A 288358-nucleotide genomic window follows, 5' to 3' on the forward strand; every position below is an offset into this window, starting at 1 on the left:
TATATAGATATCTAATTGTTTCCAAACTTCAGTAAACTTATAATACAATTTTAATAAAAACTCTGAAGAGATCTTATCCTAATTAAAAAAAATAATTATAATGTTCATGAACAGACAAGCAGAAATCAAACAATTTTGGGGAGGAAATTTACACAAAGGAATTAGTTTACATAAAGGAATATATGATAAAGAAAACATGGAAAACAATGAGGAAAGAATAGATTAATCGACCAGTTATCTTGAACAAATGGTCAGCTAATTTAAAAATATCAGCTAAGATTCTATCTTTATAATACATGCAAAAATATAGTATAAATTAATTAAAAATTTAAATATAAAATATCAAGCCATAAAAACAGAAATTATTAAAACTTTCTACTTTTAAAGTCATTGGAAGTAATCATGAAGGATACAGTTAATATATTGGCAAAATAAAAATATAAAACTAAATGTTGAAAGTATTGTAAACATTAAAAGATAAACTGAAGAAATATTTGCAATAGAGAAAGGGTTAGTGAGTTTAATACATAGAGTTTAGTCAAGCAATTAAGGAAAAATTTGAGACAATACATAAATGAAAAAAGGATATGAGAATTCATGAAAAAGGAATTTTATGTAATAAATATATTTTAAAAAGGCTGAATGTCAAAAGTAATGAAAGATACTTTACTGAAAATAAAAATCAATTTTCCAACAAATAGACTTGCAAAGATTTTTTTTAAAGTTAGTTTTACAAGGTTAAGTTATGTACGTAGTACCATGTTTGAAAGTATAATGATATAGTCAGTAATTTCATCCTTGGTAATCCATAACAAGGATATATCCTGAAACACAAATATTTATGCACTAAATTCTTCTACACTGCATTAGAGTAAAAACAGGATTAATTTGCATATGGGATATGATATTAACTATGTTCTACCAGATAGGAAAATAGTAGGAAGTTTTGTAAATTGTATTTCATGTTGATTCTTTTTTTCCCTATTTTATTGAGATGTAATTGACATACAGCACCGTACAAGGTGTAAAGCATAATGATCTGACTTACATACATCATGAAATGATTACCACAGTAAGTTTAGTGAACATCAACCATCTTATATAGATATAAAATTAAAGAGAAAAAAATTTCCTTGTGATGAGAACTCCTAGGATTTCCTCTCTTAACAACTGTCGTATATAACATACAGCAGTGTCAATTATATTAATCATTTTGTACATTATATCCCTAGTACTTATTTATTTTTTAACCAAAAATTTGTACCTTTAGATCCCCGTCATCCAATTGCCCCTCCACCTAACCCCACTCTGGTGACCACAAATCTGGTATCTTTTTATATGAGGTTGTCTGTTTGGGTTTTTTTTTAAAGTATGATTGATCTACAACACCATGTAAGTTCCTGGTGCACAATATAGTGATTCAATATTTCTATACATCACAAAATGATCAATATGATGTCTAGTGTCCATATGTCACCATACAAAGCTATTACATTATTATTGACTATATTTCCCACTCTGTACATTTCACTCCTGAGACTCATTTGGTAATTTAAAGTTTCCACCTCTTGAGCTCCATCATCTATTTCACTCAATGACCTGTGCCCCTTCCCTCTGGCAACCACTTGTTTGTTCTCTGTATCTGTGACTCTGTTTCTGTTTTATGTTTGTTCATTTGTTTTGTTTTTTTAGATTCTACATAAAAGTGAAATCATAGGGTTTTTGTCTTTCTCTGTCTCACTTATTTTGCTTAGGATAATACCATCTAGGTTCATCCATGTTGTCTCAAAAAACAAGACTTCATTCTTTTTTACAGCTCAGTAATATTCCATCGTGTGTGTGTGTGTGTGTGTGTGTGTGTGTGTGACATCTTCTTTATCTTTTAACCTACTGAAGGACACTTGAGTTGCTCTCATACTAAGGAAATTGTAAATAATGCTGTAACGAATATAAGGGTGCATATGTCTTTTTGAATTAGTGTTTTTGTTGATTTCAGAAAAAAAAACCCAATAGTGGAATTTCTGCATCTTATTGTAGTTCTGTTTTTAATTTTTTGAGGAATCTCCATACTGTTTTCCATAGGGGCTGCACCAATTTACATTCCCACCAACAGTGCACAAGGGTTCCTTTTTCTTCATATTCTTGCCAACACTTGGTATTTGCTGTCTATTTGATAATAGCCATTCTAACAGGAGTGAGGTAATATCTCATTGTGGTTTCAATTTGCACTCCCCTGATTATCAGTGATGCTGAGCATCTTTTCATGTGTCTGTTGGTCATCTGTATGCCTTCTTTCAAAAAGTGTCTACTCAGGTCCTCGACCCATTTTTCCATTGGGTAGTTTAATTTTTTGATATCAAGTTATGAGTTCTTTGTAAATTTTGGATATTAACCTCTTATAGAACATGTCATTTGCAAATATCTTCTCCCATTTGGTAGGTTGCCTTTTTGTCTTGTTGATAGTTTCCTTTGCTGTGCAAAAGCTTTTAGTTTGTTGTAGTCCCTTTTATTCATTTTTGCTTTGTTTCCCTTGCCTGAGGAAACATTAGAAAAAAATATTGCTTAGGCCAATTTTAAAGAGTATATGGCCTATGCTTTCTTCTAGAAGTTTTATGGTTTCGGGTGTTACATTTAAGTCTTTAATCCAGTTTGAGTTTATTTTTATATATAATTAGAGAAAGTAGTCCATATTGATTCTTTTCTATATAGTTGTCCACTTTTCCCAACAGCATCAACTGAAGAGGCTTTTTCTCCATTAGTATATTCTTGCTTCCTTTGTCGTAGATTAACTGCCCATATAAATGTGGGTTTATTTCTGGGCTCTCTATTCTGTTCCAGTGATCTATGTGTCTGTTTTTATGTCACTACCACACTGTTTTGATTAAAGTAGCTTTGTAGTATAGTTTAAAATCAGGGCATATGATACCTTCAGCTTTTTCTTTCTCAAGACTGCTTCATTTATTTGGGGGTCTTTTGTGTTTCCATACTAACTTTAGATTTGTTATAGTTCTGTGAAAAATGCTATGTATACTTTGATAGGGATTTTACTGAATTTGTAGATTGCCTTGGGTAGTATGGTCTTTATAACAATACTAATTCTTTCAATCCATGAGCACAGTATATCTTTCCATTTGTTTGTGTCCTCTTCAATTTCTTTCATCAGTGTCTTATAGTTTCCCTAGTACAGGTCTTTTACATTCTTAGATTTATTGCTAGGTATTTTTTTTTTGATGCAATTATAAATTTCTCTGATAGCTTGTTGTTAATGTACAAAAATGCAACAGATTTCTGCATGTTACTTTTGTATCCTGCCAATTCACTGAATTAATTTATTAGTTCTAATAGTGTTTTGGTGGTGTCTTTAGGATTTTCTATATATAGTATCATGTCATCTGCAAGCAGTGGCAGTTTTACTTCTTTTCCAATTTGGATTCCTTTTCTTCCTTTTTCTTGTCTGTTTGCTGTGGCTAGGACTTCCATACTATGTTGAATACAAGTTGTAGGAATGGTCATTATTGTCTTATTCCTGGTCTTAGAGGAAATGTTTTAAGCTTTTAACTGTTGAGTATGATGTTGGCTATAGGTTTGTCACATATGGCCTTTATTATTTTGATGAATATTCCCTCTATACTCACTTTATGGACAATTTTTTATCATAAATGATGGGTGAATTTTGCTAAAAGATTTTTCTGCATCTATTGAGATGATCATTGGATTTTTATTCTTCAGTCTGTTAGCATGGTGCATCACACTGACTGATTGGCAGACATTGAACCATCCTTGCATACGTGGAATAAATCTCACTTGATCCTGGTATATGATCCTTTTAATGTATTGTTTAATTCAATTTGCTAATATTTTGTTGAGGATTTTTGTATCTGTGGTCAATAGTGATACTCTCCTGTAATTTTCTTTTCTGTGGTAACAAGAGATGAAGTGGAGTGACAGAGACACTCCAGGCTAGGACTCTGATATATGAATAAAAATATCTATAATAATTTGTATTTCCCTAATGTCTAATGATGCTGAGCATCATTTTGTGCACTTATTTGCCATCAGTATATCTTCTTTAGTGAAGTGTCTTTTCAAAACTTTTCCACATTCCTATTGAATTATTTGCATTTTTATTACTGAAGTTTGAGTGTTTTATATACACTCTGAATAACAGGCATATAGTGAGGTACCATTCCACATCTATTAAAAGCTATAATTAAAAAAACTGACTGTACCAAGTATTGGGAAGATGTGAAGCAACTGGAACTCTCATACACTTTTTTTTTTTTTTTTACTTTTGGCTGCGTTGGGTCTTCGTTGCTGTGTGTGGGCTTTCTCTAGTTGCGGTGAGCGGGGGATACTCTTCATTGCGGTGCGTGGGCTTCTCATTGCAGTGGCTTCTCTTGTTGCGGAGCATGGGCTCCAGGCGCGCAGGCTTCAGTAGTTGTGGCTCACAGGCTTCAGTAGTTGTGGCTCGCGGGTTCTAGAGCGCAGGCTCAGTAGTTGTGGTGCACGGGCTCAGCTGCTCCGCGGCATGTGGGATCTTCCCAGAGCAGGGCTCAAACCCGTGTCCCCTGCACTGGCAGGCGGACTCCTAACCACTGTGCCACCAGCAAGGTCCTCTCAAACACTTCTGCTGGTAAGATGGTACAACCACTTTGAAAAGCAGCTTGGCAGTTTCTTAAAATATCTACTATATAATCCATCCATACTACTCCAAGTATCTACCCAAAAGAAACAAAAGTATATGTCCATACAAAGACCTGAATATGACTGTTCATAGAAACTTTATTTGTAATATCCCCAAACTGGAAACAACCTAAATGTCCATCAACAGACCAATAGATAAATAAATTGTGGTAATTCCATACAATAAAATACTACTCAGCAAAAGATAGGAATGATACTACTTACTGATACATGCAACAATATGGATGAATCTCAAAATAATATGCTGAGGTGAAAGAAACCAGACAAAAACTATGTATATTCTATGAATCCATTTCTATAAAACTCTAGAAAATGCAAGATAATCTATAGAGAAAGCAGATGAGTGGCATGTGAAAACTGGGAGGGAGAGAGTGAAAGGAGTGTGAAAAGGGTGCAAAACTGAAATTACAAAAGGCTATGAGATTAGTTTAGGGAATGAAACTTACCAAAATGTACATTTTGTATATGTAAAATTTAGTGTATGTCATTGTTACCACAATAAAAGCTGTTAAAAATTTATGGTGATCACGTGTTACTTTTCGTATTTAAATTATTTTTATTATTGTGAGTGCATTATTACATATTCAGATTCTGATCATGTAGTAGTAACTTAGTGGGTGAAGAGTTTCCCTCAAGAGAAAGGTTTATGGAGGGAAGTCCTGTGTGGGCCAGTTAGGCAGGGAATGTTATACAGATATCTCTCTATGGTATAGGAGGGAAGACAGAGAAGCAGGAGGGAGGACAGGCCAGAGGATAAAGAAAGATGACCATGGGCTAGTAGGACGAAATGGGTTTGAAAAGGTCCAGGAGGGCATGAGGCCAAGGTCAGTAGCTGAAGATCCAAGAAATTTAGGTGACCAGGCTGGTCACCTAACAGGTACAGTCTAGACAGTCTACTTAGATTTGGGGGGAGAGCCTAGCATATTTCATTAGACTAGGGTAAGACAAGTGACATATCTATTCTAAGCTGGGTAATGAGTTCACTGGTTAAACAAAGAAGAGATCTCACAGTGATGCTCTTTCAAAAGAAGAGAAGTCTCCATATTTGACTAGGAAGAACACTTCACATTATGTAAAAATGACTGTTGATGAAGTTGGATTGTGGCTGGAAAGGAAGGTATGTGAACACTTTCATTGCCTACTGTGTATATAAAATAATTGCTTTTTGAAAAAGTAAAATCTCAATTTAGTGATAATGCTTAGGGATTAAGAGTCCTTGTTAATTGAATTTTTTATTTATACAATCATTGATGACAATCATAGAATTTCACAGCTGGAAAGGACCTTGGAGATCCTTTAGTCCAACCTCACTTTATAGATTAGGTAACAGAGGACCAAGAGGTTAAGTAAATGGCCCAAGGTGGCAGTCAATTAGTGACAACTGGGATTATAAGAGAAATTTAACTAGAACATGCCTTTGTTTCAATCCTTGTGATTGAAACTTTTTCTTCAAGAATGTGTTCATCTATTTAAATGTTTTAATATGGAAATACAGGAACTCTGAACCTACAAAGAGGTGTGCCTCCAATTTCTTCTTTTATCAATTGGTTTAACTAATATTTATTAAATTCCTACTATGTTCTGGGCACTGATTAAGTTCTGAGACTAAAGAAATAAAATATAAATAAAAAGAGCTCATAGTCTAAGGTGCTGACAGAAAGTAAATGTGATTAATGCTATGACAGATGTAAGCACAGGGGCTCTCAAACCACACCAGAGGGATGTCTGCTGGGATGGAAAAGAGTTGTGACAAGTATTGCATTAATACAAACAATATATTAATTAGACACAAAAACACGTAAGAAAAACAAGGAAATAATTATCACAAAATTTAGGATAGCAATTACCTCCAGGATGGAGTAAAGGGAGGCCATTACCAGAAGCCCATTCAATTATATTGGTCATGATCTATTTCTTAAACTGGATGGGCACATGTATGCTCATTCTAACTGATTTTTCTAAATAATAATATATAGTTGTTTGTACACAGGCTATGTTACATACAGAAAATATCTTTTAAGCAACTGAGAGCTACAGAGAAGGAGAATAAGTGAAAACTACAGTCCCTCTAATGGTGAAGGGAAGAAAGGAGTTTCTATAGGAGTTCAAGGGGTATGAGGGGGGAAAAAATAAAGTATTTCAGCTTTTCTTCAGGCCAACAAGAAACAGATTGAAAATTACAGAGGACTATATCAATACCTATAATTATGAAAATTGGAGAACGTAAAAGTTTTGCTTGAGAAAAGTGGCAAGCACTTTCTTCTGTTAGACGAAAGAAAAAGGAAAAATAGTTAACTGCAAGAAACATTAGGAGCAAATAAAGGCATTTCCTGAAGCTCCTCTTGAAGGCTCATGGTTTTCTTAGCAAAAGTAAGGATCTTATTCCTTATTTGCCCAGAGAGTAAGGGCAAGAGGTGGTAAGGGAGGGATAGGGGAGTGGAAGGGGTAGAGACGGGGAAGAATTGTTCTTAGAAGCTGGAGGGAAATGAAAAAGTATGAAATGGCCTCTAATGAATACAGACATTACCACTCAAGTCTATCTGAGGAGTAAGAGTAAACCTGCAGTTGATTATATTGGCAGTCTTGTGACTTTTTTTTTTTGCAATGATAAGCAAGCTGGCTGCAGAAGTAGAGAGCTCAGGTGGCTTAGAATAACACAAAGTGTTCTGTGGACTTGATTGAGGAAGCAAGGAAACACAGGGTGTTGGGACATGTCATACATTGGACTGGGTTATGAGATGTAGAGCTCCAATCAGGCAAACAAAAGAGTGGAAAGGATGAAGCCACTTGGACCTTAATCTAACCCCACCAGGGCAGAACAGGTATGGAGATTATGCTTAAGATTTAATAGTTAAGATTTATTGTGAGCCGAACTACAAAGTGCAGTTGAAAGGGGAAGGGGTGTAGGAGGTTGTGAGCCATGTACAAAGAATGTGATGAACTCAATTTGGATTCAGACAAAAGTCAAAAGGGGGTTTGCAAGAGCAGGTGTTAGATCCCAGCAGGAAGGCAGAGCACAGCTATATAATCTGGTTGATGGCCCAGGAAATTTAGGAAGAAAGAAAAGTCACTATTCAGAACCAGGTCTGTAGGTGGAAAATAAAGGCCCATTTAGTAGGTGGGTATTTAGAAGCAACACTTTTGTACTTTTAGAAGGGAGTAGAAAAGGAGACAGGCTAAAAGAACTAAGTTACTAATTAGCTATGTTCTGGGAACTGGACCCCTAGAGATAAGGGTAAGTGTGACTCTGAAGTCTATATATCAGAGTCTTTGGCTGGAAGAATGACGAAGGCTAAATGTCTGTTAGATTGGTGTCTTCAGCTGTTCAGTCGTTCTTTCATAAGTCAGTTGCTCTTTGAACTGGGGGAAAAGAAAGGTGTACTGAATGTATAGAAGTGGACGCAGTTCCATTAGTGGAGCTTGGAACAGTAGAGTCAAGAGAACTGAGGTGGAAGGATTAATTAGGAGTTTGGGGTTAAAATATACACACTACTGTATATAAAATAGATAATCAACAAAGATCTACTGTATAGCACAGGGAACTATACTCAATAACTTGTAATAACCTATAATGGAAAATAATCTAAAAAAGAATAGATTTTGGGGCTTCCCTGGTGGTACAGTGGTTAAGAATCTGCCTGCCAATGCAGGGGACACAGGTTCAAGCCCTGATCCAGGAAGATCCCACATACCACGGAACAACTAAGCCCGTGTGCCACACTACTGAGCCTGCGCTCTAGAGCCCACGAGCCACAACTGCTGAGCCCTCCGTGCTGCAACTACTGAAGCCCACATGCCTAGAACCCATGCTCCACAACAAGAGAAGCCACCACAATGAGAAGCCCGCGCACTGCAACGAAGAGTAGCCCCCGCTCGCTGCAACTAGAGAAAGCCCACACTCAGCAACGAAGACCCAACACAGCCAAAAATAAATAAATTTATAAAAAAATGAATAGATTTGTATATACATATAATTGAATCACTTTGCTGTATACCTGAAACTAACACAACATTGTAAATCAACTATATTTCAATAAATTTTTTTTAAAAAGAGAACTGAGGTGGATACTGTCAAAGAGAGCATGGTAAAAAAGGATTAACATCAGGTCTAGGAGACTGGCAGAATCTGGGCCCAGATGCCGATGAGATTTCTCTAGGTGTGATTAATACACTATGTTGGTGGACTTCAGGTTTCCTATTAGTTCGTATCTGTACCCAGACTGTACCAAATGATTTAGAGTCACCTATGTTTCTTCTTATAGATGGACTTCAAGATCACATTCATCAGACTGTCAGAGCATGGGTTAGTGTTTTCAAAGACTCGCATTCTTAGGAAGCTTGAAGTGTTGCCCAAAACACATGAGCACCAGTGCTGTCAAAACTTCCGCAGTATATGAAAGTGCCAAGTACATATATACAACTCACCTGACTTCACAAAAAATTTAATCAATTTCACCCATAAGCCATGCTTAACAGAAAAATGACAAGCCAGAGTTGCCACCTTTGAGATTGTGGAATGTGGTTAATCATTTGGGAAGGTTAAAAAGAGAAGGGTGGGCAGAGGGCAGTAATACTTGTGAAGACGATTTGATGTGAAAATCAAAAGGAATAATGCTAAAGAAATGTAGGAACAAATACTCAAACAAAATAGAAATGTGAAAGGTATATTTTCACTTTAAAAATGTTTCCTTGTTAAAATATGTTTTAAAGTTACTTTAAATATAAAGGATTGAATCTTAAAGAGCTATGTATGGAGACTTCACTGTGTGGCTCTTCACTTTGGAACTCTTCATTATAGAAGATTCAAGTCTATTTGGGTATCAGTTGGAGAATGAGTATCCAATAAAATACCCAGAGGATCGCAAAATTATTTCACTAAAGGCAGTCTCAAAACAGGAACCTTGAGTATAGTGTTTTAGCAAAGTTGCAGTATATATTTGTATTTTAATCCCTTGGAATAAAAACTAGAATAATTTTCTTAGGAATTAAAACATAGAACTCTAAGAAAAACAGAAACAGACTCACAGACATAGAGAATAAACTCATGATACCAAAGGAGAAAGTGTGGGAGGAAACTATATGTACTGTATGTATAGCACAGGGAACTATATTCAAGATATTATAACAACCTATAATGGGAAAAAATCTGAAAAAGTATACATATATATATATATGAATCACTTTGCAGTAGAATCACTGTAAATCAACTATACTTTAATTAAAAAAAAACCCCAAAGAACAAAATATAGTACTCTAAGAATCTATGATGAGAATGCTAAGAAGAAAAATCTCTATTTTATTTTCCTAAAAAATAAGGAATACTTTATAATTACATCACTATGAGTAATATTTTTAATCTTCAATTTTTAAAAACATACATAAAAATATTTGAAAATTATCCAAACTTTTAATATCTCCCTTACTGTTGATTTTAATTGTTACCCACAGAAAGTTTAAAATTAGGTTTTCTGTGCTTAAAGCCCAAAACTTTCATGAAAGCTTTTCTCAACCTTATTTACCGAGAAATATGTATCTTAATTTGATTTATGCTCTCGAATAAATAATCCACTTAATAGGGAATTTTTCTTAAAATGTAAATGCTATTCAACTTCAATACACAAACTTTTAAACTATTGTTCTGCAATAAAGATACATTTTGCAAAAACATGCCATGCTTATTTTTCAGTTCATTTTTAAGTTAATCTTGCGCGTGCGCGCGCGCGCGCGCGCACACACACACACTTGCTTAAGGGCGAACAAAACTTACGGTTGTACAATGTAGGGAAAATACAAAAGGGAAAAAGTCATTCTTATTCACTTTGAATTTCATCTATAGAATAAGCAATCACAGAAGTAGAAGAGAATTATATCTGTCATGTTCCCAACAAGAAACAGATGTCACACTCAAATTAGGATAATTCAACAGACTACCTGGCTATGGGGCTATTTACAGAGATGGGAGTGTAGGGGAACCACAAAGTAGATACAGCAGTGCGGGCTTAGTAGTAACTGTGGAGCTGAGGCCCCTGACCCAAGGGAGAAGGGAGGGAGCGGTTATTGGACCATTGAAGAGAGAGCCAAGAGAACACATACCTGACTTCATCCTCTTCCTTCCCCAGTGACCAGACCCAACCCGAAGCCTCTGGGCACAAGAGCTCCATGGCTGTAGGGCAAGTTGTTCCCTTTCCTCAGACAGAGAACAGGGTAGAGAAGGGAAGAGAACCGAAAATCCAAAGGAATGAACTAACAATGTCAAAGCTAAAACTATATAACCATAGCAAAAAACTCTTCTCCTAAACTAATAGATAAGATACGTAAATTATAATAATTATTGAATAATATTAGTAATTACAACCAAGCAGCACATGGTTGAATTGCTTATAATTTCCATTACCATTAATGACAGAGTTCACAATCCGGCCTAACACAAATCCCATCGCTAAATCATAGTTAGAGGAGACACGGAGACGCACGCGCACACACACACACACACACGCGCACACACACAATGTAATATATTCAACAGCTAGGTTCATCATTCATTCTTTCAGTCATTAACATGTACTCTGCTAGGCACTAGGGATTAAAAAAGGAGATCTTTGCTCTCCAGAAATTCACAGTGCAGTGAAAAAGACAAATTTAGCAAGTAATTAGGAGACAATAGAAGTGAAAAGTGGTAAAGACCTCAGAACAGGGAAGCCTTCATAGAGTGCTAACTTTTGACCTGAGACTTGAAGGAATAATTACTCTAGACAGGGGATAAAGCTTGTACAAAAGCATGGAGTGAGAGGGTTTGGTATGGTTGGGAAACCAGAAAAAAAAATTCAGCGTGATGGGGAACATTGTGAGTGAGGATGCAAGATGCATATGAGATAGAAAAGATGAGTTAGGACCAAATTATTAAGGCCCTGTTTGCAATGACAATAGCATAAATTTCATCCTAAGATAATGCTTTTCAAACTTTTCACCATAAAAATAACACAGAGAGAAGACAGTGAACTTATACACCCACAGGTCTGTTGGCAACATCTGCAGCAGTTTCTACTTCAAGCAAAAGCATTTTTAAAGTCTTAAACCTTACTGTGAAAACTAATGAGAATTTTGCATTCTACTCTTTTGTCTGTAATAACACAAAAGGGATATTTTGACACACTTAAAAATGAGTAAAGTGGATACTACAGTAAGCTCAGCCATGGTTAGTTTGGGGCTTCTAAAACTCCCAGGAATAAGCTAAGAAAACACCCTTTCCAGGAAGTCTGAAAAGCAGATTTGAAAAGTCTCATGAGGCAATAGAGATTTTATATACATATATATATAATATATAAAAATACAGACAGTGATACTACAGAAAAGAGAATGGATTCAAGAAATGCGGGCTCTAGCGTCTGGGAACACTGGGAGATGAAGAATGAGACAAGGATGGTCTCAAGTTTTCTATCTTGGGTAGCTGGTCTCAATGGTAATGATATTTTTGAAAATCACAAACAAAGAGAGGAAAGTTTGTCAGTGAATGTGGCGATTATAGCTTGGGAACATAGTGAATTTCAAGAGTACGCCATACAGATAAGTAGAGCTTTCCAGAGGAATGATATAAAATAAGGTCTAGAGTTCTAAAAATGGAGGTTGAGATTAAACATCAAATATTAGCCACCCTGAAACCAGATCTGGTCTATACAAGTGTTGTGTTTGACGTTCATAGTGTGAAAATATGTTTTCGAACTAACATTCAAACATTTGGAGACTAATTTCAACTATTCTCAAAATACTTCAAATTCAGGAAACCCTGGACCAAATTACCACATGACAAATCTCCCACTTACGAAGTAAAGGCTGCCCCTTTTGAAGAGATCTGCACCCTCCTCTAATCAAGGAGGCATATACACTTACCTCCATCTGCCTCACTCATGTATAGTGTTACTTGTGAGACCCTGATGATGTTTATACTTGCAGTGTCTGGTCTAAGTGAAAGCTAAGCTTTTATAGTTAATGAAATCACTTGCATGAGAGAAGAGGAGGGTAAGAGAAAGGAGAAAGGAAAAGAGATGGGAAGAGAGACAACTAAAGGAAAGGGGAGAGGAGAGAAGGAGAATGTTTTCCCTGAGAAACAGTTGAACACTTGCAAAAAGAAGTGCCAGAAAAGGATTGCAAGGATGGTCAAGCCAGTAAGAAAACTGAGACTGTGCTGTCGTGAGAGCCAAGGGAGTAGAGATCTCCAATAAAGAAATGAGAAGTCCCATGAGGTCGAAAGGTTCAATTGAAATGAATTTGGAATTGTGGAGATCCTTGTTGTTTCAACACGAGTCAGACTGCAGTACATTTAGGGGAGTGGAAAGTGAGAAGAGAGATACAAGTAGCCCAAAACATCCTTTTAGTAAATGATTTTTTGTGTGTTCTTTGAAAAGTTTAATCCACATGACAAAGTGCATTCTAAAATGATTTGTGAGTTATTTTTTATATTTAACGGTTTGCAAAACAGATGAGAAATTAGTGTCCTAAATTATAAAATCTTTCTTAAACTTTAATTTAAATCAATTTTATTTTCAGGATACACATATCACCAGAAAAAAAGGGATTATTGGTAAAGAGAACAATGACTTATACTGTGTCTAGAACATTGCTTGAATATGAGGATAGATGAGACTTGAAGTAACCCAACTTCATGGCAAGGCTGTGGTGATTTTTTTTTTACTTGACCTTGATACTGACTCTTCTCTATTTTAGAGGAATGAAAAAATATTGATAAAAGCATGTATAATGACCAAGATTTATGCAGATTATCCTCTCACTCAAATACTAAATACATTTGTGGAACAGAAATAAATCCATTTACATCTAATGACCTGTCCTGAAGGTTATGGCAGAAAACCAAAGATATATTCAAAAGGAGTCTGTGATTGCAGAGAATTTATGGAAGGGACTGTTTTACAAAGGCTTTCACACAGTTAAAGGACAACAATAAAGAATGGTATCAGATCCAAGGACTTGTGACAGTGGAAAGAAGGCCAGCCCCAGGCCTGAGTAAGTAAGAAGAGGGAATATTTACAAGAACCCAGGTAAACATGTAACTGTAGGGAAAAAAAAGGACAGGAGCTTCCAGAAAGCAACAGCTACAGCCAACCTGAATGATGCCTGACAGGAAGGGAGCTGGGGGAATAAATATCTCAAACCCATTGTCCTCCAGATCTCCAGTTTCCGGCCATTGTCTCCCATTTTCTAAACCCAGTCAGAACATAAGGGAGACCAGTTGATGTGACCATTAACGCCAGCCTTCCCACTAGCAGAGAGAAGAGTAGAGAAGGGGTAAAAGGATATCTCTAGCATATCCTCCAGAAAGTAAATAGTTCTCCCTCAGGGAGTTGCCTAGACCTTACATTACAGCATTTCCTTCAACCAATGGCGAGCTGGTCGCCTTTTGCAATAATAGTGATGTTTCATTTTCTCATTGTTTGGAAAATTGGCATATAAGGCAGCGTAATGGTTAGCGTAGTGGTTTTTTGTTGTCTGCTTGTCGATTTATAGCATCCAACCCCCTTTCTTATTTCCAGGGAATTTGTCATTGTTGATTGTCTCTGTGGGGAGGTGGGGAAAGGTGCTCCTGCCTTTGACTAGGAAAGCTTGAGGGACAGCCCCTTCCTCTTCCTGCCCTCTGCCCACAAAGACAAGTCCCTGGACCTAAGAGCACTGAGGGAGATGTGTTCTCCCAAGACCCTAAATTCAGAGGAGGTAAGCAATATTAACTAGAGTTAGGATTTCTTCCAGGCAGAGGAAGCTGTGCTCATTTCCTTAGCAACAGCAGTAGCAGCCTGGCCAGGTTATTCCTGTTAAGAACACTTGTAGTACTTTCTGTACTTTTACTACTGGGAAGCACTTAGCTCAATCCATTCTGCTAACCTAGGCTTCCAGCTTCTCTGCAATTACCTAAGTTCCAAAGATCCTCCCAATAAATGCTCTTGTTGGCTTCTGTTAGGTGTACTCAGAAACACCTTCACATGTATGATTACTGTTTGCAGCACTGGGTGGCCAGTTGGATGACACCAGGTTTGCCCCAGGAGCAGGTTTCCTTCACACCTCTGATGTGGACCTATCTGCATTTGTCCTCTCCTCCTTACCCAGCACTCAGTCCCCATCTCAGTACCTGACCTAGTCCTTCCTTTGCCCTGACCCTGTCCTCAACCGGGGCCTTTCTCTCCCTTTCCTACCTTTCTTTTAAAATTAGTACCATTTTTTAATCTCAATCCTCATCTTCAGAAATATTGTAATTCCAAGTCTTTTAATTCCGATATTTGAATTCATTTAGATGTGTATAACTGATAGAAGCTTGACAGGACAAGCAATAGATTTTCAGGTGTCAGAGGTCAGCTGTTAGTTGAGATATCTGAGGAACAGGTAGACTATCCCGGCAGTCTTAAAAAAATCTCAGCAGTTAGATGACTGACTACCCTGCTTACAAATCTAAATGCGAGAGAAAAAGGGAAAATAACATTTTATATTTGTCTACTGTAAGTCAACCGCAATGAGCTAGCCACTTTTGGACATTTTCTTTCATTCTCACAATAAGAGAGTTTAGGAAACTTCCCCAAATAAACTGCTATTTAGTGACAGAGCTGGGATTTGAACCTGTAACTCCTCCCTCAGCTCCTGCCACACCACCACTCTGCCTAAAAATGACAGCCACCTCTTCAAAGATTCTGACACTCCGAGTGTGAGAAAATAGTGGCAGCAGTCAGTTCAGTGACGAAGGTACAAGAGACTACATGGCATTGTACATTTCAAGATGAATTTTTGACAGCACAAGAGGCGCTTTAGAAGAAGTCATGAATTTGATTGGGTTAAGCTTAGAACATCTACTAGAAAACCATTTCTTAAATTACTATTTTTTGTGGTATTGATGGAAAGGAAACTGTATAATTTGCTCATGTGTCAGAGGTAGTCTGCTTGTTTACTGTTAATGATAATCAAAATATCTGACATGTAATAATGTTCAGGTAACACTTAAATCAACCTGATTATACTGGAAACCTAATAAACAATAACTACAGAGTATTTTTTGTTTAATATGCCTCTGGCAGCTGAAGTACTGCCAATCAGTAAAATATCTGAATTCCAAACCACAAATGGATGTGTATTCGATTGTATAATCAAAAGAGAGGAAATACAAAACACAGCTTTGATGGAGTAGCCTTTTAACATGAAATTAAAGAAAAAAACCTGAAAATCATAAAAGTACACTTCAATTTTGAATGTTAATTTTAGGGAATTAATAATATTTTGTGGCCAAGATGAGTTTCTTTAGCATAATTGAATTCTTTTTGGTAATCGGGTTTCATAGGTGTGACTGGAAGCAGCTGCAAAAGCAAATCAGGTTTTCTCAGAAAGAATATTAATGGCGTTCTGAAATTCCTCATTCCCAAGAGGAGAGTAAAACTTTAAGCTAAATACTTGAAAGAATACACATTTTACATGTTTCTTTTATTAGTGATGAGAGTTGCTTATTAATCAATGTTTAACAATGTAATTACAGCTGTTTTAGTCTCACCAGATAACACAGATTAATAAATGACCTGCAACTAGTGAAGTGTGCAGAAAGGGTAATGAATTCTTTCCATCAGCACACTAATATATTAGTAATAAACAAAGACCATGATGAATTAGGAGTATTGTAGAGTTTCTGAATATTGAAATCAAATTTCCAGATGAAAGCATTTAATCATTCAGTTTTCCTTCATTTACTTCTCTTCATGTCTGATAATGGGTTGGGATTTGCTTTTCTGGACTGCATTAAAATAGTGCATCTAAAGCTCATCTCATACTATTTTTGCAAGTTTACACTGATCCAACTCTTATTATTTTATATTAGTTTTACCTAACACTGAAAGTAGTGTAACTTTGATATCAACTAATCGAATTATTACGTTTAGAAAGCTCCTTGTTCCAGCTCAAAAAGGCACTACTGGATGAGCCCTGTTTTTCCAAAACTGGCTTTAACTATGCAGAATTCTATGTGAAAAATTCAGTTAACCCAAAGGAGAAAGACACAAACACATGTGTTTTATGATAAATATCACCAAAATCTGATGGGCAAGGAAAGTTATTAGTCATACACACACCCAAAAGTAACACTGTACAATGTTTAAGAGTCATTTCAAAATATTTCTTTGTTTTAACTCTAGCCTTTCTTTGTTTTAACTTCTAGCCCTTGAAGTTCTGTAGCAGAGAGTTGTTCGAGTATGAACTTTACCTGGTGGCATATATTATACTACACGTTCCTTCAATTACATCCAATTACTACCAAATGCACCTTCCATATCATTTCTGGGGGGAAAATATTCTAAATCTGAGTTACTAAATTAGAAATGCAGTACTGTATTAAAAATAATTAGCCACATAAGATGCCAAGCATTTTCTTAAACTATTTAAGACAAGAAATTATTATGCCTGAAATATATATACATATATATATTCTTTTCTGAACTGTATTTTAAGATGTAGATGCTGAAAGAAAGGTATAAATCCCTTTAAGACACAGGACAAAGAGTGAGCTACAAGTGGGAAAAGTCAAAGGATAAGAATTTGAAGCAAAGTAAATTTGTGCACTAACTTTCTGCCCATAATGGAAATGAGTTTAGCAAGAAAATTACTCTCTCCTGATGAGAAAGGCTAAATCATAGAATTTTTCAAAAACCCTGAGGGTTGACACTGCTTCCTGTATCCACATATTGTTGGAGATACCCTCTCTTTTTCTATCTTGACTCTAGCCTGGTGGAACAGAAAGCTTTTTCCTTCATGTAAAGGAGGCAAGTAAGCAGAGGGAGAACTACTTATACATGTGCAGGAGGTAACAGTGCTTTTTCGCCATGAAAACCTCTCAAGGAGGGTGTTAAAAGCTTCAACTTTAAGGCTGGAAAGTGTAGTGGACAATGGCTGGAGAAATTGGAAGCATCCTACATTGCTAGAGGGGATGTGAAATGGTTCAGGTACTGTCGAAAAGAGTTTGACAATTCCTCAAAAAAAGTAAATATAATGTATACAACTGAGCAAATCCACTAAGTATATACTGAAGAGAAATGAAAACCAGTACTCAAATGAATACATATTCACGAATATTCACAGCAGCATTGTTCACAATAGCTGAACAGTGAAAACAACCCATCAAAGGATGAATGGATAGACAAATTATTACAATGGAATGTTATTCAGTAAGAAAAATAAATGAAGTACTGATACATGCTTCAACTTGGATGAACCCTGAAAACATGCCGTTGAAAGAAGTTAGTAACAGAACACCAAACGCTGTATGACTGCATTTATGTGAAATATATGGGACAGGTAAAATCCATGGAGACAGAGCTGATTGGTGTTTGTCAGCAGGAGGATGGGAAGTAACTGATTGATGGGTTTCCTTTTGAGTGAGAAAAATGTTTTAGAACTAGATAAAGTTCATAGTTGCACACACTGTGAATGTACTAAATACCACTGAATTGACATTTAAAATCATCAATTTTATGTTATGGGAATTTCACTTCCATAAAATTAAAAACAAACCAAGAAATAGATAAAATCGTAATAAACGATGGCTAAATAGTGTTTATTCCAGAAAGAATGACCAAATCAGGATATCTACTTAAGTAAAAAATTCATATGATTATATGAAGACCAATAAAGTTTAATAGCCCATGCTAATAAAAAAAACTCTAAATAGAAATAGAAAGAAATGATATAATGTTGATAAACATTAATAACAGATATGTAACAAAAACTTACCATTATAGTGAATGGTGAAATGTTAAAATCATAACACAAAAACCAAGAACAAGACAAGAATGCCTATGCCAACTATTGTGATTATGAAAATTATTTTGGACAATTCAGTTAATGCAATTGGACTTTAAAAAGGGGAATTTTTTAAAAATATTGGAGGAATAAAAACATATTTATTTACAAAACAAATGATACATGCCCAGAAAATCCAAGAGATACCAAACTTCTAGAATTAAAAATAGAATTCAGTAAGTTGGGTGGTATCTGAAAAACATACAAAGTTCCATAAATAATTCCCAATAACAAGTTAGATAATAGGGTTGCAAAATAAATGTCCCTGTTACAACTTTAAAAAAACTACAAAATACAATGAGTATTTTTTTAAGTACAGCACCTACATAAAGGAACTGGAACACAGGGCATTCTCACCACTCTAGCCACCAACACCATTTAGATAAGTTTGTGGTACCAGGTTCCTAGGATGTTGGGGCAGAATGGCACAGATCAACCCACTGTCCATTCCACAGAAACATGCAGGGATTGGGCTTCTCAAACCTACCACAGATGCATGAGTGTTCCAGCATGGCAAAGATCTGTAACTGGTCCCAAGTGAGAAACCAGGGAGACTAGAGAGGATGAGGCTTTCATTGAGATGTTTGAGATGGAATCAGAACCTGGCAGAGGAGGCTGGGCCATGTAGCAAATTGTTCTCCGTGTCAATTAGGTTGGTAAGTAATCCACAATAATAAGGAATATATATATAATTTGTTAAGATTACTGACTTAAGTCTTTTCGCTATAAGACAACTTTTGTAAAATTTGACAAGGCGCTGTGGTGAGTTATATTCATAATTTCAAATTGTTACAATTATTCTGGGAGATGCATATTTTTAATCCCTGTTAGACAGATGAGGAAAGTGATACTAAACAGCTGGAAGACACCTGCTCTAAATCACAAAATGGATAAGAATGGGGACTGGGATTTGACCATAGTTGTGCATGCATATATCATCATGTATCATTCAACAACGTAGCTCAGAGTAAGACTGTAGTAATGTCTTTGATGGTGCTTCTTGAACAGTATTTATGTCCAAGATATATGCCTGGCACTAAGAGCTGGACTTACTACAAAGATCACATTCAATTAGTGAACAGGCACCATCAACTCTTCTCCTTCCACACAATTTTTTGAACAGTGCAGTCTTAGAACTTAGGCCTGAGTTATTGAACCTATACTTATGGAAAACTTTTGAGAAAAATGGATGAAAGCAAATGGTGAGATGTAACAGAAAATTCATTATCAACTTCTATATGATGGAAACACAGGGAACAGAGCAAGTGCTCAGAAAATTTAATAAGCACTATTTAAGGTTATGTGACAATACAACGTATCTGAAGAAGAGACAAAAAGAAAGAGTTATATGGAAGCATCCTTGGAATTGAAAGAACCATCAAACAAACATAGTACTAAGAAATTTACACCAAAAAACCATAAACAGGAAAGACCCTCTGCTGGGGAACATGACCTTAAAACATACTTGCTTCCCCAGATTGTCCAGATAGTACACATGGCAGATCATGAGTTGATTTAATCATTCCTTTTATCACAGGTGAAAGTCTCTTCATCTTTAATAGACAATGATATATTGACAGCATCTTGAAACTTGCCCAGCTGAGTTCAGACAAGGCTATCACAAATAACTCAGAAGCTGCAGGATCTGCAACGTGTGGAGAGAAGCTGTTTATGGGTGGCTTTTTGGGTGTAAAGAAGAGGATAACCTGTTACAGTCATGTGGAGTGTGTTTCTCTGGTCAACTGCAGATAAACTGGGGATGGGGATGGCTTCTGTCAAGGCATAAATCTCTGATAAGCTAAAAGAATCTTGCTCCATCAAGCTGTGACAGGAAACCCTACTGGGAACTTCAGCCTCACATTCGTCCTTCTGAGATATTTTCCTTGCAAGAAACTTCAGCCTTGTCATGGCAGATGCAAAAGGAGTTTGTTAGTGGGATTTGACCATCTTACAACTCAAGAAGGGCTTAGTTAGGACCTAGGACTTGAGCTTAATGCAATTTAGAATAACAATGTGTTTTTACTTCTGTATCTACTTTTTTTTTTAGTGGGCTGTCTTTCAGCTTCTTTTGTTTTTTGATTTATTCTACTACATGTTGAGAATAGTGATCAATGAATACATGCATAACATAGTCTATTATGAGAGTAATTGAGCATTAAAGACTAAAGCTAGATTTACATCACAAAGATATGCAGTCTCCTGAAACAGGTCCCAAATTTGGGCCTTGAATATGTTCCTGTGATTGCTTCATATTAAAAAAAACATTGCCCAGTCCTTTTCAGAGGGAATTCAGGCATGTACTAGAACAACCCTGCTATCTGCTTTTCAGAAACACTCAGCATTTCAAACAAAAAAAAATTTAAATGAAACTCCTATTATAAGACATCTAGAGAGACCTTCAAGATGACGGCGGAGTGAGACGTGGAGATCACCTTCCTCCCCACAAATACATCAGAAATTCATCTACATGTGGAACAACTCCTACAGAACACCTACTGAACGCTGGCAGAAGACCTCAGACCTCCCAAAAGGCCAAGAAACTCCCCACGTACCTGGGTAGGCCAAAAGAAAAAAGAAAAAACAGAGACAAAAGAATAGGGATGGGACCTGCACCTCGGGGAGGGAGCTGTGAAGGAGGAAAAGTTTCCACACACTAGGAAGCCCGTTCACTGGCGGAAACGATGGGAGGGGGGGCTGGCAGGGGGGAAGCTTTGGAGCCACAGAAGAGAGCGCAGCAACAGGGGTGCAGAGGGCAAAGTGGAGAGATTCCCGCACAGAGGATCGGTGCCGACCAGCACTCACCAGCCTGAGAGGCTTGTCTGCTCACCCGCCGGGGCGGGTGTGGGCTGGGAGCTGAGGCTCGGGCTTCAGACTTCAGATCCCAGGGAGAGGACTGGGTTGGCAGCATGAACACAGCCGGAAGGGGTTAGTGCACCACAGCTAGCCAGGAGGGAGTCCGGGAAAATGTCTGGACCTGCCTAAGAGGCAAAAGACCATTGTTTCGGTGTGCGCGAGGAAAGGGGATTCAGAGCACTGCCTAAACGATCTCCAGAGATGGGCACGAGCTGCGGCTACCAGTGCGGACCCCAGAGATGGGCATGAGATGCTAAGGCTGCCGCTGCAGCCACCAAGAAACCTGTGTGCAAGCACAGGTCACTATCCACATCTCCCCTCCCGGGAGCCTGTGCAGCCCGCCACTGCCAGGGTCCCGTGATGCAGGGACAACTTCCCCTGGAGAACACACGGCGCACCTCAGGCTGGTGCAACATCACGCTGGCCTCTGCCGCCGCAAGTTCACCCCGTATTCCGTACCCTTCCCTCCCTCCCCCAGGCCTGAGTGAGCCGGAGCCCCCGAATCAGCTGCTACTTTAACCCACTCCTGTCTCAGTGAAGAATACATGCCTTCAGGAGACCTACACACAGAGACGGTGCCAAATCCAAAGCTGAACCCCAGGAGCTGTGCGAACAAAGAAGAAAAAGGGAAATCTCTCCCAGCAGCCTCAGGGAGAGCAGATTAAATTTCCACAATCAACTTGAGGTACCCTGCATCTCTGGAATACCTGAATAGACAACGAATCATCCCAAAATTGAGGTGGTGGACTTTGGGAGCAACTGTAGACTTGGGGTTTGCTTTCTGCATCTAATTTGTTTCTGGTTTTATGTTTATCCTAGTTTAATACTTAGAGTTTATTATCACTGGTAGATTTGTTTATTAATTTAGTTGCTCTCTTCCCTTTTTTTTTATATATAGGTATATATATTTTTTTCCTTTTTCTGTTTTTGGGAGCGTGTATGTGTATGCTTCTTTGTGTGATTTTGACTGTATAGCTTCGCTTTTACCATTTGTCCTAGGGTCTGGCTTGTCCTTTTTTTTTTTTTTTGTATACTTTTTAGCGCTTGTTATCATTGGTGGATTTGTTTTTTGGTTTGGTTTCTATCTTCTTTCTTCTTTTTTCTTTTACTTTTTTTTTTACTACTTAATTTTTTTAATAATCTTTAAAATTTTTTATTTGATAACTTTATTTTATTTTTTTTATTTATTTATTTTTCTTTTTTTCTCCCTTTTCTTCTGAGCCATGTGGCTGACAGGGTCTTGCTGCTGCACCCAGATGTAAGGCCTGTGCCTCTGAGGTGGGAGAGCCAAGTTCAGGACACTGGTCCACCAGAGACCTCCCGGCTCCTTGTAATATAAAAAGGCGAAATCTCTCACAGAAATCTCCATCTCAATGTTAAGACCCAGCTCCACTCAGCGACCAGCAAGCTACAGTGCTGGACACCCTATGCCAAACAACTAGCAAGACAGGAACACAACCCCAACCATTAGCAGAGAGGCTGCATAAAATAATAATAAGGTCACAGACACCCCAAAACACACCACGGACGTGGTCCTGCCCACCAGAAAGACAAGATCCAGCCTCATCCACCAGAACACAGGCACCAGTCCCCTCCACCAGGTAGCCTACACAACCCACTGAACCAACCTTAGCCACTGGGAGCAGACACCAAAAACAACAGGAACTACACACCTGAAACCTGCAAAAAGAAGACCCCAAACACAGTAAGTTAAGCAAAATGAGAAGACAGAGAAACACAAAGCAGATGAAGGAACAAGGTAAAAACCCACCAGACCAAACAAATGAAGAGGAAATAGGCAGTCTACTTGAAAAAGAATTCAGAGTAATTTTCATAAAGATGATCCAAAATCTTGCAAATAGAATGAAGAAAATACAAGAAACGATTAACAAGGACCTAGAAGAACTAAAGAGCAAACAAACAATGATGAACAAAACAGTTAATGAAATTAAAAATTCTCTAGAAGGAATCAATTGCAGAATAACTGAGGCAGAAAAACGGATAAGTGACCTGGAAGATAAAATAGTGGAAATAACTACCACAGAGCAGAAAAAAGAAAAAAGAACAAAAAGAATTCACAACAGTCTCAGAGACCTCTGGGACAACATTAAACACACCAACATTCGAATTATAGGGGTCCCAGAAGAAGAAGAGAGAAAGAAAGGGACTGAGAAAATATTTGAAGAGATTATAGCCGAAAACTTCCCTAATAGGGGAAAGGAAAGAGTCAATCAAGTGCAGGAAGCACAGAGAGTCCCATACAGTATAAATCCAAGGAGAAACATGCCAAGACACATATTAATCAAACTATCAAAAATTAAATACAAAGAAAAAATATAAAAAGCAGCAAGGGAAAAACAACAAATAACATACAAGGGAATCCCTGTAAGGTTAACAGCTGGTCTTTCAGCAGAAACTCTGCAAGCCAAAAGGGAGTGGCAGGACATATTGAAAGTGATGAAAGGGAAAAACCTACAACCAAGAGTACTCTACCAGCAAGGATCTCATTCAGATTTGACACAGAAATTAAAACCTTTACAGACAAGCAAAAGCTAAGAGAATTCAGCACCACCAAACCAGCTCTACAACAAATGCTAAAGGATCTTCTCTAGGCAGGAAACACAAGAGAAAGAAAAGACTTACAATAACAAACCCAAAACAATAAAGAAAATGGTAATAGGAACATACATATCAGTACCTACCTTAAATGTAAATGGATTAAATGCTCCAACCAAAAGACATAGACTGGCTGAATGGATACAAAAAGAAGACCTGCATATATGCTGTCTACAAGAGACCCACTTCAGACCTAGGGACACATACAGACTGAAAGTGAGGGAATGGAAAAAGATATTCCATGCAAATGGAAATCAAAAGAAAGCTGGAGAAGCAATTCTCATATCAGACAAAAGAGACTTGAACATAAAGACTATTACAAGAGACAAAGAAGGACACTACATAATGATCAGGGTTCAATCCAAGAAGAAGATATAACAATTGTAAATATTTATGCACCCAACACAGGAGCACCTCAATACATAAGGCAAATGCTAACAGCCATAAAAGGGGAAATTGACAGTAACACAATCATAGTATGTGACTTTAACACCCCACGTTCACCAATGGACAGATTATCCAAAATGAAAATAAATAAAGAACACAAGCTTTAAATAATACATTAAACAAGATGGACTTAATTGATATTTATAGGACATTCCATCCAAAAACAACAGAATACACTTTCTTCTCAAGTGCAGATGGAACATTCTCCAGGATAGATCATATCTTGGGTCACAAATCAAGCCTTGGTAAACTTAAGAAAACTGAAATCATATCAAGTACCTTTTCCAGCCACAACGCTATGAGACTAGATATCAATTACAGGAAAAAAACTGTAAAAAATACAAACACATGGAGGCTAAACAATATGCTACTAAATAACCAAGAGATCACTGAACAAATCAAAGAGGAAATCAAAAAATACCTAGAAACAAATGACAATGAAAACACAGTGACCCAAAACCTATGGGATTCAGCAAAAGCAGTTCTAAGAGGAAAGTTTATAGCAATACAATCCTAAAATCCAAAAATCTCACAAAGAAAGAAAAACACAGGCCAGTATCACTGATGAACATAGATGCAAAAATCCTCAACAAAATACTAGCAAACAGAATCCAACAGCACATTAAAAGGATCATACACTATGATCAAGTGGGGTTTATCCCAGGAATGCAAGGATTCTTCAATATAGGCAAATCAATCAATGGGATAAACCATGTTTACAAATTGAAGGAGAAAAACCATATGATCCTCTCAATAGATGCCAAAAAAGCTTTCGACAAAATTCAACACCCATTTATGATAAAAACCCTCCAGAAAGTAGGCATAGAGGGAATTTACCTCAACATAATAAAGGCCATACATGACAAACCCACAGCCAACATTGTTCTCAATGGTGAAAAACTGAAACCATTTTCTCTAAGATCAGAAACAAGACACAGTTGCCCACTCTCACCACTATTATTCAACATAGTTTTGGAAGTGTTAGCCACAGCAGTCAGAGAAGAAAAAGAAATAAAAGGAATCCAAATCAGAAAAGAAGAAGTAAAACTGTCACTGTTTGCAGGTTACACGATACTATACATAGAGAATCCTAAAGATGCTACCAGAAAACTACTAGAGCTAATCAACGAATTTGGTAAAGTTGCAGGATACAAAATTAATGCACAGAAATATCTTGCATTGCTATACACTAATGATGAAAAATCTGAAAGAGAAATTAAGGAAACACTCCCATTTACCACTGCAACAAAAAGAATAAAATACCTAGGAATAAACCTACCTTAGGAGACAAAAAACCTATAGGCAGAAAACTATAAGACACTGATGAAAGAAATTAAAGATGATACAAACAGATGGAGAGATATACCATGTTCTTGGATTGGAAGAATCAACATTGTGAAAATGACTATACACCCAAAGCAATCTACAGATTCAATGCAATCCCTATCAAAATACCAATGTCATTTTTCACAGAACTAGAACAAAAAATTTCACAATTTGTATGGAAACGCAAAAGACCCCAATAGCCAAAGCAATCTTGAGAAATAAAAACGAAGCTGGAGGAATCAGGCTTCCAGACTTCAGACTATACTACAAAGCTACAGTAATCAAGACAGTATGGTACTGGCACAAAAACAGAAATACAGATCAATGGAAGAGGATAGAAAGCCTAGAGATAAAACCACGTACATACGGTCACCTTATTTTTTATAAAGGAAGTAAGAATATACAATGGAGAAAAGACAGCCTCTTCAATAAGTGGTGCTGGGAAAACTGGACAGCTACATGTAAAAGAATGAAATTAGAACACTCCCTAACACCATACACAAAAATAAACTCAAAATGGATTAAAGACCTAAATGTAAGGCCAGACACTATAAAACTCTTAGAGCAAAACATAGGCAGAACACTCTATGACATAAATCACAGCAAGATCCTTTTTGACCCAGGTCCTAGAGAAATGGAAATAAAAACAAAAATAAACAAATGGGACCTAATGAAACTTAAAAGCTTCTGCACAGCAAAGGAAACCATAAACAAGACAAAAAGACAACCCTCAGAATGGGAGAAAATATTTGCAAATGAAGCAACTGACAAAGGATTAATCTCCAAAATTTACAAGCAGCTCATGCAGCTCAATATCAAAAAACAAACAACCCTATCCCCAAATGGGCAGAAGACCTAAATAGACATCTCTCCAAAGAAGATATACAGATTGCCAACAGACACATGAAAGGATGCTCAACAACACTAATCATTAGAGAAATGCAAATCAAAACTACAATGAGGTATCACCTCACACCAATCAGAATGGCCATGATCAAAAAAATCTACAAACAGTAAATGCTGGAAAGGGTATGGAGAAAAGGGAACCCTCTTGCACTGTTGGTGGGGATGTAAATTGATACAGCCCACTATGGAGAACAGTATGGAGTTTCCTTTAAAAACTAAAAATAGAACTACCATACGACCCAACAATCCCACTACTGGGCATATACCCTGAGAAAACCATAATTCAAAGAGTCACGTACCACAATGTTCACTGCAGCTCTATTTACAATAGCCAGGACATGGAAGCAATCTAAGTGTCCATCGACAGATGAATGGATAAAGAAGATGTGGCACATATGTACAATGGAATATTACTCAGCCATAAAAAGAAACAAAATTGAGTTATTTGTAGTGACGTGGATGGACTTAGAGTCTGTCATACAGAGTGAAGTAAGTCAGAAAGAGAAAAACAAATACCATATGCTAACACATATATATGGAATCTAAAAAACAAAAAATGGTTCTGAAGAACCTAGGGGCCAGACAGGAATAAAGACGCAGACATAGGGGATGGACTTGAGGATACGGGGAGAGGGAAGGGTAAGCTGGAACGAAGTGAGAGAGTGGCATGGACATATATACACTACCAAATGTAAACTAGGTAGCTAGTGGGAAGCAGCCACATAGCACAGGGAGATCAGCTCGGTGCTTTGTGACCACCTAGAGGGGTGGGATAGGGAGGATGGGAGGGAGACGCAAGAGGGAGGAGATATGGGGATATATGTATATGTATAGATGATTGACTTTGTTATAAAGCAGAAACTAACTCACCGTTGTAAAGCAATTATACTCTAATAAAGGTGTTAAAAAAAAGACATCTATTGTGTGTGCATGCACAAACATATTCATATGCCATAAACAATGTTTGAGAGTACATATGAACATTTTTATGTACATGATGAGGATACAGTCAACTCCCCAGTAATCCTTTCTATGGATGGATGGGGGGAATGACAGTTGACCCTTGAACAACACAGGGATTAGGGGTGCTGACGTTTCCTATGGTCAAAAATCCGAGCATAACTTTACAGTCATCCCTCTTTATTTGTGGTTCTGCATCCCTGGTTTCAACCAATTGCAGATCGTGTAGTACTGTAGTACCTATTTATTGAAAAAAAAATCTGCCTATAAGTGGACCCATGCAGTTCAAACTTTTGTTCAAGAGTAAACTGTAGTTTATATATGTCAATCCCAATCTCCCAATTCATCCCACCCACCCCCTTCCCCGCTCAGTAACCATAAGTTTGTTCTCTACATCTGTGTCTCTATTTCTATACACACTACTATGTATAAAATAGATAACTAATGAGAACCTACTGAATAGCACAGGGAACTCTACTCAGTGCTCTTGGTGACCTAAATGGGAAGGAAATCCAAAAAACGGTGGATATATGTATACACATGACTGATTTACTTTGCTGTACAGCAAGAAGCTAACATAACATTGTAAAGCAACTATACTCCAATAAAAATTCATGTTAACAAAAGAGTGAACTGTAGTTGAAAATATACCTTTGTTGAATTAATTGTAACCCATATTATCCTGGTTATTATCTCCGTCTACTCCTACAGAGCCCCCATCTACTCCAAACTCACTGCAACCCCCTCTTCCCAGCTACATCCTAGAACCTCCAGAGAATGTGCCACTCTCAGAAATAAGTTCCATCCAACAAACAAGAGGGGTAAAGACAGGCAGAAAGAAAGCCTTAGGAGTGATAGATTCCCTGGTTCCAGTTAGTCCTAAAACCATCCCCACTCTTCCTTATATGAGCCATGTTTTTAGCTATTCAAGTTACGCTGCTGTCACTCCCAACCCTACAGATGCCACAGTATTGCAAAACTTATCCTGGAGTCAACTTCTCATCTTCTGCTTCTATTCTTCCTTCAGATGCTAGGCTAAGAGAAAGGAGAAATTTCTGGCCTCGTATTTCTATCGGCATAAAATGCCTGTGTGTAAAGCCCAGAGCACTTCTCTGTCTTATGCAAACTTTCATTCTGCTTGACCTCTTGTCAGCATTTGGCACAGCTGACCACTTCTTGAAACACATTGCCCTACTGTATTCTAGGACATCACACTCTCCTTTATGCCTCCTTTCTCACTGGTTCTTCTACTCCTTGACAACCCCTATATATTGGGATCCCTGTATGTCCTCTCCTACACCTATATTCTCTCCCGATGGGATTTCATCAAGTTCTAAGGCTTTAATTACTATATGACAAATGTGTGTGTTTATACCTGATCTTTCCCTTGATCTCCAGATTTGTATCTCCATTTGACTACTCAGCATTTCAACTTGGATGTACTGTAAGTATCTCGATATTAACAAGTATAAAACAAACACTGGATACTTAACACCTCCCAAATCTATTTTTCCCTAGTTTTACCCATCTCGTACAATTTCTCGTATCAAAAAAGTTATATTTGATTCCTCTCTGAGCTCACTCCATACATCTACTACATTTATAAGTCCTGTTAGCTCTACTCCAAACTGTAGTTGGAATTCGAGCTCTTCTCTTTATCTCCCCTGCTGTCACCCGCATCCCGATCACTATCATCTCTCACTGAGGGTTCTCCAAGAATCCTCTAGTTTGCTCCTTTCCCTTTGATTTCCCCACATGTGACTTTTTCCACATATTAGCCAATGTGGTCATTTTAAAATGTGAATCACATTACTTCCCTGTTTAGAACCCACCAATGTGACCCCATGGAATGAAAATAAAATGCAAACTTCTCATCTGCGCCTAGAAGAACCCATATGATCTGGCCTCTGCCGGCCAACCCCAAAATAGTACCAAACTATCCTGCCCAACATGAGCCACACTGACCTTCTATGTCTGATTCAGAAAGGATGGATCTCAATGACAATTCAAGGCCTTTGCATCACTGTTCCTTCAACATGGAACACTCTTGCCCCAGATTTTAGCTCAACTGCCTCCTTCCATCTCATTAATTCAGTATTCAAATTAACACTTTCTGAAAAAGAACTTTGCTTACATCTTGATTTAAATTTGTCTTCTCTTCTAATAAACTTGATCATAATACCAGCATTTACTAGTCTCAAAACACGTATTACTCTCTGAGCCTGTATTATTTTTAGTTGTTCACATTATTTGTCTCCCTCATGCAGAGTATAAGTTCCATGGAGGTAAGTATAATTTGCAATTGCTACATCCCCAGGTTCTACAACCAAGTCTTGCTAAGAAGGCGAAAGAACAGGAGAAATATAAGAAGAATGAAAGAACAATGAGGAGGAAGAAAGAGACGAGGGACAGAGGGGAGGTGGAGAAGAAAGTCAAGAAATGTATTGATAAATCTGAACCTCAACTCAGAATACTCAAATTAGCCAAACTCCAAATGTGTTAGTAAGTCTGGTACCTGAGACTCTTGAAACGAACTTCCTAATGACTTGTAGAATGCACCAGAAGAGGGAGGTAGATGCAAGGGTATTAATCTGCCAAAGTTTGCAATGGTTTTTAAACTTGACTGGGAAAGTGTCAGCAATTTTTAAACTTTGCTGCAGAAGTGTTTTCAACAAATGGTGCTGGAGCAAGTGGAGCATACCCCCCCCCCCCAAAATAAACCTTTACCTAAACCTCATACCTTATAAGAAAGCATTACTCAGAAGAATCACAGACTTAAATATAAAACTATTAAACTTTTAGTTAAAAACATATGGAAGTGGGAAGCAGCTGCACAGCACAGGGAGATCAGCTCGGTGCTTTGTGACCACCTAGAGGGGTGGGATAGGGAGGGTGGGAGGGAGATGCAAGCGGGAGGGGATATGGGGATATATGTATATGTATAGCTGATTCACTTCGTTATACAGCAGAAACTAACACACCATTGTAAAGCAATTATACTCCAATAAAGATGTTAAAAAGAAAATATATCATCAATGTAAAGGGGTCAAATGAGAATATTTTAGGGAAAATAACTAGGTATAGACCCTTCATGAGATCTTTTATTCTCTAATAAGAGCAGAGCATAATCACATAGTTAAAACAATGGTGGGAAAAAAAAAACATATAGAAAAGTTTTAAGTCTCCAGAACAAGCAAAGAGATTTTAGACTTGATAACAAAAGCACAATTCATAAAAGAAGAAAAATGAAAATTTGAACCTCACCAAAATTAAAAACTTTTTCCTTGTGGAAGACCTTGTGAAAAGATTGAAAAAACAAGCTACAGATTGAGAAATAATATTTGTAAACCACATATCTATAAAAGGTCTTGCATCTAGAATATATAACAAACATTCAAACTTCAACAGTACAAAAACAAAACAGTATAACTGGAAAATAGACAAAAGATATGAAGAGTCATTTCACCAGAGAAGATTTCACCAGATGGCAAATAAGCATATGGGAAAATATTCAATATCATTAGATATTAGTGAAACGTAAATTAAAACCACAATGAGATATCACTACATACCTAAATTAGTGGCTAATTTAAAAAAAATTGTGATAACACCAAATGCTGGCAAGGATGCAGAAAAATTAGATCACTCATGAATTACTGTTCAGAATGTAAAACGGTACAGCCACTCAGAAAAAGAGTATAGCAGTTTCAGTTTCCCACAAAACTAAACTTGTGCTTACCATATGATCCAATAGTTGTACTCTTGGGCATTTATCACAAAGAAATGGAAACTTATTGTCATATAAAAACCTGTACATGAATGTTCATAGCTTTATTTGTAATGGTCAAAATCTGGAAATAATCCAAATGTCCTTCAATGGATGAATGGGTAAATAAACTGTGGTATATTCATATAATAAAATGCTACATCAGCAAAAACCATGAACTATTGATATACTCAAAAAACTTGGATGAACTTCATGGATATCATGTTGACTAAAAACAGCCAATCTCAAAAGCTCACGTACTGTATGATTCCATTTGTGTAACATTCCTGAAATAACAAAATGATAGAGATGGAGAAGGTATCAGTGGTTGCCAAGGGTTAGGAATGCTGGGGAGAGGGGTTGAGTGTAACTACAAAAGAGGAGCATGTAATATCTTTGTGATAACGTTAACAATTCTGTATCTGGATTATGGTGGTAGCTACGTGACTCTACACACAGGATAAAATTGCATAGAACCACACACACACACACACACACACACACACACACACAGACACAAGTGAGTATAAAACTGGTGACATCTGAATATGCTGTGGATTGTACCATTGTCAATTTTATGGTTTTAATATTGTACAATAGTTTTGCAAAGATGTTAACACTGAAAGAAACTGGGTGAATGGTATTTAGTCCCTCTGTACACTTTGTATACTTTGATTCTGTGAATCAATAATTCTTTAAAAATGAAAAGTTAAAAAAATCAACTGAGAATCTTTTTAAAAACTCAAGCCCAGATTTCATCTCGAACCAGTTAAGTCAGAATCTCTAATTAAGCCAGGTAGTAGTATGTTAAAAGCCTCCCAGGTAATCCCAATGAACAGCCAACATTAAAAACCAGTGTGCCAAAGTGTGTTTTTCATGGTGTGATCCCAAAATGAGAAGCAAAAAAATCATCTGGAAATTTGTTAGTCATGCACATTATCAGGCCCCACCCTAGACCTACCAGCTCAGAAACTGAGCAAGCTGTGTTTTAACAAAACTTCTAGTTAATTTTGATGTATACTATCCAATACGGTAGCCACTAGTCACACGAGCTATTGAGCAAGTTGAAATGTGACTAATGCTACATGTTGAAATAATATTTTTGACGTATTAGCTTAAACAAAATGTATTATTAAAACGAATTTCACTATTTTTAAAAATTTCCAGCTCTATTGAGGTAAAATTGACAAATAACATTGTACAAGTTTAAGGTGTACATGGTGATTTGACACACACATATATATTGCAAAATGATTACCACAATCAGGTTAGTTAACACATCCATCACCTCATAAAACTATAATTTTTGTGTGTGTGGTGAGACCATTTAAAATATACTCTGTTAACAACTTTCAAGTATATGATAAAGTATTGTTAACTATGGTCACCATCCTGTACATTAGCTCCCCAGAACATATTGATCTTATAACTGGAAATTTGTACTCTTTGACCAACATCTTCCCTCACCTATTTCTTTTTAATATTTTTAGTGTGGCTACTATAAATTTTAAGTTACATATGGCTTACTTTATATGTCTATTGAACAGCAGTGCTCTACAGCAATTATTCTCAACTCTAAGTATACAGTAGAATCACTCAAAGAGCTCAAAAAAAAAAAAAAAAACCTAGTACCCCATCCCAGATTGATCTATATAAATCAAATTGCTAATAATGCAAACCTGGGGTCGACCATTTTAGAAAGCTTCTTGGATGATTTTAATGTGTTGCCAGGTATGAGAATCACTGATCTAAAGCTGGGTTCTGAATTTTTGCCACTTGGATTCCTTCAACAATTGGATTTGGGAAACTTCTCCCAGAAAATACACATTCACAGACAATTTACATATATTTTCAAGATACTTCGAGGCATCATATAAAGTCCCCGCTCTAGGACTTTCACGTGGTTTACTTTTAAGAAACGGGTTTTAGAGAGTAACATTTTTTCATGTCCTTAGATCTAGACATTTGTTAGCACATTTTGTTTCTAAGTAGATAAACTGGAGCGAGGGTGAGCTATCCATCTTAATCTCAGAGATGATTTTTTTTTAATTAACTAAGCATGTATAATGAGAACGTATCCTGCTTAATTCTGGTTTATTTCCCCAATAATTATCTGCTATATTTTATTATGTATAGCTCTCTTTAAAAATGAATAAACATCCTCTGACATATTGTTCCCTCTTTTGAATTTTATATATTAGCTACTCTAATGCTTTTCAAAGACTTGAATTATCATTAATGGCACTGCCAAAAATCTCACCTCCAGAAACTCTAGACTACAAGAAATATCCTTGTAGAACATTTTTCTAGAAATAACTTCACAGAGCTGATTATAAAACACATGGTGAAGCTAACTGAAAACTATTCATTCACGTATTCAACTATCAAGTACCTAGTATGTGTGTAAGCACTGTTCAAGGCACCATCGAAAGAAAATATTCCCCACCTTCAGGGGTCTTACATTCGAGTTTGGAAAGAAAGATAATAAATAACGTAAGTAAAGACATGATATATTGAGTGGTGACAAGATCTGTAGAAATAGAAAAATGGGGATAGAGAAGTCCAAGGAAAACCTTTGTGAGAAGAGACATGAGTAAACCTAAAGGAGGTGAAGGAATCATACATATAAATGTCTAGAGGAATTAACATTTCGGGCAAAGGGAATTTGAATGCCTTGATGCAGAAGCTTGCCTGGCCTGTTAGAAGAGCAAGAAATCAGTGTGATGGAAAAAAGTAAGAAAGGGGAAAAGAGGCAAGAGAGTGGCAGTCACAGGGGTCATAGTCTGCTGAGATTGCTTGGGTCGTTAATGAGCTTGACTCTCATCCCAAGTGAGATGGGAGCCACTAGAGAGTTTCCAGTGGAGGAGTGATGTGTTCGGACACACGTTGTAAAAGGATCACTCTAGCGGATGGTTGAGAATGAACTGAGGGTACGAGCAATTCCGGAAGTAGAGAGCCCAGGTTAACAGAATCATCCAAATGCTAGGGGGCAGGTGATATATTTTAAACTTAAATGCTGTACTTTATACCTGAAGTTCTAAGTTCCTATAATCACTTTATTTATAATCACTCTCAGCCTGTGTTATGTCCCAGGGGGGATAAAGCAGGAAGGGGAAGAACAGGAAGCAGCAGGAATGCATGGCTCCAGGTCCTTTTCTCTCTCTCAGAAAAAAACGGATGGACATGCCTTTAAAAGCTTCTTTATTCTTGCCATAATTAATAACATCACTTGCGGCACTGCATGCTACTTCCTGTCCAGTGAAACAGGAAGAATTAAGGCAGATGAAACATCTGTGGGCTTGTCTTAAGTAAGCAATCTATTTTCCAAAGATCAGGGTAAACTTCGAATGGGCAACAACTAGATACTGTCTCAAAGTATAGAGAAAGGTTTTTGAAGTCCTGTCAACAAAAATGAGATCTTTGTGAAGCCATGGGATGGCACAGAACTTTAAATAGCACATTTCCCCCCTACTCAGAAATAAATATGTAAATATTTATTCAGATTTCTGACTAACATGGTTTCTTTGACAATAGAATTTCACAAAAACTTAGTAGAATCTTTCACACATATAGTCATCCACCAGATTACGATCAAAGCTCTATTGTACTACAATGCAGAAAAGTAGGTCTTTCCAAGAAATGATGCTAGGCCTATTGTACACTCCATGGGAAAAAAATGCATCTTGACCTCTACCTGCCACCAAAAACAAAAACCAATTCTAGATGGATTACAGATCCCAATATGAAAGGGAAAACAATACAGACTGTAGAGGAAAACGTAAGGAGATATCTCTGTGGCCTTGAATTCGGCAAAGAATTCTTGAACAGAATAGTAATATTACTAACCTCAGAAGAAAATCATGATAAAATGCACCATACTAAAATCAAGAACTTTTTATCAAAAGATTTCATTAACAGAGTAAAAAGGCAAGCCACAAAGTGTGACAAGACATGTATACCTGACAAAGGATGCGTATCTAGATATATGAACTCCTATAATCTATAACAGAAAGACAACTCAGACAAAAAGGACGAGAATATTTAACAGACGCTTAACAAATGATGATATTCAAATGGCCAGTAAACATACAAAGATGTATTCAAGTTCATTAGTCATCAGATAAATACTAAAACCACAATATGATATCACAGAATGGCAAAAATAAAAAATAGGAAAAATATTAAGTATATGGAGCGATTGAACCCCTCATACCTCAGTGCTCTGATAGATGTATGAGGAAACATAAACTGGCCACTTTAAACTGAAGAAACTTAATTTGGAAATCAGATGCCCACAAAAATTTGTGAAAGTTCTTGTATTAGTTTTGTACAACTGCATAACAAATTAGCCCCGAAGTCAGCAGCTTAACATAACAACCAACATTTATTATCCCAGTTTCTCTGGGTCAGGAATCTCATGTAACCCAGGTGGATCCTTTGGGCCAGCGTCTTCCACAGGCAGCAATCAAGGTGCCCATCTAGACTACAATCATCTCAAGGCTCTACTCAGAGGCTTTGCTTCCTAACTCACACCTGAGGCTGTTGTTAGGCCTCATAAGATCTACTTTCAAGATCATTCAAATGAAATTTCTTCAGTTTAAAATGTCTAGGGAGTTTCTGTTTTTCCAGTAAAATATAACATATATGTACCCTGCTATGCCCTTTACATATTATCTCTGCTCTCTGAAATTTCCATCCCATCACCTTCATGTGGCCAGCTATTCCTTGCAACCCAAGACCAATCTGAAACACCAGTTACTGCTAGGATGTTCTCCCCATTCTGACTTATTGCTCTGAATACATCTATCAAAGCACCTATCTCATTTAAAAAGTTCCATCTGTTAATTACGTTAATTATGTGTATTTCTGTCACATACTAAAATTTTTTGTGTGATGATATTTTACAATATATAGAAATATTGAATCATGTTGTACATCTGAAACTAACATAATGTTTTATGTTAACTCTACCTCAAAATCATAAACTATGATATGCTAGGAAAAATATAATATCAAAACTAGTTGTAGCTTCTGAAAACAGTTAAAACTTCGCACCATATTTCAATTCTCTCCTCCCCCGTCCCAATTTTTTGTTTGTATCATACCTACATTCTCAGAACGTAAAGCCATTATGAGATAGGCTGGGACCTGGGGCCCTTTACCTGAGTGCTTGCACCTGGACAAAGGTCTCCTTGAACAACAGAATATAAAGGAACTAAAAGGGACTAAAAATAGCTGCACCCAAGGCCGGGCAATTACAAACACTAAGATACAAAAAGGCCACAGACCAACTGCCACTTCTGAGGTGCTAGGAGCAAAGGAGGGCACTGTGCATGACCCCTGCAGACAGCACCACCAAGGGGGTGGGCAGACCACCTAAGGCACCCCTCCAGCCCGACCCACCGACCCACTCACACCTTCAAGCCATTTAAGGAAACAGCCTGCTCTCCTTCAAGAGCGAGCAAGGGCACCTGTTTCTTGTTTTCACTCCCTCGTGCTACACCAGTCCCAATAAAGCCTTGCCTGAAATCCTCATCAGACTCCAAATGATTCGAGTCCAAGGACCCGAATTCGTATCAATTACCTACTATACTCTCCTCTTTTTAACCCTCATTTAATCTTCACACTAATCCTTACTGCAATGCCTCTTTAGTTATTTTGATTTCTGAAGCGGGTTCTTTAGTAGAGTCCTCAAGGAGGGCTCCTGGAACACTCTCCTGAAAACACTGTAATAAAGACAGGATCCGTATTACCGATTTTTCCTTTTGCCTCTAGGCTCCAGTGTGGCTCAGCATCAGACTGTTAATGAGTCTATCTTTAAAAGTTCGATATTTTTCTCATCAAGGATTTTTGGCATTAAATTTGCTTTTTAAAAAATTATTGCATTAAAATCTCATTTATCTTTATTTCTGAGTTGTTTGGTGCCCCTTAAATTTTGTGCCAGAGACCTGTGCTTGTTTTCTGTTTTTTTCTTTTTTTTGTTTTGCCTCTCCTGGTTCTAGCCCTCAGCTGGAGCTTCTCTGGCTTTTGTCTTTACTGTTCCCATCCTACTTAATTTTGACTCCACTCCTTAGAGTTGATGTCCATTGTGGGGTTTAGTCCCAATGGAGCCCTGGCAGCCCAGTGTGAGAATTCAAAGACTTTCAGGCCTTACTTTAGACTTCGCGTCTCAACTGCAGATGCTCGCCCAGCTCCCCCACCGCTCCGGCTCCTCCACCGCTGCGACTCTCAGCTCTGCGTCAGGTCCTCATTTGGCACCTCCACCAGCGCATGCGTGGGGCTCTCCTGCTAAGGGGGGCGGGGCGGGGCGGGGCGGGGCGGGGCGGGCTCACTCTGTTGCTGTACTGAGTGTGCGCAGGGCCCTCGGGCATCCAGTTACACTGTTGCTTCCTTCTACTTTCCCCACACTTGTGATATTGGGCAGCTCTCATGGCTGTTGTCCACTCTTTGTATTTTGGGGTAACATGGGGATAACTTGTCCTCTACTCTTGTTGTAAATATTGTACGTGGATTTTGGTTTTAATATCTTAATTGCTCTGTGTTATGTGGGAATTGTGCAAGACACAAATTCTACTTCCACGACCACTGCCATCTTCCCAGAATTCTTAATCTTAATTTATTTTTAAAAGGATACTTTAAAAGAAAACAATGGAGAACCAAAATTATTTGTTATGTACAGAAAGCATTTAAAAAAAAAAAAAAAGCTACATTAAAAAAAACCCCAAGATGATTTTTTGCTCAAGGCCTAGGTATGTTCTCATTGTTAACAAGGGAGACTACAACTGCTAGGCACGTGACAGCTCCTGGTCCAGGCAGGATGTCGAGTAGACAGTCCAAACACCCTTGTGCTACAAACACCCAGGCATGAGATGGCCTGGCCAAGCTCAGAAGAGAGGAAGGGAAAGGCCTGGGGAGTGAAGAGGGAAGGGAAACCCAGGTGCAGGTTGTGATCCAAGGTTTCAGCTGCCAGGGTCGGGGTCCTGCTATTGGCCCATGGAGCCAGGTGAGTGAATGAGTTTCACTGCCTTTTGATGGGAGAGAAGGCAGGGATCAGGGATGGAGACACACACACACATACACACACACACACACACACACACACACACACAGCCAGGTCTGCTGGTGGATTGTGCCCCTAATAGAAGGTTGACTAGAAAACATTCTACTCATTGAGGAGGCTTTGTTGGCTGGGCTCTGGTTGAGGAAGAGACTCCCCTGAGGGGAATAATTACTAGGTCTCTGCTAGGGAGAGAATATTTATGTCCCCCTAAATTCATATCTTGCAATCATAACATCTAAGGTGATGATATGAGGAGGTGGGGCCTTTGGGAGGTGATTAGGTCACGAAGGCAGAGCCCTTATGAATGAGATGAGTGCCCTTGTAAAAGAGGCCTGAGAGAGCCCCCTTGCCCCTTCTGACATGTGAGAACACAGAGAAAAGATGGCCATCTATGAACCAGAAAGTGGGCCTTCACCAGACACCGAATCTGCATGCTCCTTGATCTCGGACTTCCCAGCATCTAAAACTGTGAGAAATAAAGTTCTGTTGCTTATATGCCACTCAGTCTACGGTACTTGTTATAGCAGCCCAAACGGAATAAGACAGCCTGGGATTCAGGCAGCCAGTGTCTGATTATAAGTGCTATGGATATAAGTAAAATAGACGAAGGGGTGGAGGTGGGGAATGGGAGACATTTTGTTTTAACTGGGGTGATAAGTGAAGTTTTGAGTCAGGAGGAACATTAAGGAAATGATATCTAAGGAGAACACTATATGTCCATCTCCATAGGGCCTGAAAATGCATTTGAGAAATTCAATAGCCTTTCCTGATTAAAAATCAAAACAACACTTAAAATGACAATAGGTAGAAATGTCCTTAACATGACCAAAAAAGCGTATATATATATATATATATATATATATATATATATATGTCAAAACCCCAAAGCCAGCAAGTATCCACTATCATCAAAACATGCCCTGATCTCACAATGAACAAGAGTCTGCAGATACTACAAATAGGTGGATTAGAACCTCAAGACCTTCATGAAATAGAAGAATTTGATAAAACTAAAAAAGAAATTCCTGTAAATTGGTTAAAGACCTAAAAGATCATATTGTAACCCTAAGTGAATAAGATACTATGAAAAAATAACAGGAAAATTAGAAAAACAGAACAATGTAAAAACAATTTCTAAAACTAAAAAAAGATTTATGGAAATTAGAATTCTATTGAATGGATTAGATAGCAGATTAACCAAAGTTGAGGAGAGAATTAGTGAACCAGAATGTTGTAGAGAGGTAAAGAGATGGAAAATAAAAAGAGGGCAAATACAATGAGACATTAAAGGGGTAAATATAGAGCAATTTTTAAAAACATATTTATTGTATTTTGAGATATTTGAATACAGAGAACTCTAACATTGATCCTAAGCTTATCACTGCTTTTTATTTTTTTTTCCTTTTCATTCAGTATCCTTCACCATCCTGTTGTGTAGCCTTAGGAACAAGTATAACCGATTGAATCACAGCTGTTATTCTCTAAAATGTACATAACTACCATTTAAAATGTGATGATCTACTGGACAGTTTCCCTAAAGTATCTGAGGACATGCATGTTATTATAGTATACCTTTGTTCAAACTTGGAAGGTAGTTGTTCCCTCAAAAGTTTAACTCAAAGATATATGTAAATATATGATAAATTGTTAAAATGAAGACAGAGACGTGATTGTATAGAAACATTAAATCCAAGTTGAGATCTGAAAGAACTCTAATAAGGGGTCTTGTCCTTCTTTATTGGAATGCAGGATAAATTTCCTTTCCCTGTACTTGTGAGGTAGATAAAGTAGGTTTTGCCTTTTATGGTTATCATCTATCCTTAAATGAGGCAAATTTCTGTCATGTTTTTCACTTCTTTAGTTTCACACACTTTACCACCAGAGCTTGCTGGATAAAAGACTGCCGAGAGAGTGACTATCAGATATTAAAATACTTAATTAAACTGAGATAGACCTCAGTCATTTCATCAATCTAAAATCAACTAGAGAATGTGCCAGGTTAACTTTGTAGCTTTAGCTAAAGCAATGCATCTGTAAAACCAAACAATGATAATAATAACCTCACAGAATCTGAGATGGAGTATAAATTTTCATGAAATTTTTTTTTATCTGATCTAAGAGCAGAGAGGGGAAAAGAAAACACCCTTGGACAAGCCAGATGATAAAATCCATATTGTGCATTGAATCATCTTGCAATATATGGTCAAAAGTGTGACTATGAAGACATCATCATTGTTGAAGTGGCCGAAATCAACACTGAGTAAAACTGGCTAGTTACCTATTTCTCTGAACATATGATTTCTCTGTTTCTAAAAGGAAACATGAGTTACAAAGGAATCCTGATGATGCTAGGTCTTCTGAATATTGGGCTATGCCTTTATTCATCTGAATATGCCCCCAGTGCCTTTCTAAATATTTAATAATACTCGAAAATACTATTTTTAATCAAGGTTTCTATCAGTATTCTTTTTCTGAAATATTATGCTATTTAGATTGTGAACCTGTAATCTATTTGATCCACATCATTGAGGAGAAGCATAGTCACTTGTCTCTTTTAATTTGACTAGTTCAGCTTAAGGGGAAATCTAGCACCTCCTTCTTGAGGTTTTCTTTTCTCCATAATTGTCTAAGAACTCCTAGAAGTACAATCAGTCCAAATGGATCAGATTTCTTCCCAATGATTCATATGTTCAGTCCACTAGTGACTTCATTTTCCTTACTGCCATATTGTATAACATTTGAAACCTCGCTTTACACAGAATTGCTACAGTGAAACCTTGTTCTGTAGTGTCACTCAACATTTGAGCTATAACGGTGTAGCTCTTTTAGTTCACACTTAGATAATTAGTACAAACACCATACCTGCGTTGCTGGGTTCAGCGGGCTTCTGAGCCTCAGGCATATGTGTTCACCCAGCAAATTTTAAGCCCAGAATTTTCATTCCCTCACAATAAGTACTTCTCTGAGGTACTTAGGCTTATTTACTTCTCAGAGCCATTCTAATATTTTAGAGCTTCTAATATTGTTGAAATTCAAATGGGATTGTGTTAGGGACTTAAGATACCTTTCCTGCCAGGAAGGTCCTTGTCTCATACAAATGTGCCAACTTTCCCCACAGAGAACACACTGTGGGACAAGTTAAGGGGTAGTATAAGGCACTGCCTTTGGCAGTGTGCAGAATTCCACCCTTAGTCAGTGGAGAAAGTACCCACAGCTTTATATTTTACAGCTAGGGCACACTATTCATGAATTCTTTTCCCCATAACATAGAAACACTATTTCTAAATTACTTTGATGCATAAAATTACTATTGTTGAGACTTTCCTTAGAGCTCCTTGAGAATAGCCAGGCAAATTTTGACAGAATTTCATTTTTAGTATTAACCATGGCAGAAGACCAGGGAGAGAAGAGGTCTATAAAATGTTCCTCAAGCTAGAGAGTCCTAGGAACATCACAGGATCCTTAAAAACTCAGAACTGTCAAGTCCAAGGGAATACTCAATCCCAGCCTGGCCCTGTTTCCAGGGTAAAAGACTTTGGGAGTAAAGTGGGTGGAAAGGAAGGAAGAGAATATCTGAGGTTTACCTGGAGACTGAGAGTTGCTCAGATGTTTGGTTTAAAAGAATTGAAGAGAGCTTTTCTGCAATGTAATTCACCTTCTAAGGTGCCTTCAGAGCCTCTTCAGTTAAATATGGCCTGAATAGATTGAAATAGGTTATAGAACATCTCACAGATCTTTACAAAGGCCTTTAAGTAAGCTGGCATAGGTACAGAGTATAAGAAACTTAAAAGTGTCAAAGGAACAAATAGGTACCAATTATTATATATAAAGTTATATACAAATATATATATACATATAATTATATATGTAGATAATTTCATAATTACCTCATTTTTATTCAGTGTGGACTTGGTTGGCTAGGACACCCAGAGGTCCTGATGCCCCCTGGTGGTCACTGAATTATCACAGATCTCCTTGACACCTGAAAATCCACTGGGTTTGAAGAGCTAAAAAATTGCAAGATGAGAAACCGTGAAAGCATGTAGAAGTAATTTGCATAATTTAAACTAGTTCTTCCTATCAGTGCTGGTGATTTATAGAAAAATGAAGTATAAGTAGTGGAAAAGAAGAGCCTCCCCAGGCAAAATCAAATTTGAAAAAAAAAAAAAAATTCTTAAGCACAATTGGACATGTGTTAAGTGATTTTGAGTATAATGTGTCACACTTCTCTGCTATGTTTAGTAGTTCTCTTAATAATAGTCAAATAATAAAAGTTATTTGATTTAACACCTTTGAATATTTTAAGCGATCAGAAAATTTCAGAGTGACACCTTAGCAATATTCAATTGGACTCATAATTTTGATATAAATTGTATTTTTATTTGTTAAGCTCTCTTGAATTAACTCAGTAATTGCAGTTAAAGAATTATAATTTTAATTTTCTAAGCGTCACCAATTTATCTGACCATACAAAAGTGAATGAACTTTTACAAAGGCACAGAATATAGTCTTGACTTATGATTTGATTTCTGAACTCTGACTTCCTATACTGCTAAATAAATCTGAAATTTTGAAGAATAAGTAAAATTATTACTATGTTTTTTATGAGCTTAGTTTATGTACTTTTTTTACATTGGACTGCAAGTACATATTTTATATACACTACATAAATCATTCTAATGTAAATATGTAAGTGATTTTCCTGCACAGTGGAAAGACTATTTACATTTTGACTGAAATCACAAATAGAAAACCTAATTTTCTGTAATATCTATTAACTGAGACATAATGTTTCTTTTCTGTTTATAATCAGTTTCTTCTGTATGGTACCTTTTCTAATTCAGTTTAAATTACCCCCTTTTCTGTGATGAACTTGCATTTTCACATTTACCACCTGTGAATGTATTTAGATAGTAAGTGTAAAAGTAGTAGTTTCAGAGACAGCCCTTTGAGTTTGTTGTCGTTGTTAACTACTTAGTTTGGCAGCCTTGGATTTGTAACATACTGAAGTCTCAGGTTCTTCCTTTACCCTCTAAAGGCCTGTTTACCACACACATACAAAGGCTTTTACTTGAAAATTTATGGAGGTAATTCCCTGAAGTCATTAGAATTTACTCCTAAGTGACTATTTCTCTCTTAAAATCAGAAAATATCCCCCAGAGATAAACAGTGAGGTAAATATTAGTGTTGAAGCAAGTTAAATGAAGATAACAGCTATACCCTCATTTGGAATGTGTGTCTTGAATTTGTACATTTATTTTCATATATGTACAGTTATGTGTGATTATTAGTAATTAGATAGATAAAAATAACATGGTGTATAAATATTGGGCATGTCTTCTTTGCATCTGAAAATAGGCATTTTTCATCTTTCTGCTATACAATTATGATAGATGTTTCAAAAGAGGGTCTATAAATGGTAATATTAAAGTTTTGGTCTCTTTTTTTCCATTTATTTAAAATTACCTAAATATAAGTTGGGTATTATATCAACTGCATTTCACAATGAATACATAAAAATGAAAAAACAGTTTTTAAAATTTCTGCTTTGGCTCACACATGTTGGTTATATATACACCATTTGGTATTGTTCAGGAAAATGATTTCTAATTCATTTTATATACACACATACATTTACTTTTCTAAAATTTGCGTTAGAGATAATATGCACAAATCATAGATAAGAAGCTAAAATAAACCATTTTAAAAATGATATAAAGAAATTACCTATTAAAAGTTATTTTAAAATATGAAAGTTTTGTGAACTGATTATTTTTCATTTCAGTGGCTTCATGTGCAAAGAGGTTTACAGGCTTTGTTGTTAGTCAAATACGGTCTAATGCCAATTTATATATTCTATTTATATATTAAACTATATACTATATAATACAGTATAATAAACATTCTTTTCTTGACTAGGTCATTCACTTTTTATTTAAATTCCATGACTTCTTCATCACTATACCTAGATACAAAAGAAAGAAGAAAAGGTTGGTAAACCTAAAAATGAGTATCACTGTGTAACTCTGCAGGAAAAACTGTCAGCAGTCTGGCACATGTGCATTTAATGTGAAGCCTCTTGTCTCTAAAAATAAAAGCGAAGCTGAACATGCCCCTATGTCTGATAGAGAGAGGGGACACAGTAAGGGGACTCCTTATACCACCTACACTCATCAGAGTGAAGGATGTTACTTCTTTAGTTTCCTGGTTTAATGGAAAGGTATTTGTATTCACATCACTGAGTATTAGTCATTGAATAGATGAAAGGAATATTTTAAACTTTAAAGGCTACCTTGGTGTCATTCTAAGAAGTGGGGATGAGACCCTGGGGAAAGTGTTGAAATCCTGGAGAATTATTTTAACTACTAGAAGTGGTTTAATATCTGTGAGTATGTGAGATTAACAGTTTTATTGCCTATGAGTGGGGATCTATATTTTTAATTCTAATGTTTCACCTTACAATTTTTACTCCTTAAAGCATCTGTTTGTGTCAATACTGCTTGATCTCTGTAACAAGTGCACTCTACATCTTTTTGTCTATTTTCAAGGTTAATCTATTAAGCAGTTTACGTTTTCTATGAATCCTCTAAAGGGCACTTAAGATGCTTTTAGATATAATTTCTAAAATATTTAATAGAGGTAATGGCTAGGAACAAGTAACATTTAAGAAATAAACTACAGACCCAAAGAGAGGTTAGAGGGGAAGGAAATCTCATTTCTCTCTTCTTCGTAATTGCATTAGGCAAGTAAAAACTACAAGAGACAATTTTCCATAAGATAAAATTTTAAAATCTGGGGATCTGTCATCTCTTTGCTATAAATACCAGAAACAGCTCAATTTACATTTCCAGATAGAAAAGTTAGGAAAAGTTTGGAGTCTTAGGCAAAGTCAAACTTTTTGTCTCTCATAAATAGAGGCAAATCGTGAATGACAGATTTTTTTTTTTTTTAAGGTTAGAAATATAGGACAGGAAGAAAATAAAGCTCGTCTTTGACATGGGATCAAGTTACTCTGCTTGACCTCTGAATCTGATGATTTGGCAATTAAGGTTTTTAAGTTCTTCCTCGTATTGTACTACCCACATCTTGAATTGCAAAGTGTCAGAAACTGCCTAACGATAAAGGGATTCCTGTAGGCAGTCGTCCTCAATATTTTAGTTAGACGAAATCAACTGTCGATATTAGTAACACTTTTTATTCTTAGTTTGCCTTTGAAAGATAATTATTGAATAATTATTGAAAAGTACTCAATATTTGCGAAAGAGGTCTTGATTTTAATTTAATTTTAATTAACTTAATGCATGGTAGCATTCTTTAAAATTAAATGTAATTTATGCAGCGAAATGGAAAACGATCAAAGTGTGGCAATTCCAGGAAAATCTCAGAAAATGATAAACATGTAGGAAAAACGATACGGAACCTTCAGAAGTTTCTCTTAATGTGCTACTTCGTCCAACCAACTATCGTTAAATGATAGGGCGGGAGTGAGAGGGTACATAAAACAAAAGACTTCCTTTCTCCACTCCCTTTTCCTCTGGTTCTTTTGCCAGAGCTTGTTTCAAACTCTTGGAAACATTGTTTGAACATAATACATTTGGTTACTTTTATTCTTCCAGGGATTGTGCTGGGTGGTGCCTAGAGCTAACTGCCTTTGGAGTAACAGAAAAAGAGAAGTAGTAACCCTTCAAGAAAGAAAAAGAACAAAGTTACCCGACCCGCGGAGGTTGTGACAACAACAAAAAAAAGTAAAAGGCACTTTACTTAAAGGCACAGCTCATTTCACTGTCCCGGCTCCGTGCTTGGTAGCTGAGAGATGGCTTGCAATCCCTCTGGTTTCTAACGATCGCGAGGAGCACCGCTATAAACACGACTGTAAATTGGGAGCGTTATTTTAGGATTGATTCTGCTCCACGAAAGCTGCGGTTGCTAAAAGCAAAGCTCCCACAGCAGCACGCACCTCGCTTGCCCTCCACGTCCTCCTTCTCGGAGCATCCAGCGCCAGCCTGGAGCTCAAAACCTGGAGGGAATCCTGGACCCGCAACCTGACTCCGCTGGCCGCCGATTGGCCCACGCCCCGAACCCCGCCCCCAAGGCCGGGGCGGCCGTTTCGCCGGGACCCGCCCCCAAGCCCTGGGAATCGCCGCCTGGGAGGCCGGCTGCGCCTGCCACTCAGCCCGAGTGGCGGAGGCTCTCGGCTCGGAGCCCCGCCCCCCTCCCCCCTAATTGATATTATTGGAGTGTGGAGCAAGCGGCCGGTCTGCAGTCGGAGACTTGCAGGCAGCAAACACTGTGCGGACCAAAGGAGGAGAAAATTTTTTTTAAAAGCTAAACGTGGAGCAGCCGGCCGTAGATCGAGAAGGGGAATCGATGCGTGGAGCGCAATAATTTTTGTTTTTTAAAAAAGCCCCACATACTCCGGAGCAAACAGCATTTAAAAAGCTGCGACTCAACTGAAACCTAAGATAAAACCTGTTCATGCACCATGGTTTTTCAAACTCGGCACCCTTCATGGATTATTTTATGCTACATCTGGCTGCTCCGCTTTGCACACACCGGGGAAGCGCAGGCTGCAAAGGAAGGTAAGGTGATGGGAAAGCAAAGTTTGTTCTGACATTTATGTAGCTGTCTACCTGCAAGAGCCGGCTGGTCCGCGGGGTTGCCGGCCGCGCCTCCGGCGCCGGGCGACCCTCCCCCGCCGGCTCCCCGCCCCCTCAACGTTCGGGCCGCTCCTGGCGGGCGGGTGGCAAGCGGGCTGCTCCGAGACGCTTGCAGCCCCGCGCCCGGGGCCGTTCGCCCGACGGGAACGGGATTTCTGGCGCAGACTGTACAGAGGGCGTGAGCAGCAACGGAGGGCGGGGGGCGAAGGTGTGGGAACGGCCGGCAAGCTCATTCTCCGGGACCCCGGGCGGGTCAGATCTCTTCCTCTAGCCCTCTCCTCTTCCTCCTCTCGCCGTTCGTCTCCCTGGGAGTAAGCTGCGGCCGGAGTTGGTCGGAGACTGGGGAGTGCAGCCTCTAGTATCCTGACCAGCCTGCCGGCGAGCGGCTAGAGTCCGGAGCCTTTCTAGAGGCGCCGTGACTTGGGTGAACTCCGAACGCTCGGGTTACTAATGAAGTGCTCACTGCGTCCGAGGAGCCGGCGCGGGCCTGCGGCTGGCGCTCGGCCGCCTGCACGGAACAATAACGCGGCGGAGGTGAAGCAGCGGGCGGCGCGCGCTCCGCGCCCCGCGGGCCGGAGACATCTCCATTCAGCGCGCGCCGCGCGGGTCCCGGCGGCCGCAGGGACAGCGGCAGCCCAGCGGGCTCGGCCGGGCCAGGGAGGCAGGGGACGGGCTGGGGCAGTGCAACTGATTACGAGATGCCTCCCGGGCGACCAGAGGCCCCCAAACCTCTGCCCCACAGTCCGGCAGTTAAGGAGTACGAGTGGTCTAACCTTGAAAAAGACCTGGACCCCGAGGGCTAGCTCTGGTTGACAAGAGCCAGGATTCATTTGGGCAGCCAGATACGCCTGTATATGGCTATCCCCCCCCCCCCCCCCTTCTCCTCTGAACCATTGACAGAAAGTAAAATACCTTTCGGTGCCTGTAGTTGGAGCTGGGGAAAAATAAATCCTGTCAATGGAAACGTCTTGCTTCTGAGCAGTGTCACAATCTACCCACCCTCCTCCGTATCTTGCAGGCTGTAAGTCTAAGGTTGATTTCCCAATATTTAAAAGCAGACTACTAATAATTACTTGTTCCTAAAGTGTGGAGGATGGAGAAATCTGTTATCAGATTTAGGTCATGGTGGTCGGGAGTGGATACGTATCGGTACTCGCTTCATCTATCCCTGAAAACTTAGTGATTTAGTGCTGCTTTTTAAAATTCTCTTCGTGGACCCTTCTTCGGTCACTCAAAACATCCTCTCCCACAGCCAAACGCCATAGTCTACTTCTTGATCCAGCCTGACCTTCTGACCCCAGTTTCCACATCTGCAACCTGTGTTGATGCTGAACCCATTCAGAGAAAACCTTAACTTCCAGCTGTCGGTTTCGCGTTTGCAGGTGAACCCACATCTTCTAGAAACACACAGCCATACACACCAAAGCCCACACTTCTACTCGCATGACATTAGCTATTAGGGACATTGAATCCTGGAAACTTGTATTGATGCCCCTGGAATAGCGGGACCCGAGGAAAAGTTTGCACCGCCGGGGCGAAACCCCGCGCGCGAGCTCGCACAGACCCCGGCTGGAGTTTGAGCTATAAATAACTGCATCACTAGGGGGAGAGGTTCCTGCAGTCAGAATGGCTTGCTCGCCCGCGTTCCTCTTCTGGGTGCGAAATACGTGGAGAGGATTCTGATTCTAGGAGGCCGAATTCTTTACGTGCAGAAGTGAGCTGTTTAAAAGGTGGGCGGGGGTGAGGAATGCGCTCCGCTTCTCGGTGGCAACGCACCCGGCGCGCCGGGGTGGCCCAGGGCTGCCGTTCAGGGAGCGAGCAAGCCCCGAGGCGGCGCCGCGGCACCCAGGGGCAAGCGCCGGGAAGCGCCTAGAACAGGTGCCTGGCTCTCCGGAGCGGATGCGGGTAGTTACAGGAAGAAGGGGCGGCCCCCTTTCTCCCCTTTTCCCGCACACGTTCTATCGGGGAGGTCAGTTCCGGCTACTGGGAGCGCGCGTGTAAGTCAGTCTGACGTTTGGAGGCGAAGTGCAGCCGCTGTTTTTCCTTTCGTTAATGCCGTCGCCGCGCTCCCTCTGAGGAGACTTTTCCCGATAGCCTCTCTCCTCCTCCCGGTTCCTTCTGGAGCTAGGGCGCCACCGGCTCCCTGGAGTGCCCAAGTCTGGCGGAGGTGTAATGGATGCTTCGGCAGGCGGGCGCGCCAGTCTGGCAGCCCCCTCTCCGCCCCGCCCCGCCCCGCCGACGGCCCCGCCCCGGCTCCAGCCGCTGCCCGCGCGTCTCCGGGCTGCCTCGGCCCGGCGCGACCCGCATCTCGCTCCTTGCCCTCGCCCCCACCCCCTGCATCCCCCACCCCGGCCCGCAAGGCAGAGCGCAGAGTCCCCGAACCCCGGCCCGCGTGCCCTGGGTCCTGGTTGGCCGCCGGGCTACGCCTCTGCGGGCGCGAAGGGAGGCTGGCGTTCGGTGCTCTGAGCGGGAAGGCAAAAGCGCGCACTTGCGGGCTGGTCCAGAGAGCGGACGGCGGAAGGGAGACACGCTGAATCGTTCTAGCTGGTTAAACGCTCAGGGGCCGGTTTCCCTTTTGTTTTATTTTTTCATTTGTTTCTCTCTTAACTTGTTTGCCATCACCGCCCCTCCGGGGTCCCTGGTTCCCACCCCAGGCTGTGCTGAGGGGTAACGGAAAAGGAGTAAACAATCATCACAGTGTTTAATTCACCCTCAAAAACGACCCAAGAAAGTTTCCTGGGTTTAAAATTCACTTGTCTCTTGTCACTGCGGAAGACCGAAAAAATAATAATAGGTAATCTCAAAAGGAAAGTACCTGGAACCCATGTTGTTTGTCCACGTTGAGGACAAAAACAAAATAAACTTTAAAAGTTACTTAATGTAAATTCAGTAATCTAAACATTTATGGCTGTTCCTAGTTCGAAGTACAACTTGGTATTTTGAAAGTGTGGCTTTGAAATTATAATTATTATTTGAAAGGGAATCAAGTGTTTGTAACCGAGGTTGTGCTGTCATGGTCTCCCTGAGAGTCTTAAGTATAAAACATTTTGGGAAAAAAGTGTTTCTATATCCATTTTCAGTTATAGGGAATAACCTTGACTAGCTTGAAGGAGTTGAACACATAATCAACTGTTTCTTTTCTTAGCGTAACAAATTTCGTTACCTTTAAAAACACATTTTTTCCCTCTGTTGGTCATTGAAAAGTTTATTTAAGCATGTATTTAATTTAAGTTCAAATTTTAACATTTTGCTGAGGATGATGGTAAGCATATTTACATACTTGAAAATGTATTCACCATTATTTCTGGACAAATTGATACATTTGCTAAAATGCTATAGAATCATAGAAATATTTTTAAAGAATACAAACTCATGTAGCTCTGCAACCGGTTTGAACAAAGAGTGAATGCTTTAGAAGGGGAATCGTCCTAAAAAGCAATAAAATGTATTAAATTGGAAGTATGGTATATATTAATGTATGATATTTGTGTGCATTATCTTATATTAATACCATCAGGAGCATTAATTACATTTATATAAATATTAAGTGTATTATGCTTTATGGTAGCATAAAAGCGGAATACAACTGTTTTATAAAAGTCAAGTCAAAGTTTAAATATTCCATTTTGAGAATTACGTACTGCTTTGAAATACTGGGAAATTTAAAAAATAGAAATATTGAAAACAAATGTTTGACTAACCCAATAATATATCTTGTAAGTGATAGGCAATTTATTTTTCTCATGATAACATTGCTTAATATAGTTTTTAATTGTATTCATTTTGGCTTAAGAGAAGACACTGTGTGTGGAAAGTTTAAAAAAAAATAAGCTCCAATTCTCAAAAGGCACTAGGAAGTACTTTTGGAAGAATAGTACAAATTAATAACTGGCTGAGGAGTAATAGGGAAGTATGCTTTATTATGTTAATGTTATTATATTTGACAAAGTTCAGAGCACTCAGTGGTTTACAAAATTCTTTACAATATATTATTACTATAGAATCAGTATACTTCACATATCAATTTTTTACCCTTGCTTTCATGCTACTTTTGAGTTTTTTAGTTAATTTTAATATTTTAATTAAAAACTATAATGCTAGTGTTTTAATACCTTTTTTCCCCTAAGAAAGTGGAATGTATTTGTAAGAGGTAGGTATACATTTCGTCATTCATTAATGTAAATAACTCTTTATTTTAAATCATAAAATGGTAATTATTTTAAAAATTAGATCGACTTCAATAACTTTTACAAACATGTTTTCATTTTTCATCTGACATTTAGAAATGCAACTTTCTTTTTCAGTACTACTGCTGGATTCTAAAGCACAACAAACAGAGCTGGAATGGATTTCCTCTCCACCCAATGGGGTAAGGGCTTTTCCTGATAAAATATCAACCTTTATTTTTTTTAAGTAAGAAATAAAACCTTTTCCTCCTCCCCCAGTGGAATTATTCACATTCTTCATATTGAAACTGTTTTGATCTCAAATATCTTGTTCAATATTTTGTTGTGCTTATAATGAGGCACTGAGTTCTTTGAGTAGACGAGGTATATTTAGAACATTGGAAAATGGATAAAAAATGAGTTCTTATTGTGAGTGGGACCATACCTCAGGTTCCAGGCTATAACTGTTAACTGATTACAGAGAACATGCTTTTCACGAACTCACGTAAACCTCTTTAGTTGCTTTATACTTCCTTAGTATCATCACCAAGTAGGTTGTATGTAGTTCTTTAAAACAGTAGTTCTTTAAAACTGTTTTCCTCTTTTGAAAAACATTTTAGCATCATTCAAAATAAACTTGAAAAGGTAACTAAAAATGTAATATGCTCAATATTTTAACATAAAATTTGCTCTAAAATATGATTTGGATTTTCTGAAATTTATATGTTGTGCTATCTGTTGTTATTAATCAGAAGTGATAGCAGAGTATGCACATATCAGAGTAAAAATCTGTTACCATAAATGAGTGAAAGCCGTCCAATAAAATTCTATGAAAATATAAGTAGATTCTAAAAAAATTCTGACCGTATGTTTCATATATCTGAAAAGATATATTACTTACTTAAGTTTAGTTCAGTGTCTATGTCTTCACGTCTTATTTTAATTGTGAGACAGGACACATCCTTCATCCCTGACTAAGGAAGGGGGCTCCAAGAAAGGTAAATGTACCCCATTGTTACTTAAGTTAATCTTCGGTACAATAAAAAGTCTGGAGTCAAAGAGCATGAAGTATAAGTGAGGATAGAAAAAGTGTAAGAAACTTTGCAAAGACAAGAATGAAAGTCTGAAAGGGATTTTTGAGTATAAGAACATCATAAAATCAATATGTTATAAGCTAGAAGTTAAAGAATGCAAAATGTGAACAACGCAAATCTGTTTAAAGTATTTAGGTTTTTTATTAAATTAATATTTGAGAGACGCTTAAGATCATATTGCAGCTATCTGTATTGGTCAGACAAAGCTATAAAAAATGACAAATATTTACAGATTAAATATAAACAGTATGCTGAGTTTGAAGGATGAATGTCATACTTTTCTTGAAAGTGGAGTAGTTTCCATGAGTAAAATAATATACACTATAGGAAGACATTCGCAATAAAAAATGAAGCACCTTTCTTGCCAATGACAGATGTGACCCATTTTCCACCATCCATCAATTAAAACAAATAGAGATACAGCATGGTTTTTAATCTCTAAGGGGAAGTAAACTGATATATTATTGTAATATTTCATCCATGTAATCCATAAAATGATAAATTATGACTGTCTATGTTATCTTGGACTGAAATGGACATTTTATCAGTCCAAAGTATCTTGAGTTAACCGTTAACCCTACATATCTTTAGGAATCAACAGATAATATTAGAAAATGACGACTGACAATATATTCCATATATGAAATGGATTGGCTTACATGTGGTTAAATATCTAACTGGAAATAAAATGTTATTAAGATATAAGTATCTAGAAATAACTTTATAAGCATACTATAAAAGCATGCTAGCCGAATTAAGACTTCTTTCCCAATGGTGTTGTTTGTAGACATCACTGCGGTCTCTTAGAAAGTGAGATAATAAAACAAAAGTTACAGTAAATGCATTTATTTCGTCTCACTCTTTGTTATTTATGCAACAGTTATCTTGAAATTTTCCCCACAGGAGTAAATTTTTAATTAAACATTAAAATTAACTGAGTTTCATTGGTAGTAAAATTGATTTTTCATACATTGAACAAAATAATATAATTGTTCTTGGAACTAGAAAAAGGAATTCTTGAGATATATTCCTTTCTAAAAATTAGCCTTCGTTTCTCGTAACTAGGGAATTGCTCAAAAGAGCGCATTTATCCTTGGAGCTTTTCATTTTTTGGTAGATGCTACTACTAGTTTTACTTATTTTAATAATTTCAACCTAATTACGAGACTAAAATCTGCTTGTCCAAATGGATGAATTTGGTTATATTTGGCTAAGGGCCATTCAAGCAAATTATAAGCAACTAACTGAAACAGGAAACTATGCACTCCATCAACTAGTCACAAACTCCAGTTGTGTTGAGTAAAAGCTGAACATGATAATCAGTTGTTTGCTGCATTTGAGGACCTTTGATGATATGTATAATAAAATTGTAGCAGATATATAATATGCCATCATAAGAAATTTCTGAATTACAGTATATTACTAATTTGTCTGTCTTGTTAGTTTTCTAAGAACTACTTTTAAAGTTAGATATTAATATTTCACAGAGCATTTAAGTAAATTGATTTTTCTGATCGAGTTTTACAAATAAAACTCATTACCACATGCTTATTACTTTATTTTCCCATCTGCTTTTCTTGAAACGATAGTTTAAATATTTCATGCTATGTGACTGGATTAGAATACTAATATAATTTTATATTTGGCATTTCCTATTGGGGAAATGAATACAAGTAGGTGACAATTTCACTATTAAGGTATCATAAATACAAACTTGGAAATTTTGTAATAATGGTAAGAAAAGACATAACTGTTATCTTAGGCTTTTAGGTGAAATGAATTTATTAACTAATGAGCAATATAGATAGATTATACAAGACTTAATCTTTAAATTGTTGCAAATTTGGCTAAGCTTATTGTTTTCCTTTTTTGTGAAAATATATGAGTTTGCTGTAGTGTACATTATATCAGCATATGAATGGACATTTTTAACCATCTGATATTTTTCCTGTCAGAAAGCTTATTACTGAAATATGATCCAGCATGCTGATTTGCCATGTACATTTGTTTGTCTGTTGAAAGCGACTTATTTATAAAGATGTATCACACTTTTATAACTACTTATTTATAGTTATGTGGCATTATGGATAGTATTATATATAACACTGCAATAAATAAATAGCTCTGTAAAATGTTCCTCCCTTATATCTCATTTTGCAAAGATCGTAAAAGATTTCGCATTATGAATATCAACATGTTGTGGAATGCTTTTACATTTCAGAGTACGTTTGGCATTTTCTTCCCTGTGTTTTTAGGTACTAAGTTTAACATCAACACTTAAAATGTCAACGGAGTTATCAAGAATTCTGCCATGTATCTGTATGTATATGCATTAAATGGTAATTTAAGTAATTTTGTTATGTGCTTTAGTCTATAAAAATCCCAAGCTCAGTGGAGACATTGGCATAAGCAAACATGTAAAAAGCAACACGAATACACCAGCAAACAGATATCAAGCAAAATGAAAGATTTATTGTATGCATAAACAATACAAGCAACAAAAATGATGTTCTGGCACCAGGATGAAGCCGAACTGAGACTCTGTTCTAAAGGTTACAGTGTTCGTCAGGGTAGGAATTCACCTAGGTCTTTCAAAGATATGCATTTGTGCTACACTAAAGATTCCTCATGCACTTGCAAAAGCCAAATGTTATTTTTTGCTGAATGACTGATGACCTTTTCTAAATTTTACAGTGGGAAGAAATTAGTGGTTTGGATGAGAACTATACCCCGATCCGAACATACCAGGTGTGCCAGGTCATGGAGCCCAACCAAAACAACTGGCTGCGGACTAACTGGATTTCGAAAGGCAATGCGCAAAGGATTTTTGTAGAACTGAAATTCACCCTGAGGGATTGTAACAGTCTTCCTGGAGTCCTGGGAACTTGCAAGGAAACCTTTAATTTGTACTATTATGAAACAGACTACGACACTGGCAGGAATATAAGAGAAAACCTCTATGTAAAAATAGACACCATTGCTGCAGATGAAAGTTTTACCCAAGGTGACCTTGGTGAAAGAAAGATGAAGCTTAACACTGAGGTGAGAGAGATTGGACCTTTGTCCAAAAAGGGATTCTATCTTGCCTTTCAGGATGTAGGGGCTTGCATAGCTTTGGTTTCGGTCAAAGTGTACTACAAGAAGTGCTGGTCCATTATTGAGAACTTAGCTGTCTTTCCAGATACAGTGACTGGTTCAGAATTTTCCTCTTTAGTCGAGGTCCGAGGGACATGTGTCAGCAGTGCAGAGGAAGAGGCGGAAAACTCCCCCAGGATGCACTGCAGTGCAGAAGGAGAATGGTTAGTGCCCATTGGAAAATGTATCTGCAAAGCAGGCTACCAGCAAAAAGGGGACACTTGTGAACGTAAGTAATGTGTGCTATTAAAATTTCACTTTGCACTTTCTTCTATATCAGAGATTTTAAGTAATAATGACTATTAAGTAATAATGACTATTTGAACAAGTGAGTCTGCTGTGTACCAGCAGCCCAATTGAGTAGATCTTAAGCAAAGTCACTATTGAACTTATCAATGATTCCCCATAGTGATATCTGCACTAAGGATTCAGTAAATACTGCAGTAAATATCGGCGATAATAATATTTGTTACTAAAATTTAATTGGCCCTATGCTTGACATAGAAGACAACAGTTGCACATTGGGCTACGAGATTTAAGAGAGGAGATTGGGCAGAGTGAGGTGAGATTAATCAGGATTTAATGATGTGTGATTCCTCCTGTCTTGAAACCCATGTCGTCTGGCCTTGTGGATAACAGGAAAAGGAGGTTAAGGGGTCTGCTAACAAGAGTTCTACTAATAGGCAAGACACATGCAAATAGATTTACAAACTTTTAGAATTATTTTTTATAAGTACTAAAACTTTGATTCAAAAATCATCAAATTTCCCTTGCTAACTTTCTAAGGTTGCTTCTGCCAAAGTCGTATTTCTTTCCTGGACTAAATAATAAAAGGAGTATTTCTCTGATAAGTCACATTATTGGTAGACCACAATTTTGTGGAAGTGGGCCAAAGTAAGTTTTAGTTATCGGAATACATCAGCTGGAAGTTTTCTGTTTGTTTTGAAACAATAATAGCATATGAATTAGTGAACCTTTTCCTTTGTATAGTAAAACTGGATTTTCTCTTACATAGCTTTATGTGGTCATAATAATTGGCCAGTATTTTTCTATTTAAAACTATGTCACAGGGACCTTCAAAATTAATAGATATTTTTCTGTTTGTGGATATCCTGAAAATATAATAAGGTTATATTACTTATGTCTCTTATAACTTAGAAAACATAATACGTTCCCCAAAATAACTTTCATGTATTTTTTGTACCCCTAAGCCAGCTGCAAAATTTTAATATTTGTACATCCTAGTTAATTTAGAGGGAATTGTAGCTAACAGTGATTATTGTAACTAAATGTTTTTGCTAATTTACTATGTGCAGATACTCTTCTGTGTGCTTTACACATACGAGTTCATTTAATAGATAGGTAACATTATCATCTCTATTTTACAGAAAATAAAATGGGGCTGTCAAGGGTAAGTTGCTGATTGCAGTTACTTTAGTAAGTAATATTTGTCCTATCTTAGATTCAAGCTCAGGGTGTTTTGATTCCAGAGCCGGGACTTTAGCAACAGTATTGCCCTGGTTTCCATCAGAAAGCAAGGAGAATCCTGGCAAATATTATTCTGTTTCATTGCTGAACTTAAATGCCTTGGTCCTAGTAGTTTGTTATGTAAATCACATTACTTCCCCATAAAATTCTCATTCTAGTAGAACATTTCAAGAAATAATTTAACAAATATTTAGATCTGTGTTGTCTCATAAGGTAGCCGGTGGCCACATGTGGCTCTGAGGTTCTAAAAAGTGGCGATTCTAAATTGATATGTGCTGCAAGTATGAATTACGTACTGAATTTCAAAGGCTTAGTACAAAAAAAAAGAATGTGACAAACATCATTAGTAATTTTCTATGTTACTTAGATATTGAAAGAATCATACATTAGATATATTTGGTTAAATAAAATATAATATTACAATTATTTCAACTGTTTCTTTTTACTCTTTTTTGATGTGGCTACTAGAAATTTAAGAATTACATATGTGGCTCACATTATATTTCTACTGCACACATTATTTAGGTAGAGTAACTGAGCAAATATATTTTTTCTGTCCTGGTTGAAGAGTTAAATACTTCATGTGGATGGTTGCTAGCATATAAAATGCCTATGACCCAGCACTCAATTATCATTCCTGCCATAGCTGACATTGCAAAGAGAACTCTGAGCTAAACAAATAGAGATGCTATAGGTTCTGGTCCCGTTGACCAGTTTAGCAGCCTCCTTTGACACTCCCTGAAGGAATCAAACCTGTCTACCCACTGTCCTCTTCCCTTTTCCTTCACTAGTAGTATTTCTTAACAAGTAGAACATCCTGCCGGTTCCACATGTGTGGAAATCAAAAACTGATGGAGATTTATCACTACTAATAGGCAGAATGCTATTCCACTTGGTAAGTATAGAAATATTCTTAATGAAACTAATTAATTCAATGAAAAGGAATGTTTTTATTGACTGGAAATGTTTTTATTGACAAGTACTTGAAAATGATGGTGGATTCAACAAAAACTGTTATAAGAACATTTTAACAACACACTATTACACTTCAGCTGTGAAAGCAGCCGGTTTCAGTAGTATGGAGATTTTGATTGATGTGAAAGTGGAATTTTAAATGTTTGCACAATTAAAAATGGGACACATAAAAATACATAAAAATGCATATAAAAGGCCTTATCCACAAGGCCTTTAGACAATTAAATTTGTCTAAAAAGAAACTAGGAAATAACATTAAAAGTCCTGCTCTTTTAAGGTTTAAAAAATTTTAAAGCAAATTATAGTCTCTTGTTTCATTTTGTGGATTTAACTCAATTGATTTCTACATTTACTTGTTAAGAAAAACAAACAGGAACTGTTTGAGTTCTACACTTCTGAGTATAGAATTTAGTAAGAAAAGCAGTCTTTAACTGCAGTAAAGAGATATATTTACCATGAAGACTCCAATTTCTTCCAAATGAACAAAATCATCTCATTAAATGTGGTACTATTAAGATTATTCACATTCATTTATTTTGGTTTCGAGAATTGGAACCACATTTGAGTACCAAAATTATTGTCGCCTGCAAACTGCACCAAGGTACTTAAAAATGAAGTAAAATTAGTTCACTGTCATCTACTTTAATCTGCATTGGAATAGGTGGAATTAGGTATTAATAGTGAGAGTTCATTAAAAACATGTGATTAAAGGACTCAAGATGCCTCCTTATGGTTCAGCCGAAAAAGGATGTGCACACTAATTCAGGTAAATTGTCTATCGTGTAACGTTCTTAATTTTTAACCTTAGTGATGTTGACAAAGGAATTAAATACCTTATGCTTAACTGTGGCACTATGTTCATTTGCAAAAACACTTCCCTCCTGGGCATAATTCCAACGCATTGCTGTGAGAGTACTTGCCTCTGGAGTGAGTCCAGGCCTGCCTTTATAAGTTTTTCTCCTGTTTCCTTTCAGTGATCCTGTTAAGAGTTTGAAAATAAATTCCAGTCCCATATAGAGGAAAACTAAAGTGTTTGGGAGAGGATGCTAGTGAGCCCCTAGCCAAATGATGGTGGTTAGCCACTTAAAGGCAAGTTTATCTGGGCACTTTCTAGAATGGCAGCCCATTGTGATGTGTGTTAAAGTATAGTTTGAAATATGAACAACTGTGAAAACTGAACACAGTTTTGATCAGTTGATGGAAAAGCTTTTACTTCTTTGTGATTTTGGAAAAAAATAACTCAATTTTGAAAACCACATGTTTGTCAAATCTAATATATGGAGAACTTGTCTAATTTTTTGATATAGTGATTTAAAGAAAACATCTCTTTACAGTCATTTAAAAATATAATTCCAGATAGCATGCTTCGATTGTCAAACAGTCCTTTTGAAAATATTTAGCATATCAGTTACATCACAACTTCTATGCACAGTAACCAATATATTTAGATAAAAAGTGTAGTCATTTTAAAAAATTGCGAGCAGATTTTAGTTTACATATATAAATATTTTTAGAAGACTAATAAATCATATTCTGAAATATAATTTGAAATTTTTAGAACTTTTGTACAATTTTATTCCATTTTAAAAGTAGAATAGTATTTCTCAAAGTGTGGAACTCGGTATTATAACTTGGATTTGTATAAGTAGGTTGTAGTTTACACTGAAAAATTATGTTCATTTTTTCTCATTTAATCCTTACCACACCGCTACGAGGTAGAAAGTATTATTTTTTCTTTCTTTGAATTTAGGAAGAAACTGAAGCTCAGGGATATTAATAAGTAGCAAACTTGGATGAGAATCCAGGATCCTGTTTATCAGTTCAAGTCTTTTTTCCCCACTGCACCACACTACTCCCTAAAATTTGTCCTGAACTTCAACCAGTGGATTTTAGTTACTGAAGAACTGATGAAACTTTATTCTAAGTAGGGTGACCATAAGTCTAGTTTGCTGGGGATAATTGTTTTACTTATTACGCTGTGTCTTTTTGCTTTCAAAAGTGTTCTTATTTGGATGATAGAATATATGGTCAACCTAATTGTAAAAAATCCAAGGATGTAATGCAGTTTACATGCACATACATCAGAACATAGAGATGTGAGCTGCTTGCATTATTTATATTGCTTAATTTTAATTTTCTGAGTTAAAGATTTAGTAATTTTTTTGATGGTTTCATGTAAAGGGGAACTCAAATAATCATAGACTTCTAGCTTTTATTATAAGGAATTTCCCTAATAGTTTCTTCTTAATATTTTCTATTATCCAGTTAGCAGATATATCATTACTTTAATAATGTAAAACTTACAGACATATAACATATGTTATATGTTACTTCAATAATTAAAACATTCAACTTAATAGCATTAATAATATTGAAATCTGTGTTTGTTGATTAGATTTTTGAAAACCATGTGTTTTTTTCACAGAAAAGAAACATGTAATTTGTACCATTACTTTTCATGATAACAAATGAGTTTTTGTGATACATAGTATTTATAATCAAATATATACAGAAATGTAAGGTACACTATAGGGTTAATAGCTCAGATGCTGGAGTCACAGAGTTTTTAAATTCTGGCTCAACAACATACCAGGTGCATAAACTAGGACAATCTCTCTAAGCCTTAGTTTCCTTAAGTATAAAATGGGGCTAATAAAAATAGTACCTCCCTCATATAGAGTTCTTGTCAGAAGTGAATGAAATAATGCATGTAGAAACCCTAAGAATAGTATCTGGGACATAGCAAATAATCAGTGAATGCTTGCTATTATCTTAGTATTAATAATGCAACAAGGAGTTGGCTAAGTAAAGAAATTTCATGGGCGTCCCTGGTGGCGCAATGGTTGAGAATCTGCCTGCTAATGCAGGGGACACGGGTCGAGCCCTGGTCTGGGAAGATCCCACATGCCGCGGAGCGACTAGGCCCGTGAGCCACAACTACTGAGCCTGCGCGTCTGGAGCCTGTGCTCCGCAACAGGAGGCCGCGATAGTGAGAGGCCCGCGCACCGCGATGAAGAGTGGCCCCGCTTGCCGCAACTAGAGAAAGTCCTCACACAGAAACGAAGACCCAACACAGCCAAAAATAAATAAATAAATAAAAGAAAAAAAAAAAAAAAGAAATTTCATGGCAGTGAGTGAATGAACATAGATCTCAAAGGCCACAGATAGTTAAATATCCTTTAAGTCAGTAATCTCATCCCTGGTAAATTACCAGGGAAGATATTTCAGTGAAAGAGAAGAACTTTTTATATAACCTTTTTTTCCCTCCAGCAAAGCAATATATATAATTTGAAATATTGAAAATAACCTAAATGTCCAAAGTTAAGTGCCTCATCTTGATTGAACTTAGTCCTTAAAGTATCAACAATGTGAAATAGGAATTTTAAATCATCTTATTAATAATTTTGAATGAAAAATAAAGAATAAAATGTATACACTGATATTTAGAATTAAGCAAAATATGCATAGGGAAAAGAATAGATGGGAACATAAATATCGTCACAATGAATGCGTCAGAATGGTGAAATAGTGGGTGATCTTCTTTCTCTGTGTTTTTAAACTTTCTTGAGCATTAACCTTTTTTAGCAATATAATTATAAGTTTTATGTAACCTGGTAGCTCATACAAAGACAACTTGAATTGTATCTCCAAAATATGGGTTTTTAAATTAAGTTAGCATCTGTATAAAATACAGGGCTCAGGCAATAGAACAGTAGTAAATGGCAGGTATAGTTTAAATGATTTAAAAGCGGGGAGAGTCAAGGCATTCAACAAAAACAGGTCATAGATTTTGTTTGTTTTTAAATTATTAATACATGGCAAGAGCTGTTTTAAGTGTTTCACATGTGTCAATTCATTTAGTCTTACAGAGAGGTGTTCCTTACAGAGAGGTAAGCACTGTTATTACCCAGTTTAAAGGAGGAAAACATACTTAAAAGTATGTAAAACATAAAAGTGTTACATTTTATATATTAAATCATATTTACATAAATGATATGTATACACATTTTTATGTAAGAAAACTAAAGCACAGCAAGGGATGGCTTAAGTACCCACAATCACCAAGAGCATAGAGTGGCCGACTGCTGTTTAATCAAGGCAGTCTGGCTCCAGAATCCCTGCCCCTAACCAATACAGTGGACCACATCTTTATAGATGAGCATTTATCTATCACAAGGAATTTTTAAAAAATAAAGTTTCTTTCAGGATGTCTTCATGGTGATACAAATCTGAGCACTTTCTTTCATTTATAATAATTTCAAAATACTTATAGCTCTGTCTTTCCCAACATTCTAAATATTTCATCTGCTTTGCCATTTTCTTTTCTATTCCGGTTCTTCTTTCATGGGGCGGTCAGAATGCACTTTGTAAAACACAACATAGACCCCGTTACTGTATTATTCAGAAAGCTTCAGGTTCCTAATGACCAATAAAAATTCCCTGTTTCTTAGGGTGGCATTTAAATACCTCCTACTTGACCCTAGTATTCTTTTCTAACTTTCAGTCACATAATTTATGATCCTTGAGAGCCCTGTTCCCTCTGCTTGGTACTGACTGGTCTCTCGTTCTACCTGAAGCACATCCATAGATGTTTTTATGATGCCCTATCACTTAACCTTTGGTCCCAAACAAACAGAAAAACAAATAAACCATCATGACAAATAAACCATCATAAACCATCACAATTACCTATTGTATCTTAATCTCTCACATCCCCAACCTCTTCAGTGACCTCTCTTCCAAATTCTGATGGTAGATACTGGCTGTACCACTCTCCTGGTTTTTACCTTGCCTTGCCTTCTTCTACCAGCAATGCCACCTACCCTATCTCAGGCTGTTGAAATTTTGCCTTTCCTTACATTTCAAATTAAATGGCACTTATACCTTGTTAAAAGATCTCTGTGGATTCTTAAAAATACTTTGCCCTTTCTCTCTGCGGATCTTCATATGCGATCTGATTTTTATCAATGTTTGTAATTTCCTTTTACGGCTTCTAAAGCTTCTTAACAACCAAAACTTACTTATAGTATTCTACCTACCTACCATGGTACCTAGCACAGTTCCTTGCACCACCCAAGTCTTCCAAATAAATGTTTATCAAATTTCTTAAAGACTTTGAGAAATTTGGTTGTACACTACCCACTCCCAAGGCAAATATTTTCTTATTTCAAATTCATATCACTAGTTAATTTCTTGTTGTGTAAGTCCAGTCTCTGTGATTAGTCTTAAACTTTGTAAGAGAACCCTATATTGTATTTCATTTTGCTCATAGCATATAGCAAGTTGATATGCTAAGAATTAGCAAACATGAACAGGAGTCTGCTCCAGATATGAGGAATTTATTTCTATGAGAATAATATAACTATTTATATTTATTCATTATCATATTCCCATTTTCTATTTGTCCATTGTTTTTATGTGTCTTTCCTTTTAACTACTCCATCTGCCTCTTTTAATGAACAGAAAGCCATTTCCCCCTTTACTGATGTAATATTTATGTCTTGAGAAAGAGAGTTGCAAGAGCCTGATACATTTTCTAAAATAAAAAGGTCTTAAAGCTTATTTATCTTATATGGGAAAGTAGCTTTTGTTTTAAGAGTATATTGGTCTTCTTCCAAATTATATATTGTAAATATTATCTTGGTTTGCAAAACAAACAAAAAATAAGAGAAAGAAACAAAACTGAGAAATCAGTCCCTAAGCTAACATTACACTCTATTCTATAAATTGGAAATTATGTAAATTCAGTGTCACGTTCAAATATATTTCTGCTATTTCAGTTATAACTACATTACATTACAATTTTTATACTCTTCTTTAAATTATTCACTTTCAGAAGCTCGTAATACTTGTTTTTTTAAGACTTTGTGAATAGGTTATGTGCATAGATCTGGAACAAATGCCATCGCTGTGTGCTCCAGTCTCAAATACCTTTTTCCAGGAGCAACTACTGTTAATCAGTTTCTTCTGTCCTTTGCGAGATATTTGCTCATAATTCCTTAAAAAATATGGAGAAGGATAATTGTGATAATAAGAATCATAGCAAAATTTCCTTCTAGAACATTGTAGACTTCATTTAAAAATATACTGCTTTTTACTCATCTTCAATCAACATTGTATGTACCCACAGTACATCGAACATGATAACTATTCAAAAAATAAAGAAGGACAGAAAGAAGAAAGACCTGATGAAAGTTAGGAAAAATGAGGAAAGAAGGAAGGCAATATGAAATTCATATGTGCGATTTAACCTCCTATGATTTAGAAACTCAGTACATGACTTCAGAACATTTCTAATTATCCTAACTTTGGCAAGTATATGGTTACCCTTTTATATTTCTAGTGGAAGTTTAAATTGGCATCAGTTTCTAGAAGATAATGTTAAAATATAAATCAGTGATACCTTAAAATGTTGCAATTAATTTGATTTTTTTTTTATCGAGCTTCAAGCCATTTTCTCTAAGGTAATTATCACTAATCTACAAAAGCTTTTATTTATGACAATAGTATATATAATATAGTTATTTTGTGCAAATAATGTTATTATTTTAATGGGAGAAATTTAACCCAGCTGTGTATTTGATATTTTTCTCTATGGGCATAAAAATCTGACGCAGGAATCAGAGAGGAAAATTTCTGACAATCCTTTTATTCTAATTTTCCTCACATTTAAGTTAATTCAGGTTATCTCATCCTATGCAAATTATCACAAAAATTTACTTTTATGGAAGCATATCTTCATTAGGTTATCCACATAGTATTAATATGTGTTAATTCCTATAGTATTAATACATGGGCAGTAGAAGGGCACATGCACACATAAAACAAAAACAATTCAACTTTGAGTTTAGGTCAAATTAATGAGTTAAAGACATTCTTTTTTGTTTTCTACCTATAATATCAACTTCATTAAAAGTTATAATCTGTGTATACATATCAAATATTAATCCCTAATAATAGCATTTCACAGGAACCCAGAATAATACATACATCAGTTGAAATAAATGTGCATTATTTTTCTCAAATTTTGTGGTCTTATATAGAAGTATGTAAGGTTTATTATTTAGTGTATTTTGTTTAGTCTGGGGTCAATGAATGACATGAAAAGAGGGGAAAATACATTCTGGGGCATAGTAGTTTGAAAAAATTTTAACAGTTACATTTTAGGTATTGTGGATTTTGAATTTTTTAGTTTGGTTCTTTCATTTAAATTATTTACTGTTGATAATTATGTTATCTCTTGCTTCCAATATTAGAAAACTAGGAGGCTTTGAAAGGACACATACTGTGGTTTATTTTTTGTTTCATGTGTCACCCAGTTAACATATAGTTTAGCCCCTCACCTACGGTGGTATCAGCCTCAGACCTGCACTGAAGCTATTAACACTGAATATAGAAACCTAGATCCGGGGAAGGGGGCACCGTGTTGCTTTTATTAATAAAATATAATATTGATCACATACAATTATTAGCTAGATATCTTGTATTTGTCATTTATTAAAGTTGGTTAACAGTCTGTTATGTTAATATTACCTATTGTACTTTTTAAGAAGATCATTCTTTCTAAAAGAGAGAGATTAAGGGTGGGAGCGGAAAGATGTAGAATATATCTAAAGAATCACTAGATATAATAAAAGTTTATTCTGAGAAAAATAAATTGATTATTAGTAAGTTCACTATACTAATCTATGTTTTCCAATGATACATATGTTCTATGTTTATTTTAATAGTAGTTTATTATTTTAGCTAAACCAGTTCCCATATAGGCAATGACACAATGGCATTAACTTACCTATGACATTAATTAATGACATTAATTTAAACTAGTAGATAGGATAAATAAGTAAACTTGATTGATTTCAAAAAGTGTTTCTTTATATCTTCTATTTTTAAAAGTTGAAATAATTATACTACATAGTGTTCCTATTTTAGTTGACATTTTCCAGTAAAGTAGTTTTATCCTTGAAAAGAGATGTGAGATATGCATCTTACCCACTTAAATGTATAAATTCATTATAACATAAATGTTCTGTGTACATTCTTATACTCCTTGAGGGTATAATCTCTTCCTAGACAATTAGAATCACAAATTCTTGAAGGTTGAGTGTACCTTAAATTTTGTTGAAGATAAATTAGAAGGTCTTGGGGGGGCTTGTAATAAATGGGACAACTAAGGACCTCATTTATAGTTCTAACAGTTTATTTATGACAGATCCCAAAGTAAAATCAGAACTTAACTGTTTCCTGTTTTCTTTCCACTTTAACATCACACACACACAATACATATACATACACACACATGTATGTATATACACATATGCACACATACAGATATAGGTACACACACAGACACACTGCCCACCTCTACTCCCACCAAGAAGAAAACATGCAAGTGAACACAATGGAACAAAAAATTAAGTTTATTGTTCTCCTTGATCCATTTTTAGATTGCTAAATTGCTGTGCACTAATCTCTTAATTTATAAGTGCAGAATAGTTAAGATTTTTTTTCTCTTTGGAAATCTCAGGTGACAATTATAAAGAGGCTGAATACTCATACAGGATATTCTTGGATTATTGCATATTTTAAAAAGAAAAAACAAAACAAAATAAAGCTCAGTAATGTCTTTAAATTTTGCTTCACAAAACAAACTATTTATAAACAGATTTTTGCTTCCTTATTTTCAAGTAGATTGTTTATATTTACTATAAGTGAAAATAAATTCCACGTTTTTTTTTACTTACTTTCAATTCTTGTAGTATTTTACCAAATCCTAAGAAGGTAAATTTTTGCAATTAGCGTGTTTTGGATATTGTGACTATTGTAGGTAAATGTGTTTTAAAATGAGAACAGCGAACACCTCTTACATTATCAGAAACCTAGGATTTGGGAGGGAGCAGAAACTCTGCTGTTTAACTTTGCGGTTTCCGTCTAGGTCTCCCTCTGAGAAACCTACAGACTTCAGCTTTTCAGTCTTTTCAAGGACAGAGGGACAGTCAGACTTCAGTAAAATCTGTTTCTCAAACTGACCTCTAAAATTAACACATGCTAAGCTTAGACATTCAGCTTGTGATCTGAAACTGGGAGAACGTGTGGCTCAGTATTTTAGTTTGCAAGGAAAACCTGATCGGAACTTTTAAAAAATTTGCTCTTTGGGCCATGCTTCTTGCTGTGTCTAATGTTTATTCTACACAAACATTACGTACTTGAGCACTGTGTTTTTCAAGGTTGACATAATGGTTTGATCATTTTACCCCTTTGTAAATCTTTCCAATATGATGACATTGCTGCTCACTTCAAATTCAGACAGCCATCTCATTGATTTTCAAGATTATTCACCAGGCCATCACTATATGTGTAGTCATCCTTCTTTCTAATATACTTCATTCATCCTTCAACATGGTTAAGTGGATGTTCTTTCCCATCCCAGCTCCCTCTGGTTTCTTCTTTTTTTTTTTCCCCCTGCATCGTTTCCTATAGTGGTATAGACTTGGCAATAGCATTTCATTTACCTTTCAGAAAATTCTACAGTATTCCCAAGTTTAAAACTTTTTAGAACATACTTTCCCATCTATTAAGTGGAGTAAAATAGTGAAAGTACATCTTCCTTCCCTACTCTGTGTCTTTATTGATGAAATATAATATAGCTGGCAACGTTTTGCCCTTTTGCCTTTCTGACATGACAGTAATTCTATATAACTCAGTATTATACATATTAATAGGCAGTTAATAAAAAGTTTGAACCTTATTAATAACTCTTTACTTGTTTTCATTGCAAAGTTTTGGTCTAATGATGGTATATCTTTCCGTTTTGAACTATTATCCATCCTTTCACATTGCCGGTAGAATTCTTCTTTTTTTAATAAATTTATTTATTTTATTTTATTTTTTGGCTGTGTCGGGTCTTAGTTGCAGCACACGGGATCTTCGTTGTGGCATGCAGGATCTTTCGCTGTGGCGTGTGGGCTTCTCTGTAGTTGCGGCGCTTAGACTCTGTAGTTGTGGCGCGAGGGCTTAGTTGCCCCGCGGCATGTGAGATCTTCCCAGACCAGGGATCAAACCCATGTCCCGTGCATTGAAAGGTGGATTCTTAACCACTGGACCACCAGGGAAGTCCCGCTGGTAGAATTCTTAATTAGGTGTAACAGAAAATCTAGTTTTTACCTCTTCTGTCATTGATGATGTTAATTATCTGCAAAAAATATAAAATTAAGCTTTTACTATTGACCAGAGAAGGAGTTTCATAATGGAAAGGTAAAAAGTGGTAAATTAAAAATTAAAACCACAAATCATAATATATGGCAAAACTTTCACAATTTATATGCTAACTTGTTGAGCTAAGAGCATAAACCACACTTTGATCAATGTTGAAGTTTATAGTCCCTCTTGTAATATTTAGACTGTGAGTATCTAATTCTAGAGTTACCACTGACAGTACCAAAAAGGAACTCAGTCAAGATGTGTATATGAATGCCTAATCACTTAAAAGTTCTCAATCCTTATTTTTTTCAAAAAGCTGTAACAGTTTCTGTTATGGTATGTTTAAATCTGAGAGAGAGAGAGATGGAAACTTAACAACAAAGGAGTGTGTAGTAATAATTTAAATAGTTTTTCCTGCCAGGAAGGCAGATTAAGGGTGAATAACAAAAGAGGAGCAAGGTTAGGATACTGACACAACTTCTTCTGATCTTTGGTTTTTTAAGGATTTTCTGTCCTATAATACTCTATTGTGGAGACAACAAACTACGTGTTAGGTCTGTAAAAGACAGCATAAATATTCAGGAGCCTGTGAATACAGCTCATTTAAGCTCATATGATACAAGCTGAGACAGGGTTGATTTGTCGAAAAGCAAAACAGTAATGTATACCAGAGATCACATTAAGCACATCTTTTATTGCAGCCACTTTTTTTTTTTTAACCATTTCCTAATATATGAGATGCAAAAACCAAGTCTGCTTTTGCATATAGGCTAATCTACACTGAAAATAGTATACATTTTATTCAAATAAATCGAAAGGACATGGTTATTTATTATTCATTAATGTCAACAGATAACTGACTATCACTTGCTGTCAGAGTAGAGTCTGATAGAATGCTGACATTGATTGATGGACATGGTCCTGAGAATCTGCATAGACAGACTAAGTCCGTTCAACATAAAACCCAGACTAGGCATGAGGAATCCTGTTAGTATTTTTATTTATTTTTAAAAAAACATTGCCTAGTATCCAGAGCTCTTTTGATTTTTAAAATTAATTTTAGATTTTTAGCACCATCATTATAAAATAAGAGTAATAACTGATTTGATTTTAAAAATAATTCAGGTTCCTGGTGCTTCTGGCTCACATCTTGGAGGAATAATTTTGATTTTGTTCAGTCTGTCTTATAGAAAGAGAAATCAATAAATAAAAATTGATAGTTGCTTTGCATATGCATACCTGAAATTATTGGAATTTTGGGGGGGAGATACTATTTACTTAAGAGAATAAAAGTTTAGAGTCATTGATGTACCATGTATATGATATTAAAAATAAAAGGGAATTGTGTTCTTGAATTTCACCTTGAATACCTATCAGCTTATACATTTTAAAATCGATTCCTCACCCTAATAAGTATACTTCCTATAGTGATAGTTGTTAATAATATATTTAGAACAAAATGTTTGGCTGCAGAGATTTTAAGTGATGGTTATTTTTAAGTATAATTTATTTTCTCAACTTGAGTGAAAGCACTAACTAAAAAATAATATGCAGAATTAATAGTTTTTATTTCAAAGTATGGGAAAATGATCATATTATATTTTGTCTGCAATTTCACAGAAGGGTTCACTTGAGTTTGAATTGGTACATCCTTATCTTCATTTTTGTGAAATTTTCTTTTATTTTAAGTTTTCTCTTTTAGTACTGAGATTGGTATATTTTATATATACATATATTTATTCGCTAACTGTACAATTCCAGATATGCAAATATGTTAAATTATATTTTGCATGGAATAAATAATGTTGACAGTTATGTATAATAATATTTTAGAGACTCTGAGTTATAAATCCATACATACTCAAAATAGTTATTTTTCATAAAATGTGTTGCATGTAAACCTGTTTGTAAGAACTTTTCATCATTTATCATATATGTTTTGAACATTTGAATTTGAGGTAAGGTAATTTCTTTCAAATTATTCAAATATCAGTAACAAATCTCCAACATATTAAAATAGCTCACAGGCAGGATCTCAAAGAAACATGTAATTTATTACATTGTATAGCATCTTTGTTAGGTATCAAATATTTTTATGTATTTTTTAGTCAGGGAAGGACATATTTCACAGTGTCAACCACTGGTAGAAGGCAAAATAGAGTTCTGAAAATTATGTAGAATATTTTCAGGTACATTTGTTCTAAAATATGGTTGTCAATAACTGCTTATATAAAATGACTGGGAAGCCCTTTTTTCCTACCGACTGAATAGTTCTGCGTAACATATATTACATACTAGTTAGTCATCAAAATGACAGAAGATTTTGATTTTCCATTTAGAAGTATACTATGAGATTATCTAAGGGTTAATTTCTTCAGACAAACGCCATATCACTTACATTAAAATGACTTTGGGAAACAGAGATAAATAGTTCAGCACTTTCTGTGCTGACATGATGTTTGCCTGTCTGACTGCATCCTTTCCAATACACAGCAGAGATGCAATTACAAAAAAAGACATCTGTGCCAAGGTTTAGCTAGCCAAAAAGGGCAAGCTCTTGTGTTTAAAAGGTAGAGAATCCAATCGATGAAAATGTCTGGACCTGTTAGCACCAATAAAACTGAAGGCCACTGGGAAGCTCAGAGAGGGTCTTTTGTTGTAGAGCTGGAAAGAGACCCAAACTATGACACTTTAGGGGAGCAAGGTCAGCAAGGAAGATCATCCATCTTCTGCGGTGGCAGCTTTCTGTCAGATTCTAACCCTGTTCAGTGCAAGAACTAAGCCTCTACTGTTGACATCAACCGATTCTCAGCCAAGTGTAAATGAAGCTAATATTCACTGACCCTATGCATAGCAAATGAAGCCCTGTGTGTCACTTAAGAAATAATGTTATCTGACACTTCAAAAAGTGAATGATGGACAGAGTGTGTGTGTGTGTGTGTGTGTGTGTGTGCGCTTGTTGGTCAAGTAAACAAATGTATATCACTTAACCACTCCGTATTTTTAGTTGATTTTCACAGTAGCCACAGATTTGCCATTTTGACACTGATTTACCTTTGTATTATTTTCACTTACATGTCATGAAATTTTACATGCAGATATTCACTGTGCTGCAGAACAAACTCTTATTTGGCTTACTTTAGTTTCTGATACAGTACCTAGTCACAGAAAGAGAAGACTCAGTTTTCACTAATAAAAGATAAAATTTCAGAGAGAACTCTGAGTTACTAGTTCACATTCAAAACATGATGAAGTAGAATATATGTCTTCATGATTGTAAAAAATGGACTGGTCTCATTATAGTATAGCAAGACAAAATGGCTATATTTTGTTTATCATTTCTAAAGCATTGTCTAAAGCCTCTTTTCTTTCGAGGTAGTAATATTTGTTACAACCTAATAGTCTTTCTTAGTCTATAAATCAAGATGTTCATATATTATGCTTACTGAGGATTATATTTTAAATTGCATTTTGTGCACTTCTCATTCTGAAAGATTTTGCATGGTACTTAAAAAAAAATTCTCACAAAAGTGAGGGCTAAAATGTACCAGTGCTCATAAATATCCATTACATCAACAATATTATGTAGGCAGTGTGCTTTGTAAGTAAAACAATACCACTAAAAAACTGAAAAAATAGCTGTGATAAATATAAAACAATAATTTTAAAGAATGTGCGGAATTCAAGGATTTAAGGGAAAGATGAGTTAAAGCATGGTGTTGAATTTTCAGAGTTCCATGGAGGTGATTTATCTGACATGGATTTCATGAGAATCACCAGGACAGATCTGCATCTAATTGACTTCAGTCATGTTCGAACTGAAAATAAACAGTTGTAAAATATTTGGGATCTGTGTATTGATTTTTGTTCACCTCATCAATCTTGTTTATTTGTACTTATTAAAGGAGTGAACATGTTTTTTGTTCTACCAAACTTAAAAAGATAGCATCTGATCAGTAAGATATTTTTTTCTTCTTTTTTGACAAGTAACTAAAATCAGATGACATCATACACAAAGTTTTCTTCTGGCAGTGTTCCTGAATCTAATCACACAAAGACACTAAACATGTGTTTAGTCAATTCTTATTTCTTTTTCCCCACATTTATCTGAATCTAAGCACCCTTGTAAGTAAAATGAAAGACCAAAGAGAAAATACCTGTGTTGAAAGTAACTTCACTGAGTTAGGACAACTCTTTCTCTGCAATCAGTTGTTTATCTTCTGCAGGATTCAACAATGATGTACATATAAAACACAAGTATTAGAGTTGTAGCTTGTTTATGAATGATATGTGATAGCTGCACATATAGATGGTAAATTCGGTCAGTGACAATTATTTTCAAAGCAGTGCTCTGACAAAGAGTAGCTTCATAAGTTTTGTTGTTAGCTGTGTTGGGGGGTCGGGGGTGGGTTAGGGGTTAGAGTTAGGGTTAGGGTTAGGGGGTGGGCTAAACTGAGCTGATTTTCGTATATTTTGAATTGCATTTGTTTGTACAAAGGGTCTTTAAGATAAATCCAGTGGCTGTAAATACATACACACTTACTCCAGAAATGACAGGAGCCTCCTATTCTGGATATGTTTGTCGGAAGCAATCTATAAAAATTTGTGAAAAGCTCTCTGGAATACAAATATAATTTTGCTTAAACTTTCTACACTATTTTGTTATAGATTTTCTTGATTTCTTCAGAAATGTCCTTCAAAGAGTTTTCATAATAGAAGAAAGTAAGGGCGAACTTGTTAAAAGCCAGTACATTTTGCTTCATGGAATCACTGTTTAATGGATTTAGCCAGGTGTTTGAATCTACGTTGAAAAGGCCAATTGTACTTTATGATCTGTAGAAGTCAGATTGGATTAGTAACACTGAAGTTTAGAAACCAAAGTGTCATTTCGTGCTGCAAAGTAAGTCTCAGCCCCTTTGCCCTGAGAGTTTACAAAGTTCAATTCAGTTCCATCCTGCTAGCCCAGTAGAGGGTTTTTTATACGCGGATCAGTGTATTATGGTATCATAAAGACTTCTGGTAACTTTCCAAAATGATTCCTTGTTGAATCATTTGAACTCGGGGTGTCATCTCACAGGACTGCTTGGCTGCTTCTTAGAGGCATTGTTTGAATTGGAAACTGAGACAAAGAAGGTACTAAACATCTTTCCTGTACTAATTTAACAGTCATTGATGGAGCTACATCACTCAACATTATACTAGGTAGCATATTCACATACAATACTGATTTGTATTTCAGATTTTTAGGATCCAAACAATGCCTGAAATAATTGGGATCCCTGGTTTCCTGTCAGAAAGCTGTAATAGTTGAGCGCTGTGGTTTGAGAAAAGATGCCATAGAGGATTATTAAAGATGCCTAAAAAATCACACTACTTCAGTATGATTTATAATTTGCTAGAGCAAGTCTTAAAATGAGTTTCAAAGATCTTTACATTCACTCAAACTGTAGAATCAAGGCAACCTTTTCCAGAGTTGATTATAGTTATTGCCATATATTATTATTAAATGAAATGAGATATTTTATCCAACTAGTATTAATTTCATGATTTTCTCTAAAGTAAGGATTGCTATAATTTATTTAATAAGTATGTTTGCTTAAGTGTTAAACAATAATTCCCAATAAAATTTTTGTTTCTATTTATTTTCAAGGAAAAATGGAAATATATTTCAAGTAAATTAGTTCTTAATTTTACATTTTATGCTTTAGGACCTCACCTGGGAAATATATATATATATATGTGTATATATATATATAAATAAATAGGCATTATGTCTATTGTTTTAAAATAATAAATGGTGCTTTATTGTGTAAAGGACAGGCTTGACATGCTTATGTTTTTCAATAAGAAAGAAATTACTCTGGATTCAAAATCCCCCCTCCCCCAAAGTCAGTCTTTTCCATGGTATTAATTTTATATGCTGTGTTAATATATATTAAATGTTTCTTTTTTTATCTTCAAGGAACAATTTATGGAGAAATCAGGTAAATGGATAGTATTCAGTTTTAAATGCTGTTTGTTTATTTTTCCTGTTTAAAAAGTGAAGGAAAAAAATGGGACGGGTTATTTGTAGTATAATCAGTTGGAGACTCATCACGTGAATAGTGACATCTCTGAGAGCCATGGAAGTTGTTTTTTCCTTTGTGTCAATCTGGAGGGAAAAATAAACAGGCAGTTCCAATACCTGGTCTGATATTTCCCATCTTTTCTTATTGAGGCAGCCAGGCAAAAGCACATACAGCAGCTGAAAACGTAACTATCCCTTTGAGGGCATGGTTGATTTTTCTTCTGATTCTTACTGTGCTATAGGGGTCAAGGGTTTCTGGAGAAGCTTGACCTATGTTTGCTGTCAGGAAAAGTGGGTGATTTTCACTCTCTATACCTGCAGGTCTCTGAAGTTATGTGTAGATTGGAGTTTGCACTGCTTTGTCAGCATAGCTGTGGCTTTTTTTTTTTTTTTTTTTTTGACAGTTGTAAAAGAATCCTGAGATGGAAGGAATTGAGTGTAAAAATTGCTTTCTTCTGTAGAGCAGGAGACTCCTATATAATTTATAGAAATTTAGATTGTAACATGTACATTTAAAAAAAATTTTAGATTGTGCCGTTTTATATTTAAGAAAATTGTGTCTAATGCTGACTGATAATGCTCCGAAGTATAAACATTATAATGAGTGAAATCCAACTACAATTCGGTTCTTAGATTTTTTTGTCTTAGATTTTCTGTCTCCTAAACCATGAAGGGTTTAATTTTTATTCTGTTTTTAAGTAGCTGGAAGTTTAATGAGGAAGTAATAGGTTAGAAAAGTAGATTATTTTATTCCATTGTCCTTATCTTTTAGCTAGTTAACTAAATAACTAACCATCTTCTTCCTCCATTTCTTCCACCCATCCTTCTTCCTTTCCTTCTGTTATTTATTTATAATCATAAATATAATATGGGTAGTTTATAATGACATAAATATATTCATAAATATATATAGATAGGTTTCCCAGGTCAACAGGGTTTGCGGTAAATCCTTTCTCATCTACATCTTTTCCTTTGGGACTGAGAAATTATTCCTTGAGTTTTTCCCTATTCATGCTACTTCCCTTAGGCCCTCCTCTGACTTGTTCAACCAAGACATAAACGTTGACATGAGGAGGTCAAGTGCTATATTTTCTTCTTGGTAACACCATATAATTATTTTGCACCATTTGAATATTCTGAAATGTTTTCTAGTTGTTTTTTTTCTCTATTATCAGTTGTCTGTTTTTGTTTATTTCTTGGACAGTGGTATGTTTGTAGCTTATCAAGTGAAGATGATACTGAAGTTTCCATTCACATTTTTACACCTATAATGACCTTTCTTGCTCTCAAGGTAGAGGTGCATGTTTTGGCATCTGAACCTCTGGAGGGCTAGTATGTAGCATAAAATTCCAGAGGGATTGCTTTCATTAGAATATACTCATAGTAAGGCTACAAGTACTAGTAGACTAGATTTAAATATGTGTGGACAATTTAAATTATTGCCAAAATTTAATTTTATTGAGGAAAATGAAACTGACAGGAATATAAGGGGGATTAGAGATTCTTCAGTGCTGCCTGGAGAGTAGAAGATCAAACAAAAGAAAAATATTGGCATTGACAGGAATTCAGTACTAAAAGGACAGCTGGGGAAAGATGTTTGGAATATAAAACCAATTCAGTTTTGTTCAACAAGTATTTCTTTTTTTTTTCATTTTTTATTTATTTTTCTTCATTTTTTATTTTTTTTTTACATCTTTATTGGAGTATAATTGCTTTACAGTGTTGTGTTAGTTTCTGCTTTATAACAAAGTGAATCAGCTATATGTATATATATATCCCCATATCCCCTCCTTCTTGCTTCTCCCTCCCACCCTCTCTATCCCACCCCTCTAAGTGGTCTCAGAGCACAGAGCTGATCTCCCTGTGCTATGCAGCTCTTCCCACTAGCTATTTTACATTTGGTAGTGTATATATGTCCATGCCACTCTCTCACTTCGTCCCAGCTTACCATTCCTCTTCCCCGTGTCCTCAAGTCCATTCTCTACATCTGCGTCTGTATTCCTGTCCTGCCCCTAGGTTCTTCAGAACCATTTTTTTTTAGATTCCATATATATGTGTTAGCATATGGTTTGTTTTTCTCTTTCTGCCTTACTTCACTCTGTATGACAGGTTCTAGGTCTATCCACCTCACTACAAATAACTGTTTCTTGAGTGCTTTCTGTTTATAGATACCTGATAAATTTGTTAGGCAGAGATAAACTTACATGAGTTTATAGATTGCCAAAAACACTCAAAATTAATAATGTTAACAATCCAGCAGTGAATATTTATCTCCTTTAATTTCTGCCTTATAATATTTTTCTTTTGAAAATGCCTAACCAATGGTAAAAGAAAGAATAGTATGATGAACACCCTAATGGTTTTCAGTCTCTCCAATTTTTAAAATACTGCCACATTTGTATTTGTTTTCCCCTCCCCACCCCTATCTCTGTGTGTGTGTGTGTGTGTGTGTGTGTGTGTGTAAGTTTTTTGGGGGCTGAACCATTTGAAAATAAGTTGCTGTCATCATTATACTTAACTTCTAAGTATAAGAAGTTAACATACTTTAAAATATTTCTCCAAAAGAAAGGCATTCTGCTACATAATGCTACATTTCAAACCCCCCAAATTTAACATTTATTTAAAAGTTTATCTGGTAAATAGTACATGTGCCAATTTCCCAGTTGCCTCAAACTGTTCTTTATACCTTAATTTTTTTAAATCCGTGATTCAATTAAGGGTCCCATATATGTTTGGTTGTCATATTTCTTTTTTTTCTCTTTAATCTGGAACTTTCCCTCAACACTTTTTTTTTTTTTTTAATTTTACTGACAGTTTTTTTTAAGACTCCAGACCCATTACCTTTAGAATAATGCCACATTCTATATTTGCCTGGCTATCTCCTCATTATTAGATTCAAGTTAAATTTTTTGGTAAGGATACAATATAGTTGTTTTGGTTTATTTTCCATTGCATCACATCATGTCACATTGTCCCCTTATCTGTGATGCTGTTTGATGACTTGGTTCAGGTTATGTATACCAGATCCTTCTATTGTAGTAGCCTGTTTTCCCTTAGTAATTAATCAGCCATCTATGCAGTGATACTTGGAGGCACTATAATTTTCTAATTCCTTGACAATCTTTCACCCAGTGTTTTATCATCCATTGATAATGGCAAGTGGAACCATTTATTACATTGGTAGTTGCAAAATGTCAATTTTCTAATTTTCTTATTTCTTTTACATTTGGTAGTTTGTTTTATTCCATAAGAAAGAGTTGTTCCTTCTCGGGCCCCAATTTTATTTTTTGGATAGTGCTATGGACTCATAGAATCTAATAAAATAATACTTGTTTAAAGTGAGTTTTTACTTAAAGAAGAATGATTTCTATTTAATGAAGAAAGAAATTGAATATTAATAGTATTCACTTTAATGTCAGTTCATAATTTTTCAGATTGATATTCTAACCCACATCTTCCAACCTTTGTTCTATTATTTTTTTACATGTTTTCCCTCTGAAGAGGAGTTTAATGCATCTTTATTGTTGTGCATGCTTTGTAATTGAGTGAATAAGTATTTCATTTTCAGAGACTTTTTGAGACGTCTTTCAGAATGGCAGCATAACCCTATTAAAGTAATTAAATAATGGCTTAAAAATATCTCTTCTAGACGAAAGATACATAGAGGTGCCAGTCCAGAAACCAACACCAGCTAGCTCTATGAATGGGCAGGCTAGTTAATCTCTTAAGACCTTGGTCTCCTACATTCAGAGAGGGAAATACTAACACTGTCTTATTTCAAGAGATTGTGTGTGGACCAAATGATCTAATATATGTAAAACACTTACACAAGGAAAGTGGACAATAAATGTGCATAAAAATGAGGTGATGCTTGTAAAGCATATAGCACACTAACACATGGTAAACAATCCATACATGTTTAGCCACAATTGTTATTATTCTAAGAATTTCTGTCTCTGTTTCTATTTTGGTAAATGGGCCTGGGAATGATCCAGAAGTCTTATTGATTCTACCGCCATAAAATCTCTCTGATCTATCCAATTGATTTTTCCCCATCTTAATGCCACTATCTTAGTTTAAGTAAGTCCTTTCCATAGCTACCTTAGAGAATATCAGTAACCTCTTAATTTATTTGTTCACATTTGGTCTTACTCCCCTTCAGTATTTTTCTACTTACCCTCCAGAGTCATTTTTTTAAAATACAAATTCAGTCATGCCACAACTTCCTTCAAAAGGTATAATTGCCTCACGTAGTTTCCAAGTTATTCTTTAACATCCTATTCAAAATCCTTTTAACTTGCCTCTGCATATCTTTTTGCCCATTGCTCATCTATACTGAATAACTTGAGGTATCCTAAATATTGAATTTCTCCTTCTGATTTTCATATATTGTAATTTTCTGCCTAGATTGCCATCTCTTTTTGGAAGACTTTTCTAATCTTATCATTCTCCACTCTCCTCCCTGCCCCCTTCCTCACAAATCCATAGCCATACTGGTCAGGCAGGCTTTCAATGTGCATCACCTTTATTGTATGCTCCCCATTAGATTATAGGTTTCTACAGAATAATGGCATTTCCTTATATTCTTCACAACTAGCACCCTACCTGAAGGCTTAAACATATAAATGAAGTTATTTAGTTAATTTCTGTACCGCAGGACGCAAAGATTACATATCATATCCAATATTCAGTTGTGCCAACAAGTAATTTTGGTGATAAGAATTATGTTGATAATAGGGATTCTCCTCCAAAGCAAGAAAAAGACCTTTGACTCTTGAAAAGGAAATACCAGCCTAAACGTCCAAGAATAGGAGATGCAGGCTATTATGAAATATCCCCAAGTTGAGATATCATATAGAGTCTCAAATCATGTCATTGTATAATGTTTATATGGGAAAGTGTTCACAATATTAGGTTAAGTAAGAGAGCAGTGAGCAGAGTAGTGTGACATCATTGTTAGGAGAGACTGGAAAAATATACACGAAGTTGCTACCATGGATCATCTGTGGCCAGTGGAGATATAGGTTATATTTGGTTTTCTTTGGATTATTCTATGTTCTTTACGTTTCCTGCATTGATCATGTGTTACTATGTATGTATATATGTATGTGTGTGTATATATGAATATATGTGTACATATTCTTATATATGTATGCATTTATCAATCTATCTATGTAATCTGTCTATCTGTAATTTTTTTTATAAATTTATTTATTTTTTATTTATTTATTTTTGGCTGTGTTGGGTCTTCGTTGCTGCACGCAGGCTTTCTCTAGTTGCGGCGAGCAGGGGCCACCCTTCGTTGCGGTGAGTGGGCTTCTCATTGCGGTGGCTTCTCTTGCTGTGGAGCATGGGCTCTAGGCGCTCAGGCTTCAGTAGTTGTGGCACGTGGGCTCACTAGCTGTGGCTCGCGGGCTCCAGAGCACAGGCTCAGTAGTTGTGGCGCATGGGCTTAGTTGCTCAGCGGCATGTGGGATCTTCCCGGACCAGGGCTCAAACCCGTGTCCGCTGCACTGGCAGGTGGATTCTTAACCACAGCGCCACCAAGGAAGTCCCTCTATCTGTAATTTTACAAAGAAAAAAAGGAGCAAGGAAGTAAAACATGACAAAATTAGCCCATCCTTGCCTTGTTTTTCACTCTCATTAACATGTACAGTGCAAATACTTTTTTTGATTGTTGTTTAAAAATATGGGACACCATTCTAGTTAATAAATATGGGGTCCCTTATTTTCAGAAATATTTTAGTATTAAAAAATACAATCTAGACCAATTTAGTAAATGTACCACCATTAAATGTAGAAGGAAAACAGACTTTTGGGGGTTTAAAAAGTTATGAAGTGTTTAACTTTTATGATTCCTTTCTGATTACTGTATGACACAGAGTAGATTATTTAAGCACACTGTATATATAAAATACATAAGACTATCTCTTCCTCCCTATCTCTCTCTCTCACATGTATATATCTGTGTATATATATATACACATACATACATATATATATATATATATATATACAATATACACATGTATATTTTACTCTTATAGATTACTAGTCCTTGAGCTGTAAGTGTTATTAATAAGCTATTATACATTTACAGTCAATTGCATTGTTTTGTGGCATTAACTATCACTTATAGAATAAGGTGCAAATGGGTAACATGAGTTCTAGTAAGGTTTATGTATTAATTCCCCAAAAGTAAATGTGTCTTTTTGTGTAAGAAAGAAATTGATATATAACTGCATATTAATTCCAAAAAGGAAACCAAATTAATTATAAACTTAACTACTAAAAGGAAGTAAATACACTGTAACAATCATTTTCAATAGCAAGTTGAATCTTGCCATATTCTGCATATTACACATACATTTGTATTTGTACTGCAACTAATTTTTGATTGTCTGATATCATATCCAAAATTTCTGGGTTTCTTAGTTCAAATGAAAAATACAGTTTTTAATTTTCATGCCATTCAGTAGGTCTATTTTAAGGATGCCTCACTAATAAACTACATATTAGACTACAGAAAATATTTTAGGGAGATAAATCATCTGGGAATCATATGATAGAGTATAATTTATAAGAGTTTTTAAAAAGATATATAAACTTGTGGCCTCTAGCTCTGCATAGTCCTATATATTTTTTGGTAGATCAGCCTTCTCCACTCGGATGTTTAGGAGATAGATATCATGTCAGGATCCCAATCTTAGAAGCTTCTGCAGCACCAGGAAACTTGATTTGTAGAGTAGATGGAAAAGGCTGCCCACAGCTTGTGTTTTCCCATCACAGCAGCTGTTGCCCAGCCTAAGACTTGCATCAGGAAAATTTTCGTCCCTGCTGACAGTTTCCTCCCAAATTATCTCCCCATCCATTAGTTGAAAAAACAAGCCAGAAAAACAAACAAACAAAAATCTGTACTGAGTATCTATTCTGTGTACCATAGGTAAACTTTCTATTTTCATCAAAGTATAAAGGTTTAAATAACTAGTTACAATATAAGTCAGAAAATGGTAAATTATATATAAATTCTAATTAAGTGAGAAAATAAATTTCAACTTTATTAAAATAAAGGCTTTTAGGAGATGGTATGTACATTGAGTTTTAATAGACAGATGTGAAATCATATAAAGGCACTTCCAGGCGCCATGAACATGATGAGCAAAGGTGGGGCATGTATGAAATTGCAGGTCATATTTGTTGATCAGATAGCTGGGGTGTGTGTGAAAAGGATTATAGTGATAAAGCTAAGAAAATAGAAGATAAGTTGGATTGAGTCTTGGGGGGCTTTCTATGTTGTACTAAGGAATTTGTACTACGTTTGTAGTTATGGAGAAATCATCACACATTTTTAAGTAGGGTACATAATCAAAGTTGTGCTGTGGTGATAACTTGAAGGGAAGTTGAAGACTGGATTAGAGATGAGAGAAACCAAAAGCAACACCTTTTGGAGTGACTAGAAAAAAATCTCTGAACGAAGACCCTGTTACTGAGAATGGGAAGGAAGGGGTGTGTTAGGGACACATTAGGAAATAAAACTAATGCTCAGAAAAGCAACAAGATGTTAAGGGTGACACATGACATTAGAGTTTTGAGCTTCTCTTTTACTACTCTCTTGTTTAAGCCAACTTCACTTCAGTCAAGCTAACTTCGTTTGTCAATAGTTTCTAAATGCAGTCCTTAATTTTTGGTTTCAGTGTTTTCTATTGTGCTTGTTTCACTTTCCTGATACTCCTTTTCCTCCACATCCATGTAAAATATGTATATATTGTGTATCCTTCAAAAGCTCAAGTGTTAACTCCTCCAGGTAGCCCTCTCTGATTTTCATGGTCAAAATGAATCTCTTCTCTCCTGAAGTCCCAGAATATTTTATTTGTATATTCTTTATGAAAAATATATTATTGCCTAAGATGCTACATTTCACTGGTAAAGAGCAAGAGCTTTGGAGTCAAATTCTTACTCTACTACTTACGAGTTGTGAACTTGCGCATGTTACTTAATCTCACATAATCTGTTTCCTCGTCTTAAATTATGGATTCATGGTAGAATCCATGGAGTCTGAGTGATAGCTGATATTATTATTAATACTAAATCGTGTAATGCATATGTATTACTGAGTGACATCCCAGGAACAAAATAAGTGCTTAGTGAATTTAGTTTAGCTATAGATGGTATGTGAGTTGATGGGAATTACCTAAAAGCTTTAAGGCAGTAGGGAATGAGGCTCTCCCATCAAATGATGGGCCAGTCAGATTGAGTACTCTTAATGCCAGGCTCTTAAAATTGGATAAAGACTTTGGGTGCAATGGACAAAGCAGGAAAGAATAGTTTTCCAATACCCAGTTTTGCTAAAGTCTCATCCTTGGTCAGGTCACAAAACCAGGTAGTCTGGGCTTCTGCCTTAAAATGAATGTGGCTGTGGATGGTGGCTGCATGCAGTGTTAGAAGCCTCTTGCAAATGACTTAGATAAGCTAGGACCTTGTCAGAGATATTTGTGAAAGTAGTAGTAGTAGTAGCAAAAGCTGGGAAGACAAGCTAGATTAAATCCCAGTGGGAGAGTTTTTCAGGAAGAACCATATGGGGGTAAGTAACATCTCATTCCATCATCTAGATAGTTGTGAGGGCAGAAACCAAATTCAAGTGAGCCAAGGAATGAATGGTCAAGTGAGAAAATGGCTGTTGTGCAGAAAAGAAAACCAAGACAAAGTAAGCTTGTTAGCAGAATGGATAAAAGTTTATCTATTTAGTTACTTGGATGGTCCACATTAAAAGGGTTCTTATTCTCTGCTGGAGAGTTAATGATATGAGTCAAAAGCTTTGAGAGGTTGGCATTAAAGCCTTTTTCTATCCAAAGTTTCCTAAACTGATTTGATTGATCGAATGTGCAAAGCCGACTTTAAGATAAATCCTTTTTGTGTAATTCTTAGTAATGTTTGGAACAATGTTTCCAAATGCAGTGGGAAATGATTGTCTAGGGTCCTTGAAGGAGGAGGACATAGAAAGCAGGATTAATGTAGGATAGGAAGAAGATTCAAGGCTGAGATCAAAGTGGGAAATATCAGAGTTAGTGACTGGGAAATGAAAAAATTCTGATTGATGATGATGGCTTAAGTACGGCTGTGCTTGTTGACAGATGGAGAGATGCTGTCAGTTTATCTCTCCAAAAGATGGAGCAGAATTGGGCTGAGAGGATCTCAGGGTATAAGGAAAAAGGACAGGGATGGGGAGGGGGGAAGGGGAGGGGGTACAGAGTACCCTGCCTCAGAATTCCAGAAGGTAATTATCTTTTCTCCTGACTTATTAGCTCATTGGTTCCAACAACCTTTGATATAAAGTTTCTAAGCTTTTTAATTTGTGATTTAATTTGTGATTAATTCAATTTAATTTGTAATTAATTTGCTAATGTTTATTAATTAACCAGTTGTTAGAATTACTAAATACATGTGTTAATAATCACAATACCCAAAGAAGCAGCTTTCTTTGCCCTACAAAATAAAGCAGACTGAAAGGTCCTACTTTTTTTAAGGACATATCTTGAAATGAAAAGGATTTTCTAAAATAAAAATCTTTAGTTTGTTTCAGAGAAGGTAGTAAAACACAATATGATCTTTTAAAGGCATATTATATTAGGTCTTACCTGTGTTCCCCACCATTTATGTTCAGTTCTCGACTTGTGAAAATGAGATATGTATCATTTAACTGTCTAATAACTTAAAATAATAACTTGTTTTATTGCTTATTTTACTGTTAACTTAAAGTTTATCACCTTAGAATTTTCTCAATTTGTAATTATGTTGTCAAGGACAGTTATGCATGAAGCACTGAAAGTAGCTGAATTTGTAAGTAATAAATATGATCCTTTGAAATGAATATACCTGTGACTAGAACAGTAAAAATTTTCAGCAAAATCGGCTATGTGTTTTTGCTAAAGAGGATTTCATTATATTTAAGAGGATGATCTGAAAATGTTCAGGAGGCAATGCTTTAATGTTAACCAAAACACATGAAAAGCAAACGGAAACAAGACAGTCACCTTCCGCAGAGCTTTTAATAGTTACGGTGAAAAATTAAGGACCACCTGCCACGTTGAATTTTATAAGTATGAATGATGTAGCAGTACTTGCCAATACATTCAGGAATAAGTGAAAAAAGACGAGTTTTATATAGTAACACAAACCTTCAAATGGAGTTAATAAAAGACAAGGCTTTTCTTTACTGGGTGGAAAGTTATCTGCTATATAGAAAGGCCTACTGAATGAAACATTTGTCCTCAAATTCCTTTTAATCTGCTGTGAGGTTCTGCCTGTTACCTCACTTGGAATAATGTGCCAATTTTGTAAGGATAAAGAGAATTTTATCCTTTTTTCGTTCCTTTAGCTTCTTGATGTAACATTTCCTTGAATTTCACAGTACCTACCTGTTTTTAGCAGCTCTAATTTCAGACTATCACTTTCCCGGACTAAAGTGTAAAAACTGATATTCTCATGTCCTTGATGGAGAATATTCAAGAAATGCAATCCCAGTGAGAATGCTGCTTACTAATGGATATTTCTTTCTCCAGCCATCTTTGAAAATTCAGTTTCTGTTTCAACTCTTTAATACCTCCTGTTCTTTGCAGAGATGGATTAAAATGTCTAGTATCTGTGGAGGAATGCTTTTGTGGTAGCATATTGCTTTTGTATTTTATATTGTAAGTGGTTATTGTTCATAGCTCACACCTTAATAGTTTGAGTTAAAGTATTTTTCTTTGCTCCTACCAAAATATTTGCTTTGTCCTGTGACAGTTTGGAACTGAAATGCAAGAATTATGAGAAAGTATAATAGGGTTTGATTAGTTTGGCAACTAAGCTTTGCTTTTCAAAGTTAATTGGGTATTGTTCTTATAGATTGAAAAGATTTAAGTGGAAATAATAATAGATTTTGAAAATGTTATTGGAGATTGAAATCTGTTTGGTGACTGTGGCAAGATATTCAGGTTCTTAGCACTAAACAAGGGTGCTATAGTTAGCGTGCAGGAAGGTTAAACATGAACAGCAACAAAAACTTCTTACAGTTTTAAACTCAGTTTTAAGCAGGTTGTTATTGTGAAATATATTGATTCTAACTCACTTCTAAAAATATTGGTAGATGTAAAATAAAATTTAAAAAAATAAAACATAGAATTTCTTTAAAAAAATAAAATAAAATAAAAAATATTGGTAGAGGGGCTGACTGTTATAATTTCCAGAATCTCCAGGTTTCAGAACCTTGATGTATGTCTAGGTTATTTAGTTATTTTAGTTGCATACAAAAGTGAATTTTACTGAGGGTCTCATCATTGTAATTTCAGGAACTCTTAGAAAGGCCATTTCCCTTTGTTGTCATCTCATTCTAGTGATTAAGGTGACGCTCATTCTGTTGTTATTAATAGCTCCCCTTTCACTCTTGAAAAGCTCCTGGTTTGGATGATAAATAATATAGTCACCTTCCATATAAAGTGTTTGACTTTTCACACATTTTATGTTTCTAAAATAATCACTTTTTAAAATGTATTCTTTTATCTTTTAGATTTTTTAAAATATAAGGCTATTATTGCCTACCATATCCAAAGTAAAATTTATATATGTGTAACTGGTAGTCATATCCACTAAGAAAAGTAATTATAATGCCCTAACATTAAGTTATTAAACTATGACTCAGGTCTTCATATTTCATGATAGAAATTGACTAATTATAGTTTTTGGAGTTAAATTTAGGGCCGAAAATGTAGAGCATCTTATAGGATTACTTGTCAAATGCAACTAAATGGAAAGAAAAATCATGTTTTGGAGAAAGAGGCAATTCAACGTTTTTTGCTTCTCCGGAGTTAATGTGCATTTAGAGTGAACTTGCATGAAGGCAAATTTGATTTTTATAATTCATTAAATATTTATGTTCCAATCATGCCAGACAACCCATGTGAAACATAATTTTAGCCTGGACAATGCTAATAGATATCGTCTTCCCATATTACTTATATTAATATAGATGTCTATTTATGATTTTATTCATCCAGTTATGTTCAATATAATAAGAGTTTATGCTCTTATTTTCATTTCTGTTTGTAATGGTTAGTGAATATACATATACACTAATGAAATGATTAGAAAATTATACTTGACAGTAATCATATGCCAGAATGAGTAGTATACACCAAGCAGCACACGACTTTGGCAGAGGTCTAGATCCAGGAAAAACACTCTACTAGAAACAGAACTGGATTCAGAAACTGATGGCTGTGTTCTAAGCCCACTTTTACTCTTTAGTAACATTATAAATCTGCATGTTACTTAATCTCTCTGAGCCTTCACTTTCGTCTCCTGTCCAATGAGGGAGATTTGCTTGCCTACTTATCTCATATGATGTCGTGAGGACCCTTTTACCTCTTACAAATCAAATTGCGTTTTAATTTCCAACATTTTAATATTGAATCTGCTGGCATGTGCTAGACAGTTGGAAAGTGTAAGTGTAGAGAATGGGGACTATCTAGTAAAAATCTCTTGATTTTGCCTCCCAAAGATCTACTGAATGTCCAGGTCTCTATAAACAAACTCGTGCATCCTCTTACAGGCCACCATTACCTTTCACCTGTATTACTGCAGCAGCCTTCTCTCTGTTCTGTTTTTACGCCTCCTGCTAATCCATTGTAGTTAGAGTGATCTTTCTAAGTGCGAGCCTTGACAGAACACTCTTTTCTTAAAATTCTTCAATGGCTTTCTATTCCTCTTAGAATAAAATAATAATTCTTAACTCTTACCCCTGCTTCTTTTTTCCGGCTTCACCTCTTGCTTTTCTTCCACTTGTATTCTACATTTCAGCCCATTGACATTCTGTCATTGCCTCAAATGTGCCATCATCTTTTCCCTCTCTGCTCTTTCTTTCCTTGTGAATAATCTCTTTCCACACTCCTTTGACTATTTCTTCCTGAGTCTGCAGGTTTCAGTTATACCAGAAGAACTGTCACTTATCTGTGTTCCTACAGTGATCCCCTTTCTGAACACATCATGATTTATGAGAATTGCTTCTTTAATTATTGGTCTTCTGCTGGACTGAGAGCTCTGTGAGGGCAGGGATTTGTCTGTCTTTCTTCCCACAATGTCTACTGTTCTTCGCGTAAACAGTACATAAGAAGTATTGAAAATATTTGTTGAATGAATGAATAAGTGAATGGCTACACAGCAAGATAGTACAGTAAACAAGATGTACTGTGATAAACATTTGACACAGGGTTGCTGTGATCAGAGTGTCGAAAGAATAACAGACAGGAATTAACTTGATATGAGAAGTCGCAGAAAGTAGGAACTCCAAGTTTCGTGCTACTGAAGGAATGACAAGTTCAGGGTTTGTTTTGTTTTGTTTTGTTTTTCCCTTTTGAATTTTAGGTTTGGATAGGCTTTATAAGTGGAGACACTTATATGTAGCTGGAAATTTGAAATAGGGGGCGTTGATATGATCCAAGAGATAGATAGTGGTAATAACAATAGTTCTGTCAACTTCAATGTATATAGCACTTTTTTTTAGTTTTTTAAAAACTTTTTTTTAACAGAAGTTTCAAATGAGGTTAATTTCTAAGCAAATCATCTAGAGCTTTAGCTGGAGAACTTTGAAGAAAAATTAAGTTTATGAAAGATAAAACTAACTTTCGTAACAAAATTATGTTCTATTTTTGTATAAATATGAAAAGATAACCTAGCCATGATCCTTTCTTTATTTTACCTAGTTAGGACAGAGCTTCATTAACACGGAGATGCCTAGGACTCAGAGTGAAACTGACAGATACCTGTTTGTAGTAAAGCAAGGTTTCTCAACAGCAGCACTATTGATGTTTTGTGTCAGATAATCCTCTGTTTTGGAGAGCCCTGTAGGAGATTTAGCAGCATCTCTGATGTCTGTCTACTAGATGCCAGTAACATCACCACCCCCTTATAGTTATCATAATAAAAAAATATCTGCAGACATTGTGAAATGTTCCCCGGGGACAAATTCCCCCCACTTGAGAAGTATTGCACTGGAGAATTAAAAATTACATCTCTATGCCATAGATAGGAAAACTTTGTAATATACTGGAGCCTTGTAATTCCGAAGTAAATTATTTCTAGATATTTATTTGGTGATTATTAGCAAAATGCAAAGGACTGATGTCACTACTCTCAGGTATTGCTAGGAATGTAAAAGTGGTGAGGACTCTGGGCTACTTTTCTCAGAAAGCAAAGACATCTAAGGAATAAAGGATGGGAACATAAGAAAGGGAAGGATAATTAATTTGTGTTTTGAGGATCTGCCTCAAAGATGGAAGGAGAGAATGTATGAGTCTGCCTGAATCTTTCACTTTATCTTATAATGGAAGGACACGATTTTCCAGAAAATCAGCCATATATGTTCCTACAGGTGAGAAAAACATCTTAGGCCTTCTGTTCTCATACATCATGATAGGTTGTGTTTTCTCAAAGATCTCATGTCAGTTGTTTGGCTGCAGACTACCAGTGTTGTGTTATTATGTGAAAATGGAACCACAGTTTGTTACTTGATTACTGCTCCTGATGGTACGGCCTGCTTTCTGGAGTGCGTCCTCTCTCTCTTTGCCTTGTTATCATCAGACTTGTTGTTAATTATGAGAAGACCCCACCTCCTTCTCCCAAACTTGCCCTATATCCATAGATCATAAATCTCTTATAATGAAGGTTCTATTGGGCATATGGGCTAAGAGAATTAACATTTTAAAGAATCTAATATACCTGATTTCTTTAGTTGTTGAAACTATTAAAGGAATTGCTAAGTTGAAACTTTCACACATTAAGCTACTGGATTTATATAATGATGCAGTTAAACAGATAGTTTGCAAAAATGTTGGAGAATATTCCAAAAGTTTTTATATGTTTTAGTGGAAGCAAAATTATCTTAATTAAAAAAAAGACAGTTGTCTTTACTATGTTAACATAGTGATGATAATTACATTAACTGACATGTATAGAGTACTGAGTATGTACTAGATATTGTTATAAGTTCTTTAATTTAGCCCATACAGCATTCATATTAGGAAAAATCTATTACTATTCCTAGGCAGTTTTCTATTCAGTGGTCTAGTGGTAGATCTAGCACTCAAGGTGTTTGGCCTCATAGCCTGCATTTTTAAAGACTGCCTTCTACTGTTCTATAAACTTTTCCTTATCCATCAATACACATTCACATATACAAATATTTTCTATTTTGGCAAAGAAAATTACAATCTACATAAATATACATAAAACAGCAACATCCTGGGTGGCATTAGAGACTTGCTTAGTGAGGCATGATGTTCAGAAGGAAAACTTCAAAGGACCAAACTGCTGCGAAACGTAAAGGAAATAAAGTTAACACTGTTACATTTACTTGGAAGAATATGATAACTGTCTTGTAAGATTGTGGTGATGGTATAATGTTACCCAGCATGAGATAGGTAGATAGATAGATAGATAGATAAAAGATAGAGATCTTGAATCTACAGTGCTTAATTTTAGGAAGGGTAAGAGAGAGGAGGGGCTCAGTTGTCTAAACTAGAGGTCAAATATGGCTTCACTAAGGAGGTGTGGGTTGAAATTTTAGCAAATATATTTTTAATGAATCTCCTTTAGGAGTTCAGCACCACAGAGCTTACTCCGTAGTATAAATATCTCTAAATTTGAGCGTGAATCTAAGAAAAAAATAGTGCTCTATTTTAATACCTTTTGTGAGCCTCCATGTTATTTTAGTGCTTTCTGTTGGTTGGGAATTCAATAGTCTACTGTCTTATTATTTCTTCTGATATTTGATAAAATCTTCTTTATTTATTGTTATGCTGTTTCTCTCTGAAAGTTAATAATAGGAGTACTTATGAAACACCGAGGTGTGCTGTAAAAGGATTTATCCCTTCATATGTTAGTCTAATATGTAAAATGAGATTTGTAGTAATTTTTTTTATCTTTTGCAAAACCACACACAACAGTATATTAATCCATAGTAAATGATGTGCTTATGTTAAGCTCGTGATTCTTCACAAGGGACTGCACCAGAAGAAAAGGGAGAGTAACAGATATAGCATAACCCTTTGTCATTCTAGAGAAATGACTTTGGAGACGTTGGCGAATCCTGAGAGCTAAAAATACCTCTAATTTTGATACTGTCATTCAAGCTCACTAATTAAATTATCGCGGTAACACTGGGGGATAATGCTATGTGGTGGTAAACAGCTGACAAATCAGTGTTATATCAAATTCCAAAGAATCAAGAATCAAGTATTCTTGATTTATTGTTGGCATGATTGAAAAACTATTCCATAGTATTTCCACAAATTATATTGAATAAAAGAAATATGATTTTAAAGTACTTTACTGCTTACAAGGTTTCCTGTCCTACCAAAGTATTGATTGAAGAAATTTAACTGTAGGATTCAGCATTTCCAAAAAGTTAGGGCTTCTGTTTTCTACTTGATACAAATCTGTTTTCCACGTCACCAAATTCTTAAAAATCTAATATGGAGCATCTGGATTTTAAGAAAAGCTAAGGATTATTGCTTTTAGAATTTTCTGTTAAATTTGTTATTTTTGATTTTTGATATTTAAGCAACAAAGTAGAATTTTTGGATTATATTAATAAAATTAAATATGATATAAATATAGAGAAAATATGTCTGTTGGTTCATTTTAAATATAAATTATTATAAGTATATATTGACTATGTCAAAATACATAGATATTGTTCATTTTATTATTATGTATCACAACTAAATATTTGAATGGAAAAAAATATATAAACCCTAATCTAGACAGCTATTTTGACAATTCTTTTAAGAAACAGCACACTCTAAATTATAAGTCTGTATACTAAAATTTAGAAGAGAGTAGTATATTTTGAGAATTCTCTATTCCCTTTGGCAATATAACTTTATTTCAGAGTAATCAAAGAATTAATTTAATAAAAATTAATAAATTTGTGATACAGATATTAAGACAATGCCAACATATGAACTTACTCAACTAATATAATTTCCATGTAAAAAATAGAATGTATAACTAACCATATTAAATAGCACTCAAGTTATTAGAACTACAAGCATAGTACTTTGCAGTTAAGTATTCAACACATTTCATGAACAACAGAAAACTATTTAGAAGTTTGGACAAACTGCATTCCATTTGGGGATGTAACTTAAATGGAAAATTTGTAAAGCAGAGATATAATAAAGATAACAGGTAAACAGCAATGTACCGTCTCTTGATAAAAAACTGTTTCCTCCAAATTCTAATTTTGCAACATATTTTATAGCACTCAATACTGTCTATTTGTATGGTAAGAGAAGAATTTCATTTTGGGAACATCCTAGAACTTTATTGGCACTGTGGCCAGACGTTATCCTTTAACATCTGCAGCTTGAAAAGCTTAACCTTTTAGCCTCTTACTTAAAGGACTACTAATTTAAACTACAAAATAACCATCTTCAAAAACTGCAAAAGGAATAGTCCTGTTCTTACAAGGTTTGGACTCTCTCCTTTTATAATTTTTGGCATTTGGCAAGGATCACCCTTGGTCTAATCATGCCATAGGTTTTATGTTCATTATGGTGACATGAAATAGAAGCACATGAAAATTTTCAACCATCAGATACCTAATTTTTCCATTGGCATACATCTACTCACAAAGGTTTTTATGTCATAAATTCTTATACAATGCTTGATTATCCCTAAATTACATAGGACTGAGTCAATAACACCTTAGCTTTTAGGTATTCTGTTTATTTAAACATACATACAACTACTATTCTTATCAGTCTTTTGTTGAACATTCACCCAAAAGGTAATTCAACTTAAATATTGAAAAAAAAGTCTATTCTAAAAATATTGTCTGATCTATTCCACCTGGTTTCCATCTGTGACAGCGTGTCTTCACAATGTCATGTGCTTTTCTTTTGTATGTTCTTTACCATTTGGCTTGGATGTAATCTTTGAACTGATTTTTCTTCTTCCTTATTGTCTGTATTCTGATTAGTATAAATTGAAATTTCCAAACCTTTATGTAGGTTTTGAGATGATTTGATTCTAATTAATTAGGAAGATTTAATGCATTATAAGCTCTCTATAAAATATTATATTATAGTGCCATTAGTATAGCAATAGAATCAATCATTATATTCTTTTTTATTCTTTTCTTTGTAAGAACTTTCAACAGATTTTTCATTTACATTATTATCCTTTTCTGTGAGAAAGCAGTATTTCACTTCTGAATTTCTCAGTTATTTCAAATTGACGTATGTGGGTGTTTATGTGTTGAGTTTGATACGTTGTAGTGTTGACATTACATTTCCTGAGATCACCATAAATGTTAAGGTACTTTATATTTTTATCCAGTTTTTCTATTAAATTTAATTTTTGACTTGAAAACAGTGAGATATTATATGTGCATATAAACAGGCTTTAACCCTTAGTTTTGTCATGCCCCTCCTCCCATAGGTCATAGGCAAAACAAATTAATTTGAGACATATGAAACTGCATGGAATAATACAAATGTACAGAAGGGTGCGTGGATATATGTGTGTGTTTGTGATCATAATAAAAGAAAACAAAAGATGTAATAGCCCATTGTATTTAAAGTAGTTCTTTTGTTTACTCTACAATAATTGTTTTTAAAATTTAAAAGAGAGCCAGTTAGAAATAAATCGAAATCATTTTTCATAATGTAAGAAATATCAGTAATATTTCTGTGTTTTCCAACAGAAATGTTAATTACAAGAATTTATTTTAAAGGTGGCCTGTCTAGTTCCAAATTACTAACAGAAATGAAAGCATCTCTGTACTCTCTAGAATATGGCAATTCTAGATTACCTAAAACTAGAATATTCTTGGTTTTGAGTTTGGATAGATCATATATTTAAAGAAAAATGGTCTTGTTTAGGAATATGAGGGGGACTATTATTCTTTAGATTTTTGTCTTGGAAAAGAGCCCTACACTGAAAGTTTTGTTATGATTTATAATTCACTACTTAGTAGTTTCTCTTTCTTGGACCTTCCTTCTCCCATGTTCAAAGAAAATGCTCTCAATTATACTCATAAAATATTTTACATCTCATTCATACACTTATTCATATTACTATGTTAAGGATTCTCATAGAATCATTTTAGAAATCATCTAGAGCATTAATCTAAACATGGCTGTGCAGTTATTTCCCTGTACAGCATAACAGGGAACTCCGTAGGAGTCTGAGCTCCTGAACTGTCTCTCCTTTAACTGTCAGTACTGTACCACATTCTACTAAGAATGTACCACGTCATTTCCATTGATCTGATTACTATGAAAAATTTACTAAGTGGTGTCAATGAATTAACCTTTGGTAAGTGGGATGGCTATTACCAGGTGCATACTGCTGTAGGATGAATAAATGTTCTTTCATTCAATAAATGTAGGTTAACCTCCTGCTGTGTGCTAGACATTGTGCTGTGGTTTTGGGATCCATGGATAATATCATAATCCCTGTCCTTGAGGTGCTCACAGTGGGCTGGAGGAGACACACATGAAGAAATAATTATGGCAGTGTTAATGCCACAATCGTGACCAGTTTGTACTGCCTCCTACATAGGAGTTAAGCTTCTGATTGATTGATTCACAAAGGATGAGTCAGTTATTCTTAAAAAAAGGAACTAAACTAGTTAAGATGTCTTTTTACATGTGTAACACAGCTTTTTCTAAAGACTTGATTAAGAAACACATTAAATAATATTCTGTTAGTACCAAGATTATCTTTTTGCAAAATACTGTGGATGCAAAGTAGATAGGATATGTTAGAACTATATCATTATTGGCTTGGTGTGGAGATAAAAATTAACAACTAACTGGTTTTCTATTATTAAGAAGTGGAAAGTGTGGGTATCCAGTTAGAGAATTCTTACTATTTTGTTTCTCTCTAACCATTCTGTTTATCTAACAATTCTGTTTATCTCACATATCTGTATATGTATGTATCTATTTGCTTTGTATGTGTGTGTGTGTGTGTGTCTGTTTTGAAAAAAAGATTGAGCTCAACAACATCATTTGTTGAAAGGACTTATTCTGCCTGTTATTTTCTTTTATTTCTGAGAATTAAGGATTGAGTGAATCTCCTCATTGTCCTGATGCATCTTTTTAAGATGTCCTGCTTCCAGGTAAACTGATTTCTTTATGATCTTCAGAAAATTTTCCTCTAACACAACAGAAATGATGATTTATTTCCCCACATGTTCAAACTGCCTTCAACTGCTTTTGGGTAATTTGCTTCACAAGACTTAGTATTGATCCATATTTTATAACTGACTAAATAAGAAAAAAAGAGACTCCACAAAATAGCTAGAAAGATTGCCTTAACCGATGATTTCGTTTTAATCATTTTTGAAATGATTGCAGAAAACTGGTGGTGAAAAGCCCATATCTTAGACTGCTTAAAATGGAAGGTCTGCCCTTTATTTTAAGAAATTAAGATGAAATTAAGTAGTCTGATTTTAATTCTTTGAATTTAACTAAAAATATTCACTTTATTAAATATAACAAAATCTCAAACATTTTTATTTATATACATATTTCTTGTCCAACTGAAGTCTTTTGAACTTGAAATAACCTGCCCTTACAGAGTATCCTGATATTGCCAGATCCACTATTAGCCTCATTGAAAAACAAGCCAATAACTGCCACAAATAACTCTCCAGTTTAAATATAATTGGTCAATAATACGTACCTACACACATTTCCTGCATGTCTACCTACACTGAGTAGTTTTTTCACTTCACATTGATGAAATGCTACAGCTTTGGCAGGAAAGGTGACTTCTGAGTCTATGTTCAACACTGAAATAGGAGATAATTAAGTGCATTGTAAAAGATACAAATTAAGGTACAATATTTATAATTTATGTAAGTAATTTCTTATGAAAAATCAGAAATTTAATTAGCTTAAGCACATAATTAACATAATTATCCATACGATTTGATGCTAGGTCAAAAGGTAATATAGTATTGAGAGATCATCATATTTGTCTTTCAGCAGTTATAACTTTGGTCTATTGCCTGGCACAATGCAAAGAGTAGGCAAACAATAATTATTTAGTCAGAGAATGAATGCATAATATGGCCATATTTGCCTAATAATTAATTTGTGTTTCTTATTTGCATATACCTCTGGTAATGGGGAAGTGGCTCAGTGTTTATCAGGGGTAGAAACCAGAGTGGGATCAAAACTTTGCATGGAAATTGACGTTGTGAAATAATCATAATAGTTTACTATTTATTGAGTGCTTATTCTCCACCAGACATTGTGCTAAGTTCTTCACATGAATCATATACTTTAATTCACAATAATCTTTGGAAGTAGTCTTATTATTAGGTTTTTCTATTTTAGGTGCGGAAAAACTAGGCTCAGAGAACTTAAGCAATTTTACAAAGGTCACACAGCTAGTACATGCTGGAGGGAAGTCAGATTCATAATTTATATAAAGGACAAGTTGTATTGCCTTTTCAAGATTGTTGGAGTGAGACCTTAGATGATGAAATTAACAATGTCTGTAATTCAGAATATGAACTTTATCTTTTAAGAACTGTTGTTTTTAATATGATTATGTTAAAACAAGAATCTTGATCTTTCAAAAGAGGAATTCTCACTCGTATATTTTACATTATGTTTTGAATATAGAGCTTATATTATCTGACCTTTCTTGCTGTTTTCAAAACTGTGAGGATAATTTAGCATAAGAAGAATGAATAATAAAAACAAATTACAGAAAGTATGTTATTATAATAACTATAAAAGAAATATTTGAAAATAAACTTGACAGTGGCCTAAATGCTAGAGTAAATCGTATCCCCCGTCTGAAATCTTCCTAACACCAGTTGCTGTTTAAGAACTTACTGCATCCTCTTGTTCATAATGACATGCCCTCAAGGAAATCTTTTAGTAAAATAAAATAATACTCTGTCATAAATGTCACATTTTTTTAGTTACCACAAATAAATAATATAATATTCGAGTTTAGTTAGCTGGCTTCCCCTAATTGAAGTGTTTTTCACCCATGGGAACCCCATAATTATGTTATTTTGCTATAGACATGAATTAGGGTTAAGATTACTTTAGTTCATTTCCAGTGGGGTTACTAAATCCTGAGACTTCATAGCTAATTTATGTTTTTTATCTGTAGGTTGATCTCAAAGTAGACCTTTGAGGATAATATTGAGTGAGATCCAGAAGGGTCTGATTTCATTTTGAATCTTTCCTTTTATGGGAGTTGACTATTAAGTAATTTACATAATTAAAAATTCTGTTTCTGGATCCTTAGCTGCATGAACCAAAATGGATGTGCACACCTCTGAGAACACATACAGGGTTTGGCAACAATGGCACAGGGAGAGATCGAGGTGAATGGCTGAGCAGAGGAATCCTTGACACAGTGCCTGCCACTGCCTGTCAGGGATGCACGCAGAGACAGGACGGCCCTTCCAGAACCTGTCTTTCACACTCTTGCTGAGGCACCACTGAAAGACTAAGTGGGTGTGAGTTAGCATGTACCGTTTTGGGGTGGTGATGGTGATAGAAATGTATGTGTTTTTACAGATAGCATTTCAACGAAAACAATCGTGCCAGAGTTTAACAGCTAGGTAACCAATTACTGTGTTGTTAAAACAACCTTTTGAAAATTGAAATTTAAAAAAAAACTAGTGTCTCTAGCTCTTAGTAATTAATAACAAGGAAACAAGGACATCAAAGCCGAGAATGTGAAATGGCTTTGTCCAAATTGCATGCCAGTAAGTGGTGGCGTGGAATTGAACACAGTTCTTTGAGTTAAAATCCAGTTCTCTTTTGAGAATAAGAGAATAAAAGGAAAAAATATTTTGAATATTCTAACTTGACATTTTTTTCCTCTTTTAATCATTTTGGTAATGAGGTCAGGATTATGGTGAGATTCTGGTACAGTAGAGAGCGTTTAAATGCCAGACTTCAGCAAAATTCCTAGCATATTTCAAACTGATAATTTAACAAAGAAGAAAAAACTGTTGACACAGTGCTTTGTTTCATTTCCTTTTACAGTCTAAATCCTAAAAATAAAACTTTTAAATCCTTGTTATTTTACATCTGTTTCTTTTCCACTGTATAATATCAAAAAACATGAAGTACTCAATTAAGTAACACAAATAAATAACATATATATTTATAATGCCCCCAAATTAGTTTTTCTTTTTAGTTTTAAAAATCCCAAAATGATTTTCAGCACTTGAGCACCTGTTATCAAACTTTATATTTCTGCATCATTTCTTTTCTAAACTCTTACAAGTTAGTTATGGGATAACATGGATGGTGCTTCACAAACTGTAATATACTCGTTACATCGTGTTGTTTTTATCCTCCCTGCCCGCTGTTCATTCTCAACGTGAAAAATCCTAACATGTCAATGACAGGAGGTCTGGCTTTCAGGCCGACTTTTGTAATTATTCCCACTGAGGAACTGTCAGTAGGATTAAAATACAGATCCTGGATCTGTCCATCCCAGATGAGGTCAGCACTTTGAGCAGTGGGCGTACTATTTCTGCAATCTGTGCTTTCCCCTTTGCATGTAGGAGCATAGACATTAATATGACACAAATATTTGAAAGCTCCTATGGAAACAGGCTAGCTTTGCCTAAATTCAGTCAGTTGTGCATCTGCAGTAAATAAAATAACAGCATTCATTAGAATCCGTAGCTATGTATGTGTGTAGATTCTACAATAATATTAAAGCCCAGAAAGTTTCAATTACAGAACAATCCACTTATAGTTCATAATTAATAAACTCTTTGCAGCTGTGTAACTGTGGCCGGAAACATCTGCAAAGCCTCATATTTTACACACAGACACATACACATAATTCCTTCAGAAAAAGTTTAATTGTGCTTAAAATCACAGGTCTGGAAACAGAGTAAGACCTGAGGAAGCTGAGTCTAGTTGTATTCAGTTAGCTCCTTGGAGGAGGAGTTGGGGGGGGAAAGGAAACCAGGTGATGTAGGTAAAAAATAAGAATGTTTAAGGTCTATTCATATATTCATTGAAAACTAACTTTGTATATTATCTCCCCTACGTATAACTTGGTATTGATAAGCATCTATTTAAGTTATAAAATTACTCAGTAAAATGCTAGTCCTCAGATAAAAGATAAATTATTATTTATAAAACTCTAAAATTAGAAATGGGTAAAAAGAATATATTGATTATATATTTTCCTTTGTTTTGGAATTTATAGTTAATTTTTTACACCCAAATGTAGCTTTATAAAAATAAATGAATGTAGAGCATATGTGTTAGAAAGGCAAACTAACATATTTTCGACAGATAAAATTTGGTATTTTTTCTTAATGTTGGCTAACTTAAATGTTCAGTTTGAAGTCGCATTATCAATGGATTTTATTATACATGATAACTTTACTGAGGTAAAATGCACATACCATACCATTCACCCATGACAGTTAACAATCTAGTGTTTTGTTAGTATAGTCATAGAGTTGTACAACCATCACTACCAATCAATTTTTGAACATTTTCATCGCCCCAGAAAAAAACCCTGCACCCATTAACAGTCACTTGCTATTCCTCTCACTGCCCCAGCTCTTAGCAACCACTAATCTACTTTCTGTCTCTATAGATTTGCCTATTCTGGATATTTCATATAAACAGAAGTATACAGTATGTGATCTTTTGTGACTGGATTCTTTCACATGGCACAGTGTTTTCAGAATGTATCAGAATTTAACTTCTTTTGATAGCTGAATAGTATTCCATCGTGTGTATTCATTTATTAGTTGATGGACATTTTGGTTGTTTCTACACTTTGGGCTATTACGCATAATTCTGTTATAAACATTTAATTATGTTCAAGTTTTTGTGTCAGTAAATGTTTTCATTTCTCCTGGGTACATACCGAGGAGTGGAATTGTTGGGTAACATGATAACTATGTTTAAACTTTTGAGGACTTGCCAGTTTTTTTCAAAGTGGCTGCACCATTTTACATTCCCAGCAGCAGTGTATGAGAGTTCTAATTCCTCCATATTCTTACCAGACTTCTTTTATCTGTCTTTTTTAATAGTCTTCCTACTGGGTATAAGTGGTTTATCATTGTAGTTTTGAGTTGCATTTCCCTGATGACTAATGATCTTGAGCATCGTTTTGTGTGTTTATTGGCAATTTATATATGTTCCATATAGAAATATCTATTCAGATTCTTTGCCTATTTTTTGATTGACTTATTAATGAATTTTAATTTTTTGATTATTTTAAAATTCTAACTTATTATAATTCTCAATAATATCTAATCTTATCTCCCTCATCAATTTTATGGTGGACATATCTTTTATCATGCGTTCTTTACAGACTTGGATAGTCCGAGAAAAGACCTAGAACCTCCAGGATGATGATTCTAAACACCTGGAAAGCTTTTAAAATATAGATATATCCGAACCTTAATAATGACTCAGTTATCTTTAATAGGGCCAAGACAGTAGTCTCTTTTCAAAGCATCCCTCATGTGCAGTCATGGGGGACAGCCCACTAAGATATGGAGTTTCTGTGCCTTAATGTTCAGGATGGGTCAGCTATGTCTGAAAGTAAAGATGGAGTTTAAGATTTCCAAAAAAATGTGCCCATTATGGTTGAGGGAATCTTTCTTGGCTGTAGAGAAATTCTAGAAGTATGTGGATTTTCTGGGATGACCAGTTTGTGGGAGAAGGTCCTTAGAAGTATAATCAGATAGGATATTCCCCAAGCTTACCCTTGTAGGTCATAAACCTAAAGCACCAGGGTAAGTCTGAGTATCTACACCCTTGATCAGAAAAAAAAGAGGTATTCCACTTCATCCAACTGCTTAGCCTAAAGAGTGGAAATTTGTCTGCGGCTTTTACAGTGGCCTTTAGGATTGTTCATTGAGAACACAGAGTTGTTAAACCAGTACCCTGATTGTTCCACAGACTGCCTCATGCAAGTATATACTCAAAGGCCTGGCACCCCATTGCTTAAACACTTGAAATCCATTGAAGACAGCTATGGAATATGCTAATGTTAAGAGAGTTTGAGAATCAGGATACAAGGCTTTTGTATCAACTCTCTTATGTATTTAAATATCTTTGTGTTCAGAATTTTGTTGCTCTTAAGTAATTTACTTATAAATGGGAAACCCTGTTCCACTTGTGTGTGTGTGTGTGTGTGTGTGTGTTAAGAATTTAAATCCCACATATTATTTGAACCAATTTTGTTACATAAGACAATCTTCTTATTTAAAAATAGTTGAAATTAAATATAATATTACAGTTACTTCATTGCAGTAAACAATATAGCAGATCTTGGAATATAGTATATTTTGTAATATAATTTAATAGGTATATTACCGTAGATAATCTTGTTACTGTCCAGTATAAAGAAGTTTCATGTGCTTCCTAGATTTTCTTTTTCTTTGGTGCTTTTCCATTTAAACAACTGGCCAAGCGAAAACTTGCTCAGTGTATGAAAGCTGACAAGATTATGGTTCTTAGCTCTAGGATAATGAACTTATGTTATTTTATTCATGAAGCCCCTGAGGGCTAGAATAAAACAGTCCAAAGAATCAGTCCCAGGCCTTTGTGGTAACACTGAAAAATACTGTTACTAAAATAATTGGTGAAATATTATTTTTACAAAAGTAAATATTGAAAACAAATTTTATACATATTCCCAGTCTTCATCAGTCCAGTGAAATATTACCTTAAAACCATGTTCCGTTAAAAGAACAGTCATCAAAAGGCAGGTGATTAAAATGGTATGTTTCTTATTGTAACTAATTTTACCATAGTGCATACAGTATATTAATTAAAGTTTGCTTTGAGTTCAAATGCTGTTGAACAAATTGAGAAATAAAGCAAAGGAAGAAAAAAGTTTTAAAACTGCTATTGCACGATTCCTAGAAAGTTATTCTTATATACTTCATCATTATGTATAAAGGGAATTTATCTTTGATTGAGGTTTCAGAAGGCATTTACCATGAAAAACTTTTTTACCAGTACCTTTTTGGAAAACCAGCTGAATTTATAGAGAGGAGAAATTGCCCTTATTTCCATGTAGGCTTTTGGGAGCACCTGGAGAGCTCATCTAAGTCTTCCTTAAGTGGTTAAATCTCAGGTATATCGCTTCACCCCAGTTTCTCTCGCTGAGTATTTTACTCAAGCTATTTCATCTAGATATCTCATCTAAAATTTTAATTTTATGAGCATCTGTTCCTTCCTTCCTAAACTTTTTACTACGCAATTGCTCACTACCGTCCTGAGAGATACAGGTTGTGTCTTCTCGTGTTCGTGGCTTTGCTCTTCACACCATAGCTCCCAAGATTTTGTACTTATTTTTAATAAATCTAAATTAATAGCTTCCTTAGATGTTAAGTGAAAACTCTCTTGTTACAACGTATTATTTTCAATATTAACTGAACCGAAACAGACTAGTACTTCAAAGAAAAAATGTTAAGACTTTTATGACCACATTTTTTCAAGATTGCTTCTCTCATTATCTATTTAATGATGGCCATACATGTACTCCATCATTTTGCAGGCATCTACAATGCCAAAATTCATGGTGAAATTGAGATCTATTTAATGTCTCTTCTGTAAGGTGTACTAGGATATTATTTCACCATTTTCTAAGTTAAAGTAATAACTATAAATTAGTCAAAGGGTATAATAAAAGGCAATAGGGGCCCATTGAAAATTCATTTTTGGGGTTGCTAAAGCTTCGAGACCCATTGAACAGATGCCAGACTTTGGCTCATTCAGCAGTCAAGGCTGGTGCAGTAAGCGTATGGTTGAGTCTCAGCAGTCCCGTGTTCTAAATCCAGTTTTAACCTAGACAGACTGAATTATTTGAAGAACTCAGGTTAATTTTGCTTCAAGTCTGTTTTCCCATCTGCTAAAATGGTAACAGAATTTAATGAAATTTGAAAGTTGAACGATAAGGGCTTTAAATTTCTCTATATTAGGTACTGTATACATTCTACAAATCATGTAAGTGGAGCAAGAAATGGACCTACTTATTTGCGGGAAAAGTGGAAGTAAGCCTTTGGTTAGAAGCCTTTATTTGCAACAGGAGGGTGAGAATTGCAAGAGATTCCACTAGGCAGTTTGCTGCCTACTGTTCTGGAAGCCTTACCTAGTGGATGTTCAATCGTGTTGCCGTTCCTCCCCCATTTCCTTGCTCCCCAACTCCTCTCCCTGTAAAAAGTGAGTAAATACACATAATATCATCAAAGGCTCTCAGCATACAACTCTTCTCTCTGTCTCTCTCTCTCTCTCTTTTTCTTTGTTAATTCTCTGGGCCTTAATGTTATCAAGCTGCAGGTTGTGAGTAAAGCATTGCCTTCTCTGTGTTACAGACGTTCTATCTGATCACTGAATTACAGATAATACATGGGGCAAGATACAGTGCATACTTAAAGAAAGGAATTTCCAGCCTGAGAAATCCATGCTAAATCCTTTATCCTACCAGTTAACCATTCTTTTATGCGGCAAGATTGTATCTTTAGAAACATTTTAAAGTGTTATTTTGTTTCATATTATTTCAAAATCGAGCTCCTTTTTCTCTCTGTGTCTTAGATTTGTAGTAGTTGCTACAAGAACAGGTGAAGATGCATTAAGCTTCGTTGCCTAATATGTTTGTGAGTGCTTCCCTCTTGTATGAATTGAGGAAGCCAACTAAAGGCAGACTGGCTTCTGAGGGCAGCAGTGGAACATAATTTACAAAGAGATGATGGTAGTTCTGTTCACAAATCTATAACTTATCTATCACAATATGACCTATCTTTAAGTTTCTAAGTTAGCTAAAATACCTGCCTTGTTCATATAAAACAGCCTTATATTCTTGAAGCTTAAAAGATAATTTGGAGTCCTCAATTGTACCAGATTATGTATTAAATATTCAGCATGTGAACAAAAGTACAGAATGACTTGACTTTTTTCTGGAGAATATACTATCTTAATAAGATAGGATTGTTTTTCCCACCCAAGAGTGAAAATGTGATTACACTCCTGAATAATGCTCAAGTTGAGAACATTAAACAAACTTGAATCTAATACATTAAAAGTTATAATTGAATTTATGTTAAATATTCACTTATTTTTCTTTATAGATATGATTTATTAATTTCTATTAAATCTGAAGGTCACTAAAACTTAAATAGATATTCATTTAATAAAGATGGAGGGTAAATTGAATCTATTTAATATATTCAATGTATAGTACCATCAATTAATTTAAAAATTGTTGAGATAATGAAAATTGAACTTGCTAAATTTTAATTGAAGATAAATATGTAAAATGTCTGGGGATAGTAAATAGTTCCAGGTTACTTGATTTAATAACAAGTAGTCTCTAAGTGAGTTAGGGCAACTTCACTGGAAGGTGATAGAGATGTCTATTCATTGCTGAGAGCAGTTGCTGTGTTAGTGTGACTATCTTAACCTCTCCCAGCAGAGGAGAAACAGTTATCACCTGTTTGTAGTTGATGGCTTTCTCCTTATTTCTGGCAGAATAGGTTTCTTCTATTCATAGCATTTCATTATTTTTAGTAACAAGGAAGTTCGCTTAGTGGAAAGCAGCCTGCCTTGGAACTTAAATTGGTTGAAATTATATCTTGAGGTTTTCTGAAAATTGCAGGGTGCGAGGGGGAATACATTTCTATCATTTTCAGATGACAGTCTTTACATCACTATTATTTCTAGTCAGGTAATAAAATTAGTTTAATATTTTTCACTATGAACCAAATTCACACATAAAAACTTAATTTATAGCTATACTATATTAAGAAAACATAACTTTGAAGTGTGTTAATGCGAATCAACAAGCAAGTTAATTATTACTGAAATCAAAGTTCCCCTGAATTAACTATCCTGAGATTTTATCTAAATAAATTATGCTTGTGTTTAGTTTTGGTCTCTAGACTTTGGACTGATGCCAACTACAGGTGCAAGTTTGCTATATCATTTGGTTTTTATTATTTTGTTTTAAAATACAGTATTATACAATTGGGTTATTGATATACACTAAACAGAATTTTACCATAAAGGGCATGTTTTTCCCTTCTTTTTTCATATAATGAGAGACTTATGGTTTATAATTAGTTCCCAGGAAACGTGACAACAGATATAAAAAGAATATGTTAGAAATTTCTTCTTGGAATCTAGGTTTCTATTGAGTCTGGTGATAGCAAATTTGGAAACCAAATTTCACATTTTATTCTTTGCTAAATATTACTAAAATTTAAAGAAGGTCTGTTTGTTCTCATGTTTCTGTTTTCACTTTGTTCTGCATTCCCAGCCTGTGGCCGTGGGTTCTACAAATCCTCCTCTCAAGATCTTCAATGCTCTCGTTGTCCAACCCACAGTTTTTCTGATAAAGAAGGCTCCTCAAGGTGTGACTGTGAGGATGGGTATTACAGGGCTCCATCTGACCCACCGTATGTGGCGTGCACAAGTAAGTTCATAATTGTAAAATAAGGACTTTCAAATCCCTTCCGTTTGTTTGTAGTATTGTGACATCATTGAGATAGGCATGAAATTTATGAGTACATTCCACAAACCGATGAGGCTAAACAATAATATAAAAGAGATACATCTTACATCATCATCAGTGTAATTTTCATGTCTGCCAGATCAAAATGCATTTTAATCATATTCTACACATGTATGCAATAGGAATAATAAATAAAATGTAAAAGTTATTTGAGTCTTGCATGGCTGTGAAATGTGATTAAAAAGTAATGGTTTCTGAATTAAAATTCCATCACTAAATAGGGCAAATCTTACATCTTGGTGCTTCAATTAATGAATGTTTGAGAGACTCAAATCCAAAGCCAATTCCAGACATTACTATAAATCATTCTTGAGCACATTAAGAATGAATGGATGTATTCTCTGTTATACGGTTAAAAGGCAAAGTATTTTTAAACAACTGCACAACTGTTTTTTTAGGTGCATTAACTGTTCTTTTTTAATAGCTTGGAAGAAAAATAGCTAAAGACCGTGGCAAAAGGACAGAGACAGTTGTTATCCTGTTTTCATTTTGACTTATTAAATAGAAAATAAATAAAGCCTCTTGCCAAGTGAATTCAAGAAGGCTTTTATTCAGTTTCTCTAGGAAAGGTAATGAAATGTTTATGTGCAAGAGAGCATTTCAAGTAGTTTTCTGTATGGTAATTGAGCCACTAGCTTAATGCCCCACGTGGATCCTTCAGTTCATTTTTGTTTGTTTTTTGTCTATTTTTGTTTATTTGCTTATTTTTGGTTTCCAAAGGGCCTCCATCTGCCCCACAGAACCTCATTTTCAATATCAACCAAACCACAGTGAGCTTGGAATGGAGTCCACCTGCAGACAATGGGGGAAGAAACGATGTGACCTACAGAATACTGTGTAAGCGGTGCAGCTGGGAGCAGGGCGAATGCGTTCCCTGTGGGAGTAGCATTGGCTACATGCCCCAGCAGACTGGATTAGAGGATAACTACGTCACTGTCATGGACCTGCTGGCCCACGCTAATTATACTTTTGAAGTTGAAGCTGTAAATGGAGTTTCTGACTTAAGTCGATCCCAGAGGCTCTTTGCGGCTGTCAGTGTCACCACAGGTCAAGCAGGTATGTTTTTGTGTTTGTCTTGACAAAGTGAAAATGTGACTACATAATTGAGGTCTCTTGCTTGAATATCTCGTTAACTTGGCTCTACAGAACTTGATTATTCCAGCTTGTTGATTATTCACACCTTTAGCTTTTCTTTGCTATTTCTTCTGTTGCCTGTTAAACCATTACTAGACTCATTAACATCTCCTCCAGAGATCTGGCAGGAGAAAGAAAAGGGGATAAACTGTAAACCAATTAAGACTGCTCTAAGAGGACCAACTCTGTTAAGATCTAGGGGAGGAGAGGGAAAATGTTGGACAAAATAAGATGTAGGATATTTCTTGCATTTTTTACCTTTTTGTGTGCTACGTGCTCATGATTAAAATCTACAGGCTAATTAGGAATAATGAAGGAGTTGGCTTCAGTGTCTCACATGGTGTTAACCAGTTTTTTACCACATAAAATGTTATATTTGTAATAGATGGCAAGTCTGCCTTAAAATTTGCATGAGGGAATTTTACATTCCTCACTAGATTTGTGATCATATTGATGTCTATAGTATTGGAATAAGTACTTAAGAGATCTCATGAGGCTTTCAAAATAAATGAATTAAGAAATATAATAATCATGATGATTGTGAACTGGTAGCTTAGCCTAAAAGCAGTTTTCGCTTATTTTCTTATTGGCATTTAAGATGCCCTGCTTGGTCATTCTTTGCTGTGGTAAGTAGATTTTGGAAAATATAAATTGGGAAGGAAGCTTCAAAAATTGGAGACTTTCTAAACCTTTAGAAAAATATTATTACTGGGGGAAGTTCCAGAAGTTGAGGGCTTTTTCAAACTTTTGAAAATTCTTGCTGCTGAAGGATGATGCTATGTAGTCAGAGTAGCCAAGTGCTATGTCATCGTCATTAATAAAATTGGACCTGCGCTGGAGTACTGAGTTGTGTAAGCATCATAATAAGCTTATAACAAGGTCTTCTTGATCTTTAGCTAGCTGTCAACAGTCAATATTATCCCAAATTCCTGGACATAGACTAATCTATTCTTCATATCTATGGCAATTTTAATAAAATGTTACCTATTTAAATTATATCTGCGCAGTGAAGCCTATGCATATAGTCTCATGCTTACCATTTTGAACATATTAGTGGGTTCCTATTCTAAAGATTTTATTTTGATGTTTATTTAAAAGGCTATTGCACATCATATTTCTTACGTAAAAGCTGAAGTCTGGAGGTAAAACCACATAGAAACTTTTAGATCTTCAAAAATTGGGCAAAAGAAGCAACTCATTTAACTGATATTTGGATTGATTCATTTTATTTACCCTTACCCCATTTGCCATTCTTTTATAATGCTGTTGTTAGTAGGTGTTTTTACTTGTTTTGCTTTATATTGAAATTTGTCATCGTAACGTTACAGTGAGTGGGTTTGAAACATTTTAGGTTCATGATTATGACACTAGAGCTATCTTTGGAACCATTAATAAAAACTCTTAGGTCTGCTGAGCTAGAATAACTGCTTTATTCTTGCTGATAATAAGTATAAGAAGGGATATTTTTATTTATTTTTTAATACAGCCTAAAGATACTGAACTGATACCACAAATAGAGTTTGCCAGGTAGGCCACTTTGGGGATCTGTTTCCGTGATCTTTAAATGTCCATTGTTTAATTCTTCAGGTTAATACTACACAGCCTAAATAGGTCATAGATATTCCATAAATTCCTGAATCAACTATCTTATAGTAGTTACGTAAAATGGCTTTGTCCCTTGATTCTCTTCTGGTTAAGAGCAAACTAGGTTTGTTTGGTTTTGGGGGGGAGGTAATTTAAATGTACAAAAATTAGATTGCTATGATTACACAACTATGTAAATATACCAAAAATTATTGAATTGTGTGCTTAAAATGAGTAAATTTTATGGTATGAAAATGATACCTCAGTAAAGCTATTAACATTTTTAAAAGAATAAATATAATAAAGTTAAAAAGCAAAGTAGGTTTGTACTTTTATATTAAAATATTAATTCACAATTGCCTGGTCCCAACTGCATCTCAAATACTACAAACCCATGAATTTACACTCTTAGCTTTTTCTGCTTTCAAAAAGAAAAGCATTAATAAGGCAGCAAGCTGTGGTAATTTTTAAAGTTTTAATTTATTTTTTAACAGAGGAAATTTAGAATATGTTAGTGACTATTGTTCAGTTAAATTTGTACCCATTCCCCCCACCCCATCATCAGTATTTTTGCTTTTTCTAAGGGGGGAATTATTTGAAACTTTGTCCATGTTTATGACTATCCATGGAAGCCTGCAATGATCCTTAAAATTCTCATTCTGTGTTAATCAAACAGCATCACCTCCCACCTAGTTTATGCTGCAGTCACTTCAATAATGAATTTAAGGATCTCTGGTCAGTTGTCAGTTATCCCTCATCAGCAACCCACTGATGCCTAGTACAAAAAGACTCTGCATGTGTCTGGGCAAGAAGAGAGAGTAAGGATGGAAAATCATCAGGCAGTGTTTGAAAGGTAGTGTGTACTTTGTAGTTCCTTTTCTATTAAGTTTGGAGTCTGGAGCTCAGGACCCCCCATACCAGTGTTTGTGGAAACGGAAGTACATTGAAGACCCCCTCGTCCTTTCCTCAGGGTAGGAGTAGGGTTATTGGTGTTTAAGGACATGTACCCCAACCCCTGTTGCCACTTATGAGGTATGTGCTGTTGGGTAGACGGCTAAAGTTCCACATGAGTAAGATGGAGATAAGATGGTATCTATCTTCCTGCATTATCCTGTTAAATGAGATATTGGAGAAAACTTAAAAACTCTTTTTTGTCATAAAAATGTTATTTGCCGTGAGTAGCATAATGAATGCTGATTAATCCTCTTTTTATGTAACTCTTTATGAACCTGTCAAGGCAAAACACACTAAAATCTTTACCTATTGCCATGTGTCCAGAGTGGGGGGTATAATCGAGGTCCAGGATTGGCAATTATGTGTTGTAACACTGCAGGAGGGAGAAATTAATTTTTTTTATCTAGTCACAAGTTATCTTAAGACTGAGGTTCTTATTTAAACCAATAATTAGCTTTAAGATGAGATGTTTATAGAGAAGCCTAATACGTGCTATTCATATTTAGATAGTTTTTGTATTTACCTATCAGGAACATATTACCTACACAAGCTGGCTGGAATGTATTCTTTTTGTTGTTGTTTTGTTAGGAATGATATTGACCTATTAAGGGTGAAGTCACACAGATCAAACTTAGGTACATTGGAGATATTAAGTATATATATATATATATATGTATATGTAAGATGGAAAGCACATGCATTTGATTTATGGCATTATGGTCCTCATTCTTCCTTACAGTGGAAGGCTCCAGATAATTAAACAAGTGTTCTGAAGAGGTAACTATTTAAATGCTACTTTTCAAAACATTAACCCAGCCAACTGTACTGAGTAGTATATGTTAAGCACTGTGCAGGATGCTGAAGATAGGAAGGCAAAGAATGGTCCTATCCTTATGAGAAGCTGTTACTACAGCAGATATATATTAATTTATACAACTAATGATAGGACACTTGAATATAATGTGATGCATGCTATAGAACAAAATTAGGAACAAAATACAGAACCCCAAAGAAGGAATGATTCATTCTATCTGTGGAAAAAAGGGGAGTCCTCACAGAAGAGATGCCAGTCAATCTAGAACTTTAGAATGGATATGGTTTTGCCAGAAGGAGGACAAGTAAGTCATATGCTAGGCCTCAGGTGGACCTGTCCCATGAAAACATAATCATTGCCACTACATTCCTTCCACAGATCAAGTGCATTAACACACCAAAATGGGCTGCAGAAAAGTTAGTAAAAACAGGTCACCCTAAAATTACTGTCTCTGTCTGTAATACCTTCATTCACTGTGGGATCATTTAGACAATTAGATAATTTTTAACCTTTTTAGAAAACATAATATAAAATTATAATATGTGGTCTTTCCCACAAACAGACTTAAGAGACTTGGTCATTATTCTTCAGGTCAGTAATCATGTTATGTTTTTGTCTTTACCGTCTAACACAGTTCTTTCTCTGTTCCTAATGTCGTGTAATTAATTCCAGTAAGGAAACTAGTCACACACAAGAAAAGTTAAATGATTTTACGGGAGTGAAAACATTCAGACATGAATGGAAAAGGCATAGGATTTGATATTTGATGACATGATAACTTCATGTTAGACAAGTTATTTCACCTCTTTAACTTGAATTTTCTCCTGAAATGGGATCATGTTACTTGACTCCTCATATTGTAAAAAAAAAAAACTGAACTTTTAGCTTAATACCTGTTATATTTGTTAGAATAAAAACAAAGTGTTTTTGTTTTTGTAGGTGTGTTATTGTACTACAACAATGATAATAATAAAAGTAATGATAAGGGTTACAAGTGATTGAACACAATACATTTTTGGTACTTTTTAAATGTACCAGGTACACGGAAAGTGTGTCAAGTTGAGTCACTTAATGTCTGTGGACTCCTGTAGTCCTCCTAAGTAACAGAGAGGTCTGGGACAGAAGACCTCGAAGAGCCTATCTTATGTGCATAATTAAATGGACAATCATAATACAGTACAAACTATACCTTGCACGGTGCAGGGTTGACTGCAAATTATTGATAGCTGAGTAATATGTGTACAGATACTATCATTTTTAATGGGATCCATGACTTACAATGCTGTAGAAAGCACTGGGAAGGAATTAAGGATGAAAACTGGAACCTCTTGAAAGAGGATATAATTTCCCAAATTGGGCTCCCTAGAAAGCAGACACTTTGATGCAGATTCCTTGCAGGAGTTGTGTTAGGGCATGTACTTGGCACCAGCACCATCTGAAGAGAAAGGAAAGGAGCAGGACTGAGCAGAAGGGAAATTGAGCCATAATGCAGTCTCATTGGGATCCTCTGCCAACTCCATGGCAAGCTCTCCACCCGTAAGGGACCTTCAGATTGTCCCAAGTGGAAGAGATAGTGGCAGGCTTTTATACCTCTTTGTCGTACAGACACTGGCTGCAGACTCCTCTAGCAGGCTCCTCTAGGAAGGTGTCATTTTTCAGACAAGGAAATTCTAAAGGGCGGCAGGGAACTGAGGGTTGCTTTTGCGCAGCTATCTCAGCAGCTAGCAAATATGTTCTTCATTCCTTCGCCAAGGGTAATGGGGACCGTCCATCATCACATCCATTACATAGAGTTAAATCATGGCAAAGGATACAAGGGGCAAAGTTCAGAATGTGTTTAGAGAATAAGTGGTAGCAACTGGATAAATAAAGATTTGTGGGAAGAACTAATGGGAAAGTTTATTTTTAGGAAAGAAAACCTTTCTAATGGGGGGAGGAGATAGTGGGAACTGGATGTTTTTGAACAGAAAAGTTACGTAACTGACCCTGGTTTACATCTTAAACTTTTGTGTATCTTCCACAGAACATTTGATGTATTCCATATAGCAGTTTGTTTTAAAAAAAATTCTCCTGCTTAGCCTTGATTCCTCTGGAAAACAGATATATAGAAAACATTTTCTGAAAATATGAGAAAGTATCAGCAAAGTTGCCATTTTGAGGCAAAATTTCTTAATTTCTCTACAAAGATATCATATAGAATCTCTCTCAAAAAGAACTATTTTCTTTTTCTCATCATCAATTTTGTTGTATATGGGTGAATGGTTTATATAGCACTTATATATATATTATATCATTAAAATTTGAAGTAAATTTATAAAGTTGGTAAAACAAGTATTAATACCATTTACAGGTAAAAAGTTGAAGCTTAGACTTAGCAGTGTCACGTGGTAAATTATAAAGTGGTGACCCAGATTATTGTAATCAAGTATACCCCTTACCTCAGAATTATTATGCTCTGTAATCTTATCATGGACTGCTAACTTAAAGAATTTAGCTCTACAATCCTTTACATGGGAATTTGCAGATTGATTTAATGGTCTGGTCATAAATTACTCTTCAATGAAAAGGGGACCTCCTAAGAAGTTTTGTTTCCCGAGGATATGAATAACACATATACTCTCTGAGAGGGAGCATTGGTAACTATAGTATTTGCCTCCTGGCTATGATTTTATTGCCCTTCTTTAAGAAACTTCAGAAACATCCCTTCATATCTTAATGGACTAATTTCCCGTATGTTTTCAAATCATATTTGAAATCATATTTCAAATCTTATTTCTCTGTCAAAATTAAGATTGGCTTCAGTATTCCCTTTACTTAGATTTGTGATATTTACATAATGTTCCAAATGAAATATAATCTTAGAGTTATATGATATAACATTATACATAAGCAAAATTCTACAAGAAAGAGACAATACCAAAGTCATTTCCTGTATTTGTCTGAAATATCTTCACTCACATTTATTAATATGACTCAACTGTGATGATTTTTCTCATAAGTTAACTCAGATCATCTCTTTTCAATGATTTTAAATAGTAGGCCATCAAATTATGTGTCCTTTAAGGAAAACCAATTAATTCCATTTAAGTTTATATATTTTGAGATTTCTTAATTTTTTAAGGGAACGTAATGTTAAGAAATTAATATTTTCTTGTTTGAGAGCATTTACTGAGTAATATTAAAAACAGCTATTGCCATAAGGTGAAACAAGATATAAATGCAAATAAAACCCAACAATGACAAAAAATATGTGGAAATAGTGTCAATGTTATTAAAACATGCATACATACATACACACACTTATGCAGTCTGCAGCAGAAAAATCAACTGAATGTGATCCCTTTAACAGTAAACCATTCAAAAATGCATTTCAGTTTCTAGTTATTTTGCAAATTTGATGTACCTGAATGGCATAGCAGAATTCAGTCATGCTAATTTATACCAGAGGGCATGACATTTTAGAAATTTATATGCTTTGCTTTGCAAGTAGGAGCTTTAGACTATGTTAGTGAAATTTAATCCTTTATGAAGTATTTTTGTGACACCACTAATTTAAAAATATACATGTAGATCCATTTACAGTTTTTCTTCAGTGATCAGTAATTAAAATATATATATAAAAGATTTTTTGGATACTATTTTAATAAAATTTTCATTATAGGAAATGCAACCATGTGGTATAAGTACTGATAACAAGTATTAGTGACTACTTGTTGACTATTTAGTATGTGCTGATCACTTTACATGTAAAGACCCATATGCCTACACAGTATCTTCACATCCCAAATTCACACTGAAAATTTGGGAGAAAATTATGTCTTTTTGTGATCTGATCTTACAGTAAGTATCTCATGCATTTTCCTATAATATTTTTCACATATTATGTGTGAAATGTTTGTCTTCCCTGTTAGAATTCACAGTGTAAAGAAACAGTGGCATCTTTGGTCTTATTCTCTAGCCTCTGTAACATATTGGGCCCAGGATACATGCTTAGTAAACTTGTTGAATTAAATTCATAAATTCATTGTTTTTTGTCATGTAAAGAGACTTTCTAAGATTATCAAGATTAATACATAAAAGATTAGTTAAATTCAAATGCATTATAATTTTATTTAAATTATGCAATGACTATATAAGATAATGATTTGAAGTATAAAAATTTTGTGATTTGTTCTTAAAGCTATAGATATACTTAAAATCTTAAACTGAGTTTTTATCCATAACTTGGTATTTAAGTAGAGATTTAGAACAAAAGCTTAAAATAATCTTATCATGAAATATTAAGATACAAGTCACATTTAATTTTGAAAACTTTTATAATTCTTCATATTTTGAAAACCTGCAGAAGGTCAAATTAATTTTTTTCTTTTTGGACTACTATTTTAAGCACATGACACCAGCTTTTTATAGCTTATTTTAATAGTTTTTCCCTTTGTGTAGTTTTGTAACTGCTTAAGACTATAGCACATAGCTGTTCTATGATTTTTCTTGATTAAAATATATGTAAGGAAATGCCTGTAAACACCTGTGTTCTCACCCCACACCTTCATCTTCATCCCTCCTTCCTGTTCTCCAGTCTCAGTATCTTTGTAAGTTGTCATATCCACCCTTTTCTGATTTTATAAATATTTGTAGTGAACTATCTATGCTTATGTTGTCAGGGTGACAAGTTGATCTGCATACTATTGAATGGAAAGACTCTGTTAACGTTTGAAAGAAATCTAGTATGTTTTAAGAGTCTCTTGTGTTTTCATTTCAATATATCTTAATCTTTTCTTAAACTCTTTGATCTCAAAATTGCTGTTTTGTGGGTAATGATATTTAAGTGGGAAGAAAGAGTTGATTTGTGCAATAACTCAGTTATAATACTGCTGTGGGCTGAACTGTGTCTTTCCCCAAATTTTTATGTTGAAGCTTTAACCTCAGTGTGACTATATTTGAAGATAGGGACTAAAAGGAGGTAGTTAAGGTTAAATGAGGTCATAAGGTTGGGGCCCTGATCCTACAGGATTAGTGTCCTTACAGTAAAAGACACCAGAGAACTGGCTCTCTCTCCATGCACATGCAGTGAGGAGAGGTCAGTGAGTACATAGCCAGAAGGTGGCCATCTACAAGCCAGAAAGAAAGGCCTCACCAGAACCTGAACCCTACTGGACCTTGATCTGGGACTTCCAGCTTCCAGAACTGTGAGAAAACTAATTTGTTTTTTTTAAAATACCAAACCTATGGTATCTTATTATAGAAGCCTGAGTAGAATAATACAAATACTCATCCCTGAGATAGTTTAGTTCCATCCTATTATTTTGAAGGAAAGTATTTATTTTCCATATGCATGAGGACAGCTAAGGCATGAACACGTTTTTGTGAATAGGTCAAGGAGTGGGAGTTGTAGGCATTTTATGCATTTCTGTGATTTTGCCCCATCAAAAAGTACTAAATTTATTTAGTGCAATACATTAGTAAGTGCCAGAAAGACCAATAGTAATATTTTGCTTTTGACATTAAAAACATTCTGTTTTTCAAACCAGAGCCAATTCATTATCTCATAAATTGTAGAAGGTGCTACATTGATGGTAGCAAAATATTCAATACAAAATAAGTTATGAGTTTTGTCCCTGAATATTCAAGCTTGAGCAAGTTTGTCATATTCTTGGCAATTTTAAACTAGCAATTTCTACATGATTAAGAAGTGACTGCAGTTTCAGAATTTTCTAGTGAAAAAAATTTTATAACTCTATGTTTTGGATATTTAAATTTGTAACTTGTTAAATTTAAGGTTCTTCTAAACAGACTCTTCAAAAAATATGACTGCCCGTTAGGATCATTATCCTGGAATAGTCCATAATGATGGAATTATGTAAAGTAATTCTTATCATATATGCATTGTCCTTCATAGGAGATCCTTCATTTTGCTACTGTCAGTTTGTAGAGATTATAGATAATTGAAAATATAGCCACTAGAATATTCTTTATAAAGAAATAGCTACTTTACTTTTAAAGTCAAGAAGTTTGTTCAAGTGAGATATAGAAAATCTGTTTTAACTGAAATGTGACTAACCAGACCACCTGCTCTTTACTTTTAGGGAGAAAAAGATACAAAAAACAAGTTAACAGTAGGGACTGATGTAAAATATGCAAAATTTTTTCAGGTTACAGTCTTGCGTCAATATATATTGAATCCATTCTCTTTTTCTGGAGGTATTACACAATCATAAATAATAAAACAGCAAAATGTATGTAATATAGTAAGATTACTCTGCTAAGAATACAAACTAACACGTTTGTGAAAGATTTTCAGATATGAATTGAATCAAGAAGTGATTTTTGGTTGATCCTTAGTTGACCAAAACTGGTTACCTGATTTACTTGGTGGTGTTCCACAATACAAAAAGGTTTTGATCTGTGAGTTGTTTGCTTAGTTCTTATAGAGCAAGCTGTCATAACCATTGTCCCAAAGGAATAGCATTATGAAGACAGGCACAGTTTCAGAAAAAGTTCATTTAAGAGCAAGAAATCAATAAGCTGCATTTCGGAGAATGAAAAGTCAGTGGATGGTAATTTCATACATTATTCATGTACAGATGAGTATATATAATGTGAATTGGTAGTGGTGATGATGATGATGATATTGATGATAAACATTCAGTGAAACTAATATAATGTTGTATGTCAATTATACCTCAATTTAAAAAAAAAAAAAACGGATTTGAAGTACATATTTAGGTTCCACCCAGTCCCAACTCCTACGCTGTGCTACACCCAACTATACACATCATTTTAAGCCCTGGATGAGCCGAGGGACATAGCTTTGAGACAGGTAGGAGAGAGTTTTTAAATTGACAAGCATTTAGTTGTTCTGTTTTTAGTACCAGTGTTAAGAGAGAGTAAATGTTGATTATTTTATTCCTTGCTTCGCTGGTGATGAATTGAAGCAAATTTGATTCAGACAAGCAACCTGGTGGAATGATGCAGAACCATCCACAAAAACATCTGTACTAATCAACCAATGCAGTAAATTAGAGCTACAAGGAAAAGACATTGATCCAAGAGAATCATTAACAGTTTTAACCAGCCGGTCTAAGTTATAGGGTAAAGGAGAGAACACTATCAAGATCTTGCTTTTCACATCTGTCAATTACTACTGCAAAAGCCTGATTGCTACTTGTTTCAATTCAAACTGTTTTATCACTTTGGTTCCCTTTATGCTATTGTAAGCAAGAAACAAGGATTAAGAGGTGAAAACCCAGGAAAAATTATCCAAATTTCCTGCACTCCATTTACAAAGGAGTCAGTCACAAAGGGAGAGATAATTGCTGCAACTTAACAAAATAATCAGGGAGAAGGCAGAGTGGATGATATATGTTCTGTGACAAAGCACGGGGCAGAGATGTGCATGCAGTCCTGTGGTTGCTTGCCTTGTTTTAAGACATAAGGACTAGAGAAGATCCGTGAAAAACAATTAGCGTAACTTCAACGCACACAGTTCTTAATTATCCACAGCATGTTGACATCAGATCATTATTGTCCCAAATTTTAATAATATTTGATCATAACCTCAGCATATAGAAAGATGCAGAACACTGATCATAGCATTCATAATGGCAGTCATGTATTATATGATAACACATGCGAGGATACTGGTTAAGCCATATCCCTATTGTATAGTTTATTCAAATGTTGCTAATACTCTTAAACACAACACCCTTAGCTCCGGTTACATTAGGCTGTTACATGTGATCTGATGTATCTACAGACATGTATATGGACAGTTATAACTATATGTATGTTTTAACTTCATACATTTTATGAGCATATATACATTCCTAAACGAATGGATTTTAGGATGTTGGTGAAACTTAAAAGTTTTAGGTTTGGGAATCATAATCATAGATGGCGAGTTAATGAATGGCCTTTTGGGGGAAAGAGGAGGTGGAGCTAGAATTTAAAAGTTTGAGAGAGAACTGGCGGAATATCCAAAGCACATGACGAAAATCAAAAAGGAGTACCCAGACCATTTGGATAGGAGGGCTGTCACAGTAACCAAAGAAGGAAAATTTCCTGAGTCAGTTGATCATAGAATCAAATGTCACAGGAGGTCAATAGAATGGAGACAGAAGAAAGTCCACTGGATTTAACAGTTTCAAGCCATGAGACAATTTTGATAGACAACTTGGGGTAGAGAATGTCATGATCATATTTGTCATGGTTCAAAACAAAGCCCCACACTATGACATATGGGGCGTAAGAGCTCAGTGTTGGCTGAATTGAAATGTAATTACTTTTTATGCTTATTTCATACAACATTTATCAGACTGGTAAAGACGCTAAGGTAGATTATGAGTCTGAATTTTGTTTGAAAAAAAGACCGCCTTTGTTCTTTTCTAATACATTATCATAACCTTGTTTTCTCCTTGTTTTGACATCTCATCCTGTTTTCACACATCCCTGACATTACTAAGAACCCAGATTTAGCCTCACATAAATTTCATTGTTGAGAACTCATAATCTCAGAAATAGAGGTCGTAAGAGAAAAGATGTTAATTCTGTTAAGATAAACTATGCATATATCATTCTTAATATAAAATGTTGCTTAATTCTTAATTATTATACTAATATATATTTTCTTCATATAAAATAAAGTATATATAGGTATAGATATAGTTACATTTTATGTTATGCTTTTTGTTTTCTTAGTTCTTTTTCTCCGTAGTTTCTTTGCTTTCCTCAGACATTTTAAATTATGTTCCATATCATGTGTTCATCTATAAAAATGTAGGAGAACTACCTAAAAGTTTGGAAACTTTATTCTTGCTATTTCTCTGTATGATAATACTAATACTAAGCCTTCACCTTTTATTTTGAGTCACATTTCCTTTATCTTTAAAAATTACATAAACAACAAACAGAAAGCCATGATGCTATTTCACCAAACCTTGGGAGTTATTATGGTTTGTAAGTCACTTCTCGTGCACCTGCTGCATTAAATACTGGTGTTATGTTTGAAAAGATACTAACTGACCTCCTTTAGACTGCTGTCTGACTACTTTGATGTTTCATTATTTTCTTCAATCCAGGGATGAAATGGATGAATGGATCTTAATTATAGTGTCCTGGTGACTCTTTTTTCAGACCATTTTTCTGGACAAGCATCAGCTAATCTGACAAATCATGAACAGTTTACTTTATAGTTTGGCTGGGATTAAGTTACTAACTGGAACCTGCAGGGAACATAAAGAACAGTGTCTCCTGATAAAAAGCATTGGATGTTTACCATGCCTGTTTTCAATTTTAATCAGTAACCTTTAGGAATGGAGAACTATAAACAGTTCTCTGACAGATGTATTTTTATATGTTCACCTATAGCACTTCAAACAAAAACAGGCCCTGTGTATCAAATTTACATATCTAAAATCTTATTGTGTCTTTGCCTATGAAAGCTACATAATTATTTGAGGGTTTTTAATAGTAAATCAATATTTACATTATTAAAGATTTTCATACACCAAAAATCTTTCAACTTTTATGCTGTTTTTTATTTTTTCTGAGACAGTGTTTGGCTGTTTTTGTGAATTTCATATGCAGTCTACTAGATGACGTGGTTTCCTTGTTCAGCATTGTTTGTTTTTGTAGACAAGAAAACTGTTATGCGTTTTCTTTATACAGGTCAGTAAAAGCAAGATGTGTTCATTAGTTAAACAAATGAGTAACATGTAAAACCATATTTTCCAATAACTATCATTTAACTGGACATTTTGCTTCATCTATCTTCTGTTAGGTGTGTAATAAACATACCTGAAAGAACTCAACATAGAAATTAGATGTAATGTCCCTCTAGGTAACTGAAATTACCCTGATGTTGTTATAAAACAGTTTTTAAATTGTTCTTAGACTGTAAATAAATGTATTGACAGTAAAGAATTAACAACACATTTAGGAAGACTTTAAATAATGATGATGTAAAATACATCTTATGCCATTCAGTTTATCTAATTTATAACTCTGTTTGATTACCCAAGCAAGCCTTTCATCTATAGAATTGCACCCTGGGGACTAGTCAGCTTATTAATTCATCACTTGTTCTTTTATGGTTGCATCCCTATTACAGTATGAACATAGGATGATATTCTCTTCTGAAAGCTGCCAGCGAACTGGTTCCAGTCTAGCTGACCTTTTGTTTGTAACTATGATCCTAATAGTTTTTCTATTGGCTTCTGTTTCTAATAGGTTGCATTACAATCTACCTTTTTGTCTTATGGTATCATGATGAGGATAGGCCAGCAAGAGTGAATTCCACACCTGCAATTATAGAGTTTTATAAAGAGGAAAGACCTGCTTCAAGTTAACCTGTAGTCTTTTTTAAAATGCCTTTTGATTTATCTGTCACCTGATCCATCAGCAATGAATAATTTTCATGGAAGGTGCACTTTAATTACATTCCCATTTGACTTGCATTATCAAGCCCTATCTAGGTAATTAATCTCACCAAGTATCCAATTTCGGCCTTTATTGCTGGCAGGCAGGCCTCTTGAATTATGTGTGCTTGAATGGGTCTTGGGTCATTTTAACCAGGCAGACCCTGAAAGAGATCTGGGGCCTTCCAAATCCTGGAACCATGACTCAGAAAGTTTTTTTTTTTTTTCTTAGATATTGTGATTAAATTATATTTGACATCAAAAGTACACTTCCATCTTTAATGAGGCCTATAGATTACTGTAATCATGAAAGCCTTCACTTTTAGGTATAGCCAATCTGTGCGTAATTTTGTATGTGGGGAGCTGTGCTCAGTTGTTAACTGTAGCTAACATCTGTATCAATCTGCTGATATAAATTTGCCACAGTTCACCACCTACACTTAAGCATGTTCCTTTAGTTCAGGATTTAAGATTTATATGAATTTAGGTGAATATTTGACTTAAAAGATGGTTAGATCAAAATTAGAATCACAATTATCCTGCTTTATATCTAGTCATATACTTTTCAAAAGTTCTCTTTGTTCTGAATTAACAAACAACTCACCTTTTATGTTTTCCCTATCTTTTGATGATTTTCATTAAGGAATTACTTATACCAATTAATGCCAAAGTTCAATGATCTTACCAAGTTAGCTTACACACATACGTACCATAGTTCTGAAATATATAACTTGCCTTTCTGTTATAGTGTTGTTTTAAATCTAGTGCAGAAATTTCAGTGTGCTTTGTGATTTTCTAATTTGGAAATTATGCTTATAGGGAATATAGTTTTTACTTCTCTACTCTGAAGACATTTCAAAAAACGCTGGGAGCTTCTTGAAAATCAAATTAAAATATAGTGTAAGTAGATCAGTTGCCTGTGAAAGTGATCTTAATATCTGTCAATTTTTTAAGCCTTAGATTGCCTGATTAGTAGAAGAGAAGGCTGTCCAATCTTTTGTAGACTAAATAGGCTATAATGTTTACACAGTAAGACATTTTGGAAAATATGGACTGGTGATACTGAAAAAAAAGGATGAGTACTTCTCCACCTTCTACTATCACCCTTGCATGGTTAATCGTGTACATCTCCGCCGCTTACCCTGACCCCTCTCACAAATTCATGCCATGTATCTCCACAAGGCCATAGGTTATGATTGAATTTATTAGTATTCCGCCATCAAACCAAACGCTACACAGAAAAAAGTCTAACTAGTTTTTTAAAAATCTCTTAATATGTAACTTTAATTTTTGACCCTTTGTTTTTTAGACAAATAGTTCAACACATTTTAATGGGATACATATTAATTATGGATTCCAAAAGCATTTAACACAAGTTTGTAAGAATCACATAGTATTTTTTATCCAAGTATTAGTTTCCCTTGTCATTTAGAAATGAGTCTTCTATTTTTTTCACAGTGGTTTAATTGCAAGAATATATAGAAATGTTTTACCATTCATAATATTTCTAGAATGGAGATGCAATAATTCAATTTAATCTATTTTGACTAGATATGTTCATAATTATTGCTTACAAGCTACAAGATAGCTTAACTCAGAATTTAATTTGACCAGGGATATTTGCTACTGAATGGTTCACTATTGTGAATTCCTCAGTAAAGTGTGTGTGCACACACATCTGTATATATACACACATGCAAATCCAGATATGTACATACCACGTTGTATGAATATGTATGAATTCATATCAGACATTTTGAAAGGAATTATTTCCTTTATGAATACACTATTAACATATATGTCCCTGATAATTAGATATATAGTATCTCTTAAATAGTTATATTTCCTCTTAAATGTTAATAGCCAAACAAAGAGCTTCTGTATATATACACACATGCAAATCCAGATATGTACATACCACGTTGTATGAATATGTATGAATTCATATCAGAATTATGATATGGAATTATTTCCTTTATGAATAGGAATTATTTATTTTGAAAGGAATTATTTCCTTTATGAATCCACTATTAACATATATGGCCCTGATAATTAGATATATAGTATCTCTTAAATAGTTATATTTCCTCTTAAATGTTAATAGCCAAACAAGGAGCTTATGACTTTTCAACATCTGTCCCTACATTTAGCTTCTTTTTGACATTTCTGATTCATGACGGTTTGTATTTTTCAGTAATTGTTATTGTTCCCTGTAACATCATTTTGAATTGGAATATAACAAATATAATTAATGTTCACAGATAAAGGAATTGAGACTTAAATGAGAAAGACTGCTTATATAGTATCATATAGTAAATCAGTAGAATCTAGTTTAGAATTTAGGAATGGTTTGTTAACTAGAAACATTCTGTCAGAGTTATTTTGCTTTTCTTCCATATATTCTTTGATGTTGATCTTTTTCAGTGTATTGACTTGCCAAAAGTATTTATTGTTTACGCTTTTTACAGAGCCAATAAATATATCAAAATAAAATCAGTTTCTACATAATAGTGCATGGAGAGATAGATAGACTTAAAAGACACATTAGATAAGTTTGACTTAGAATGCTGGATTTGGAATCAGAGTGTTTGAATCCATGCTATATAAGTTGTTTTTTGACCTTGGGCAATTAATGCAATCTCTATATCTTACTAGTTAAGTAGGTATTACATAAAACAATACATGAAAAAGTTTTATAAAATAAAAACACTTTGCAGTTGTCATTTGGTGGTGTTGATATACTAGAATGCAAATTTGAACAGCTGTGCTATAAATTTGACTAGCAAAAGCACTGTCTTGGAAAAATTAGCAAAATAATACTGATTATAGCAAAAATTAATATTGACCTCATTCTCCCAATATATAGTCTTCTCAATAACCAGGACTACGAAAGTAAAGACATTTCTAAAAACCTATTTCTGGGCAAAACCATCATAATTCAGAGAATTCCAGGAATTAATAACAGGTGTATTAGATATAGTCGATTTCATAAAGCGAACTTTGAATTCTTAAGACCCTATCTCACAATAAATTAAAAACCTATTTTTATTGCCAGTTTTCATATTATTTTACTTTTAGAAAATGATGCTCAGTATCAATGTTAAAATTTAATATTTTTTAGGATTTAATTTAACATAAAGTTTAATTTTTTAGCTATATGGAGATATTATAGCTATATACAATTTTCTTTACTACTCCATCAGAATATAGGGATCTTCCACTTTTAGGCTCAATTTATATTGTATTTTGAGGGTACGATAATATAAATCTAGAAGAAAATGATTTTATAGAAACAAATTGGAAGTATTCTAAAGATCAATAATCTTTAGCTCTGCTTTTAAAAGAAGATATCCTAGTATCCATCTCCATTAAATAATAAGAGAATTAAAATGACCTATTTTTGTTTTGATTATTATTTAATATCCAGATATAGCTGAAAGCTTTGAAGAGATTTTAAATACCTGGGAACATCTATATTTGTAATTTAAGCCCATTTATGGCAAACTGGGAGTAGGAGAAATATGGTTTATTGAAATAACAGTTTAGAGAGAAAGTTGAATTTCAGTGGTTCAGATATGGTATAGGATCTCAAGCAGAGTATTCCATTTTGTAACTCTGTACAAGCTTACTAAGTACCTGGAAACTGTTCTCTTATTTGGTATATTTGATTGGTTTCTACTTTTCCGGTGGTTTTTTTTTCTGTTGGCTAAAACATGAGCCACTGAATACACATTCTTGCACACACACACCCTGCTTAGATTACTTCAAACGATTGGGGGGGAAAATGCAAGAATTAGGAAGCCAAAAGATGTAAAAAAAGAAAGAGGGAGGAGAACATGACTTTGCACATGCATTCTAGTTTTGGATGGAATAATATATGACAGCTGTTCCAGACTGACCTTTACCTCAGAAAGTCCTTGTCTGCCTTTTACATTTCTACCCCCAGGGGCTGTTGATGGGGATTTTTGGCAACATGACAATATTCTTGGGCCTCCTGTCCTGGAGTTTTATACTATTTGACATGTCATCTCTTTCTCTTTTCTTTTCTTTCCTTCCTCCCTCCCTCCTCCTCCCTCCTCCTCCCCCTCTCCTCCTCCCCCCGCCTCCCCCCTCCTCCTCCCCCCTCCTCCTCCCCCCTTCCTCCTCCCCCCTTCCTCGTCCCCCCCCTCCTCCTCCCCCACCCCCCCACCGCCTTTTCTCTCTCCTTTCTGCCTTTCCTGCCTTCCTGTTTGATTTGGTGGTGAGCAGCAGCTAGGTACAGGAAAAAAACATGCTACAATATGAAACCACTATTCCAGTGTCACAAGAGTCATATAAATGGTGAACAAAGAACAGGTTGTTCCCTGAAAATTCATTTCTTTGCCTCCAGTATGCTGCTGCTTTTTCCATCCTGTGATATTTACTTCTCTTTCTTAGGTACATCTGACCTGAGAGCTGCAGGTATGAGATCAGTGGTGAGAATAACAACAGATTTGTCTCTGATACTGTCCTGTTTGATATGGAAAAATATTGGAATATTTTCTTTTCCTGCTAGCTTTCTATGAGAGAAATTTCTCAATTATTGACTGAATGCATTTATACAAATCTGCATGAGTGGTTTTTAAAAATAGGTGTTTGAGACCTTTTGAAAACAGGATTTTCTTTCCTTTGGGTACTTCAAAATTCTCTTCAATAAAAAGCAGCACTATGTCTAGACTGATTTTATATTTGTAAAAGTAGCTTTTTCTGAGGGTAGACTTGGTCAGAGAACTACCCACAGAAAAGTAGGTCTCCTTTCTAATCTGTATTCCAAAGAATAAAAATAGAGTCTTTTATTACAGCCTTATTCAACCAGTGTGTAAATACATTCACTTACTACAAGATCTTGTGATTCTGACCTTTTAGAAATGGTGTGTGGTCACTGGAACCTTGCTTTTGATCACAGGTAGTCTTTGACGTTATTGAGCAATCTTATCCTTGAGGATCTTTCTCTAGTGTTCTGGGTCAGTCTCCCATGGGAGAAAAGTGAGGTTTTCGTGGAGTTGAAAACAAAGCAGCAGTACGCTCTTCTGTTGTTTAAGGTACTTTTCTGTGAAGATTCTCACTGTAGTTCATGTGCCTTCAGCCAAATACAGCAAAACCACACCATCAGTCACTTTTAATTACTCCTTTAAACTTCACTCATGCCTTTTTCTTAACCACTTCCAACCCCCATCCCTAAGGATGCCAAACAAAAGGAACAAGTTAGCTGATATAAACTTCTTTGGTTTTTTCTTTTCTTCCTTTTCTATAGTGTTTAATAAAGAAGATCCAATTTATATCACTCTAAGCACCATCCGAATTTACGGTAAAATTGTTAAATTGGAAGAAGGATGCCATGCAAAGCAAGAGAGATTACTCTTGGCTGCTTGAGGGGTAGCTGCTATTGGAGCTAGTCATGGGGGAAACTGTTTGCTTCTCCTGTTCTTAGAAGGTGTAAAAGGCTTTGTACACCTGTACATTTGACTCCCCATTAGGCTTTCAAAGTGGTGGGCTCACTATATCAAAACAGTTTGTAATAAACAGCATATGAGTAGAATCTGAAACTTTATGTATGTTTTGCACTTGCACGGTTTACTGATGCTAAACTCATTGAAGAGAGTGCAAGGAATATTCCTCTGAGCCATCTTAAGAATCAAGAGCAATGTTGTAAATGAAGTTACACAATGGTTATATGTTATTTTTCTCTCTTATGTTAAAAAGCCTCATAGTAGTTGAAAGGCTTGAAAGTTTTGGTACTCAGTACACTACATAAACTTTTTAAGTTTTTTCCCTTTTATGATACTATTTTAAGTGTGCTTTTTAAAATGTATAAATTATAATTAGACCTTATCCAATTTATATTGTGTAACAAGGATAATACCTGTGCCTCTTTTCTAGAGAGAAAGCTGCATCATACATCTCTCATATCCTGTATAAATGTTTGGATCTCTATCCTACCAACTCTATAGATTATCAAGAGATGAATAAGGGAGTTCTTTATTAAATAGCTAAATAACTTCTTTCTCTCTGTTTAAGTTTTCACCAAATGCAAAGGAAAATGATGTAATTTACAGTGATTCATATTTCAGTAAGAAATTATTGTTATAAGAATTCAGAAACTATAACTATTTTCCAGATCTCCATTTTACTTCCTATAGATAGCATGGGATTTAAAATTAAAAAACAAAAACTGTGGATGATTATCATAATGTCACTAAATTATGGGTTAACTTATGGGTCCAATAGGTTTTTTGCCTTTTGCCCCTTTCTTTATCTTAGTACTCTATATCTTTTCTGGTGGTCTCCTTCACAAAACACAGGTGCTTTTTTAAGTATAATTATTTCACTGCTTTTTGTTTAAGTAATTCCTTATGTCCCTAATGACACCCAGAGCTTTAACTAATCCTTTGGAATTATAATGTAAATACCAATGAAATGGTAAAATTTTAAATAGAATTCATGTCCCAGGTTTGGTCAGGCCAAAAAGCTTATATTACAATCCTAGACAGATAATATATCACACATGTAGATGATTATGCTTTACATTGGATGAAAAGTCTCATTTCGTTCTAATACTAAAAACAGAAGTAGAGAGAATTTTTATAATATTACTTGAGTACGCCCTTATATTTTAAGAAACAGAAAAAGTAAGACTGGAGTTAACAGGAGAGGTAGTTAGTGATTCAGTCCTGCCTACTAACATTTTATTGACTCCCTAGTTTGGGGAGAATGCATTATTCAGAATGCTGGGGAAAGTTAAGCAAATTGCCCCAGGTGATAAGTGTCTGGGTGAGCTGACCAGTGAGGTCAGACTGTGGCCCATCCGCTTATCTCCTAGGTTATATTACTTCTTCCTGTTCTTGATTTTTGTAGTTGTGTTGTCTTATTTCTGGAGAAAAAGTCCATCCTAATAAACACGTGATGCATGTGCAAACTGGAAAATTTCTAAATACAGTCTACACATCACAAATCTATACCACTTTTGGATTAAGTGTAAAAGTATAACATGCAATTGTATTCATGGAATTCAGGGGATAAAACAGATTTGCATCACACTTTAAACCTTAATATTTGTGGATTTGATTCAGAATACCCTAGTTATAATGCATAGAAAACCCACAAGGATGTAGATTTCTACCCAGTGTAGCAGCCATGGTAACATTTAACATACTTCTTTGGACATTTTCCCAACATTTTATGTTAAATTTGCTCTCTAGTAATGGAAAGTATTTCAAATTGTAGGTGTTGTATACGCAGGTTAGAGAATTATCTCTAGAAATACCAAATTAATGTAAGTAGAAATATAAAATTAGTTTCTATTATTTTGATAATTTTGAACCAGCAGTTTTCATGTTTAAATTAAAACTTTACACAATTTAATTGCTTTAAATCTTTGCCAGATCACATTGTTCATCACATCAGTTTCTTTGAAAATTTGTAATTCAAAAACATCCTGAATAATATTTTCTACTTAAATGTATTGAAAATTTAAGGCATTTTTCTAAAACATCTGTGGCTTTTGCCTTCAGGTGTATTAATAGGATGTGCACGTAACCAATATTAATGTTTATATGAACTTGCTTACTTTTGCCATGAACAAGAATATTACAACGTAGCACAAAAATTTAACTTCATTAAAGTTATAATTGAGTTCCTGTGTAAACACTGCATATAATAAAAATATAAGCCACTTAGCAAAGAAAGAACTGGAATTTGCAGTGTTTATAAAAGTTCATATCAGATTAAAGATTACAAATATACAAAGCTCACACTCTATAAATAACCGTTCGTTGTTTATAGTATGTTCTCTTCATAGTCAGAGCCAGTTAGCAGAAGTGAAACTTGCCAATGAAAGTAAGAAGAGTTAAAATATCTGTTGTTGTATATATTTTATGAACATTGTTATTCATTTATTAATCTTCCAAAAAGACTTTTTATTCGTTTATTTTTATTTTTTGCTTGATTCAGTTCCACTCCTCAGCTCCCCCCAGGCCCATGGAGCTTCACTGTAAACATTCCGTGAATACAGTTCTGTGAGAATATTCTTAAACAGGTGCTCTTATTCCACATGTTTTCTGTGGTCACGCACCTAAAAATGTAAGGTGCATAGTAAGTGCAAAATACATACTTCTTGAGAAAGTAGATTTACTTTCTTCCAGTTTTATTGAGATATAATTGACATACAGCACTGTATAAGTTTAAGGTGTAAGCAGCTTAATGATTTGACTTACATACATCATGAAATAATTGCCACAGTCAGTTTAGTGAACATCCATCACCTCATATATATTCAAAAGAAAAAGAAAACAGTTTTTCCCTGTGAAGAGCTCTTAAGATTTCCTCTCTTTACAACTGTCATATATAACATACAGCCATGTTAATTATATTTATCATGTTGTACATTACATCCCTAGTACTTATTTACCTTGTAACCAGAAGTTTGTACCATTGGACAACCTTCATCACCATACAAAGATACCACATTATTATTAACTGTTTTCCCCACACTGTACATTTCATTCCTGTGACTCATTTATTTTGTAACTGGAAGTTTGTACCTCTTAATTTCCCTCACTATTTCACTAATAAAATATATTGTTCTATTTTATTTATATATTAAAATAGATACCGCTAATTAATTAGATTTTAATACATTGTTTCTATTGAATTGAACTATGTGAGTAAATGTGACTTAGAGTTATCTGTGTTCCCCTTAAGGCAGAGTTGATATAATGAACTCCTTTTCATTCAGTAGTGGCTTGTGGATACTTTGGGACAGACAGAAAGACATAGTGGTTTACACTAGCAGCTGAAAAGTGAAAAATACATACCACTGAAGAAATAATTGATAAACTAAACAATGTATAAAGAGTTGTTGATATTTGTCACGTATACACAAATAACATTGAGAAATTTATTGGGTGAGAAAGCACTGTTGCCTCAATTGTTTGTATATTTCAAATGAAAAAATTATTTGTCCTCAGTTATATAAATTATTTCTTTAACTCTCGTGATCGTTTCTTTGAAAAAGTTTATGTGCGTACATAAACAAATCTAGTGTGCATTCTAGAAGGAATCTCTTTTTTGAAGTAAGTTCTAAAAGAAAAAAAAGAGACCTATGTCTGTGTTTGATTTGAGGGAGCTCCAGAGAATGCTCTTTATATATTTTTTTTGGATAAAGATGTAATTCATATTTCAGTAAGGCATGTATTCAAGAGTTGCAGAATTTGGAAAGGGTTTATGGGTGGAGAAAACTGAGAAAGACATTTGGATTTAGTTAGAAGGATATCAATGGAAACCTTAGAAAACATGGTTTTATTATTAGTGGTGTGACTATATGAGAAATGAAACTGGAGGAAAAACTGTTTTTAGGCCATCTCTGTTTACTGCTTCTCCTAAAGTACAGTGATATTCCTTACTTATAGTATTCTCATTTATACATTCTTTGCCAAAACTTATACCTAAAATCTTATAGTTTTACCGCATTACCATGTTGCTAATTTATATTTCAACATTGCAAACTTTTCTTCAAATAGCCATGGTTTATTGAAATGTTTGATCACTCTTTTTTTTTTTTTTTTTTTTTTAATTTATTTATTTATGGCTGTGTTGGGTCTTCGTTTCTGTGCGAGGGCTTTCTCTAGTTGTGGCAAGCGGGGGCCACTCTTCATCACAGTGCGCGGGCCTCTCACTATCGTGGCCTCTCTTGCTGCGGAGCACAGGCTCCAGACGCACAAGCTCAGTAATTGTGGCTCACGGGCCCAGCTGCTCCGCGGCACGTGGGATCCTCCCAGACCAGGGCTCGAACTCGTGTCCTCTGCATTGGCAGGCAGATTCTCAACCACTGCGCCACCAGGGAAGCCCAGAAATGTTTGATCACTCTTAAATGTGAATATGATCAGACAAATCTTCTCCTGTAAAGCCATTTAAGAAATCCTCAATAATGTAGTTAAGTGTGTGTGTTCTCCATAAAGAAAAGTCCTAAGATCAGTTCCAGGGTAAGTCAATAAATGCTTGACACCTAATGCCCAAGCTAACAAGGAAGAGAGGGAATAATATTTGGGGGGGGGGGCTTTGAAGAAAATGCTGTTGATTGCCTTGGATAAACAGTTTATCCATGATTACCACTTTATGCATTATTTGGAAAAATTTAATTACTGTGTTTACCATTGTATACAAGGACTATTCCAAGCTTCCCTTAGCCATCTCCTCCCCTTATCGCACTGATTGTGACATTTTTCTCCACTCCACCAAAAATGTAGTTTTTATTTTGACCGGTGTAAAATGATGGATCTGGTTATACTTTGGGTGAGAGTTTACATTGCTAATGATTTAATTCAACAATATCATTGCTCAGTATCTTCTACTCCAAGACTAGGTCTTTGTTTTTGATTTCACTTCAGCTGTTGAGCGTAGTAGAAAAAAGATGGAGCCCTCAAGCAAGAGAGACATAGTTTTACTTTCTAGTTCTGCCACATTACTATTGTATGACGTAAACAATATATAAAGCAAGATTATTTTATATGTAATATTATCAAAAGTTCTTGAGAAAATGACAAAAATATTTGAGAAAACCCAAGAAGTCCTAAATTTATTTAACCTCAGTCATGCTTTCTAAGGTATGGAATGTATACTTTGGGAAATGTCCCCTTATTTTCAAATTCTACAGAAAACAACTATATTGGAAAAGTACTTGAAAAATCAAATATATCAGGATTCATAGTTCATGGTATAGCACTCACATTCTTTATCAGGTGTGGAGTAAAATTCTTGGAAGAGCTCTTGGACCAAATGCTGTTGCTGTGTTAGTGTGTCTAAAAATGGCAATTTAATTTCATATTTGTGTTAATATTGCTTATGGTCTGGCTTGGACGTTAATTGATAAAACCTTTCAAACTTTTTGTCTGAAATAAAAACTGCTGATAATTGGCTATTAAAAATTTCAGTTATTTCTGCTTAGAAGGTAGATGGTAATTGTTTAGTGGCCAATGTCTCCTTTAGAACTTGAGAGACAAGCTCTGTAGTTATTTATCTTAGGCATATATTACTTATATCATTACAATACAGATCTGGAGAAAGATGATATTTGTTCAGTCTGACACTAAAATATGAAATTTCTAAAGGAGACAAAAGTTAAAAGTTAATGGTAATTTAAAAAACTAAATAACTTCATTAATCTCAGTTTCATGAGGAGTTCGTTATCTGCATGTATTTAAATGATGAGACTTTCACCATTATGGTGTCATCATTACAAGCTGATTTTGATCATGAAAGGTGGTTTCGAACATGGATTTTATAATTCAGTTTTGGTGTTCTTTGTCTACAAAATATTTCCTTTCTTCTTTTCCTTTCTTAATTTTGTTATCTTTAAGAACTTAGAACTTTGCCTATTTTCTTTACTTTATTGTTAAATCAGAGTATTATTTTGTTCATGGTGTGTATGTAGTTTGCTTAAGGAGACCACGCCATCTTTCCCTCCTATATGCCCCAGTGAATCTTTCTCCTGTTATTTAAGTTTTGTGCTTTGAGGGGCACATTGATTATGTAGAGCTTTCATGGGCATTCTCTAATGAGAATGTATTATTACCCAGAGTGAATAGTGACCCTATAATCCTTTTCAGTTGCTATAACTCAGGAACCAATGTCCTAGGAGAAATCTTGGTATCCAAAAATAATAAAGTTGGGTAAGACCAGCTTACCTCTATTTTGAGTTAGGAAAAAAATCAATAAAGTGTGATGTATGGTGCACTTCTAGGAAGGTGAAGATTCCATCATACCAGACCTCTTCCCAGCTGGCTGATTGTTGATAATTCACTGGTGACATGCTTTCCATTAAAACTTTCATTCATGGAATTCCCTGGCAGTCTAGTATTTAGGACTCTGCGCTTTCACTGCCAGGGCCTGGGTTCGATCCCTGGTCAAGGAACTAAGATCCCACAAGCCGTGCGGCATGGCCAAAAAAAACCCTTTTATTCATTCTTTTATTGTGCAAAAATCTTTATTCAGTGTATCATAAATTTTATACATATTTCTAGGTCCTGGGAGAAAGAACTAGACAAAAAAAATCCGCTCTTAAGAAACTGCTAGTTGGAGTGAGATGCAGGGTGGAAAAGAGAAAAGTCTGTTAAATGTGTGACATATTTAAAAACTAAATGATGTTGTCCAAATAGTGTAAGAAAGGCGTGAACAGAGTGTCAGAGGGGTTGCAGTTTTTAAAACGTTGTCAGAGAATGTTTCTTGAGAAGATGACATTTGAATACAAGCCTGAGTAAGATATGAAAGCAAAACCAAGGGTAGGAAGAATGTTCCAGTCAGAGAGAACCCTCTGTGCGAGGTCCTGAGGAAAGAGCATGGTGGGCATGTTGGGCTGGGAGGAGGAGGTAGCTGGTGTGGGGAGATAGAAGAGAGTAGAGTGGATGCCAGAGATTTAATGGGATTGGAGGATATTGTGTTGGTCCTTGTAGGTCATTGTAACCACTGGCTTTAGATGGAGATGGAAAGTTCCAACAGAGGAGTGACATCAGTCTACTTCCATTTTAACAATATAATTTGGCTGCTGTGTTAAAAATGGATAAGAAGGGCTCAAGGGTGGAAGTGGGAAATTAGTTCCGGAGGTTATTGCAATAATCTAGAAGGGAGATGAAGTTACACTGTGTTCGACTACTGGCAATGGAATGGTAAGGAGTGGTGGTCAGAGTCTGGATACATTTTGAATATGGAGTCCACAAGATGAGTTGACTGTTGGAATGAGGGCTGTGAGAGAAAGAGGAAGATCAAGGGTAATTCCGAGCATTTTAACCTGAGCAACTGAAAAGATGAAATTGCTAGTAACTCAGATGCAGGAGATTATGAGAGGGACAGGTATGAAGGAGAAAATTAGGAAGTCAGTTTTGGATATGCTAAGTTTAAGATGCCTATAGTTGGATATACAAATCTGGAATTCATGTGTGTGGTCTGTGTTAGTGATATAAATCTGGAATTATCAGCAAAATATGGAATTTAAAGTATTGAAACTAAATGTGATCATACATGGAGTGAGTATAGCTAAAATCACAAAGACGGTTCAGATCGAAGTGCCAGGGCAATGGGTGATGAGGAACAGTCAGAAAAAAATGACAGAGCATGAATGGCCAGTGAGATAGGAGGAAAATTCAGAGTTTAATGCTCTGGAAACAAAGAAAGTGTTTCAAGGAGAAGGCAGTGATCTGGGTCGAATGTTAATAGCCCTGCAAGGTGAGCAGTGAGAACTGGACTTCGGATGCAGTGAACTCAGTATCAGTCTGCTGGCCATCGGAACATCTCATATGTCTTTGATTGCACTAATTTATCGTCTGAGGATGTCTGACATTCAGCTCTGCTCCACAAGTGTCACCTCCAACTGGGAGTATTGTGTCCAGTTATGATGCAACTCACAATCCTGCCATATGAATACCAGTCGAAAGAATGGGTTTGGCTCACTTGGAGAAAACAGAGGACGATACCATAGTAATCTTCAAGAAACTATGAAGCTTTATATCTAAGAAAATGTTTTTCTTATATTTGGTTATAATTTGTCTCTTTGTGGTTTCAGCCCATTCATTCATTTATTCATTAAATATTAAGTGCCTATGATATGTCAAACACTCTGCTGGCCACTGGAGACCAAATAGTGTGCAAGGAAGGCGAGATCCCTATGTTCGTGGATTGTCTGAAGAATTTTAGTCCAAAACTGTGATATGCCTTGTTGAGATTCCAGCTCTGTGGGTATTCTGCATTAGCAGGAAACTCACTCACTGAAAGTGAAAAGGGAAGAGAAAGTATAATCTCACCTTAAAAATTCAAGGAACAAAATATTTCTGTTTTAAAAATTGCTTTTTTTTTGCTTGTTTCTGCTTATAATTTCCAGTGAATTACTGAAAATCATCACATATGGTGGATTTAGATCACATGCTAGTCAGCCTTTCTTCTAAGGAAGTTCTAGTTGTACTATTCATTAAACGTTTAATACTCATATTAAATTCATTTAAAATCACTTCTTATACATGTTTAAATGACTCAATGTTTTGTCAATGTTGTATTCTGATTTGGGTTGTGTTTTTACTCGTTTGTGAAACAAATATTTAGTGAGAGCTTACTGTACGTCAGGTAGTTTGCTGAGGGCTGGGAATTCTGTGGTAAAATGGGCATAGTGTCCCATGGAACCTAGACTATTGGGGGAGATAGGTATCAATCTCTTTTCCTTTTTGCTTCTACTTTCCGCGTAACGTTATTCTTGAGTGTTCTTATGAGATTTTCATTAATAAGCTCTAGCCTATTAATAGGATTATCTGCTGTATGGCTGTTTGGTGAAGACATCAGGCAGTTTATAAGTCTAGAATTATTGTTCTTGAATCGTTGATGGATCTCACTGATGGCAAAGACAGGATGTTATGTCATTTTTTTCAGTAAGCGTAGGCATCAGCATCGCATCTATCTTGAGCCAGCAAAGAAAACAGATAATTATTTAATCTCATGTGTTTGATGATAACCGTTTTTCTTGGCAAATGCTTGAATTGAGCAAGTTTTCTTCATTGGTATTTCTATGATTCAAAGTCCTTTTTTCAGCCAATTAAATATATTCAGAGTCTTCAAAGTGTGTCTAGTATATATAAAATATTAAAAGTACACCAGTATGTTCAAAACAATTTTTCTACTGCAAGCAGAATTGGTTCACTGTATACCTGTTTTCAATATTAAAAAGGTGGTAGTTCATTTTGTTGGAATATTTTAAAAATTCCTTTTACTTATTTTATCTTTTATTTTTCTCCTGGGTGCCCTAGTACATGTATTTGGCAGGTGCAGGAATAGGTGTGAAGGGTAGGAAGCAGTAGTATATAGTAGGATGTTGTATCTTCACTTTTACCAATTTAACCCAAGCTTGAAATTATGGAAAATTTTAGGCAATAGATCCTAACAGATGCTTGGATCTTGTGAGTCAGTTACACATCACTGGTTTGGCCTATGTTATCGTGCAGCTGAATGGGCCTGGCAGTTGCTTTGATGAAGGGGCATACTATTTCTTTTAGAAGAATACGGTGGAGAGTTTTTTACTTAGAGTTTTGATGATTAAAAGGAGATCGAAGAAGTAAGATAATGTTGACATTTCTATTAAATAAAAACCAGGCAGGACTAATTCTTTCTAAATTCCATTGGTCTTCTGCTTTGAATTTTGGATTAGAATTGAACTGTATTTTATACAAGTATTTCCCTTTGTTTATATATTGCTCTTGGCAATTCTAATTTTTTTTTCCTTTCCTTAAAAAACCTTTTGGTCTACACCATAGGTATTTATATGCATTGTGATTTGGATCTTTTTTTCTTTCCTGCACTTTCTTTTCACTTGGGGAGGTGCAGAGATGGAGGCTAACAGGTGTTTTTCTCATAAAGATACTTAACTGAGGAAAATCTCCCTCTTTATGTGCTCCCTCCCTTTCCATCTCACTCTCCTCCCACCCATTCCCATTTTTTTAACCTACATAAACCCCAGTCCTAGAAAAGGCGTATTTATGGGAAAGAATGCTTTGTTCAGGATTATTATTAATTAAGTAGAAAATAAGATAGTGAGTTTACATAAGTTTAAGGCGTACAGCATAATGATTTGACTTACATATACTGAGAAATGATTACCACAATAAGTGTAGTTAACATGGTTTGGTTCTTTCTTTTCTTGGCCGTGTTTCTCAGAGTCAAAGAGTGGGCCCTCCTATTTGCCACAGCATACTTGCAGACATATTTCTAAAGCACGGCCAGGCCATCAATGTTATCTAGAAGTAAGGTACACGGTTCGGAGAATACGCAGTTTTCTGTTTCCACACTTTTCCTTTTATTCACTAATATGTTGTATGAATTCTCTGATCCCATTTTTGCCTCAGTGACAATCCTGTTATATTTTTGTACTTCATACCTTTCATTTGCTCTTGGGTCTCCCAAAATCTAATAATGGTTTATAGATATTTCTTCCCCAAACTGAAAAAACTTCTAGCCACTGAGGTTTATGGAATATTCTTTAGCACCACCTGAAGTTAATCTCATTTTCAGGTAGAAACTTTAAAAAGTTACTTGAGATTTAATTGACCACTCTACATAACTGAGGCCCAAGAAAACACATTCTCATAAATATTATAAGGATTCAATCATAAGAATATTTCTTGTTAGTTAACAAATTCATATGTAGGTAAAGAAAGTTATCACAGGACAAACTTAATGCAGATTTGGAAAAAAATCATATTGGTACTCTCCATTAACATTTATGTTGTGGCTTTTTTCTAAGCAAACAGATCAAAAGATAGTAGCAATACTCCTGTGAAAAATCTCAAAAATATCTCCTGTGCTCAAAAAGTCCATCTCCCCCTTCATGGATGGTTTAAGATAACTTTTGGCAACGAAGAGCAGACCACTGATAATACTTGGAGGTAGTTTTGTATTTGTGATTAAATCCATGTGAAATGTATAAGTGGAAGGACTCCTGGAGTTAAGATGTTAATATTTCAGTGATAGATAACTCTCTTTGAAAACATAGCTTTTTATACAGATTTGGTGTGAAAATGTTTAGTGGAGCAGATGGCGATCCAGCTGGTAGAGTATATGTTTGTCAGGGTATCTGGCATTTAGCTACATCCAAAAATGATATCAAACCGAAAGATGCTAAGGAGCAGCCCTGTATGAAAGCCAGTATGATCAGTTAGGGGTAGCATTCCCTCAGTTTTGATTTTCTAACCTTGTAGGAAGATATTGTAATCCAGATGGAATTTTCCACTTCAAAAATAAAACCTGAGAAAATAGAAATAAAATTGTCAAACAGCTGCCTTTCCAAAATCATGATTACAGTAGGCCAGGAAACACATGCTACTTCGTGTGTTGAAATTTGGTACCTAATGAATAGTATGTATCTGTAAGCATACAAAATCATACATATTTCCCAGAACTTTATATTCTATATACTTAAAGTCATTATTTTGGTTTCATGAGCTAAATGTAAGAAGTGGCAGAGGATAATGAGTAGAATAGTGCAAGAAAGATGGAAAGCATTTGGGGAAGAATGACAGGAACCCCAAATATATTTGAAAACATTTTACCCTGTGGGATGCCAGTATTTAAGCCCACACTGAAGTGGATAAAAGGCCAGCTTAGTAAGGAATAATAGTATGTTTACTCCTAAGTTTTATAACATGTATATTTGGTTGCTTAATATAGTCAACTTATTCATTTCTTTCCCAAAAAGACGAATTATTAGAAATAAATTATTTTGTCAAAATGTGCATGTACATCAAGAAGTCCTATATTGCACATTTGAAATTGTTTGAATTGAGAGCAATGAACAAAAGTGATAACTGTAGTTAATAAAAAATTTTACATCGTGTTTTTCGTTTGGTTCCCCTTTTGATACTGTTTTAGTAAAATAGAAATTCAAACTTTAAGTTCACTGAAAATGACCAATTTGATTGATGTTTTATATGAGACCTCCATAGCATCAATTAATATATTTATTCATAGAACACACACACAAGCGTCCACACACACAGAGTGGGGAATGGAATGTCCCCTGAATATTCGGAACCGCTTACCACAGTGAGTACGAGAATCTGCAGGTGACTTTTGGAAGGTTTACCATACAGATTTAAATGAATCACTGACTCCAAAGAGAATTTTTGATCCTAATTTGATTTAATGAACTCATGAATTTGGGATCCCTGTTTTATAAGTGTAAAATCAGAATAAGATAGTCACTAATATGCCTCCCTGATTCTGCCACTGATATATCAAGAGCTAACTATACTACTTTAAAATATCTCCTTACCAAACACTTGGGCAGGGAAAAGCATGTTTCCTACCATGATTTAGTTAGTTCAGATTTAGAAATTGTTTAAGGAAGCATGTGTATCTGCAAAACTCTAGTGTATTTATCAGAAAGCACACCTCTGTGAAATAAAAAATCCTTTGGCCTCTCCAGGGAGCTTCATATTTTATAAAACAAGACCAAAAAAAAAAAAAAAGAATTGCTCTGAGTAGACAATAAAAGATATTTGCTTTTTATTTCCATGTAGTTCTTTATTGCAGTATATCTTCCTAAATTTTAAAAAGAATGGTAATGAATACTATATTTCCTCTCTTCAAATATTCGTCTTAAACTTTACTTGTTTAAATCACTTTCCTATGGTATAAATTATATATATATGTATATAATATATAACTTATAGTATAAATTATGCATGTATATATATGTGTGTGTATATATGTATGCATCTATTATATATATAAATAAAATGTGTGAGTGTGTGCATCTGTGTGGTGTAAAAACCTGATTGCTTAATTTACTTTATACTGAGTCCTGTGTTAGGTTCTGTGCATACATCATTTCAATGAATCCTCACAGTACCCTATAAGGCAATGTTAATTTCTCCATTTTACAGATGACAAAATACAGGTGTAGAAAGTTTGATAACCTGAAGTTGTGCAGAGGCAGGAATCAAACCCCAGTTCACGCTCTTTATCACTATGCCTTAGTGCCCTGTCCTAATTTTCTAGTCCTTTTAAGATCCAAAATTAAGTCTTAAAGCGCATAGTTTAGATATTCACCTGAGTAACTGACCAATTCCTTTAAACAAATTCCTAAGCAATTAACCTATCAATGTTGAGGCAATTAATGTTGAGGTCCCCATGGAGCCACGTGGACCTTGGTGACCTGGAGAGGGGATGACTCCTTTCAGGTGGCAGTGCCTCCCACCTCTCACTGAAGATGCAGACATTCCCAGGGAGGCCAGGTCTGGCAATTCCAGAAGGCAAGCCAGAAACTTAGATTTTGTCAGTGAAATCTCAAGATTTTACAGTTCTTGTGGAATAATTCAATTTTAAAACAAACAATACCCACACTGGGTCAACAAAACAGAAAAATAGGAAGGAAAGAAGAAGTGCATTAATTTGTGAGCTCAGCAGGAGAGGCAGGTTGAATTCTAGGAGTAAAGAGAGTCTGAGACAGAGATGTGCACACCGGAAGTTTCTTGGGGACTGCTCTTGAGGTCAACACCTCTAGGGTGCAGAAGTAGCAGGACTGAGCAGAGAGACTCCCTGAGCTAAGATGCGACTGCAACAGCGGCCTCAGCCAATCCCACAGAGCACTCTGGCACTGGGCGGGTATTACAGAGTTGTCCTGATTGGGGCAAGGAGCCAGGCCTTTATGCTGTCTGTCCTCCCTTTTACCGTTAAGTAGTCATTGGATATGCACCCGCTTGGGAGTATGGACTTGGGCCATGTGGCTCTTATTAGCCCAGAAAAGTTTTCAGAGGGCCACTCAGCCACTATCAACACAGTTATTACTAAAGAGGAGGAGCTAGGGAGTCTGGGTGGGACACCACAGCAAGTATGGCAGCCTGTTATCCACAGTCTAGCCCCGGCCACTTTTTTTTTTTTTTTTTTTAAAGAAGGATATTTATTTTACTCTTTTTTTTTTTAAAGGAATTCCTTTATTTTTATTTTTTATTTTTTTATTTATTTATTTTTGGCTGTGTTGGGTCTTCGTTTCTGTGCGAGGGCTTTCTCTTGTTGCGGCGAGCGGGGCCACTCTTCATCGCGGTGCGCGGGCCTCTCACTATCGCGGCCTCTCTTGTTGTGGCGCACAGGCTCCAGACGCGCAGGCTCAGTAGTTGTGGCTCACGGGCCTAGTTGCTCCGCGGCATGTGGGATCTTCCCAGACCAGGGTTCAAACCCGTGTCCCCTGCATTGGCAGACAGATTCTCAACCACTGCGCCACCAGGGAAGCCCGCCCCGGCCACTTTTACCGCCTAAGTCATCTAGTAACTGTTTTCTAACTATTCCCTAATAATCTAGCCATCTCACCAGAAACACTTACCTTCCACCTCTACACATTCAAATTCTATCCATCCTTAAAGAAATTCTCAAACCTCCCTTTTTCTATGACTCTTTATAGACCATATCATATATATATATATATATATCTATGCCACTATGAGATAGATATATATATATATGTAATCAACAAATAGTATATTGATGTTACCCATTCTTTGATTCTCAAAATTTTATGTTCCCAAACTTCATGTCAGGTACTTGTTACAAATGCAGACACTGGTACCTAAACGCAGGAAGTCCTGATTCTGTAGGTAACTGGGTTGGAGCCCAGTTATGTGCATGTTTATATGTATGCAGGTGATCCTTAATTTAAATACATATGCCAGATGTTTATATAGCAGTTTGAGATATACTGATTTAAAAGAGACATAAAAATAGAAATTCGTATATCTTCTTCAGGGCGTGTGTTGTGTTTTTGTAAGCCTTCCTCATGGCACTTTCGGTAAGTAAGTAAAAGTTACTGCTATTTTATTTATCAGTTATTAGATGAGAACAAAATACATAAAAATATACAAATTCTTTTGTAAACACGAGACATATTATGAGTGAAATTATATTTTAACTAATCAAAATTATTCTGGAAAACTTCTGACTTGGTAAGCTCCCTACATTCCCATATTTCAGGATTTTAATGCTGCCTCAGAACTTGGCTAATTGTGTTGGGCCATCTTGTCTCTAAAGCATTAAATACTAGTAAAGCTGTGTAAGCTTTAACTATAATTTTCCAAATTATATTTTCTGACTAGTGCTTATGAAATTTCATTTATTATCGAAAATGCAACACATTTTTTATTGTAAAATGTATGTACTTCCCTCAGCTGTAATTGCACATCTGACCTGTGTCTAATAGCATCTTTTTAAAACCACAGAAGAGAAAAGTAAGCATTATACTTCTACAGAACCTGGTTTTTCTAGCTACATTCTTAAACATATTTACTAAATATGAAAGGGAATTGTTTTTCTCCCAAGTGAAGTAAAATTGAGCTACAAATCATTTTGTGCTAATGATTGTATTCTTTTAAAATGGTGAAGAATATTCAGTCTCTAATCACTTTGCCTATCATGGCAATATAATGTTAATTTTAAAGAATTCTCTTCTGAAATGAAAGAACTAATATACCGAATCTTCCTTCGAATTTTCCTTATGTATCAAAATGCTTCGCTAAGCTTTTGTTAAATCTGCAGAATATTCCAACATGCTGAATCTTCTTAGTATTAAAATACAACATTTATTAAAGCACTTCTGAGTAAAATAAAACCAGGCATGAAAATATAATATCAGATAAAATTTCTACAGTTTCACAAGGAGGTTAATTAATCAATGAAACGGATCAGTGATTTCTCTTCCTTAAATGAGTAACCCATTAATACTAGCACACAAGACATGCCACGGATTTTACCACTAGGTCACATCTTTAATTATCTAACATACTTATTGAAACATATTACCCAATTTAACACACAGTCCATCATTCAAATATCTAGTAAATATGTACCAGTAAGAGGGATCCTCAGCATGGAAAATTTATTTTTCAGCTTACCACATAAATTGAAAAAATTTATAAAATGAACGATTTCATTGCCTTATAGATATTATTTTCTATGTGAATTTATAATGATCAGTTATTGGTTACTAAATAAAGATTATTATAATACTTGATTGTTAATATAGGCAGTCTCTCAGGAAATCCTGTTGACTTTATCCTCAACATATTTATATATTTACAAAATATCTATGTAGAATCTGACCACTTTGTTCACTTCCATGGCTATTTGGCTGTTTCAGGCCACCAGCATTTCTTACCTGGATGACTGCAAAACTTCCTAACAGGTCTCTTGTTCTACCTTGGGCCCCTTATTGTCAGTTCTCAACACAGCCACTAGAGTCTTCTTAAAGCATACACGATTTTATTCCTCTGCCCAGAAAGCTGTTATAACACCCTGTCTCACTCAGAGCACGAGTAAAAGTACACCAGGCTTTCTGTGCTCTGCTTCCTACCCCACCTCCTTAACCTTTCTGGTCTCATCTCCTACCATTACCCCCCTCACTCACTTACTCCAGCCGTATCAGTCTCTTTGCTGTTCCTAAAACACTCCAGAAATGTTCCCACCTTTGGGCCTTTGTTCTTGGTATTCTCACTATCTTAGTATTGTCTTCACCTGGATATCAGTTTGGCTAACTCATCTCCCACAAATCCTTGTTCAGAGCCTACCTTCTCAATGTGGTCTATCCTGACAACCTCCTTAATGTGACAACTTTTAAATTCTCAGTACCCTGACACTCTGACCCTGCTCTACTGTGTCTTTATGTCAGAGCACTTTTCACCTTCCACACTACATAATTTTTTTAGTAAAAGCTGCAGTGGGGTAGAGATCTTTATTTTCTTTGATTTTATTTCCCTAACAGAAGAGTTGTGTGAACATAGTAAACCCTTAGTAAATATTTGTTAAATTGAATTGAATTGTGACATTAGTAAGAAGGTGAACTATTAAACACATATTATGTGTTAAATGTGTTACAAGTTATTTATGTGTTAAGAATTGAAATCTAAATTTAAATGACTGCAAAGATTAAGTAGAAACACCAGAAAAATTAGTTATACTGGTCAGAAAAGACCACCATTTTTTTCTGTCAGCCGCAAATAATATTTTCCTGATTCTAGAATTTCAGGAAACTTTAAAATGAAAAAAAGAAAAAAAATGAAAGGCTGATAGACAAGGAAGACTTCAGGAAGCTTTAACAACTCATTGCATTATGATATCATCACCATAAAGATAATGACATAGACTACAAAGCAAAAAGACAAAAAAAAAAATGGCTGTATAGTTTTATCGCCACTATTTCTTAAAAGCAATTGTGTTTAAAAACTGTATGAGCAAAACATAAAATTGCATGATTAATGGCATCTTTTAAATTAAATACATTTGTCTTTATTTAAAATGCACTGATTTTTGGTATTATCTGTCTTTTTCTCATTTCTAGTGAAAACTGCATAAGGAATAGCACTAGTCCACAAACCTGCACTTAGATACTGTGAACCAGTGAACTCATTGCCTTCAAAATGCCTGATTCCAAGTAGTTTCTTTCTATCGATACATGTATCTTTCACTTTCTCACCAAGCAGATGGTAGCATAGTGGCAAGCTACAGAGACATGCAGGCCAATTTATTCTGCCATGCAGTGAAAACTAGAATTTGTAGGCAAAATAAAAGCAAGAGAAAGAAACTAACATTTTTGAGAGCCATATTATATACCAAGCACTATGTTAGTGTTTTCACATATATATATTATATATAATTTCATTTAAGAAATCCATGAATTAGCGAGAGAGAGATATTAACACATAGGAAAACAGTATGTCTTATAAGAACAACATTTTTCTTCTGAGAAGAGTAGTGCCATAATTGGATTAGCTCTTCATGCAGTGTAATATTTTGATCAAAAGGAAATGGTAGAGCGTTCCAGATACAGAACATGATTATGAAGAAGGTATAGAGGTGAGAACAAGAGCTGTGGTTATTGGATGGCTGACTTGAAGGAGGATGAAGAGTTCTAACTCATATTGTAACCTCATTAGATAAACTATTTCATCTCTTTCTGTAGCTAATGATTCTCCAAGGGGTTCTTAAGCCAGCTGTGATGGCAGCAGGAGCCAGCTTCACATATTGAGGTGCTAGACAGGGTCAAGGATTTCTGCTTTTATAACAGCTGAAGGGATTGGGTGGGAGGTGATGTGAAGGAAGGACATAACTTAGCTCTGTTTTATTCTTGCAAAGTTGGTTCTGCCCAAGCAGTCAATATTTAGACTTGTCATTCTGTATAACTCTGTGACAGAGTACAAATGCTGCTTAAAATTAAACCTTCATATGACAAGACCTTATTAAAGAAAGTTCATAGTTGGATTAATCACTTTGCTAGTGTTAAAACAGAATATCCTGAAAAATGTGTCAGGGAATCCGCTATGGTCCAAAATTCACACATAAAAAGTATCAAAACCAGCACAAAACTGAGTCTTATATAAACATGCCCCCCAAGTTAGCACCTTTCCTTTTTGAACACCTTTGTTTCTAGGCTAGTTCCTATTGCTGTTTATACCATACATTCCTAGGACATGTCTCCAAGTATCCTGCATGGAGAAATGTCAATTCATTTTCACATTAGCTTATTTAAAAATGTAATTAAGAGAGTAAATCGTCTTTAAAATCCGTATAATAAATTCCAAAGCCAGAAGGTTATGGGTTTTCTGTAAGACTGTTTTATAGCTACCCAGGCGAACATACAACTTACACAGTAGAGAATAAAGCCCTCAAGGGCTTCTGCCCTTAAGCTTGCTTTCATCCTAGCAGAAAGAAAAAGAAGGGAAGAGAGGAAATTCAAAGTGTCCAGCATGTTTGGCAAAGAGCAGCTAGGGATGAATGACCCTAGTAAACACAGAAGGTAGTGTTACTAAATGTGCAATATGAAATTACTACACTCCATCTTAAGGGTGTGGTTTAGTATTCTATTGTCAAGGCTAATTACTATTTTCCTTCTGACTTCTAAATGTTTGCAATATTTGTTCTTATAGCTCCATCACTTACACATTTAGAAGCCATACATATAAGGAAATATATCTGAGAACCTTGAAATGAGCACCATTTGTTTATATAATGTAGAAACTCAGTAATCAACAGGAAGTTCCTGAAAATATATAATTCTTCTATTTTAGAAGTGAAGTGAAAATCTATGCCTTAGGTTTACTTAGTCATTTTTACCAACTGATATAGAAAGTAATAACTTATCTCAATTAGTAGTTTATGTGTAAATTATTAATTGCATATCAAAAAAAAAAGCAACTTGGGACCTGATAGGTAGTCATTTAAAAGAGTAGATATTGCTTAAAAAGTGTAGATGTTTGCAATGAACTTGTATTACACACAACCTAAAAATTCTGTAAATGTAATACATAATCAAATACAAACTATAGCTTTCAAGGTCTCTAAAAATATCTCTAGCTCCACAGGGAAAAACCCTAAATATTTTCAGGCCGATTCTGTAAGAGTAAATCCTAATGTTATAAGCTACTTGACATGTTCAAGAAATGAAAAACTTACAAGGATTTAGTTTTCACATTATTTAGGAAGCTAGAAAGGGGACGTTACACTCTCAGACTTAAACACAGAAAATCTGCTACATATTCATTATTAAATAGAAAAGATTTTTAGAAATCAACTCCTGCGCCTGCCATACCAGTTGCGGTTTGAGAGGGTAGCCTCATCTAATTATCTGTTGGCTTACCTCTATTATTACCATAACTACAACAGTTCAGAACCTTCCTATGATAGCATAACTCAGTCATATGCTTCCTTTTACATCGTGTCTTCTCACTGTAGCCTCTCAACACGTTCAAAAAAGGTAGGAGCTAGAAAGACAAATATACAATATTGCTTCTATGTGGAATCTAAAAAAATGGTACAAATGAACTTATTTACAAAACAGAAATAGAATCACAGATGTAGAAAACAAAACATGATTATTGGGGGCAAAGGAGGGGAGGGATAAATTGGGAGATTGGGATTGACATGTATACACTACTATATATAAAATAGAACCTACTATATAGCACAGGGGACTCTACACAGTACTCTGTAATGGCCTACATGGGAAAAGAATCTAAAAAAGAGTTATATATGTATAACTAATTCACTTTGCTGTATACCTGAAACTAACACAACATTGTAAATCAATATACTCCAATAAAATTTTTTTTAAATAAATGCAATATGGGATCCTAGCTGGGATCCTGGAACAGAAAAGGACATTAGTTGAAAAACTAATAAAATTTGAATGAAGCCTAAAAAATAAAAAGTAGGAGCTTAGCCATTTCTTCTTTGACTCAGCGGAAGTTTAATTTCTACAACAGGTCCAATGAAATCAACTTTTTCATAAACCATTACAGGTATACTTTACAGTACCTATTCCAGGAGGCCTAGTCTTCCAGTAGGGTTCTTATAAGAAAACATAAACTGCTTCTTAGGGAGGATAAAACTGAGTGAATTATCAGCACTTTGTTTATCATAAGTAAAATAACACATTGGGAGAAACCTAAATAGCTTCATAGGCCATGAAATTGGTAAGGCAAAAGCATGGTGCACTGTAGTAAAAAGTTGAACAAGGGAAGATCAGCAGATACTCAAGGTGTTGCCTTTTAAAAGATTGGCACATGTATTCTTCTGAGTAATGTTCACTAACATGGTTTTCAGGTTGTGGTTCTAATGCTTGGTCATGGTTGTAGGTCATGTCCGTAAGGTGGACTTGCTACTCTGTTGGTTGAGTGAAGATCTCTAAATGCTCAGTAGATGCATGTTATAACTGATGATCGTGAAGTAGGTTAGGAGATATGATGGAGCTGGGCGGGTCTGGGGAAGTGTCTCTGCCCTTTTCAATCAGATGTCTTTATGCTACCTTGTTAAATCTTCCTCCAGGCCTAAAATTCTTCATCTTCGAAACTGAATCACCATAGCAGCTATTAGGATGGTTACTGTGCCAATTAAATAATAGATAATTAATATTAGACAACATAATAGGAGTAGTGGTAATTGGGTGTATTATATAGGATTTTTTCCCATGTAACACTTCTTAAAAATAAAGCAATTTACTCATTTAACTGAAACTTCTCAACATTTTTTTTTTAAAGATATTTTTGATGTGGACTATTTTTAAAGTCTTTATTGAATTTGTTACAATATTGCTTCTGTTTTATGTCTTGGTTTTTTGGCCACAAGGCATGTGGGATCTCAGCTCCCCGACCAGGGATCGAACCCGCACCCCCTGCATTGGAAGATGAAGTCTTAACCCCTGGACTGCCAGGGAAGTCCTCTCAACATTTATTTTTTGATGTAATTTATTTCTATATATAGTTTTTAAAAAATTAGATATTTCCCTCAATGAAAAGAAGTATTTCCTATGGGATATGCTTGTTTAGCCTCAAGGGGAAAAATGTGAACCCAATAAGATTGTTTCAGTATGACTATTTTTCAGAACACTCTAAATAGCCTCTGTCGTGCATGTTGAGACAGCTGTTGTCAAATGAAACTAACATCTTATAGAAACCAGACAATGGAATAAACAGATGAAGACAGGGATGAGGTGGTTGATGGAACAGAAAAATAATGGAGAAAAAAGTATAAACTACAATACAGAAGCAAAATAATTGAAAAGAGAAGAGAGATAAAAGGACTGGGAATATAACATAGAACACAGGACGAATAGAAAAGATGAAGAGAAAGGCCATCCCTAAACTCTTCATTTTCTGTAATGTATTTGCTACCCTCTGTGTCTGGCTGCCAATTAGTGCTAGGTATGGAACTGTTGCCTCAAATTTCCCTCTTTCCCAGCCTGAAACCATCTTCCTTAGTCTGGTCCTCTTCCTCATTACAGGGTAAGGAAATCTCTGCTTGAGTCTTTATAATGCTTGTACCGTCTCTTTAAGGAATACTTAACTCTGATGATTAACACATTTTTTTTTTAATAAATTTATTTATTTATTTATTTTTGGCTGCGTTGGGTCTTTGTTGCCGCGTGCGGGCTTTCTCTAGTTGCGGCGAGCGGGGGCTACTCTTCGTTGCGGTGCACGGGCTTCTCATTGTGGTGGCTTCTCTTGTTGCAGAGCACGGGCTCTAGGAGTGCGGGCTTCAGTAGTTGTGGCCCACGGGCTTAGTAGTTGTGGCTCGCGGGTTCTAGAGCGCAGGCTCAGTAGTTGTGGCACCCGGGCTTAGTTGCTCCGTGGCATGTGGGATCTTCCCGGACCAGGGCTCAAACCCGTGTCCCCTGCATTGGCAGGCGGATTCTTAACCACTGTGACACCAGGGAAGCCCAATACATATTTTTAAAAATTTTGTCTCTTTAAAACCAGAAATCATATGAGAAGTACCTTGGGTTTAATTTTGCAATCTTAAAATTTTCATATTTGGTAATTATTTAAAAAAGAATACGTCTTATTCTGCTTAGGTATGTATATTAAATTTTGTTTGAACCTCTGATTATACCAAATAAGAATGTTTTGCTATATGAGGTTCTCTAATAATAACATTTATTGTTTCTGGCTATAAAAGCAACATGTGTTTGTTATAGAAAATAGGAAGTCCAGATATGTACAGTGTTCAAACAGGAAAGAAAATGATCACCAACAGTTAAATTTTTCCCAAATTTTCATTAGTAGTGTTTATTTGATTCTATATGCTACTTTTCCCTCAATACCACATAGGATCATTTTCTCTTGAAATGAAATATTTCTTGAAAACATTACTTTCAGTGGTTTTATAATATTAACATATGCAGGATATTTAGATTGTTTTCAAATCTTCACCACAATTGATAATCCCTTCCTATTTCTCTCAAGATATACCTTTTAGCATCTATTTAGGATACGTTTACAGAAATAAGATTGCCCAAAGATTTTGTGCTTATTGTTAAATTGCTTTACACAGGGTTTATTTCAGTGTACACTGTATCTAACAATATAGGAGAGAAGTTGCCTTGAGTTTTGAGTTTTGTTTTGAACTTTTATGAGACTACAAAGTGAAACACTGTGTTAAAAAATTGATGTCATCTACCGGGGGGGCTTTCCATTGCTGATTTTCATTCAATTTTCAATGTCTTCCACAATGAAACTGAAAAGTTACTTGGGGGTTGGAGAGTATAACTTTCTCCATTTGGTTATGAGGCCATAACCAAAATTTATATGAACTTGACTCATGTCATATGCCAAGTAATTCATTCCAAAACTCAGCACCATGAAAATGCAAATTAACTGTAATAATTCATCTTTATTGAAGACTATTCAAAAACATAGCCCTTTTTAGTCTTTTTAAATGTACTTGTTAGATGCCTGATAAAGGAATAAAACTGTCAAGGACTGTGAGCCAAGTATGAAGTGACTAAAATGGTTAAAATTCACCTCTAAACTTGCTTTCCATAACCCTGACCTCACTTTCTTTGTTTGCCCTTTAAAAAGTAAAAACTGAAGAATGTTATTTTCTGATGTAAGTGAGATTAACAGAACATCTATCTACATTGTTTATTTAGTTGTGCAACTACTCATGTTCATTAGTATCAGAAATTATGTTAATGCTAATTTTAGTTGCTAGTCTCTACATGAACATTTTTTTTGTTCTTTACTTACATGCTCAAGAATAAAACATCTTACTATAAAATATTTTAATAGTATCATGATACTTGGGTAGGTATGTATTCATTTTCTCATATACTTATGTTTAATTAAACAAATTATATAGGACCATAATTTATGAAATTTGAAAAATAGATTTTATTTGAATAGCATATATAATAAAGACATCTCTGATTAACCTTATTGGGCACCAGGAATTTTTGGCATTGTTTCAATAAAAGTGATAATTTCTTTATAAGCCATTATTTTTTAAATAAATACTAGCTTTTCAATTGATGTATTAATGTGGTGAATGCTGGAAAAAAGTTTTGACCAGAAAAATTTTATAACTTTGATGACTACAATGATTTCTTATTATCAGTATTTCATATTATAAAGTATTTAATACAGAATTTTTTTAAAGTGGCCAACATTTCAAGAGGAATTTCATAAGTTAAGGTTATTCCATTTGTACCCTTCAAGGAAAGATCTCTGAAATTAAAAGATAGTTGAATTATTTATAAAAATTGTCATATTAATGGGGTTTTAAAAATCCACATGTAAGTATTCAACTATGAATTTTTAACTATTATCAGAATTAATAGTGCATTGATTCTACTACTCATAACAGCAAAAAAAAAAAAAAAAAAGAATAAGAGTATTTTTCCTCTTGTGTATTGAAATCTGTTACATGGTAGCCAGAGCAGGTGTTGAAGGGCCTGTGTGCTCAGCTCAGTGAGCCCCAGAGAAAAGATTCTCGTATCCTGAGCAAGAGGAATGGTCAGAGCCTGAGACAGAGTTCTCATGTAGCATATCACTCATTAGTGATTAAACCTCAAAAGATTAAAAATGGGCAGCATACAAAGAATATGCTTCCTATTTGGACAGTGTCAGGTTTCTGTGACTCTGATACTGTTTGTCTGATACTGTTAGCTTATTCTGCTCAAACACATCTCTCCCACCCTACACTCTTCACCAGGGAACACTGCCAGTGGGAGAGCTCAGGATAATGTTCTCTCTTTATTCTGAGAGTGCTGACATCCGAACAAAAATGCTCACATCCATATTCATCGTAAAGAAATATTGATATTTGAGAACCAGGTAGAAATTGTTTACTACTTTCACTATTTTATGGTAACCATAGAAGGTATTTTTGTTATTAGTAAATCTTCCTGGTTTCATCTGGACTCAAAGCCTGGATGAGAGCTTTCCCCAGAAGGAGGAGAACAAGATGTGATCACATAGTCATCAGGGGATAAGTTATAAAGATTGGTCTGTATTAATATGTAGCATAAGTGCACACACATTTTACCATAATTTTTCCTTATTTTTCCAGGGTCTGCTAACTGCTTGATCTGAATGCCATGAAATTCTATTTGTACTAATCAGCCTAATGGGAGTACAAATAAGCTTGACTCAGAAATTGTATACTTTACAGCATAAAATTTAAAAACAGTTTTTTAGCTTTCATTGAACAGATTCAGCTCCTTAAAAAAACTTTTTATTTTAGGAAGAAAAAAATGGGCGAGGTTAAAAACTCTTCTTTCCATAATATCTATTTGCTAAGATAGTGTGGGAATAATTTAGTCCAGAAAAAGCTGAAAATGGTAGCAAAAAAAACAGTTATTTAAAATTTGTTATCAGAGTCAGAACAACTCAGTTCATTAGCTGAGTTCATTAAAGGTTTATTATCTTTGCTTTAATTCTGCTACGTGGGATAGAGAGTGCCTTAACTAGAATTTTATGTTTATATTTGTCATCATGGTGAATTTTTTTCCTATACCACGTATTGTCACACTGGTTGGTTTTCTAACATAGAAAATACAGAGGAATATAACATTTGGTTGATACAATGATAGTATCATTAAGTATTTTCTTTGTAAGGAGATACAATTTAGGTAGGCTTGATAATTTATAGTCTGATTTCATTTTTCTAGCAGTTACATTAAAATCCTATGTTCAAATATAGTATTATTTGTAACTATACTTTTTTATATTAGATCATTCTGTTATGATTAAATTGAGATATGAACAATTCTAAGTGTATCAATCTACTCTGATATTTTCTGTTAAAATAAATAATAATTGCTATTAAAAGAATTAGGTTATTTGTTTTATTTTTATAGAGAGACTTTTCACTCATTTAAGAGGGAATTTATTTCTCTCACCTGATGAACCAAAACATCAGTGAGAACTTAGCATTCCCACTGTAGGTCATAGAATTCAGTTCAAATCTTATCCTAGCTGGAAATAAACTGAGGGCTGACATTCTCATGCTTTAGAGGATGTAGTTAGATTTTTAGAGGGTCTGTATTATTTATGTATTTCATGAATATATGAAATGATTTGAGCTGCACATGAATTTAGCTTAGAAGTCAAGGAAAGAAAAAGCAACTTATTTACACTGAGTTTTGTTAAACATTGGAATTAATTTCACATAAAAAATGACTATATTCAGTTCAGTATAACATAGGTTACATGAAATACTATCTAGCTTTAAGTCTCTATTTTGATCTAATGCCTCTGGTTTTATCATTTTTAAGTCTGTAGTTCTGTGCCATGCACACATTACTGGGTTGGGTATATCATCAGGAATTACTATTTAATTAAATCCATTTGAGTAGTTGAAAAATGTATTCCTAAAACTTCTTGGTACTTTGTAGGAACCTAATACTTGGCAGACTCCCTGAGGGCATTTTTTATGTTTTCATTCCCACAGAAGCAAACATTTATGGTTTCCTTATCCCATTAAATGAGATAAAATTTAAAGTTTTCAATCTCTGGCATGTCAGCAAAACAAAGAGTCTTCCAACTGGGATTCCTGGAAGGATTTATGAGAGTAGAGAAGAATTGTAGGCTGCTTCCACAATTCTCCAGTCAAATCATATTTTTAAAAGTTCTTTTAAAGTGAGAGACATGTTTGGACTTTGTTGAGATAAGTATGATTCTAGCATAAATAGTGATGACCACACTAGTTTTTCTTTTGGATATCTGTTAATGAGCATAATGGTGACTGTTTTAAATATCATTACCTCTGTGAGAACATTCAGGATATATGCGGGTCAATATATTTTTTTAAATCTTTCTACAAGTTTGCAAAGATGGCACTAATGGAGGTGTTGACAACAGGGGGGAAAGGATTTACTTAGTTCCCAGTATTTATTCCCGTAAGTAATAGAATAAATTAATGACCTTGATTTTCATCTGCTTGGCAGTTTACAGTCTGTATTTTTCACTGTAACCTAAATATGTCTAATAAGTCTAAATTAGCATTAAAATTTATGAAGAATTAGAAGGAAAGCCACTTTCAGAATCAGTAGTTATTGGTCACTTAATTGCTTAGTATTATGTATTGTGTTTTGTTTGTGACCAGAGAAGTATTTCTTTCTTACATGGGCATTTTAGGTTGGAATTGCCCGTGTGGTTTTTGGTGGTTATAGAGAAATTGCAGGAGGAAATATTCCTTACAAAAAGTGATTTGTAAACAGCATAGAGCGTATCAGGGGATTATTAGGAGATTTCAATCCACTAAATTCTGTAGAGCAGAACTGCTTCAACCTCTCATATGATTCCTTGGACATTTACTTGCATAATTTCTCTTTTCACTATCATCACCTTTTACTTTCCTTTTTCTCTGCTTAATCAAATCTTCTCCCATCTTTTAAGGTCCAGTTTAGGCTTTTCTTTCACGAACTCTTTCAATTGTTCATTGATTCCATACATATGTATTTTATATCAGGAAACAATAGAAATAGTATAGAAATAGAAACTATAGAAATAGTTGTGAAAAAAACACAAAAACTGAAGCCCTCTTTGGAGCTTCAATTTATGTTCTAAATAACTTTTTAAAATAAAATCTGAGAATTTATTTTCAAATTCTAGAGAAGTGAGGGGGATAACCAACAAAATTAATAAACTATATGGTGACTTAGAAGGTCATAAATAGGAATAGGGAGTAGGAATGTGTGGTAAGGCAGAGGCTGATTGAACAAGTTTAAGTAACAGGGTAACATTAATAACATGGAGGAAGAAAGGGAGCAAACCATGTGCATATCTAAGGGAAGAATGTTCCAAGCTGATGGAACACCGTATGTGAAGCCATGAGGCTAGAGCATGCCTGGTGAGTTCTGGTCATGGCAAGACTATTACTAAAAAAGCAAGGGAGAAAGTAGTGGGCAGTGAAGTTACGTAGCTACTCTGAGGACTTGGGCTTTTTCACTGATGTAGTTGGAAAGCCATTGGAGAGTTTCAGCAGAGGAGTGACATAATCTGACTTAAGGTTTTAAAGAATCCTCTTCTAAATCGACAGCATTCTTTAAGGCATATATCTTATTTTATGCACTTGCATCTTACTGTCTTAACCTGATTATATTCCCCTTTAAATCAAGGACACAAGGTATAATAAATCATTTTATACCCCCTGGAGCATTGGGAGTGAGGTATATGGTATAGTGGCATTAAGTAAATAATCGTTGATTTGGTTTGGAAGGCTGGAGTAGAATGGATAAAATAAGCATTGCAACCAGCATTGGCAGCCCTGGAAATCTTTTCTACACAGATTTGTTAGTTTACCTTTAAATACAAGCAGCCGATAGAAACAGTTTTTCTATCTTCAATCTAGAACCAAGAACAAATCACAAACCCTTAGGTTGCCTCTATATTGCCTTTCAAAAGACGTAGTTTGAGCAAGTATCCAAAATTTAGGACTTAACCTGTTACAACCCCTCCATCCTAGAATGCCTATTAGGTCTTTACACTTTTCTTTAGTGGATCCTGTGATTTAATCAGAAATTTCTGCGGTGTTCTTTTCATTTGCGGGCAATGAAGGCTGTCTTTAACAGTAAATGCACAACCATCTTCCTCCTATTCATTTCTCAGACATTTATATCTTGCAGCATGTGAGAAGCATATTAAGTGGCTGTTAGGTGAAAGTAGAAAGGTTTCCACAAATAATGCCTGACAATTCAATCAAAGAAAATCAGGAGGAACAATTCATGGAAAAAGGTGACATAGAAGATAGGTGGGGTTCCTGGGGACATTCACAGAATAGAGTGGTCCTTTGCCTTGCTTTTTCATACTCCAAAAATACAACTTCACCTCCCATTTTTACAGAATCAGAAATCACCTATCTACTGATAAAATTACAAAATTAAAAATCTCCAGTTAAAGCTTATTTAATTTCATTTAAAAATGCAGAGTGTATACTATGCTGATTCATATGATTATGTGTACGATTTTGTCTCCATTTATTTCCATTTTGTTTCTTAAAAAGGAATAAATGGTAAGGTTTTACTACTCAAGGAGGTGATCTGTATGCTAGATCTAAAATTGCAGCCATCAACAATATTTCCCATCTTTCTACCCTGCCTTATTTTTTCTTCTTAGCACCTCTCACTGTTATCATAGTATATATTTTACTTATTCATGTTATTTCCTATATATCTGCTTCCTACCTCCATTAGGATGTAAGCTCCTTGAAATATACATATATACATATATAATCTATTTTATTCATTGCTTAATACACTTACGAGAGTGCCTAAAACATATTAAACACTAAAATATTTGTTGAGTGAATGAAATAATTATGATTACAAATTTATATATAATTTGATATGTATTTATATATATATGTCTGTATATACACACACCAAATGATTCCAGTTTGTTGTGTTTTAATTTTATATATGCCACTCTTTGACACAGAGAAGTTTACATTTTTATAAGTCTATCTTTTGCTTAATGGTTTATATCAGTATTAATTATGCTTTGAAAAACCTTACCCATAACAAATATACAAAAATACTTATTCAACTATTCTTCTTTTATTAAATGGCTTAGATTTTATATTAAGATTTTAAATTATCAAGAATATATCTCATATGCTATGTGAAGATGTTTTTAACTTTTTCCTTTCACTAATCTTTTCAGTTGCTTTGATACTATTTATTGTAAAATTCATCCTTCTCACGGTATTTTAAAATGCTAATATTTTATACCAAGGCCATGTAGAGACTAGGCCCTGTTTCTGGACTTTTTAATCTTATTGAATTCTTCATTGTTTATTTTGTTGGCTAATATGACATTATTTTACTTAATACAGATTTCGATTTTTATATTTTGTAATTTGTCCACCTAATTATAATTATCCTAATTTTATTCATTCCAAAGTATTTACTTGTCCAACCAAATATTAGTTTCTTTGTGTTGAGGTTTTTAAAAAGCCTCTTGGAATTTTCATTGAGTTATCATTTTATTGAATTTTTGGATTAATTTGAATAAAATAGAAATCTGTCCAACATTGTGTCTTCCCATCTCAGAACATATTCTATTCCTTTATTTAATTACGTTATGTGTCTGTGTAGCTGAGTAAAGGATTATTATTTTCTTCATATAAGTCCTGTTGATTTCTTAGGTTTATTCCTAGGTGATTATTCTTAATGAATGTTTATGCCTGAAGGAAAATAAAATCACTGTTGACTTTCAGAGCTGTAAGATTAAATCTACCATAAGAAAGCCAACTTTTCAATTCATAAAATTTACAGATACGTGCTGCATTTTAAAGGTTATGAAATAGTACACTATGAACGATAGACCGTGCACTCTTTCTTAGTCAATTTACTCAACAGAGCATTTCTGGAAGGTGCTTCACACCATGCCCATTGGTCCACCTCTTTAAACTCTGTAGTAGAAGGTACCTAAAAGTGGGAATGTTTTTTGTTTGTCTTCTTTGTGGTTCTAATACATGAATCAGAGAAGTACGGTCTTGTGGCTGCCCAGTTAGTAACAATTTGACATACTGGAAAACCCACTGACCAGAATACAAGAAAAACTGAATTCTAATCTACTGATCTATTAAGTTACCATTTACCCTTGACAAGTCACTTCAGTTCTTGGAGCCTCAGTGTCCTCAGCTATAAAATTCAAGATACTGAATTGGAAAAGATATTTTAATTTATTGACTCTGTTCCCGCTGTGACCCTACTACTGTTCTGTTTGCTGGCTCTGTGTCAGTGAATAAGGCAAAGTCCGCGTCCCCCTGGAAATTAGATTCTAGTGCACCTAGAACCGTTCTCAGTCTAATGTTCTCTGTGTCTGTATTACAAATTGTGATGGAGTCTGGGGGAGAACTAAGCCTTAAGTTATAATCAAGAAACATATAGCCACTGGAATTCAAGTACAGTTGGCCCTCTGTATCTGCGGATTCCACATCCACCAATTCAACTGGCAAAACTTGAATTTGCCACATGCAGGCAACTATTTACATAGCATTTACATTGTATTTACAACTATTTACATAGCATTTACATTGTATTAGGTTTTTATAGGTAAAGATGATTAAAAGTATGCACACCCACCCACCCAAAGGGCCAAAGAATAGTTCCTGTGACATTCCGCCTCCCTCCATTTAGTCCCTCTTGGAAATCCATCATCAAGCTTGGGGACTTCACCCCAACAAAATTGTAAGCATTGTTAGGTTTTCGTGTAAGACTCTTGCTGTAGCGTGGATAGCTGTGATTGGTGAATCAACTGTCTGTGGCTACCAGTTGCACTGAGATTGTAACAGCATTTTTACTTTCTGCACAACAAAGAAGCTTTGTAAATAAAATCTTAATATTTTGGGTCTGTATAAGAAGAAAAGTATACGATGTATGTAGGTTATATGTAAATACTACCCCATTTTATATAAATAGCATTGAAGATGTTGGTATCATTGGGGATCCTGGAACCAATCCCTCATGGATACCAAGAAATGACTGTACAGTAAATTCTCTAGTGACTATCACTAAAACCAAGAAGCTCAGGAAATAGCATCAGGTAATATACTAGGCTTTATAACCTGCATATTTTTATATAAATTTAGTTCAACCAGCTCCTGCATGTGTCTGTGGATAAGCTTCCTTACCTCTACCTTTCTAAACTTCAAAATACTCATTTGTACAAAGACTACAATAATAGCCACCTCAATGGTTTATTTTGAGGAGTGAATGAAATAACATATGCGAACATTTTAATATAAAGCCTTAGAAAACCTCTGCTTAGTAAATCTTTATTTTTGTCCCCGTTCAACATACTCTGAAATTGGAACTTTTCTTCACCTGTGAATTATATTAGGTTGAGGTCAATGTAAAGATCACAGTAGGTCAAAAACAGAGGATGTATAAGTCACAGAAGCAGCTTTTCTGTTTAACAACAAGCTGATCTACCAAACGCCTCTTGGAAAGAGAATTTCTGAAATGACACAGATCTAAAAGCTAAAGCTAATTTTGTTCCCACCCAAACTAAGGATAATTCCAACCCTAATCAATGAGGAATTAGATATAAAATATCATAATGGAAATAAGGGTCAGCCAGGGTATTTTTGGCAGAGACATGCTGAAGTAGAAATTTTAGTGGCTTAAAAAGCATTTAGCTCAAGCCTTTGTAGTATGTTTTGGTGCAGACTTGGAGATATAGTATATAGGGGCCTCAATTACTGAGTTTCTGTTTTTAGTAAATAGCTGCCCTGTAGGTCACTAAGTGCTATTGCTGACAAGGTTGTATATGAGAAAGCTTTTATTTTAATAACCAGTGACAACTTTGCACTTATAAAGAACCTTCCATTTCTCCAAATCCTTTGGTTCAGGATAGCTAAACAGAATTGCAGTCACCTCTAGAATAGTGGACCTAAACCGAGTATTAACACAAGAATAAATGGGACATCAAAGAAAAGGAGATTTTTGAGTAGAAACAGAGCACCAAAACTAATTCTTATAAAATGTGGCTTGGAGTCTTTATGGCCACGTTGAACAAAATGCTTTTCTCAAGATCCATATGCAGTAAACCTGCAAGTAATTAGGCTCACTTTCCTCAGAAAGAAAAAGTATGTTAAACCTAGATCATGTAGACTCTACATTGTAGTTGTCAGCTCTTGGTGTTGTAGGTTTAGTGACCTTGGGAAAGTTACTTAAATTCTCTTATCTACTTCCTATTTGTAAAATGGTGAAAATGCCTTATCCAAGGACTTTTGATGATTAAAATAGGTAATTATATAGCACACCTTTTTCAGTGAACAGCATACAGTAGTTGGAAAATTAATGAATAGTGGCCAATGAGAAAGCATAATTTTAAAAATGCAATTGACAGTTGTAAAAACAAACACAAAAATCTGTAAGGGGCCATGTGTTATGCAAGATTTTATAGAAAAAACTACAAAACATTTTCAAATGACATAAAAACGACCCCAAGGTAGAGAAAGGCTGACAATATTTATTGCTTGGAAGTCTTCATACCATAAATATATCAAGACTTCATAAATGAATTTTTATATTCAATATGATTATAATCAAATTTCCCATATAACGTGTGCATGTATGTGTGTGTGTAAAACTTAATGTTAGTCAAATTCCTGAATTGAATGGAAAAAGGGAAAATGGATAGGAATAGATAAAACAATTTTGAAGAAAAGGTGTGGAGATGTATTATAAAGCTGTGGAATTTTTTAAAAATATGCCATCAGCAAAAGGTAAGTAGCCTAATAAAACAGAAACAGAAAAAATATTTCAGACATATACAGAAATACCATATGTGACAGTGGTGATATAATTAAATAAATAGTACTATAACACAATTTATTCTACTGTATAAAATAAATAACATTTCTATAGAATAAAGACAATTGTGAAGAGAAAAATATAACTTAAACAATTTTGAAGAAAATATAGAAGACTATCTTTATGACCTTTGATTAAAGAATTTCCAGGAAACCCAGTCCATAAAGAAAAGGTTGATAAAATTGACTATATAAGGAAAATATAAGGCACACAGTGAGAGGAAATGTTATACATATCTACCAAAGGAGTGGTGTCCCGTGTTTATTTTTTTTTAATTACAAAATACTAAGAAAAAGAAAAAATCTTATGAAATGTATGAAACTGAAGAAACAGGAATGGTTAATAAATCAATAAAATTAGGGAAATGCAAAAATGAACAGCAACAAAAGACCATTTAACACATAAGAAGAATAAAATAGTAATCAAAAATATAATAGAATATTGTGTTGTCTAAAACATAAAAATGGAAATTTTATAAATTCCTGGTAGAAATAGAAATTTATAAAACTGCTTAAAATAATATAACAATATTTATCAAAATGAAAATTATCTTACTATTGAAATTCTAGTACACACAGATGTTCAAAATGGTTCACTGTATCATTGTCAGTGATTAATTACAAATAAAAATGGAACATTAACTTAAATGTCTGTTAGGAAACACTGGCTGTTAGATAACATTTTTCTTTCTGTTTTTAGACTATGTGGTAATTTAAAAAAATTTTTAATCAAATTTTGTCCCAACATTTTTCTCTCTCCCCGCCCCTCTCTCTCTTGTTCTCTCTCAATTTCTGAAAGTAATCACACTTGATAGGATTTGGAAGATTTTTTCCACAAAAAAAAGTAATTCAAAACTTTTAAATCTTAAACTTTGAAAGGATGACCATTAAACAAGCCAACAGAGTTTTAAATAGAGCTGTCACATATTTCAGGTGAAATTCAATAAAATGTGTGCAAGCAAATGTATTGGTTTTATTCTACTTTTTGTAGACCTCCAAAGCTTTGATTTATTATCAATGGCATATGTGAATACTTACCTATTAACATATGCCTTGAAAAAGTTGGATTTAAACTAAGCATGTATACATCATTATTAAAGGTATTAATTTAAGGTATTAATTTATTATTATTAAAGGTTTTTGAGAGCTGGGAAGCTGTAATTAATATAACCATAGATGGTTATCTAAGATGATACACATTATATTTATATATTCTTTGAAACAAAGCAACATTTAACTATAAATGTATAACATCATAATTTTATTTTTTTAATCTGTATATGTTAGAAAACATTCCTCTTAATAATAAAGATCAAACTAGTTAACTAGTTAGCCATGAAAAAATGTACATTTCTCCAACACAAATTCTTCTTCAGTTTTGGTTTACTGGTAGTTACATATAAATCAACTTTTTAATACATCAGAATGGAGTTTGTTTTCTTACCTATAATTGTCATTTGATTTAAAGTTAGCTTAATTTAGCGTGTTGCCCCTGATGCATTGCCCATTTAAGAGGGTAAGGAAAATCTTATTACTACATGGAAAAAAATTTAGTATATTCTATTCAGAGTCCAAAGTTAAAACCCAGGGTATATTGTCATCTCCACATTCAAAATCATAGTGTATTAAGACTTTTTCCACAGCTAACATCCTTGAGGTTGACATCTTCTTGTGACTGAGTAGATAGCAGTAAGAAATTCAATTACAGCAAGTCGGCTCTGTCATTGCACCTGTCTGCTTGCGCAGGAAATGATTTGTAAATTGGGCTTTATCTTTCCCATCCCATAAATCTCCTGTCCATAATTGACACTTGTCACCATAGATGAATAGTGGGAGAAAGGAAACAGAAAGTAAATGAGTAGCCCACCTGGGAAAACAATGTCTTGTTGCCTTTGGGAGTCATTTGCAAACAGCAGTACCTACGGGCCAGAGTTTTTATCCACAAGCAGGTGGCAAACATTTTGCAACTGAAAAATAAAATGCCTGAGCTGAATCACAATGCAGACAAGAACAAAGAAACAATAATTAATATATAACATTTTCCCTGAGCATATAAACATGTCTTCCAAGGAAATAGAAGCTTTTCTTTACTATTTGTGATGCTAGCTTATTGCTGCTGCACATTTGTAAGTATCGGGTTGGTGTCGACCTGTCAAAATGCATTCATGAAGCAAGCATTTCGTCTGTCTTGGGAGTTGATATTGTCACTTGTTACACAACTCAACATCAGTTCAAAGTTGTTTGATACCAGTGTCAACAGATTGGTTTTAAAAAGACAAGAATGGTGATGTTTTCTTTCAAATGTCAAAGAAAGAAACAAGGGATTTCATAAAGATGATCTTGGGAGCAAGCACTAACCGTAAACATATGACAGATAAACCTTCATATCTAATTTTCCTAAATGGCTTATTTAATTTTATGTTTCTTTCTGAAGCTTACCTCATATTGTGAAACACTCATATTTTAAAACAAAAGAAAAAACATTTCAGAAATTATTAATAATCTCTTGATACTAAAATACCTGAGTATTCTAAAAAACCATTCTTAAATTGTCACCAAAATTTTGATTAATAAAGTATAACCACAAGTGCAAATAAATTTAAATAACAGATCAAATATTTTACAAACTAAATTGTGAATTACAAAAATCATTATTTATGAATCCTGTATGGCTTGCCTAGTCCTTTCTACATATTACCTGATTTTTTAATAATTCTTTAGTGTATAAAATTTTTATCAATGGTTTTAAAAATCTACAACTTATTATTAGGAAAACAGAAATTATCATTTCTTTTGCATATTTGCAGCTCCAGAATTATTTCTTTCACTTTATGTTTTAAAAATATATTCTAACTTAAAAGGATAAGAACGTCGTCATTCTCTTTGCTCCCGCAGATCAGCATGAATATAAAGAGTTATTTCCTCTAAAATAAGAGCAGAAAATTAGAAGTGTAGCAATGGCAGAAGCATAGACTTAACTTGAATACCTCTCCACTATCTGCTCCTATCATCTGTGGTTCAAAGGGTTGTTTGCCTATCTACCTAGCATTTAAAGAAGTTGTCAGCATTCTGTTATTTTTGTACTGCAAAATGAAAGTTTGAGTGAGGAAGTTAAGTTGCTTCTCTGTAGGTTATTGTTAGTATAAAATAAATGATTTATTTATGCTGACTTTAGTATGCTGGGCTTGTAAACACAGTGGGGAATTTCTTGGATATTGATCTAAAGCAATAGGTGTTTATAGCGTAATACAGTGGTACTCTACAACTCTTTATCAGGGTCAACTTTGTCATTTGGCAACTTAACCTAAGAACAAAGAAAAACCTTTTAACACAAGTTAAGAGTGCTGCCTTTACCTGCCTTTTCTTAAATCACCAGTTTTCCAATAAAAAAGTATATGTGCTATTGTTTATCTAATGAGTGTATCAGTCTGGCCATAGATATTTAAAATACTAAGGTAATATCAACAATATTAGGCAACATGGAAAACAGAGGTGTGGATATTGTTGTAAATTTATTTTAAAGCATCTTTAAGCAGATGCATTGCTTGTCCAAATGTCAAAAAACCTTTCAGTTTGTTCCACAAACACGTATGAGGTACCTGCTTTGTGTTTGGTTCTGTGCAGTGTCTGGGGATGTAACCAGGAACACATACAGTCCCCACCCCAGTGGAGCTCATGTACTATAAGGGAGGAAGGCATATAAACAGGTAATTCCCCTAGTTGAAATATACACCAAGTACAGAGAAGCTGAGCCTTCAGTTGTCTTGAAGTTGTGGGCCGGAGCTTACCAGCAGGCTAGGACATGGGTTTCCATGTAGAAGAAATTGAGTAGCCATAACTACGGAGTCATGAAATAGCATGAACTGTTAAACAAGAGAGAGATTTCCCTGTTAAACAAATTTGAAGGCATTTTGCAATCCTGGCAGATAGGTATGAGAAGGAAATGACAGGTAAGTGATGCTGGAGAAGTAAACAGAGACCAACCAGGACAGGCCTTGTATGCTGTGCTCATTTTATGACAGCTATCATTTATTCTATACTTAGTTTGCTAAGCATGTCCTATCTTTTCTCATTTAATACTTTAGGTATCTCCTTAAAACTTGATATTATTACTTTGGAGAGATGAGAAAACTGAGGCACGATGAAATGAAATAATATGCCCAAAGTCACACAGCTTAAGTACCCAGCACTATGATTCTTAATTGGGAGCGATTAAAAGCGCTTAGAAGCATCAGAATAATAAAATCAGAATGTTTTTCAAAGGTTATAATAGGTGTTATCAAGAAGTGTTAAGGCCATCCATTCACATAATTTAAAATAATAACAAACCAGTGTATTAGCAAAGACAATTCCCTCTTATCAGAAAATATTACAGTTTATAATCAATATTCAGAATTTAACATATAATAATTTATTTAGTAAATATCATCCTTACATCAGAATTTGTTTGCATGGATGATTTCACATTTTGTAGAGCATTTACCAAGTCATATTCTTTATTAACACACATAATAAAAAAAAGAAGTAAGATATAATAATCGAATAAGATTGTGCATCTCTGCACCTGAGCTGTGCATCTCTGCACCTGATGCCTGAATATAGTATATCCCCGTGGATCTAAAGTAAAATACTCAAGGTTTCAAATATATTGTATTTAGAATATTTACATTAAATTATAAAATGACAGTTTGCACTAGAAGAAAATAATGTCAGTGAACCGAATAGAAATGTTTTTTGTTGTGCTGTTTTGTAAAGTCGATTTGGCATGCTTATTTCCTCTTTAATTTCTTTCTTTCATAATAATACTAACAGTTATTGAAAGATTGCTAATTGCTAAACGTGTATGTGACTCACATTTATTATCTTTTAAAATCTCTGCAGCACCCATATCATTTCAGTTTTGCAGATGAAAAATTATGTAGTTCAGAGCAGTTTAGCAACTTGAGCAAGATGACATAACTAATAAATGGCAGAGCTGGGATCAAATATTTTCTGTGTGACTTCAAAGCTTGTGAAGTTCGGGGGTGGGGCATTTTTATCAATACATTTTCTTTCCATTTACTCGAATTACTCATATATACATACAAAACAGTGCCCAGTCGTATGTTGTGGTGAGGATGGAGAAATCAAATTTAGACTGATTCGAAAATACTTTTCCTTCTAACTCTGGGGAATAATGAAGTTACATGCCATGCATGTGTGTATGTATGCACACGCGTGTATGTGCGTGTGTAGGTGTGTGTGTGTGTGTGTCCTCAGTGGCCCAGTGTCCTTTTGCACTGTACCTAAGGAATAATCTACAGTTTTTTTTTTGATGGACCAATGGGCAGCTAACAAATGATTCTTGTTCCTTGAACATATAACCTGGTACTCTGGCACCAGAAAATTATTCCTTGTCTGTTATTTAGTGGTAAAATATTAATCTATTCTGCAACTTTTATCAAATACTTTATTTGGCTGTGTGGTTAGATGCTTAATGATAATTCTTTTTTGTCTTTGACTAAAAAAACAAAAACAAACAAACAAAAAAAACCCAAACCATAGAACACTAGAACTCTGTTAAATTCAAATGTTCTTATTTTAAAATACTGTAGAAGGAACCTTCCATTCAAAATAAATTCTTAATAAGCACAAACCATACAGAATCTGTCTCTCACTTTTCATTGATATGTAACACAAAATATGTTACACAAGTGCTTTTGTTTGTCATCCAAGACAATTTACAGCAGAAATAAGAGATGTGTTCAGAAATATGATGGAGTTTTCCAGAGAAGTGTGCCACTGGACAAATTTTATTGCTGGACAAAAGAGAAAATGCACTCATCTTAAAGAGCAATTAAGCATTTATTGGTCAGTGACTTGCAATTTTAAGTGAGTATCAGCAGGTTAATACTTGCAACATAGACAGTTAGAATACATTTCAATGTTAACGTTCTCTGCCTGCAGTTGCACTTTTCGTTTTCTTTTGTTTTATGATGGTGAAAAGTCAGATTTGTATTAACCAGGAAGTAGAATTACCTTAAATGAATTATTCATGCAACTTTCTGCCAGGTTCCTAGTCATAAGATACCAGGTCACTGGGCATTCTGAAGAGCCTGGCTCTAGCATTGAGTGAGGAAAGATTGTTATGTGCACATGTAATGGAAGGTGCTCAGAACCCGGCATTGCTTCACTTCTCAGAAAACAGAAGTTGCTGTTGAACCTTGGTGCTGGTTTGTAGGTAGTCTGTTGATTTAAGACAAAAGAGATCTACAACTGCGTAACTAACCTAAAACTAAGAGAGAGAGAGAGAGTAGGGAGAGAGAAAAGAAGAAAGAAATTCTGTGTCAGAGGAAAATTTTAGATCAGAATTTTCTTATCAGAATTTTGTAAGCAAAATGGCCTATGATGAAAATAGTCCCTTGAAATTAGACCTGGCAAATTGACCCACAGAGTTGAGGAAAAGTCTAATGCTATTTCTCATGTATTGGCGATTGTTTGAATAGAAAGCTGAAGAGTTATCAATTTCATACCTTTATTAAATATAGAGTTTATTTTTAGAGAAGATGCACCAATAAAATTTCTGAGACTGCCTTATATCAATGAGAAATATCTTTAGTGTATAAGTCATTTATTTCATAATACTTTTCTGTAGTTACCACATTTGGAAATCAGTAGTGATAAAATTACCAAAATATGTGGGTCATAAAGTGCTTTTAATTACAGATATGAAAAGTTTGTATATGAGTATCATTATATATATGTGTATATGTATGCACATGTTCATATATAGGATACATATGTATTTATATTTAGATACTGTAGATGAAGAACTATAGTATTTTCTTACATGAAAAATTACCTCGAATAAATATTAAGAAGATATATTTTTTATATGTATATAAAGTGTGTATCAATTTTTATAAAAATAATTTGTTCTTTTATAATTTTCAAACATTTTGCTTTTTTATCCCGAGCAGTTTTAAGGCCAAAAGAATAGGCATTAACTAAAATCCTTCTTAATGATGACCATTTAAATAAAAATTCAGGGAATTGAAACTAACATTTTGATGGGCTTTGTTTTATTAACAAGTATATTATATATAACCAATGTTTTTATGTCCTATGATTTTATATCTCCAAAATCCTGTGCAGACACACAGAACAAGATGTAATGAGAGAACTTGGTTGCATTTGGAAATTTTTTTAATAAAATAAAATAACACCTCAGAATACCATAAGCCAAATTATGCTTATTTGAAAGAATAGTTTGAATTCATTGGTATCAGAATTTATCTTACTGATATTGATATTTTGAAAATTACCAAAAATTAATAACTGACTTTTAAGTTACTCTAATATAGGATGGTTTCACTAGTTTGTTTGTCTTTTTTTTTATCATTTGGCATTTTGTGATGGTTCTCCCTTAGAGAATTGCAATAGATATTGCAAGCAGTAGTCAAAAAAAAAACAGTCTGATCTTAAGGTATGTATTCAACTTCGCAAAGTTCTGAAAGATACTTTCACACTTTAATTTGAGAGAATAATTATCCTGGAACAACAACAAAAAAATTTGCATCCTAGAGGAAATTTTTAGATAATTGAGAGCTGTACTTTATACGTTAAACCAGAATTTAATATGTACCTAAAGGCTGGGAACTGTGATAAATAGTGAGGACATTTTGTTGTAAAACCAAGCATGTCCCTCCAACCTTATGGAACATACAGTGGGGGAGACAGACGTTCATCAAATAATTATACAAACGCATGTCAATTTCCACCTCTAAACTGCTGTAAATGGAAATTTTCTAATTCCATGAGAACACAAATAGATTGGGTTGTATTCAGTCAGAGAAGTTGGAAAAGATACTCTAAGAGGAACAGTCAGAATGATGTTTCACCTCAGTGTGGACAGGAGTTTGTCACAGCTGAGGAACAAAAGGAATATAGGAGCACAGAATGGGGGGATGTTTATACATGGTGAGGCTGGAAAGATAGATGGAGGTCAAACAGTAAGCTATGTTAAGGTTTTGGTCCTTATTCTAAAGTCATGGAAAGCCAATTTTTAACAGCTTTCATTAGATATAATTTGCATACTATAAAATTTACCCATTTCAAGTGTATAATTCAATGATTTTTGGTAAATTTAAAGAGTTGTGTAATCATCACCACAATAAAATATTAAAGCATTACCATTACCCTAGTAAGATCCCTCCTGCCCATTTTCAGTCACTCCCCATTCCTACCCCCAGACCTAGCCAGCTAAAAATCTAATTTTCGTCTCTATAGCAGCGGTTCCCAACCTTTTTGGCACCAGGGACCAGTTTCATGGAAGACAGTTTTTCCACCGACAGTAGGGGACGGGGATGGTTCAGGCGGTAATGTGAGTAATGGGGAGCGGCAAATGAAGCTTCCACTCACTAGCCTGCCTCTCACCTCCTGCTGTGCGACCCGGTTCCTAACAGGCCCCGGACCGGTACTGGTCTTCGGCCCGGAGGTTGGGGACCGCTGCTCTGTCTTTCTAAACATTTTATATAAATGGAGTCATACAATGTGGGTCTTATGCATCTGACATCTTTCAGTTAGCACAATGTTTTTTGAGGTTCATTCATGTTGTACCGTATAGCAAGTCCATTCATTTTTATGAATTGAATATATACTGAATATATACTGTTCCCTTGTATATATTCCATTTTATTTGTTTACCAGTTGATGGATCTTTAGGTTGTTTCCACTTTTTGGCTATATGAATAACATTGCTATAAACTTTCATGTTAATGTCTTCATGTGGACCTATGTTTTCATTTTTCCAGCATAGACAGCTAAGAGTGGAATTACAGAGTCACATGGTAACTTTATATCTAACTATTAAAAGAATTGCCGAACTGCTTATTGAAAGTGGCTGTTCTACCAACAGTGTATGAGAGTTCTAGATTTTCCCACATCCTTTCCAACACTTGTTATTATCTGTCTTGTTGATTGTAGCCATTCTAGTTGATATCAAGTATATAGTATCTTAATGTGTTTTTAATTTGCATTTCCTTAATGACTAATGAAAATGAGCATCTTTTTATACAACCTTCAGGAAATTTGACTTTTGAATGAGGAGAAGTGGCTTGCAAAAGGAAAGAAAAGAATTAGACAGACAGATAGAGAAAAACTAGAAGAATGTGTCATGCGAGCCAAGGATAAAATGAGGAAAAGTTAACAATATTAATGCTGTTGAGAATACAAGAAAGATGAGGATTGAGAAAAGTACTTCACTGTGGTTAGATGAGGGCATCGGTGGCTTATCCAACCAACTGGATGGAATGAGGTGGACTGAAGCCAGACTAGAGAAGGTTGGAGCATGAATGGGTTTTGAAGAAAGGGAGAAAAAGAATCTAGACAACTTTTTTGGCATATTTGGCTGTAAAGGGAAGAAGAGTGATTTCCTGGCAGATGGAAGGGGATATAGGCTTGAGAAATAATTTTATTTGCATGGGAGAAATCTGTAAAGTCTATTAGGCAGAATCCAATGGAGAGGAAGAGATTGGTTACATAAAAGAGAAAGGGTAATTTGTATGTAATAAATGTATCCATTTACTTAGCATGTACTAAGTGGCTAAAATATGCATGGTGGTGTGTTCCTTGCTAGTACTGTCAATCAATTTGAGACTCTCTATTTCACCTAGGAATTTCTCGTGTCAAATGGCTAAATGAAATAATGTCATTAAAAGGTGTTCTTATAAAAAGTTCTCTTTAGTTAATATGTTATTCATGCTGTCTAGTAAATGGCTTCTCTCCAGGAAAATCTGTTTAAATCACCTGATATGACCTTTTCAGACCTGACCATTGCACTGTTCAGGTTTTCTACAGCCATCTGGTCCTATAAGAAAAAGCCTTACCTGAAATAACTCCCCGATGTGACCAAACAAAGAAAAAAATTTTTCTCACTTCACTCTTAAACTTGCCAGATAAAGATTTAGTGATATCATAAATATCTCTCAAGTCCCAGTTTACATAACCTTACTTTTTATTCATGATCTGGCGCCTTCACTTAGGAATCTGAATCAGTTTCCTTCATCCTTTCTGTTCTATATTCAGAAGAGAAATTAACTGAGGAGGTTGGAAGTGTAGGAATCAAGTTAAGTGAATGATCTCCCTTTCTCTTGCTATTGGGAAGATGAGGGTGGCAGACACTGCTGGTTTCCTCCCTAATATCAAGTTCTTTCTTCTTCTTTACTATCGTTTTTTTAGGGCAGCAGTACACCCAGCTTAAATTTTAGAAATCCATGTCCAACCTAGGGAATAAGATGAATGAGACAAAAACAAAAGACTGCTAGAGCTTGCTGGAATAGTTGGCTTTCCTTATTTAGACCTGGAGCATTCCACACTGCCTTTTCATTGCAAGCCTGCAACATGGATATGATTGCTGTAGCAGCGGCAATCGCAACGCATTGCAACCATGAGGGAAAGGCCAGGAGAATCATCTTTACATCCTTGGGCCACTGGACAAAATATAGCAACTGCTCACCTGTGAAGTATATTCCTTTTTGCATGAGAAAAGTAAAAAACAATTAAACCCTTGTTTATTTGGGTTTACTTACTTGCAACCAAACAAACTCTTAGAAGTAAGCAAACTTTTTCTGAAAAGGACAAGATAATAAAAATTTCCTGCTTTATAGGACATATTTTCTCTGTTATAATTCCTCACCTCTGATATTTTAGCACAAATAGCACCCATAAGCCATATGTAAACAGATGGATGCAGCTGTGTTCTAGTGAAATTTTATTTACAAAAACAGGTAACTAGCCAGATTTGGCCCAAGGCCATAGACCCCTGCTCTAACTGATAAAAGGTGAAACTAGGGACGTATTGTCCTTGTATTTATGTTCTAGTTAGTTATTGAGATGGTTATTTCCTGGTGGCTGGCGACTATTTAGGAATAAAGTCAAAACTCCCTATAAGGAAGATGAGGGCAGTGGCAGAAGCCTAGTAAATATTGATCAGTTTCTGTCTCTGGCTAAGAGACACCAGAATTTTGGCAGGATTCTGGAAGATTTTAATTCTTGTATTGAAGCACCTGTATTAAATAGTAATAGCAAACACATTTTTTTCATCCTATTGGTTTTTCTGTTTTCCGTAGTTACTAGTACTGAAAGAGAATTGTTTTTAACTCATTTTCTGAACAAATGTACGATATTTTAACGACATTCTGGGTCAAAATGTGTTTGTTGGCTAACCTGGCAATCTAAATGCTTTTTTTGATACTGATTCTATGGAAAATGAAGTCCAAGTTACAAACAGCTAAACTACAAATTAACTTTTGGAACCAAACGTATTCATAAATTGGTAACTCTCCCTATATATAACTATTTAATTATAAGCCAGATTTTCCCAATGTATAAAAGTGACTCTTTGGGTATTAATTGGCTACTTTAGGAAACTGCATTAATTTTCTCTTGGTACTAAAATATTATTTAGTAAATTAATGCCACATGGCACCATCGGCATTATACAGGTTTAGGAAATTGAAGGCAGTTTTCATTTATGCCTGACTTCCTAGGCAATAGCAACAACTTTAAAATACAAGCTGCAATGCTAGTTGAAATGTATTCAGGAGACTCTATTAAACTACGTACTTAGTTTGTAGTAGGTTCTTGAAATAAAGTAATAAATCTTGACTGGTGTTGAGAACTTATTATTAAGCAATGTGAATCTCTTAAGTTTATGCACTTCAGAGATGAAATGTATTCAGAGTACCTGGGGCAATTGGGATGATAACATTTTTTAATTGCACATTTTAAGTGAGATAATTTTAACGAGTTTTGAGATACTTTAGGTTTCTTTCTTTTTCTGTTCCTTCACCTTCTCCTTCTCCTCTTCCTCCTTGTTACATTCTTCCTCCTTTCTTCTTTTCCTTCTTGAATAATCAAACTTATAATAGAATGGAGAATTAAAATCAAATTAGTTGTGAGGAGCACTAGAGTGATGATTTCTGCAAAAAAATGTAAAAAAATAAGATAAACAAAACCACTAACAAAGAACAATAGCTGCAAAAAAAAATTGTTAGATAATATTTAAGAAAATAGATTGATTTGGATACATACAAGTTTTAGGTAGGCCTAGAAAAAATACAGTCAAAAATAATTCATACCAGAGTAGAAGACACAAGCAGGAAAAGTAAAATAAAAAGAAACTGTAAAATGGAAAAGCATGAGATTGATAGCAGCCAGAATATCATGAAATTGGCTGTTCTCTTCAACCGTTATCAAGAACTTGGGATAGAGTAAAAGAATGGTGTAACAGGGAACTGTCACACTTACTTTTGCTGTATTATGTTTTGTATTGTATCACTTTAAACACATTCATATCTCTTTGTAAACAGATATACCCTCAATTATATATCATGTAATAAAGTGGCTTTCAAAAAAATTTTAATGTATTTATTAAAAGTAATTCATAGATGCACGTTGTATATCTGTACTTTGGTATATTTATACACAAACACTCACATGTGAAACAAACATTTTATGAAACCATATCACTATATGCAGTAAACTCAATTTTTATGGTTTCATTCATTCTTTAAAAACTTTGGTTGTAACACATTATACTCATTTTATGATGATGAGAAATGGTGGTGTACTGGAAAAGGACTTGGGGGTTAAAAATGCAGTGTAGTCACATAGTAAGCACACAGCTGGCATTCAGTAATGTAAGTTTTATTCTAATGGGAATTCTGAATATACATTATTAATGTCCTGCTTCAAGGCAAATCTCATGTCTCCTCTTTCTTTAATATTCTTTCTATTAACAATGTTCCTCTTAATAAACAACCTACATGTTATTTAAATAAACGCTATACTGCCTCTGAAAAGTAAACTGAATCTTTGGAATTCCAGAATGTTATAATATACAGAACAATATTTTAAACATTGTGTAGATATTTAAGAAGAGGAACTAATGAGCTTACTTAGCCACATAGTTATATATGTAAATATTAGTATATATGTTATTACATAATTTAAGAATCATTCATATGTGTTCATGATACATATAATAGTATATAAATTAAAATTATTTATCTAAATGAGGGACTACATTCATCTCATATTGTAAGGAAGTATAGTTACAGTATATCGAATAAAAAATTTAGACAGTCTGTGTTTAATATAAATTAATAGAAAGAATATTCATGTTGTAAAGAATGTAAATAGATAACTATGAAAATTATAATTAAAGATAGCCACAACACAAGGATTTGGACTAAATCAGCGTTTCAAAAATTGTCGACTGGTATTACAATATTTTTGTGATTGAAATACAACATGATTCTCTATTTATAATAAAACATGTTCCAAGGTCAAAGAAAATGTACACAACTGAAAAGCTTATTCTGATGACATGTCAAGGAGGTTTTGGTCATTAACAAATGTGTATACACACACATGTATATCTTATTCTTAATAAGGGTTTATTTTCATTATTGAAAAGGTCTGATTGTGGGCTATAGCTATCCCATACTTCCTTATAAATAGTTCATCATTAAAGTGAGACTATAGTCACGTAGTTGACCTTATAAATAGGTAGCCTTTAGCTCTAAATTCATGGAAAATTAGAGATGGAGTCAGATTACTTGATAGACCACATGTGAAAGTATGTGTTTTTTTTCTAAAGCAATCAAAATATTAATTTCCCTACCACCCAAAATAGAAGAGATTGCTTCATCTGTATTTTTCTCTCAACTTAATATGTAATATTTTTAAAAGAATGTGTGTTGTTGGACCTCTTCCCGTTTTGGTAGTTATTTCATTTTTTTTACAATGATACGTTCCTTCTAAATGACTTAACCTTAATGTCTTTCTGTTTAGCTGGTATATATAAAATAGAGAATATAAATTATGGAAATTGGTCATTTCTAAATGATTGAAATTGAATAAAACCTGTCAATATTTAAAAGCCTAACATTTGCTAGCATTTATTATAGACAGCCCTGGAATTCCACATTAAATGACAATTTATTTTCCTGCCAAAGCTTCAGAGGAATTGATCTCAGGCTTAGCTGTACAGCAGCTTCATCTGAGGACCATTTGAAAAATAATGATGCCTGAATCTGATCTCAGGATCAGAGTATTCTGGAGTGAGTCCCAGGCATCAGTAAGTCTAATACAGACAAACTAAGTATAGGATAATAATAAATATACATATATATATATATTTCTTACCATGTCGCAGGAGTGGTTTTAAGTATTTAACATGTATTTATATACTGATTTCCAGAACAATTCTATTTATGAAGTATGCACTTTGATTAAAGCTATTTTAAAGCTGAGAAAACTGATGCTCAAGAAGTTTGGTTCCTTGTTCAAGATTGCACAATTTGCCAGTAAACGCTGGAACCTAGGTGCACACCCAGTAGACTGGCTTTGAGCCCATGCTTTTCAGTCCTTCGCTCTACTGCTTCTCCAAATGTCCTGCCTTCAAGGAGCATCAGAATAGCTGAGGAGACAAACAACTATGAAATAATTAAACATTACATTGTGTAGTACTGTCAGCAAGGGAAATAGGATTTTGGGGAAAAAATAATAAAATAATTCTGTATTAGCCGAAGCAGAGGAAGAAAGATTCAGTGAGTTGTAACTTTTTTGTGGAGGCCACTAGAGAGAAAATCATGGATCCAATCTTGAACCTGGCTCTGTTATTATTTAAGATAATAGGAGAGGACTATAGTTATTTATAGGCATCTGGTCAAATATATCAGTAGTACATCCACAGAATGGAATACAACACAGCTGATTAAAGAGTGATGCAGATATGTATGTGTTGAATGATACAAGTTATAAAATACGAGACAAATGAAAAACATCAGGGTTTTGAACTATTAGAATAATATCATCCCTGTTTTTAAAATATACATACTTTTGTATATATCTAGACTATTTCTGTGAGGATACCAAAGAAACTACTAAAAGTAGTTGCTTTAGGGAAGGGTAACTTTGTGACATGGGAACAAGGTTCAGAGGAAGTCTCCCTTTTCACTATATTCTCTTTTGTACCGTTTGAATTTTGTTGCATATAACATGCATTTGCCATTTTAAAAAAAGTAATTTTAAAAATCTCTGCTCAGATTGACCTCTTCTGGTATCTGCAGGTTCTAGGACTACTACCTATTGAGTAGATCCCTAAGGGTCTTTTCATCATTATGGCGCATCATGGATTCTCAACACATGCTAAGTGTGTGACTTAGCTTTCCTGCTTCTAGTGCCTGCTCTCAAGAAGTGCCAGCACCTAGAATTATTGCAGCGTAGTTGAAAAAATATAGGGATTGGAATTTGAAAAATGTGATTGAATCCAAAATCTGCCCCTTTCTGAGTGGATGCTACTTAATTTCTGTAACCCTTAGCTTTTCCACCAGTAAATAGAACAACACTACCTACCTGTACGGTTGTAGTAGGGAAGAAAGGAGATATATATATATATATATATATATATATATATATATATATATATATTTATAGCAAACTGTAAGTTTATATAGAAATGCCACCATGCCCTGCATCGAGTAAATGCCAAACAAACATTTGCTGAGTAGAACTAAGCTAGTAAAAAGTATTAACTGTTGATTGAAAAGATAGGTGACATGTATGACTCAATATCAAGGGCTCCTTAACCCTGCTGGATTGTCACGTTAGGTTATCATTTAGTTATTCCTCTGTGGGTAGGACTGGTGTGAATAATACAGCTAGTTCTGGGCAGCTGCCTAATTTATACCTACTGTTTTTACAATATTCTATTTTATTTACATCGATAGTTACAATTACATTGTAATTCTATGAAAATGCAAATGCACCTGGAGTTACAAATTAACCCCCTCATCAATTCACATTTTACTCAGTACTTAAGCAGAGATGAGCAGGAGTCCAGATATGTTTTTAGAACCAGTTGCCACAGTGGCTTTCTCCACAACCCTCAGCTCTTTGCCCTTTAAAGCACTTTACATAGACTTTCCAGGAGGTGCGAACTCCTATTGTAATCAATTAAACATTCCAAACAATTGGTTACTAATCATCTGATGATGACAGAGGAAACTTTATTTTCAGAAAGATGTATTAGCAGATCATTTTTGCAAAGATGTTGTGACTGTTGCTTTAAAGAACAGCGCTATCCTTAGTTGATCAAGTAGCAGAGTAGTGACGTTTGTTGTTCTGTGAGGAGTGTTATTACCCTACTGAAACGATATTGACTTTACTCACAGTATATACTTGACTGGCACCCCAATCACGATGCTTTCTTTTTCCTGCTTTGTCAGTTCAATATCATTCAATTTTTGTTATAGAACTTTCAGATCTTATTTTTTACCTCTTATTCAAGTTGTCTTTTCAGTAATTGTTCTTAAATATATTTAGAAATCCATTCTGTGATATGTCTTATGTATTATATTGTGTATTTTACATTTTTGAATAAAACATCATCATTCTAATTGGTAGGTGATAGCTAGCAATGCAAAGAGCATAATTTAATTTTGAGAAAGATCCATTCATTTCCCACTGATTTTTTCAACTGCTTATTATAGAATGAGATTTATGTTTGTTTTAGCCACAAATCATATTTCTCTCCAACCAAAAACAATTTGACAGGTATGTATTGCAAATGGATTGCTCATAATTCCTGCAGACTCCATTGCCCTTAATCCCTGTGCGTTCATTTTTAGATAAAATTTTATATTTATTGTTCATGATATTATTACTGACCCTTTTTTGTTCACAGCCAGCAAATTGAAGTTTAGTGAGATCATGTTAGAATTTTTTACATATTCCTAAATACCCTAAAAATTGAATTGATATGTTACATGATACTCCACTGGATCATGTATACTTTTGGTCTACTCTTTTGTTTTGGAATAAATTTACATGTGTTTTTATACGTTTGTCCTGTAGTGCAAAAATGAAACACCTACGGGGAAGGGTAAGAAAGCTAAAAGTTGTGTATTATAAAATCCTAAACTCCTAATAATACACACATTTGTTATTTCAAAGGATGACAAAAATGAACTCCATACTATAAAGCAACAAAAGTGTTCAATAAATGTCTATTATTCTATAATTGTCAGATTTGCATTTGATTGTGTTCTAAAGATTTCTTCATTTTCACTTTTTGTGTTTACCTAATGGAAATCTAATAAGTGTCTATAGATGTAACAACTTGAGGTGTGTGGTAAAAGGTCATTTCATACTTGTTGACCTATCTTTCCTGATTGTATTATTTAGAAATACAAATATTATTTTTCCACTCACCATTCTTTGTTGAAATTTAGTGGGAGAATTTATGTAGTGAAAATAATGACTAGTATAAATAAATTACTTTTAAAATCCAAAATCAAATTCATGAACTTCATTGAAGTACTACCACAAAAAAAAAAAAAAAAAATTCTTCCAAATGTATGATGGAGATTTCTTTTCTATAAGGCATTGTGTTTTGAGTCCTAATCAAGATCAAAATTCCTTGATTCCATGTTATTTCAACATAAATTTCAACATATCGCATTATTAAACTATCCTATCACTAACCTTTTTTCATAGACTTTGTTAACCTGTTTCCAGTAAGTCTATTCTTTCTTTACTGTACGTATTAGTTTTCTATTGCTACCATAAATAGTTACCACAAAAACTTCAAAACAACACTCATTACTTATCTCCCAGTTCTGTGGGTCAGAGGTCTAGGCACGGCGGGGCTCAGCTGGAGCCTCAATTGCCAGCCTCTTGGGCTGAAGTCAAGTTGTCAGATGGGCTGGGCTCTTATCTGGAGCCTCTGGGGAAGATCCACTTCCAACCTCATTGATATTGTCAGAATTCCAGGCCTTTGTGCTGGTAGCATTGAGGTCTCCGTTTCTCTGCCTCTGTCACCTAGGGCATGTCTTTGATCCTTAAAGGCTGCCCCCATACCTTATGTTCCCCACGTGACTCCTCCAGCAGTGGCGGGTTGATTCCTTCTCATGCTTCAGATCTCTCTGGCTTCACCTTTCGCAACATCTGTCTAGCCCTGGCTGGAGAAATCTCTCTGCTCATAAGGACTGGTGTGATTAGATTGGGCCCGCTTGAAAAAGTCCAAGATAATATCTTTATTGTAAGGTCTATCACCTTAATTACATCTGCAGTGTCCCTTTTGCCTTGTAATGTTGCACATTCATACATTCTAGAGATTAGAGTATGGAGTTTGGAGGGCCATTCGCTTACTATATTATGTTTTAAAATTGTCTTTTTCCTCACTTTGTGCTAGGAAATGTTTCCATACATATAGGTAAGCTTAACATTTTGGGGGGCATAGGGTGGGGGGGAATGGAGCCCTTATGAGTACATTTCATCTTGTAACTTAAATATAATTTTTGTACTTGAATTTTAATTAAAAATTGATTAAGATCAAAGATCATGCATGAGTGCTTGAAGCTCAAAATCTTGAAAATGTTGACTGGTTCAGGTCTGTACATAAACCCACCATTCTTACTGATTATTTTTCAATTCAAAGCCTCATACCAAACGATCCTAGCCCACAAATTTACCTTTTAGCTTGTTATTTGACTTTTGCTTTTCTGTTGCATCAACTTTCTTTTTATACCGTTGAGATTTACCACTTTAAACCACAGAAAACATTTCTGTATTTCCTAAGATCGTCTTTCACTGCCATTTGTGTAGACTCCAGATATGTCCCCAATAATTCTTGAAAATATTTAAGGGCAAAACGTTCCATCTGTTTCTTCAGTTGAAATTAATTTTTATAGCTGAATATTTCTAGAAACTTAGGTGAGAAATTAATCTGTTAATCATTTTTTAGAAACCCTACTACAAATTCATGTTTAAAAACTTGCCTCTCTGAATTTGTTTTCTTACATTTTCCAATGCAGGGAATTTACTATTGTCGGTTAGTATTTATTAGCTTCACATTAATTCCAATTACAAAAGATTTTATTTCACTTTGATAATTATGAAAATTATAAATGTCATAATACCTTATGGGTTGTTAAGTATGTATATGATTTAATTAGTTGTATGCATATTCTTTTCAAAATGAACTTCAGATTGTAGTTAATTGAATATTTTGGTGTAAGAGCATATTCTTAGTGAAATTGTTACAGTGTGATTAATTTAGCAGATCAAATATATTAACCATAGAAATCAATGTTTTTTAATATTTCTTTCAATTTTACTTTTATGTATAACTTTATCTGCAAATCATGACTGTTAGAATCTGATTAGCTTAGAGATATTTTTGTTTATAAACTGTATATCTTATGAGTTGTATATTCTCTATGCCTGAGATATTGAAACTCAAGGGAAAATATTATCAATTTTTATGTACCAAAGTGTTGTATTTGAAGGACATAAGGTAGGGAAAGATTTTTCCTACATGCAATTTATCTATTCTCAAGGGCCATGTGCTAGTACTTCTGTCTCTGACTCTTTTAAATGTGTGGCTTGATACAGTACTAGCAAGGGATAAATTTTTAAAAATAAGAAATACACAGGAAGTCAGGAGTATAGTCGCTGACAGATATGGCTCTTTGTACAAAAGAGGGAAAATACATTGTAGAGTACTGCACTGCTAGTGCTGTGTTACGGGCTTCAAAACACTGTACATTTCAAATGTGTTTTTTGGCATCTTTCCCCCCATTTCCCAATTACCATCATTTTATTGGTAAAAGTTCTTTTTCCAGGATGAGTAATGAGTTTAATGTTAATGTGTAACTTGCAGAAATCATGTCTCATACTATACTTAGATCTTGCTGCAACATATTAGAGCTAAATGAGGTACATTTATACCCCAAGTCTCTGCCATATTTTGGAGGATTCAGTGTCTCGTCTCCCTCATCTTGCTGTTTAGGGATAGGAACTAAGCAAAGTGTTTTATAGTTTGACTTACACTGAAAATCACATTAAGCTATGTGTGTTGTTCAAAGAAGACCTTGAGATTGGCACCTACTAGTGCTCCCACCTATTTCCATTTAACCTGTTTCCAAATGGCACACATCATGCCGTAAACCCTGATCGGAGACCCAGCAGCCTTACTGAGTAATTTATGTATTGACTATTGCAGTATTCTCACCTGTGCTGCATTCTGTTTTTTACTAATTAAAATTAAAATACAGATTTTATGAATGGCGTTAAGTAAATTAGGCTATTAGAGATTACTGGCTAAGTAGAATCTCATCTCACCATTAGCTGGGGAATGTGTTTCCCAAGGCTATGGCTTGGGGATGCAGCTTCTTAAACCACACAGTTGGCTGAGATGCTAAAAATGTTATGGGTGGAGAGAGAAATTACTTTAGAAACAAGTTGTTCTTCACTGCATATATCCAGGTTTTAAAAGTCATGGCAAAAATAAGATTCCTTATTAGAAATTGGCTTCATTGGAAACGTATCAGAAACGCATTTAGTCTGTAAACAGTCTGTTGAGAACTTCAGCTGCATGCCCCTAAAGGGAAAGTTGTTCCACTTAATCTGCCCTAGTTATGCTTTTGTTAGTAATCTGAGAGGAAATGGGAGTCATGCATCTTCCAGGTCCTTCCCTCAAAATCGTCAAGCCAGACAGCAGTGACAAATGTTTTTCTAGACGTTGATGTAAGAAAATATTAAGAAGTAGAAGAAACAAAATAAAGCCAAAGGGATAAATATCAGAAGCTTGCTTAAACAGCTTTAGACCCATATAATTGCTTTTCTGTCAGCAGGATTATTAACAATTTTGGACATCTGAAAATTAAATTAACAGCCTGAAAATATTTTACAGAATGAGATAGAGCATGATGCATGAAACATAATGACCCCACTGAAATTCAGCCAAGCCAATGCAGCTACTCATTTAGACAGAGAAGATAACTAGTTAATCGTCACGGAACAAATTAGACAGAGCAAATTAGTTTGCTACATTCCACAGTCTTAGCTACCAAAAAGAGTATATGCCACTAATTAGGATGAAAGAACTCCTCTAGCATGTTATTATCTGTATATAGAGAGAAAGCAAAACTGTAGCTTGAATTGCTTCTATCAAAGCTTGGAGCCTAGGTTACGTAGGTATAAATTACATGTGAAAGAGTGTGTGTGTGTATGTGTGATCATGCACATATTTAAGTAACAAAAGCCTTAGCATTTTCTTGCACCTTAACCTAATGAAGTATAAAACACACACACGCACACACACGCACAGACACACACGTGAAACATAAAAACATTTTTTTAAAGTTTGATTCCTTTAATTGAAAATGAAAGTAGCCATTTAATATACTTTATCTGGCACAGTATTAAGTTATTTGTTTCTTGTAAAAAGTGTACTGCTGTTGCGTGTGAAATAAATATTTGGACTTAGAAATCATATTTTGTAGCCTTAATTAGCATTCCTTTGCTTAATTGTCATTCTCAGCCCCATCATTTCCATTTTTCACTAACTTGAACAATGCTATCTTCTGCTGTTTGCACTTTAATTTAAATTTCTATTAAGGTTTATGAACAGTAATAAGGTCCTGTTTGAATATTCATTAGCTTCTGAATTGTGAGCTATGAAAAGGTGCTTTCTTTTACCTTAATGAAACTGGCACAGCATGGGACTGATCAGTTGTGACATTTGATTTGAGGCATCCAGTGAATTTTCTCATTGTTTATTGACACATCTTGTCCAAACAGCTCCCTCGCAAGTGAGCGGAGTAATGAAGGAGAGAGTGCTGCAGCGGAGTGTGGAGCTTTCCTGGCAGGAACCGGAGCATCCCAATGGAGTCATCACCGAATATGAAATCAAGTATTACGAGAAAGTAAGTGCTAAGAACAGCTGAAATGTACAACCATGTACGATGCTCGGTGTGTCTTGTGTCATCCTACTGCACTGTCGACTAAAGCTGGTCATTATAACAGCTATTTGGAGCTACTTCAAAATAGATAGTTAACTTTAGCCACTTTTAATAACCCTCTCCCTGAATCTCTGGTTCATTATTATAATGATAGTTTCTGTGTATTAAGTTTTTGTGTTGTACAGATGAAAATATTCCACTAGTAGTATGTTTAGGTATTCAAGTTTTGACGTCCTAATGATTAGATGTAGGATGTTTAGTACCACAGAAACCACAGGGCCCAATGTGGTATTTTTTTTCCCTCTGTGTTTTCGAAAATGTTTCTTTTAGGGTGTCTGTTTGAGCCCTTGATGATTTATTTTATGTATGTGGTTTCGGTGATAATGACGTGGCCTCAAATAATTTTGTAATTTGAAAAAATAAGAATATTTTCTGTAATAAATGTGTAGTGTTCTCCGAACTTCAGAATCAGGTGATGATATTTCACTCCTTTAAATTCCTCCTGAAATTTATTGCATATATGTGGTACTAATTATGTCTACTACTTCTTTATACCCTTCTCTCCATGAAAAAAATAGCATGGCTAAAACTCAAGTACTGCCCCTTTAATCCCCTATAATGGCTAAATTTTAGTAAATAGTGACATATCTCAGTGTATGAGTGCATTTATTTCTGACCCATCTAGAGAAAGATAGACAGACAGACAGACACAACCCTGTTCACAAATTATTTTCTAGGCTGTACCTCTCAGAAAGACCTGATTCAGGGTTTGAAACATGGAAACTATTATTATTACTAATAGTAATAATAATAATAAGTGTTACTATTATTGACTTAAGTAGCTGAAGTACTCTAATATACATAACCATTTTAACCATTTAGACAGAATTTCAAAATGGAAACGTAAAGCTTTGGAAATATCTGGGGACTGAACTGACTTGATTGAATCGTTTAAATGCATACAGTGCCTTGGCAATAGACACTTTTTTTCCATTTTGATGGAAAAACAGATAGTTTAAGATTAGTTTCAACGTTCAGATTAAGTTTACAATATTTTTACTTGTTATTTCCTTTATGAATGCGTAACTCCCATAGCCAAAGTTACATTTTTAAATACCTCATTTTTGTACCAGAGAATACATTTCTTGTCTCATCAAATGTATTTCTAAGGGGATCCTTGTTTTTAGTGTTGGGTTTGTTATGTGTGTTTTCCTGTGAACTCTGACAGTTTTAAGTCCCTTCTGAAATTACATCAGATTTCAAAAGCAATGGGATACATTTTAAAAATATAAGTTAGGTGGTAAGTGAGAGTAAAGTTTCTTACAATGCGACACAATATTTTGCAAATCCTTGCTCTGGAATAAATTTGTTCAAATAGTTACTTTTCTATTTTACATGACAGAAACAGTGTATCTACATTCACTGAATTTTACAAATTACAAAATAATCTTACAAATAATACTATTGCTTTATAATGTATGTAAGCCTGTGATCTAATGTATATATCATTATGTCTTCTAATATCAGTTATACCTAGTTCTTTTGTTTGAGGTAAATATATATTTATAATATCAACTCTCATTTTTATAAATGATTATAATGAAGACAATTACAAGTCAGCTTCACTAAATCCAGTTTAAGTATACATTGATTTACGCTTTTGCAAATATCATCGTGAAGGTAAATCAAACAACGAAACCAACATTTTCAGATTTCACTGAATAGCTTTATTTCTAGACACAGTTGAGTGCAGGTATTTATTATTGAACAAGTAAGAACCCGTCTAGAATTGTATATTTTGATGAGTAGTTTTTATAACTTTTTTCATAAACAACACATTAGAATCATATCAACTAAGCTTTAAATTTTTATTCATTTAACTATTGTTTAGATGGAGTGTTTTATATTCTTGATTTTTTTAATTATTCCATTCTTAAGCTTATCATATGTAATATGATAAACACATTTTTAAACTCTGCAAGCCTCAGTTTTCATATCTGAAAAATGGGGAAATTGAACTGAGATGTTTAAAATATTGCTAAATCATAAATTATATAATACTTTAAGTTTTATATTTAAGACATTAACTTTTATATTAATAGTTTTAACTTCAAATATTCCATCAAATGCTATTTTGTAAAAGTGGTTTTATTCTGTGAGAAATACATTTTTCTTTTTTTTAGCCGCACTGTGCGGCATGCACGACCAGGGATCAAACCCGTGCCCCCTGCAGTGGAAGCCCAGAGTCTTAACCACTGGACTGCCAGGGAAGTCCCCTGAGAAATGCAATTTTTAATGAAAACAATTGATATGTCACTATGCTGGTGGTATTAGCTAAGTTTCTTGATTTTATAGATTTCCATAAAAATTTTTAGCCTGTGGCTTTTTGCTTATTGAATAACATTCAGGAACAGTATTAAGAGAACCACATTATGAAGTGAAGACCTCTACTAAACTGTAGATTTTACAAGTGTACTTATGTCTTGGTCAAAAGGACATTTGATTATATTTATGGCTAAATAGTTCTTGCCACTGTGCCCTCTACCAACAAAGCAAAGGCTCAAAACATCATAAATGTTTTTAAAAAATTATTTCTCTTTGAAATTTATAGAACAAAGGCATGTGCTCACATTTACATTTTATATTATCTGAGAAGCAACTCAGTGTTCCAATATTCCACAGGGTACAGTGTAACCTTTATAAAAACAATGCAGCAAATTGAAATAAATTGCAAGAATTGGCTGTCAATTGCCTGGTTGCAATCACAATTAAATATTCCCTGTATTGTTTCTAGGATCAAAGGGAACGGACCTACTCGACATTAAAAACCAAGTCCACTTCGGCCTCCATTAATAACCTGAAGCCAGGAACAGTGTATGTTTTCCAGATTCGGGCTTTTACTGCTGCTGGTTATGGAAATTACAGTCCCAGACTTGATGTTGCTACACTAGAGGAAGCTACAGGTAAAATGTTTGAAGGTAATTACCATCTTTGGTTTGGATTCTTACTCTCTATAACTCTGGCATATTTTTTTTTCAGTACTGGGGGCGATGATTTAGTTCAAGATGATTTTTACTTTTAAAGGTGAATGTATATGCATATGTATATATATATTCTTTGTAAAGGTTATTCAGAATAATAATTTAAAATTTGCAGTTCTGTGATGTATACCCTTGTGACTTAAATTAGTTTCTTTAATACAAACTGGGTTTATTTTGAAAAGATGAAGTCAGAAACAGAAGCAGGACTTGTTCAAATGTGTATTGATATGGACTGTTTTGGTAGACCCCAAAATGATCTTACTCTAGTTGTCAGTCAAAGCTGCCCCCAAAATGAAGCCAAATGAATCCAGGAAAACCCCCACATGAAGCCGGAAACCCCCAAATGAAGCCAGGATGTACACCAGGGTGGGCCAGAGAAAGGTGGTTTATAATAATCATGGTTAATTCAAGCTACTTACCTTTTAGCAATGATTTCAAAACTTGCCATTCAAGAAGAAGATCTTAGACCTTGTCATTCTGTTTATTTTTGTCATCTTTTTTCATTTTTATGAAATACTTCCAACATACTAAATGACATATTTAAAGTATATGTGAAATATTAAGAATAATTAATTGAATATCTCTGTATCTACCACTCAGCTTAAAAATAGAACATCAAGAAACTAACACACCATTGTAAAGCAATTATACTTCAATAAAGACGTTTAAAAAAAAAAATAGAACATCAGCAATATCTCGAATCCCCTTTATCACTTTGTGTTTTATAATGCAGCATAGGAACATAACAAAAATACATGTGTCTATAGTGTATCACAAATAAGCAGATGTATCTTAGGATGCACGTCCCAGTCTACTGTCAGAGTGCAAGTTTAGAACAGCTTGAGTACCACTGCTGGTTGTTATTCAGCTAGGTTGAAGCCTCAGAGTGTGTTTCTGTGTTTTGGAAGTTTTTGATTTCTCTCGCTATTACTCAGACTCAAGGTTCACCCAGCTGTTACCTCCTCCTCTCCTTACCAATCTAGTGCTCCTGTGGAATTCTACACAAATATTAGCTAAAAAATATTATATGATTTTCTTTTCTCAATTTTTAATAGAAAATTTTTTAAATAAATTAAATCAATACAATTTTGATCAAAGAGTTATTTTGACTTCGGGAGAATATTTTTCTAGCTCTTTTAAAAGGTAGAATAAATTGGTAAATTCTTTTGCATTAGCTATTGCTTATTAAGTTTGCTAACAGTAGTCTTTTTTCAAAATATTTTGTTATATTTTTAAATTAAGCAGTAACTCTCAGAGCCTCAAATAATAAAACATATGTTGAAATAAATTTGAAATATAAATCATTTATATAGAATTATAGACACAAAAGTCATCAATTGAAAAAGATTTCACATAATATGATGTGATAAACTTATTATCATTATTCTTTGTCATCTTTTTTAAATGGAGTGTGTAAGATTAAAACTGAGAATATCTAAGTTCAATGGCCCCCCAAAATTACAGTGTTTTACACTAATATTTCAACATTTAAACATTTGAGTGGTCTTCTGTTAAATGTGTTGCAGTAGTTTTTCATTTAGACTGATCTCTTGATATTTTACTTGGTAATTTCTAATATAATAAAACAATTCAAACTATGTTTTTTTTCATATTCTAATGAATAGTTCAGACTTAAAGAACCATCAATCAGCTATACTTACCCAAACATTCTTTATCAGTTAAAGGTTTAGGTTTGAAAACTTTCAAAAATGAGCTTGTACTTTTTCCTGACTTCGTAAATTAAGAATATTGGGTCAAACTACTATTTACTAGTGCTGAGGTTCATAGATATTATTTTCATTATTTAAAAATGAAGTAACTAACCCTCAGAGAAATTGAGATGAAATAGTAGAACATGAATGAGCACATGAAGTTAATGTTAAAAATGAATTTTGCATTAGAAAGGATTTGGTGATTTTTTATCATCAGAATAGTCTCTCCACTGGAAGGTCAAGTTGATGAAAGAACAATCCATATCTCCTTTTCTTACTTTAGTCTTGCCAGCGCCTAATATAGTGCTTGATGCATAGAAGGCAGTCAGTAAGTAAGCAAGAAAGGAATACCTCACAGTCATCAAAAAAACGGATTATCAGGGTCAGTCGGAGCTAGTAGACATATTCCTGGTTTCACATTTCAGCTCTGCCGTGTCCATTTGTGTGACTTTGGATGAGCTACTTCTCTGTGCAAAAGTTGCTAGGATAGCAGCACCCAACTCTCAGAGTAGCCTGAGGATTAAATAAGTTAATGTACCCAAAGTGCCAAGTACAGTGCCTAGCACACAGTCTTGAATGTCAGCTTTTCTTATTTAGGACAGCCATTCTCAAGCCTTTTGGTCACAGGAACTCTTACAAGCTATTAAAAACTATTGAAGATCCCCAAATAGATTTTTGACTATTTGGGTTATATTTATTTATGTCCACCACTTTAGAAATTAAAACAGAAAGTTTTAAAACACAAGTATACAACAACACACATTTCATTAGCCATCAGAGTGATATTATCACGTGTCATGTAAGTTCTTGGGAAACTCAACTGTGCACTTGTAAGCATGTGAGAGTGAAAAAGGCAAATAACATTAAATGAAAATAGTGTTGACCTTGCAGATTCCCTGGAATGTTCCTGAGGAACCCTCAGGGTTTCCCAGACACCTTTTAAGAACTACTGATTTAGCACACGTTACTGTGCTAAGAATTAGGGAAGTACAGAAACACATGACACATTTGATGCTCTCAGTTAGTGAAAGAGAGAAACTTGTACACAAGTTCTGACCGTACAATTGAGCACTGGTAGAGTGCATGGCCCAGTGCTATCAGAGTGTCAGGAAACAGTGATCCTCTGTGCTAGGAAGGAGGGCAAGAAGGAAGATGCCACCAAAGAGAAGTTACCTGAGCACTGTTTGGAAAGAGAACTCAGATTATTCCATTGCACATACATCCTAAAATCCGCTTCTGCGCAGAGCCAACGCTACTGTTTTCACAATTTTTAAATCATGGTGTAGTGATTATGACACATATAAATTACTTTTAAAATGTATTATCCAGGAATTAGATGAAAATATGAACCATAAATTTTGACTATGTTAAGATTAAAGTGTGACCCTGAATATATATAAAAACATGTAAGTAAATATTCACAAACTCTAATTCATCATTCACCTGAGTTCAGTTTTCTCCTTGGAGTTCTGTTTCTGAAGCTATGGGCAGAACAGAGCCTAAGACAAGCAAAAAATTAGACCCATGGACAGATTGAATGAAAACAATTTCTACACATACGTGTTTAATTTTTTCCTTTCTCATGAACAAAACTACTCCATTCTTTTTCCTCTCTTAATATATATTAAAAGACAGATAAAAACAAAAAACAACCAAACCAAGAAAAATACTTGAAGGCATCTTTTCGCTGTTTAATCATAATAGGCTGTAATTCAGAAATTAAAGCTGTAAAGTTGCTTTCTTTTTCTTCTTTTTCTTTTTCCCTTGTTTCATTCCCTCAGGGAGCAAATCAGCAGGTGCTGAATTACGGAGTGTGTATAATACCTCTTTTCAGAAACCAATACACCAGAGCTGTTTTTACTGTTTCTCAACATAAGAGCTATCTATAGTTAGCATAGGTATACAAAATTAAGAGATGAGTTGTCAAAGTTGGGAGACGTAGATAAACTTGAGAAAGGCCAATCAGAAAAATTTATGCTTCCTGTTGGGGCAAGACACACTCTGCCTACGTAAAATTTACTGCTCTGGAGACTGAGTCCCTTGCCACACCAAGGAGTAGTAGTATTTTCCATCCTACCTTAAAGATTACAGCTGTTGATTTTTTCAGAAATAAGCAAACTATATTAGTTTGATATTATATAATTATCAATTTGCAACTGGATCAGCTATTGGAATATATATTTTCATTGTGTTGCATTCTTTTGATTATTTTATGAAGTCTATACTGGTATTGAAAATATAATGCTCTGGGGAAAATGTGACAATTGTGAATTGCCAGATAAGTAAAACTTCACTAATTTGGAAAAATCCAAGTGAGAAGGCAGTGTGACTCGATGAAGAATCAGAATCAGAGGCTGCTTTAAAGGACATGTAAACATATACTGTTCCCAAAGAGACTCTCAGAAAGGTTCAGCTGGGCTTGCCTTAATGAGCGTAGAAGAATCACTTAGCATTGTACAGGAAGCAACTACAATTAGATAATGCAAAAATGTTTTTTACAGTGCTTGCAGAAAGTTGGCTCTTTCATAAATAGCCTAGCTCTTAAACTCTCAAATGTGTATATTGCCTACTTTGTCAAATTAATACCAGTAATTCTGTTCATTTTCCTTAATTAAGGTGGATTATAAATTCATAATGATTTACTATGATTACATGATGATTTTTATTCTATATTGATGATATGAGAGATAAATCATTTAAGGTGCTTTGAAAAATGCTGAGAGTATGTATTTGGGTTCCTTTTTTACACACCAGGAAAACAGACACAGAGGGATCAAATACCTCACTGAGGGAAAAATAAGGATTTAATAGTAATTGTAGATGAAAGATCTTTCTCTCTTGATTTATAACTAAGTTTCCAACAATTAAGCAGGGGATAGCCATTCAGTAAGGCATTTTGTAGGGATCTTTTCTAGCTGAAGAATATAAAATAGATGAAAGGATTGTCCTTACCACTTATTTAAAATGCAAAAATAAATGTTTATTTAAATTTATGTTACAATAGAATGCATTTAAATTAAAGGTGAATTTAATAGCATAGCTGTCTTGTTTATAAGATTTTGTTTAACCTCTCTCAAGTGCTTGCAAGATATTGAGTGTTTTATTGAGCCTTTTTTTTTTTCTGTTTATAGCTACAGCAGTCTCCAGTGAACAGAACCCTGTTATTATAATTGCTGTGGTTGCAGTGGCCGGGACCATCATTTTGGTGTTCATGGTCTTTGGATTCATCATTGGAAGAAGGTAGAAGACAAATTTGTTCTAATCTCTAATATAAAATGTGTTGATTTTTCAGAATTATGTCAGCCTATTACTTATTGTTTAGTTTAGAATGTTAAATAGTAAATGCAAACATTTGTTGTCTCATATGAAACATTGAAAGTCAATAAATTTCCATTCTCCCAAGGTCAGAATGTAGTGTGAGCTTGATCATTGCCTTTAGTTTAAGAGGAATGAGTATTGTAATTTCTATTGGGTGACTTTTTATTAGTTATTTTCAGAGTTAGATTTTTGTAATAAATATAGAAGACACCTGGGGAAAGATTTACTCTTTTAGTTAATGGTTTGTGGAAACCATTTAAAATCTGTTGTTGTTGTTGTTTTTTCAGGAAAAAATATAAGCAAATATTCACTCATTGATAAATCTAAATCTATGAAATATGTCCCTTCTACAATGTCTCACACAAAGACTTTATATTCTCTGCTTTTTTTAAATCATGTGAATTGCTATATTATTATTGAGTTCAGAACTATGGACAGAAAGTTTATGTATTTTGTTTATAGCTCTAACTAGCATGTTCTTAAGTAATTAAGGTATATCATACTGAATTTTAAATTTATAAAGTGAGATTATTGGTTGAGAATAATCATCAAAAATCTGATTTTTTTTCCAGGCACTGTGGTTATAGCAAAGCTGACCAAGAAGGAGATGAAGAGCTTTACTTTCATTGTAAGTGTTTAGCTTTTCTTTATTATTATTTACCCCAATTAATACAGAAACCTGGTTGTTAATATTGGCATGAATAAATTCCTAATGCATCAGGCTTGAAAATATATCATGAGCTCAAAATGTTACTTTAAAACATTTGAACAAGATATGCAGAATGAAGATCATATGATGTGAATTTTTTAAAAATATATTCAGACATGTAATCTCTCATAAGAAATTTTAATATAACTGCAAGGATATTCAGCAGCTTTTATGTCACAATTGTTCCTTTTGCAAACTTTGCCCAAGTGTTTCATATCATTCTAATAATGATTCATTAAATGTTGCATGTGCCCATGTTGTAGCTCAGGAATTCATTTCAAGTTAGAAGGATAGACCCTTTTTTTTCTACCCAATGAGTGACGATATAATGAAAGACTAAGCTAAGGAGCCTCTTTCTCTCCATCTACTGTAAAATGTCCATCACAGATGATATTTCGAGGGATGTAAATAGTATAATAATAGGATTCAATCCTCTGATGTTTTCCTGTGGATTTGGGCTACCTGATTCTTAAAAGTTTATTTTAGAAATAATATCAGAAGAAAGCTCAGGGAACCAAAGAAAATAGATGCCCGACTGCATTAATCTTATCGTTGTTGCATGTGGATGGCAAGTGAAAAACTGAGAGCCATGCAAGTAAATGTTGACTTCTTGCAGTCAAAGTAAAATCCTAACATGGAAATGATTTTAGTTGTGATAATTGATGATGCTCTTATCCAAACCCATTATTCCTATTTTTAATCCTTGAAAATATTGAAAAATAATTTTATTTATTATTTTTCTTAGTAACCATAATCTTTATGAAAATTTCTCATGGGGAGATAAATTTCCTGTAAATGGCATAAGAATTACATCTATTTTTGTGTTATTTATCAAACTCTTATGTCAGTATCTAAGAAGATATTGTCATATACCCCTTCTAAAGTCACAGGAATATGTAAGCATCAATCAGGGAAATGTGTGGTTGAAAAAACACAAATTGTGAACACCATTATTATCATTCCTAAGTTTCTTCAGTGTGTTATTAATTGTTGAACCAATAGTTCCCTTAACTTTAGTTTTCAAAAGAAAAGTGGCTTTACATATTACATATCCAAATTGATGATGAAACTGTAAAATTCCAACCACTGACGGCAGGAAGGGTATTGGGACACTAGAAATTATAGTAAAAGGTATGACCAAAGGGCGCTTTATCATGAAGTTTAAGTTTCAAGGCCCCTCACTTTCACAGACTCCTTTCAAGGCCCTGGAAGAGTCCTAGCAAGTTAGTGTGTAGAATATTTTTTCTTAAAGAAGGTATCCCATATTGTAGAAGGTTCAAGCCCCACAAAACTTAAATCTGCCCCTGATTATGACTGAATACCTGTGATTCTGCCCCCTCCCCCCGGGATTATTTGACATGCTCCCAATGTCAGTGCGTCCTCTTGCTAATCTGGCAGTGATTTTGTGACAAGTCCCAGTAATGAGAGTACCATAGGCCGTTTACACCTAGAGGATATACAGAAAAAGTGGAAGTTACATTTGTTTTTCTTTTTCATGACATGAGAGAATACTTTTAACACTTCCCCAGACAGAAAGGAGAGGATCAAAACTTGAATGCATTAATTTTTGTATCTAGTTTAAAATGTATATAGAAGAGTGACGTAAGACTATAGTTGCTGGAATCCTTGACTCTATCCATATGTGAATAATTTGATGGCAAAATCATTTCATAATACCTTAATCAGTATGTCACTTTTCTTTTCTTTATTGAGGATATCTGAGACATCCCCAAATGATCAAATGCTGCCTCTTAGTTTATTTGCTTTTAGCTTGCAGGTTAATGCTGAAGGTAAATTAAAACATGGCTTACCTAAAACATGATGTATAGCCTAATGCTTAACTGTCATCACTCAGTTTTGATATTTTGATGCCATCCCCTTTTTTTACATTTGACATCCAGTTTGTAATTAGAAAAAAATAAAGCTGCATGTTTTACCTGCTAACACAGAAAAGATAAGCTTGAGGTATATATAAACAGTTTTCATCTCTAGAGCAAAATATCAGTGTTGGTTTTAAGATGTTTAACATTCATGAGAAATGTAAATGAGATATTAAAACACAAAAAAGCTCATACTCTTAAATCAGGAAAAACAATAGACCAAAATATTCAGAAATTACATCAAAATTTTTCTTATTTTAAAGCATCCATTTTGAAACGAATAATGAAAAAAAAATAAAGTACACTTAAGATATCCTATCTTGGTAAAACCTTGATATTTTTGAATTACCCTTTTTACAAGGATATCTTTTCTTGTCACTTGATGAGAACCAGGCATTTTATTTGATTTTATGACTGTATTTACAATATGTAAAGTACAACACCGTGGTCACCAGCTATTTACAAGTTGGTGTCCTTTTATTCCTTTAGTATACAGACAATTTCCTTAGGTGCTAAGACACCAGATTGAATTTTTACAGATACATGAAAGCAACCATTTTACTAGCTTTTAGAGCACTGAATTTAATAGAATGTCCAGTCATTTGTATCAGGTGCCCTCCACTCTCCATGGCCCCAAGTGTTACATTTAAAGATATAAACACAATGGAGGAGTTTAGTGAAGCAATTCCAATTTACATTTTGTTTCCTCCTACCATTTCTTCTAACAATGTCTTTGAATCTAAGCTGGGCAGTATTTCATGTTTTTATGCCAAAATTGCTCTGGCCTGTCAAAATGTTTTATGACAGCTTGAATAAAGAACCATCAGAGACCCGTTTGCGATGCAGAAGGCTACCTCCAATCCAGCTCCCGTATCACAAAACCAAACCAAAAAGAAACAAACAAAAAAAAAAACAATGAAAGAAAGGAAGAGAATAAAAAGGGAGAAGATGGCTCATTCTCCATATGCCTACCAATCTAGGAGGTTAACCTATTGTTTTCTTCCCTTCTCTCTTTTTCTCTTCCCCCCCCTTCCCTGTACTCCTTTTTCTCTCTTTTCTCTTTCTATCCCCTCTCTCTTTTCTTCTTGTGTTTTTTTTTTTTTCATGTTCAGCTTTAGTAACAAATGAGCATCTGTCAGTTTTATAGACTGCAACAGTAATTGTTTAAGACAATCAATTTTGGATAAACAATCAACTACAGCAGAATAATTCAAGATTTTTAAATCCCATTTTTCCTTTATACATTCTGCTTCTTTTTGTTTGTTATATGCTTATTTTAAAAATATAATTTCAAGTTGATGTGATGACATAAGCACAGTTAGGCTACAGTGTAATACATAAAGAAATATATTGTTCTCCAAATCGTAAGATTTAATGAAAAGATTGTTCAGTGGCTTTGTTAAAAACAATAAAGTTTTTTTGAGGATATAGTGTATCTTTTCATTGCATTAATATAACCAAATATATGCCTATCTATCTTATCTTTGTCTTTAACCAAATGATTAGATTTGGAATACATTATTGTAATTGATTTAAAGTTGACATAGCATTATCTGTTACCTGCATGCTTCTGGGTGCATTTTAAGAAGATTTTAAGATGATTCTATGTTGTTTGAATTTTGACTACCTTTTCTGAGGCATATTGGCTACCTCCTCATAGCAGTTAAGATCTTCCAGAGCCTTATAATTGAAAGTTCATATAAACCATTCCTCTTTCAAATTGCTGTCATACATGGTTAGCAGATCCCAGGAATATTGTAAATTTTCTAACTTTACTCTGCACTTTGTACATCTGGCCTCTATTGCCCTTCAAGGTGAAGAAGAAACTGTGTCATAGTAGATTTCTCTCTGGTTCTGTGAGAGCAGTCCCTCACATCTTGTATTAATTTATATGTCTATGTCAATGGTGGTTGGTCTTTAAAAAAATAAATCAAAAGAATAAGTAAGATGTCTAACTGTTTTTAATATTGCTGTCAGTGTAGTAGGCTACCTGTAAATGAAATGTCTTCTTTTCCCAGTGTATTAATTTGATTGATTGACTGAATGATAGATTTACAAATGTGTTTCCAAGTCCATTACAAACCTCAGTATGGCTTGAACTATGCCATGATAGCAGTGAATTTAATTAAACCTCCAGTCGGATAAGAGTCATGTCAGAGAATTTCGGTGATGTCCTTTGTTGATTTACTGGAAAAGCAATTCAGTTAGTAACCTATGAGCTGGATCCTATGTTACCTATAGAAGCTTGCAGATAATACCTATACGCCCGCAGACTGAAGTAGTCTGTTAAAACTGCTGTGAATCAGGTGATATGGAAGCAAGTCCACTGTTCCAAGGAGCACTCTGCATAATGAAATTCCTGGGCTGACTGCACAATAAGTGCTTTGCTTCATCACAGTCATGCTTTCTTACATCATTACAGTTAAATTTCCAGGCACCAAAACCTACATTGACCCTGAAACCTATGAGGACCCAAATAGAGCTGTCCATCAATTCGCCAAGGAGCTAGATGCCTCCTGTATTAAAATTGAGCGTGTGATTGGAGCAGGTAAGGCTGTTGTAGCTTCCTTGTTCAGCTGTTCCATTTAGCCAAGATCGAAAGTCATACATCATAATGACAGGCAAATAATTATAACTCAAGTATAGAACCTTTGCATTTACCTGAACTGTTAGAAGCAATGAGCCTGTACTTGTTTATTAAATCTTAAGAAAAAAGTGAAAAAGAAGCATGTGGTGCAGAGAATCGTGTATCTTTTGTCTTCTGTTGGATTTTTAAGATATCGTTCTATTATAAGCTATTTCATAATAGTTCTGGCCTGTCCAAGAAATGACTTCGTATTTAAAATAATTAGAATGTCCCGAATTTTGCTGGAATATACATTTCCTCTGACTTGATTTACCATCTTCCTGCTAAGCTTTAGGTATTAGCTGTTGTGCTGTGTAATTCCATGTAGAAAATTAATATGTATGAATTATTTAAAAGGAGCATTATTTTCTGTGGATACAATGTATCTTCAGAATAATTATACATTTTTGGATCAAGTCCATTAAATCTAGCAGACATAAGTAGATATGAATTCCAGATTTTTAAATCTTTGAGAAGTATTTGCTTCTCAAGCTGTGAAAACAACAACAATGTTTAGAATTTGCTAATGTGCCCTTATACTCTAGTAAGCAGTGTACATTATGCAGCGTATTTCAGACCTGAACATTGTTTCTGAAAGAGTTTTTGTTAACCCAGTTAAAAAAAATAGTAGTGTGTGTAACAGATAGTTGAGGAAAGTTTAAAAGTGCTTTTAAAGAATTTAATGCATTTACTTTAAGAGAGGAAATATTTCTGAAATTAAAATACACCTCCCTGTTCTGTTACTTCAGGAGAATTTGGAGAAGTCTGCAGTGGTCGTTTGAAACTTCCAGGGAAAAGAGATGTTGCGGTAGCCATAAAAACCCTGAAAGTTGGTTACACAGAAAAACAAAGGAGAGACTTTTTATGTGAAGCCAGCATCATGGGGCAGTTTGACCACCCAAATGTTGTCCATTTGGAAGGGGTTGTTACAAGAGGTAGATATTGATTATATATTTCATTTATCCAGCGAACTGTCAGAAATTAGTGTTATTTCATAGATACTAAAAAATCAAATTGTAAATACATTGCATATTCTTAATGAATTTTTTTTCTTGTTATGTAACTGACTAAATTTTCTTTTGTGTTACCATCTCAGAAAAAAAAATCAGGATAAATGAATGCAGGTTTAGAGCTAAAGAATATATCTGATAGATAGATGGAGTGACAGATATTTTCATTTAGCTTCAAAGCCACAAAAGTCATACAGTTTAGTCTTCACATTTTCTGTAAAGTGTCATTTTCTCTGAGTTTTGTTCACACAGCAGGAGTCAGAAGAACACATTGACTTTTACTGTTTAATTTTATGAATCATGACCACGTTCCAAACAGACAGTTAATGACTCTTTGCATTTAGCAGCACTAAAAGCGTTAAAAATACTCACCGCTCACCCAGTCAGTCTTTCAAAAGAGCACCATGTGTTTTATCCGGAGTGAGAAAGAGGATAAATACGAAGTTTAGATTACGGTTTTGGAAGCAACACTGTTTTTTCTTATGTATATATTTTTGTAATTTTAGGGAAACCGGTCATGATTGTAATAGAATTCATGGAAAATGGAGCCCTAGATGCATTTCTCAGGGTAAGTAACAAAGTTATTCTCCCATTCTAAATATACTATACATGCTACCAATGTAATTTTCTGAACTTTTTCTTTGCAGTGTAAAATGTGAACAGTATGAACTTCAACAGGTCACAAAATTGTCTTTGAAAAGCAGATTAAAAGAGTCTTAGACTGGATTGAACTAGAATATTTTTGAGCATTTAAGTGATACAATGTAGTTAAAAAATAGTTTCCACTGACATATTACCACAAGTACGAAGGATACCTGAAGCCCTGTAATTTGAATACCTGTTGTAGCGGAGCATTTTACGTTTTCAGTACAATTATAAATGAAATGCAGATGTAATACAGAGAAGACTGAGAAGTGAGATAGCCATTCAATGTTGGTAGGATGACCCCAGCTCTGCTCTGCGGAACCATTTCTATTATATTGTTATGTGAACACCAAACCTAAAATAAAGAATTATGAACCTTTTTAGAGTTACAAGTATGTTATTTTCATAAATAATAAATTCTAAACGTAAAAACATACGTATTTTTACATTCAGAGACTTTCCACCTAAGAACGTGAACACATGTTAACATTTTTTCAAATGGCAAAGAGAAAATAATGAGAACATACATGATCTAGAATGATAAGTTCAACCCAGTTTAGTAAGGATTCAGAGGATTTCGAGAGGTCTTTATTGCTGCATCTTGAAGATATGCAAGATGCAACTGTCATCTTGCATATGACATGCAAGACGACATGCATAACTGTCAACCCTCTGGAAGAAAGCATCACCTAGCAAGCTCATCTACTCAATCCACGGTCCTCATGCACCGTATCTGTAATTCAATTGGAGAAATCTGTGGGTTAAAAATATATGGTGGCCAGTTGGTTGCAAAGAGTGCTCAATTCTACTTGCTAGTACATGTATTTTAGAGAATCTTGGTTATAAGTAATGTACCTACGGAGAGCACAACAATGAAAAGTATAAAATGAAAACCAAGTCAGCCAGTATAATCCTTTTCTACCTCTTAGTTTGTCTTTATCTTTACTCAAAAGTTTTCTCACCTTTACATTTTTTACCATTTGGAGAAAGAAAGCTAATATATGTGTCTTTATCCCTTTTATATTTTTAGATTATTTGTGTGATTTTTGGCAAGTGAGGAAAACAGTTAGCTGTCAGGGATCATTTTTTTTATATTCCATTCCCTAACTTCGACTTAAAAATTAGCATATACTTTTGGATTTGCACAGTCTGAAATTATTATTAGTTAATGTTAACAACACATCCATATAAATAACTAAACGATTATCAGAACTCTATTTTATATTACCTGACTATCTATCAAGTTAAATCAACACCTGTTATGTTTTTCACAAGTGTCTACACTACATAGAAAATTAACTGGTGATTCCTAGTATACAATAGAAAATGACTAGGGTGCAGACATTTTTCATGGTGATTTTTTTTCCCTTTCAAAGTATAGCTAACTGGACTTTCATTTTTGTCTTCCTGTAGAAACACGATGGGCAATTTACAGTCATTCAGTTAGTAGGAATGCTGAGAGGAATTGCTGCTGGAATGAGATATTTGGCCGATATGGGATACGTTCACAGGGACCTTGCAGCTCGTAATATTCTTGTCAACAGCAATCTTGTTTGTAAAGTGTCAGATTTCGGCCTGTCCCGGGTTATAGAGGACGATCCAGAAGCTGTCTATACAACGACTGTAAGAAAAAGTCTATTACTGCACCTTTTCATATTCCTGCGATTTTCCTACCAAGAAAGCAGGGCCTAATAATACAAAACTAAATGGGAGAAAAGAGGCAAATTGATCTCAGCTTTTTGTTGTTGCTATTTTTTTCCTTTTGGAAGAATCTTTGTTGCTTTTACAATCTACATATAGGCTAAGATGAGAAGTAATGATAAAAATAAGAACAGCTTATTTTATATTGGGATGTTCATATAAATAATATACACATACAACATTTGGTTACTAGCAGTCATAATTGTAGCAGAAAAATATAATCCCATTTTAATAAAGGTTTTAATAAAAGATTAACTATGCTAATTCTTATAACTTTTGTAAGATTAGAAAAAGGGAAAATATGAGGATTTACTTATATACTATTGATATTATTCCAATGTTTCATTCCATTTTAGTAGCTGTTTGTCTAATTTGTCATTGTCCTTTCGACTAGACTCTTGCCCTACAACCACATAGGTCCCTTATTGATTTGCCTTAAAAATGAAAACTTAACTGTGACAATTAAAAAAACAGATTCGTAGCTTTAAATGCACTTAGAGAAATTCAAGATGAATAGACCTGATACTGCTGAATTGCCAACCAGATACACAAGTGTTTAACTGTAGCTTAATGGTTCTGCTATAAATGTTTTATACATTATTATACATACTTAAAATGTCAATTTCTTTTTATGCAGGGTGGAAAAATTCCAGTAAGGTGGACAGCACCTGAAGCCATCCAATACCGGAAATTCACATCAGCCAGTGACGTATGGAGCTATGGAATAGTCATGTGGGAAGTTATGTCTTATGGAGAAAGACCTTATTGGGACATGTCAAATCAAGATGTAGGTGTTACACTACTTAAACTAAAAGGATTTATTTAATACATTAATATTCATATTATGGGAACGTGTAGGTAATGGCTCATAAGAAGAAACTTTTATAGAATCATAAAAAGATGATTGCTGAGTTTTCACAATTATTACCACAAATTACCACAATAATTACCATAAATTAGTGGCTCAATTAATTTCATTTTGTCTTCATTTTGAAGAATTGCTTTTTCTTTTTTTATTTAAATTCTCTGGACATAATAGAAGCCTGCAAAGGATATTTCTCCTTAATAAAGGTAATCATGCTGAGCTTGCACACGTGTAGTGGGAGAGTCACATGAATAAAAGAATCATTTCCGGAGGGGAGGGTGAGGAAGGTTGTGTTTGATTTTGTTGTTGAAGCTTGTCTTTCTTTTTTTAATTTCCTGATAAAATCTGTTTAAATTATCTATTGTTGATTGATTTACTTAAATTTTAATTTCATGAGATAACCTAGATTTTATGATCAATATTGGTGTTTCATAGTGATATTTTAGAATGTAATCACAATGGGACTATCTTTGGAAATTTCTTCTAAAAATACAACTTATTAAATGTGTATCTTGTTACTAAGGCATAAGATACGTTGTTATCCTTTAAGAAGCTGATGATAGTTCTTGAGCATATACGTCTCACACCAAGAAACCATTTATAAAACAATATAGCATAAGTGCAAGTAAATATTTGCTTCTCTAAGTTGAATTTTACGAAATTAACATTTTTGTAAGCCAGAAGCTTTCAAGTACTGGCAGATTCATATGGCTTAATTTATTGAAAATATGAGTGAAATTTAGATAAAAGTAGAGCAAATGTAAAATCTAGGAAGGTACCCTGGATTTGAACTAGAAATATGGAGAAGACCTTGGTTCGTAGTTGATTAGAGAATTCGCCGAGGGAGCCCTTTGGAAAGTCCAGAAATAAAGGCTTAGTGAAGTGTATGGGGACCAACCAAATAGACTCGTATGCATCTCCTATAAGGGAGATGCATACATCGTTAATGATTTGAAATGAAGGTTAGGTTGGGGCAAATTGATGAAAGCTTTTTTTTGAAGGAATTTGGAAATGGTAAAAATGCATGCTCTTGAAGAACAGAGTAAAAAAATAAGTGGTGCTTGAAGAAATTCTATGTTACCATTGAAAAGAAGGATGTGACAAGCAAACCGGTTTGGAGTAGTCAATTCTCGAGGTACTATAAACATGGACAGCAATAGACGCTGACTAACATTAAAATTGAGTTATTTTTCAAAAACAGATCATGATCATTGTTATATAAAATTAGTATCTCTTTTTTATTTTAGAATTTTCCACATCAAGTTCCTATGGTTCTTAAAACTTATAAATAGCTATTTTTAGACAACTAAAATGAGACTGCTTGTTGGTAAGGTAATTTTCAATACATTTTTTAACAAATGTTTGCATTGGCTGAAAAATTCACAGCCTAAAGAGGGGGAGCTTTGAAATCAGTGAAATCTTTTGCTATTTCGAATTAAATAATTACATAAAATTTTTTTATTTGGGTTTTTTTTTTTTTTTTGGTTTTGGTTTTGGTTTTTCAAAGATAAAAGTCTGAATGATGAGTCCATTTGGCAGAGGCAAAGTTGTTAATATTTGACAGGTCTCAGTGTCAAAGATTTCATGGACTGTCAAAATGTGGGCAAACAAATCCTTGGGGCAGAGAAAGAGAAATATTTACATTTCCCTAGACACTCGGTAGAGTTTCATTTCTTTTGACACCTTCCTTCTGTACTAGGTTCAAACATAAAGGGAATGACAGGAATATAAGATGACTTAAATTCAAAGTTCGCTTAACTTCTAAAAATAAATAATAGAAATGGTTAAGAAGAAAAAAAATAAATATCTTCAATTTAGTTTTTAGTATTCCCTATTGTTTTTCTTGAAAATTAGATATCATAAATGTATATTTAGTCTATCAAGCATTAATAAATATTTTTACTGATCAAATGAAACTTTTATAGGCACAATGAAGTTTACTTCTGACCTAGAACATTTTAGCACAATCTTTCTTCTTTTTTTTAATCACAAAGGTCTGAATTATTAAATTATTAAATTCAAACACAAGAAATTACCTATGCAGTTCAGTTTTTATAGTGAAATTGATATTAATATTCTTCTTAAAGCATAATGTTCATTATTTTATACTTACGTTAAACTGGTATTTGAGCAATTATATGTTTAATCTACAATATACAAATGGTGGAAAAAACTGGATAATTTAAAATAATGAATTCCATTCTAGCAAAAAAATTCTCTAGAGAAAAGCTTTTTTCTTGGAGTCTCTGGGTAGGAGACCATGGAGAGACTTAAGTGACCTGCCAACTCCCTGATGCATATGGAAATCCTCTGTATATGTGAATATATGTTATTTTTCTGGGAATGTTGCTTTCATCAGATCTTCAGAGACATTAATGTTTTAAAAATCAGTCTAGATTGATTGAGAGAATCACCCTTGATTGAATCAACTCACTTTATATTGTTTAAATTTAGTTGCTAGAAATTTGTTAAGGATTTTAGAAAGCCCTCAAATTTCAATACCTTGGATTACAAGAGACTTTTCTTAAGTCACCATGAGAACAAGATCTAAGTTGATAGTTAATATTTGTCAGGAACTCCACAGAATTCTAGGCTGAAAGCTAAATAAAGTAAGGTTTCTGTGATCACTCTGAAGAAATAAAAAAGAAGTACACTAGTCCCTTAGTATCCATGGGACGTTGGTTCCAGGACTTTGGCAGATACCAAAATCTGAGGATGCTCAAGTCCCTTATATAAAATGACATTGTATGTGCACTAAACTTGTGCCCATCCTCCTTTATACTTTAAATTATCTCTAGATTACTTATGATACCTAATACAATATAAATACTATGTAAATAGATGTGAATACAATGTAAATGCAGTGCAAATAATTACTGGTGTGTGGCAAATTCAAGTTTTGCTTTTTGGAATTTTCTGGTTTTCCTTTTTCTTTTGAAATGTTTTCATCCATGGCTGCTGAATCTGAAGATGTAGAATCCTCCCAGGATATGGAGGGCTGACTGTATTGTAAAATCAATGAGGTAGATAGTGCCAGGAGGCTTTAGTTGCACTCTAAAGCAGGGAATAAGCAAGAAGATCTTGGGAAAAGATAATATGCATATGTATGAAGTTACCCACACCCAGATAGGTTTATCACAGGATTACTGCTCATTGTTTTTCATGCGCCCATAAATTTCCTGAGTTTTAACTGCAATGGAAGCAGTTAGAATCTAGGTATTTGCAGTTAAAACCAAGAGGGTAGGCTTTCCCAATAAATTTCCAACTTGCATTCTTCTTTAAAATCTGTAGGTGTTTAGCCCTTTCCATTAATGACCTTTCAAAGACAGAACTTATATGTATAAATGCAGTCAAATAGAATACATAATACACAAATTGGAAATACTTATATTTGGCATTCACAGCAGCTGTCTTTTAATTGAATTTATGTCTTAATTAGTCCAAATATAATTTTCATAGTCAAATTATGAAATTTTAAAATTCTTCATTATATGGATTACTTTTTTTCCTGTTTATAGTACTCAACAAAGTCATTTCTTCTTACTTTAAAGTAGGCCAATAAATCATCCAATTTACTGGTAGGTAGTCACAAGGATGGTAAAAAATTAAGCATCCATAAAGATAGGAGACATAAAGATAATTCTTTAAAGTGGTCCATGAAAAGACATGCAAGAGCTTTGAAAATATAATATGCTTGTAACTAAGTTTATTCTCAGCTAAACTGTGAGCCCTCAACTTTTCGTTTTAAAAGTCACCACTGATTTATTACTTTTTTTATATTAAGATATAAAAAATTGTGGATTTTTTGGTAAAACTTTGCTGTAATCCTGTATGTGAGGTCCAAAATATTTAATCATAAAATGTGGGTCATGTTATTGTGAGGTTAATGAGATGAAAATGGGCATAAGTGGAGAACAGAAGCCAATCATGTTATCTCCCATTTTGAGTTATTACAGGCCCATTATCATGGGGTCTGTCTGTGCTCCTTTTTCTCTTATCTAGTGTCATACTGTAGTAATAGTGAAATACATCTCGGCAAGCAAATGTGTGTTTTCCAAGTATTTCTTTGCAGTCTAAGAAGTGTCCCCTGTTGGATCCCAGTGTTCTTTTAAAATGTCATTTACCCTAGTCACTTCCTATTCCTCTGGGAATGATCTAGAATTAGAAATTGCTATGAATATTTTCCTGTTTTTCTTTGACTTTTATTATAATGCTAAGGCTAGATCTCGACAGGCAAATCCAAGGGGTTTCTAGTAATTTCACAAAAAGATGTTTTAAATGAATTCCATGGATAATTACATAACGCTTTAAGAAGTGTACGATCAGTCATCTTACTGTGTGTTTTGTTGTTTCTGAGAACGTGTAACTATTTGCGCAGCACACTTTTTGTTTTCCCAGTTGGAAATATAATGCAGCTCTCAACAGCATGGGCTCTGGTCAGACAGCCTCCATCAAATTCTGCCTCTTCTACTGACAGCTATGTGATGTTTTCCCGGTGCTTAACTTCTCAGCACCTCCGATTCTTTGTCTCTAGAATCAATATAATAATACTTGCCTAATAAGGTTTTTGTAAAGATTAAATGAGATAATTAAAACAATGCTAATCGTATAGTAAGTATTCAATAAATATTTACTATGATTATTGTATCCTTAAAAGATAACTTGTTTCTCTGGCAGCCTAACCAGATAAAACCTGCAGAACCTCAAGTCTCAGTTCCTGGCTGAATCATCCCTTGAGGGCAGGTTTATCCTCAACAGGCTTGCCTTGAATTATGCCAGACTATCCTCTATAGAGACCAAGGTTCCCAGCACGTATCTCTGGTGCCCCTGTAGGTAGGAGCATGATTGTTAATGGCAACTTTGGAGTCCCAAAGTCCATTCCCAGTCCAGAGCATCTCTTATTTTAAATGTTATACTTTGCTGCTCCTCCTTTAAAAATTTGTAAACCACTGTGCTTTTGAGAGCTAGAAGTTTCATTTTATATTGATAAATGTTCTCTGTTCTAATACTAGGAATCGTCAAATTTCTGTAGTGCAATAGATTAACTACAGAAGTTTACTAACTCTTTCATTCCTGTAAGAGTTATTTCATGTCACTTTATTCTTGGCACAAAGATTTAAGAATATACTGTGCTCAAAGCCAAAGAATTCTAATTGGAGAGCTGTTGAAGGGTATTTTGTCAACAGGATCATGATAAGGTTTAGATGTACGTTTAAAAGATTATTTAGAGGGAAATAAAAAAGGAAAGATTTCTCTACCTGCATTGTTCCTTTCAGAACTTCTGAGAAAAAGCTACAAGTGGGGAAATAGGAGGTGGTAGAAAATAATAAGCATTGCCCCAATCTTATGAGCATGGGGATGGAGTCCCATCTATTCAGAAAAATACTGCAGATGTTCAGATACAAGCAACCTCAAAATAGAGGAAAGCCACTCTTTTCCCCGTAAAAAAAAATGTTTACTATTTGGTCATTTTGAATATATAAAGTTTTACCAGTTATTAATTTACTTATTCACAACTTGAGCCACTGTTTAAATAACTTAATCCAGCTTTCCAAAGCACATTATTTTTAGTTTTATCTAACTTGTTTAACATAGAGCACTTTTGAATCCTAAAATAGCACTGTCCCTGGAGTGTTATACAAAGCCACATGAAATTCTTTGCATTTAAAAGTTTTTTTTTTAATTTAATTCCTCCTGTAGTTATATGTTGGTGATCTTTACAGAGGTCCCATTTGTGTATGTTTTCTTGTGTGCTTTTTAAAGGGATATTATAGAGGAATGTTTACAATGATATCCAACATTTGTAGTTACAGAGTCATAAACAGGAAAATTTTAAAACTTCTCTCATACGACTTTCACTAGCATTCAGTACCAACACTGATTAAAGTCACTTAACGCTAAGGTGTTTTCTCCATAGCTGTTATTCAAAATAAAGTACTGAAGGAAAGATCCCATAGTGTGAGACTTGGTAAAGACATAACTACATAACTATGGGATAATGGCTCCATTACTGCAAAAATAAATATATATTTATGTGTTGTATTTTAATCTATTATGTTCATGGTATTTTCTACCACACTTCCCCCCACCCCATACCAATTTAATAAAACAAATATAAAGGTAACATTTAAAAAATTGTTGTATTCAAAATTAATAATAAACTTTAGGGTAAATAAGCTTTAAAACAAAAGTACATAAGCAAAAATAAATAATTTTCACCAACCCACTAACCTAATTTTCAGAGTAAAGCCATTTCCAATTACAGCACTGTGTATGTGTATACACACACACACACACACACACACACACAGAGAGAGAGATAGAGATATCCATATACATATACGAAAAAATACTTCTACCTTTTGAGTATATTGTATTTAGGAAATAGTATCATCAGAAAGTGGTGACTAATTGCCTGTGCATGTAAGAGAGTCTAGATTGTTCTCATTTCAGCTCTCTGGATGGGATGACTGGAAGTGTCATTAATTGAAAGAGTAAGAGCTTTGGGGAAAGGTAAAAAAATTCAATTTTAAATAAAGTATGAAGTTCCTATGGAAAATCCAGGGGAAGATATCTAGTAAACTAATGGACTTACAGCCTAGTGATCAGGGGAGATTTTGGGCTGAAGATCTTATACTTATGAAATTTTTCAAAAATTACTCTATTTAAGTTTATCTCTTTACCTTTTAAACTTTATCAATTTGCATATATAAATTTTCCTTAAAGAAAAGTGGACACTGTTTTTCTTATACAGAGGATTTTCTCTAAAAATTGTTGATGCTAGCTACTTTATTTTTTCCATCCTACAACCTTTTACATTTTAATGTGCTATTCTTGAATGTCAGCAAGCACCTTAAGGATATGTTTCCCTACAAATATTAAGTTCATCGACGTTTCTTAAAGCCAGCTTTTGTCTGCCTACTTTAGTCCTGTTTTCTTCAAAAACTCAGGGTTACCTCCTTTTTTTTTCCAGAGAGCCATTTTTTCCTACATTTCTACTATTATTATGTTAGTATCAAAGGATTTGTTAATCCCTCTTCAATAATATTTTGATATTTTACAAGTCCTTCTTATTTGTGTTTTTTTGCTTTCCTATTATTTTCCCTGTGCTGCTCAGATTTGTAACAATGTCTGATTTTAAAATCTTTTTTTGCTTTCCATATAAATAAAAAACCCAAGTCTAAATAAGTAATTTTTGGACTTTCTGATTGCCGTGTACAAATGTTTATGGAGGCTTAGTTTGCATTAACATTCAAAGCTTGATACAAATAGCCTCTTAGGCTGTTAATAGATATAAATGGGTAGTGGTGTGCTGATAAAAGTTTAACAGCCAGCACTCTGAAGTGGGAAACTGATTTGTAACCTTTCCCAATTTCCTGGCATAACCCTTTCCTCCCTCCATCCCCCAAGGCTGGTTTCAGTCTGCCTGTGTGAGGTCACGGGACTTGGAGTTGGGAAGTGATCCAATCACCTTTATGAACAGTACAAATCGGTTCTAGCACAATACTGTATCTTGTAACACTATACACTTCATAAGTATATAAGCTTCATATTGTTTAAAATAATAGTGTGCTTGGTAACATTTTCTGTCATAGTACATTCACATATTTGGATATCTTGTTGAAAAGTATCATTTGAACTCTTCAAAAAGTGAAACTTTGTGGTAGGGGCTAATTCTGGGTAACTCAGACCTTCTTTTTACAGCTTGAGGGATTCATAAATGTATGGGAAGATATGTTCATGCACAGCTATATACAATACAATAAAATCGTTCCGTTAACATCTTTCCGTTTGAAAACCTCTGGGATGACATTAAAAAAGTTTCCATCTGTTGCGCCCTGGGTGAGCTTAATTGCTGCTCCCTATTGCTGAATTAACTAGGAAATGTCATCATACCCTGCGCTTCATGCACCCCTTAATAGCTTGCTTAATATCAATGGATGTTTTGGAAAAAATAAGTAAGTCTTTTGCATAGCAGTGTACTTTACTCTTATCTGGATAAATCACTTTGCCTCCTGGGCAATTCATTTGATTATCATTGAATCTCAGTCAGTAATCTTTTAATGTCCTTTTGGCTATTAGGTTATAAAAGCAATAGAAGAAGGTTACCGCTTACCAGCACCCATGGACTGCCCAGCTGGGCTGCACCAGCTGATGCTGGATTGTTGGCAGAAGGAACGTGCGGAAAGGCCAAAGTTTGAACAGATAGTTGGAATTCTAGACAAAATGATTCGAAACCCAAATAGTCTGAAGACACCCCTGGGAACGTGTAGTAGGTAAGAGATAGCTAAAGAAATGAAATCTGAGAGAAATTCAAACTTCATATGAACCGTTTATCTCCTCAGCCCCACCCCAATGGCAAATTGACATTTGTGTTAAATTATTAAAGTCCATATTAAATTTCTTATCTTTACAGAAGTTTTTTTTTTTTCTTTTCAGATGGCTTGCCGTAGTTAAATCAGTGTTTAAAGAGATCTATTCATTGTTATTGCCTTAAATAAAATTTATGATCAATATCACTGGCTGTCATTTTAGAAAAATTTCCCAAGTGGATTTGTGTGATTAGGTGGCATTTCACTTTTTCAAATTATCAATATTACATGGATTTTTATTGCTGTTGCCCCAGTTTTTTACTCTATCCATATTATCTATTAGATTGTTTTGCTTTGAGTTTCATAGTAAAATGATTCCATGAATTGAATTCCAAGGTAATTCAATACATGATTTAAGAGGTATACCCATTAAAAAGAACCTAACCTCCCCATGCATGCTTCATGGTAATGGTAATGTAGATTAGTAGTTATTCGACTTCAGCTGCCAGGTAGACCTGTTGCTCTGTCGTCTGTACTGTAGTCAGGCCCTTGCGGAGGTGTATGAACTCACAAGGCGCACAAGGGGTGCCATTGGTACAGTGGGTGCATTATGTTCTCAAAAGCACCCTCTGAACAAGTTAGTTCACAGCCAGATGTGCTTTCTTTACTCCCAGTTACTTTCAGAGAAGCAAATGAACAAATATCTACTGATTACAAATATTGTTGGCCATACTCTGAAAAGTACATGGAAGATGCAATCTGCTGGTCATCATATCTAAATAAAATAGAAATTTTGGAGTCAGTAGGTTTTTTTTTTTAAACTTGTTTTATTGAGGTATGGGTGATTTACAATGTGTTAATTTCTGCTGTACAGCAAAGTGATTCAGTTATCCGTATATACACAGTCTTTTTCATATTCTTTTCCATTATGGTTTATCACAGGATATTGAGTATAGTTCTCTGTGCTCTACAGTAGGTCCTTGTTTATGCATTTGGAATTTGTAATTATTGGGCAAACTTTACACATTAGATTTTTATTAGCATATCTGTTTATTTGTTATTACAATATCAATTAAAATATGTAATTTTATTTTTTATATCCTTACTTTTGTGGGGCTAAGGCATGCTTTCTTTCGTAATTCATGAAAAAATTTGCTTTTCTGTATTATTCTCACCCAGGCCAATAAGCCCTCTTTTGGATCAAAACACTCCTGACTTCACTGCCTTTTGTTCAGTTGGAGAATGGCTACAAGCTATTAAGATGGAAAGATATAAAGATAACTTCACAGCAGCCGGCTACAACTCCCTTGAATCAGTCGCCAGGATGACTATCGAGTAAGCTTAAACCTGCAAAATTATATTGAAGAATGTATCAGGTGCAATCCAAACATTAGACTTTAGGTCATCTTCCATATATTAAAGAGGTATGAACCCTAAAATCAGGGAGAAAAGTGTCTCTTTAATAAGTGCCTACTATGTCCCAGGCATTTTGCTAAACAGACTTCTGAACATACAGTATCTTTTTTAACCTTCATGGCAACAATTTTATTAAGTCAGTAGTTTTACATAGGACAAGGCTAAGGCTCAGAGAATTTAGATATTTGCCCTAAACTGACTCAATCGTAAGTGGTAGCTAATTTGTCTCCATAGCCAGAGTTCAGAACACCATCCAGTGAGACTTCCTCTTTCATTAACCGCTGTATTATCTATCTTTTTTAATTTTTATTTTATATTGGAGTAGAATTGATTAACAATGTTGTGTTAGTTTCAGGTGTACAGCAAAGTGATTCAGTTATACATGTATAACTATTCTTTTTCAAATTCTTTTCACATTTAGGTTATTACAGAGTATTGAGCAGAGTTCCCTGTGCTATACAGTAGGTCCTTGTTGGTTATCTATTTTAAATATAGCAGTATATTCATATCAATCCCAAACTCCTGCTGTATTATTTAGATTCTTAGTCACTGGGGAAACTTTCTCCATTGCAAAAGAGGATTTCTTTCACCATGTTTGTATCAGACATTAAAAATCTCAAAATTTCAATACCAAAATGCATTATGAAATCCAGTTTGAGCACTTTCTGAAGAGGTCAAAGGACGCCTAATTCAATTAACCGTAATAAGAATTTAACTTAAGTTTTGGAAGGTTTGTGATTGATTGATTTTTTTTTTTAATTGAAAAATGACCTGATAAAACAGTTTTTGAAATTGCTCTGAACTGGAGGTAAAAAGAACTAAATATTTCTTTCCAGCTCTATAACTGATTATGTGGTCTTAGGAAACACATTTAGTATCTCTGGACCTCAGCTTCCTTGGGTGCAGCGTAACTCTTACAGGCAATGCAGTTCCTCTCAGTCAGTGTGTTTGAAAATGGGAAACAGTTATCAAGGTTCTATTAGTGGGATGCTATTTACATCCCACTAATACTGTTGGGAGAAGTGTTTCACATTTTTCAGATGAGAAGAAAGCCAGCAATCACATACTCTTTCCTGGCATGTCAGGAAATGGCATATACATGAATTTCGGCATGTGCATGCTTTCTCGTTTGGTTTTCTGCTAGGCACCACGTGGGTAGAGCTGATGTAATTACACCTGTCTCTCCAAAGTAATCTACTCCCCTGAAAAACTGTGCTTCTCAAGGTCTTATTAGACCACAGCTATGAAATATCGCAGTATCTACTGTGGCTATATTTTAGCTACTTGTAAATACCTAAGCTCAGTCTTTTTGGCTAATAGGAGGGGTAACAGCCCACACACAGATACAGCTGGCGTATGGCAAATTTAGGCTATTAAACATAGGTATTGCACAATTTAAGGAATTTTTTTTTTTCCAAAATGTGGTCAAATGATTGTACTAAACTGAAGTATACAACCAATAATATGCTCAGGATTACCACACGTTAATTAAACTCAGTATAATACTTTGTATGATCCTTGATGATTCTTGATCTACTAGAGCCACGCGATGTTTCCATTCATACTATATCCTATTTAAACAATGAAATATTTTAAACTTTCCTTAAGTTCAAGAATACTACATTTCAAGTAACGTTTCCTAGCTGTACCTCAAGTTAATAATAATTTTAAGGCTTTGATAATTTCTTAAATAAAATGTCAAATCAAAGAATTCCCTGGTGGTCCAGTGGCTAGGACTCAGTGCCTTCACTGCCTAGGGCCTGGGTTTGATCCCCGGTCTCGGGGAGCAACCCCCCAAGTCGCGCATAGCAGCCAAAAAATAAAGTCACCTCACCCTGTTAAAAAAAAAAAAGGTCAAATCGTTTAAAAATAACTGATCATGACAAATTGAGATCCTGAGTAGCAGGGTTTTACAAAGGAGAATGTTGATGCAGGTTGCCAATCCGACCCACTGTGGGAATAGGATCTTAATATCCAAGAACACCAAGATAAGATCTGTGTGCCTGAGATAAACATATTAATTAAAGAGTTGATGACAGTTTAGTACCAAATAAAATTTTTGTAAGGTAACTAATAAAAAATGCATTTGTCTTTTTCAGGGATGTGATGAGTTTAGGGATCACACTGGTGGGCCATCAAAAGAAAATCATGAGCAGCATTCAGACTATGAGAGCACAAATGCTCCATTTACATGGAACTGGCATTCAAGTGTGATAAGCGTTTCTCCCTTATGAGGGAGACTATGGACCACGAGAGAACAGTACTGGCCTTCAGTATACGCGTAGAATGCTGCTAGCAGACAGTTGATATCGTGGGTCCTTCCTACAGTGAAGAGAAGATTTAAGAAGCACCTATAGACTTGAACTCCTAAGTGCCACCAGAATATATAAAAAGGGAATTTAGGATCCACCACTGGTGGCCAGGAAAACAGCAGTGACAATAAACAAAGTACTACCTGAAAAACATCCAAACACCTTGAGCTCTCTAACCTCCTTTTTATCTGATAGACTTTTTAAAATGTACATAAAGAATTTAAGAAAGAATATATTTGTCAAATAAAATCATGATCTTATTGTTAAAATCAATGAAATATTTTCCTTAAATACGTGATTTCAGACTATTCCTTTTTAAAATCATTTGTGTTTATTCTTCATAAGGACTTTGTTTTAGAAAGTTGTTTATAGCTTTGGACCTTTTTAGTGTTAATCTATGACACATTACTACACTGGGTACCTTTGAAAGAATCTCCAATTAAAAAAAAAAAGCATAGCATGATTGAAGATATATCTCTGTCAGAACATTGGTATCCCTTTTGTGCCATTTAATTTTGTTTAATCAGTGCTGTTTTGATATTGTTTGCTAATTGGCAGGTAGTCAAGAAAATGCAAGTTGCCAAGCGCTCTGATATTTTTTAAAAAGAAATTTTTTTGTAAAGATCTGACAACACACTATCTTTTCAATGAAAAAAGCAATAATGATCCATAAATACTATAAGGCACTTTTAACAGATTGTTTATAGAGTGATTTTACTAGACAGAACTTAATAAAAACTCAAATTGTAGGTTTATGATTATAAAAAAAAAAAGATGAGGCACTTCATCTAAAGGATGTTGGTGAAGGCAAGTCTCTGAAAGCAAGAACTATCCAGTGTTATCTAAAATTTAATCTGAGCACATCACGATTTTTTCAATATCGAGACATTAGGAAATTTAGGAGAAATAGTTGACATATATTTTATATCCTATTCTGTTTAATGCAGTCCAAACATGAAAGGAAAGAATTAAGTTTTATATTAGAACTCTGAAGCATGATAAAAGGGGCAGTTCACAATTTTCACCTTTCAAAAACAAATTTGCTGCACAGAATATCACCACTGCAGTTTAAAAAAAAAAAAAGTCTTTTTATATGTGAACGCTGATGTGAGAAGCTTGTTAAATGAAAGAACGCTTTTTACCATGTAAGGAAGAGGTGAAGGGTCTGGCTTTTTCTTTAAGCTTTATTAAACAATATTATTTGATTACTGTGTTAGAATTTCATAAGCAATAATTAAATGTGTCTTTATAGCTATTTCAGGAATGTATACATATTGTGAGTAATGCTTTCAAAAGTAACGAAAATCATGAACTACCCCAGAATTGAACTGTTGTATTTCCAAAGAGAATTGGGCTGTTTATAATGATTTTAATAGAGAAAGATCCCAGGGATCGGTCCTAATTGGTCTTGTTTGATAATGTGGGCACCCACAAACAAACAATCAAATAACAGAAACAAAACCTGTAAATGTTCCTTTGTAAAACTTGTAAATTTTATTTATACTGTCTTGTTTTGTACACACATTTCTCTGTAGTGGGCTCTGAATACATTGAAAATGCACTATATTTTTCTATTTTACTTGCAGAGCATCACAAAAGAACAGGTATTTTCAGTGCTACATAATGTGTTTTCCCACATTTAGGACCAAAGATGGCTATAGAAAAACTCAAAAGGATTGCGTCCCAACCCCTCCCCACCCCTTTTTCTTTCTTTTAAATCACTGTACAGTGTTGTTTGATATTTTAATTTATTTTTTGATTGACTAGAAAAATCATTTTAATTTCACTAAAATGTTTTCTGTCCCTAAGGAGAAATAATCTGTAAAATAATTTTAATTAGCATAATATAGTCACCTAGACACTTCCATTTGTAATCTTTGTAATAGACTGTAAATATATTTTTGGAACTATAACACAATGTGCTTGAGGGTTATTTTTCAGTGTCTGCAGTGTATACAAGTGTTTATACTAAGTACAGCACTTTACAATTCTAATCAGTAGCATTGGCCTTTGTGAGAATGAGTGAAAGAGTTTGAGTGAGTGTTCTTAATTCCGTTTGGATTCTAGACTCACTAATAATGAAGTTGTTTTCTTGTTCATAGCTTAAGGTGCTTATTTTTTCTATTAAAATTAAATTAACAAAAAGCCATTCTAGAAATAGAAAACATAGTAGGGTACATGCAAACGGTGTCTTTCCTGCTTTTTTCTAGCACTAGATTTATAGTTGAGTAGTCTTTCTTGAGTAGAAGGGCAGAATAAAAGTTGTTTTGAGTTTTTTTTCAAAAATAACTTTTTCCTTCAGCAATATACCTCATCTGCCTTAAATTTTTTACAGCTCTTTACAGGGAAAGGGAGAAGGGATGGGAAAGACACACAGCACAATAGGAAGGGTATGACGCATCACTCTCTCATTGGTAGGTTTCTTTTCCCAATCAACATTATGAGTTTGAAATACATGTATGTGAAACAGATATTCAGAGAAAAATAATTAACCTTGTAATGCTGATTGTAATACTGTCTTCCAGAAAGAGATGAAACGGTATAACGATAAGAATGTACAACTTGCACCTTGAAATCCTTTTTCTTTTCTTTTTTTTTTTTTTTTTGATAAATTAGTGCTCAGGGGAGGAAGGGTAGAGAAAGCAAACGTCAGAAAGAGAATTCAAACGTAATAAAAATGCAAAAGGAAACGGCCTCCTTGCTTAAACAGAGCCACCTTTTTTAGAATGCTGTCTTCACGCATGACTTGTGTTTTGCATTCAGGACTGAAATAAAAGTAAAAATAAAACTTTTATTACATCTGAATCTAACATTTTCTCGGCAGTTGATCTGGGCCTTGTTTACTAGGACTGGTGGTTTACGCTTGTCAGAGCACTCTGAGTTGAATCATATTGTATACTTATGTAATCTACATTAGCTAGTACTATTTAGGACGCTATTTTAATTGCTCCTCTTATCCGTGTTAAGACAATTAAAATGGTGTAAGTCACCTCTCTTTTTTATTTAGGTAATGCTGATATTCTCCCTTTCGTTTCCTGAGTAGCCTGGAACTGTGCTACTCACTAATGTGCATGTTCAAATAAATTACTGATGTGTATTTTTTTGCTATATGTGGAGAAATCATGGGGAACTCGGGGCGAGATGTGCTTTTTGTTGGTTGAATTTGTCCCTCCTTGCCTAAGAATTATTACAGGGGTCATCCTTTTATAAGGACAAAATGCTTTTGAACAGTGTCTTCAATGTATCAAGCACAAATAACTCTTTCTTCAACACGAAGCATAAGTCTCTTTTTACCAGCTTACAATAATAAACGAGTCTATTAGACAATGTAAAGAAAATCCTGTCTCCAATCATTGGCGGATTCCTTTATGTCCCTTACTCATTCTTTATTTTCTTACACAATATCATGAAAGGAGTTGTTTAGAGTAAAGGTTTTATTGAAATATTTCAGGGAGCCAATCAGAATTTGAAGAAATTATTATCCTTTGCGTCCCTTCCTTCTGCACACAGACTTAATTCCACTCTAATTATTACAGAATAACAAGTTAAGACTATGTCTTCAAAGAGCCAAACTGTCAAATATTTTAATTAAAACCTCTTTTGTTCTCTTTTGAATCTACAACTACATGGTACTAACAAGAATATTTGCATGGGAAAGGTAATACTTTGTCATGAGACCCTGACAAATATTTCTTACATTTAGTATAATATGGCAACTTGGAGAGTCTCTGCGTTTAAGATGCTGCAGGATGCAAACATAGAGTCCAGAGAAAATGGGAAAAGTGATAAATCTGGTTATCTGATTGTTTATCAATGACATTGACTTAGATCAGACCAACTTGCACCTGAAATAAAGAAAACTAAACACTCCCTTTGCTCCAGCATCACCATCGTAAGCTCTACAAACTCTGAACAAATATCCAAACATGTTTCAAAAAATGAGACTAGGCAGATACCAGGTGACATGCTATCACTAGTTATCACACTCCTGATGCTGAGGCTCAGGGTAGGCTGAACTGAAATTGAAAGATAATCTTGAAGTCTTGGCTGTCCCTGACTCTTCAACAAGCAATGCCCTTCCGAAGTTCACACAGTGATTATGACATAGCCCAAAACACTGACGGCACAGTCAAATGATCTCTTAAAGTACTGGATTTATAAGTGGTACAAAAATACACTATTCTACCAGCACTCGTTTTTCTCCAAAAGTATAAAGCCATTATGAAAGATATACAAGTTCCATCACTAAGTAAAAATTAGATTTTAATACTTTCAGTGATCATCAGTAACAAGTTTTTGCTGAAGTATTTTTATCTTCTACTGTTACCCTTTGTTTTATGTTGTTAGCTACAGCGAAAACTCAATATCAATTTTGAGAGAAGCTTCTGAGAGGATCAAAGAGGTGATCAAATTCCTAAATTCAAAAGATTGTAACTACTGATATTAACAAATGATAAAAGACAGTGCATGGTGACTGGCAAACCTGCAATCTGCTCTGAAGGGAAAAGCATGCTCTTGGCTTTGTGGCAGTGGCCCTTCAACAGCCCCTACCCAGCTGCTCTACTGTTCTGTCTAATGCATCTCAGCGTAGCTTGAAGAATACGAACAAGAGAATAAAATATTTCAATAGGATGCTTCTGTGAACCTCATTAGAGTTAAGTGCTGTAGGGGGGTATTTTTTTCAAGTTCAGTGATTGAATGTAATTAAATCTATTATTAAACAATAAAAGACCTCTTCTGATTGACCTTGAGGTTAAAATAAATGTAATTAATTGATCTAATTTAATTGGACCTATCTCACAAAGTTTGGTAAGTAGCAATAAGTAGATCTAGTCTAGTGTTCCATGGGTCTGTGACAGCACGAGAAATCCCTTAGGTATGTAACAGTAGTAGGGATTCTCAAATTGCTGGCATTTGATGATTTGGGCACAGTAACAAGTGAGGTGTCTCTTCTAAACCTCCATGAATAACAAGCAAAGCTCCATAAGAAATAACCTGCAACATGTATTTCATTATTTCAGATATCCCAGGTTTCCACTACTGAAGGTTATCTTTGTTTCCCTTTTGCAGTTCATAGACCTTAATTACGTATATTTGTAGTTTTATATATAACTTAAGAATGCACAGTATATTTTTAATGAATGATTAATCATAGATCTTAAAGATGCTCAGAGGAAGAAACAACAGGCACATTTGTCTTAAGTAATGTTCGTTCTAGTTTAGCAGAAGGCAAACACATACTGTTCAAGTCTCACCATTTCACTACGGAACCAAAATTAAATAAAATGAATGACTGGACAGCTAACTTGAGAAAAACAAATAGAGAAAATTAAGCTACATATGCAGAACTGTGTTCATATAAATCACATTTCTAAAATATTTCACAATTCACAGAAAGGAGGCAAACAACTCACACATACTTTTTAAAAGTGACATGAATTTGCAGACACTTATTACACAGATGGTTAGACCTATAGTAAAATACAAGAGAAAGTTCTAAATTTAACCTGGTGTCCCTCTGTCAGTTAGCTAGAGATAAGCACTGTTAAGATTGAAAAGCAGACAGAATATGTAGCTAAAATGTTCTCTTTCTAAATGAAAGAGACCCACAGCTTTCTTCAACTCTGACATTTGCACGAGTGTTTTAGCGATCTACTGGGCAGGGGATCTGCTGGTCATATGTTATTGTAATTCCATGTTTCCACTTAGATCGTCACCCCTTGCACGCTGAGCTCCAAGTGTATTCACCGGAACCCAACTTAACAGAACCCACAGGAATCTGACTTTACAAACATACGTGCTTAGCTTGACCTGAGAAATAGACAGGAGTTAATGCATGGGCTCCTGCTGCTATTTCGATGGCTCTGCTTCTCATAAAGGAATACCTGTTAGCTTAGTTGTGGTGCAGGGCCAGCAGACACGGAGCAATTAAACCTCTTCTGATCTACCTGAAAAACAAAACCAGCAAACACGAAAGAACGCCATCCTTCAGATTTGCAAAGGAGCAAGTAATACTGTTTATTAAAGTGTATACAAAAGCGTATATAAAAGGAGCAAGTAATATTGTATATTAAAGTGTATATAAAAGGCAGGGATGAATTGCAGGAAATCTGGAGAGTCCGCTAGGAGAAGCTGAATGTAATGGAAGAGGCAATAAAGAGTTACTGGCAATTCTGACCAGAAAAATAGGATGTGGTGGGAATAGAGTTTACAGAACCAAGGTCTGGCCCTGATGCTTGAAGAATGAATTAATTACTCTCTATTTCTGGATCACAGCAATAGAATCACCTTCTATGCTTCCACAGCATTGCTCTCCGTTCTCACATTCTCTCTCACTTTTCTACACGAGGGAAATCCCCATCTTCAATACACAACTCATAGTTGTTTCCTCCAAGCCTTCACTGACACTCAGGAGGTAGACCTCTCTTCTGTGCTTTGCTTCTGCTGCTGGTGCTGTGATTCCCCTATTGTGTTCTGTCAGATTATGTGTGTGTGTGTGTGTCCCTCCCACTAGATCAAGGGCTCTTGGAGGGCAGAAGCCAAATGGAAATCTTTGCTTTATGTCCTTTGGGATTTAGCTGTTTCTGGCATTCGGTAGACACTCTATAAATATTTTAGAATGCTTGAAGTGCAAATTAATTCAAATTGGTTTCTTTTTTTTTTCTTAAAAGATAACGTGGATCAGGTGCTCTGAAGGATAAATGGGGTACAGTGAAGGTGGTAGTAAAACGGGTGTTGAGGGAGAAACTAATTGCAGAGCAAGGATGGATGCTTCTGTGATAGGCTGGGGCAGCTGGAAAGCCCGGGAGACTGAGCCAAGGAACACAGTGATGGGGACCCTGGTGTAAAAGGGAGGTGGGGAGGAGATAATTAGTAAACAAGACCAAATAGCAGCATCTTCCTGATGTTGAAAAAAGTAGGAGGTATCACTGGTTGTAAACAACAGAGCAAGATTAAAGAAGAACTTGAAATCAAGTAGAAGAAATTGGACTTGATGAGAGAGACAACGAAGAGCTATTTACCAATATCTTGTCTGACAGGGCAAAGACATAGTGAGAATGTTTTTTAAGGAACAGTAATCTGCAGAAAGATGTGAGCTGTGATTGTGAATATTTTAAAATTAAACCTAGTCAAGGGAAAAGAATATTCTTCTTCTTCTGGAATGAAAAAGTCTCTCACTCCAGCTCTCAATCTCAGGATTATATCAGTAATTCTATAGCTAAGTAAGAATAGAATAAAGTAGAATTTTGTGGGCTTACTTGTGAGTTTAGTTACCATTTACATCTTGAAGAGGCAGCAGAGTGTGGTGGGTGATGGCAGAGGGTTTGAATACAGACCATGTGGGACTAATTCCTATCACCACATGGGTAATACAGAGGAGACAACTTAATTTCCCTGTATCCTTTCTCCTATCTTACCTGTAAAATGGGACTAAATAGTACCCGCTTCAAGAGTTGTTAAATTTGTTAATTGATGCTTGGAAAGTACTTAAAACAGTAGTAAGTGCCCAGTACAAGTTAGCTCTTATTATTTCCCTGGGAAATATTTTTGTCTACATTTCTTTCTAACTATCTATTTGACAAACACTTATAAACACACCTTTGTGAATTCTGAAATAACTCACTTATTCTAAAATAAATTTTAGAATATTAATTATACATCTTCCTCCCAAATTTCAACCTTATCTTTTTCTCAGTTTTTAAAAAAATCACTACTGATCATATCTCTCAAAAATGATGGTTCATTATGTCCAACTGATTTTAGCTTTTTGTTATCACTGGAATCTAGCACCTTTTTCACAGCCACTGCCCGAAACTACATTTTCATCATCTCTCACCTAGACTAATGTTACATCCTCCAGTGTGTTTGTCTTTCTCTAATCCTTTTTAATTATGACCTTCAGAGTCATTTCTCTAACACGTATCTGATCTGGGTTTCCCCCAGTTTAAAAGACTTTAATGGCCCCTCACTGATCAGAGAACTGCACTCAACATAGCAACAACAGTTGGGATCCTGCCTTTGTGATCTTCACCATTATCCCCACCTGCTGGACTAAACCACTTGTGATTTTGGAATACAAAGTTCTTTCATGTTCCCTGTCGTTATGAGTTTTCTGAGAGAAGCAAGTGAGTCTATTTTATTCCTCCTAGTATCTATGGAGCCCAGCACAGATTTAAAGGCTAGTGGTAGCTTCTATGCCTATACCATGAAGCAAGAATATGGAATTATCTTTAAAACAAATACTGGATAAAAATTTAAATTTGAGGAAAAATACACAATCCTCCTCAATTCATAACTGGTATCACAATGTGGTTTTTTCACTTTCTAAGCATCTTCTTCACTGACTTGGACACACCTCTAGGAACTATACAACAAAACAGATCATTTGTTAATAAGCATAGCATTCTGAGTTATAATAGAAAATTATATCGATGTGCTTATGTGCAAATTTACATTTTCTCTCATCTAAATATATGTTTTCAATTTTATCTTTCACTGCTACGTATTGGAGAAGTGGTGGAGAGAATTCTGCATGACTTTATTCTGCCATCCAATCAAGGAGTGAGAAAATCTTCTCCAATTTTCCATTACCCAGTAATGTTATATAATATTTTACATTGTTTCTTTATCTGTCAATTACTTTGCCTCACAGATAGGAAGCAGAATTTTTGTGCAACTCACATTTCTATTCCAAAGCCTGGCACAGTTCCTAGCACCTTGCGGATTCCTAATTGGTGTGTGTTGAGTGATTGAGGGTCATGTGACCCTCAAGCTCTTCACTGCCTCAAAGACTCTGATACACCAGCAGTAGGTCCTAACCTAATGCATGAAGACCATTCTCCAAAACTGAGCCTCTTAACCACTCTCCTTCTATTGAAGTGTCTCTTTTCAATGTCACAGAAGTTTCTCAGATGCTGCACTATGCCATGCTTCACATAGTCCTCATCTTCATTGACCTGAGAGATATGCATAACCCCATCTGAAGCCTCCAGACCACAGTATCACAAAGATCTGCACATCTGGTCCAAACATATACTCCAAATGACATCAGCAACTTATGATCACATCTTAATTTCTGATCGGATAAAATCATCATATTTATATTCAATTAGCTGCTCACAAACTTTTTTGAATGAAAAACAAACATGGAATTATAACTTCATCCTTCCAAAATACCGTTCTGACTAGTTAAAATATCACCACTGCCATGACATATATTCTTCTCCCCATCTTTTTCCAAATAATCAAGCTAACAACTTTACGTATTTTCCTAACCTTATAGCTACTCCTCTCCTTTAGCAAGAGGTCTATATGGCCTTAGCACAGGTGATGTCACATTTAGTATTTAGCCTGTTTTCTTGACTTTAACATTCTTAAAATGCATACCTTCGTGCTTTATCATGTGGGTATGCTGGGTTAAATAAGCGAAACACCTGCTTCTGTAATTCTCACTCTACCTCTATTCTCTGCTCCCAAAGCAGCAGCAGACCCTGCTCCCTGCCTGTGTAATATGTTTGGGAAGAGGGCTGAAGAGGTTTCCCATCTACTGCTGCAACAGAGCAGCACCCTGTGGTCCTTGTCCCCCGCCACCACGTCTTCCACCTGCCTTGTGTCTGTGGAAAAACTTTAGCCAAAGAATAAGCTTAATCAGAGAAGTGAGAAAATGCAGAAACAAAGGAAAACAGTCAAAGGAGACCAAATAATAGTAGTTTAGTATTAAGCATAGTCAAGGACCTTTAGTTCCTTCTCAAGGGCTATAGATAATATTCTGAGCCATATCCTGTGAGCTGTCTTATAGATACTGAAACCCCCAGCATGTGGAAGAAGTTAACTACATGATGACCTGACTGTAGCCATGACAAAAGCTGCCACAACTCTGAGAACTGGCCTCAAGGAAATGGGAAAAAAACCAGCCCTGGAACTGAAGATTAACTGTACTTAAAACAATCAAGATGACGCTGGTCAGACCACCGCATGACCAATTTCAAGATGACTGTCAGAGCTGACTGTGCCCTTTCTGCATGTAGCCCCTCCCTTCACCTATAAAAGCTCTTGCCCACTGGTTGTCAGCCGGGTCGGGGTCCGGGGGAGGGAGACTTTGGACAGAAGTCCGCCCTCCCCTCCTCCCTGCCTAGTTGCCAGCACTGAAATAAAGCAAACTTTCCTTTCCACCAACCTGGCCTCTTTATTGGCTTTTGAGCGGCGAGCAGCCAGACCCCATTTAAGGTTACACTGCCCTCACACATTCAATGTGTTAATGATAAGAGCCAACATCTGCTGTTAGAGATATGCATTTTGCCATCTTTCAGGAGTAAATATATCATCATGGTTTTTACTTTCTTTCCTTTTATAAATAAAGATTTCATTTTCCATTATAGTAGTACAAATGTTCTCTATGCATGAGCTGTGGCCATGGAGTATTGTAAGGAATTTTCCTTTCCATATATTCACCTAGCACTGCATTTGGGCTGTCTTGCACATGGTAGGTTCATAATCTATAATTTTGACTGAACAACTGTGTCACCACAACTGAAGCTAAATAAATACATTTCACATATAACTAGAATACAATCTTTCACTTACATGGTAGACTCTCAATTTTTTTTTTTTTTTTTTTTTTAGGCTCTCAATTTTGAGTGCTAAGTTTTAACAACCATCATGGGTATCTCCATATACATTTACTATCAAAGAAAAATCTTTACACTTAGAGGGAATACAAATAACTAAGGTAGAGGAAAAATTTAGAAGCTCTCAGTATTAGAAGTTCTCAGCTATAGAAGTATTAGTCCTGGTTCCACCATTTACTAATTCCTTGACATTGGGAGAACAATTTAACTCTGTAAAACTCAGTTTTCTGGTCCATCAGATTGGAGATATCTGCCTTGCTTTTTTTAAACAGTAACTTTATGAAGAGCACATGAAATTAAACGGACAAATGACCTTTAAAAAATATGGAGCAAATTTAAAATAACATTATGATGACTATTTTTCTTTGAAATGGAATTTCAGATGTTATCTTCTTGCCAATTGCTTTCCCATAGTTTCAGTTGAACCTGGTAAAATTCAAATATATGCATGTAGGGAAGGATTTGATGCTTTCTTATTTTCAGTGATTATGGTATATGTGCTTCTGATCTGGGTTGGTATTTCCTAACTTCCTTGTGGCCTTTCAAGCTTCATGGCTTGGATGGCCCCTAGTCCAGGAATTTCCCTGCTTTGCTTTCTTTCACTTTGGTGGTCTCCAGTCAAGCACAGTCTCAAAGTCAAGGTTTTTCTTTGTAGCTGCTAAAGCTTCCTACAATCTTGCAGCATGTAACCTGCAAGGTCTCTTAATCCCATAAACTCTAAATCACATCCCGTACTCTGCAAACTACATGTGATTTATCTGCTCTTTACAGCCTCACTGGAAAGAGCCCCACCTGGAGTTTCGAGGCCGCTGTGAATTCTGTGTCGGCCCCTAGGTTACAAGCGGCCGCTGTGGCTCAGCACATGAGTAAGCTGCCTGAATTAAAGACCTGCAACTTCCGCATGAATAAATGCCGTTTGCTCTTTCTGTAGTGCTCCAGGGTATAGTAAATTTTGATTTCTTTATTTTAATCTTGTTTGTACGCATATCTAATTATGCTTGTTGGTTTAGCGCTGTGTAGAGAGTGTTGGGCAATGGTATTATTATCCATCTTGAAATGTCAGCCAGAGGACTAGAGTTGAAACATGACTAAGGTTGGCTCAGCATTGCTGTTAGGGTCTGTATAATTTTGGAGGTTTATACGTGGGATGTAAATATTCACATCGGACTCAAGGAGGACAGACATTTTCTCACCAGGTTTCAGATGATTTGAAAATCAGATAAGAAGATGTCTGGCGTTTCTGAGGCCTTTTTGTTTTTTATTCTTAGGATTTTTAGAATTTTATTGACGTGTAATTGATTTACAATGTTGGGTTAATTTCTGCTGTGCAAAAATTCTTTGGATTTTTAAATGACTCACCCCCTTCAAAATAAAATAGATTGCATTAGTATTTTTTGATTTTAATATACTTCAGACAGGTAGAAATATGTATGCAGATGTATAAATAGCAATGCTTTAAAGCTAACCACTTCAAAACTATTATGACTGAATAAATTAATACATAAATGTTATTGAGACTAAGGAAATACATTTCAAAGAGTTACTGAAATAAACTCTGACTTGCTTGGTAGTTTCTCCACCTTTGACTATAAAATGATAGCTATTATCATGTGTAACTGCATATAATTTTTGATAATATATGGCACATTTTATCTTGATTTGCATTTTACTGTTTCCCAAATTTCCCGCAATTCTGGTTCTCCAAACTCACTCTTTTTGTTATCAAGTTTGCAGCATCTTTTCTCAATTTAATTTTCAAAATCTGATGGCAAAAGGTGAGAGTAGTCCCTGTTTTCATTTCAGAAGTAGATGTGTAAAATTGTTACCTTCGTGGGATTCCGAGGTATGACAATTAAGACTCTTCTGTCCTCAGGAAAACTACAAGTGTGAGCAAGGTAGGCATCTACAAATACTTGAACTTGGCTGGAGGAAAAGGTGAGTAATGTTTGTTTCTTCCTTCAAATCCCAGTTCTACCAATTACAGGTAGTGTGACCTTGGGCAAGTTACATGAATGCATTTTGCCTCATTTTCTCCTTTGTTAAATGGGAATGATAAATACTACCTGTTTTATAAGGTTGCTCTTAGAATTAAATAAATTAATATATATAAAGCTCTTAGAAGAGCCCCTGGCTATTATTATTTCAATCATTAAGCTCTGTGACAAAGGACCCCTCAGTGTAAGTTAAGGGGCAGTAACCCATTGGAGGATGGTATGCCTCATTTTAAACTTCCAAAAAGATTTGCTGAAAGCAACTTAAACATCAAGCATTTTGCTAGACCTCTGAGCCCTATGATTATTCAAGAGTAAATGATAAAAAATGTAGAGAACTCAGAAAATAGCTTTAGAGAAGTTTTGAACGAAAGATCTATACCTGAACATGCAGAGGTCCAGAGCAAAGCAAGGACTCCAGAAAGAATGGAAGAAAACCTGCTTAGGCTCTGCCTTAGGGCACAAATGTGAACTGTGGATTTCTTAAATCTCTTTCTAATCAGATGCAGATGAGACAATTGCATAGATATGGAAGAAAGACAGACTTTGCTTATAGTACTGATTGGGCCCCTCACTAATTATGACATTGAGGAAACCACTCAACTTTTTTAACCTGTTTCATCACCAGTCAAATGAGGCTAAAATACTTGCTTCATATCTGTAAGTCTGTTTCTGTTTTGTTATATTTATTCATTTTTTGTATTTTTTAGATTCCACTCATAAGTGATATCATACAGTATTTGTCTTTCTCTGTCTGACTTATTTCACTTAGCATAATACTCTCTAGGTCTAATGGTTACCAGTGGGGAGAATGGAGGGAGGAGGGGCAAGATAGGGGTATGGTATTAAGAGACAAAAACTACTATGTATAAAATAAGTAAGCAACAAGGATATATTGTACAGCACAGGAAAATATAGCCATTACTTTGTAACAACTTAAGTGGAGTATAATCTATAAAAATATTGAATCACTATGTTGTACACCTGAAACTAATATAATATTGTAAATCACCTATACTTCAAGAAAAAATAAAATAAAATAAAATACTTGCTTCAAAGTGCTGTTCTGAGAAAAAAGAGAGAGAGAGAGAAAACACAGGACGCTGTCTGCTCATATAAGACAATATTTACTTCCCTCCCCTTGACCACGCCAAGGGCTCACCAGGACACACTGAGACAGAGAGTGTGCCTTTTCCTTGGTCTTACAGGATCTTCCCCAAGGACAGAAATGCTGGCAGCCCAGGCAAGCGTAGTAGTGACTTTATCTCCACAGTGTACATAGAAACCCTGGCTACTCTCTTTTTCCCAAGAAAATTGAGGGATCAAATTTTTTCAATCTGTCTCCACCCAAATTAGCCTTCCTAATAAGGAGCAGCCAAGGTGTGACACAGGCAAAAATCTCTTACCATTACCATGTCTAACTTTTGCTATGGTTAACAGAAATCTTTACGGAGAGAAGTGGAAACAAAACATCCATTCTCCACCAATAGCCCCCAAACCCAAGGTATAATCAGGCTACCAAAATTTTAAAGATGTAGCAAAAATATTTGAATTAGCCAGAATTAACACTTAGTATATTTTAAAACTCAGCTGACACCACAAACCACAAATGTATGAATCTATGTAGAAAAAGAGAAAAAAAGTCAAGGTGAAAGAGATTAAAGAGCCAATTGGTTGTTGAAGCAGAGGTATACACACACACACACACACACACTCACAAGAAATACCCTCATTGAATGGAGCATTTATGAGTATATATGATAGCCTGATGCTTATAATCATAAGCCAATCTGCTGTCACATGTAGGGTAGATAAGATAGTTTAACTCTCAAAACTTGATGGTATTTAATAGTGAAGAAATGTAAGCCAAAGAAAGAGAAATACCTAATTATTATTTTTATAACTTAATTTCCTCTTTTGCCCAAATTCCCTTTCCTTCCACTACCACAACCTACTGAAAGTTAATTTTTTTAAGAAAGTATACCAGCAGCCTACCTTTCTAAAACTGCATAGGTTTACAAAACCCATTTCTTTCCTATTTTCTAAATAGCTGTAGGCAGAATCATAAAAATTACAGAAAAACACAATCTTCTTCTACTTTATCTTGATATGCATTTTATACTGTGTCACCAGTGGGAGAAATAATATCTCACCTTCATGCACAGTTCAGCATATAAAAGGCAATCTATTTGAATAACTATGCAAAGAGCTTCAGCTAAGCAATAAGATGCAAGTCAAGAAAGTATCTTGCACCCCATCCTTTTATGAATGTTTTTTGTTTTTGTTTTTTTAATTTATAAATTTATTTATTTATTTTTGGCTGCGTTGGGTCTTCGTTGCTGTGCGCAGGCTTTCTCTAGTTGCGGCGAGCGGGGGCTACTCTTTGTTGCGGTGCCCGGGCTTCTCGTTGCGGTGGCTTCTCTTGTTGCGGAGCACAGGCTCTAGGTGCGCAGGCTCAGTAGTTGTGGAGCACGGGCTTCGTTGCTCCGCGGCGTGTGGGATCTTCCCGGACCAGGGCTCGAACCCGTGTCCCCTGCATTGGCAGGCGGATTCTTAACCACTACGCCACCAGTAGCCCTATGAATGTTTTAAAATGGGGGCATGTAAACTTCTAGTTTGATCGCAGGCAGTCATTAAAGTTACACTCCTAGCCAGGCTCATGTTGTGCTGGGCAAAATCCACATTTGAAATATTGGGAAAAAGCTTAAAAGTTGTCTTTCAACTTCCAATAGTTGACCTTCTCCGCTGTACTAAGTAATATGATACAAAGTGTTGTCATGACTTCTATATTGTAGAATTCCAAAGGTGAGTTCCTATTTATTTGGAAGCATTTCCACCTATTTATCAAACTTTCATTACTGCGTGTTATCGAACTCCTTTCTTTCATTTGGAGGATAGTGGTTGAGGTTTGCTTGAAACGTTTTTATAAAGCTGTTAGTGTCTTAAATATTTCTCAGGGACTATCCATATCCATGTTAATTTAGCTGTAGGGATCTTAAAGATGAAAAATAAAGAAAAGCTAGTCTTGTGTTTTTAATAAACAAAAATAGTCACACAAAACAAATAAATTACATAGTATTAGATAACCTAAGATTATCTTGAGAGAAGTACAAAATTTTCATGGCACTCTCAAGAAGCATTTACAAATTGCTTATCAGTCTTTAGAAATAAATAGAAACATGATTGGTCCAAACTTCTCTGATAAGTAGCACTTTCTCACACCATCATCAGATTGGGAATCATTTGTCAAAAGCCTTGAGGCACCCTGGAATGTAAAACACGAAAAAATTTTACTTCAAAAGAAATCTAAGTAGAATAGCTTTTTGTGTATATTTGGAAACAGAGTTCCCATTGCTTAATAAGCTGTAAATTAGAAATATTTTATATGACTATCAATGTAAGGCCTACTTTTCCCAGGCACAATCTGAACCCATTCATTCTAATTCTCTTTTTATTTGTTATTGTTTATTTATTTTTTTAGGCTGTGCCCTGTGGCATATGGGATCTTAGTTCCCTGACCAAGGATCGAACCCATGCCCCCTGCATTGGGAGCGCAGAGTCTTAACCACTGGACCGCCAGGGAAGTCTCTAATTCTCTTTTTAGTCCCATAACCGCTGACATCCCAACCCCTCTGTAGCAGCACTGCTTGTCTTGCTCGCAAAGTTTAAAATCTTGCCAGATATACTGGTATCTTTTTTTTTAAATTTCCCACTTTACTTAAGTGTTACTTCATACACAAGCCAAAATTCATGGACCTGAGCCAACCCCAAATCGTTTTGCCTAAGTATTTGCTTTAGTGTAAAAATCTTTAGTTAGCAAAATGATGTTCTACGTAAGAAAAGAGAGCAGAGTCTAGGGCAGAGGTCTCCAAGCTCACACTTAAATCAGTGATTGGTTTAAACTCGGACACACAGAAGAATGCATTGGGAGTCTTTTAGAAATACTGATGCTTTGCTCCCACCTGCAGCATTTTGATATACTTAGTCTGGGGTGCAATCTGTACATCAGGATTTTTATTTTCTTAAATCCAGATGATTTAATTGTGCAGCAACTTTGGGGAACCACTAACTTGGCCCATGGATTTACAGGCTTTGGGATCGACCCAAATAACACTCTTCTAGCTCTTTCCTCACTTAAAGAAATTTTATAAAAGAGGATTCCTTGCAAGTCTCCTTTCCACCCCCAGCCCTCATAACCTCAGGAAAAATGAAACAGTTGCCTCTGTCTCACGATTTTTCATAAAGCTTCAGACATGTCTACAATAGGGAAATGTACAGGGAAGGATATTCATCTTAATTATGTTAATCCTCCTTAGCCAAGAAATGGGAAGTTGAGATCATCCCTCTGGATCAACAGAGATATGTTCATCATTGCCTTAAAACTGTTTGGGGGTAATTTGAATACATCCTTCGGGTTTGTAAAAGATTCATGAAATAGCACTATATTTCCCTGTGGGTCACTCTATACCATCTAGAATACCAAAGGCTATGACTTTGTTATTTATTTTTCCAAATGCTATTATTTCAGAGTTCTCCGTGTTTCAGTATGAGTGCACCAATTTAACTCTATAATAATCTTCATGGTTTTTTGCCTCTTCCTGGAAAATGTTTTCGGCTGTATCTCTTCAGCAAGACTTTGAAATAAATGGTAATTTTCAAACATGTAATAATAGTGCTTTGTAACATCTTCACAAGAAAAACTTAGAAAATGCTTATGAAGTTTGATTGATTTTTATTGGACACTTGTGAGGTAAATAAAGATGTTCAGGGCCATTTTGCATGGGCTAAAATGAGACAAGAGATATTTCCAGAGATTTCATATTACTGAAATTGGTTTGTGATTTCTGATATTTTCATTATTAGAAGTCTTCTTTAGATATACATAATCAGTAGTGCAAATTTAATTTATTGACTATATCAGGAACTCTAGAGCTTATTTGTTATCCTTTTTTCCTTAACTATTATTAGACAAACATTGTTTCCAAATATATTTAAATATTTAAGAATAAAAATAATAATAGTTAATGTACTGTTAATAATAATAACGGGTAACAGTTTGCCAGAAATATGCTAACTATGGTATGAAATTATTTGAATTAAGTCTTCTAAAGCTCAGTAAGGTGAGGATTTTGTATCCTTATTCCCTAGATGTGGAAATAGGGTTGCAGAGGTTAAATGATTTCCCCCAGTTACACAGAGCATAAACTGTGAGAGCCAGAATTCACACTTAGGTTGATTATCCCTAGAATCCATGCTCATTATAATGTAACGAAATTAACACCAGAGTGTAGCCAAGTGTGTGACATTTTAACATCCTGAAGAAAAGTTTAAAATACAGTCACTAGTTATTGGCCAATGGGATATGCTATCCAGATATTTAGAAACATGAATGCATATTGATTTGATTTGATTTTTAACCAAAAACTTGGTGTCACTTACATGCATCTTTGTTTTCACATAAATGGATTTACAATTAGCAAAATCCAAAATGTTTTTTTCGGAATAAATACATCAATGTTTTAAATATGTAAGACTATTTGAATTATCACCATCTGGATATAAATGAGGCTTTCTTTTCTTAAAAAAATTTGAATGTATAAGTTAAATAAAAGGAGAAGGGGCTTCCCTGGTAGCGCGGTGGTTGAGAATCTGCCTGCCAATGCAGGGGACACGGGTTCGAGCCCTGATCTGGGAAGATGCCACATGCCGCGGAGCAACTAGGCCCGTGCGCCACAACTACTGAGCCTGCGCGTCTGGAGCCTGTGCTCCGCAACAAGAGAGGCTGCGATAGTGAGAGGCCCGCACACCGCGATGAAGAGTGGCCCCCACTCGCCACAACTAGAGAAAGCCCTCGCACAGAAACGAAGACCCAACACAGCCATAAATAAATAAATAAATAATTTTTTTAAAAAAATAAAAGGAGAATATTCATTGCCCATTTGGAGTATAAACCTCACATCTCTCCTTTATCTTCAGGAATTTCCTGGTGGTCCAGTGGGTAGGACTCTGTGCTTCCACTCCTGTGGCCCGGATTCCATCTCTGGTCAGGGAACTAAGATCCTGCAAGCCATGTGGCACAACCAAAAAAACCAGAAAAAATAGGTAACCACCCTCTTCTATCTTCTTATTATCTCACAATCACACTAGTACCAGGGGCCAGACTCTTTATAACATCAAACTCAAACAGCTTGGCCCATAACTGTCTTCTTTCAAGAACTTCCCATAAATACCCCCAAACAATTCTTAGGTTTTTCTAGTAGCTACAGTCACAAGGTGATATGTGTTCTGATATGCTAAGGCATTACCTAAAGCTCAACAGTTCTCATAAATTATTGTCATTCCATAGTTTCAGATAGAAATTGGCATACTTTTTAGATGGAATGCCTAATAAACTGATTGTCTATAAATTCTAAGAAGAAGAGTTACCATTTAAAAGTGAATACATTACATTTTGGGTACAGTTTGAAAAACCATATTGGAAGTATTGATAAACAGAATTACAAGGATAAAAACTGCCCCAATTCAGAGAAGATGCTGGCATAGTTGAGGCTACTGGAAATACAAACACACACGCACACCTGCACACACACACACACACACACACACATTCATATGTGTTAGGAATGCACATGTGGGATTATGTAGTCTTTTGATGAGAGAATAAAAAAGAATATAAGTCTGATACCTAAACTTTGATGCGTGTTTACTGCTGATGTCAGTGCATTATAGCCATTGATATGAATGACATGGCTAGAATCAATATGTGGTGTCTTTTTATTCATCATGATAATTCTGTGAAGCAGATATTGTTATCATCCTCCATCCACAAATGGGAAAGCCAAGTTCAAGAGCAGTTGAGCAATATGTCCAGTGTTTTACAGCCTTGATGGCTATGTTTGACTCTGAAACACCAAATGCTTCCCTACATACCACATTAAAATTAGTTGCATTTTTTTTTTCTTTCCTGGTTCTAAATGTTCTCCTGCCTGAACAGTGGATAAATACAGGTATATATCTCTAGACTCTTGTCATAAAAGCTTTCCAGAACCATAGAATATGAGTATCTTACATTCTCTGTTATATGGTTGAAAAAACTGGTAAGTTAAGAAATTATCTTATTCAAAATGACCTTTATTTCAGGTTTGTTTAGTGATGGGTATTTTTTTTTCAATAACTTCCAATTATAAATAAAGGTAAGTAGCTTGCAGTTCTCAAATTAGAAGTATAGTTCTAAAATACTGAAAGGAAACTTCAATAAAATTCAGTAAGAGGCATAAAAATATTTTGAAAAGTGAATAATCAATAAAAATGACTCTACCTTCTCAGTATATGTTGCCAAAACCTTCGAGACAGTCTTTCAGGTGCTGGGAGGCATGATGCTTTATTACATTTGGGGAAAAAAGCATAAGTGGCATAAAATATGAGAAAAATTACAAGCAACTTAAAAGTTTGGAGAGTAGAAAAGACGATAATAATTTTATAATCATGAATTACAAACAGCTAAAGTTAATTTTATTGCTGCCCTAATGCTGTAACAGAATGCTGGGTCTGTAAGATCCTCATAATGATTCCAGGCTGAAACCCTAAAGAAAAACACAGTCCTGAGACTGTGGTTCTGCCTCTCTGCTTCCTCCCTGCAGGCTTGTCATGCCTCTTTTTTTTTTTTTTTTAATTTATTTATTTTATTTATTTTTATTTTTGGCTGTGTTGGGTCTTCGTTGCTGCACGCAGGCTTTCTCTAGTTGCGGCGAGCGGGGGTTACTAGTCATTTCTGTGCGAGGGCTTCTCATTGCGGTGGCTTCTTTTGTTGCAGAGCACAGGCTCTACAGCGCAGGCTCAGTAGTTGTGGCGCATGGGCTTAGCTGCTCCGCGGCATGTGGGATCTTCCCGGACCAGGGCTCCAACCCGCGTCCCCTGCCTTGGCAGGTGGATTCTTAACCACTGCGCCACCAGGGAAGACCCTTGTCACACCTCTTTAAGTTTTCACTGCTTTTCCTTAAAGAAAATGATTGCTTAATTCATAATTTAGGTTCAGATTTTAAGTAAATGCTTAGAGATGAAAGGGATAGATAGCACTAGCAAAAGAAACTTGGTTTCTAATCTCACCTTGTGACCAGTAATGACCCTGGTAACTCTCTGAGCCTTAGTATCCTCATTGGCCAAGTCAAGACCTTGAATGAGATCAGTGGGTCTCAAACTCTAGTGGGTGTCACAATCACCAGGCCGGCTTGTCAATCACACACTGCTAGACTCCACCCTGCGTTTCTGATTCTCTGAGTTTGAGGTCAGGTGGGGACATTCACATGTCTCTCAAGTTCCCAAAGGAGCTTGATGCTGCTGGTCTAGGACCCACACTGTGGGAACTACTGAATTGGATGACCTCTAAGGTCCCTATTATGTCTAACATTTTGATTTATCTATGTGAAGATTTCAAATTATTTTCCCCAAATTTCCTGCAACAATATTGTAATACTGACCTTTTCACATTTCTATACACAAAGAATAGAATAAACATATCCTTACACTGGACACTTATAGCTAGGCTTCAGCATTTTCTAAGATTTTTTTAAGGAGAATGAAACCTACACTGTACCTAACCTATTGTCTTTTGTCTGTTGTTCTTATTATTGACATTTTAACAGATATGAAGACAGAGAAGTTAACTTCCTCAAAAGATTGCTAGTGACAAAAAGCTCAAGTTTAACTCAAGTTCTTTTCTCCTGGGTCACTAAGTTATGCTTTAGTTCAATCTTGCTTTAGAGATGTGCCTGATATTATATCTTCTACTGAGGAAGGATATTGAAATGATTTTGGTATCTCTCTATGCTCTGGATATGAATAGATTAAAATCTGAATCAACACAACAATCGCAAGGTGCAATTTTTCTGGGTAATAATGTGAACACAATGATACCAACAGTTAGAATAATTATTGTCACAGCCCAGCATAGTAGTTTGAATGTGTATCTGATATGTCAGCTTTGATATGAGTTCTGGGTATACATATCAGTTCCATAATGCTTTTTTTTTCTTTCAAAAAGACGAGTTCAACAAGAGCTCTTTAGCAGTCATGAGGCTGGGACAAGGTTATATAGTTGCCTGATATTTCAGCCGCTCTCCTGTCACCCAGCCCTTGCTGCAATACTTAGCAAATAATTGTCAGCAAGGAGCCAGAGGGGGAATCCAAGGGCAGACCTATATACCAGGAGTGTTATTCTCTCACAACAGCTACAGAGCTCAGGATGCCCTGGTCAGTTTGCTCACAGCAGATCCAAATTAGTTTTTCCACATAGGTCAGTATGAAAAGATTACAATGCATTTTGCCCCTTTTATAATCAATCCACAAAAATTACTGATGTCTAAATTTAGACCATGTCTTTTCTACATGGGGAACACAGGTGTAATTTAAGACACCTTCTCATCAGGGCAAGAGTCTTTCTTATCTCCTAGTTTCCTGAGGCAGCTGTGAGACTTAGCTTGTCCGGCCCTACATCCTCGGCTGGCCTCACATTCTGAGTTGGCCCTGCCGACAGGGCTGAGTGGTGAGGGGTGACACCCTCCCAGGAAGTCAGAAAGTAAGAAAGCCCTGTTCCCTCAACCAGTCTTCATGCTGCCCTTGTACTTGATTTGACATTGCTGTACTCTACTCTGGCTCCTGAGTACTGGCTTGGACCTTTATTCTTACAGTTTGGTGTCCATGGTTTTCCATCTGGCCTTTGCCATAATTATCTGCTTCTGGGCAATTTGGTAGAACTCCTTATTATAAATCATGTTCTAATGAATAATGAAAACTGAAAAGTAAGAAGTGTCTGATTGCTGGCAATTTCAGACACACTAGGATAGAGTTTAGGAGGGGGGACGTGTAGGTCTCTAAATGTCTCTCAGTAACCAATAACTAGGTTCTGACCTCAGAATGGTGGCACAAATTGCAAAGAGTCAAGTATAATGACAGTTCCACTCATGTTGCTCTGTGTCAGGATATACTCCTATTAGATTATCATCACATGAGTAAAAACACACTAATTGTCTGGCATGGAGCAAATGTTTAATAAGTGAGGCCAAGTACCATGCTCTCCAATTAGGTATATAAACTTATTCGTGATGAAAGTCCTCTATAATCAGGCTAAATATCACTTCAGGACACAGCCCATGCTTCAGCCAATCGTGTTTCCTGCAAAGGGCCCCTAGACTAGAATGTTCCCTTTCCCTTCGTGGTTGTCATATGCATCTTGCACACCCTGGTCCTGCAAAAATGCTTCCTACTTCTTAACTGGACAGCCCTCTTCCTCCTGTCATACCCCCATGACATTTTGTTCTTCTCTTACAAGCATTTAAATAGGGTTTTTTGGAGCTGACTAGTTCAAATCTCAACTCTACCACAAACTAGCTATGTGACTTTGAGAAATTCATTTAGCACTTCTGAGTTGAAGTTTTCTTATCTAAAAAATGGGATAGTAATACCTGCCTCACAAAGTGGTTGAGAGAAATTAAAATTAAGGTTTATGAAGGCAGAGAGCACAATAAATAGATGTCTTTTATTATTAAGAAATACACAGTAAGGCTTGATTATAAAGGTTATCATAGAGAATGTTAATACTAAATAGAGTACAGAACTGGTTGAGTGAATCTCCTAATTTAAAACCCTTTGCAGGTTCTCCTTCATGTCTGGACTGGACTAGTTAGAGAATTAACATTGTAGTCAGTATATCAAAGGTAAATCTAGTCACATGTGCGTGTGTATGTGTACATACATATGTTTTTATGATTTTTATTGTACTAGGGAAAAATTCATATCTGAAAAATTCTCCCACCTACGTTTTCATGAATATTCTAACAGTTAATTTAAGAGGGGTAGACATTCAGTCTACAACTTCAAATAAGGTTTATGATTCCACGCACTTTGGGGAGGCAACACTGAGCTAACAAGCACATACGTACCTGTGGTCCATCGTTAGAGCCTTTCCCTGAGCAGCTTTTCATAGAGAGATGACTGAGGGAGAAAGCATGATGACAGAGTACATGTAGGCTTGGGACAAAGGAGACAATGGTCCAACATTAACACACTTCAAGTTTTGTCCTTAAATGCTCCAGTTTCCCTTGTGAGGATAATATCCTGCCATGTTGAGTATTTGCCAATTACTTCATCCTCCTGGCACTCAGTTTCCAAGAGGAAAGCCCTATTTTCTTAAACTTTTAAATTTTATTTTATTATTTGAACTTTAGGTACACAGGTTTGGATTAATGACCCTTGACTTTTGATGCACTAGTTTCATCGGTCTAAGCATGGTCCACATTTATATATTTAGTTAGTTAAATAGCTTAATACTGTAATAAGAACCCATGAACCCCAAATCTCAAAGGTCTAATTATGAATCTGTTATAATGTTGGTCGTTATCACTTATACTGATTTTGCCGAAGGTTAAATAAATATAGGTATTATACCATGACCACCTGATAAAATAGGTGACAGTGGACAAATGGCTTATGTTTTCCTACTGCCCACAGCCCTCCTTTGGGGAACTGACCCCTGTCTGCTTCCTGTGATTCTGTGGTCTGCCAATCCAAGGACCCCACCTTAGTTCTTAGTGACCTCAAACCATGCACTGATATTTTCCCTGGTTGTCACTTATCCACCTTTTGACTTTGGCTGCACTCGACCACCTAGTGAAACATGTATCCAGGAGCAGGATGGTGGTAGCTTGGAGCAGGTTGCAGCGGTGGAGTTGGTAAGTAGAATTAGATTATAGATATATTTTGAAGGTAGAGACAACACAGTTTACACTGACTGGAGGAAGGAAGTGAGCTAAAGAGGCAGAAAGGTAAAGGGTGATTCGAAGCATTGAGCAATTAAAAAAGAGGAATGCCCTATTAACAGATGGAGATAATAATACTGGAAGAGGACCCTGTTTGGGGTAGGTGGAAATTGGTTGGTTTTTGGAGATGTTAACTTTGGGGGCTATTAGATGTCCAAATGGAGGTGGCAAGTAGTTGATCAATGGGTCTGTGGTTTAGAGCACACAGAGGCTAGGATATAAGTTCAGAGGTGTCAGCATGTAGATGGCAGGCTAAGCCATGAAGCTGGATGAGAGCATCAGGAATGAATGGAGTTAGAGAAGTGGACCAAGGACAAACGTGGGGCACTCCTGAGTCCAGAGAGAGAAAGAGGTGCCACTGAAGGAGATCAAAGAGTAGGAAGAAGAGGGTGTTGTCCTAGGGGACAGGGGAAGAAGGGGCTTCATGAAGGAAGGAGTGAACAACTGTCCAATGTCACTGATGAGTCAAATAACATGAGAACTGGGAATCGACCAAGGGTGACCTTGACAGTAGCTGTTTGACAAAATCAACATAAGTAATAATGACCAACATTGTACATAGTTAGATTGTACATTGTTTCATACTTAGATCTTTGAGAGTTGGGGTTCATGGGTGATGGGGTGAAATATTTACTGGCGTAGATTCAAGGGAGAATGAGAGAAGAGAAATTGATGATAGCGAGTATTGATGTTAGGTTTCCCCCTTGAAATGTACATCTTAATCTTTTGCAAAGATTTACTTGCTGTGAGACATTTTACTAAATGTAAAACTTACATGGCAATTAATTTAATAAATTCCTTCTTAACATCTAATGAAACATCTGTGCCTTTTTGTCCACTGTGATGACTGAGATGTATGGCATGCAATAAAATTATTAATAATGTTATCCTTTCAAGTGAGAATCTACTCCTTGATTCACACCATTAAATAACCTTCTAATCTTTGAGCCAAAATGTCAACCAATACCTTGAACTGGGTCCTAAGGATATTGGTGGGTAAAGAAGAACACTCCTTATCTGGTTTATTTTTCTTTAGTATTAGTGCTAGCTTGACTCATTTCAACGTCTGTAGTAAATTGCTGTTTACCCAGGAATTTGAAAATAATTTAGCTGGAGCGTTTCTAACCAGATGTATATATATATTTCTTATTAAATTCTGGCTAGAATCCATCAGCTCTGGAGGTGTATTGTTTTATAGATTTCGTGACTGTTTTGTCACAGAAAGTAGAACAAAATCCAACCTTTTTCTTTGTTTCTGGGTATCTGTTTTTCTTGGCAATGCTAGTATTTCACTAGCATCTACAAGATGCCTGATGTTGGGTCATGGCTGAGGCTGAGGCATTGTGATAACACACATTGATGAACCTGAACCCAGTGTATCACCAGACAAACCAAAAAAGGTCAGATTTTCTAAGCAATATGTCCCTAGCAATCTACTTGGTTTCAACTTCCATATAAACAGATAGATTTCAATAACATACACAAAACAAACCTACAACTTGGGGATGAATATTTACTTTTTTCCCTAAACTGTTCTGGTTGAGCATTAATTTTCTCCACTTAAAATGATTAGTAAGGATAGACAAATTTATAACTACATAGGTTGTAAGAATTTTAACACAGCTATTTTAAATATGTGTATCTGGTGATCTCAAACTATATGATAACTCCATTATTTATTTCTAGGGATTTCTAGATGCAGGCATAGATAATTTAAATAGATGTAACATTCATATGGTATATAATTTTTAAAATATCAGATTTTAAGTATTTATAACTTAAAAGTATAAGTATAGTTATAAAAAAGGAAATCAATGACTATTAAAAATTAAGGACACATTTATGTAGAATTGTACAGAAATCTGTATAATCTTCTCTATTAGTTTGCTAGGGTTGCCATAACAAATGCCACAGACTAGGTGGCTTAAACAACAGAAATTTATTTCCTCACAGTCCTTGAGGCCAGAAGTCTGAGATCAAGGTGTTGGCAGGGTTGGTTTCTTCTGTGGTCTCTCTCCTCAGCTTGTAGATAATCATCTTCTCCCTATGTCTTCACACGGTCTTCCCTCTATGTTTTAGTTTTCTCTTCTTTAAGAACACCAGTCATACTTAATTATTTTAACTTAATTACCTCTTTAAAAACCATATTGCTGAATACAGTCATATTCTGAGGTACTGGAAGTTAATAATTCAACATATCAATAGGGTAGGGGGGAGATTCAATTTAGCACTTAACATTTTCTATCATATTAAACAATTTAAAATTCATGTCTAGAGCAGTGGTCACCAACTATATCTGAGTGTATAATCTACCAGAAAAAATGTTTTCAACGCATACTCCCTGCGTATATGTGTATACACACACACACACACACACACACACACACACACACATGTTATATAATATATTTATATACATATATACATATTATGTATTTTATACATACTATATAATATGTTTATTTATTTATAAATTGAGACATCCAAAACATAACAAATATGGACAGTTTTAAAAATTACCTGAAGTTGCAATTTATTAAATGTTTTCTCTTTTTCATAGCTTCATACTATCATTATCTAATTTCTCAAAGAGTAATATGCATTTAGGAGGAGGTCTATCATGTCAATAATGAATATAATTTTATATTTCAAATAACCTTGTTTCTTTAATTCTAGGGGAGAGAAACAAATTGTCATTGTTTTCCTATCATAATGCGGCTGGAGACGAGCCCAGCTCTAGGGGAAATTCGCTGCTCTAGTAACTGGCGATTCAGACAAAATCTCTGGCTTCATGAAGCCAACCTTCTAGCAGGAATACAGACAAAACAATAAACAAATACGTATACAGTCGACCCTTGAACAGTGTGCGGGTTAGGGGCGCTGACCCTCAGCAGAGTCGAAAATCCGAGAATAACTTGTAGTCAGTGGGCCCCATGCATTCGCGATTTCTCAGTATCCGCGGTTCTGCATCCGCGGATTTAACCAACCTCAGGTTGTGTGGTACTGTAGTATTTACTATTGAAATAAATCCGTGTATAAGTAGACCCATGCAGTTCAAACCCGTGTTGTTCAAGGATCAATTGTAGTTTTTTAAGCAATACGTATAACGAAGAAAGACTCAATGAGATAAAGCGAAAGAGCTGTTTGCGTTGGGATATGCATGGAGGGCCTCTATAAGATGACGTTAGACCAGAGAATAAAGTGCAGGGCAAAGCTTGGGGAAGGTTCGAGCAGCGCTCCAGGATGGCAGTTGGTTTGCTTGTTGTCTGTCTCCCTCAGGAAAATGTAAGCATCACAAATGCAGGACATCTTGGCTGTCAGGCTCAGTGCAGATACCTCAGTACCTTAGCAGTGCCTGGTACAGAGTAAAAGTTCAATACATAGTTGATTAAATAACTCCACTTTATTTACCTTTTGATAAATAGTTTAGTTTGATGGTAAGTTAGGGAAGAATTGTAAAAATGCAGTGGACAAATGTGTTTCAATAATAAATCTGCCAAGATTCTATGTGAACAATGATGTGAAAGCAAGTCCAATATAAGCCACGAGAAATATGCAGAAAATGATAAATGGAATGTTGATGATTAAAGGTACAAGGAAACAAAAAGTAGACAACTAAATAAGCAAAAAAAAAGGGGGGGGGAACAGATACCCTATTCATTCAGTTTCTATGGAAACCCAATTTCCAGGTCCCAGGTTTCAGTTCTTAATCATTTTCCAGAGATTCCCTCTATGTCATTTGAGTTCTCCAGGAAGCAGAAGCTGAGCTGGAGTTAGGGGTTCACAAGCTTTATTGGGAGGTAAGTCCTGTGAAAGGTAAAGAAGAATGAAGCAAGACAGCGAAGAAAGCCTTCAGACCTCAGTGCCGCAGTGCCAGGCTGACTCCTGGGACAGGGAAGGCAGAGGTGGGGGGACAGAGGTGGGGAGAAGCAGGGTTGTGCAGGAGTGCCTCTGGCTGAGTTGCACATCTGGGGGTGTCTCCACCACCCCACAGGGTACTCCGGAGCAAAGATCACCCTCGGAGGGGTCCTATATTGGGCAGAAATGGCCAGGCCCTCTCCTCCGGCTGTGCTCGGTCATTGCTGGGGGCCCCAGGGGAGAGCAGAGGCAGACAGCTCCTTGCAGCCTCACTGCAAGCTCTTCCTCAAGGGGAGATCAGAGACGTGCCCCATGCCTGCCACTCTGACAGAAGTAGCAGCAGCCACAGTGGCACGTTGGGTGGCCTTCCAGGGGACTCACATTAGAGGTCTCATCCCCATCATTTTTGTTGTTCTCTTGCGCTGGCCTTATTAATTTTATTAAAAGTTAGACTTCTTTGTCAGACATCTTTTTAAGCTCTCTATTTTGTGAGTGTTATTTTGTTAAATTCAAAAATTCATGCAATTGTTCACAGGTAAGAGGCAAGTACTACAAATGGCTAAAAGCAAGAGGACTAGTGGCTAGTGACAGTGTCACATCCCACCTTACCCTTTTCTCAAATTCCTCGTAGACTCTCCATTACGTGTGCTCCTCCTATTACTGAACCAAACTTGGGTCCACTTGCCCACGTGCAGTAAAACCAATCTACTGACACCAGGTTGTGGTGAAAGAAAGTGCAGCACTTATTGCAGGGCGCCAAGCAAGGAGTCCAGGGAACTAGTGCTTAAAAGGCCCAAATTCCCCAAAGGATTTCAGGGAAAGGTTTTTAAAGACAGGGTGAAGGGGAGGGTTGTGGGGTGTGTGATCAGCTTGTGACATTCTTCTGATTGTTTGGTGGTGAGGTAATCAGGAGTCAACATCACCAAACTTCTGGTTCCAACTGGTCTGGGGTCTACAAGCTTGTGGGCAGCATACCGTTGATTTCTTCCACTTGGTAAGGTTTTGGTATCTGCAAAACAGCTCAAAGGATATGTCTCAGAATATTATCTACAGCTCTTGAGGACGAATTAAAAGTCCTTGACTTTGTTTAATGGCTAAACTGTTATTATTTTGTCTTGCTTGACTGTTTTCCTTTGTTTCTGCATTTTCTTGCTTCTCTAATTAAATATACTCTGTGGAAATCAGAGAAGGCCTAGGAGGCTAAAGTTTTTCTATAGACAAGAGGCAGGAGGAGGACGTGGGATGGGGGGTCATTTCAGGAAGGCCCCATAGGGTCCTGCTACGTTACACTTTCAAATTAGTGAGGGGGCCAGTTCAAGACTGTATGGATGTTAGCAGAGCCCACTTTCTTTTTTTTTTTTTCTTTTCTTTCTTTTTTTTATACATCTTTATTGGAGTGTAATTGCTTCACAATGCTGTGCTAGTTTGTATACAACAAAATGAATCAGCAGTATGCATACATGTATCCCCATATCCTCTCCCTCTTGAGCCTCCCTCCCACCCTCCCTATCCCACCCCTCCAGGTGGTCACAAATCACGGAGCTGATCTCCCTGTGCTATGCAGCTGCTTCCCACTAGCTATCTATTTTACATTTGGTAGTGTATATATGTCCATGCCACTCTCTCACTTTGTTCCAGCTTACCCTTCCCCCCACCCCATGTCCTCAAGTCCATTCTCTATGTCTGCGTCTTATTCCTGCCTTGCCACTACATACATCAGTACCATTTTTTTTTTTGAAGATTCCATATATATGTGTTAGCATACGGTATTTGTTTTTCTCTTTCTGACTTACTTCACTCGGTATGACAGACTCCCCTTCCACCTCACTACAAATAACTCAGTTTCACTTCCTTTTATGGCTGAGTAATATTCCATTGTATATATGTGCCACATCTTCTTTATCCATTCATCTGTCGATGGACATTTAGGTTGTTTCCATGTCCTGGCTATTGTAAATAGAGCCACAATGAACATTGTGGTACATGACTCTTTTTGAATTATGGTTTTCTCAGGGTATATGCCCAGTAGTGGGATTGCTGGGTCATATGGTAGTTGTATTTTTAGTTTTTTAAGGAACCTCCATACTGTTCTCCATAGTGGCTGTATCAATTTACATTCTCACTAACAGTGCAGGAGGGTTCCCTTTTCACCACACCCTCTCCATCATTTACTGTTTCTAGATTTTTTGATAATGGCCATTCTGACCACTGTGAGGTGATACCTCATTGTAGTTTTGTTTTGCATTTCTCTAATGATTAGTGATGTTGAGCATCCTTTCATGTGTTTGTTGGAAATCTGTATATCTTCTTCAGAGAAATGTCTATTTAGATCTTCTGCCCAGTTTTTGATTGGGTTGTTTGTTTGATATTGAGCTGCATGAGCTGCTTGTATATTTTGGAGATTAATCCTTTGTCAGTTGCTTCATTTGCAAATATTTTCTCCCATTCTGAGGGTTGTCTTTTCGTCTTGTTTATGGTTTCCTTTGCTGTGCAAAAGCTTTTAAGTTTCATTAGGTCCCATTTGTTTACTCTTGTTTTTATTTCCCTTTCTCTAAGAGGTGGCTCAAAAAGGATCTTGCTGTGATTTATGTCATAGAGTGTTCTGCCTATGGTTTCCTCTAAGAGTTTTATAGTGTCTGGCTTTACATTGAGGTCTTTAATCCATTTTGAGTTTATTTTTGTGTATGGTGTTAGGGAGTGTTCTAATTTCATTCTTTTACATGTAGCTGTCCAGTTTTCCCAGCACCACTTATTGAAGAGGCTGTCTTTTCTCCATTGTATGTTCTTGCCTCCTTTGTCATAAATTAGGTGACCATACATGTATAGGTTTATCTCTGGGCTTTCTATCCTGTTCCGTTGATCTATATTTCTGTTTTTGTGCCAATACCATAGGGTCTTGATTACTGTAGCTTTGTAGTATAGGTTGAAGTCCAGGAGCCTGATTCCTCCAGTTCCGTTTTTCTTTCTCAAGATTGCTTTGGCTCCTCGGGGTCTTTTGTGTTTCCATACAAACTGTAAAATTTTTTGTTCTAATTCTGTGAAGAATGCCATTGGTAGTTGGATAGGGATTACATTGAATCTGTAGATTGCTTTGGTTAGTATAGTCATTTTCGCAATATTGATTCTTCCAATCCAAGTACATGGTATATTTCTCCATCTGTTTATGTCATCTCTGATTTCTTTCATCAGTGTTTTATAGTTTTCTGAGTACAAGTCTTTCGCCTCCTTAGGTAGGTTTATTGCTAGGTATGTTATTCTTTTTGTTGTGATGGTAAATGGGATTGTTTCCTTAATTTCTCTTTCTGATTTTTCTTTGTTAGTGTATAGGAATGCCAGAGATTTCTGTGCATTAATTTTGTATCCTGCAACCTTACCAAATTCATTGATTAGTTCTCGTAGTTTTCTGGCGGCATCTTTAGGGTTTTCTATGTATAGCCTTATGTCATCTGCAAACAGTGACAGTTTTACTTCTTCTTTTCCAATTTGTATTCCTTTTATTTCTTTTTCTTCTCTGATTGCCACGGCTAAGACTTCCAAAACTATGTTGAATAAGAGTGGTGACAGTGAACCTCCTTGTCTTGTTCCTGATCTTACTGGAAATGCTTTCAGTTTTTCACCATTGAGGATGATGTTTGCTGTGGGTTTGTCGTATATGGCTTTTATTATGTTGAGGTAGGTTCCCTCTATGCCCCTTTTCTGGAGAGTTTTTATCATAAATGGGTGTTGAATTTTGTCAAAAGCTTTTTCTGCATCTATTGAGATGGTCATATGGTTTTTATTCCTTAATTTGTTAATATGGTGTATCACATTGATTGATTTGCGTATATTGAAGAATCCTTCCATTCCTGGGATAAATCCCACTGATCATGGTGTATGATCCTCTTAATATGTTGTTGGATTCTGTTTGCTAGTACTTTGTTGAGGATTTTTGCATCTATGTTCATCAGTGATATTGGTCTATAATTTTCTTTTTTTGTGATATTTTTTCCTGGTTTTGGTATCAGGGTGATTGTGGCTTTGTTGAACGAATTTGGGCATGTTCCTCCCTCTTCAATTTTTTGGAAGAGTTTGAGAAGGATTGGTGTTAGCTCTTCTCTAAATGTTTGATAGCATTCACCTGTGAAACCATCTGGTCCTGGACTTCTGTTTGTTGGAAGATTTTTAATCTCAGTTTCAATTTCATTACTTGTGATTGGTCTGTTCATATTTTCTATTTCTTCCTGGTTCAGTCTTGGAAGGTTATACCTTTCTAAGAATTTGTCCATTTCTTCCAGGTTGTCCATTTTAGTGGCATACAGTTGCTTGTAATAGTCTCTTAGGATGCTTTGTATTTCTGCGGTGTTTGTTGTAAGTTCTCCTTTTTCATTTCTAATTTTATTGATTTGCGTCCTCTCCCGTTTTTTCTTGATGAATTTGGCTAAGGGTTTATCAATTTTGTATATCTTCTCAATAAACCAACTTTTAGTGTTATTGATCTTTGCTATTGTTTTCTTTGTTTCTATTTCACTTATTTCTGCTCTGATCTTTATGATTTCTTTCCTTCTACTGACTTTGGGTTTTCTTTGTTCTTCTTTCTCTAATTGCTTTAGGTGTAAGGTTAGATTGTTTATTTGAGATTTTTCTTGTTTCTTGAGGTGAGATTGAATTGCTAAAAACTTCCTGCTTAGAACTGCTTTTCTGTGTCCCATAGGTTTTGAGTCATCGTGTTTTTATTGTCATTTGTTTCTATATATTTTTTAAATTTCTTCTTTAATTTCTTCAGTGATCTCTTGGTTATTTTGTAGTGCACTGTTTAACCTCCATGTATTGTGTTTTTTACAGTTTTTGTCCTGTAATTGATTTCCAATCATAGCGTTTGGTCAGAAAAGATGCTTGATATGATTTCAGTTTTCTTAAATTTTCCGAGGCTTGATTTGTGACCCAAGATGTGATCTGTCATTGAGAATGTTCCACGTGCACTTGAGAAGAAAGTGTATTCTGCCACTTTTGGGTTGAAAGTTCTATACATATCAATTAAATCTATCTGGTCTATTGTGTCATTTAAAGCTTGTGTTTCCTTATTTATTTTCTGTGTGGATGATCTGTCCATCAGTGTAAGTGGGGTGTTAAAGTTCCCTACTATTATTGTGTTACTGTCGATTTCCCCTTTCATGGTTGTTAGCACTTGCCTTATGTATTGAGGTGCTCCTATGTTGGGTGCATAAACATTTATAATTGTTATATCTTCTTCTTGGATTGATCCCTTGATCATTATGTAGTTTCCTACCTTATCTCTTGTAACAGTCTTTATTTCAAAGTCTATTTTATCTGATACAAGTATTGTTACTCCAGCTTTCTTTTGTTTTCCATTTGCATGGAATATCTTTTTCCATCCCTTCGCTTTCAGTCTGTATGTGTCCCTAGGTATGAAGTGGGTCTTTTGTAGACAGCATATATATGGGTCTTGTTTTTGTATCGATTAAGCCAGCCTGTGCCTTTTGGTTGGGCATTTAATCCATTACATTCAAGATTATTATTGATATGTATGTTCCTATTACCATTTTCTTAATTGTTTTGGGTTTGTTTTTGTGGGTCTTTTTCTTCTCTTGTGTTTCCTGCCTAGAGAAGTTCCTTTAGCATTTGTTGTAAAACTGGTTTGGTGGTGCTGAATTCTCTTAGTTTTTGCTTGTCTGAAAAGCTTTTGATTTCTCTGTCGAATCTGAGTGAGATCCTTGCTGGGTAGAGTAATCTTGGTTGTAGGTTTTTATCTTTCCTCACTTTAAGTATTTCCTGCCACTCCCTTCTGGCCTGCAGAGTTTCTGCTGAAAAATCAGCTGATAACCTTATGGCGATTCTTTTGTATGTTATTTTTTGCTTTTCCCTTGCTGCTTTTAATATTTTTTTCTTTGAATATAATTTTTGTTAGTTTGATTAATATGTGTCTTGTGTGTTTCTCCCAGGGTTTACCCTGTATGGGACTCTCTGTGCTTCCTGGAATTGGGTGACTATTTCCTTTCCCATGTTAGGGAAGTTTTCCACTATAATCTCTTCAAATATTTTCTCAGACCCTTTCTTTTTCTCTTCTTCTTCTGGGGCCCCTATAATTTGAATGTTGGTGTGTTTAGTGTTTTCCCAGAGGTCTCTGAGATTGTCTTCCATTCTTTGCATTCTTTTTTCTTTATTCTGCTCCTTGGCAGTTATTTCCACCATTCTGTTTTCTAGCTCATTTATTCATTCTTCTGCCTCAGTTATTCTGTTATTGATTCCTTCATTTCAGTTATTGTATTGTTCATCTCTGTTTGTTTGTTCTTTAGTTCTTCTAGATCTTTGTTAAACATTTCTTGTATTTTCTCAGTCTGTGCCTCCATTCTATTTCTGAGATTCTGGATCATCTTTACTATCATTACTCTGAATTCTTTTTCAAGTAGATTGCCGATTTCATCTTCTTTTATTCAGTCTTGTAGGTTTTTACCTTGCTCCTTCGTCTGTGACATATTCTTTTGCCATCTCATTTTTTTCCCCCCCCCGATGGGTGGGATTGTGTTCCTGTCTTACTGGTTGTTTGGCCTGAGGCTTCCAACACTGGAATTTGTAGGCTTTTGGGTAGAGCTGTGTCTTGGTGTTTGGATGAGGACCTCTGGGAGACTTCACCCCGATGAATATTCCCTGGGGTTCTGAGGTTCTCTGTTAGTCCAGTTGTTTGGACTTGGAGCTCCCACCGCAGGAGCTTAGGCCAGACACCCGGCTCGTGATCCAAGATCCCGCAAGCCGCACAGGGTGGCAAAAAAAAAAAGAAAGGAGAACAATAACAAAGAGTAAAAAATAAAAATAGACTAGGAAACTAACAGATATGTTAGAAAGAATGTAAAAATAAAAAGATAGATGAAACAACAACCAGAAGGTAAAACAGAACCACAATAGTAAAAAAGAGGAGGAAAAAAAATGGTGGAAAAGGCCTTGGCTGTGGGGGGCGGGGCTTAGGAAGAGGCGGGTTTTAGGCAGCTGGGAGGGCCAATGATTAGGACCCATAGGGCTGGAAAAGGCCCTGGGGGCAGGTGTGGGGTGGGGCTTAGGCTCAATGGAACAGAAGGGGTCCAGGCATGCCTCTGGCCTCAGAGGGCTTGGGGCCTGGCCTGGGAGCCCAGCAGGCTTCCCAGGCCTGAGTGGGTGGGGGAAACGCCCTCCGGGCCTCTCCCACTCCTCCTGTCCTGTCCCTTCCGCCTACCTCTCCTATTCTCTCCCCCGCCTCCCTCCTATGCTCCATGACCAAGGCAGCCCAGAGGGGCCTGTGAGGTCGTAGTACCCAGCCCGAGAGCCGGGCAGGCCTCCCGAGCCGATTAGGCAGGGGAAACGCTTGGCACGTGCTCCCCCCTAATCTGAGTCCTGAGGGTCCCTTCAGGCGTGGGAACCCCTCCCCCCTCCCAGCCACCCCTCAGGGACACCGGCCCTGTCTGGCCTCCACGTCTCCTCCCCTCTCAATACCCCCACATCCTACTAGTTTGCTTGGGAGTTCCTCCCATTTCCTTGGGCATTGAGGTCCCCCACCAGCATCCAGCAGGCACCCTAGTTGTGGGGAGACATGAACTCCGTGTCTTCCCATGCCACCATCTTCTTGTAGAGAGCTTGCTTCCTTTGTCTTTGTCTTATTTATTAAGATGTACACACATGCAACTGGAAATTTTATTTCCTCTCAGTGCCCATTTGGAGAGTGGGAACTATCTATGACATGTAACGAGGAGATGCAGGAGATACAGAAGAGAGTGAACAGGTGTTCCAAAGACAGGATTCTGTGATGGGTTTTGTTTCCTGAACCCACCGACTGCTGATATCAAGGGGAATCCACACAGTTCAGAAGCTACCCTTACCACTGGCTCAGGTAGCTCTTTATATGGCAACTTAACTACCAGTTTTTCCGGGCTTAGTGTATGTCAGAAGCTTCTTATGTATTATTTTTTGGCCTGAAGTTTAGTAATATCATTTCTTCCATTTTGTAGATGGTAAAATTGAGATAGAAAAAGTGATTAAATGTCTCATGCAAATTCATGCAGCTAGCATGTGACAGAGCTGAGATACAAATCAAGGGTGGATTCCAAATTTCAAATTCTACCCACTAATTATTTCTCAGATGAGAAATTACATGGCTTACTAAACTATTATGTTAAAAAAAAATAGAAAGAAGAGTATTACTTTTTGTGCATAGACAGCATATGAGGAAATATGCATGTATTTTTCTTTGTTTGGAGTTTTTTTCTACCTCATTACTTCAGTTCTTGCTTGCTATGGGCAGCTCCCCTCTCTAGGTCCTATTTATATTTCAAAAACTCTCGATTGCTGTGATACTGAGAACAGGTTTCTCATTAGTATTCAGGTGACAACGAGAGGAAGCTACCAAACAATGCACATGATGGAGGCAAAGCTGTCATTATAAACTGAGCTTATGAGAAATGGCAGTCAGTGCTGGTTGCTTGTAGGTTTTTCTTTCTTTCTTTCTTTCTTTTTAAACAAGGGCATCGTTTAGAAGCAGCCTCTGCCTACATGGCAACATGCCGTGAGCAATGGAAGTATCTGGGTGGGTTGAAACCAGAGTAGAGAGCTTCAAAGAGACTTAGGGAGCGTGCCAGGTCCACAGAGCCAGCCTCTGAATCAGGTGGGGGTACAGTTGACCTTTCATGGAGGGCAACAAGTTCTGGTCTCTTTGTTCTTAGCAAAATTACTCAGCACGCCAGGTTCATGTTCCTGCTCCATGTTCAAAAATTCGTGGAGAAAGTTCTGCTTTGACACCCTAATAAGAGCAGCCATCTCTAACCAGCTCAGCATTCACTGAGGGGGCAGGACCCAGAGCAGCAGTAGCTCCCCGCTGGGTGGTGGGGATCCTCCTGTGCTGAGGTGTGTGATTTCCCAACGCTGTGCAGTGAGCGCTCTGCCGGAGCAGGGATCTTGTGTTGGCTTCCACCGGCTCCTTGGTGTGCTCCTATAGTGGGTGAGGACTCCTTTGCCATCTATTTAGAAACTACTGAGTGGTCATCTCGAGATGAGACAAAGGCAGGTGGAATGGCCCCCTGAATTGGGGCAACTCTCACAGCCCCAGAAGAACTCTCTTTGCCCACCCTCGAGCATCTGTGTAAGCCTGCGTGGCTGGTGATAGGCACGCAACTCAGTACTTCTGCCCTAGAATGTAAGTTCTGTGAAAGGAATAACTGGGTCAGTCTAGGTATGTCTATATCCCCAACACCCTGGCACTGAGTTCATCATAGGCAGTTGATAGATACTTCTTTTTATGAATAGATGGGCTGAGGGAAGAGCTTTCTATCTGTGTTGGCTGATGAACTGGCATTACCCACATGACAGACTACTTCCAGACCTGCCCAGGAACTCCTGCAGATCCATCTGAGGTTCTCCACCGCTAGCTTGGCTTTCATCACCCTACTGGCTCGTTTCCTGTCCACATATTACTGGTTCTCTGTCACTATTTAAGTCTCCTCTGGCTCTGGCTGACCCTCCAGGCTCTGTCTTCCTGCTTTCTCTAAACTGTCAGTCCTGCACGTTTCTCAACAATCTGACGTCTGCTTCCATGATCTTCACTTTCTAGGGCCTCCCAGGTCTTTTCATGACATCTTTTGACTTTAAAGCTGAGTGACCAAACCCATCTTTCCCTTGAACAACCACCTTCCTGTCACTTCTCCTTCCCTAACCTTCATTCGTGTCCTTTAGGTGGAATGATGTCATGGACACTGTGGATTTTCTTTGAAAGCAGTGACGCTTGCTAAAGTGCCATGCTTCTCCAGGGACAGAGACTAACAGGTAAGCACAAGTAAAGAACCCTTGCCCAAGGTAGAAATAAAATGCAGTGTGACTTTCCATTCTCTGTACTTTGAAGATATGCTCTTGTTCAGCTGACATCTGAACAGCTATTCTGAGTGCATCACTAGGCCAAGTTCTGGGAGGAATACAAAGAAGCAGGTTCCTCATCGTTCAGTGGCTTGCAGGAAGACCAGTGGCTTGCAGCAAGAGCTGTGTAGTTGGGCATACACGACTAATGCTGGGAAAAATAACAGGATGTGGCGTGTATGTGAGCACTACAAATGTAGCAGGAGTTTTAGGAGAAAGAGGATTGCTAAGAATCCCAAAGACCACAAATAAATGCTTTACCTCGGGCTGGTCTGGTTTCACTCCTAAAGAACTGCAGTCATCCTGGGAGAGTTTTCATAAGCTGGAAACCTCCAGTGGGACAAATCCTAAAACCTTTTATCTATCGTATTTCAAAAGGAGATAATGGAAAGTGTTTCTTTTAAAATGTGTGCATCGCTGCATAACACAGGGAGATCAGCTTGGTGCTTTGTGACCACCTAGAGGGGTGGGATAGGGAGGATGGGAGGGAAGGAGATGCAAGAGGGAAGAGTTATGGGATATATGTATATGTATAGCTGATTCACTTTGTTGTAGAGCAGAGGCTAACACACCATTTTAAAGCAATTATACTCCAATAAAGATGCTAAAAAAAAAACAGAGTTATCCATCAGTAACTAAAATTCAAAATTTTAATTAAAACTGGTAAACAGGTCTATTAAAATGTTAAAAATACAATTTGTAAATTTTGTAACTATTGTATAATGAGTTGGTTTGTTGGGAGATCAATCATGTGGTGATTTTGCTTGCTTCCGTGGAAAGGAAGTTAAGGAGAAATACAAGATCTGAGCCATATTTAGAAGATACATTGGATACGAATCTGTGATTGACTAAAATGTGAAGGTTAAGGGATAAGAGATGTTACGGATTACACCTAAGTTTCAGTTTTAGACAACTGAATGAACGGCAATGCCATTCATTTCATTAAAGCAGGAGGAGGTGTGTGCATGTAATAAGACAGGACCTCAGGGTTTAGGCAGAGGACTGTCAGGGAAAATGATAAGTTTCTGGAATCTGAGAAGTCTGAGATGTTTTGTAGGCATCTGAGATGTTTTGCATAAATGGGGCTAAACTTCATGTGGAAGATCTGGGTTGAAGACATTGATTTTGGGGTGCTATGCTTGACATTATTTATTAACCATCCACCAACCATACCCTCCCATCTTCCTTGCTAACAGAACTCCAATTTTATTCAGGCAGTGATGTACCCAGTTCAAAAAAGAATGAATAAAAATTGGTTAACTCAAAAAAATAAATAAAATTAAAAAATTAAAAAAAAATAAAATAAAATGTGCACATTAAAATATTTGCCTTTCCAACAACTTATCCCGAAAATATTTTTCCCATGTGTTTTCCATATGTATCTCACTTTAAAATAAAAGTCGAGGAAAGTGACCTTCAAATATATTATTGTTATTTTTAGGAATATTGAATATGCAAATATTTGCACAACCCAGACCACAAGTCATGTGAATTATTCACAATTTTTCTTCTTCTTCTTCTTTTTTCTTTTTATAAATTTATTATATTTATTTATTTATTTTACTTATTTATTTTTGGCTGCATTGGGTCTTCGTTGCTACGCGCGGGCTTTCTCTAGTTGCGGCGAGCAGGAGCTACTCTTCACTGCGGTGCGAGGACTTGTCATTGCGGTGGCTTCTCTTGTTGCAGAGCATGGGCTCTAGGCACACGGGCTTCAGTAGTTGTGGCTCGCGGGCTCTATAGCACAGGCTCATTAGTTGTGGCACAAGAACTTAGTTGCTCCGCGTCATGTGGGATCTTCCCGGCCCAGGGCTCGAACCCGTGTGCCCTGCATTGGCAGGCAGATTCTTAACCACTGTGCCACCAGGGAAGCCCCTTCTTTTTTTTTTTTTTTTTTTTTTGCAGCCCAAGAGAGTGTTGTCTTCCACACTCTAAGGAGCAAAGGATTTGGCTCCTTAGTCAATGATGTTAAGCAAAGGGAGTGGAGGAACGTGGGGTGATCTCCAGGGTCTGTTATAATTTGAGAGGTGGATATCTCTGCCACATCTCTGAAGTAACAATTCCTTTCTTCTGACAAAACAAAAACCTTTTTGTATAGGCTACCTACTGTTGTGTGAGACACTATCCCAAACCTCAGCGACTTAAAACAATGTATTCTTATCTCTCACTCAGGGTCTCTCATGTCGCAGGCAGATGGGGACTGAAGCTACAGTCATCTGAAGTCCCAACTGGGTTGCATATCCAAGATGGCTCCCCCACATCTCCCAGGACTGACAGTTTAGGGTGCCTGTCGGCAGAGGGCTCCTCCAGGGTCTTGACGGGAACACATACACGTGGATTTTGGATGTGGCTTTGGGGCTCCCAATAGCATGGCTCCTAGGTTCTGGGAGGGATTATAACCATTGCATATAATATATGATTATTATATATATGATATATATTATATGTATTATATTATATAGTATATTGTAACAACCATTGTCCTTTGCTCCCAACTTTGTACATCAGGAACTTAGGAAGAGCTTGGGTGGGAGGTTTGTCTCTGATCCATGTGATGCCATGTGGGGCTGATTCCAAGAGGCTCAAGTAGCACTGAAAAGCTTCTTCTGTTCTAGCCTCAGGAGCCCCAGAATGTCATTTCCACTATCCTCTATTAGTCAATTAAGCCACTGGGATTAGGCTATCATATTCAAAGAATGGGGCATTAGACTCCACCTCTTGATATGAGAAGCAGCCTGCATTTAGGGAGAGAGACTACCTACCAGTCTGCCCCTGGCCATTACACTTCACACCTCTCCCACATGCAAAATACACCCCTGCCCAGCTCAAGGCCATATGTTCTCATTCTAGCATGACAGTAGCTCAGAATCCAGGAGCTCACCATCTAAATCAGGTCCAGGTGTGGCAGAGGTTTCTCAAGTGTAGTTACTCTCAATTTGAGACCTGTGAACTGAGGAGCAAGTTATCTGCCTTCCTCACACCCAACATACAATGCCGATGTAAGAGTAGGATAAAGTAATGAATGGTCCAGCGCCCAAAGTGGGGGAGTGTGAGATGACATGTATGTAGCATCATTGTCCTAAAGCATTTCTGAGATCTAGCCAGGCACATGTTGGCTTTTCCCTGACACAGGCTCTGATTCCGCTCCCTGGGAGACATTCTCTGTGGATCTAGACTCTGCTCTCTGGGCTTTTGCTCTATGTTTGCAGTTGTGTTGTTTTCTCAGCCTGCTTCCAGCCCTGGAAGACTGGGGACCCAGAGGTCTTTCTTTATACTGAACTGTCAATCCAAGCTAACAAGTAAAATTCTCTTACAAACTGAATTGCCTACAAACTACATCGGCGTTTACTCTATTAGACAAAAGCCAGATCTGTCCATCTCTTAGATGCAGGTTCCTTTACCTCGAGAGTCAGGGTGCTGTTGGACAACACACTTAGGATCCATAAAAATCCTTTCATCTAGCTGATTATCTAAAAGCCTTATCCTCAAGATTCTTAGAAGCCTCATTGTTTATTTCCTAGAGAATCTTTGAGGAGACTCTTAAATCTTCCTGAATTCTCAACAAAGGCTCTTACTGTTGTACCTTTTTTTTATGGCCTAAGCATTGTTTTAATTTTTTTTTAATTTTTTAATTGAAGTATAGTTGATCTACAATGTTGTGTTAGTTTCAGGTGTACAGCAATCTGATTCAGTCATACATATACCTGTATCTATTCTTTTTCAAATTCTTCTCCCATTTAGGTTATTACAGAATATTGAGCAGAGTTCCCAGCGCTATACAGTAGGTCCTTGTTGGTTATCTATTTTAAATATAGTAGGAGTACATGTCAATCCCAAACTCCCAATCTGTCTCTCCCCTCAATGCTTTCCCCCGGTAACTATAAGTTTGTTCTCTTAAGTCTGTGAGTCTGTTTCTATTTTGTAAATAAGTTCATTTGTATCATTTTTTTTAAGATTTCGCATGTAAGTGATACCATGATATTCATCTTTCTCTATCTGACTTACTTCACTTAGTATAATAATCTCTAGGTCCATCCATGTTGCTGCAAATGACATTATTTCATTCTTTTTAATGGCTGAGTAATATTCAATTGTATATATGTACCACAACTTCTTTATCCATTCATCTGTTGATGGACATTTAGGTTGCTTCCATGTCTTGGTTATTGTAAATTGTGCTGCAATGGACATTGGGGTGCATGAATCCTCGGGAACCATGTTTTTCTCTGGATATATGCCCAGGAGTGGGATTGTTGGATCATATGGTAGCTCTATTTTTAGTTTTTTAAGGAACCTCCATACTGTTCTCCATAGCGGCTGTACCAATTTACATTCCCATCAACAGTGTAGGAGGGTTCCCTTCTCTCCACACCCTCACCAGCATTTACTGTTTGTAGATTTTTTGGTGATGGCCATTCTGACTGGTGTGAGGTGATATCTCATTGTAGTTTTGATTTGCATTTCTCTAATAATTAGCGATGTTGAACGTCTTTTCATGTGCCTCTTGGCCATCTGTATGTCTTCTTTGGAGAAATGTCTATTTAGGTCTTCTGCCCATTTTCTGATTGGGTTTTTGGTTTTTGATATTGAGCTGCATGAGCTGTTTATAAATTTTGGAGACTAATCTCTTTTTGGTCTAATCATCTGAAAATATTTTCTCCCATTCTGTTGGTTGTCTGACTTGGGCTTTTTATAGCATGGTGCTCTTTGGTAGTGCTACTTGTTACATGGCACATGGCTTCCAAGAGAAAGGAAGCAGAAGCTCCCAGGCCAGATAAGGTCAAAGCCTGGAACTGGCACATCATTATTTCTACAATTATTTCTATCTGTCAAAGAAGTCACAGGACCCACCATGTTCCATGAAGTGGAGAAATAGACTCCACTCTTTGATGGGCAATGTCAAGGTGTTATTGCATGAGAGCATGTGGGTTGGGAAATAGAGCTGTGAGCGTACCTGAAAGTACAGTCTGCCACTTTCTTTGGTGTTCCTGCCAAAACTTCACTCCATAGCACCTCGTGGTCATATTCTTCCACTGTCTACCCCTCTCGATGCCATACAGAAAAATTGATGTTATCTTACCCCTATTTGCATGAAAATTAGCCTTTAATGTCAAATTGACACTTTATTGTACTTAAAATCGTATCTTTAAGAATAAAATTTAGATGTTAAAAGTAGGTTCTGTGCTCCATCAAATACTTGCTCATCTGTAATTCTTCCCAAATGTGATGAAACATCAAGAAAGCACAAGGATTTTCGGGTTAAATGAGATGAGATCAGGTTCTTTCTTGACCTTAGATGTATACAGTGTTATTGTGAGATGTAAAACAGTATTTACAAACTTTTGTATGAAAGAGAAATGCACAAATTCTTTGATAAAATTTGGCCATCTGCATTTATTTCTGAAGAAATTTTAACATCAGAAGATTGCCAAGGAATCTGTGAAATGCACAGTATTCAGCATATATCTACATATTTTATTGTAACTTCACATCATGGTTTTTAATTTTTCTCAACTTGTGATCTTAAGAATAATTTCTTTAAACAATGATACAAACTTGCCATAGAAACAAAATACAATTTTGGGTTTGAAGAGGATGTTACTATGAAGTGGACACAAATAAACTAACTTCCCTCTGTTTAAACTATAATATTTTGATAACATTTCATAGCAACCAAAGAATGAAAGAAAATGTGTTTAAGCTTTTGTCTTTTGTCCATTGATCAAGATTCATTTACACTTGCACCAATGTCTAAATAGTATATATGGTTTTCCTTATTTTATATTTGCTATTTCCATAACTTAATATTCTTCTGGGCCACTTTCTTCTGAGAACTGCATTTTTGATGTTATCTAAAGAAAATCAGAATGTGTAAGGTATGTTGATTGGAATTTGCTTCTTTATCATAGCCCCCATTCGTAAGAATAATTTATATACAAAAATGCTAGACTAATGTGCATCATCTAGACCAGGATGTTATCATTAGAAGACCAGGCTATTATAATTTTAGGGAGTAAAACTTCATAGAGGATTTAGTAGCTTGCAGGACCCACTAACAGTATGGGAGTGAGGGATCAGATAGCTCTGTGTGTAGCAAAAGTGAAGACCATCTGGGATTTGGAAAACATAATGCCAGACATTCTACCCTTTATCTTACTGAGTTAGGAGTATTTTTAAAGGTCTTTTCTCCTCCTTCTCTTCTTCTTCCTCCTTCTTCTTTTAAAATTTAAAAAATTTTGCTTAAAAGCAGTTGAATTAGTGCATAATTTGCATACAATAAATTGTACCTATAGAAATAATAAACATTGCATTACTCCAAACTTTTCCCCATGTACCTTCGTAATCCCTCTAAAACCCCACCTATCCTCCCACCCCAGGCAACTACTGATCTGATGTTACTCTGATTAATTTGCATTTTCTAGAATTTCATTAAAATGGAAACACATAAATGTGGCCAAGGTGTTAGAGTAGGAAGACCCTGAGCTCACCTCATCCCAGGGCACACCAAAATTGTAACTATTTACAGAGCAACTATCAATGAGAACAATGTGAAGACTAGCAGAAAAGATCTTCTATGACTAAAGATATAAAGAAGGAACCACAATGGGATGGGTATGGGGGGGGGGGAGACGTGGTATATTCAAAACCCATACCGTTAGGTAGATGGCCCCCAAAGAGGAGGATAATTACAATCGCGGATGTTCTCCGCAAGGAGTGAAGGGTCTGAGCCCCACATTGGGCTCCCCAGCCCAGGAGTCCTGCACCAGGAAGGTGAAAGCCTAGAACGTTTGGTTCTGAAGGCCAGTGGTGCTTACTTTGGGGGAGACAGAGAGCTGTGGGAAATAGAGGCTCCACTCCTAAAGGGCTCACACAAAATCTCACACTTTCCAGGACCCAGGGCAGACGCAGTAATCTGAGGAAAGCCTGGGTCAGACCCACCTGCTGATCTTGGAATGTTTCCCTGAGAAGCGGGAGGCAATTAGGACTCACCCTGAGGACATGGACACTGGAAGCAGCTATTTCAGGGAGCTCATCCTACCATGCGGACACTGGTGCTCTCAAGTGCCATTTTGGAATCCTCCCTCTAGGTTATTAATGCCTGGACCCTGCCTGCCCTGTTCACCTGCCAGTCTACACCAGTCCTGGGACGTCCCAGGTCAAGTGGCCACCTGGGCAGGCACACAGGCCCATCCACCAGCGGGTTGGAGGCCACAGAATCCCCTGACCCCCAGCCACCCTGAGACGCAGCCCCACCCACCAGAGGGTGGGTCCAGGACCTGGCCCCAGCATCCAGTGGGCGAATACTAGCCCCAAGACCTCTGGAGTCTTGCAGCCAGTCATCAGACTCAGCCGTCAAGTGTACAAATATTTACATTATAGGCTCCCAGAAGGAGAAGAGAGAAAGGGGCAGAGAACAAATTTAAATACATAACCGCTGAAAACCTCCCTAACTTGGGAAAGGAAACAGACATCCAGGTCCAGGCAGCACAGAGAGTTCAGGAAAGGATCAATCCAAAGCACACTGTAATTAAAATGGCAAAAATTAAAAATAAAGAGCAAATATTAAACGCAGCAAAGGAAAAGCAACAAGCTGCACACAACGGAACTCCCATAAGATTGTCAGGTGACCTTTCAGCAGAAACTTTGCAGGCCAGAAGGGAGTGGCATGACTATTTTAAAGTGATGAAAGGGGAAAACCTACAACCAAGAATACTCTACCTGGCAAGGATCTCATTCAGATTTGAAGGAGAGATCAAAAGTTTTACAGACAAGCAAAAGCTCAAAGAGTTCAGCACCACCAAACCAGCTTTACAAGAAACGTTAAAGGGACTTCTCTAAGTGGAAAAGAAAACTCTGCAACTAGAAATATGAAAATTGCAAAAGGAAAAATCTCACAGGTAAAGGCAAATATACAGTAAAGGTAGTAGATCAACCACTTCTAAAGCTAGTAGGAAGATTAAAAGACAAAACCAAGTTTGTATGAGCATCGGGTACTGTGCGCTCTAATCTTTTTGTGTGTTTCTTTCTCTGGTGTTGGGGAGTTTCCTCACTCAGGTGTATTAATACTGTGGCGAGTAGTCAAGAATGTCCCTGTTTAGATCTCCAGAATTCTCTCCTGTGCAGCACTCTCTTACCCACCAACTCAGTCTGGCTCCATGGTCTCCAGACTCTCAGCTTGGTCTCTTCAACTCAGGGAGTCTGCCAGGCTCTGCCTGCATTCCCCTCCCTGCACGGCAACCTGGAACTTTCTAAAGCAGAAAGCTGGGGTAATTGTAGGGTTCACCTCACTTATTTCCATCTCTCAGAGATCACTGTTCCTTTGTAGCCTGATGTCCAGTGTCTCGAAATCCATTGTTTCCTATATTTTCCATTGTGGGGGTTCGCTTCAGTAGAAACATAAATCTGTTCCCTGCTGTTCTATTTCGGCTAGAGTGGAAGTCTTCGCTTTTTCTTTTATAAGTTAGACAACAACACCCCCCTCTATCCAGTCCAGGCAGATTGTCATTTATTGTTTTAGGTTAAGAAAACAAATTTATATAAACCTTAATATTATCCCATGGTTAAAGGAGTTTTAAAACATTTTGAGCATTTTACAGAGAGATCTAGGAGGTACCAGACAGGAATTCCATTCATGACCGACTTATGTCCTTGAAGTCTCCCTTGGGCTGGACCCCAACCCCCCAGCACTGGTTCTGCCCTGGAACCATCTACAGACCCAGCCTGAACAGGATCATCTCTTTCTCTCCCCACCTAGCTGTTTGATGTATCTGCCTCTCTAATGTAAAATCAATGAAGGCTTTCCAGTCTTCTTTCAAAATTCTCTCTACCGCCTCATCGATATAGATTAAAAAGACCTGCCTCCAGAAGAGGTAAAAACAGAAATCTCCTGATAAAGTGCTGTGTGTATGTGTGTGTATGTTCATGAATTTGTGAGAGAAAAGTTATGAATATATCTTCTCTAATTTTTTTTAATGTATCACATACCTTAAGCTTGGAAGAGTAATAGGCTTAATTAATCACTCTTGTAATTAGACAAATAAAAGGTCTGTCTGGTCCTAGTTTCCTGACTGCTAAGATTCTCCCAGATTTAAACTTTTTTTCCCCCCATTGGATGTCTTCCAATCCTTCTGTGTGGTTCTGAAGGCATTTTTCAAGGACTGGAAATCTGGAGTGACAGGAAGTATTTCTGTGGGGCATGACAGGAAGGCAGGAGTCCTGAAAGACCACTGCATATTTTCCCCTAGGATCACCTTACCTGGGAGAGGTGCACCTGTGTTCATGGCTGCAGGAACTCTCTAGTTTAAAGGTAAGGCAAGAGTCAGCAGGGGAAGTGTAACTTTGCACTCTCCTGACAGTCTGTGAAATAAATGGCCCTGGCCTGTTCTCTGACACTGAACTCAGCAGGGATAAAAACCTACTTGGAATAAACAGTCACATGCTGCTATGGAGTCGAGAAACCTTTCCTGGGAGGAACACCTAAGAAGGCAAACAGGGTTGTCATCCTGAAAGCTCTCACATGATTTCATTTTTGTCTTAATATCTGTGTCATGTCTTTTCTACAAAAGAGAATCTTCAAACGTGAAAGAGTAAAACAGACAGTGTTAAGAGTAAATTTAAATTCAGAACAGGAAAGAAAACTATTATGCATGATAGTAAGACAGCACTTAAATATTTTAAATTCATGTCTTTAGGCAGAAACAAATTAAATTCCAGTTTAGTTGTAACAATTCATTCATTGATTCAGGAAACAGTTATTGAGTGCCTACCAAGTACCAGCCCTGTTCTGTGCATATGTTCATGCAGCTGGGAGAAAAAGAGATAAAGATCCTGCCCTCTAAGTGCTTTTATTTGTAACTGTGATTGCAAAAACCTTACCTCCACTCTTTGAAATGTCATAGGGAACAAGAAACTGCCAGTTGAGAGGAGACGCCAAATTCCTTCTTAATATTCAAAGAGATGGTAGAAGCAGAATTCAGAAACTGTGCCACTGACAACCATAGGTAAAATTAGAAAATAAATTTGAGTCCTTAAGACAAGGAAAAGGAACTACCACGTGCCCAGTTATACAAAGTCATGTGAAAGAGCCTTGCTTCACTTTGTCATTGAGTTTTTAGACAGGTAAGTCAGGAGAATTCTATGTGCAAAGTATATCTTGATTTCCATAAGACATTTCTTAGCTGTTTCATATCACTTTGCAGATTGGTTAGAAGAGTATGGACTCGCTGAATAAACACCCTCTAAGAATCTAGATTTAATGGATTGATATAAAGTTGGAAGGAGATTTAAAATTTCAGCTGATATAAATATACTTACTTTCCTGTAATACAACAGGGATTCTTGACATTAAAAAAAAAAAGAATATTAGAATATTTAATTGTGAACCATAGGCACAGGTATGAAGTGAAATAAAAACATCTACTTCAAAAGTTTATATGAAGATTAAGAATTCATGGTCTTGCCACATAATAGGAACTCCATAAATATCACTCTGATCCCTCACTCCCTGGCTCAAAGCGTAGTGTTTACTTTTCATCCTGTTCCTGAAGATATGCTTAGATATCACCATTTCTAAAACAAAATATATGCATACTATGATTCGAACTTTTAATATCTGGTGTTCTGTTACCTTAAAAATGACCTAAAACCACTCTCCATATATTATACTATATAATATTATTTACATTTTGAATGTTGGATATAAACTTATTTTGAAACACAAATAACTTAGTAACTTTTAATAATTAATATTTAGGCTTTTTGATGAGTTAAAATACATAAACTACTCACTCTTTTAAGTACCTACATTTTCTCACAAAATGAGAATAGAAAGCATACTTGACCATGTTCTCATCAAAATCTATGTCCTTGGTTTCTTCTCCTGTGAATGTTAACAGCAGAATGAAGGCCCCATAAAGATAAATGCACAAGAATGCTTTTTACAGCACTGTTTGATATTGGAAAAATAAAATAAAATTGTGCTTTTAGGTGAGTGGTTATATAAGTTATAGTACATCTATACAAAGGGCGTTAATTATACGCAATGATAAACAATAAGGAGGTGGACCTATAAATATTGACTTGGAGAGATCTCAAGACAACTAAGAAAATAAATAAAGCCTTAGTGCAGTATACTTCCAATAATATAAGCAAAAGGACAATGGATGTGTGTGAGTGTGTGTGTGAGTGTGAGTGCATAGGAATAAGAGTTAGAAGATGGTACTTAATCTTTGTAAAATTTTATTTTACTTTTTAAAATTTTTACTAAAGTATAGTTGATTACAATGTTGTGTTAGCTTCTGCTGTACAGCAAAGTGATTCCATTATATATATATTCTTTTCCATTATGGTTTATTACAGGATATTGAATATAGTTCCCTGTGCTATACAGAAGTACCCTGTTGTTTATTTTGTATACCGTAGTTTGTATCTGCTAATCACAAACTCCTAATTTATCCGTCTCCCCACTTTCCCCTTTGGTAACCATAAATTTGTCTTCTATGTCTGTGAGTCTGTTTCTGTTTTGTAAATTAGTTCATTCAGCACTTAATCTTTTGATAGCAGCGATCTCTGATGAGGGAATAGGGAATCAGTACAAATGAAATGAATGGGACATTTATATTTTATTCTCATTATTTCTATATTGATCAAGACTTTTAAACAAAAATGCATGAATATGTTTCTAGTATAAAAATAATAAATAATGAAAAAATAACACTGATATTATTTATGGGGATTTAAAGTAAAAGATTGACAAACACTCAGTCATTGGTCAAGAGAAGGATTTTTCTTTAAGCCAGGTCTCACAGAGCACAATAATAACCAGAAGAAAAATTAAGGACTCAAATCTGAACTGCGATTTGTTTGTTTAAAGAGAATAATGAAATAATATTCTTATGATTAAAATTTTCTTTAAAAGTCTAATTTGCCTGTACAGAAAAGCAATTTTACCATTTGCAATTAGTCTTCTTTAAACACTGAGAGCAAATATAATTACCATACTTTCTTTTTTTGCAACTATTCACATGAAAAGATCTAAACCTACAATATAAAAGAGGGAGATTCATTAGCTAGACTTTATTTTATATTAACATTTTGATTAATTTGTCTAGATTGACCCCCAAAACAGTAAGAGCTCATCTCCTACTTTTGATATTCACAAGAGGGATTCAGATGCTCTAACATTGATTGTGATCATGATGTTCTCCTCCTCCACCTCCAGTTCCTCTTCTTCTTTTTCCCTTTGTCCTCCTCCTTCTCTTCCTCCCCCTCCACTTCCTCCTGCTTCTCTTTCTTCCCCTTCCTCCTTTTCAAATGGCACTTCTTCCGTTCATGTAGTTACCAAATCAGAATGTGTAGAATGGATTTGCCTGTTACCTGTATTAAATGAATCAGCATCAATGAAAACATTTCTAAACAGTCTTTCAAAGAAATCTTTGGAGAGACCATCCTCAAGCTCAGTGTCCCCAGCAATACCTCAACCACATAGCCCAACATTTACTTTTTCCATTTTTGACCCATACAATTTCAGAGACCACTGGATGTAAAATAAGAGGTCTGGTGCCAATCAGTCGTTGTGCTTGTATTTAGATATGTTCCAGAGAACTAAAACGAATTGGTCTTTTTTTAGGGCAATGCCTTTGATGTTGCTTGTGTCAAAAAACGTCATCCCCTCCTGCTAGAGACCTGTATCCTTCTGAACAGGTCGTAACTTTTCAGTCTATCTTGGCAAGTTATATCTGCTTTTAAAGAGGCTGTCAGTTTGGTCATAGGTCACTTAAAGCACTTATTTTGTAAATTGTGGGTGTTTGAGTCTCTCAGAGGTGTCAGAGCACTTTGTTCTTATTCCTTTCTAAATTTTGCCATGAAGAAAGAGAGCTGTCATAAATCACCTTCTTTGACTTTCCCTGGGCGAGAACTGTGTCCTTCAACTTCAAGAAACAGTTACTGCTACATAGATTTCGTTGTCCTGCCTATTATAAAGAAATAGACAAATATTTGTAAAATCATATGTAAACATCTGTGGTTACACAGATGTGGCATAGTACAGTAATTATGTAGCCATCCATGCCAGGCTACATGGAGAAGGCCACCCTGCCCCATTCAACCGGGGTGGGAACAAGGCTTCTCCATTTTCAATATGCCATCCATGAAGACTCCACCAAGGTTCTTAATCTGTTTGCAACACTTTTCCCATGAACCCAAAAGTAGAGTGGAGGGAGAGAGATTCTAGATTTGAACTTGACAAGTATTCATCTTTAGTTGAGTTCCATGGTAAACACGTGTATGTCTAAAAATTGTTCTTATGTTAGTTCAGCCAAAAACCCATACCTTGGCTCAGCATAGATCTTTATGCCTTGAATTTGTCTGGATTCCAGCCCCTTGACGCAAATGCAGTGAAAGAGAAGTGCTAAGCATGATGGAGGCTAAATTTTCAGCCATCTCATTTGAAATCAGAATTTAGTGAAGTTAGAGAAGATAAACTGATGCTTTATGCACTCAACAAATATTTATTGAGTGTCTCCTCTGTTGCAAGCACTTTTCAAAGCTTTTGAGAAACCAGATAGAACTTTTTTGCAGGGTTCCTGAGAACTAGCTGCCACAGCAAAGGAATTCCAGTATCCTAGACAGTGGGTGTGCTCCTTCATGTGCCATTTATGTGTTGGCCAAAGGCCAGGATAAGATTAGGCTGAACATTAGCCCATAACCAAGAATCATCAACCTCACAAAGAAGGTCAACATCATGAAAATGACATTAAAAATTCCATGGAATGCCCCATGAAGCAGAGTTAATATGCTAAGCACCTCATTAAACAGACCTAATAGACCAAATATTGAATAAAAAGGAGAAATAACCTTAGGTAAAACACAAAAATATTATGTAGAATTACATGTCAATAAAATTGAAAATATGGGTAAATTTGGGAGAAATTATAAAATATTCAAGTTGGTGCAAGAAAAAATAATAAACATCAATAGATTGATAACCAATAAAGAAATTTGAATGTAATAAAAAGGCATTCTCCTCAAATAGTTCTAGGCCTAGAGAGTATTACAGGTAAATATTGTCAAAATATCAATGAGCAGGGACTTCCCTGGTGGTCCAGTGGTTAAGACTCCACGCTCCCAATACAGGGGACCCGGGTTCGATCCCTGGCCAGGGAACTAGATCTCGCATGCTGCAACTAAGACCTAGCGCAGCCAAATAAATAAATATTTTAAAAATGTCAATGAGCAGATTCTATTTCTTTCTCAACATGCTCCTGTAAATTAAATCCATATATTAAGTTGCGCAAAGTGTCCAATTCATTTAATTATGCATGTATAACCTTGATACTAAACTATCTATGAAAACAAAATTATAGACAAATTTCAAAATATAGATGCAAAAGTTCTAAATTAACATTAGCTGATCTACATTATAATTGAGTAAATTTCTTCTTGGAAATGCAAGGGTAATTAAATAGCCGAGTATTTCCCAATATTTTTCACCACATTAATGCGAAAAAAATCACATACTTTTTCATACATGCAGAAAAGTCATTTGAAACATTTCTGCACTTGTTTATGCTTATAGAAATTAGGCTTATAGAAAGCAGGAACAGACAAGAAATTCCTTAACTTAATAAAAGTTGTCTCCACAAAACCCAAAGCAAATGACAAGGAATTTTAGAAATATTATCTAAGGTTTGGAAGAAGGCATGGATTCTTGGTATTGCCACTATTGTACAATATATTATGGAAGGTCTGGCAAAGGTAGTATGAAAACCAGTATGGAATAGAAAAGATTATATTGTCATTATTTCCAGAAAATTTGGTAGTTTACTGAGAAACCAAAGGGAATAAACAGAAAAGCTATTAAAACCAATAAAATACTTCAGCAAGATTGTTGGATTCAAAAAAGTAGCCCAAAGTCAGCAGTATCCCCCTACACCAGCAATAATCAAAGATAATATAATAGAAAAGGTACAATAAACATGTGGCAATTAATCAAACAAAATTCTATTAAAACACACCATATAAGGCCTGAATAAATGGAGAATTACATTATGTTCATAAACTGGCCAATTTAACATCATGAAGAAGTGAATTTTTTGGAAGTAGGGAAGTTTTTTAAAACAAGTCCCAAGAGTACAAGCAATGTAAAATCTGCATTTCTTCTACAATACCAAACAAAATGCCCCACTTAAAGAAAAAAATCTAAAGATAAGTGACAGCTAGAAAATATCTGTAACATAGATAACACAAAGAGTCAATATCAATAAAATATAAAAATTCTAATAAATAAATAAGTAAAAGAAAGCAACCCATTAGAAATCTGGTCAAGTGATACAAGGAGGCAACTGCAGAAGTCATTATAATGCCAATAAACATGAAACTATGGTAAACCTCACTAATAATTAGAGATACTAATTTTAAAAACACCTGTTATTTTTTCACCTATCAGATCACTAAAAATTATAAATTCTGACATTATTAATGTGTTGGCAAAGCTATAGGGCACTGATTCTCAAACATTGCTGTACATTGTAATCACATTCAAAGTGGATCTTTGAAACATTCTAATGCCTGGCTCCCACCCCAGTATTCTGATTTAATTTGAATACACTTTCAAAATCGTGCCTATGAGTTTAGAAAAATATCATGTGGGATGTGCTATAAAATTTCAAATATTCAAAGGGATGTTAGAAGATTGGATTGCCTAATGTGAATCTAATAGGAAGAACAATTATTCATAATTGGTGTTTGCAGAAATACATTAGGAAAAACTTTTAGCAATAGTGTCCAAAGAATGAAGGACCTGCCTCATGAAATAGAAAGCTGTATGTCAGTGGAAGTATTAAAGCACATGTTGGACAATAACTTGGTAGGGTTTGTAGAGAAAAATTCAGGTTATTAGATTGGTAGATGGAATAGATGACCTTAAAATGACCTGTAAAAATGTGATAGTAGAAAAGCTGGTAAGAGTCCAACCTGAATCTTCCTTTTTACCTTTTTTTTTTTTTTTTTTTTTACCTCCAAGAATTCCTGACTCAAGGCTTTCTCGTGGGGGGGGGGGGTGGGAAGCATAACCCAGAACATGGCTGTGATTTCAATTCTTGTTCCTCCATGGTTTTATTGGTCTCTCCAAGTATGGGGTTAGATGGAGAATAGGAATATCACACCGTTCAGGGTGCATTTAACAAAATACTTCCCATCTTGGAAGTGAGTGAAGATTTTCCTCCACTTTGTAGATTATGCTTTAGAGCTTCTGCTTTAGAACGCGGGCATTTAGTGATTCCTCCGCTGTTCAGATGCTTTGGAACACTGAGGCACATCCTCATACAAGACCTGAGGTTTGGCAATATGAAGCTAAAAAAGCCCCGCTTTTCTGATGCTTCAATTGTTTACTAAGAACAAAGGTGACTAAATCCTCTGATGCTATATGCTGAAACTTTTACTTAGGGTCTGGCAAGAACAGAGGTTTCAAGGCAAATAAGCATATACCACCATTCAAACAACCCCTTGTATTATATATATAATATATTGTATGTATATATATATTTCAATGATTATATAAATAATGATTTTCTTGCTAAGGACATGGAAAATTCCTTATAATATTTAGTGAAAAAAAAAGACTACATTTGGTCCACATATGTGCATGTATATTAACATATGTATAATACTCTGTACACATACCTTTCCTTCTGATAATTTACTCCAGGTGGTTATAAATATAATTACAGGCAGCAGAAAGAAAATAAGGTATCTGTGACTACCAAAAGAAAAGTACTCAAGCTTTTGAAATAGGTTATGAATAAGTACACAGTGAATTTGAGTTGATTTGTGACTTTTGACTATCATCTTGACTTCTTCATCTATTTGATCATTCTTAATACCTAGTTTTCCTAAATTTCCCAGTGTCCTTGTTTTTAAAGAAATTAACCTCAAGTTCTTGGCTAGGTGAAGAAGAGAAGCAGGCAGAAGAGGAGGAGGAATAATTGGAGAGTTAGCATTCAGTGTGAATTATGGTGTGGTGGGCATTTGCAAAAAACTTCCCACCAATATTTTATTGGAGCCTCACAACTCCTCCGTCAGGTGTTACTATTATCTTCCTTTTACATGAGGAAAATGAAGCTTAGAGACATTAAATAACTTGCCCAAGATCACATGGGGTGTGACAGAACTGTGGCTTGAATCCAAAAGATCTGACTTTGCCGTGAATCTGTTAGTCTGTAGGAACTTGTTCAACATTGGTAGGAGAGAACTTCCAAAAAACTCCATATTACATATAAAAAGAGATAGAACCAGGTATTTTTCAAATCAATTCAGTTTTATGTGAAAATACTTTATAAAGGAACTTTTATTGAATTTTATAAAATACTCAGCAGCGACATAAACCTGAACTCAGATGCTGAAAGATATCACAGATTTATAATACCTTAATTCAGAATTTGTAATTAATTATACCTAAGCTAGATAAAATTTACCCGTGCACATTTTTAAGAAAAGAGCACTGTATGTAAAATAACCATAAGTGATATTTTAAACAAAGTTAAAGAATAAATTCTTCCTGTGTGTTTTAACATACTCATTTGCGACTAAACGGCACTGCTAAATTCAACGCATCTTATTAAATTTAAGCCTGACATGATCTTCTTTTAGAAATATATAACAACTAGTTCAAATTAGGCTAAGTACTTTAAAGTAAAAAAAATATAATTCATTCAAAAATATTGAATAGTTCAGACATTTTTCAAAATCAAATGAAAGTTCCATTCAGTAATTTCAGATTAATGAGGTTTTATTGTCTATTTGAATGAATGCCTATGATGTCTATTACTTTTGAAGAGATACTGGCGTTGTTAGGATGTTTCAATTGTAGGATACAGTAAATGTTCATTTTCCTTTTAATAAGCATTTGCTTTTATTAGTTAAAGATAATGTTACAGTATTTCTTCATTTTCAGTTTTACATTCAAATTGGTTTTAAGTCCAAACACCTGAGACCAAAGTTACCTAGTATTCTTGAACTCCAAATTATACAGAAGTTTCTAAATTTAGAAGGTGTTGTTCTCCCTCCCATTTGGGGGATTCTGTTTTATAGATAAGTAATAACTTGTCACAGCACTTGAACAAAATTACTGATGCCATACTCAGTTCTTATTATGTTATACCCCTGACACCAAAAGCAATAGTAAGGGCTAAAAGCACAGCATAGGTGCTTGTTCTCAGCCTGATCAAACAAGCTTAATTATGACCTCCAGATAAAGGTACTGCCATTAAGCCATTGAATTATCACAGATAAGGCTGAGTCTCTGTTACTGTCTGATGATAAATCACAGCTCACAACGGTAAAGGAGTCAGAGCTCACACAGCTAATCCTTCGAGGGCTTGGATGGGCCGGTCTCCTACTGTTTTGCATCTATTTATATTGTACTCAGAACCCCCAAATGGCCTCTGCTTATCTCCAGCTTTAGATAATTTATGTTTTTTGGTGTGTCACCTCACTGCTGAAGCTGTTATCAGGAATGAGGACGTTTAGGAAATCGGATCCAGTAAAATACTAATCCTCCTGCCAATTACTACACAAAAACAAGTTTTCTTTGCTGATTTGCTTTTGTTTATTTGATACTGCAAATGTGGATTTTATGATTACAGTTTAGGACAATTGTTTAGCTCCAAAACAAGCATTTAATTTGTCTAGCTTCCTCTTTTCACAAGAGTGGTTGGGCAATTTACACTGATTCGAATGGCCAGATGGTTTCCTTTCTGTTTGTCACTGACTAAATAGATGTGTAAATATTTTTATTTTCATAGAGGGCTGGTCTTGAGAAGAGAATTTGTTGAAGCCCCTCTCAATGGTGGGCTTCTGGTCCAAGATGCACTCACCCTAATTTAGATTCTTCCATGTAAATTGTCTTCTATGTGAAACTATTTCATAGAGAAATATGATGCCTGTTTTGGAATTGCATTAAGATGAAATTTTTTTCATCCCTTACTGCTGTCCAAGTTTTATGAAATCTTATCTCCGAGAATTTTATGAGGTTCTTTGACTAGTAGTTAAATGTATTACTTTCAGCGATATGAAACATTCCTAAATGAGTAACTACCAAGCCCATAAAATTATCATGTACTTATTAGCATAGTATAATGAAAATTTGAAATGCAAGGTTAGACTGTACTTTCAAACAGGCGAATTAAATTCACACCTAACATAGCTATGTTTTTCTATTTACTCTTTTCTAAACAAGCTCTCTAAGGTTTTAAGATTTGGGAAGGACGAGGTCACCCAGTTGTCCTGATTGATCACCAATTATTCAAGTCTTCTTGTGTTGACTATTGATGCCAGTTATTGAGATAGTAATCTTTGGAGTGATAAGGGAAGCTACAAAATTAATTCAACCTTGAGATTCCATTACACTTAATGTCACCTAATAGAACATTTGATATTTTTAATCCTAGTTAAAGGCTTTCTCCCTAAGCTATTGCCGATGGCAGAAATGATGGAAAAGAAAAATATCTGACTTTATAACTTCTGTAATTCTTTTTCCTCTGGGTATATTTCAGTGTAGAGCATGTATGAAGGTGGCTTCTAAAATGGCTCCTTGATTCTTCTATAGAAATGTGAGGTGGGTGTCTGTATTTTAAGTTAAAAATGAAATGTTCATATTCTCTCATATATGAAAGCTACTTCTCTTAAAGGACTTGTTTCTGCAAGGTATTCTAAATGTTAATTTAGAAACTTTCTTACCTTTTTCTTCTAAATTATCAGAATTAAAAAAAAAAAAATCTGGGCTAGTAGATCCATGCCATTCCAGAAACGTCGTAGTTTTGACTTTAATAAATCAAATTTTAGGTGAGATTTAATTTATTAGCATATACCTTGAAGATAAAGTCACCAGCCAAATAATACACTTCATTGCTTGTTTTATATTTATCAGCTGTCACATTCCTTTTGAAATAGTCATTTCTTTGGTTTTATTTCTCTCCTATTTAACCATGTTTTTGGATATCAAGTTCAAATTCCTCAGGTGCCAACATACTCCACTATGAACTTTCATACACATTTTACTGGAATCTATGGTCCTATAACTCATTGCTCTTTATGGAAACACATAACAATAATTAAACAGAGCTGCCACACTGTTTGCTTCTCTATACTTGAAATGAAGTTCAAGGACAAGAGCAAAAGCACTCTCCATTTTGTGGCACAAGTAATGATGCTGTGAGTGGAAAGTTGGTATTACTTTGATTTTAGAAATAACAATATCTTTTGCCTTATTTGGCTGTGATGCAAAAAATAGAAATTAGGTAGCATTAAGGAATGTATGTGTGCGTTTATTCATCTCACTCCATTCAACTCTTCTCTAACATTACAACACAAAGTTAGCAAGCTCACGTGTCACAGGGTCCTGATGGATAGAATTTCTTTCACTGACTATAAAAACACAACACAAACAAAATACAAAACACATGAAAACAGAATAATTTGCTTTCTAGCTGGTGATAATGATTATTTTTACAAAAATGGAGAACAAATATGATATAATAAAATAAGCATGAAGGAGCTATAAAGTCCCATTTTGCACAACGTAGGAGACCGTTCTGAATTTTTTACTGGTCTGTTTGTTTTTAAAGGATCGCTTTCCTGTATCACCTCTGCTCCCAATCACCACCTTTTCTCTCCTCTGTCTCTTTTCTCTAAGAAAAGCTCAGCCTTTTTTGGCATAAACTTTCTTAACTCTGCTACAGGAGGAGCTCATCTTTTAAGATACACATTTTCTTCTTATCTCAAACATTTTTTCTCTCTCTCTCTGATACCTTTTCCCTGCCTTTCTATTCCCAGCCATTCAGCTTTTCAAATAGCCCTGCTTGGCTCACATTTCACATGTGGACCTCACAGTAGTGATGCCTCAAATGGTTTTACTATGAAAGTTGTCCTCTATGTGATAGTAAAGCCTTAAGCAAATGAAAGAAAAATTCTGACCTTAATATGAAAAGAGTTAAGCATTCAAGTTTTTAAAATTATGTTTCTGAAAAGATGTACTATCCTTATGACCCAACCTAGCACACATCCTTTAAATATCCCTAGGCAAATCTCTGTAAGCTGAGAGTGACAGAGAGAAAGAGAGAGACAGGGAGAGAGAGGAGGAGAAGGGCTGAGAGGAAAAGAGAGGTGAGATTGATGTGAAGAGGAAAGCATGGAATTTGAATATTCTATTTCACATGACCTAGATAGTAAGTCAGAAAGGGATGTACCCTTAAATAATACATACAACTACCAACATTGCAATTTTTCTCTACCTCAGGCTTGGCTCCCTTGGGATCAATGAAAAGATTATTAAAGGCTCTTTATTGATCTCTCACAATTTCAAATTTTTAGCATATTTATTGTCTGAACTACCTGATTTAGGATTGGTTATAAACTGTCTCGTAGCAGTCCTTTGTTGTTCCATATATGTGAATTTTTTTCTTCCCCCAAAGCTTCTGCTATCCTTGAGAGTAGGAATGCATCTTCTTATTCTTTTATATCTTCCTAGCACTTAGAATAGCGCTTGGCCCATAGACATAGGCTATCAATATATATATGGGGATGGATCGAGATGGAGAGATCAGAGCTGAAGATCAGTGGACAGCTGCCCCAAGGTGATGTTCTCAGAATATTCTGAGGTCTTGGGCTCAAGAATGATGCATGTCTTTGCAAGAGGAGTTTAAAGGAGATGGCAATAAAAAGCATACATTTTGATGTTTCTGATAGACCAACTGACTAGACAGCAGAGAGTTGGAAAGCCACTGGAGGATAGTTTAGGATACATGACTCCCTTTGTAGCCTGCACAATTTAAGCTCACAGCCGCAGGTACCTGAGATAATACAAAGAATTCTATTTGGACACTTCCTTAGTATTCCCCATAGATATTTTTCGCCATTCAAGATAGAGCTGTTCTGTGTTATGCAAAAATACATAACTATGAGAGTAGAGACCTTGAAAACTATATTTAAACCAAGAGTAATGGGAGCACAAATTTTGGCATTGGCCACAGGGAGTGAGGATTTTTGTCATAAATGTTTGTTCCTGGGTCTATAGAGTTGCAATAATCATAAAGTCAAACAAAACCAAATGACCACATGTTGTGGTTTGAGTTAAGCAAACAAGTAAGGAAAACATGGAAATCACCAGATATCTGTGTCCACTTGCAGTTTGTTCTCTGTTTTACGTACGTGCATTCATGTGAGGCATTGACTCTGTTTTATGAAAGACTGCTGAGAAAAAAATACTGGCTTTAGGATTTTATGAGCTTTTTTTTTCGGAGGAAAGAAGTCCAAACCTTTTATAAATCCTACCAGCCTCTCTAAATCTGTGAAAAATATTAGAATACTCTAGAGCAAAGGTGAAAGTACTTGCGTTCCTTTTTTTCCCCTGTTTTTCAACAGGGAAATCTCAAAGGCAAAGACATTTCTGTGCCTCTCACGTTAGTGTTTGGTACATTGGTATGGAGACAGGGCTGTTTCTCTGGAGATTGTGGTTCCCTTTTCCAATCTCTCCCACGTTTATTTCTGGGAGATATCAATTTAAAGAACAACCTTGAGTGGAGGAAAGGACAAAAAAAAAAAGACACCAAAGCTCAAAAGGCAAGCAGAGAGAAACGGGGATAGGAAGAGGCAGCCAGCTTGATGGAAGGCTGGAGCTGGAAGAGACTTTAGCAATCTGATACCATGACTCTACAAATAAAGAATCTGAGGTCCAGAGTCTGTAAGTAACTTAAACACACTCACACACACAGTCAGTTAGTGGCCAATATGAAACTGGATCTCCTTTCCCTAGCTCGTACTCCTAAGCTTTTCCCCCTAGATCAGATTACCTTTCTGGTTGTAACTGATGTGTGAGGGAAAGAAGTCACATAGTTTAGAGCATCTTCTAGGTTTTTAAACTGTTTGTTCTCAGAAACCTGAGCTTTGCCTCTTCTTGTCACTGCTGAGAACAAATCTCCAGCCCAATGGTCAAGCTCCATAATTGACTCTAACCTAAAGAAAGTTTGGACCACAGGCTAAATAAGGAATATTTGTAACCGATGGAGTGACTACGGATTGGTTTGGAAAGTAAACTTATGTTTGCTCATCCCATATGAAATAGGAAACAGACTGTGATGTGTTGTGTAAACAGTTCAGGACCCGTGAGCAGGTGTTTAGACCTGTTTTGAGGCAGCTGAGAGAAAGCAGTGTCGGGAGGGGAGGGTGGTGCTTGCAGCCAAGGCCTGCCTGACATCAAGGCATAGGGAGTTGAATGAGCTAGTTCCTCATGCTTTTGTATTCCGAAAAATGGCAGTGAACAGGAAAGATGAAATTTTTTGAGATAAAGAGTGAGGAGAACGTGTAAAAAAATTGCACTGACAAGGTTGTGTGATGGCTTGGAAAGAGACATAGAGTCGAATCTTTGCACAGCGTGCCTAGTCAATTTCTGAAGAGGTGGGATGCTATAATGAGTGTTCATCCCCTTGTGAACTGAGTGAGGGATAGCTGACCGAGTCACTAATATTTTAAACATTTACTATCTTGGGTGCGTGGTCTAAAAAGCAATAGAAAGCTCATAATCACTTATCTTTGTGCCATTAATGCGTGATATGCTGCATGCATCTTGTTGATCTTTAAATTAAATGAAGAGGAAGGTGCTGCCTTTCCTTGCCTCGTGATTGCTCCGGAGCGAGCCCCTGGGTCCTGCTGCACCTGATGTTAGCTGTGTGCCTGCAAGTGCCGAACTACCCACAGGTGAAAGAAACGCCAGTGTTCTTAACGTGCTGCTTTACTTTGGTGGTTTTGTTATTGTTGTTGTTGTTAATGGTTATTTGTTTTACTATTTTTTATAGTTTTTATTTCAAACATTGTGAAATGTACATAACAAATCATGAACGCTTTTTCTAATCCTGCCCCAAAATCACTGTTTGGTATATACACATTTAGCCTTTTAACTATTATATATTTAGCAAAAAGTGAGACATAAACTTTTGTTTGTAACATGTTTTCCCTTGCAATATTATGGGTATCTTTCTAGATATATACATACCAATTTGCTTTACTGTTTTTTATTCTTTTTTCTTTTTATTGGTTGAAATACTACTGAGAACCAAAAGAAAAAAGTTAATCATAATTCCACCACTCTTTTAAAAAAAAAAAGTTAAAAAAAAAACAACAGGTAAACATCAGGTGAAAGTCTGCTCTCCACTCATCTGATCACCCACACTTATGCTGTGATAGTAAATACTATTAACAGTTGGGAGAATATTCTTCCAGATTTTGATCATACTGATACTGACATATCTATATACACATCTGCATATATTGTGTTTTTAAATAAAAATAAAACAGTGCTAAAATAGTGGTTTTACGTTTGCAAAAGAATTCGGTTAACTGTCAATACGAAGGAAACCTAAACATACCCCAAACAAAAGAACAGCATGTAAAAAAGGAAGTTCCCTTTTAGTGTCTGCCTAAAAAAATTTTCAGACTGATGGAAATTAAACATAGAAGCTACATGGGACCAACAGGAAAGTATTTCCTCAGTCACTCATTCATTTATTTATCTGTGTTACTATCTATTTGATGAGCCACAAGTTAGACCTTATTCTAAAATGAGATCTGATAGGTGTCTCACATCAGTATTAATAAATATGTAAAATGAGTTCCTGTGTTTTCTGTTCCTTGCAAAAAACACAAATGTAAAATAATGGGGACATCGGTTATGTTTCCTCTCAAAAGCACATTTCCTCTCTCTCTCTTAAAAGGATCCCTAATCATTGTTTCATGATGGGTCACTGAAAATGACACTGGGGGGTGGGGAGGAGGAAAAGATATTCAGTGAGCATCTGTAATAGATTCTGACTCCATTTTTGATGTTTGGCCGCTGATATCTTTCAAAATCCTGTCTTCTTCTTTCTTGCCTCACTTCTGGGAAAATCAATAAGAAGGCTCTAGAGCTGCCTGTCTTGTACCAGTGGGAATTTCAAACTAGCAAACTACCTGCCTGTGCTCGGGACCCCTCAGCCAAGACCCACCCACCAAGTCAATTGCCTCTTTTTGCTCCCTAAGTCCTTTTCAAACTTGTTTGGGAGCACCAGTCCTCCCTGGAAGGCCTCATTATGTGACTAATAAACTTTTGCAGACCCCTCTCAGTGCATGCATGGTGTCATCTGTTTCAATATCTGAACAAAATTTGGGGTGAGAGGTTGAGCCGCTCACCCCATGGGGCAACACCAAAGGTAGCATTTAATACATGCAGGCCTCCATGGGGTTTTATATAAACTATCAGATGTAACCTTTATCACAAACCCATGAAGTAGACGAAAGAGAAGACAATGTGATCAAATAAGTTGAAGAGATTCCATTTAAATTTAGATCTGATCCAATGTCCATATTCTTTTTTACAACATGTGTTAGAGAGATTGTTTTTAGCTGCAAGGGTTGGAAGATCCATACAAATGTTCAAATAATAAAGAGAGAGTTCACAAAAGAAGAATGGAACCAAAATTGGTAAATTCAGAAAGTAGTTGCAGGAGGCATAATGATATCTAACGAATAAGATGGGACATTTCTCATCCTGTATCTATTTTTATCAATGAGGAAGACTTTTCCAGAAGCCATTAAACAAATTTTGTCCCCCAGGACGGGAGTCACATTTGCAAGCCTCAACCAGACACTGGCAAACCTTGACTAGCCCATACAGGTCATGGTCACCCTGGGAGGAGGAGGTGTTCTCTACACCGAGCATATGCCAGGGTGACCATCTGAGAAAAATAGGGGCTTTGGCACCGAGAAGGAAAAGGAAGTGCCTCGTAAGCAAGCAACCAACTGTACCCACTATTCTGTTTTATTCTGCCGTGTATGTGTCATGCTCCTGTGAAATCTGATACTCTAGTTTATTATATATTTAATATATTTTTGGTTTCTTTTACATGGTAGTTTTTACTAGCTCATATGTCCCTAAGTTAAACAATGATAACAAGGAAGCAGCCTAAAGATCCCCCCTTTCCTCATGCTCTCAGTTGCGAGCCGTTTATCATTCTGAGCCTGGTAACTCCTGAGGTTTGTAGGCTACCAGGGCTGAATGGACCCCTGGCTCTGTGTGGGTCTGTCTCCTGTGCGCTACTGCATTGACTGAAGAATGGCAGCAAAGCCCAGAGGATGGGCAGGTGAGTGGGGGGGGGGGTCCTAAGAAGACCTTGGTGTGTGGGAATGTGTGGACTCTGTCACCAAAGGAAGTGACGTGATTACTCCTTTTAAGTGACCCTGGTCACCTTGACCCCTAAAGGCCAGAAGTAGAGTTTTGGCTGATTCTTTCCTGATCCAGCCCCTGTGAGAATGCAGGGAAAACAGAAAATAGAGGGACCACTTTGTGCATTTCAGGAAGAGGCTGATAGCCTGACATTAAAGATATGACAAGATAAAAATAAAAAAGATAACCCTTTGGCCTTTTGTCCTTAGAGAATCCCTGTCGTAAATAAGTTTCAGCCACCAGAACTGAGCTCCAGTGAGCTGCTTGAGAAAATAACTACCCATTTAAAGGGCCAGAGCAGCCAGAGAGAGGAGTGTCAGGTTGAAATTCAGAATACACGCCCGGTGACATATGAGTAAATGAGCAACTGAATTTCTTTTAAAAAGCAAAGGAAGGAAGGAAGGGAGGGAGGGAAGGAGGGAGGGAGAGAAGAAGGAAGGGGAAAAATGCATTGAAAGACACACAGATGCAACACACATATACACACACACACACACACACACACACACAGAAACTAAATTCCTGATTTTGGAACTAATAAATCAAGTGTATTAAAGAAGAGAATAGCTACTATTGAGACTGGATGATTTAAGTACAAGAAATATCTCAAAACATGGAAAAGAAAGATAAAGAAAAAAAATACATGAGAATAGCTTTAAGAACAAGAACAGCCAAAAGTGATTTAGAGGAGGAAAAAGGAGTGGATGGGAGTGAGGTAATTATGAAACAACTTCTAGAAATAAATTTTCCTGAACTGAGAATAAATTCTAGTCTAGAAATTAAAAGGGCTGAGAAAGTTACAGGCTGATTTAATAAGACATACAAAACCAAGTAAATCCTTGCAAAATGTGTGAACTCCAGGTAATGTGAGATGACAGAAGTGTTAACTAACCTTATAATGGTGATCAGTTCAGAATATGTACATATAACAAATCATCAAGTTGTACACCTTAATCTTACACAATGTTATATGTCAACTATATCTCAGTAAAACTGGAGGGGGGGAGGCATTTCAAAATACACACACACACACACACACACACACACACACAAATGAAAACTTGCAAACTGAATTGTCAAAGCCATGGATGGCTAAAACATGAACGTAGTTAAGAACCTGCCTTTAGCTTAATAAAAATATCATTGCTCACTGGCCTCAAATATTCACCACTGTGCAAGGTACTTGTTGCTTTGGACTGTAAGTGTCCTGAGGCAAGTATCTCACTTGATTTCTTAAACCCAGTACTCCATATTTTGGTGGCATATTTACTTTTAGAGACTGAGAAACAATCCATTTTAATAGTTAACTTTGGTATAAAAATATTCATTATGTGAAGAGTAGTATCATGCTATTATTAATTCTAAAGATTTATTCATTTTAACATAGTTTTGAATGAAAGCTAAGTGTGTGCCTATGCATGTGTGTGTTTGTTAGTTGGCCTAGGGAAAAGGAAGAAAACTATTTGTTGTCTGAGGTCAGCTATCTTTTTTGTCCATTTCAGTGCTACTTAAATTGTGGTCTATGAACTGTTGTGCCTAATTGCTGGTAACATATTTACAAAAATTGAGAGTAAGAGTTTAGAAACTTTCATGTTTGGCATTGCTCATGACATACAAACACAAGATCAGTGGACTCGTTTCACTGAACAAGGTATAAACTAGTTTCTGTTATGTTTAACCTCTGTGCGAGTCACAGGTTAGCTCAGTCCGAGACAGACTGGGGAAAAAAAGAAAATAAAAACTGATTCTTTACCATGAATAATTTGAGAAGCACTGGTCCTCATCCCATAAGGTGGATGGTAATCTGAGGTCGAGACAGTTTACTTTTTATTTTTTGTTATTAGCATTTGTTTAAGTGATTTTTCTCAGCTAAACTGCAGCTGATTATCAGTAAGTAGGTATACAAAATGCTGCCCATTTTCCTTGTAAATAATTGGTGTATACTTGAATGTAGTTATCAGTGAATTCATGAAGTTACACATGGATGGTTTTAATGACTAATAATAATAAATATAATAAAATAGCTAGCAATTATACAGCACTTACGACATGCCAGGTTAAACACTTAAAATCATTATGTTCTTTAACTGTCACAATAACCTTAGAAGTTAAGTACTATATGATCCTCTAATTATTTAGGAAGCCAAAGCACAGAACAGTTAAGTAAATTACCCAAGGTTACCATATTTAAGAGGTGGTATTCCAGGGATTTGAATTTTAGCCCAATAATATGTAGGCTCTGTACCTCCTAACGGTGTTTCTATATTTTAGCAGACATTGTTAAAGAGATCCTTAGTCCAGTAAGTCTGGGAAGGCTCAAGAATTTGCATTTCTAGCAAGCTCTCAGGAGATGCTTGATGATCACACACTGGGAAGAATTCCATCGTTCAGTCAGAGAGCATTACAGGATATTCTGCTAGAAAGAAACTGAGCAGCCAGGGATGCCTTTCTCTTCTTACCAGGTACGCTATCCATTGTCAAGGACAATGAGACCATCACACAATACCTAGAATAAAAAGCACAAAACAATATATGGCAGGAGAGCTTTGCTGGTCAGGCACAGTCTCTCTGAGTAGAGCAGAAGACTGATCTCATATGACTTTTGGGGAAGCATGGAGTACAGGCATTGACAAACATTCACAAATGCAAGTGGGTTGACGTCATCTTAGATGCTTAGTTAGTGGTTACTTGTAACCATGGCTACAGAATAATCAGTCTTTTCCCAAATCTGTGGCAACTTTTTTATTTTCACCACCAAACCTACATTTGTGTGTCAGAAATATACTGTCACCAAATTCAACCATGATCTTCTTCATGCCACTGTATCCGGTTTTTGCAAATGTAGTTGATAACCAAGTCTAGGGGAGCACAGCTAATTGTATGACAAAGTCTTTATCCATCTGTTTTTAGAGAGTTCCTCATGGATTCTTAGGAGATGCTCAGTGCATGCTTTTTGAAATCGTAAATGTGATAGAATTTCTGAAGCAAAGTAGGATTCCTGAGAATCAAATAGCAGGAATGAAAGAAACATCCATGGGCATATTTAGTAGATGTGGGAAGAGGAAGGCTCTTCCGGAAGCTTTTATTTATATATTTCATAATTCCATATCTGGAATGCATAATTTTAAACATTTTTATTCTTCTATTCATTACCAACATAATCACCAATGTACTTACAGAAGATGCTGTGTGTGTATGTATATAAATATATGTATATTTATATGTAAGTGTATATGTGTATATTTTTATATATATATATATATATATATATATATATATATATATATAAAATGATGGAGAACAATTTATCTTTTTTAGTCTATGTTATTTTTATTCCTCTTGAAGTTAGACACTGAGACTTATAAATGAACTAGCTCATTACTGAATACTTAAATACTAACTGAAATATTAACAATGCCATAGAAATTCTGTGTACCATGTAGTTAAGGTTAATAAATGGCATCACTGATTTGTTCTAGCTTTTCTTATGGCTTTAACTGTGTAATGGGACTTACTTTTAGAAATGTAAGACCAATGTTTAAAGGTGACAAATACGTTAACTCATAATTTCTGTAACTACATGTTTTGCTGTAGAGCTAATCATTTTCTCTATGAAGTGTAATTTTGCAATTATTTTCTTATTTAGTGCTCTGCGGCTGATTAAATGTTTTTATGTGTTTTCTCCAGGGATTACCCTGGAAATAGATATCCAGAGAAAAAGATTACTCTAACTAAAATACTGACTTATTCATGGCTACTTATGTAATACTGCCATTTCACCCATTCTGAACAGGTAAAGAGCAAAAATTTAATGTAATATGTAGACCATCAAGCAATTATTGGCTGCAAGGCTACTCTATTTGTTTCAATTATGCTGCTTCACCACAGAATTAACAAAGATAATGTATCAAAATTTTCTGTAGAAATAATATGCTTTATTTGTTTATAGACACTAGGGGTTAAGCCCAACAGCTCCACTAAAGCAAAGATTTTTGTCTGTATTGAGAGGAGCCTAGAAGAGTGTCTGGCATATAGTAAGTGCTCATGTCTTGATTGAGTTAATGAATGCACTTACAAGTAGTCACCAGTGAGAATCTAAGCCACAGAACCCATGAACACAAAGGCAGGCCCAGTATGGAGAAATCAGCATGGAGTTGTTTAGTCCTGTGCTTCTCAAACCTTATTGTGATTTATAAACAACTGGGTGGTCTTGTTATAATGCAGATTCTGATTTAGTAGGTCTGGGGCCAGGCCTGAGATTCTGCATTTCTAACAAGTTCTTAGGTGATGCCCGTGTTCCTGAACTTGGGCCGTAATTTAAATCGTGAAGGTTTAGCCACTTCTGCTTGAAACTGGTCCTCACCCTATTCTTCCACAGCAGCTCTGGCAACTAATTGCATTATTAGAAATGGCAAATAAATTATATGCTGGGGATATCAAAGAAAATCAAGTACAATACCATGTGACCGTTTATAGTTCTCTTTGTAAATTTGCTTGGTTGAACTTGGTAGTCTTGAAGATTATAAAGTCATGGAGAAAGTGTGCTCTTTCTTCCAACAAAGGAGTCTTACGTCCTAACTGGGAAACAGATTGGAGCAACTGTCAGTTGAGTTAATTGATGGTTCCTACTGGAAGCTGCAAATGTCCTCCGTGAGCTCTGTGGACAAATCACTCTGTTTTAATAAATATAGTTGGTTTACACTTTCGGTCCTCACTTTTTCTTCCCACAAATTAAAAAGTTTGTGTTTCATGTGCCCTATTTCCTTTATCCCTTTGAATAAGACTTGCCTCTTTAGGAAGTTTTTAGAGAGTATAGACAGTTGGCAGAGCTGGGCAAATTTCTTTTGTATGCGTGTAGAGAAAGTAAATGTTTTGTGTTGGCAGAACTGCAACCTATTCCGAACTTATGGAACAGACAAGGGCTATAAAATATGGTCGTCTGGAATGAAGTAATCATTCTCGGGATGTAATATGCAGAAGAGGAATCTCTGAGCAGGCTCTGTGAAATGTTTGATCACCCTAAAAACAGGATTTGAAAACAACACCGTAACATCCTGCTGCTTTTCAAGTCTGGGTGGCTTGATGATGCAGAGTTTATTGAACAATACACCAGATAATCGTCAAGCTACCTCTTCTTCAAGGTCAAGTCCACACTAGCAATTACAGTAATGTTTGTTGAAGTCACTTGAATGGCAGGTATAAAGGCTGCCATTTAACCAAACTGGTTGATCGGGTGACTTTGTGTGTGAGTTTCGCTCCTCACTTTTTCTTTAAGAGAATCACTTGTATGGAAAGGAAAACAAGTTATTGGCCTAGCCCAATTAACCGTAAAGCTAACAGTTACCTGCGGATAAACCCATCAAGCATTCTCACAGAATTAAACAAAATCCATTCACATTTAATTGAACAGAATCTCTAGATTCTCACCACACTGACAGCCCAAGATTTAGAAATAAAAATAGTCACTGGTGTTCTTCTTTTGATCATATCAACTAAAATAGAAACCAATGAGAACTTAATCTCAATATATGTGATTAGATTTTTAAATTTGGGAACTGGCAGGGTTTTCTTTTGTTTGGGCCTCTAAGTCCTGACATCTTATTTCTTCCTCCTGTTAACTCTTGGATGCTTGTATCTATTAGATGATCTCGGAACAAAACTCACACTGACTAGCACCTGGCATAAACAGAAAAAATAATTTTTGGAAACTTCTACTTTTTCTGCATAAAACAAGTATGTTAGGAAGAATGATATTTTAATGGTGACCTTAAATGAGGAAAACGAATCTTTGAAATAAACTTGAAACTTATTGTGTCACAGTGTTTATTTTAATATAATTTATTATAGAAATTATAAAATAAGCCTTGATTATCAATATTATCACAGATCATCATTTGATTGAACGGGTTTTATAGGATAGTTATAAATATTTATCCATTACTAAAGTAAACATTTGTTCTGAGTGTCAGCTGTTCATTACATGCTTTGTTAACATGAAAGATGTAAAATCCTTCTTGGGATAACCAAAAGATATTGTTGCTTGGGAAAGCAAGTTGTAAATTAGTATTCATACTATCATCTCAATTTTGAAGAAACACAAATAAAAGTATTTTTATATAGTCTTTGTCTTTATATGTATGTTATATACCTAGGTATATTAGTCAAGATAGGAAAGATTTTTCTGTGGTAATATGAAATCTTTAAATCTCAGTGATTTAAAGCAACAAGAATTCATAGTTTACTGCTGTGAGTTTATTATGGTTGTGGCCAAATCTACAGGGTAGTTGTCCTCCCCAGTGACTTGGGGGAATCCTCCCCCCTGACCATTTAATCCTCTCTGCTATCTGAACGATAGGTTTGATTGGTTGATCTAAGCAGGAGAAAAACAAGTACTAGAGAATTGAAAGGGCTTTCAATTCTTCCAATTCACTGTCTTTGCTTGAAAGGGACACATTATTTCTACTCAAATTTTATAGACATAATTAGTCAAAAAGACTTGTCTAACCACAAGGAGGCTGAGAAAGGTAGGGGAGCCCATGAGATGCTTGGTACCCTGTATTTCCACAATGGGAAAGTGTTAAAAGGAGACAAGCCTAATTGTTGAGAATAGATAAGTTTAGGGAGTGGAAGAGAAGTAGCAAAGGATGGTTACTTTTTATTTTTTCAAATCTACATACCTTGTTTTTTCAACAATACTATGTTTTGTTTGATTAAAATAAATGTTAAATCTTATGAATTCTTACAATCACTACTGAGGGAGCAGGGGAATCCTCTGGCTTAATTTTTGTAGAAAGGTTGTGACTAGTTCAGCGTCTGGTATGACATTTAGACCTCTCTTCACTCATCATTCTCCTTTTAGTTTTCTTTCCTACTTAACATTTTTGTAATGTTATCAATTCTCTTTCTATAACTAAAATGTTCTGAGCTTTGTTATCGTAGGTCAATGATTTTCAATATCCAACTTGCTCCTAAGTCCTTAATATAATCAGAAGGTGGAAGGACTCATCTAGTAAGGCCTCCATGGATTCCAGTGCAGTTCCATCAAATAAAGAGAGACCTGTAACCATGGGGGTATGTTTCCAAGGATAAAAACTTCAGATACATTTTATATTTAGTGTGATTTAAAAACTCAGAATCTAAAATTGTGTAAGAAGTTGGGTAAAGTCCTGGGAAGCCTTTTACCACAGGCTTTCAGTGCTCACAGTAGGAAAGAGAAAGCTATTTGGTGAATTTGCTTAGAAAACGGGCTTCAGGGAAATCCAAGTTTGTCTTTGCTTAGCTAATTTAGGAGTGTGTGACCTTATCTGGGCTTTTATGTTTCCCTAGCTCACTTTGAAGGTATATAATTTGTTATTCTTTTAAACATTTTCTTTAGATGTGAATAGTGTCATATGAATGTAATTCTTAACAAGTGCTACATAACCACAGCTATATTAGGCATAATATAATTATTAAACAATTGCCACTCCCAAGCTTTAAAAAATATGTATAAAGTCAGGCAAGATAGGACAGCTGAAGGTAAAAAATCATGGGGGAAATTTGAGAACTCAGTATTCTTCAAAGGATTATTTGCATGAACAAAAGGAATATTAAGCTGAGGTAACCATAGGAGGAAGTGTAGGATTCATTCAAAAGCAAACTGAGACCTAAGAGTGCAAGCAAAATGCACGCTGAAGTCTGCATTTAAAATAATAGTGTGACTGAAAGTCTGATGTCTCCCTGACCACTGGATAATATTATCAGGAACAAATTTTCATGTAAGAACTGTATTCACAGACTTCATTGTAGCTACTATAAGAAAAAAGGGCTGTGTAGTTCACAGACTCTTCCGAAGACTCAAAGAATCAAGTTTAGACACTCGAAGTTACACAGAAAAAACACAAGTAGAAAAAATGCCCAATAACCCAGGGTAATGCTCCTCAAGGTGTGGCCTGTGGACCAGCCTCTGATCCACGTAACTGTTACTAGTCTGGGGTGAGGAAAAGTGCTTGCACCAGATTGCAAATGGACCATGTCACTAGGCATACTATTTAGTTCAGTTGATAATTTTTTTTATAGTAAGATTTCCTCAATAGAGAAGTAACATGTCAATTTAGATTTGGGTGCAAGCTCTTGTGGTCTGAGTTGGGAACATTAAGCAGCACTGTTTTATGGGTGCACCACTGCCTTTGCCATTAGCTGCGTGACACCTGTGCTCCTGAAAAGTGGAGACCAAAGCACTCCACTGCAGCAACCCCAAGAAGAACCAAATGACTCCATCACCGTACTCGCCAGAAGATTCAATCCTCTTCTGAGCTATAGAAGCTCCCCAGGCTTCCTTCTCCTTCCAGGTCTGATGGCAAATAAATAGTAGTAAAAAATAAAATGTACTGGTTTAATCAAATATTTTGAGAAATGAAAAACTATCATCTAGAACATTGTTTCATAACCTTTTTCAGGTCGTAAATCATTTTGAGACTATGATAAGAGCCACAGATGCTATTCCCAGCAAATTGTACATTCATGCAATTGTACATGGACTCACAGAAGATTTACAGACCCTGCAAAGGCTATCTTCAGGCTGTAGGTTAAAAAATCCTGATCCAGAGTAAAGCAGAAATTACTAATTTTACCAATAATTTGATTTTAATATATAACTATATTTTTCATAAAATGATACTTCAATTTGGAGCTGAAAATTGCAATTTGATTTATAACTCTTACTGGCAATATAATCTAGGCATATAAACTCTTTGGATCTCAATTATCTCACTTGTAAATTGGAGATGATAATAATTATCTCATAAGATTACTGCATTTCCTTTAGGTATGTGTCTAGCATAACACCTGTCACAAAAATATTTAATGAATTGTTCATTTACTCATTCGTTCATTTACTTATTCATTTTTGATATATTAATAAGATTGCTTAGAATCTCTTGATTATTTTCTGGTTTTACAATTATGTTTAACAAATATTTATTAAATGCTCACTTTGTACCAGGAGCTGTGCTAAGTGTGTGCATAGATGATTAAGTAGAAATCTCTGCTCCAGAGTAATTTATGGTACAGTGGCATGTGAAGAGAAAATTTCAATATATTGTAGTAAGTGACATAAGAAGTGGGCATAAGGTTGTGTGGGAGCCCATAATAGGAGCAGTGTAACAGATATTGAGGATTTATTGAACAATCCATGATGGAGATGATAGCAAGTTGTGCCAATAATATTAATTAAATAAACTTTCTGATTGCTTTCTGTATGTTGATTATTTTGCTAAATAGTCTATGTACTATATAATTTGATCCTCATAAAAATTCCATGAAAAATTCTATTTCCTCTTTTTAAATACCCACTTAACAGATGTGGCTACTAGGCTAAAACAGAATGAACAAAATTTCAAGAGATATATAATATAAATCAATGGCAGAGTTGGAATTAGCTTTGACTTCAAACCTGGGTTCTTTAACAATTAGTTGAAGAAAGTTGGGAATAGTGTTTCAGTTGGGGGAAGTAACTCCAAAAATTGCATGGAGACATGGAATGACTTTTTATATAAGGGAAACTACACAGAATAGCAATGATAACAGTTGTTATAAACACAAATTGTAAAGCATAATAAAGAGATAACCCAGCCTAATATATAGATTGCTTGATTGTAAAAAAAAAAAAAAAGAAAGAAAAAGAGCAAGTGGTTATAATTAAATTACAAGTATCTAGTTTGTGAATTCTACATCTAATGGGGCAGAAGCTAGCTTAGGTGTGGGAAGATGATACATCCAGGTGTTGGGGAAATTAGGATAGCCAGGAGGTAGTTGTATATATATGAGTTCTTAGTCCAGAGATATGGGCAAAAGTGGAAATAAACTTTGCTGACATTGGTTTAAAGATAGCAATAAAAATCATTAGCGTGTATAAAAACACCCAGTAATACAGAAGGAACTTAGCATTGAACTGTGTTTATTTTGACCAAAACACACCTGTATTTCAAAACATACACATGTAGTTTCTTATCCGTTCTTCATGAACTAACTGAAAATTATTTTATACTGTCTGTTTGCAAAAAATGTGGTAAAAGTAGAATCTATGGCTAAGGAAATCTTTGGCTGAAAATTAGTAAAATTAACAAATTAACATGTTTATGCAATGAGACTCTGCTCAACAGGGAGAACTCTCTATAGATGAGTTTATTGAAGTTCATATTATAATAAGTACCAATTAAAACAAACAAAACAAAAACAAAACTAACAACAACAAAAAAACTCCCTGTGCGTTTTACTGGGAATTTAAACTAAGCTAGGGAGAGATGATTGACAGCTTTTTTTTGGGGGGGGTGGGGGGATCAGTTGTGACCAAATTTCTTCAGATGATATGGTTGATATTTTACTTATAAATCCCTTATGATGTTTTGTAAGTTTTACCTTATTTTTAGGAATATCTGAAGGTCCTATCTGGAGGCTGAAGGAAATTTGAACTGCTTCCTAAAAAAATACTCCCTTAGTACAATATTCTATTTACAACACAGTTTGATTAACAAGACTGTGTTCCCATTTTTATAGTTTAATTAGAGGTTAAAGAAGATCATGCGAATTGAAGTTTTTATTTTCCCATTGCATTTATTTCCAAACCATCTCAATACAATCGCTGTCAACATCATTGAAACAGAGACATAGATGACTTGTAAAGAAGACATTTTCTGTAATTACATGGTTAGCTTCATTCAGACTTACTGATCATTTCAAATACATGTGTAGGTCCATTGATCAAAAACTCACTGCACTGTTTAATGAACAGATGTACAGTTATTAATCTTGGATGGGATCCATATGTAACTTCAATAGAGATCAAAGAAGGCAATGAGAACACAGCATAGCATCCTGTGTTAAGACTTCAGCAATACCAGGGCATGAAGTCCTAAAGCAAAATTTTCATCTGAATACAAGTAGTTCAAATATATGTGTGCTGACTAGAACATATATGTACTGACTAGAACATTAGTCCTAAATGTATAATTTGCATGTTTGCTAATGTATGATTTCTCTCCTCTTAAATTTTTTACCTTTTAACTTTCAAGTTCTCCTATGGTTTTCATCATTTGGACACAGGGAATGGGGGAAAAAAGATGCTTATTCTCTTAGTGCATAAGAGAATGAAGTCCAGAACCAGGTTAGAATGATATTAAGCCAAGGCCAAGTAGACCTATTCATGAGGTTATTAAAAAGAATAAATAAAAAATGAAGACCTCAACAGCAGGAATAAGCCACTCTTATGAGAGATTAATATTTCAGATAGGAGGTTGGCTACAGAGGTAGTATGGTAAGTACAATGTTATGTGCTCAGAAAACTCCAAATTCGAACTTACAGAAAACATGTTGCATGTTCATTTATAATAGAAATAAAATCAGCAGTGTCGTTATGGGCAATGTTAAATATTCTAACTTGGAAACGATTTTAATAATGATCCTATTTTCTTGCCTTAATATAGCTAAAAGCTGCTTGTGTGTTTGAATTACGAGTAAATCATCTACAGAGTAGAACTTATTCTCAACTTTGATTTTTGGCTCTTCAACAACCTGATACAGTACATGAAACTGTGGTGGCACAAATGATTGGCAATAATTGGAAGATAATTTGACTTTTTAAAAAATTATTTGATGCTTTAGATACAAAGCTAATTCCTCCTTTAACCATTTCTTTCTTTTATGTGGTTTTAATCTTTCTGCTAACGAAGTCCCCACTGAGATTCATGATTAGTGGAATATAATCCTAAAAGAAGAGGTCAGGGAGATTAATTTGTGTGGACACATCTCACTGGTGATCTCAGTGGCAAAAATTCCAAGCTGAGAGATAAGTTGTTTATCCCTCAAATATACATGTTCTGTTTCAGCTTTTTGGCAACTTAGTAGGAAAAGGGCCTGTGCATAAAGAGAAGTTTGAGTGAGTAGATAGACACACCTATGGCTTGATAAAAGTTAATGAAGGTTGGACATTGAACGGGAAACCCAATCATTTAATAGCTATTACACTCTACCTTAGAAAATCTTGATTATCTGCTAAGAAACTAAGGTGTGATACTATCTAAAATCTCAATAATAGATGAACAGTATCTGTAATAAGCTTTATTACAAAGTTTTATTTAATCTTTATTGTTTATATTTAATATAGACAGTATACATGTAAAGACAGATAATCAACAATATATGTTAATAATGATAATCCTGCTTGTGTAAGGTGCCTACTGGTGTTTAGAGCTAGCTGGCATTATACCATTACACCTACTCTCTTTCTCCACACCCTCCCCCCTCAAAATAAAAGGAAGTAATAACTAAAAGGTTTTCACATGTAAGTGTTTCTTTTGTAGAAATGTAGAGACAAGTTTACTGAGTCTGGTTGATGAAGGTTAAGGTTACAGATCAGAAGGATGTTAGCTGGGAAATTAGTACAATTTTATATGTTACATTCTATCCTTTCCCTTAGTAATTAATTGACTTTGTTTTGTCTCTCTACCATGTTGATACGTAGTCACTATGATATCTTATCCAGTAGAAATCTTTTGCCCTCTATAATTGCACAAAAGCACTCTTGTGAAATTCACTGCTGTATAAATAGAAACATAGTTGTTTGGGACTTTAACTTAGGCATTTATTTATTTATTTTCCAGTTTTATTGAGATATACTGACATATGGCACTGTACAAAATTAAGGATTACAGCATAATGATTTGACTTACATCATGGACTGATTATCACATTAAGTTTAGTGAACAACTGTCATATAGATATAAAATTGAAGAAGAAACAAGTTTTTCCTTCTAATGAAACTCAGAATTTCCTCTCTTAACAACTTTCATATATAACCTACGGCAGTGTTCATTATATTTTTCATTGTTTTTTAGACAATGGCGTATAATTGCTTTACAATGGTGCGTTAGTTTCTGCTGTATAACAAAGTGAATCAGCTTTATGTATACATATATCCCCATATCCCCTCCCTCTTGCATCTCCTTCCCACACTCCATATCCCACCCCTCTAGGTGGACACAAAGCACCGAGCTGATCTCCCTGTGTGATGCAGCTGCTTCCCACTAGCTATCTATTTTACATTTAGTAGTGTATATATGTCCATGCCACTCTCTCACTTCGTCCCAGCTTACCCTTCCCCCTCCCCGTGTCCTCAAGACATCCCTAGTAATTATTTACCATAAAACTGGAAGTTTGCACCTTTTGAGTGTACCTTTTGACAATTTCCTCTTCTTCCCACCACCCTCCTCTTGTAATCACAAATCAGATCTCTTTTTCTATGAGTTTGTTTATTTGTTTCTGAAGTATAATTGACTTATAATGCTCTGTTAGCTCCTATTACACAACATAGTGATTCAATATTTCTATACATTTCAAAATGATCACTGTGATAAGTTTAGTCAGGATATGTCACTATACAAAAATATTGCATAGTTATTGACTATATTCCCCACACTGTGTATTTCATTCCCTTGACTCTTGTAACTGGAAGTTTACAAAAGTTTACCTCCTTAGTGTTCACAACAGTAGAGAGCTGCCCAGAGCAAAGGCTGGGTGCAGGTCCCGCACTGCGCTGGGTGCCACCAGGCCCGGGACCCGGCTGCACACAGCACGGGGTGCTGGCTTCACTGTGAGACCTCAGGGAAGGGGATCATCAACAATTTACAGAGGGTCCAGCCGCTGGGTCAGATTGAGACAAACCATCGTGTGGCGGGGTTCAGGTCAGCAGGCTGGAGAGGGTTCTGCTCTTTGATCATTATCATTTGGGACCCCATGGGAGGGTCTTGGGGGCCACCTGAGTCCGAAAGCTGGGAAACTCCTCGGAGATGCTCATATCGGGAGCCTTCTCACTGCTGCTGGCATTCCGTGGAGCGTCATGCATCACGAAGCCCTTGGACGACACCTTGGACTTCTCATGGCTGGGGGAGTTAATCACCTTCACCTATTTATTTCCTATCCCAACCCTCTTCCCCTCTGGCAACCACCTGTTTGTTCTCCGTATCTATAACCCATTTTGTGTTATGTTTGTTCATTTGTTTTGTTTTTTAGATTTCCATATAAGGAAATCATGCAGTATTTGTCTTTCTCTGTCTGACTTATTTCACTTAGCGTAATGCCCTCTAGGTCCATTCATGTTGTTGCAAATGGCAAGATTTCATTCTTTTTTATGACTATGTAATATTCCACTGTGTATGTATACCACATCTTCTTTATCCATTCAACTACCGTTGGGCACTTAGGTTGTTTCCAT

General features: G+C 35.5%; 1 protein-coding gene across 4 annotated transcripts; it reads left to right on the forward strand.

Annotated features, from left to right (window-relative positions):
* Nucleotides 1-46745: 46745 nt before the first annotated feature.
* EPHA7 (EPH receptor A7) lies at nt 46746-209949 on the forward strand. Of its 4 annotated transcripts, none has more exons than XM_061207598.1 (17): nt 46746-47047; nt 51430-51494; nt 55080-55749; nt 104587-104742; nt 105562-105897; nt 179998-180122; nt 182953-183136; nt 188043-188151; nt 188802-188857; nt 193241-193366; nt 194194-194379; nt 194961-195022; nt 196513-196722; nt 197438-197587; nt 205748-205941; nt 207157-207312; nt 209493-209949. In XM_061207598.1, the coding sequence occupies exons 1-17, from the start codon at nt 46951-46953 to the stop codon at nt 209605-209607; spliced, it is 2997 nt and encodes a 998-aa protein (XP_061063581.1). In that variant the 5' UTR covers nt 46746-46950; the 3' UTR covers nt 209608-209949. The 4 variants fall into 4 exon arrangements, with proteins under 4 accessions (XP_061063581.1, XP_061063582.1, XP_061063583.1 ...); XM_061207599.1 differs by having other exon boundaries at nt 193253-193366; XM_061207600.1 differs by having other exon boundaries at nt 182953-183121.
* The last annotated feature ends 78409 nt before the right edge of the window (nt 209950-288358 follow it).

Source organism: Eubalaena glacialis, chromosome 12 (assembly GCF_028564815.1).
Source record: "Eubalaena glacialis isolate mEubGla1 chromosome 12, mEubGla1.1.hap2.+ XY, whole genome shotgun sequence".
Taxonomy (NCBI): Eukaryota; Metazoa; Chordata; class Mammalia; order Artiodactyla; family Balaenidae; genus Eubalaena; species Eubalaena glacialis.

Bases quoted from the DNA above. Each gene is read 5' to 3' on its own strand.
- EPHA7 (XM_061207598.1), top strand. From the start codon at position 46,951: ATGGTTTTTCAAACTCGGCACCCTTCATGGATTATTTTATGCTACATC. The intron at 55,750-104,586 runs GTAAGTAATGTG...CTGCATTCCCAG, and splicing joins AAAAGGGGACACTTGTGAAC to CCTGTGGCCGTGGGTTCTAC. The intron at 180,123-182,952 runs GTAAGTGCTAAG...TATTGTTTCTAG, and splicing joins AAATCAAGTATTACGAGAAA to GATCAAAGGGAACGGACCTA.